This window comes from Polyodon spathula, chromosome 28, assembly GCF_017654505.1.
Source record: "Polyodon spathula isolate WHYD16114869_AA chromosome 28, ASM1765450v1, whole genome shotgun sequence".
Taxonomy (NCBI): domain Eukaryota; kingdom Metazoa; phylum Chordata; class Actinopteri; order Acipenseriformes; family Polyodontidae; genus Polyodon; species Polyodon spathula.
In genome coordinates, this window is record NC_054561.1 from 5,174,830 (window position 1) to 5,407,385 (window position 232,556).

The 232,556-nt window shown below is 38.7% G+C and overlaps 7 protein-coding genes across 14 annotated transcripts in view; 3 read left to right on the forward strand and 4 right to left on the reverse strand.

Moving 5' to 3' along the window:
• gosr2 (golgi SNAP receptor complex member 2) overlaps positions 1-1,664 on the reverse strand; it is a 16,368-nt gene extending 14,704 nt beyond the window's left edge. Inside the window, exon 1 of the mRNA XM_041231628.1 lies at positions 1,467-1,664. Coding sequence (XP_041087562.1) covers positions 1,467-1,495 — 29 coding nt within the window. The 5' untranslated portion in view covers positions 1,496-1,664. The remainder of the gene's footprint in view (positions 1-1,466) is intronic.
• A 30,098-nt stretch (positions 1,665-31,762) lies between these two features.
• On the reverse strand, positions 31,763-42,773 carry wnt9b (wingless-type MMTV integration site family, member 9B). Its single transcript, XM_041231275.1, has 4 exons — positions 42,628-42,773; positions 38,299-38,552; positions 35,419-35,684; positions 31,763-32,489 (listed from the first exon to the last, which is right to left on the reverse strand). Exons 1-4 carry the CDS (start codon positions 42,711-42,713, stop codon positions 32,031-32,033), a joined length of 1,065 nt encoding a protein of 354 aa, XP_041087209.1. The 5' UTR covers positions 42,714-42,773; the 3' UTR covers positions 31,763-32,030.
• An 8,896-nt stretch (positions 42,774-51,669) lies between these two features.
• On the reverse strand, positions 51,670-60,810 carry arf2a (ADP-ribosylation factor 2a). 2 transcript variants are annotated; one of them, XM_041231277.1, is made up of 6 exons: positions 60,545-60,810; positions 56,593-56,696; positions 55,537-55,708; positions 54,375-54,485; positions 53,993-54,117; positions 51,670-53,860 (listed from the first exon to the last, which is right to left on the reverse strand). In XM_041231277.1, the coding sequence occupies exons 3-6, from the start codon at positions 55,682-55,684 to the stop codon at positions 53,699-53,701; spliced, it is 546 nt and encodes a 181-aa protein (XP_041087211.1). In that variant the 5' UTR covers positions 55,685-55,708; positions 56,593-56,696; positions 60,545-60,810; the 3' UTR covers positions 51,670-53,698. The 2 variants fall into 2 exon arrangements, with proteins under 2 accessions (XP_041087211.1, XP_041087210.1); XM_041231276.1 differs by lacking the exon at positions 56,593-56,696 and having other exon boundaries at positions 60,545-60,808.
• Positions 60,811-67,533: 6,723 nt separating this feature from the next.
• On the forward strand, positions 67,534-130,089 carry LOC121301844 (vesicle-fusing ATPase). Of its 6 annotated transcripts, none has more exons than XM_041231485.1 (22): positions 67,534-67,636; positions 83,166-83,251; positions 88,061-88,160; positions 90,246-90,285; positions 95,343-95,509; positions 95,787-95,894; positions 97,404-97,479; positions 99,389-99,544; positions 103,142-103,341; positions 104,468-104,633; positions 105,164-105,238; positions 107,715-107,902; positions 112,761-112,856; positions 113,258-113,414; positions 114,007-114,140; positions 114,615-114,681; positions 117,182-117,261; positions 123,043-123,177; positions 123,488-123,601; positions 127,635-127,690; positions 128,686-128,759; positions 129,843-130,089. In XM_041231485.1, the coding sequence occupies exons 1-21, from the start codon at positions 67,625-67,627 to the stop codon at positions 128,714-128,716; spliced, it is 2,244 nt and encodes a 747-aa protein (XP_041087419.1). In that variant the 5' UTR covers positions 67,534-67,624; the 3' UTR covers positions 128,717-128,759; positions 129,843-130,089. The 6 variants fall into 6 exon arrangements, with proteins under 6 accessions (XP_041087419.1, XP_041087421.1, XP_041087420.1 ...); XM_041231487.1 differs by lacking the exon at positions 129,843-130,089 and adding an exon at positions 129,775-129,809; XM_041231486.1 differs by lacking the exon at positions 129,843-130,089 and adding an exon at positions 129,367-129,385.
• Positions 130,090-134,151: 4,062 nt separating this feature from the next.
• wnt3 (wingless-type MMTV integration site family, member 3) lies at positions 134,152-174,398 on the reverse strand. Its single transcript, XM_041231333.1, has 4 exons — positions 174,197-174,398; positions 141,233-141,474; positions 136,059-136,324; positions 134,152-135,393 (listed from the first exon to the last, which is right to left on the reverse strand). Exons 1-4 carry the CDS (start codon positions 174,274-174,276, stop codon positions 134,914-134,916), a joined length of 1,068 nt encoding a protein of 355 aa, XP_041087267.1. The 5' UTR covers positions 174,277-174,398; the 3' UTR covers positions 134,152-134,913.
• Positions 174,399-186,826: 12,428 nt separating this feature from the next.
• On the forward strand, positions 186,827-209,270 carry LOC121301831 (26S proteasome non-ATPase regulatory subunit 11). Its single transcript, XM_041231451.1, has 13 exons — positions 186,827-186,951; positions 189,648-189,749; positions 190,348-190,544; positions 192,608-192,665; positions 194,806-195,000; positions 197,701-197,845; positions 198,839-198,899; positions 201,214-201,276; positions 201,915-202,040; positions 202,819-202,854; positions 204,578-204,629; positions 205,030-205,172; positions 205,547-209,270. Exons 1-12 carry the CDS (start codon positions 186,861-186,863, stop codon positions 205,170-205,172), a joined length of 1,269 nt encoding a protein of 422 aa, XP_041087385.1. The 5' UTR covers positions 186,827-186,860; the 3' UTR covers positions 205,547-209,270.
• A 6,837-nt stretch (positions 209,271-216,107) lies between these two features.
• LOC121302042 (cyclin-dependent kinase 5 activator 1-like) lies at positions 216,108-222,321 on the forward strand. 2 transcript variants are annotated; one of them, XM_041231837.1, is made up of 2 exons: positions 216,108-216,668; positions 218,749-222,321. In XM_041231837.1, the coding sequence occupies exon 2, from the start codon at positions 219,023-219,025 to the stop codon at positions 219,929-219,931; it is 909 nt and encodes a 302-aa protein (XP_041087771.1). In that variant the 5' UTR covers positions 216,108-216,668; positions 218,749-219,022; the 3' UTR covers positions 219,932-222,321. The 2 variants fall into 2 exon arrangements, with proteins under 2 accessions (XP_041087771.1, XP_041087772.1); XM_041231838.1 differs by lacking the exon at positions 216,108-216,668 and adding an exon at positions 216,684-217,108.
• The last annotated feature ends 10,235 nt before the right edge of the window (positions 222,322-232,556 follow it).

A 232,556-nucleotide genomic window follows, 5' to 3' on the forward strand; every position in this document is an offset into this window, starting at 1 on the left:
TTTAAATATAGCACTACACTACTGATTCTAATGTGTTATGGTTTGGATGGATTTAGCCTTTCTTTGTTTTCATTGATACTTTTGGTGACACAGATCGCCTTCAATCAGTAAAGCAGTGATGGGGAACCCTGGTCCTGGAGGGTCGTAGTCCTGCAGGTTTTGTAGGTCTCTTTACATCCCCACCTGCATACAACCTGGAAACAATACTTAACAGGTTCAATTTAGAAAATAATGGTTCAATTAAATAACTGAGAGTTGAGGTAGAGAAAAAACCAGAAGACATTGCTGCCCTCCAGGACCAGGGTTCCCCACCACTGCAGTAAAGGGTTCATATTAAATATTATAATCCTCTGCTGTCAAATTGGTGTGTATTGTTAATTTTCAGGATTTCAACTTTTTTTTTGGTATCCTAGTGAGAATTGTGGTCATTTCATTCTTCAGTGTGGCATTCTTGCTTGTGATATTTTACTTATGGTCAGCTTTGCTTTAAACTGCTAAATTGTCCACATTATCAGATTTCAAAGTTTTTTTTATGTAAATACCTATATTATCGTATTTTCATTAATTTTAAGCAATTTATCTGATGAACCCTCGTCACTGTGCCTCAGTAATAGTGTAAATCACTGACTTTTCTTTCAGGAGTTTGTTCATGGAGGTATCAATATGACAGTTAATATACCATGTAAAAGCAGAAAACTTTAAATGTATTAATAAATAGCCTAAAAGTAATTTGTCTCCAGAATTATATTATTTGACAAATTTACTAATTCCTTATGAGTGATTAATCAATTTGCTTAACTGAGTTGAATATGTGTTGTTTTGCAAGAAAACGTCCCATGGATATATAGAATTTGGCTGCAAATAAATTCTGATTTCTTATTTGTTTAGTTTTTCCATTTGAATCAATTTATTTAGTCAGAAAAGAACAATAAAAAATGATATCTAGTTTTGCATCTAAACTCTTCATATATTATATATATTATATATATATATATATATATATATATATATATATATATATATATATATATATATTTTCAAACTACTCTCTATATAACCACCAAGATGAATTGTTGGACTGTTTTAACTCGATCCAAAAATAAAGAAATAAAAATAACAGCGTTTATAGCAACATATAAAATGTCGACACGTTAGCAGCTTTTGACAAGGTAGCAAATTTTGACGAAGTAGCAACAACTGACGTTACACCGGAAGTCAGTGAGTACAGTATAACAGTTTTGAAATCCCTTCAGCTAGTAATAATACTACTGCTAGTATTATTAATAACAGTAATACAACAATATGATATATTTTCAAATCTTTGGGATAGTCCTATTTAATTATGCACGTTAACATCAGCTATATTTCTGTCACTCTTACATTAGAGAGCATTACTTACATTAAGGTTTCAATATAAAACAAAATAAATGTAAAATGTGGGTAATATGACGTAAAGAACAACTTACTTATTTGTCTGGTGATAAAGCGTCTCCATTTCTGCCACCAACCACGTATACAACAGTAAAACAGAGATTAACCAAATTAATATATTTATTATCTATATTTGTGTCAATTTATTGTATAGGTGTAAAAGTTGCTGTTTTATTCGCGAGATGAAAGTACAGCCTGGAAGCACACGTCATCACCGAGCAACCGTAGGACCTCAAATTCAGGAGCACGCAGCGCTGCCTGTTCGAAAGGGTGAAGAGTTAGATTAGTTACTCGGCTTCGAGAACAGCTGATGTGCTGAAGACGAGTAAAGGTTAGACAGCTTTCATTTAAACATATCTGCAGAATTTTGTAAGACAAAGCCCACGTGATATATATTTTTTAATAGACCACTTTCACATATTGTGTAAAGTCTGAGGGCTTTAAAGCGCCATTACAGGACTCAAAGTCAAACTAAATGCAGTTCGGGCAGGATACGAACTTGATGTGAGGAAAGTAAACGACTTGGGGGTTTCTTCATGGTAGTTTTAAACGTATTTATTTTTTGTTATTTGTTGATATATGGTTATATTTTAGCAGTGAATTAGATACATTCATTCCAGTGACAATATTGCAATTACCAACTTTGTTATTTGATGCCACAGATGTTTTAGGCTGTATTGTTGCACATGAAAAATTTACGTTTTTTTTTTAGATTACTCAGATAAAAAATCCAGTTATAGAGAGGTCAACGTGTGTTTGTAAGCTTGTAGCTTCTTAAGGAAGATGAAGTGAGACTTGCGCATATAACACTGCGAACAATGTTGCCATGGGGTACCCAGCGTTTATCATCCTTCTCTGGTCAGCCATACTGCTGTGATTTCCCACCAGGGCGCATGAATTGGATATAAGTCGTCCCCAAATTCATCGGAAACGTTTTCAATCATACCCACCCAATACACATCTGCATGACTTTTTTCCCCCCACTAATTATGTGTTATTCATTTACTCGTGTTATCTGATTCAAAGTAAATGTTTGTTACCTAAAGATTGTTCAGGTTTCTTAGAAAAAAAATTACCTTTCTCATATTTTGAACAGACGCAGCCTGTTGGGGGGGGGGGGGTTTGACCCCAAGTTCAAAGGACAAAAACTTTAAAACAAAAACATTATTCAATTCTACTAATCAGATTGGTAGGTGGCTAAGTCGAGGTCCCTCCTCCCCCTGGGCAAGAAAATACTCCAGCATGTATCAATGTTCAGCTCTTTACTGAAGTTGATTTTAGTATTGCACCATGAACCAGATATTACATTAAGTTTCCCTACCTGAGGGTCAATTATTAAGCAGGAATATATGCTGCTATTATGAATCAAAACATTTATTATGAATGCTCTACAGAAACCCTATTGTTATATTAAATATCAATAATGTTTGTGAATTCCTAATGCATTCATTTAACAGTATCTGAATTCTTCATTTGTTGAAAAAAAAGAGACAATCAAAATACATTTTCAGCAAACCGAAGTTGATAAATTATTTTGTCTTCAAAATGCATTCATTCTCCACTTCCGTAGAAACCATTTTGAATGTTCCAATGTCAGCATCCTTTCGGCATCCAATTAAAATCCTCTTTCCATACAAAAATGAAACTAATCTTGCAGGAATGCTTTTTGACTCTAAAGACTTGGATGTTGCAGGAGCAAGGTTTCAATCTGCTCAATGGAAATTAATTTGTCAGGGCAGGCTGAATGAGACTACTCATTTACATTCCCTGGATGGGGATGTTTTGTAGCAGGAACTTGACACCCTGGGACCCTGCAGGGTGTTTCGTTGGTGGTTTAGGTGTGAATGAAGGATCTGTTGTCTGGATCTGTCTCGGCCATGTGACTGTGTCAGTTTGTGTTACACTAAGCAGATCACAGCTACAGCCCCCTGGGCTCATTAGGCGGGTCTGGGATTGACAAGGAAGAAAACATTGCATGTCTGTCATAGATCCAGCTATATAAAAATAAATGGGACTTTCCAATGCTGGAAATAACAGTCCGCTAGGTGCAGACTACACTTCCAGGTTCTTATTAGTGTCAGTAATAATTAGGTAATTACAAACTGCCAGAAATAACAGCTATGCGCTCTGGGTAGACTCACCACCACAATTAACACGTTGGGTAACAAAAGTTTATCTAAGGTGAAAACAGACCTATACATGACAATGTTATCAAAAGAACCCACTCAGTGTACTGTACGTTTTGAAAATATAAGCTTAGCAGAAAGGGCAACACAGATGTTGCCACTCCAGCTACTACTGTCCCCAGTAGTGTCAGTCTAATTACACACAGCACTGTAATTAAACTATGCTTGTATACCTTTTTTTCTTTTTTCTTAAATGTAACCACATATTATTAATAGGGATGTCAAGTGATTAAAAAATAATAATTTTGATTAATCTCACAATTAAAATGTTTAATCTTAGTTAATCTTGGCTTTAATTGCATACTTAATTGCAGTGTCAGGGTTTTTGTTTGGGAAATTTGTTTTTGTTTGAAAGTTTTATTTGACCTGTGTTTTGCCTATTTTGTTTATTTTTGTGTCTATAATAAATACGTGCAGTACCCACAGTACTTGTGTGTGCCAACATCCTGGTCTGGGGACGTCACCACTCAGCCATCCTGTCAAAACGACCAATTATTTTATCCCCAACTTTGTGAAGGTCAATGGAGGTCCTCCAATCCCACAACCAAGCCATTCCATCTTTAAACACAGGAGCAGGTGTCAACGATCTGCAATGGCTAGGATAAAGGCTGACCTATACCAGGCGCCTGGGCAGTAGGATCTGCTGTAACACGATGAGAAGAAATAGTCCCTGTCAGTTTGGCCTCTCGAACCTATAGTCCTGAGAAGACCAAAACCAAACTACATCGGAGCTGTGTTAATGCTGTGGACGCTTTGCTCTGCTGTTGGATCTCCATTCGTCCACTGCCGTGATCAGCACGAATATTGATGAAAATTATCCTTCCCGCTTTGGGTTACTGTTTTTTGGGGTTTTTTTGCATAGGGGTTTTTACCCTTTGCATTTACCCTTTTCATGTTTGCTATTACACATTTCTTCTACTTTCAGTGAGATGTATGTTTTACCTCTCTGTGGTTGGTCCTCTCTTATTGGAAAAATAATAATTGAGAATTTATTTGACTTAGAGCTGTTTGTTATAAGTGTTCTAAAGCACAGATAAACATTGTAAAGCAAAGAGAGGTATGGTAAAAACATATTTAAAAACATGGCAAACCATATGTGACTGAAATACAATGAATCTTGGTTGTAAATCTCCCGACCTGTGGGCGTTAAGCAGCGAGGACAGAGTTCTTTTGACAGGCTGGCCTGACAGTTCTTTCCCTGGGTCAGGAAGTCGGTCAGTCTGGAAGAAGGCGAGACTCTGTTGCAGGAACGTTTTGACCCAGAAGGGAAACGATGTAGCAGCAACAGACTGTAATGGCAGCTGCATTTGTTTACCAAGGGGTCATGCGTGAGAGCTTATAAGGGATATGGAGAATTGTAATCTCTTCCTTTGCATTGGTTTGTAGTGAGTAAGAGCCAGAAGGACAGTGAAAGTGTATTGTTACATAAAATCGTGAGTGTTGTGTTTTTGTTTGTTTGTAATTGTCTCATCTTGTCTTGTATGTTACCAGACAGTTAACACAGTTCCAGAGCTGTCGCCAGGGACAAGCACAAAACCGGACAACGCTGTACCTTTGTCACAAATATAAACTGTATCAGCCACCATGAGCATTACTGCACACACCCAGGACTGGTGACCGTGTTTGTATTATTGTGTGACGGATATTTGTTTATTGTTTGGTTGTCAGACCTAGAAATACAATAAAAAACATTTCTAAAAACTGGATTACATTTATCTGTCTGCTATTTTCACGCACTGCATCACCCCTGCACCTGCTGACAATAAACCACTTTGCCACACCATAGTATAGTATAAAGCTTGTGGAAATAGTTTCCACTCCGTGAATCAATAATTATTGGTGTATGTAAACATCATGTACACCTTCTCATGTGGGTTATAAGCCATCATCGGTATAACTTGATACACTGTCTGCAGCACCTTATTTTCCTTTGACCTCCTATCCAACCTTGAATACCCACAAAAACCTGGCATCTCTTTGAAATTCCCAAACACAAAGAGAACAGATAAAAGAAACTGGAAACATTATGAGTCCCAAAGCAGGGTCTGTGTCCCGCGTGTGAGCGAGGCGGTAGGTACTGTAGCCCTCTTGAGCAGCTAACCCGCTGTGTTTGGCTGCAGGCTGCAGGCGTGGTAATGACAGCAGCGTGGGCTGCCGGGCTCTGGAATGTGATCTGTAGGCTGTCATCGAGAGCACCAAAACATGTCACTTCAGAACAAAACAGAGGGGGATAATGTATTGCAGCCCAGGGGCACAGGCTGTCACTCTGAAACAGTCCCTGCCTGTCACCACAGTGGTCTGAGTCAAGTGCCTTCTATTACTGCAGCAATCTCAGGATGTCACAACTATAGTTCTCTTAATTAAAGAGCAAAAGAGTTCTGAAATATCACAGTAATCTTATGTATTCTTCTTGTTTACACTTTTTAAAAAATTGTATTCTGTTTCACTCTTTACATTCTGGGGACTTTAAAACATGTGTTCTTTGCAAATACAGAGAACTATTAAACTGTCCCCTGTAACACTCTGCTCCTAGTGGATATAAGAATACATCAGAAGGAACTAGCCCATAGTGGGTGAAAATCAGCTTGTATCACACATACCATGTTATTCTAGATTTCTTTTTATAATATAAAGTTAAAACAAATATAGTGAATTGAATGTGACGTAATTTCCACAGGATTCAGACCGATATCAATATCAAGGTCTGCTATATATGATATATTTGTACTTAATGTATAATTTGCATGATGTGTGTAATGGGCAGTGTTGTGTGATGCACTGCCGTTATGGATTCTGTCCTCTGTCAGTGAACTCGATAACCACTATTGCAGACAAACCTGGCTCTTTTGCATAGTGGTTAAGACTCTTACTTGTGGTGTGCTATGTTGCGCCTTTTATATGTGCAAAATACAAAACAAAAGTGTGGCAGTATTATGAAACAGGATGTTTCAATGTTGTTATATTGTGTATAGAGCAGGAAGCCTGTTGAAGATAGTCAATACAATGCTTTCCCTCCCCAGCAGAGATTGAGTAGAGGTAGAAGTTCTGCTACACCAACTCTAAAGGCACCTGTCTATGCAATGAGAAAGCTATGGGAACGAGCCACTGTGACCACCCATGGTGCTTATAGGGGAATATCTGCCCTTCGGACACACTGTTATCCTAATCCTGGATAGCTCATTCCAAACTGGACAGTGTTGAGACAGACAATAGGGATCAATCACTGGAATACTTGAACTAAAGGCATCTCTGCCTCTAACAATTCAGTTTGCCTGTAAACCAACTGGGAAGTAGCCTAAGTGGCTCATAGAAGTCACTCGCCCCTCCAGAGCAGAACTAACAATGTGGTGTTATGGTATCTTCTAACCAGGTCTGACATACTGAGGACAGGTTTTCATTTACACTGGTGAGAGCTAGCCAGTTAAAGGAGAGTTAGCTAGGACAGGTTTTGTAAAACTGCACTGTGACTTTACTATGCCTGTGAGAGAAGCACTACAGCTCCTCTTCCAAAGAAGTCTACTGATTGACAAGTCAGGTGATTGACTGTGCAGTGTAAGCTGTTAGACAGAGGGCAGGAGAGAAGACACTTCTTTACACGAGGAATGGTGAGGGTTGAAATGAGGTATCACTATATTGCTTATTATTAGAAAATTATTATTATTATTATTATTATTATTATTATTATTATTATTATTATTATTATTATTATTATTATTACTATTATTATTATTATTATTTATTTGGCAGACGCCTTTATCCAAGGCGACTTACAGGTGATGCAGGGCAATATAAGGTTGCAATGCAATATTGATATACAATACAGTATAATTTACAGTAAGTGTAAATAACCACCAAAATACATCATGAATAAGAATGGCTTGCTGTTGCAATACCAAGAAATATACCACGGCCAACTATTTACTAAAGACTCAACTGGAGCTTTCTAAACAGCTGTAACTTATCCGGAAACAGGTGGAGACTGTTGGGGTATAGGAGTAGCCTCCATCGTGATGTATTTCCGTTGTGAAATGACTTCCATTGATTTTGTGTTAGTGTTTTCTGTGTTTGTATTTGTGTTCCCTGCTTTTTTTTTGGTGTGTTTTATTGTTTTTTGATCTGCGTTTGTGTTTTTCTATTTGTATTGGTGTTTTTCGGTTTGTATTTGTGTTTTTTTTATTTGTATTTGTGTTTTTCGAGTTGTATTTGTGTTTTGCACTTCAGGGCCACCATGCTTTCTAAGCAAACAACAGTACAATCAACAACGCAGCCTTAATGACACAATAAGCCTAGTCACGCTCAGAATTAAAAGCAGTTACAGAAATCACAACTAGAATTTAAAAAGCAATAAATGACACCATAATCCTAATCATAACTAGAATTAAGATACTTGAATCCTGCTTGCAGCTCGACTGGGAAAAGGTGAACCATGTTATGATTCATTGGGAAAAAAATGTAGCTTATATGAAGCTGTGTGGTCCAGTGGTTAAAGAAACAGGCTTGTAACCATGAGGATCCTGGTTCAAATCTCAGCTCAGCCACTGATTCATTATGTGACCCTACGCAAGTCATGTAACCTCCTTGTGTTCCATCTTTTGGGTGAGATGTTGTTTTAAGTGACTCTGCAGCTGATGCATAGTTCACATGCCCTAGTCTCGTATCTTGTAAAGCGTTTTGTGATGGTGGTCCACTATGAAAGGCACTATATAAAGATTATTATAATAAGACCCAGATCAGTTAGCTAGTTGGTTTAAAAATGGGTAAAAGCTGAGATTATTCATGACTCATAATATGTGTGTAGAGCATCTGCTCATTACAATAACCCAGACACTGAATAAAGCAAGGATTGATCCTTACCAAATAGTGTGGTGGGGCCACTTTATTCTGCATTGCCCTGCAAATGTATCTTAGATCGTCTTGTGTTCCACATTGCAGTTCTGTTGGCAGGGCAGTGGAGACAGGCATGTGCTTCTCCCCTGGGTCTCACAGGGAGTGTCAGGGGGAGCACACCTGTCTGTGCCCCCTGGCGTTCATGTTGTGTGGCTGGCTTCTAGAATGACAAACCAGTTTGAAGGGGTGAGGAAGCTTGTGTCTCTGCGTCAAAACTATCTTTGGGAAATGTAAGCATGCAAGACTGATGAAGTTGCACAGAAAGCTGGGATTCAACCCTGGCACCTCAATGGATTGTTTTTGGCAGCTTCATTCTTGATGTCATCAGTGGTAGCAGCCAGGCCCCACTTTTTTTTATCTGGCCTGCATTCATTGTTGAGTCTGTGTTGCTTGTTTCTGTGTGTAATGGAGGTCACACCATCAGTCCCAGCTGTGCTGCCCAAAGAGAGACAGAGATACAAAGAGAGAGATATGGTATCTCAATGTCTTTTCTCATAAGCAGTAGGTACTGTAGGAGTGCATGAATGGGGGAGCAGGCTCTGCTGGGAAGAGAACTGCTTCTCCATTCCCAGCTCAATCTGATCACAGAGCCTGGCTGAAACATGATGGGTCCCAGTTACTGGTTTGAGTGTTTAGAGGAATGATATTCAAAACACAATAGATTTGAGCTCTTGGAAAAGTCTGTTTGTAAATGTGATATTCCTTTTAGTGTTATTATGGATACTGGGGACTGTCACTAAAGATTATTGAAGGAAAAAAACATTTGATCATTTTGCAAAACCTGAGCAAAACAATCAAGTAAAATAATTCTCCTAAAGTGTTTATAAATACTATATTTATTTAGTTTCTATTAGTGTTTCCAAATGTGCCACTTGTGTTTGTTTAAAAGTTTTGAAATCTGTTGAAGTGTTACAGAACCCCCTGCAATGTTTACAAGAAACACATTTCCATCTGAAATATGACCCATGATGTGTGAGTAAAGATATGAAAACAAGTGGGATAGAACAAGGTAAGGTATCCCATCACTGTGCACTGCAGTAGCAGGTTCTGTGAAGCAGCTGGAGCTAACAAAATAATATCACAGGTCCTACCCATCTGCACTTGCATTCTGCACAGGTCTTGGATGTGCAGTTCTGGAAAAGCACACAAATATTATAGCAAAAGCATGACTTGGAAACAATGATTCTTTAACCTAGTGTAGAACTAGATATCATGTTTTAAAATAAAAATACATATTTGTTAAAACATCTGTTTGTTTTATAAATGCACAATTGAGACCGATATAAAGAATGGATGTGCATGTCATGGAAAATGTATGGAATTATTAGCTACAATTACTTTAAGCTCTAAAAAAAAAAAAAAAAATACAACTGAATTTGAGAGCACTGTTTAGGTGTTACAGAACACACCGGAAATCATGGGTCACAGATCAACCTGCAATATATTTCTCAACATTTACTTAGGAGCATTAGCCAGGAAAAAAAAAATAGTCTTCCAAGGATTGCAGTGTTACCAGATCATGCTCAAACTACAACAATGCTGGGTTTCTGTTCCCACAATACACCACTACTTTCCATCAGAGAAACAGCATTGTTATTTTAAAAAAAAAAAAAAATCTCCTGGAAAACATTCATGAGTAAAAATAGAAAAATAAAACCCCTAGTTTAGTTGCCTATGATGTGGGAATAACAAATATTAAAACAATTGGGAATATGTTAAAAAATGACTGCGATACGGACAACAGTGGATAAAGCAAAGGTAAAGTAACAGGCTTCTTGTAAACACTGCAGGGGGTTCTGTTACAATAAATAATGATCTAAGCAAAACTATCTCTGTAGAATTACAGAGGACACACATAACAGGACATTAAACAGGTCAGAAATGAACCGTGAACAAAATGCAGATGGTAATATCTCCATTTCAGATCCTAAGAGCTTCTCGTCGACTGATACACGAAGTTGGTTCAGTTTGTGAGATGCCGTGCAGGTGTGTGGAATTCGTCTGAGCTCGGGGATTAAGAGACATTCTATCCACAAAGAAGTAGCTCCAGGACACATTGAAATATCTGTTGTTTTTGTTGATCATGTTTTTAAATGATGTTATAAAGCAACAATTTCCCTCTGCCGTAGAGACAGTGGCCTGGGGGCTGAAGGCTTACACTCAGTCCATCTCACTCTCAGACAGACTGCGTGCAGTCTGAGATGAAAGTAAGCATGGAAGTAAGGGTTAGAAAGACTCACAAACCAAGCGAACCAACCATTTACTGTGATCCCAAAATTACTATTCCTACTGTGGCAAGGAGATTTTGCTTCTCTGCATATCTGTGTTAATATACTGTACATTTCATTCCAAATACAGCAGATGAAAGTTGCTTCCTGTTATGCAATCACTTTCTGTATACTAGATAAGTCTCTCGCCACTGATCCTGCTGTGACCTCCTTAAATAAGTCAAACGATCTTCAGTACAATGAAACGCGGGAGCCAGAAAGTCTTGATTCAAATCAAGACTGATTTAAAAGCCTTGTGAGACTCGTTTAACTGGGAAACTCAATACAAATAAAAAAGGCTTTTACCTGTCCTGAACTTTTCCTGTTATTGGAACTTTTACTGGAACACATGACCTTAGCAGTCATATTTTTCATAAAATGGATAAGAATGACATTTCAAGATATTACTGTCCCAGGATAGCATACTAAATCTTGGGACTCCTATAGTACCTCGAAACCAAGAGGATCCAGGGAAGCCATGACAAGCAGCAGCCCTTTCAGTGGGACCCCGCTCCTACAATCCCAAGATCCTGTCCAGCTCCTCCACTCCTGGGACCCTACCCGGCTCCTGCACTCATGGGACCCTACCCAGCTCCTCCACTCCTGGGACCCTACCCAGCTCCTCCACTCCTGGGACCCTACCCAGCTCCTGCACTGCTAAGACCCTGCCCAGCTCCCAGGACCCTGCCCAGCTCCTGCACTGCTAAGACCCTGCCCAGCTCCCGGGACCCTGCCCAGCTCCTGCACTGCTAAGACCCTGCCCAGCTCCCAGGACCCTGCCCAGATCTTGGCACCCCAGGATCCTGCCCAGCTCCTGGGACCCTGTCCAGCTCCAGCACTCCCAGGACCCTGTCCAGGAGCCTGCCCAACTCCTGCACTCCCAGGATCCTGCCCAGGACCATTCCCACCTCCTGCGCTCCATCCTGCCCAGCCCTGTTTCTGGGATTGCCTCAGTGCTTGGACATGCTGCAATTGCTCAGGAAGATTAATGGGTTGTGTTGAAACCAGACTCCCTGAACTATGGGTAGCCATGGAGGGTGGGCCTGACCAGACACTGTGAGCTGTTTGTGTTTGTCGGAATCCGTGCCAAACACCTCCTGGAGAGAGCGCAAGAGCTCCGGGCCATTGACTCCCATCACTCCCAGTACCCAAGCAGAGGTGTGTGTGTGGGGGGGGGGGGGTAGTGAGTGAGCCAGCCCCCAGGGTACGGGGACAAACCACGGCATTGCTTTCAAAACACGTCAGTCCAGGTCACTGACTGCTCTTGATAGGGCTAAGAACACACAAAATAGTGGTGTCTCCAAGCATGACCTCCATGCATTCCAGTATTCAGACCCATCAGCGTTGCCGAGTGCTGTTAGATAAATTGAAACAAACTTGCCATCCACTACAGACACCAGAAATAACATTCATGTGTCAAGTTCACCAAAACTGATTTATTAAAATATTCATAAACTGATTTATTAAAATGTTCATATATTGTATATACCTGAAGGATATGAAATATCACAGTTCTCTTAGCTAAAATGCATCACCTTGTTTAGATTAACTTTGTATATCATTTTCAGTTTCAATTATCACATCCTGGTTAAATTCAGAAGTTTAACAGTAAAGCAAAACAACATTTTACAGATTCTGAAAATGCAGATTTGTGACAAAACTCACCATTCATTACCTTTTACTGTCTAGGGTATATTCCCACACCTATTTAATGCCTATTTTGGCAATGTCAAATAAATTGGACACTGCTGGAGTTAACTGCCTCACGCTAGCAACAAGGTCGAAAGGGAAAATTCATGTACAGACAAGAACAAGACCGAACAGCTAAGAGCCCACTGATTTCATTCGGAGATTAATCCGCTTTTTTTCTGTTGGAATTCTGCATCGTTTTCAAAGGTTCTATTTCAGTGTGTTAGAAAGCTACCTGCTGCCCATCAAACACTGCTCCCATAGTAACCATGCCAACAAGATCTCTCAGACAAGGGAGGACACTATGTAGGGCAAGCAGCTTTCCAGGACTGTAGACCTACACTTTAATAATGAACACCAGTGTAAGCACTCCAGCACTTAATAATGAGCACTCGTTTATTGCACCTTTACATTTATGAAATGTGTGTATATATAATCCGTAATTTGTATTATCAGGAATCTAAGCTAAATGCATACTGTCAGTTTTTATTACAGTAACACTGAAATCAAATGTGAATTACACAACAATTAAAAGTATTATACATTTAAAAGCATTGTGTATTTTGTTGAAAATAAAGTTGGAAATGAACTTTTAAAAAGTATACATTACAAGTGAACTGCACTTGTCATATGCATGTCTCATTCTGATCAAGAGCATTTTTATACCACTAAAGGCATCCTCAACATCAGGGGTACTGAGGAAATCGGAAACACTGAAGACTTGCATCCACAGTTTGCACTTCATAGGCCTGTATTGTTTTTATCCCAGAATGTTTGATTGTAGTGCTATTGAAATCTGCAGCAGCATTTTTCTTTTTCTGTACGGTGGTGCATTATCCTCTGCTTTCAACACCTCCACTTTTGTCAGCAAGCAGATGATGCGTGAGTACTGTGGAAAATCAAAATGCATCATAGGATCTGTAGTCCCAAAACAGCATCAAAATACTACAGAGGCACTAATCTGGATGCAAGTTAACACATTTCCCAATGTCCTTTACACTCAGATGTTGGAACCAGAGCGATTTGTTTTATTCAAATCTTTCTTTCCTGGGAGGACTCCAAAATAATTTGCACTAAAAGGAAATTTGTGTTACAAGAGGTCATTTACAATAAGCAACTGCTAAATGTGTCTGGGACCATGCATATATATATATATATATATATATATATATATATATATATATATATATATATATATATATATATATATATATTTATAAGAAATATACATTAGAAGAAACAAAAATAATATTGAGCACTAGTCTACACACTCCCAGCTCTCCAGCACTGTCACCCTGCACCCAGCACCTGTCACCCTCCATTTGACTGCCTCAGCCAAGTGGAACCCAGTCTTAGCAACTCATCTTGCTTTTCCACTGTGAGGGGTGTGAGAGGGGTAATTATGAGCGCGGCTGTGGCCAACATTCTTCCCAGGTGAGGCAGTGGTCAGTGTGCAGGCAGGCACAGCAGCTCAGAGACACTTCCGCAGTGCAGTACACCAGCCTGCAGAGAGGGAGCGGGGGCAGGGTACTGCCTGGGCTTGAGGTCAGCTGGTTCACCAGCTTCATTCCACGTTTATTAGTGAATGCTGCCTGAATGCAACCTGAATTCTATTTGAAAGGGATCATATTGAAAACACTGTAAGCTTTTTTATTTGTATTATTTGATCTAGGTTGCTTTGTTAGGACCTGTACCTGGTAGCATTCATTCAGCCTTCCAGATTATTCAAGAGACCCAGGGTAAATCAAAAGAACCTGCCTCACACCAGGGCAATTCCAAATCAAATGGGGTAGATAGGTCCTTAAATAGTTACAGGACATGGTATGTGGCAATAGTCTCAACAGAGATTGTTTTTTTAATCCTGCAGTGATTTAAAGAGCAGATCTCAAACCCAGTGCCCTAGGGCTTTAAAACAGACTTTAAAGTTAGAAATATAAAAACTTGTCAAGATGTTAACAATGAAAAGAAAAATTACAGTTGTAGCAACACATGGGGTTGTGTAACACTATATTTTTCTGAACCCCGCTACCTTTTAATCGTTGATACCTTATTTTCAGTTTCCTTCATCACGCTTTGTGTTAGCTTTGTTATTTGGTGCAATTATACATTTTAAAATATAAATACATACCTTTTTTTTACGGAGAGATTCTGATGAAACTGATGAAAGTTCAATGGAAAATCACCTGACCCAGGTCACTGGGAGCAAAGCAGAGAGAGAGAGAGAGAGAGAGAGAGAGAGAGAGAGAGAGAGAGCGGAAAAGAAGGGGAGAATACCGCATCAGTTTGGAATTTGGAATTTCAAATGACTAACACGGTTACACAACCCATCACAAGCACACACACACACAGCCTGCAGCTACAAACTACTTAAGTGCATTTACCCTAAAAGGATCATGAATGTTAAATATTTTCAGGTGACCTGTGACCGCAGCTAATGTCCAACCTGACTGGAGTCGTGCTGGAGAGCTGGCTCTTACCCTGAGGGGTTGACCGACACATCACCCAGAGTCCACCTCACCACTGATTGCGGCTTTTAAATATTTCTTAGAAATCAAATATCAGAAATCAACCAATCACAGTGAAGCATTTGCCCAAATTCTAGTCCATCTTATCCAGTACAAATGTCACCCTCGTGCACAGAACACTATATCTCATTTCAATGTTCCAAACAAAACAGGAAAACACACACACCTCGTACCTTTAAGAAAATATAACCAAAATTGCAGAACTAGAAAAGCAAGAAATGAAATCGCTACAATCTGAACAAGGTAAAAGATTTGTAGCCCTTTAATGCTACTGTGGCTGCAGTTTTGTATTTAATAAAATTCTCAACACCGCATTACACCTGTGGATCTACACACATTATTCAGGGACAAAGGGGAGAGGTGGGGTGGTGGGGATAAAAATTAGGTTTTACAAAAATGAAATGCGATAAACAACAACAATGTATACTTTAGAGATCTCAGCAGCGGCAAACGTTGCACTGTCCATCGTGTAAAGCTGCTCTTTCCAAATCATTTCACTGTATTTTTATAGTCAATTTTGCTATTAAGGGAGAGAAAACATGAACAGGATTAATATAGAGCAAATGGGCAGTGATACTAATTGTATTAAAATTGACTCATGTCTCCTTTCAATGAAGACAAAGCAAGGGCTAAAAAAAAAGACAATACCTTAATTTTTTTTAAATAGTTTTAATTAAGAGCACACACTGTATGTTAAAGCAACACATGCGGTCTTTACCATACCTCTTGGGCTTTACACAGCTTTCCTCTGCTTTACCACATTTTTACTATTCTATATTATACTTTGCTTTTACTGTAGGGACTTGAATATGGCTTCATCTCTGAATCCAGCTGATGGGTGACAGCTAGCATGCTACCCAGACCAGCATTCGTTAAAAGTCCACATTGTAGGCTGGTGGGTCCCACTTCATTATATTGAGCTCTTGTGCTCATTCAGGGTTACTAGTTAGTGTACAGTATCCCATTTACTAACTACAATATAAAACCTGGTCTTATTTGCAAAGCATTACTATGTAACACATTTGAAAAACTTTTAAAGCAAATGTAACCCACTTCCAATAATATGATTGATTTGGAGTTGATCGTTTCAAAGTAGGGATTATTTATTTGCTGAACAGTTTTAGCTGAACTTCAGTTTTTTACTTAGTTAAACAGTACACATCTAACAAGCGTTACAGGGTTTCATTTGGGAAACTGTCTTGCTTTGATTCATATCAAACCACTACATGACCTTTCCAAATTACACTGCATTGCAATACAGATACAGAGCTTGATCTAAAGAAATCCACCAAATGTAACAGTTTAATTTAGCTTTAAACAAACTTTCTTTTACATAATTATTAACAACAATTAATTATAATATATATAGATATATATATATATATATATATATATATATATATATATATATATATATATATATATGTATGTAAGGTAGTTGTTAATAATTAATAAACTAACTAAATAGCCCTTAAATAAACACATTTTGAGGAAATAGTGGTTCAAACGTACTATAAAATACTGGCTTAGTACTGTATATTTGGGACTGACTCTAGTTCAAAGCTCTAATGGCTGGCTTAGTTTTATTGCTGATTTCATAACAATGTGCTTAACCACAAAAATGTGCACACTTTTCTGAACAAAGAATCAAAGTAAAAAGATAGATAATATATAAAAACTACAAAGAGTGTTTACTTTTTATAGATTATTTACTGTGATTTGCATGGCTACGCTTAAAAGATGTGATTAAATGATTAAATACTTTCAGATTTCTCTTAAAACTGTTCGAGTCTGAGATTAATCATTTAGAGAATACTTACTCCTGGTCTGGGGTGAAATTCTCAACAAAAAAAAAAGTGCAGGTACTCATTTTAAAAACTGAGACAACTTGAGTGCTAGTGAATAAATACTTATATATACATATTGATACACAATATATTTATAAATACAAAATAAGCCTTAAAAAATAGCTGATCAATTCAGCATAAACAAAAAAGCTGAACATACTGAAAGCTTTGTACCCTCTGCATGTATCAATCAGTCATGGGCTGTAATATAGCACTTAAGTTAAACCTTAAATGACACCAATGATGACAGGTCAAAAAATGGGAAGGTGCATCAATGAGACGAGGTTGGGGTCTGGTGGAAGAGCTTGGATAGTATGAAACACCACTCAAAGGGAGTCGGTACGCAGTGTGACCGACAGAGCGAGGTTACTGGTCCATCCAGGGCAGATGTTACTCCGGTCCCTCTCTATATACCGGACATGTGGGACTGAAGCGAGGACCTAGTGTGGTGCCAGAGCAATGACCCCACACTGGTGTACGCTTGGGGACAGGTCTGATGTATTGAAGATAAGGATGTTGAAGGCGCTGGGGCCCTAGTATAGCCGCACTTCATTATCAAGGGGAAGTTACTATATAAGGAAAAACCATGTCCCGGGCACAGGACAGCCTGTAACACAACTATTGGTTCCCTTGTCTTGTTGGCCCGAGGTAATGAGGCTGTCGTGTGAGATCCCTTTTGCGGGGCACTTCGGAGCTGATAAAACAAGGAAACGCATATTGGCTCGATTTTATTGGGTATGTCTTCATAATGAAGTGTTGAAATATGTAGCCACATGCCCAGACTGCCAGCACCAGGGTGAGTGCGCCCAGCCCCTTTGGTCCCACTGCCAATCATTTCCACTCCCTTTGAACGCATTGCAATGGACATAGTTGGCTCTTTGCTACCTTCTGATTCTGGGTATACTCATATATTAGTGGTGGTAGATTACACAACACGATACCCAGAGGCAGTTCAATTGAGGTCCACTAGTGCTGCTGCAATATCCATGGAACTAGTGCAGATAATGTCGAGAGTAGGGGTCGGCTAGGGGATGCTGACTGATCATGAAACTAACTTCTTTTCTCAAACGTTATAGCAGGTATATAAAATATAAAAAACGTCCCATCTGGACATCTGTTTATCATCCACAGGCAGACGTCTTGTGAACCAAGAGCAGAAACATTGGGCGATGCTTCTCCCCTACCTCTTTTTTGCACGGAGAGAGGTGTCGCAGAGTTTGACAGGGTTCTCCCCCTTTGGGATCTTGTACAGCCAACAACCTCGCGGCATCCTCTGTCTGTTGAGAGAGGGGTGGGAGGAGCACAAAGGCTCATCCAAAAATATAGTTCAGCATGTGCTCCTACTCCGTGATCGCCTGAATTTGTTTGGTCGTTTGGTCCAGGACAATCTCAAATCAGCTCAGCAACAGCAGCATTACACCCACAATGCACAGATTCAGACCTTTCGACCAGGAGACAAGGTAATGCTGCTTCTTCCCACATCGGAGTCGGTTAGAAACATTTCGTTTTCACTAAGCTAAGCTAAACTATATGAGTGCAGTGCAGTAAAACTTGTTAGATCTCCCATTTTCTTTTCACTTTTAGGCTTGTGTCCTCCCTTAGTCCCGCCTCTTCTCACTCCCTATTGGCTTCCCTACTCTCTAGTTCTCGACATAAAATTATACAAATGTGTTAAAGACATTTATTTATTTAATTAAATTTTTTTTATATAAATGTAGTCATCTCCAATTTTTTATTTTTTTTTCACCCCATTTTTCTCCCTAATTTAGCGTGCCCAATTATTATCTGTATCCTTGGCTCACCGCTCGCAACCCCCCCGCCGACTCGGGGACCGGACCTGGAGCACGCGTCCTCCGAAACGTGCTCCTGCCAATCCATCATTTTTCACACTGCGGATCCACAGCGAGGCCACCAGACCTATAGTGCCGGAGGACAACACAGATCTGGCAGCTCTACTGCAGAACCACAGACGCCCTATCGGCCACAGGGGTCGCTGATGTGCGCTAAGCTGTGGATTCCCCTGCCGACCTAAGCCCTCCCTACCCGGTCAGCGCTCTGCCAATTGTGCGCCACCCCCTAGGGTCACGGTCAGCAGCGACATAGCCTGGATTCGAACCTGTGATCCCCAGGCTATAGGGAACATCCTGCCTTTAATTAATGACATTTATAATTAAAGACATTTATAATTGTCACATTTACTTTTCAAAAATCAAGAGCCTCATTATCATAATGTCTATTATTTAATTATTAAGGATGTGATTTTGTCACTGTAAAAAATAACACTGCATAATTGGCTAAAAATAGAGAGTTTAACGGAATGATCACGGCTACAAAGACTTGAACTTAAAATATATATTTATTTATGTAATATATTGTAATACTTGAGTATTTGTGCAAAGTAAAATAATTTTATATTTAATTTACTTAATGTGTATTCTTTTAACACGCTTTAGTCAAAAGTAAACATAGATTTATTTTTTGAACAGTACCATTTAAAAAACAGCTGTAACAGGAATATGCTTACCTTTTAATTTGAACATGTATACCTTGTCCAATGTAAATAAAATAATCTGAACCTGAAATTTTGTTTTTTTAAATAAATATTCTCGTTGTAAATTGAGAATATTATAATATCCTTTTCGTTAATGTCTATTTAAACACAGCTGTGGTGTTGGTATTACAAAATGTACATTAAAAGATTAAAGGATCGATCTGCATTTACACTGTTGACAGGTTAAGCGCCTCAGGGGAACGACCACAAAGTGGGGGTCCATGCTTCTCCAGAACTAAACCGTCTTCCCTTTAGGCTTTGTATTATCAAATGTATGCAAAGGTATATTTTCTGCACAAAAGGCTTTGGTTAATTTGAAGTTTGTTTCTCATTAAAGCTGCTCCCTCTGCTTTCATGAAATTATTTGGGATATAGCTAGCTGCGTAGAACTTCATTTTGGCACTTTTTTATAGTTCTGTGTAAGTATTCACCTTTATTTGATGTTTGCTAACTGCGTTGACTTTGCACTGAAACCAAATTAAAAGATGTGAACTGCTCCTTTCCTATTTTCACACTGAGTGGAAACAAATGTCAAAATCCATGGATTCTGTTAACTATTGTCATAACGCCTAAATTATACGATTTTAAACCATGATAAATGAAACTGCCGAACCTCTGGAACCTCCAAATAAAAAGAAATACAAATCTGGATGTCACAAAACGGAAGGAAAAAGACGACTGCATAAGCACACAGTCAGATTTAGTTTTAATTGAAAAAAAGAATCATTTACTATTGTAATGGCACGTTCGGGCAAGATGCTAAGAGACTGAGAACTGAGGATAATGTTAACCTTGCATTCTGTGTGTTTTTATGGTTTATCTTCAGTGCCTTATTTGAATACACGTATCCAAATGTTTATTGTTTTTATGTTGACTTGCCTCCAGCCGGGTCCATTGCCTGGGGCCCCACAAAAACCTGGTGCCGGCCCTACTGAATCAAGCACATGACTTTTCTAACAGCAGTGCCTGTTACATTAAACATTTCAACCCCTGTTGTGCATTGTTTGACCATTTAGTATTATTTTTTTAAATAGTTTTTTTACACAATTTTATTTTGTAATTTATTTATTTTTTTATCTTGAAACAAAATGCCCTCTCTGCATCAGGTATTGCATGGTGGAATATTTCTTAATACTTATCGTTTAAGGGTTAACTGAAGTGTTATATTACAGCACATGACTGACTGATACATGCCGAGGGTTCAGTATTTTCAACTTCTTTGTTTATGGCTTATGTATTAGAAAAATGATTGCGTACCAATATGTATTTAGAAGTATTTATTAATTGCCACTCAAATTGGCACTTTTTGTTTTTGTATGTTTACACCTGGCTGCATATATGAATACCTGCACATTTTTGTTCAGAATTTTGACCCCTGTTGCTGAATGTTTAATGTATTTATGTCAATGGCCTTAAATCCTCTTGTCAACTATGTCCCTGAGTGCTCTGAGCCCATAATGGATTGGGCTGCAATTTGTTGGCATGTGGAATCCTTCCAAACAATAAGCTATTTAAATTATGCTAAACCTTCATGAAATTCCAATTCTGTAACCATTTAAAGAGTTCTAATCCACACATGTTTGAGGTGATTTCTGTGAGTGATAGATCCACTGATAATCCAAACTGACACATGCTTATGTCAACTAGATATTCCTAACAGCAATACAGAACATAGTCTGTTAACTCTATAGACAGTTACAGGACCGCTTTCCATTAACATGACATTCCTTTTGGTTATGCAGGCTTCAACGGTTCAGAGCTGGCTTGTAAGGCATGCAAAGCTAGGCGCTTGCAGTAGATTCCAGTCAAATGTTTTTTCTGCTTATTGCACTTCATTTAATTACAGAATGTAAGATATTTCCTCTGTAAATTAACAAGACTGAAAATGTAGCTTTCCACTGTGCCCCCATCATACTATTCTTATGTATGTTACATATAATATAAAAGCTAAATTTAACATGCATTCAGCAAAGCACACTGTGTTATAGTTGTCTTTATAATTGCAATACTGTAGCTTTAAGAGTGAGATGTGCTGCAGTGCTTGCTTGACAGTGGAGGAGTTATGGGGAAGTGCAAGTGCGAAGTCAGTACGTTACTTTGGCAGCTTCAAACTTGCTAGAATATCAGTTCATATTCCTGTTTTGTATAAATCAGAAAAGGCTTAATCAAGTTACTGTATATCCGAGTGAAACAAGAATCAACATTACCTGGATTGGTTTTAAACATTTGTCTGGAAGTGGTTTTCTTTCACTGATAGGCCAGCTACAATAGCATTATTTTTATACTTCGTATTACTTGAAATTCTCTTTCAATACAATTTCATATCACTAATTCATTAATTAATTTAATAGATTAATCGATCAGTAGAAAATGTAAAGTTTAAACTCCTAATAACACATATGCAGTGTAGAAAAATGAAAAGGAATATTAAACATTTGAGTTCTTTCAAAGAAATATCTATTTTAAAAAACACACCCCAATATGGCTCTGCATTTAAAAGTGGAGTTTCTCATTAAAGTCTTAATGGGTTTGAAAAAGTTACAAGGGTGTTTATTAATGTTTGGCAGAAGCAATTACAGTCAAAATCCAAATAAACTGATGTTGTGTTTTCATCATGAAATGCTTATTTAATGAACACAGGCATACTAAAGTTGTCTCTTTCTCAGTCTGGTTATCTCTTCTGTATCTCTCATATTGAATGTCTTTGAAAAACAGGGAGAGGAGAGGAAAGAGAAGTGGAACTGTCTATCCAGAAAGAATTCAGATGAGATGGCTGAGCCGTACTCTCTCTGATGACTCCCCAGAACGAAGCTTTGGGGAAATAAATCATTTACTTTGTATTTCATTTTACTTGTGGTAGAGAGAAGATGTCTGAGAGAGAGAGAGAGAGTGAGAGAGGGGGACAGAGAGAGAGGGAGAGGAACTTCACTCTCTTAGCCCTGGGATGAACACTTGTACTGCGACAGTCTCGATAGACTTTGAGTGACAGCGCTGCTTGTATAAAAGTGAATCGTGGTAACAGCATAGCAGTAAAGCATAGGGGATTTGATTAGAAAAACACTGCCCCCTGGTTATTTACTGTTTCTTATGTGTAAGACAGAGTTCAAAATGTCCAGGTAGCAGTGTGTTAAAAGAAACATTTATTTTGAGAAAAGACTTTGAGAAGACTTTTAGTCATAAAATGTACTACGTTTTTTGTTTTTTTTTAGTATTCATAAATTTAGCACTGTTGAGTGTTTTTATAATTATGGATGATAGTGGAAGCATGAACAAGTAGAAGTACAGAGAGGTATGGTAACATCATAGCAAAGCATGGTAAATTCATAGTAAAAGCATTGATAGACAAACTGAACATAAGTACAGCGCTTCTGGTCACAAACTGGTTCCTCCTGGATTGTTTTCCCTTTAAGCAAAATCATTTCACAAATGTAAATGTTGATCGAGAAACGTCTTCCTTTACAATGTGCTTACCCTAATGTTACTGTTAATATGGCTACCTGTTTCCCTTTCTCTAAATTCAATGCTTTGTCCCTAATCAAACTGATAAAAAATTTTTAAAATTAGAATGTAAATTGAACAGATTATTTTATATATATATATATAGCATATTCCCAACCCAGACGTGAACCCAATTCTACGCAGTGGAAGCCCAGGATCTGACCACTGTGCCATTCAGATTGTTCCAGCTACACAGAAACAGCAACCTAATCCTGAATTATTAGCCCGACCCTTAGGGATGTGAAGTGTGAAGAGCAAGGCCATCCAATCATGATGCTGGAGGGCCATTCCACTCCAGGTTTAACAGGCAAAATGAGATCATGGACAACTTCAGGATCTGGATGGAGGTTTAATTGTATCAATTTAAAAATGGAACCAAACAGGGTTGGAACAAAGAGCCAACTTTAACCCCCCCCCCACACACCTGGAGTCAGGACTGTTGGGTGGACGAAACAACAGCCTTCGATGGAGACCTAGGTACTTAAGATCTGAGAGAGCCCAATCAGTTTTAAAAATATTAGTTTGTTAAATGGAGGTCAGCAGTTTCCTGCTAATGGCTCAGGTGTCCCTAATGACAGACAGCTAAGGGCGGTATGGCAGAGATCAGAGCTGGTGACAGACTGAAACAGCAACGCTCTGATAAACATCAGCCTTTATATATTTTAACCGTGGAGTTCATTTTAACCCCTGGGTAAAACACCTGTAATCAAAAAAAACCAGGAAATCATTCAGCGGGTACATGAAAGGACACCAGAGGTGATCATCAAAACAGAATTATCTTGGAACAGGGACGCTGCGTGCCGAACACAAGGCTCCAGGGAGAAAGGAAGTTGCCAGATCCTGCTGAATCACATTACCTGTGATGAGAGTGAGGATTATATGTGTGCAGAGATCTTAGATTGTAGTGAAGAGACTGCAGAATTGAGGATTTGAGAGACAGCACAAAATCAACATATTTAAGATATACAGAACTAAGTATTGTGGATCTAAGAGGCAGCTCCTAGCCAGCAATATAGTTGATACTCACTAAATTTACATTTAATGTGTAAAAATACGCACAGTGACTTCACTGCACAGTTTGTCTGCTGCCTCTAAAACTTCCACTAACAACTACATCTCCCAGAATGCAATGGTTTCATTTACTGTACACAAGAAAAACCAACCGAACAAATATTATCCAATCTCTCGCTAGCCCTGTTATCTTTTTCAGCCAACCACAATAAGAGTAAAAAAAATTCGAAGCTAAACAGGTTGACAGGTAAACATCCAAGTCCTGCTATACATCCAACTGGAACCATCGTCAGAGGCAACCGCTGAAAAAAGGTGCCTGTAATATTAAACAAACTGTTTTATAACTTATTAATGCATTTCCTTATTTTACTTATCTGTATGGCTTTATATTAAAGTTTTAACATGTTCACTGAGTTTAAGAATTGAATGTTAAAATATAAGTAACAGAATTAATTTGCAGAGTCGCTGAGTCGATAAAGAACCTTGTAGAACACACATGTGGCTGAACAGTCATTCAAAGTAACATTGCAGTTAAATCGCAAGGCTCTTTTTTAATGCCTACTCCATTGCAATTAAAGATTGTACAGTATTTATTGAGATTACTCATGACTCCAAGGTAATGTTGCATTTTACCCTCTGAAAATACATTTCACTCTCTTGCTGTTAAAATGAAAGGGTAAATTACTCCCAGACCTAAAACTTTATCTGGCTCGCTGCCATATAGTGTTGCAAAATTCTGAACTGGGACCTTTGAGCCAGCTAATTCAATACAGTATAGTATAGCGAACTCAATGCTGGGGATCTGAGAGCCAGGTAATTCAATACAGTTTAGTATAGATAACTCAATGCTGGGGATCTGAGAGCCAGCTAATTCAATACAGTTTAGTATAGATAACTCGATGCTGGGGATCTAAACATAAAGAAAGAAAGAAAGAAAGAAAGAAAGAAAGAAAGAAAGAAAGAAAGAAAGAAAGAAGAAATCTGTCTAAATATAAGCCATAAATGAACAGACACCCTGAGGCACTGCCCATATAAAATAATACCTGGTTATAATTTTACAATAAACTAGACAGAACATGTATTTTAGCCTTAGTTTTTATCTGTGGCAAGAAGCAGACTCTGGAAGAAAAAGGTCAAATATTCTACAATTTTCTAATATATCATTTCTATTCTTCAGATGAAAAAAACGTTATATGCTAAGGCATATTTAGATATTAATAATTGACATGAACAGAGGTAATATTTAGTTGTAACAAACTGTTATTTGAAGTAGCCAATTAGAACTTAGGGCACAGGGCATTCATTTAGTCAAAAGGTCAAAATGGGTGTTATAGTCAACCTTTCTGTAATTAGGGACACTTTATATTTTACTTCTCTTCTTAAATTACATTTAAATTCATCTTGTGTATCAATTAAAACTGAGTTATTTAACCTAAATGAAGGAGGCATTGTTCAGAATCATTTAGGCCAAGAAAACCACCTTTGAAGGACAGGCAAGGAAGATACATTTGCTATACATTTGACATACTAGCAAAGGGTGTCCAGTGAATAGGAGGCCAGGGCCCAGACAAGCACAACCAGAGAGACTTCAGAAGACACTAGTGCTTCAAAAGAACAGTGTTCGGAAATGTGCAGGTCCATCAATGAATGGGAGCCGATAGCAGGCTAGAGGCGGAGAATGTCAGTATGGCCACCAATCTGCTTAGACAATCTTTCGGAGATTTAAGTGTTGAAGTGAGTATAGCTGGAGTCAAGCATCGGATCCCGATGGGAGATGCAAGCCCAATAAAGCAAAGACAAAGAAGAGTTCAACTACAAGTCTTCCAAGAATTCAAAAGACATGCTCAGGATCTTTTATCTCAGGGACTCTTGAAGGAAGTTGTAGCTCGTGGGCTTCACCTGGTGTCATTGTCATCAAGAAAGACGGTGGAGTGCGTTTCTGTTACAGAAAATTGAACCAGGTGACATGTAAAGACACGTACCCCTTGCAGCATGTGGAAGAGTCATTAGATGCCTTGGGTAACACGTAATTGTTTTCGACACTTGACATAACATCTGGCTATTTCCAAGTGGCAGTTAGTGAGCAAGACAGAGAGAAGTCAGTGGTTACCAGCCCCTTTGGGCTGTTTGAGTGGATTTGCATGCCTTTCAGGTTATGCAACGCAACGGCCATCTTCCAGCGTCTAATGGAAAGGGTGCTCGGGGACTATATTTTTGACATCTTATTAATCTATCTGGACGATATTATTGTTTTTTCCAAGGATTTTGAGAGCCATTTGAGAAAACTGGACCTCGTTTTCACTCATCTGAAAGAACATGGCTTGAAGTTAAAACCAAGCAAATGCTTCCTCTTAAAGACTGAGGTTTGTGATCTCAGGTGATGGTATTAGAGTCGATGGAGAGAAGACCCAAGTTAAAAAACTGGCCAGTCCCAAAAACTGCAAGAGAAGAAAGACAAGTGCTCGGATTCATGAGCTACTATAGACGTTTCATCCCCAGATTTGCACATATTGCGAAACCTTTGCATATGCTTGTGGGCCAGCCTGCAAAACAAAACAAAGGAAGACAACCGGTGACATTTGTTGGGTTGAGGCATGTCAAGTTGCGTTTGATGAGTTGAAGAAGTGCTTGATGTCGCCTCCAATCTTTGCATACCCAGATTTCAATCTGCCTTTTGTACTGACCACAGATAGAAGTCTTTGTGGGTTGCTACAAACCAGGGAAGCAGAACACAGGATTTGCCTGTATGACCTTATTTAATAATTTAAACACACATTTGTTTAATAATAAACATTTAGGCCTAGGTATATTATATCCTTGAATGACCGTAAAAAATGTAGAAATAAATGCTGGTTGATGAAAAGGGATACTCAATATTTACCAATGTAATCTCTTAGATCTGGGGCAGGCAAATATCAATTTGCATTTATTTATTTATTTATTTATTTATTTAGGTACCTAGGATGCGGGATGCGGGGTGCTGACAGTGCGGCCGGACTCAACTGTTCTATTATTAATGTCTGAGCAGTGTACGGTTGATCTGCACTCCCTGTAATATTGTCACGAATCAGCTGTTTCAACCAATTGCCATGTGAGGGCGGGTGCTTATTGTTTCAACCTATCAGCACCAAGCATTGCAGCGTTATAGCGAGAGTTTACTTTCTTAAAGTTTCATAGCAGCTGGTTTCGCTGTGATAACTGAGATCATCAATGTCTTATGACAAAACGTGAAAAACATTCACTAGCATCCAGCACTTCATTTAAAACAAAGACGAGCAGGGAATATTTTAACTGTTAACATACATACGTCAATATATCAATAAACAAGCTGTATTATAAATTTTGTATATGTTATTGTTTGTGTTAATTTAGCCCTTCCCTTTAATAAGCCACATGTTGGAATGATAGGTGCTGTACAGCATTGTGCAACACCCACCCAACACAAAGAATACAAAATGAAAGATTGTGTACTTTTTATTGATATCATAAACAGGACATCAGTGCAAACACATTTTCACAAATGTATGAATTCATTTTTTTTGACATTAAATAAGAATATTTAACAAAACTATTACATAGCGCAAAAAAGTATATACAACCCAGACGTATACGTTTACGACCAAAATGTTTACAAATACGTAGAAAGAAAAATGCTCTTTGCTTTTCTTTATTATGCTACTCAGGATATATATATATATATAATATATATATAATATATTAGATATATATATAGATATATATAAGACTATAAATAATAAATACATTTTCTTCTGTCTACAAGCTGTACATGTGAGGTAGAAAAATATGAGAATTTTTGGAGATTTAATTCCCTTGGAGAGATAATTATATGAATTAAAAGAAAGCTACTGGAGAGAAGAGCAAAGCTGTTTTTTTTTTATATTATACTCAGAGCAAGCAGCACACAGACTGAAAATAGACACTGCATTACATCACCTGAAACAGAAGGGATATTTATGCTGCTGGTAATAAGGGGAAGAATTCCATGGTAGCACTCGATAAAAGAATAGAACTAGCAATGCAAGTGCTATGCTTGCTACAGGTAATATCAGCTGGGTCATTTTCTCCAGTTTTCAGACAGAAATTAAATTTAAAGAAATATTCTATTATAGTAAGCATTACTACAGTGCTACTAACCCCCTTTATAAATCTGTTGTGGGGAATACACGCGCCAGGGTAATGGCATTATGAGAATACACGCGCCAGGATAATGGCATTATTAGAATACACGCGCCAGGATAATGGCATTATGAGAATACACGCGCCAGGATAATGGCATTATGAGAATACACGCGCCAGGGTAATGGCATTATGAGAATACACACGCCAGAATAATGGCATTATGAGAATACACGTGCCAGGGTAATGGCATTATGAGAATACACGCGCCAGGGTAATGGCATTATGAGAATACATGCGCCAGGGTAATGGGGTGCATGGCAAACTCACTGCTACTTTATTTTTTAAATGTTTGTTTTCCAATAAATCTGCACATGGTGAATAGATAGATATCATCTGTATTGATTTTTAAGGCTATTCAAAGTTCTAGGCATAGGGACATTCACTTTCACAATAGAGGATAAACAGCATAGAGATTTGTACTTTCCCTTATAAAAGTTTATCATAGTAAAAGCATGGTAAAATGTATTAAAGCAGGGTGAAAGCATGGTTAAGCATTGGTAAGCACTGTACAGCCCATAGATGTATGATAAAGCATATTACAAAAAGTGACAAACCATGTTAAACAATATTAAATGCAAAGTGTTATCATGAGAAAAGCATGGGGAAACTACAACAATATAGTCCAGAGTCACTGTGTTCATCTTACAATAGGGGTAGCAGGACCTCAGCATATCAATATTGACATGCGTAGTTATGGTGTATATAGTGCAGAGAAGTTGCACTGTGGTAAAACTGAATACATTTATTGCATAGAGGGGTGGCTTACAGTGGTATTGTAAAACCTATTCCATGCGGAATACGACTTCTTTATTAAAACCCCAATACAGGTTTACGTCATTTTCAGTATCATGGACAGCTGTAAAGTAACTGTTGAACTTTATATGGAGTGTCTTTACAGACCATTCATGTCAATACATTTGAATTGATTTTATCTTCAGCAACATGTTTCATATATAGGTGTGTTCAGGGCAATACATAAGTGCTTCTTGTTTTGTTATTTACAGTACAGGTGCCCTCCATGATCAATAATATCAGACTACTAAAGTGGTTAGCGCTAGTGAAACCATTCTATAATTCTCATTTACATGTGCTTAGTTCTCATTATGAGCATAACATTAACAGCATTAGTTTAATCTGTAACATAGAGATAGATAGATAGATAATTACAAACGTTTAGAGATTATAGTGGTCTAATACCTAAAAACATTTTTAAATAGGTTGGTTAAATCTATAGCGAGTTCTTGAAAATATGTTTTAGGCTCATAGGCTTTGTCTTTAAAATGTGCACAAACACAGTGTAAGTGGCCAAATCAGGGTGCGAATTTGTGTGTTGGTAAGATGCCAGTTGGGTTTAAGATTCGATTTTTCACTTCTTTAGGTTTGATTTCTGCTGCCAGCCATTTCTACACAAAGGTTGCGCTGCTTTTTGTAAACCTAAAATCTGGTCTAAATACTTTAGTACAGAAGTTTAACCCCAGTTTTTGGGGTACATGGCATTATTAATAACTATTGACTACATACAGCTCTGGCAAAAAGCTTTGCATCACCCTAAATAATGTACTTATTCTGCTTCATAAAGTCAGTTGAAACATCTTGAATAATGTCAATATATTAAATTACATAAGCTTTGTAATTTTTCATATACAGTACTTCATGAAAAACTGACAACAACATTGAAAAATGTCACTTTTTCAAATCTTACATGAAATACAGTACTACTATTATGGCTTTCAATAGACTTTTTTGGTATCATCTTGTAGTTTATTTGATTACATGCTGTTAAAGATCTAAATTATGTTTATATAGTTTTTTAAAGAAATTATGTCTCAATCCAAAAATTTTAGGTGATGCAAAACTTTTGGCCAGAGCTCTACATGTATATCAGCCTACTCCCACACTCCCTGTCTCATGAGGGAGTGGCTACGAGGTCATATAGCACCTGGCCTGGTGTATATGTTTCTGTTTGTTAATAATTCCTAGACAGGAAGTATAAATTGTAGCACAGACATATGTATTAATGAGTGTTTGGACGGTGTGTTATTAACTGCATAGCACCACAATGGTATTGTACCTTTATCTTGAATAAAACCCAAAGGTGATGTTTTTTTTTTTTTTTTTTATGAATTTTGCAGTTACATTTTTATGGTATGTCTTGGGGGGGGGGGGCGTCTATCCGAAAAGCAGACAAAACCGAACAGATTTCCTTCTGATAAATTAAGGATTTTCTGGCCAGAAAAACTGACTCATTTTATGAAGCCCCTGTGAATCACACAGTCCGTGTCCCTTATTGCAACGTGAGAACACAACATATCCAGTTTCAACACAAACACAACTCCAGTTTAATATTCTGAATGATCTACTTACTTGTAAGTGGAGTTTAATATTCTACTGTTGATCCACAAGCTTTTGCAATAGGAATGGTAGCCTTGGCCATTTGTAAGAGAATACATCTTTAAAATGATATGTATAATAAGTTCATATTTACAGTTGATTTGACAATATGGCATATTTTCTTCTACATGCAAGATGCTTCTCATGAGAAGACAGTCTTATAAGATAAAAGCAAGCCTGTGCAGAGCTGTGTGTGTAGAGGGGATTCTTGAGAGATCTTTGAAAGCATTGGAGACTATGGCAACCTTTGTGGTCACAGTTTTAGGAGGTGACAAGCCTGTATCTGTGACTCAGTGTGTCCTGCTTTATGGCTTCATATGTTTTCCCAAAGATGTGCACATTTTAGTTCCCGGGTCTGGAATGCCAGCACTGTATATCCCAAAAGAAAGATGATGAACCCATCTCAATCGTTAAATCCAACACTGTGCTAGCCTGTACCAGGCCTGTAGACAGAAATACAGGCAGATGACTCCAGACTGTCATTTCTGATCTGCAGCTTGTAGAGGTCCAAGAGAATATCCGATTCTTTTTTGTGAGCGATCCTTGGTTCAGTGCCTGCTTAGTTGATGTAAGGCACAATCCCAGGTGCTATAACCTACAGAATGTCATTGACAGACAACATACATCCATCAGTCCAGCAGACGAGAGAGTAGGATGCCTATTTATTTGGAGGACAGCTTCCTGTCCCTTTTCAGTCAAGTCTTTTCTCTACTCTATAAATTGTGTTCCATCAGAAAGATTTGATTTGTTGTAGTTGCAATTACCCCCAGTAACCTTGCTCTTCTAGTGTCCACTTGCCCCCTTCATTTCTATGGATCTCCATTCTACTCTGTTTCTAATTTCCTCCTCTCAATATACATTTCTCCAACCCTTCCATGTCTTTATCTTCAATTTTCCATTCTCACAATATGCCCATGTCCTTTTTCCTTTCTTCCTCATTATATTAAATGTATTTCTACCTCATTCCTCCTTGATCTCCTCTACCTCTCTTTCACTTTGTTTCTCTCCCCTACCTTATCCCTTTGCTCCTCTCTTTTTCACTCCTCTCAGCCCTCATATCTTTACCTCTTCTCCAACTCTTCTCTCCTCTCTCCCTTCTTTCCAATTCTCTCTCATTGCTACCCTATCTCCCCTCCTCTGTCCTCTCCTCTCTCCATCCTCTCCAATTCTCTCAACGCTCCCATATCTCAACTCCTCTGTCCTCCCTCTCTCCTCTCTCCCTCCTCTCCAATTCTCTCTCATTGCTCCCCTATCCCCACTCCTCTGTCGTCTCCTCTATCCTCTCTCCATCCTCTCCAATTCTCTCATTGCTCCCCTATCTACTCCTCTCTCTTCTCTCCTCTCTCCCTCCTCTCCAATTCTCACTCATTGCTCCCCTATCTCCACTACTCTGTCCTCTCCTCTCTCCTTCCTGTCCAATTCTCTCTCATCGCTCCCTTATCTCCACTCCTCTGTCTTTCCTCTCTCCTCTCTCCCTCCTCTCCAATTCTCTCTCATTGCTCCCTTATCTCCACTCCTCTGTCCTCTCCTCTCTCGTTTCTCCCTCTTCAGTGTTTGCAGATGTACACCTCCTCTTCCTGAATGCAGGTTTGGCACTCCACATGGCAGCACCACTGGACCTGGCAGTGGCAGGAGAAGGTGACGAGGCGCAGGGCAGTATTGTAGCCTCGGCCACAGCACAAGCTGTCACAAGTGGTCTCCTTGGAGCAGGGTCGGCCAGCGGTGCCCGGGGAGTAGCGGGAGGGGCGGCAAAAGCTGGGAGAGTCCTCCAGGAAGACCAGATCGGTGGCACGGGGGGCATGGCTGGAGCGACGTGGCCCCACAAGTTCGGTTTCCCCCATGGCAGAGTTGGTAACACTCACAACCCTCACCGCTGACTCAAACTTGAACTTGAGGAGCCGGCCCGTCTCGTGGAAGGGGGAGAGCTGCTTCCAGCATGTTCGGACTGCGCAGGAGCCTGAAACACCGTGACACTTACATGTGGTCTTCAAACCACTCTTCACAGCCTGCAGGAGAGGAAAAATACAACATTAGAAACGTTGCACGCAAGTATTTAAGCCCAAGGTTTATTCCCTGCTAGTAGTGACTGGTGGGTACAGTCTACATCGATCTCACAGACTAAATATCCATAATCGATCATATATACTCGTAAACTGTTTCACTGTGGTTGTTACAGGTTATGTGAACTCCAAGTTAAGAGAATCACATGTGCCGCAAGCCAGCATCCATGCTACAGCTTTTAATGCAAAGAACACAGACATTAAATGAGCTGTGTCAACCACAGAGGTCAGGATTCTTCCCCATAGGGTGACGCTGTAATGTTTTGGCATCTGAGCCCATTGAATTGAATAGAGAGGCAAGAGCCAGACGCAAACAGCGTCAAAGGCGAACAACTTATCATTATCAACTTATCAACTGCAGAGCAAGGTCTCTAGATGAGAGGTATGTACATGTTTTATGTTGTCAGTATTTTTAACTCGTAAGGTCGCCACACACTGGATGCGATGTGACAAGCGAATGTCCACACCATGTCAAAAAAAAGAAAGCATGTATTTCACACTACCTAAGATGCAGCCGGCTACACTGAAGCGACACAGAAGCGATGCGAAAAAAATAGGATTGGTGTCTAAGTTTGCAATTTTATCACACAGAAGCTAGGGAACTGACCAATGAGGAACAGCTTCCCTTACCCGCCTTCAGTAAACAATGGCGGAAGAAAAAAATTGAGCAATGAGGGAGAACATATGGGAGTGCATTTCAGGGAACAGGATATAGCTGGTGTGTATAATTAGTTTACCTTTACTAAAATAAGTATTTTGAAAAGCTATGTTTTTATTAGCTGTATAACAGGACTAATATACACGTGATTTGCCATGATATCGCTACTGGTGTGAAAGGTAGCATTGCAGCGAAAACACCATTTTATCACCAGACAAATTGCATCGTGTCCAGTGTGTGGAGACCTTTACACTGCTAGAAGGACATCCATTACAAGCTGAAACTCCACTCATCTGGTTTGGCATTGTTTCTTCACACAAGCTGAAAACTCACGTTAAACCCCACAGAAATTCGCAGCACAAACAAACAGATCAAACTCCAGGGTAATGTAAAATCCAAGTGACGCACACTTTGACTGGTCAGTTGGAAACAGGACCAAAGAAGGCAGAGGTCATGCGAGAGTCTTCAATTGCACTAATGTTTGCCTTATGCAAATGTAGCAGAGTAATGGCATATGAGTGTATGGTTCAGGAGGCCCAGTGTGCAGTTGTCTGCATAACAGATAGCAGAGCCCTTAGGCCTGGGGTGATTGCTAAGGAAATATATCGCTGCTGTGGAATTATGGGAAATTGGCACCTGAGGGTTGATGAACTTTGACCTCAGTGCATTGGGAGAATTTATGAGAACAGAGAGGCTGCCAGGAGGCCTGACATTATAATATATAACTATATATAAAAATAATAATACAACAAAGTTATGAAAACATAGCTCACAGCTCTAAATCAAGGCCTTTTATTTCCTGTGGAGTTTGAAGCAAGCTTTATCATGTCTGTGAACACCTGGTCCTGCAGTTTGAAAATGCTCTCCTGGGCAGAGACGTTGATTCAGTCTCCCCAGCATTTCCAGAGAGAAGCTTACCATAGGTATTGCTCAAGCACCCGGTAACCATGGCAATGTTGAAGCTAAAGGGATTTATAGATTTGTGGATGTCAACTTCCCAGCACTGTGACCTTGGGTAGATATTATCTGAGCTGCAGTGGAAATAATGCTGATTAAATCTACTTCATAATAGCACCCCAAACAGTAATGTTATTACAGGACAGCACCTCACAGACGTCGCTGCCCGAATTCCCTTTTCAAAAACAACATGAAGATGAAGAACAAACTGTTGCAAGTACATTGCGCAATTAGCTGCAGTTAGGTATTAATATACTGTAGCCAAGTTAACTCAGGTCTCTCATTGGAGTAACAACACACCACACCACAACAAAATAAATAAAACATGTTTTTTTTTTATACAAACCGTTAACACTGAACACTGCGATGAGATGTGCGACACTGAAGCAATGCAAAAATAGGACTGGTGTCTATTTTTGTGATTTTTGTCACGCGCATTTAGGGAAGCTGGTGTGTATGATTCGTTTACCTTTACTGAAATAAGCATTCTGAAAAGTTATCATGAATTCTACATTTTTATTAGCTGTTTAACTGGACTATCACAGGTGTGATTTTTTCCGGCATTTTTCCGCCATGTTCCAAATTAAGAAACAAACAGCTCAAGAGTGCATAAATGTGGTGTTCCTTTCCACAGCATCAACCCCTTTCCAAAAGGACAGTCTGTTGATAGGCTGTCAAATTGCCCAGTGTTAAATTCTCCAGGAATATAATCTGTTGTACCAAATAATCACTTATACATCGGTATGATATTTGCTCTGTGAGGCACTTGAGAAGAATGTTTTTAATGCTAACGAAAGTCTTGGTTTTAACCCTTGAGAAAAGTTATGTCCTAACTTGTGTCGTTGTGTCTTTCTATACCAGGACACACCCGTGGACTGGACTACTACCCAATCAGCTTCAGACGTCCGTGTACAGAGGCATATAGGCTGTTTATGTTTAACTCTTTAAACGCTGCAGCCCTAGGAAAGATTGACTCGATTCCTGTTGTCAAGCCCAGTCAGTTACTGACTGACTGAACTTTACCCACCTAATCTTCTTCCCTAATCCTGTGGGAGTGTGAAGGCCAATGCATCGCTCCTTGTGGGCCCCCAGACAATATTAGCAACTTTCAAATCATGCTTAGATACCTGCCCTTGCACTCCAATCGGCAGTACTTTTACTGGATGAGAAACTGAGACCCAAGTCTGGGGTTCCAGTGTTCCAGTCTGGGGTTCAAGATGAGTGTATTACCCCCATAGTGGCCCTGGCATGCAAACTCACCAGGATGCCAACGTTGGAGTTGTGTGCGTCGACTCGCGCCCGCAGGTCCTTGCTGGTCTTCCTCTGCCCCAGGAATTTCTTGAGGAACTTGGTGCTGTATTTGAGGTTGTCCCCGCAGAGCCCCCACTGCCAAGCCTCACGGTTCTCCAGGTCGGGGGAGTCATCGCAGGTGCAGCGCTCCATGCGGCCCGAGCTGCAAGCTTTTGCCAGTGAGTGAGAAAGCGCCGCTGCTGACACGGCGTACAGGAACGCGGTCTCCTTGAACCCTGTGCATGACAAGCACTGCTGTCAGATCACTCTGGGAGTCGTTCTCCCTCGACACGAAAGAGCATAATTGGGTCAGTGTGGGGGAAGTTTAAAAAGTAATCCATTACAGTTACAAGTCCAAAATGAAATTTGATCATAATTACTGCTTTTAAATACTCAAATAAAATGGAAATTTTTAGAAGCCCAAAATCTTTTCTATGATCATTTTGGGGTTGTTTTGCGATGGAGAAAAAGAAGATCCTATTTTGTACTTTTGAAATGCAAATAAATAAATAAATCAGGTAGTTTGATCATTTTGTTTAAAAACATACGCATGCAATGCATTTATTACCACATTTACTTTATTTATTTAGTTAGTTAGTTAGTTATTGAATTTATTAATTATTTCCAAAGTAGCATATTTCACACATTTTGGGGTACCCCGAGATTACAATTTTACATGAAGGGATGAAATCTCAGATCTGTAATTGAAAGTAGTCTCACTTTGATATGAAGGGATGACCGGAACTCCTATTATTGGATGTTCAGATCGGTAAAGTGAATCTCCTGCATCGGGGTCATTCGCAAGACAACCCCAAGAGGAACACGAAGAGTTCTAAAAATGTAAATTAACCCCAAGCCGGTGTGGTCGACCGGATCACAATGGGTTTGTACTTCGGCCGGGGGTCCTAACATATATAAAAATACACACGTACGTTATTTTCTAGTGTAGCGCAACCCAATTCAAGCGCATGACAGCGACATTGGTCAAACAAGCGCTTGTCATTATTTATACATTTGTGTGCATAATGTGCATTATTATTATTATTATTATTATTATTATTATTATTATTATTATTATTATTATTATTATTATTATTATAGCTGATAGTGTAAGGATTATTACCCACATTGCCAAACAGTTAACACAGCAACAACGAACCATGATATCATAAGAACACAAGAAAGTTTACAAACGAGAGGAGGCCATTCAGCCCATCTTGCTCGTTTGGTTGTTAGTAGCTTATTGATCCCAAAATCTCATCAAGCAGCTTCTTGAAGGATCCCAGGGTGTCGGCTTCAACAACATTACTGGGGAGTTGATTCCAGACCCTCACAATTCTTTGTGTAAAAAAAGTGCCTCCTATTTTCTGTTCTGAATGCACCTTTGTCTAATCTCCATTTGTGACCCCTGGTCCTTGTTTCTTTTTTCAGGCTGAAAAAGTTCCTTGGGTCGACACTTTCAATACCTTTTAGAATATCCTTTGAACACAAAAATCACAGCCATTTTTTTTTTTCTAATCACTCTTCTTTTAGTGATCAGAGGACACACCCGTGATCTCATACCCGACTGCAACAGAGCTGACATGTTCAAATGACGTTTGAAACAGATTTAAACATGCACCTGTGTAAAGTTGTCATTGTTAACAATGAAATGAAAAGTGACAGGTACGTTATTTAAACAGTTGACGCAACACGTGGGGAAAGAAAGCGCTATATTTTAGGAACCCTGCTACTCGCTCTTGAACCAGCTCTGCACCCTATTTGATATTTCTTTGTAGTTTTTGAGAGAGCTTGTGCATTCGGCTATTAAGCTATGGGGGTCAGAAATAAACAGATCTGAGATAAATCACTGAACAGCCATACAAGGTATTGAAGAAGGTATAAATACCTTCTTTCATCTTTTACAAGTCTGTAAGGAGTATGTTAATCAGTGTTGCTGTTTTTATTGTCCATTAAAGCCACTACATGGGAATATTTAGATCTAATTAATTACTATTTTGTCTACAAAACATTTGCTCAAGATCAAAGGCAGATATCTCAACACCCCTTTCCTCTGGGAACGGAGCGCCTTTCCCAGCTAAAAATAATTCTCCGGACAGACCCACCTCTGGATGTGATTTCTGACAGTCCGCTACAGTGACGGCTGCAGTAGCTCATCTGCAGTGTATTTCTTTTCTCTGCCGTTTTTAGTTATGTTGCCAGCATGCATCTTTTCACCCACCGATATATATATATATATATAATATATATATATATATATATATATATATATATATATATATATATATATATATATATATAGCTTTGTGTTCTGTGTTTTCAAAGTTAAACACGATATTGTACCGTTTCTTCCATATACTGAATCTAGAACTGAATCTGTTTAGCATAGAACAATGAAGATTTAGGGGGAGATGATTCGATCCTTTCAAATCTTACAAGTTGACATAGTTGACACAGTTAACCCTAAACCAATACTTTAAGCGCAGAACAGAAACCAGGACCAGAGGACACAGCTGGAAATGAAGTTGCGATAGAATTAGGGTAGAAGAAGGGAGACAGTACTTCATACAGAGAGTGCTGAAAGTAAGTATGTAGTAAGTTTACCTAGTCACGATATTGACAAAGAATTACTTAAATCCTTTAAAACCCGACTTGGCAACGTTTTGACATCAATCACCTACGATCTTAAATGGACCGAATGGTCTCCCCTAAATAAAACAGTGTCTCTGAATTCTTCTTTCATTTTTAATATCCCATACTTTCAACAGTTTTCAGATTTGAGTTATAGTGGGGGGGGGGGGGGGGGGGGGGGGGGGGTTATTGGATAGAGTCATGTGATCACACCCTTACCTCGTTTAAGCAGGCTCCCGCGCCCGTCCAGGCTGCAGTTCCAGCGCTCGCTTCTAAACTGGTAGTGACACTCAAGCAGGCTGAGGCGCACCGAGTCCCGCAGTGTGTCCGCCAGCCCCGGCTCTCTCTGACACAGACGCTTCTGCTTGCGGGTCAGCTTGAGCTGCTCACACTGCTTCAGGTGACCGCGGCCCGACTGCACGTCTCCAGCGAGGGACACAGGCAGCAACGCCACGGGCTCCTTTGCTGTCAGCCTGCGGGTGGGAGGACTGTTAATTCCGAGGACCACCGACCAAACAATTCAACACAAGAACTTATTGAACAAGAAAAAGCCCATTTGCATCACCAGCAATCGAATTTGTAATACAGAAGTCTCGATACAATGGATTCAACATAATCCAGTGTATTAACCCTTAGGGATGACAAATATCAATAATCAAGATGTGGAACCCCATTCAGTAACTATATAGCCCAGGGTTATTATATTTTAAATAATACTGGTATACTTAACACGTACATCGATGGCAGCTCACAGCTTTGCACACACTGTATGAAGTTTCATATTGCTCTAATGCTCAGGTAGAAATTGTGTGACTCCACAACACAATATTCTATTGAATGTCCTGTAGGAAATCCTTTAGGACTGTCGTCGCTTCAATGTAAACGCACTGGATCCTACAGGATTTGTGTCTCACATAAATATGTAAAAATTCACCTATCTGTGAACAAAGACAAGCATTTCTTTAAGATGTTTCTATTCGCATAATGGCTGCGGTCCACCTATTTCGTTAAAAGGCGTACAGTTCTTTTTTTTCTTCAGTCTTGGTGGTGGCAGTGTAAAATATAAATGCAATGCACTTCTCAGAAACAAACAGCAGTCTTCCTTTAAAAAAAAAAAAAAAAAACGAAATACAAGAGATGGACCAACAATTTGAACCTCTGCCATGTGTAGTTCATGCTTTTTGTATGAATGGGCCGATGGTAAATGTGCAATATATTTCAGTTACATTTAGAGGCATTTATCATTTTAGGTAGGGTCTAGTAGGGTTACATTGCTGCCTTTTTGTGCATTCTATGACATTTTTACCACGCGACACTCACATAAAAAAGGGTTCGTAAAATGTTCTTTGGATGTCGCCCAGGTTCCTTGAAGAACCTTTCGCGTGTGAAGAACCTTATACCTTATCAGGTGGTTCTTTTAAACCATTTTAAACAATTTTAAAAGGTTCTTTGAAGAACCAAAAATGTTCCCCTATGACATCGGTGCCAAGAACATTTAATTGTTCTGGATAGAAGCTTTTTTTCTAAGAGTGTAATGTGTGGTATAGTACGCCCAGAAATAACCCTTCTGAGATTACAAATGAGGCAGCGTGAGCAGAATATACAGACATTTTAAAAGAGGATTCATTTAAATGATTTTAAATCTGAAATAAGACCATGTCACTAGTTAAATCAAATTAATGAATGGGTTAGAAGGTATACTTCCCTTGTCTTGATTTAAGCCTTTCACCATAAATAAAACTTAACAAGGCCATGAAGAGAAGTGAGACTTTTAAATGTGAAATGGGGTAGTACGTTCAGAATTTATCCTGGCCTATTATTATAAGATTATAATCACTATTATAAAATAATAATAATAATAATTTAAAAATCTATGCTGATTATTTTTAAGATTTTCTAAAGCTCTATTATTTTAAAAACAAGGTTTTTAATTTATTAAATTATGACGTTTATATATACACATACATTTCAAATAAATAAAATACATAATAATAATACATTTAAGAAAATTATTTTATTCTTTTTTGCCAGAATAATTTATGTCTTTAATTGCCATGAAATTATTGTGGAAAAAATATATCATTTTTATGTAAGTGTACGATGCGTGACACGTATAATATGCTTAAATATATATAATATATATATATATATATATATATATATATATATATATATATATTATATATATATATAATATATAATAGTATTATATTGGTTTATAATTTCCTTATTGTATACATAATGAGATTAATGCAGTTCTCCTTTTTGGGCAATAAGAGTTTTCATATTTCAGTTTATTTTTTTCTTTCTTTCAAGATACTGTCGGGAATCTACGCGCTAGTTTGGTTCATTAGTTGTTCAGACTCTTTCTTTATGACGGAATATATAAGCATAATAATTTAAGAATCTGTCTATTTTCCAAAGACTAAAGACCGGTTGTTCCCAAACCCGCTCCTCGGGACCCCCCGTGTCTTCTGGTTTTCGTTCCAACAGAGCACTCAGTTACTTAATTAAACTCTTAGACCTTTTTAATTGTTCTCAGTTTCTAAAAAGTGGCTGATTTCAAGTTGCTTATAAAATTGTATAGTTAATTTGAAATCTCCCTACTGTTTAAAAGCTGAACACAATTAAAAAGGTCTAATTAAGCTAATGATTAGTTCAATGAAGGGTTTAATTAATTATTAACTAATTTGGAATGAAAACCAGAAGACACAGTGGGTCCCGGGGACCCGGTCTGGGAAACCCTGCTTGAAATTTTCACTAATAACTAGCACATACAAGGTATAGAACAATGCTACCCGTGAAATCAGTAAGCGTTTCAGACAAAGATATGTCAAGGCAGAGAGAGAGAGGGAGAGAGAGGGGTTCATTGAAATCATTTAAATATGCATGATTTTTTTTTTTTTTTTTTTTTTTAGCCTATAAAGTTTCGGAAGAGCTTGCGCCTCAAAAGAGCTTTTTTTGGGATGCTCGTAGCGTGACATGTCTAGATGTGTACACAGTCTTCCTATAATTGCTGTGTATTTGTATTTAGTGGATTAGGCACAGCGTTCTTGATGCATCTAAATAACTAACCATTACTTGAACAAAAATATAATGAGAGGAATGAATGACAGCAGCTGCTTTACGATCGCACTTTTAATTTTAAATATTGCACAGTTACCGACCTACATATTTCATACGTTGACAAAAAAAATGGTATTCTTTAATTTGATCAAAATACTGAGACTATTTTAATTGTTAATGTGGATAACGATATTGCTTCTGACAGCCAGTGCAATGAACGGCAATGATCATTCGGTATATAATACACACACACACACACACACACACACACACACACACACATCTATATAATATATATATATATATATATATATATATATATATATATGTATGTGTAATGTGTGTGTGTGTGTGTGTGTGTGTGTGTGTGTGTGTGTGTGTGTGTTTGCATTTGCGTTTTGATTAGTTTTTCCTGCTGTTTTGGGACAGGTTTTGATTGTTCTTATAAAATATTGCTAACATGTTTGAACCGGAACCATTTTTTGGCAGATTGAATCGCTAAATGCTCATTACTTATTCATTTGAATCTAAGAAATGCGCACAAGAAATGCGATCCGCCGGCGTGTAGAACAGAGGATATGAAGATATTTTTTAACTGATTAACAGGTGCAAAAATTCTACTTATTTAGCGTTTTTTTTTTTTTTCTAAAATGAAACCTCTTTCCAAAGTCGGCACCTAATCTTATATTCCAACACGCAGCTTTTAAAAGTGGTGTCCAGTTGTGTCCAGTCACTCAACTGCGTATCACGTCAATGTACAGGGCACTTACTGTCTTGCTAACAAAACAACTTATTTGACCTGAACAAACTCTTATTTGAGTTATTAATTATTAGAATTCTTTGTGGCAACTTAATAATAATAATAATAATAATAATAATAATAATAATAATAATAATAATAATAATAATAATAATACAATCTTAAGCATCTAAAGCAAAACAGCTTTATCATTTGCTTCAGGGTAGTCGGATAATTATGATACAATTTCCACACCACATGCGCATAAAGTTTTCATTGTCAATACAATGCACTTGGGTACGTCCAGACTTATTTGACCTCTGCCAGATATTCAATGTTTTTTTTTTGTAATCTTTAGTTTGTAAAGCATCTTAGTTTGCGAAACGAATCGTGAAGTGTTAGACAACAAACAAGAAAGAAGCAAGGTGCCCGTAGCTTTTAAAGAAACTCTGTTTAATTCATATACTGTTCGAGAAGAATGATTCCTCTGCACTGGGTATAAATGGTTTGAGATGTTTATCTATCGGTTTCATGCTAGTGCCTTTTATTTTATTCATTTATTAGACCTTATAAAAATCTAACTGGTGATGTGCTAACATTGCAACACAATTCTTAAAAAGAGCAATTGTGTTTTTATCTGTAGCCCATTAATCAACCAAGACTTCAACCAAAGACTTTTAGCAAATTTTAAACGTTTTGGACATATACAGAAAATGCAATGAATAAAAAAAATTCCTCCTGACCCGAAATAAGCCGCTGTGTGTAAGAAGACGATGCAGAAGGCAGTAAGCCTGAGCAGGCAGGCAGTCCACGGGAGCCTGGGGCACATGTTTTCGGGTCAGTGCAGCTCTTCATCTCGGTGCCCCTCCGCAGAGAAATACCGGCCACTCCGTTACAGCATCCCTCTTAAAGGAGCCGACACCCAATTCACAAGGGGCAGGGGCGCTCCCTGAGAGGACACGACCCCTAGGGACGGACTCACACTGTGATTGGCCAGACTCATTGAAACTCCCTTTAGGGCGGGGTAAATCTACCTGAGGGCACATTTGAACTAAAGAGAAGAACTGGACCCAGCAAACTCTTACTACTTGCCAGATGTTGTTGGTCCTGGTGGCGTTCAAGGGCGTTAAAGTCTAGCCCACCAGTAAGAATGGTTTTAAGAATTTATTATTTAAATGCAAACCGAAAGGGCAAAGAGAAAAACAGGTCATAAAACACCTTTGGGACACCAGATACATGACAAACTGTATTTTCAAAAGTCCAATTCTTCTACTGCAGTACGAGAGGCAAGGTAGGCGGAAAATGCGACCCTACCCTAACGTAGATGCACTTTCCATAGGTCAAGGGAATGTGTACTATTTCCAGCTGAGGATGTGGAATAAAACAGAGCCACACACAAATGTTATCAGTTGTCTGGCTTCCCAAACGTGCTCGCTGCAATGGTTTGCACACATGTTGCATGTGAACATTAATATTGCATGAGCGATACATTGTGATATTAAAACAAATGAAGGATTTTTCTTTTCTATAGACACGCTGTATTATTATTATTATATTATTATATTATTATTATTATTATTATTATTATTATTATTATTAGTAGTAGTAGTAGTATTTAGTCTTTAGCAGACGTTTTTATCCAAAACAACTTACAGAGACTAAGGGGTGCACCACAACTGCTGTTCTGTACTTTGGATAGGTCCTATATCTTTTTTGAACTTATTTAATATTTGACCGTTTTATGGAAGAAGTTGCGTCCCGTTATTTCCATTTGTATTTTAAAGCTATCAGTGGCTCCGACCGAGGAGCTAACGCATGTGCGATATCTCGTTGTTTTCCAGTTAAATGGAAGTCCAGGCGATTGAAATGTGACCAATTGGCCAGTTTAGTAACCGGAAAATTCAATTGCCGTTTCAATTGAATCTAAGCAGAAGTCGCAAAGGGCTTTGCGAGTAGGAGAAATTAACCTCCCTATGTTGAAAATAAAGACCTATGATTAGGTTGCAAAAAATAACAACCTCTCTATTAAAATGCCCCTACTGAAAATCAGAGTCTAAGTGTATATTCTACACACCCCAATCGTATATTTTTGTTTTGATTCCTGTTATGCATAAACCATCCCAGTAACCGGAGACCTAGCGCGGTGAGAAACGATTACAGTCTGGGATTCAAGCCAAGTGATTTTAAACAGGAACTGGTAATACAGTATTTTCCATCAAAGGCTTTTGAAAATATTAAGTGAAAAAAAAAAAAAAAAAAAAAAAACAGGTTTCGTGACATTGGCAGGTGTCCATCGATCCGTTCGCGTCTGGGACGCGGTGTTATTCTGACTCTTTGAAGTTTAGTTACGCAAAGTTTTCTTATCAGCATTTGCTTCAGTGAGCGTATGAGCGTACGTCTGTTTGCGTACGATATTGCTTGTATTGCTTTTCAATAACACGCTGGATATGGCATGCTAAAGTTGATTATTATCTTCGTGTAGTACAAGTCAAACATTTTGAAAATGGGAAAACACATGAGATAAGATTGGAGTATTTGCTGGCACCATATCGGTTAAAATAATCAAAAATTGTGCGCTTACAAATGATTAGGGTCATAAATCTATTAAAAAAGTAAAACAGTAGGTTTTAGGGTGCATTGTTGGAAAGGTTTGGTGTACAAATGTTCAGCTGTACGTGTTCTTTCCCCATTCATTGAATTAATTGAATCCCTGTACAAATGTAAAGATAATTCCAGCACGATCTCCATGTTATGCGCCTCACAAGCTTTCACTGCGAAACAAATAAGAACATGTGTAAAATAAGAACCAAAATGTCTACTTATGTACTGAAAAATAATAACGTTAAGGATTTAGGTCATTTGTTTGAAGTTTTACGCACATTCGGTTCTAAAGGTTTACCATAGTGAAACCATTGCAGTGAATGCATGGTAAAGCACGGTACTAAATAAATAAATAAATAAAGCAGTAAATACATATAGTATAACCATGGCAACGATATGGAAAAATCACCCTTCAGATGTACTATGCTAAATCTTTATTAGCTGCACTGTCGCTTTTAGAAATTGGATAGAAAGCTTAAACACGAGGGACCCACCACGCAACAATTGTAATTAAGAATCGTAATTGCATTTTATTTAAAAACAAATCACTTCTATAGAGTTTTATCCAGTCACAATGTTAACAATTAGTTTTCGGGTATCATATTCAAATAGTGATAATAATAACATCATTTTTTGTATTTATTTATTTATTTATTTATTTATTTATAGAACTGGACAAAAACTCAATTAGTACACTTTTCTCTTTCAATATTTGTCCGGTAAAGTTTAATCTTACCTTTGAATTTGAAGAGTTTGCTCAACACTATTCTAAGTGCATTGTATCCCAGAAACAAGAAAGGCATGTGCGAAGCAGCTATTTGCATATAGAGCGCGTAATGGTCTACCAGAGAAACTCAGAAGCACTATTGACTTATCCAAAATGATCTAAAAACGTGTTTGTAATATTTAAATGTAAACGATTTTGTTAACTCGGGCTTAATTGACTAAATATTTAAATTATTTTTTGTTAATTAATTAATATAAATATTATAACAAGTATTTATTTAACAACTAAAATAAAATTATAAACATATTTATTAAAACAAATACCTTTGTGATATTGTTATATAGTTCATTCTAATGTAAAAGTGTTTTTTTTAGACACTGTATGCTTAAGGGTAGAATATCGTCTTATTTTAGACACTATGCTGAATATCGTTACAATTGCATATCATACAGGACTGTATGTGAGTAATCCTTGTTTTCGCTAATTGATTAACGCCAAATGTCAATATTTTAAGGACTGTTTTGATTCCTTCAAGAAAACTAGACTAGAGAAGTGTTCCCCTGAGAAAAAAAAATGTTTTGTTAAAATTGAACAGTGTTCTGAGATTATCTTAGCTGTTTGTTAACGTTATCGTTCTGTAATTATTAGCAGTGCTACTTAGCATTGCCAGATGTGAACGCTGAGTGCAGTTCCCACACCCCTCCCAGTGTGATGGAAAGTGTGAGGTTGAGATATGGGATGCCAGGAAAACACACGGCTAACAATCCCTTTCTGGGCAGGCCACAGCACCACCCAGTGGATTTATAGCAAACTACATGTAAAGTTTGAACAATTCCCCAGATAAACAGGGGGCGGTTTTTCAAAATTGTGGTAATCGGATTTCCGCATTTGATCTGAATTATATTGTGCAAACGGGTTTTTCAAAACATCGAAGTGTGATCGGGATCACTGTGATCTGGGCCGTTTTGGTAATCCCATCGCACTTTTAATCACGATGTAATGTTGCAATTGAATATTAAAAAGAGGAGATCACGATGCTGGACTCCCGACTGACGAGGAAGACGATGTTAGTTGTTTAACTTCCGCTAAGTGGTAACACGTAAAATAACAATTGTTTGCATGCGTTATATGTGCACTAAGATTAAAAGTAATTTTTGTTTAAAAAAATAATGTGAAACAACAGAAAGTGGTGGGTACGGTAGCGAGCACACAGAAGTCCAAAGTGCAGCTGCGCTAGTAGTGCAGATGGTGTGGTGCCTTAGAGTCCGGGATAGTCCGGGTTACCGTGGTAACTACCGGACGCCAGTGCCTCACCCTTCCCCATGCGGAGGCATGGGAGGGAAGCATTGCAGCTACCAGCCAGGACGCCTCTTGCTCTCTGTGAGTGCATTGCAAAATCTCCTCTACTGCTGGTCCAAATGTATGGCCAGGGGAGATAGGTGCATCTAGTAATGCAGACCTGCCTGCTTCCAGGATTTTCACTTGGGACAGCCAGAGCTGTCTGCATGCTACAACTAAGCCCGCCAGGCTTCTGCCCAGCAACACTGAAGTCTGCAGCAAGGTGCCTGAAGCTAGCGGCTCAGGAAGGGTAGCTGAGCGTAGGATGCCGTCCAGGTAGGCCGTCAAAAGGCCTCCTTGTGTTAGCCAGGCGCGTGACCTGTGCTTTAGCGGTATATGCCTTTTTCAGGTTAGCTTCCATGATCCTGCATTGGCCATTAGGGCATACAAGATCGTTGGACAGGCCTCCCACAGGGGGGGCTCACACTAGGGCAAGTGCGGTGGAGTCCAGGTTAGACAGTTGTTTTTAGCTTGGACAGTTTTTTTGTTTTTTTTTCAGAAATGTCCATTCTAGTTTAATTTGCATTTTTATTTTGTGTTTTGATTTATTTTCATTAGTAGTAAACAAAGGGTTTTGTTCAATTTTACTCAAGTGTTCCTTTGCCTCATCTCTCAGTTCCTCTCATTCCAATCTTTATCGAGCCTGAAAGCACCTACATAGCAATATTTAATAAAGTTCTATGTAAACAACTTGGCCTGTTTTATAGTTCTTTAGACAGAAAAGTAGGACTCCAACCAGAAGAGTTATCTACTGCTAGATTTTGTCTGGATACCCCAGACATACAATTAAGATTAATATCTTATCAACAAGTTCAATCCAGAAGTTTATCAATCGGAAAACTTCAGGAAGTCTTTAAATGTCATAATGTATTAAAGTATAAACCATAACTAGATTCAGGTATGTCACAAACAGTAGCTCTTTCCTTTATATCCTAGAGCCCATTGTTGTATGACAGTTTTTGCATCAGAAATCAAACAAAAAGCTTGTTCAGCTTGGTACCTCTTATTCCTTCTAAATCCAAACCCTGTCCCCAACTCATTGTTGGGTTCTCTTCAATTCAACGTAGCTGTAGGCAAGAACTTCCACTGTAGTGCATCTACCCCTAACCGAACCAAAACCTGCTCAAACTTTTCAGTCTCCTATTGGACAACAGGAGACAAGATTTTAATGACTTGTAGGGACCCTTTTATTCTTCGGTGACCTTTCCATAAACAAACCGAATAAATTCCTGAACTTTCCAATTGCTTCTAAAACTACATGTAATAAAGACATTGTAAATAAATAAAGACAATTTACAATGTTTTATTGTGTTTTCACATGTAGACTTTAATTGATATAGAACATTTTTAATTGTAAATATATTCAATACATTATTTCCCTTCATAATTAACATTATTTACATACATGTTAAGCAAATGGAGGGGGGCATGTGCAGGAGGAACACACCTTATCTATATGCATTGTCTTAGCAGGTAAGAACACAACTACATTGCAACTGTACTTTCAGTTTATATATTCTGAAGGGAAAATAAATTGAAAAAGCAGTTTTGATCAAAATATGTACAAATTTGTATTCTAACAAAATGAATAGTACTGGTTGCACTATGGTTGAATTGAAGAGAATCCAACCTTACTTCAGATGTGTCCAAAACGTTCTAAGACTATCACCTCATGATAAACATGACAGAAACTGTTAATGGTTAATTGTTCTGAGCAGTCAAACATTCTTAGTCAGTTCCTCCTTCAACAACCTTATTGTTCTGCTTAAAAGGTTGTCTCTCGAAGTTATAGTGAAGCTCAGTGTCATCTCATTTTGTTACAATTACATATATACACTTTAAAATAATTTGTAAACCTTCATACCAATACTCATGTTTTATCCTATGCCGTTCCATTCATTTAGGATGTATACTGAGTAATAAGTGACCCAAGGATAGTTATCCTTTCCCAGATAGTGCTCACAGGACAGTGGAATGCAGTACATGAATTTGTGAAAACAGATCCTGGTATTACACCAGCACAGCCACCATGGATCTGTATTCAGTGTGCTTGTAAATCTACAGCATGTAAATATTATTAAAGTTAAATAAACATGACACTTGTTGATGGGGTGCCCCTCATTTGATAGAGAAATAAGTGGCAGAGCATGATTAAACACTAAACTAATTATTCAACTTTGATAAATTAATTGGCATATTAACTTCAAAGACAGAACAAGCCAAGAAGAAAACTGAGAGAATAGCCTAGAATAAGAAGCCAGCTTCAGCTTCCTTTCTTTATTTAACTTAATTATTCCATTTATTTGACAAGATTAGGCAGATCTAGGTTTTGTGTATCAGTTGGTATTGTTGCAATGGGCACAAACACAGATAATTGAACGGCAAAGTTGCAGATCTATAGAGAAATCTTAGAAGAATACTTTAATTAAAAAAAAAAAAAAAGACTACAGTATTTTCCATTAATTTGGGCAACAAGAACCAAAAAAGATTAGCCATTGACCAGCCAATCCACTCCCTGCCAGCTTCAATGATGCCCCGCCTCCAAAAACAAGTTCTGAGTCTGACTCAATACTACATGAACTATTCATCAATTATACATGTCCAGATAAATTCTAAGTAAAAAAGAGTAAGACCCCAATAAATAAATATGTTAGCTAAATAATAATTGTAATGACGTTTTCTCTACGTGTATGTCATTTTTTTAAATTCTAATTGTTAGGGGCTATTTTCCTCAGCGGAAGGTTACCCGGCAACGTTCAAGGCAAACAGGTTTTAAAGGGTTTTTTTTTTTGCTTTGTTTTTTTAAAGAGAAATACAGGAATAAATAGTTTTCTAATAGCGACAGAGCCCTCTCGATGTGGGCTCTACCATGTGGTAGATGACCTTGACTTTTGTTGTAACTCCAATCGTGGTCATGCGCCACAGGGTAGAGCCCGCATCGAGAGGCTCCATTGTTTAAATCAGTTTTTCTATTTTTCTTTAGATTTCTAATACAACGTAGAAATAATTCCGAAGTTTTAAAACCACAAACACCTTCCAGCTATTAGTAAATTGTAACATCATATATGCCACGACTCGCTAGGTCAATGTATATAACGAACACCAATCACGAAGTCAGTATTTGTTTGACCCTGTTGCCATAACAACTTTTCATTTTTGCTTACGAAATCGGCTCTAGGCTCGCCAACGCCCGCCATTTCAAACTTCCCAAAATATTTTAAAGATGGAAAATCATCTTTAGATGGAAAACTCCCGCCCGACAAACTTTACTAACTCCCTACTGTTTCTGAGATATATTTCAAAATACAAACTACCATAACCACACAAAGCCATACACATTTAGTTTTTCATATTGGCAGAGGATCTTGTCTCAGTCTCGTGCAGAGCAGCTATTGCTGCCACTGGTATCGAAGCAATTCAGGTGCTACCTACTGAAAATTTAAAACTGAAATGTAAAAAGTCTGTGATCTACTGAAACAAAACAAGGGTGTAAAATAAACCGTTAAATTCAACTGCAAGAGTTTAAACAAGATTTTACAGAAACAATTTATTGAATAGAGATCTCTTTATTATAGTGCATTTCTCAGACAAGTTACAACATGGTTAAAAACCCCAGAATCAGATCAGGTTTTGAGAGAAAAAAACAAACAACAACAAAAAAAACAAACAAAAAAAAAAAACACATCTGCACACTTGTTTTGTGTAAGAGTCAATTTATACAGAAAGGGGTTTCAAACTTAAAGCTTCACATTTTAACAAAGGTATTTGAAATGACTAACTAATATAAGTATGTAGAACTTGACTTGTTAAAAATCATTGGATTCCTTTCACTATGGCTATATTTTCAGGTTAGACAAAATTAATATTTACTAACGGGCCAGAAAGGCAGCAAGAGTATCTTTGACAGTAGTTATTTCTATTTTATTTCTACTGAGCTGTGTACCTGCACGCACTGTTTGAAGTTGGTGTTCTTGGAAATGAACTGCCGTACTAGTATTCCACTTGCTTACAAAGGATATCTTTTTAGACTTTACACAAACCTAGAGTGGGAACAGTTTGTATTGTCTTTGTGGAGGTCAACTGGTTTCTGATGGACACAAGTTATAACAAGTCCTTCTTAAATGAAGGGACATTTAAAAGTTGTGACAAGCACGTGGATGCATTTTCAAGATATTTCAGATACTTGTTACAACACTGATATACAATATGGTTTACACTGAAAATCTGGAGGAAGAACTAGAAAGTTGTATTTCTATTGCCCAAAATACATCTCCCCCTGCCTCACCTCTGCTGAGCAAGGTAAGTCTTTCAGCAAAGAATGGCTTGAAATAAGGGTCAATTTTTGCCAACACCTGAATTGATTAAAACTTTGCACATGTGTAGTGTCATGTGTACTATGAAGGGAAGTAGTAACCATTAGCTTACCACCTGACCCATTCCAAGATGACTAATGGGCCTAGCTGTGAAGACATAAACTGACTATCAAAACCAGCAGGTAGATTTCTTAAAGATCTTGGTGGTTCACTGAATCCGATCCAGCATCAAGGACATGGTGAGCATGTGTACATGCCTGGATTTAACATACATCTTTGGTATCCCAAATACCACAGAGGCAATGCGGGCACAGCAGTCCATCATCCTAGCTCCAGATATGCACATACCAGGATGGCTCTAGCTACATGGCAATAGAGGCACCATCAAATGACACAAGTATGCCTTTGACTCTACATGCCTGAATCAGTTTCACACTCAAACCATGGTCATCTTCATGCCATCCATTGACACTTATGATGAGTGTTTTGTGAAGGGATGATCAGTCTGTATTCTACACTGCAGGAGTACTAGTTATTCTCTCTGTACAGCTGATACATGTTCGAATTGTTTTTTGATGGTAGCCATGTTTTACCATGCAGTTTCAGAAACTATATCTAGCCCCTGCCAGTACTAATCATGCAGAAGGACAACTCCAGAGCTGCTTTCACCTCAACCACCTGACAACACACACTGCAGGATGTTTCGCTGAGAGCAGGTCTTCTCAAACTCTGTCCTGGGAACCCTGTCTGCAGGTTTTCATTCCAACTGATCTCTCAATTACAACTACACCCTTATGAACTGATAATTTGCATAATTAGACCTTTTTACTTGTTTTCAGCTCTTAAACAATTGCAGATTTCAAGTTAGCTGTAACATTTTATTCTAATTAACTTGAACTCTGAAACTGTTAACGCAAAACACAATTAAGGTCTAATTAAGCAAACGATTAGTTCAATGAAGGGTTTAGTTAAGTAACTGAGAGCTCAGTTGGAATGAAAACCAGAAGACACAGGGGGTCCCCTGGACCATGTTTGAGAACCTCTGACCTAGACAGGACCGCTTCTTGGCGCTTCACTGGTAAGGGTGGAGGCAGACAATACAGGAGTCCCAGATAATGAACAGGTAACATCCTTTCTCCTTATTTAAACAGGCCATGTCCAAAAATTCTTGCAAGTAAACATGTCTAGTATTAATCCCCTTTGTCCACATATCCATCAGCCCCTGGGCGGCACTTATTTTTTTGGGTGTTTAGTTGTGCTCTCATTGCAGCACCAACTTAATTCTTTGCCCATATTTGTACCTATGCATGTCTGTTCCTGCAGCACACTTTTGCAATAGAACCCCTTTGTGAACATTACAAAACGGCAACATGGAAATGGGATCTTTGTGCCGATACCATTAGTGATTGTGTTGACGTACAGGTTAAGAGGGCTGTTTCCTGATGCAGCATATCCGGATGTCTTCTTTGAAGCACAAGATTCTTTGCTGCATGCAATTTCATTTAATACAATACAATACTTTTTGCAAGCCATCCTTTGTCTCTTCTACTGCTATAGCAGCTCAACACCAGAATTTCAGTGCACTTCCAAGAGACACACACACATTGAATTAAGGTCATAGATTCACAACCCCCACCCCATTCCAGAAACTGCCCAACCTACCCACCCCTCTCAACCCACCCCAAATCAAGACAAATGGGTTAGATTCGCAGCAAGATACAACTGTACACCGTTTTCCCAGCAGCAAGCCCATCTGAGTCAGGTATTCTGTACAAAAACATGAGTGGGAGCAGCTCTCTGTAAAGGCCTTACCACTCCAGGCCTTTGTGCACCAATACTATTTTTTAGGATCTCTGGCCAATAGGCAGGCAGTGCGGAAACAGGAAATAAGCGAGCTTTACCTTAAAAGCCCCTAAACTTAATAACTGCTCTTAACACATTCTATTAGATCACAAAACTCAGATACTGCTTTTCTATATTTTCAAACTACAATCCCCTCTCTGCTGTCCCCATCCCCATATAATTGACAACCCTGTATGTATTCAGCAGTTTACATAAATTAACTCTCAAGGTAGTAGTTTCTGAAAATACTATGAAAATGCAAAATAACCCACTTACCCAAACACCATTTCTAGGTTTTTATGCCTAAATAAATCAGAACATGCATGATCGAGAATCATCAAGCACAGTTCAATGCTGCATTCTAGTGTTTAATACAATAAAACAGACCACAGATGGCGAAGTACCAAAATCTTTATATCTAGTGAAACAACTGCAACCAAGAGTGTCCAATAGGTCAGATGACTATAAGTTCAAAAGGCTTTTAAAAGACGAAAATGACCAGATGTCCAGCAGGCAGCCCTACTGAAATCCTGGAAGTACTGGAATGACAGACAAAGTTTTCTTTTTCTAGTCCTACATTACAATAAAAACTACTAGCAATGTTCTATTAACCGGTAATTGTGAACTGCTAGACACAAATCCCTACAGCCCTGTTCAGTCCTACTCATCCCACAAAGAGGACACCCAGTTTGTTGTAATAAAATCTAGAAGCCCTGCACTATTCTTAACTGACTGCCAGTATACCCTGTAAATTTCAGTGCCTAAGTATAAAATTCCCATGGCTAGAGACAAAAAGGCAGGTAGTGTTCTTTAGAAACCAAAATACTGTTTCCACAGGAGGTGTAAGGCACAGTGCACGAGGGCTGCTCCCACTCCGAGCTCACAGACATGCAGACACACTCACACACACACACACACCAGCCAGAACCCCAGGTGGGTGGAGGGGCCAGGACTAGTGCCGCCACCGCCTCCTCACACGACCAATGGAATGGATCATTTCTGTTTTTTGAGTTGGTTGGAGAGCCAGTCCAGCCCCTCATAGAGACCATCCCCGCTGGTGGCACAGGTGGCCTGGATGTACCAGTTCCGGTGGCGCAGCGAGTGTAGCCCCAGCTTGTCTGTGATCTCAGCAGCGTTCATGGCGTTGGGCAAGTCCTGCAGGTCAAAAGGAACGGGTCAGTGATGAAACAGACTTTGTGGTGAGGGTTCTTGATATGTTATTTTAAAGGTGTATGTCTACACTTTAAAGAAATACAGAAGCGGTAGTAAAAAGCAGTCTTTTTCTACCTGTTTGTTTGCAAAAACAAGCAAGACAGCGTCCCGCAGCTCATCCTCTGCAAGCATTCTCGTCAACTCCTCTCTCGCCTCGTTTACTCGCTCCCTGTCGTTACTGTCAACCACGAAAATTAAGCCTGCACAAAATAGAGGTACAGTCAATGTGAGGAAGTATGATAACACACTAACTGTAAACTTCCCTAGTAAATTACACAAATCACAACTTATCAGGTCTCAGACAATACATAGTTTTGACCCACATGTTTAAAAGCAAAAATCATCTTTAAACACTTTCTCCTCAGAAAACATTTAATTCCATGATATAGGTAGCCAATAAAATTCCAATACGTGATGTACAGATCTGAATCTTTAGGAAAAGCACAGGGACACTGACCTTGTGTGTTCTGGAAGTAATGGCGCCAGAGAGGTCGGATTTTATCTTGACCGCCTACATCCCACACTGTAAAGCTGATGTTCTTGTATTCTACTGTCTCTACATTAAAGCCTTCAAGTGGTTAAAAAAAAAAGTTAATATGGATAAATAGAAACCACACATAAGATATGCTTTATGCGTTACACACACTACATAAAAAGGTGCAAAAAAACCCCACACAATATACTTCAGTGACCTAACATTTTCAGAATAAAAGCTTTAAGCTTTGTCTATTCTAAATGTAAAACAGATAATGCAAGTCAGTAGACATCCCATAAATAACGGCACTGACAAAACAAATCCTAAAAAGATAGACGTTCCAGAAATACAAATAAGGAAGCATTACTTGGTTCTCACTGTATTTCACACATGAAACTGAAAAAAAAAAATACCAAAAAAACAACAAAACACATATTCAGCAGAAATACAGGTGCAGTTATTCAATTTAATCAGAGACGGGCAGTCCATACCACACTGTCATCTTCAGCATTCTATTTATTCAGGCGGACCTTAACTGCTGTATTAATGTCACCCAGGCAAGGCAATATAGTATTGAGCAACTTTACATTTTTTATTTGGAATTGGCAACTTTTTTTCTCATTTTCTCCCCGATTTGGAAAGCTTGCACTGACTTTGGAGAGATGAAAACGAACACACGTCCTCTGAAACACATGCCATCAGCTTCTTTTCACTCTGCAGGCCCGCCAAGCAGCCACCTCAGAGCTACAGGAATACGCAGCTCTGGGCAACTTACAGGCAGGCCTACTGGCGCTCGGCCAGTCTACAGGGGTCGCTGGTGCGGACACCTTGGCCAACCTAGATCTCCCCAACCGGGCGGCGCTTGGCCAATTGTGCGCTGCCCCCCTGGGAACTCCCGTCCACGGTCAGCAGTGGATTCGAACCTGCAATCTCCAGGCTATAGGGCACATCCTGCACTCTATGTGGAGTGCCTTTACCAGATGCGCCACTCGGGAGCCCCTCAACTTTACATTTTTAGGATTAAATTCAAAGTACTCCTCTCCTCATACTCCTAAAAAACACACAGAATATATTGTGCCCTTGGTTCTGAATTGGTCCCGATAAAGGGGGATCATGCTTTACTGTCCAGGTAAAACCCACTTACCTATTGTGGGGATGGTAGTTACAATCTCTCCCAATTTCAGTTTGTAAAGGATTGTTGTTTTTCCGGCTGCATCCAACCCTACCATCAGAATTCTCATCTCCTTCTTCCCAAAAAGGCCTTTAAACAAGCTCCCAAATATATTCCCCATTGTGGTTTGATTATTTTAAACAACCTGGAACAAATAAAACAGGAATGTGGTTAGAAGCTTCATCTGAAATATCATTGCTTTTAGCAAAATCTGTATGATCAGCTACTCTTTAAATATGGTAAATACAATTCTCCAGTGATAGGCCACTTTCACTAATTTTTATTTTGAATGTCTTTAAAAATCACAGAACAGGCTGAAAACAGAAATAACTGTCTCTTGGTTAGAATGAACATTCTCTGCAACAACGCTCACTGTACCATTAGTGATCGAACACCATCTTTCAAGTTGTCTCTATATAACTGTATACATTCAGAACACCACTTGTCTCCATTATTAATCATGAACTGCAGTAGTCATTGTTTAGCACTACACAGCATTATCTTTAAAAGGGTTGCATTCTTACTGCCTCTAACAAGGAGCTTGGAAGGGACAGTCCAGCCCTGGTGCCAATACATTCCTGTTACACTGTCTTGGGACAGTGTCTTGGTGACCTCAGCTAAGAACAGCACAACAGCATATTTTCAAACAAGTCCCAATGTGTTCTGTAGCGATACTGGACTAGCAACAAATTAGAATACTGAAAGCTATGAAAGACACCAAGGAATTAATTTTGTATATAATTACATATTGCAACATATTAACATTCAAATTTCACGTAATGAAGTCCTTCCAAGAATGTCCGTAAATCGTGCCTAAATGCCCACACCACAGCAATTCTATACAAAAGGTTTGGAAACCTTCAGCAACTGCATGAAGCTCGTAAGTGCAAAACTTCATTACACAGTAGATTAAGAGAGTCTATTTCAAAACGTATTTAACTGAATTTATATATTGTAAAATAATATATATTTAGTTATGTAGTTTCAGATTATTTGTTGTTTTACAAATTTCTATTGGACTGCACTGGCCTTAACTCTGCCACAGGTCAAGGAGGAAAATCGCCTGAAGTTGGTTCGCCTCCCAACAGTGGCCCCTATTATCCTTTTTAAGCGACTGGCTGTTTTAGTTTTGGCTGTCAAGAAGAAAACAATGAAGAAAGCAGTTAATTATGTTTTACAGAACAAGCCTGAAAGCACAGCTATCATGCCCTAAAATACAGGTAACCACATGGGAAAACACTAATTAGAATACAAGTTTTTCTTGCTCTACAAGTTCTTAAATAGAAAAATGCATTTTAAGGAAAAGGGGGGGGGGGGGGGGGGGGGGGGTGGGTAACAAAAGTAAATTCTACTGTATAGTCCAGTTTTATATATATATATGGTATGGGTCACGAAATTTAAGCCATCACACAGAGAAAGAAGATACTGCACCTTGGCAATATGCCCTGGGTGGAAATGAGGCAGGTAAAACTATACCTGAAATGGGATACAACTGTTTAAATTAATCAGGAGCATGGAGCCAACAGGAACAGAGGTAGTGATCGTACTGAACTTCCTTTGAGTCAGCACAACCTGAAACGCACTTCTCAGCAATGTTGCTGCAGCATCCCCTTCTCAAGAAACAGTTTTAAACTGAAGGCTGAGCATATTTTTAAAAAACAGTGCCTTTCCCAAAAAATGTTGCTACTCCTGTTTATACCTATTATAATGACTTGTACTAAGCCCCTTTAACATTGGCACTCCTACCTGGGTCCATTATAAGAATGTTTTCCCTGCCTGAAAACCACATGGCAGTGTTTAAATGAGCAGCTGAAATAAATCCTGTCTTCATTGTATCTAAGAAATACATGTTTACAGCAACTAAGACACACAGGCAAGGCTTACGAGACGTGGGTTATCGCTCTTTTAGACAGGAAAAAGTTTGTCGCTTTTAGCATTTGTTTCTTATTCTTAAACAGTCAAAACTTTAAGAAAACAAAGAAAAAAAAACATTAAGAGTTTGTACTAGACATCCTGGGAAAGTGGGATTGTCCCAGTTTTTTTGTCCCGAACAGACACATTAACACTATAAATCGTCAGTTTTGCTATCAAATTCACATTTATTAGAAATACAAAACTGCAGCAGCATGCTCAGCAAGTTAACAGCAGAGTAATTTACTATTCAAAGAAATCTGGTAGCTTTTTAGTTGAGCGTGTAAATGCAAACAAGCATTTTTGTCACATAATGTTTTTATTGTCAACATGCAGCATTCTATATGGCTTTCAGTGTGTACATCATGTTCACAATTGTATGGCTTATTTGGATGGTATCCACCGGTGTCAGAAAACACAATCAGAGTCAGAGGCTACCTTCCATTAACATAAAATGTGAAGAAAATTTTAAAGACGACCAGGAAATGTGTTTAGTTGAAACCAAAAGAGGTCAGCTTTTGGATGTTCTTTTCTAGTGTTTGAGAATTAACTTTGCCTTCAAGAACATTTCCCAAACCACAGCAGAAAGAGCACTCAGGCATGAAGGTGGCTGAATAGCACAACTGGGGGGGGGGGGGGGGGGGGGGGGGGGACTTTGCTGGCAACAGCATAATGATAAAGATGCCAGTCAGAAATCGAAAGTCAAGAGACAGGAATATAGTACGATATGTAAAAAGGGAAGCAACACTTAAGCATGCACTCTGAGCCCTAACTATAATATACAAAACTACACCCGACCCGTCAAGTTGGGTCAGGCAGCAAGGGGCGAGTACCTGGACATTTCAAATGTGCAACTAGATATGTCTTACTATCCTCAACTATAAAGAGATCACTGTTGTTGCCTTTTTATGGAATGAACTGTTCATAGAGATCCTGTTTTGTGATGTTTTACTTTACCTGCACTTTTGGGGTGCAACAATTAATTGATGCATCAATTACTGATCATCTGTCCTTATTTCCTGAGCTCCGATTATATATTGGTGAATCTATGCAACAAATTAGAACCTAGTTTGAAGTCTCCCGTTGCAGGTTTGCATTAAAACCTTGCGTGAGAATGTGATTCTTTTAGTGCTAGTATGGTAGTAGTAACAACGTCAACTGTGATACACGCTTCAGGCCTTCACATTCGCGCTGGACAAGCACAGCTGGACTCAGTCACTGGAAGGCAAGGCACACGGGCCCGCTTCATCCTGCTGCGGAGACTTCAGCCGTCGGTCAGCGTATTGTGCACAATACTCTAAGTGTTTTCTTCTTGTTTCCCATTTTCAAATCAAACTAGTAACTGTCACCGTATACTTATAGCAACAGCTTACCTACACAGTAATGGGCTAATTTCAAAGTAGGCGCTTTGAATGACAGTAGCTATAGTTGGCAAATGAAAGTGCACAGCGAGTGCAGGTCTTGATGATTGAGTCATTTAAACAAATGACAGCATTCTAGTGCTTCTTCAGTCAATGAGATCTGTCAGAACAGGATGAAATGACTAACAGTGAAACTACAGTAGCCTATGGGACCACTGAGATGATTGACAGCAACCCCTAGGCATTCACAGCGGAATGGAAACGGGACAGACAAGTATAAAAACTACACAAACTAGAGACGATTTCTAAGTTATTTTTGGTAAGAAAATAAAAAATAGCGAGTGGTTTTACCAACATTTATCCTACGTAAATTGCAGTCAAACTAATTTTTGGGGCTCACAAAAATAAGGAAGTTATAATCCAACCACTTATAACTGCCAAAGCCGTCATTTTGAATACCTTTTACAATACATGTTTTTATTTTTAATATAACCTACAACATTCTTTTTATTTACAAGCCTGTTGTTATCTCCACTGGACTGGACGTTTTTTTACAAGGAATGCACTGGGGAGAGTAAGAAATGATTTATCAAACAAGCAGCAAGTTTTAGATAAGGCAATATTATGAGTGGATGCAACTGTTAATTGCTCGGTTTTAAACTTTTATTGAAACTAAACGTCACTTTAGATACAAACTAATAAACACTGGAAATAAAAGATGAATAAAAAATACCTGAGACACGTTACATTTTAATGTGATCGCTTTAAATGTTAACGTAAAAACAGCTAGTACCTTATTAACTATTTTTTTGGGCAGTAAAATACAAGCATCCATTCAGTAAATCAGAAAAGCACCAAGGCCAATAAATTACTTTTTAAAGACGTATAGACACGATAAGCTTGGGAATGACAGGACTGAAAACAATGTGAGAATAATATAGCCGCCTGGCATTTTGTTTTACCATTCAGCCCCCTGAAACAATATACAGGTGGCTTAAATTGGTCGCATATTCATTCATATTTAATAACTCGTTTTACTGCTACTCTTGTGCACAAGTGTAAAACTTAATTTTTTCAGGCTTATCAATATACCCAACAAGATCAGATTCTGTGAAATATCTACTAGCCGCGCAAAAACGCGCACACAGAGCCCAGGTTGGACATTGCAGTTCCTCCCTTTCAGCCCACTACATTTTCCGGCCTTGACCCCGCAACATCCAAGATCTCTCTGGCAAATAATATTTGCATAGGCCGAGCTAACACAAACGAATGCATTATAATGGTGGCGACAAGCACAAAATGGTACCTTTTCTATTTTTGCATACATAAGAAAGCTATTATAACTGAGGGTACGTAGAAGGACAGCCTCAGGAACAATCTAACTGCAGTCACGACACTGCAACAACGAAGAGTCTTGCTCACAAAGAACAAATGGGGAACTGTCGTCGAAATAAATATAATATGACATGCTATTCAATTATTACTCATATTTATGACATGTTTTATTTATTTTAAATGGTGGTGGTGGTGGTAGCTTGTACCAGTCGCTAGGAAAAACAAGATTATTCGCTTGCGTCTGCTGCGGTACTACAATCACCATTGCACATTTTACCGAAAGAGAGTACGTTTGAGCTCTAACACTGCCAGCTGTAAATTGATATCACCGCATAATCATAACAATACAGTTTCATTGATGGTATTTGATTTACCTCTGCAAGCGGCTTCTCGGTTTTGATCTCGCGTTCCTCTTCACTGTTACAACAAAATGGCGTCTTTCGTGCCAGAAGAGAGGCCGCGTCACCGATCTTGCCCATTGCACAATCCAGACCAATCAGAGCGGCCGAAACTATCTCAGAGCGCCACCTACATTACATTATACCCAATCACCTGCTTTTACAGTTCAGGCTGGTTCAGTATTATTGCCTAAAACGGGAAGAGGAGTCATAAACCGACAGGATTGCTACATCGCAGAGATAGCCTTGCCCTTTCCAGTTTATCCGGCCCCCGGTAGAAAAAGAAAATATGCCAACATGACACGAAAATCGACAGAATCTGTATCCTCAGTCGTCGCTGAGGCGTAAGCAGGACGGGACGTGAGAATGCCCAACCAATCAGAAACAGAGCCGGGAAAAGGCAGGCGGCTCCACTATAGGCTTCAGTATTGGGAGTGGCCCGTGTTAGCTTTATAACGAAATGCCTCACTTTGTGCTAAAGTTAGAACAACATTGTGAAGGAAAGTGAGTGGTGGCCGACTGTCCAACTTTATGATCGGTATCGGAGGGTGTCTGATTTGCCTGAATTACCTACTTTATTAAAAGCAGTTGTTACTGCCGTGCACTTTTTTCACCTTGTTTACACTTTGTTTGCTCCTTTCGTTGAGCTGCAGATGGTGAGATGAATTCGTCCCATGCGTGTACCTTTTGGTTTGGAAGGGTGAACTGTAGTAACCCGTTGATGGACCCACCTAACTTACTTCAGATAATGCAAGCAAACTAGAAAGCCAACAAGGTCTGTTTCTGACACTACTCTGCAGAAATGTAAACAATGGAGTAATACAAGTTACGCAGGAAGGAATCACATTTTTGCAGGACTCTAAGCATGATTGTGAGAAATTTAGCAAAAATAATACCACAATAAAGGAATGGAACTGAGACTTGCATTGCATAGCAGTTTGACACATTCCTAATTTTAGACACACCTGAGCTTGTTACCTAATTTGCAGAAATCTGGAAATTTGGAAAATTCATCTCTTTAGGGCCAATGCCTACGGGACTAGTCAAATAGAAAAACAAACAAACAGACATGTGAGAGAAAATCAAACTTAACGTTTAGATTTTACTTTTTTTTTTTTTAAAGAAATACATTCTGTCATTCCTTTTTATGTAATTTTATAAATTTTTACATTTTAAATTCGTAGTTTTGGTTTGCATGTTCTCTCCTTAATGTATAGTTCTATTTAATATGTACAACCACATTTTACTTTTTAAAAATATATTTATTTTTTAACTTTTTGCCCTCCTTATGTACATGCACTATCTTTAATAACTATGTTTTTTTTTCGTCGTTATCTGTTTAACCCAAAACATCTTGATAAATTGTGGGTGACCCCTGAATTTGTATTTCAGCAATGTAACAATAATTTTACTCTTTAATTTCTGCACTATATAGATGTTTGGGTGAGGACTTAATCACTGCTTCCAGAATAGATATTTTGCTGGTTATTTGAAAATCCTCTTTTTTCAGCATGAAATGTGGGCTACAATGCAGATATCTACCCACAACTGCATGGCAAGAATATCGAGGTTGCAGAACAATATAATGCAAGGATCAAAAGACTGAAGTATCACCTGCCATATACAGTGAACTCCAAAAGTATTTGGATAGTGACACATTTTTTGTTGTTTTGACTCTGTATTCCAGCACATTGGATTTGAAATTATACAATGACTATGGGGTTAAAGGGCAGACTGTCAGCTTTAATTTCAGGGTATTTTCATCCATATCGGATGACCTGTTTCGAAATTACAGCACGTTTTGTACATGGTAACCTGAATGCATGCCACAAGCTTCCTGTGGGTCCTAAAGTATGACAAATAAACAGGAATTGCACTACAGGAAATATTGATTTTAGAGCCTGAAATGTCAGCAGAGAATTGCTTTTAAAAAAACTAAAATTTAAGATACAGGAGAAAAATCTGTCCTGGGAGCTGTCAGGGAGAAGGGCCCAAAATAAGGGAGCGTTGACAGGCCTGGCTTTGGTGGTCAATTTTGGTTTACTTTAAGCATAGCAGTAAAAAAATGAATTAAAAAAAAAATATATATATATATATATATATATATATATATATATATATATATATACACACACACACACACACACACACACACACACACACACTTTGCACCAGCTTTTGTTTCCAAATTAATTAAGTTTAAAACCTAAACACATCAACAGGAACCCTCATTTTTATTACTATTTTACACTTATATTTTGTCTGCTCTTGAGGTGAAGAATCAGGTGTTGCATCTACTATGATATCAAAGTACTTAGCTGCAAGTCTTTCCTCGAAAATTTTGTTACGCACATGTTGAGCACAGACTGCTATAAATTCATTCAGTGAATCTCCTGAAAGGTAGTTGGCTTGAAGACGATTACCTGCTTGCTGAGATTCTGAGTAATTCAGTGAGGCCAAGAAAATTCCCATTAGCACCAATCGTTTGCGATGATCCACGAAAGCTACCAATGTCCTTATCAAAACTGCACGTTAATGGCGGAGTTTGCTTGAAAACACCTCTCAAGCTCACGCCACTCAGTATAACATTTCTTATGACTGGCACTTCTCTCGTGCTCTGGAAGCCGATCATAGAGTTTTTTCAAATCTGTTGTTACTGGCCAGCATTGTGAGGAGTCGACAAGGAAAACAGTATAAAACTGGTACTCCAAGCCAGCCAGACACGTTCACAGCGCTCACTGTTTTGTTGTATTGATTTAAGCAGAGAAGTTGGGAAACCACACTTCCTGGTGTAATCTGGAAAACATTTAGGATGTTTTGGAGGCCCAGATGTAACAGCTAGCACTATACTTTCAGCTGACACTTTTTCGTCAGTGAACGTGCCAACACTAGCCATTACGCTATTGAAGCTCTTGAACTGTTGAACTGTCGCTCTCAGATCTCCCAGTGCTGAATGGTATGCCTGTGTTGATCCAGACGGACAACACGACGGTACGGTCCCTGGGGTTGCATCGCATGGCCTTCAGGCTATTAACATGGGCTCAGAGGAACTTGCTGTTCGTGTGGGCGAAGCACATTCCCATAGCGGTGAACTGGGCAGTGGACGTCCACTCCAGGAATGGTCCACATCCTTCAGAGTGGCGACTCCAACCTCACATAGTGAAGCCCATTTGGGAACGATTTGGGAAGACACAGGTGGATCTATTTGCCACGGCAGAGACAACGCATTGCCCTCTATGGTACTCCCACCACTGCTTAGGCGGTCCACTCAGCATAGACATGGAGCCTTAATGTTGTACTGGAGGCTCTCACGAAGGCCCTGTTTGAGCCCATACACTCCATAGAGCTGAAGTACCTGTCTATGAAGACAGCCTTCCCCCCTCTTGGCTATCACCTCCACTAAGTGGATCAGTAAGCTCCAGGCACTGTCTGTGCACAGCTCCTGCATGCGTATTTGGGAAGACGGCAGCAGGGTGTCTCTGCGCACCAACCCTGCTTTCCTCCCCAAGCCTTCCACGTTAATCAGTCTGTGGAACTGGAGTCCTTCCATCCACCTCCTTTTGCTTCATCGGAGGATGAGAGATTGAATTTGCTCTGCCTAGTGCGGGCATTGAGATGCTACATGCATAGGACAAGAGCTCTGCATAAATCTGACCAGCTCTTTGTCTGTCACAGGACACGGACCCTAGAACAGCCCCTCTATAAGCAGCGTCTGTCACATTGGATTGTGGATAGTCTCGACTCTATATAATAGTGCTGGCTTGCCCGCACCTGGGAGGGTACCACACAATCCACTAAAGGGTTGGCTACATCTTGGGCCCTCTTCAGAGGTGCCTCGATGTCTGATATTTGCACTGTGGCTAGCTGAGATACACCGCATACCTTCTCCAGGTTCTACCATCTTAATGTGGTACACTCTGCCCTGCCTTCTGTAGGCAGGAGGGTCCTTGAGGGTGTAAGTTCACACTGCTAACTTCTGGGTTAGACAGTGCTTGTGCATCCCTCATACTACTTACTTTATACCTACTTGTTTATATTTGATTGAAAATCCTATTTTTTTTTTTTTACAGGTAATCCATATACATGGAATAAAACATTCACATGTAGTTTAAAAACACATTATATAGAACATTCCAAACAGCTTATCAGTCGCACTTTACTACTACTAAAAATATTAATAATACTATTAATGATAAAAAAAAATTCCCAAACAGCAGATGGGTTTCGAGACATTTCTTTAAATACAGTTTACGCTATACAACGCTTTGCTGTCGAGATGGCAAATGAAGAAATTAAAGGTTTGCCTCTGGATAACGCGAGCTGGAGAGGGGAGGGGCGGCCGGACGTTGCTCAGTTTTTTAAATTAAAATTATTAGTGTTCGCGTGTCTTTTGTATGTTTCAAACCTATTCTACCATAGCACCTCTTACACTGTCTAGTTGTACACGAGGTATTCAGTACATATTTTACTGAAGCTATACAGCCACTAGAGGTATCCGTCCACTGCTTTGGGTACTATACCCTGCTCCAGTGGACGTAATGTATAACAATTTGGTAGCATGTTTTATTAACAACTTAAAAAAAAAAAAAAAAAAAAATGTAATATGCATTATACAAATCACAAGATCGAATGTGAGTGTGAGTAATATTTAATGTGTGATTTACAGTATTCACACATTGCCAAATAGTTTCTGTTAATAGGAAGAATTTATATTTATAAGTGCTATAATCACAGTTGTCTGATTCCTAGGCATATTATGATGCACTTTATGACTTTTTAAGTATCTATGAAGAACTGCAACTTAGTTTTTTTATGCAGTGTGTACCTTTGTCCTTCTTTCAATGTATTTGTATTTTTGAAAGTTAATTTTATATACTTCTGTGGTTTTGTATGTCTGTTGTTATTTATCTGTAATTGTATATATTTGTGTGATTCTTGTTTATACTTTGATGCCCTTCCCGGTGAAGGTGTGAATGCATTTTTTTTTTAAATATGAATTATAAATAAATAAACGAATTAATAAATAAAAATATAACAACCGAACTTAATTTCATAGACATGGAGTTGCAGATGTTTCTGAACATGTGAATTATTTTGGTGGGATATGTGCATTTTACTTGACCACATGTTATGTTCTTTGTTTTGAAACGTTTAAAAAGCTTTTAAAAAAACTTCTAATTTAACTAATGAGCATAGTAATGACTTGTGGGAGCAATAAACTGATACAAATACTGAAAGAAAATGATTTTTTTGTACCACTTTTTGCCAGCATATTTAGCTTAATCACTTGCAATATTATTTTGAAATTGTTTAATTATTACAACAAACAGCTTTGAAAACAATTTCAAAATAACGTTTAACCATATATAGACTGCCATTAATAAAGCCCCTTTAACACTGGCATGCTGTACCCGGGTTAGTACCGTTGGCCCAAATGTTGTTTAGAACAAATGTTTCTTAATCCCTGCTGCAATCTGGCTTGCATTTAAATCAACAAAGATGTGTTATTGTGTCTGCTAGCGAACATCCTGAGGTGGGTCACTGGGATCCGGGATGTTAACCCGGGTACGACCCAGATCCGTGGTTTCACTACGCTGGATTGTGTCCCGGTTAGCCAGGACCCGGGTCCGGAGCGCCAGTATAAAAGTGGTTAACTCCAGCCTTTCTTCTAACTTTGCTGGACACTAGTAGTCAGCAAAATACCTGTAAAATGTATTAATTGCCAGTCAATTCCCATATGCAATCTAAACAAGACTTTCTGGGCTCCAGGCATTGTCTTAGGTCCGCCCATCTATGACACATTTGTCCTAGCCTTCTTTTTACTATGCGTGACTGGCTCCCGGAAGTAGTGCTGATTCTAAGTGGATGCGACTGAAAAGAAGGGGGTTGGGGGGATGACGTGGATCAAACAAGTTGTCCTTCTGCGCTTTTTGGTGCAGCATCAGCACCATGAACACACCTTTTGCAGCTAAGGGCTGGCATTACTGGTATCGCTTTGCAGTAAACAATTACAGCAACGTTTTCCTATTATATAATACAATTAGAACAATTACGAAAGAATACCAGGGTACGGCACTAAATCTGCAGTGTCGCAAAATCATGTTAAAAAAACAACCCTTTTTTTTTCCAATTGACGTTTCTACCTGAATTTTTATTTATCCTATAACTTAAATTATTGAGCATTCATTCCAATGTAGAGAAGACTGCGCCACGATTTCAATAGCACCATTTTTATGATGAAGCCATTTTCTTTGATCTTAATCCATTAATATTATTGACCTTGGATATTTAATGCTATTGCAGAACAAACCAGTGACCACACGATGGCATGTCTGCCTGCCTATAGTATGCCAATTCATGCACTTGCATTCAAATGCAGTTGAACAAAAGACAGCTGCTAAGACAAGAGTACAATTCTATTCTTCAAATAATCAAGCGGATGTCTGAGTGACGTGCAGCTCTGCTTCTCTACTGATAGAACCGTGAGGGCTGAATGAGAACACACTGTGCTTTTTTTCACAGCTGCATGTCTTCTTTTACAATCATAGGAGATAAAATGCAATTAAATGATGGATATATGTGCAATTCCAGTGTAACATGGTTCCTGGATATATTGCCTTTTCTGCATTGCCCCGTTTTATGTTATGTCTGAATTGCTGTTTCTGTTAAATGTTAATAAAAAATGGAAGAAAAACATGATTCAGTTTCCTTATTTGTACCAGAATATTTACAGGAAAAATAAATACAGAACCATTTTTTTTATTTATCGAACGACTCGTCATTATGATGGATAAATAAATAAATAAATAAATAAATAAATACTACCAACAAGCAGTCAAAAAAAAAAGAGGAAGTATAGAAAGCATATCCAAACATATTCTATATAGAATATTTTTGCAATAACGTTTAGCAAGCTCTTCTGTGCGTGCGCGCTCCCGCCACAGCACTGACGACAGGCGTCCCAGTCTTGCTGCGCGCCCCGCTCCCATTGTGCCTCGCGCTGTCAGATTACCAGTCACTTTCATTCTGAGCTGCTGAGGAGCTGTGAACAGGAAGATGGCGGCCCGGGTAAGAGTTACAATAATTTCTTTTTAGTTACAGAAACAGCTACTAGCCGTCGGTAAAGTTCATGTCACAGGGAATAGGTTGGTGTCTGGCAGGGGTTCAGTGCTGGGGAAACGGGACGTCGTTGCCAACAAGACGACCAGGCACAAGAGCCCGGAAGATGGGCATACTGGCAGTGTGTACTGGTACTATACAAATTGTTATGTTCTCTACAGTGTTAGCAAGACTAAGGAATACTTAACAAATGCAGAAATGTAGGCATGTACATATCATATCCCTGCTGCGTACTGACATTAATCGTGCTTTTCTGATGCGTACTGGAAAGACACCGCGTATGTTTGAAAAATACAATCAACTGGCTTTTTACTCCACTGTCTATTTTATTTACTAGAAATAGATTACAGGGAAAATATTATTCTGACACAAGCAACGTCAGGTTTATATAGTAAAATACATCACCAGTCCGTATGCTTGCTTCCACTAAGCCAGCAGTCATTTCGATTGACATTTACAGTTGCACTCACACTCGGCTTTATCGTGTTAAGCTTACAAAATATTAACTAAAAGCCTATATAATATAGGCTGGGGCACGTAGTGAAAGAATGAAGACGATCTGTATACACACACTAGAAATTTGATAGATAGAATTGCAGTCTGTTGGGAATTGATGGTGCATCTTTTAACCTTGGCACAGCGATGGCACTGCAGTGGTTGGTCAGTTAACCAATACAATAACACTGTGCTATCCCCACACAATCCTCTTTCAGAATCTCTTTAAAATGGTAGCTATTCTTATTAAAGATGGCGTTTCCACCTGAACCATAGCATTTCAGCTCTGAATCACATATTTGCAGAAATACTGCATTTTTATCTTTCTTGAAAGACTCCTTAACATTTATATTTGTTTTGCATATATTACATATATGTGTTTGTTTTGCATTTGTATTGCCTGTAACATGCACTTTTATATGTTAATTTCTGTAAGTCGCTTTGGATAAAAGCGTCTGCCAAATAATAAAATAATAATCGCTATGGGGCTGTGTGGTCCATTGGTTAAAGAAACGGGCTTGTAATCAGCAGGTACCCGGTTCAAATACCCTGAGCAAGTCACGTAACCTCCTTGTGCTCCGTCTTTGGGGTGAGACGTTGTTGTAAGTGACTCTGCAGCTGATGCATAGTTCACACACCCTAGTCTCATATCTTGTAAAGCGATTTGTGATGGTGGTCCACTGTGAAAGGCGCTATATAAAAATAAAGATGATGATTATTATTATTATTATTATTATTATTATTATTATAAAATATCACAATACAAAGTGCCACATTATAAAATATCACCTTACAAGTTAGCACATTATAAAATATCACGTTACAGAATATCATAATACAGATAAGTGCAATTATTAAAGTATGATAAGAGGTGATGTGTTCTAAAAATATGACAAAATAAAGAATACAGTAAACAGATGTTATAAACTGCAACAGTTACATATCGTTCAGCCTCGTTAATACTTCTGGCAAATGTATAGATCTCGTGTATCGCCTCATTTGGTAATGACATGGCAAATCTTTCACAAATGAATTATTTTTCTCCTCATCACTTCTTGTTGTCATGGGCTAGTCAGAAGGAGGGAACTTCGACTAGACGCCTGAAGCACGTCACTTAATTCCACCCAGATATCTTACAAAACCACACCTGATAATGGTAATAATTCAAAGAGGTGTGTCTGCTGGACACATTACTCTAACCAATTATATAGTTTTCGAAATACCAGCCCAAAATATTGAAAAAGTTTGTTTTTTTATGTTCTGACTGTCAGAATAAGGCACAAACTGAGATTCAGAAAGAGTGAAATCTACTATGTTTATTTTGAAGCAGTTTGTATGTGCAGTATAATGAACTTGTGAGGTTTTTTTAAAAAATAAGTGAGTGTGCCACAGACATGTCGCCGCGGCTGAGTTTGCAAATGCCATTACCGCTTGTCTTAAAAATAGTGTTATATAATAAAATCCACTCTGAAAAGTATGATTTTTTTTTTTTTTTGGGCCGAATGTAATTTAGGTGAATTGAACACATCAAATAGTGATATTTTGTGAGCTTTATATAATATTTTTTACATTACCACAATTCTGTTTTAAATCTTCCAATTCTTAAGTGTGATACAGCTGTAAATCCCACTAACAAGCCTCCATCCTGATTGTAATCTTGTTTTAAATCTCGCAAGCGGAGTCTCTAGTAGAAATGTGGAATGTGCTGTCACTCAGCAGTTGGGCCTGGTTCAAAGTATTCAGAACGAATCAATGATAGATACAAGTCAGAAAGGCGGGACATTGCCCAGCAGCACTGGGAAATGTATTTATTATTATTTTTGTAGTAGGTTTTATTTTTTAATTGTAAAAGGGTAAAGTCAAAGTGCATTGATTAACCATTTCCAGTTTTTCTGGTGTTTATTGGCTATCAAACAATTTCATTTTTTTGTATGCGGGGGTGTTTTATCGGGTTTTATCAGTTAAAACCGAAAATCAGAAGCCCTAAATATAGCCTAAACAACTTTGTTGCTTCTTTATTTTAAACTACATTAAAGACATGAGTATTGTACTGCAGCCAATGCACCGCACGGGGAACAGTAAGTGTGCGTGTGCGTGTGCGTGTGTGTTCCCATGGCGTTGCTATTGTAAAAAAAGGTAGTTACATACATAAGTTAATTTTTAATGGAAGGATAGGCGGTTTATTTGATTAAACTGTCTGCATACAAGCAGCTATGTGCAAAACTCTGTATGTTCCTTTACAACTATACAGAGATACACACTTTTTTTTTTTAAACCTAGTTTGATTCTCTTAACCACTTCAACTCCAGATGTAAAAGTGAAACCCTTTTCCAGGTACCAGATTTTGAAAATAATAATAAATAATAATAATAGTTTTCAAACCTGTAATTGCTATAAAATGTTAACATATAACAAATAAAACACAAATAAATGACCTAAACTCTGTTTTTTCATTAACCCTTTATGCTCCAGTGTACTACATAGCCATGTTCAAAAAGTTTTTTTTTTATTTTCATTTTTTTTGTTTTAACAATGAAAACAGAAACGCTGCTAATAACAGTAGTAATCAGTATTCAGTAATTATCAAATAAAAATCAATCAGCATCAAAACGTGTGCCATTATCGACTTGCTCTGTGCCATTTATTGAAATGTTCAATACAACAGAACCCGGGGTTGCCTTCGCAACCACTGCACATTTTTCTTGTGTCCTTTCTTTTGTTTTCATTTTCGTAGCAAACCCTGCACCTTTTTTTGCGGTCTCTGCTTCCCTTGTGATGGAGGGATAGTCACAAATGTGTGTACAGCGCTACTTTGCGCAGGCATTGTGTTGGATCTGGACCCAGTACTGTGTTTTAATAGTATTTCGTCACAGCACTGTAAAAGGTAATCCAGGAATTGAATCTTGTCCTCCCCTGCTGAAAGCCGATACAGCACTCTACTGTTCAGCATCATCCAGGACATGAAGTGGATGCCTAGTTTTTTGAACCAGGCAAGACTTTTTCTGCTAGGATTATATGGCTCTAAGTCCTGATCGCAGGCATCCAGAGCTCACATCAGTTCGTTGTACTTTTCAATGTAGAATGGCTTTTTGAAAAATACTGTTGCTCCTCCAGTGACAACACTGGTCTTTTCTACAAAGCCAGCTGTGTACTTTGTAGTCAATACATTCACATCCCTTTTGTCATGCCACCTCACCAACAATAAATCAGAGTTTTATAACAAAACATGTCTGTCCTTTGTGCAGTTTTTCTTCAGTTACTTCCTTTGGTACTCCTCTGTTGGTTTGGATAGTCCCAGTGTTGTGCGTATTTTGTATAAGCAAAAATTATGTTACTTTTGTAGACATGTACCAATTATCAACAACAATATGACGTCCTTGGTTCAGTACATGATCAAATAAACCATAATCCTTTCAGATAAACTGAGTTCACTTGCTTCTGGATAATGCGAGACATCATATTTATCCTTGCCGATGTAAATTTGAAAATTCCAGGTGTAACCCCTCAGCTTTTTATCACTGGGACACAGACTGAAAAGTTTGATTCCGAATCAAGCTCTTTTTGTTTTTATGTATTGCCGAAAGTGAAGACTTCCTTTCCACAAAACAAGTGCATCATCAATGGCTCTATTCTGTCCCGGGCCAACCTATTCCATTGACGTCACTCTGAGAATGGAAAGAAATGGCTCCAATCTTGTAAGAGGGAGGTCTGTGCGTGCATTGTCTATATTAGAGAATCGTAAAAACTTAATGATGCTGAGAAACGGTTTCTGCTTATCACCTCTTTGCAAAAGACAAGGGGGCCCTGCATCAACATGTTGTGACCAGTATGCAGACATCCGTGGCAGCTTGTTTATGTCCATCAGAAACACAAGCACAAAAAAAATGTACATGACCTTGGGTTCCACGTCCTGACATTTCAAACCAAACAGCTTCCCGTTTGCAGCTGGCTTACCTGTAAAGTAGCTGCATGCTCTTTTGTTTGTACAGTCACAAAGGTAAGTGATTAGCTTTTCTGGAACAAAAGCCAAAAAGCACTCCAATGGAGAACACAAACTCTCAAGTTCCACGGCGGGGTGCACATCTGTGTAAACAGGTGCAAAATCAAATGATGGAGGACTGGCATCATGGTAGGGATCAGTAGTAAACACCCAGTCCCCTGCTGTTCTTAGCTCCACATCCTCTTCATCATCATCATCATAATCATCAATGCCTGGTGATAAGTCAGCATCACTGTTGCTGGTATCGAAATCCTCTGAACCAACTTTGAAATCTTAACTGCTGTTGTCGCAGGAAGTAATTGCAGAAACAGCAAAAAACGTCGCTGGAACACAGAATACAAAATGCAACCACAAGGTCACGCGAGAGACAAAAGACCTCATGAAGAGGGAAATGAAACAAATAGCAGCTCTGAAGTCAAAGATTGAATATATTGAGGTCTGCAAGACAGTAAGAAAGTGCATTGCGGAGGATATACGGTCGTTCAACTGTAGGCTGGTAGAGAAAACTATTGAAAACAACCAAAGCATGAAGAAAGCAACCGACTGATTTTAGCAATCAAAAGAGGACAGGACTTTCATCAAGAACCACAAATTGATTTTGACGAGAGCCCTAGAATTTTACAGACAATTATATCAAGATGAAAAGATCAACGTAGCAGATAACAAAGACGAGATGAAGAAACTCAACTGGAGGAAGAAGTTCCAGACGTTCTACCAGAAGAATTGAAACATGATATCAAACATATGAAGACAGGAAAGGCACCCTCGTAAACACTCATACGGATCGGTCAATTGCCTGTTTACAAGTTGTTACTGAGCGACTACTGTACTATGTGCTGAGAAACTGACACTGACTGCACCGGACGGGATGACAGAGGGTAAAATCTCTCAGCTGTGTCACCTTGCCGACCATGAAGCTCCTCCTGAAATTGACAAATAAAATGTTTATTTTATTGTTCATTACACGTTTTGCTATTTACAAAATGCTGTCTGGCTATGAATTACTATCTACAGTAATTAATATACTCACGTACACATGCGGTCTTCACTAAGTCCCAAATTAAAGACTGCACTATTCACTGTGGCCCTCGGGATGAAATTGTTAGCTAGGTGGCTATTTTTTTTTTTTTTTTTTAATTAGCACTAGGAGAAAAAATGCTTTAGCAAGTACAGTAGAATCAGCCTCACCTGTTTGTCATTTGACTGATTAATCTCTCTGCTTAAAAAAATTATGCGGGGGGTGGGTTGGTGGAAAAACAAAATTGTTGTATAGAATTGAGTTAGCAAGTGAAGAAAGGAGGGGAAAAAATGGAATTGAAAAGAGTCAAGCTTTTTTTGAGGAGAAGAGTATGGAGGTGCTATGTCTATATACAGATGGATCCAAGGACCCAGAAACAGGAAGTGGCAATGGCGTATTATATCCCAGAACTGGATATCTGTGAAATAGCAAGGATATCAGACCATGTATCAGTGTAAGATGCAGAAATGGTATCTATACTATTTGCAATAGTTAAAATAGCTGAAAGAAAGCCTAAAAAAGCGGTCATATTTTCAGATTCTTATTGTGTACTTATTGCATTAAAAGGGGATTTGATTAATATAAGAGATATCATGTTTGAAATAATACAGCAATATAAGGAATGTACAATAATGGGGATAGAAGTACTTTTAGTTTGGATTCCTGGTCATTCTGGCACTCTGGGCAATGAGATGGTAGATCTTGCAGTAAAAAATGGGTTAAAAAGAGAGGAGACCCCAATGGTGTAGTCAGCTACAAAGCACTGTGTAATAGTTTGTTATAACTTTCTCTTAAGTGTTACATGCTCAACAGTACTGTAATGGTATAAGAAAAGTGTGTTTTTAAAGTAATTTCAGCTTCCAATCACTTAAAATATGCTGACGATATTGTAGACAACACCAAGCTACAGACAGTGAGTCCCAAGCTTTAATCGTGTTACTGTTTATAGATTAGAACTCAACTTTATTATGAATGTATTGTGTTATATTTTAAGAAACATATTACGATAGTGTTCATTATGGTAATTGTTTGTTTGTTCGTTTTAAAGTGTTTAGTAAAATGTGACCTATTGTTTGACCTCGTTAGTACAACTGGCCCCCTTTACTAATGATATCTTAAGTCAGGGTCATAACCAAGTATAAATCGGCATATTTTTGTAAAATGATTTTACACTTGCTTTTAAAGATCAAGCGTGTTTCAGTAAATTCAAATGATAAACTTCACATCCCGTGCAGAAGGAGAACACAAACGTAAAACGCATTAAGTGGGTTTGGCATTGAAGGGGAGATGAAGGGTGGTTTCAGTTCTGAGTGACTGTTTTCTAAGCATTATGAATTCACCATTGCTACACCCCATTAGAAAATCGACTATGAAAAAGCTTTTGACTGCTTACATGAGATCTATATTAAGCTTTCTGCAAAAACAAAGAATTGAGAAAATGTACAGACTTGATCAGCACCATATACAAAAATGCAACATCCACAGTAAGACTCCATAAAAACAGCAACAAAATCAAGATTGAAAAAGGAGTTTGACAAGGAGATACAATTTCCACAAAGCTCTTCATGGCCACCCTAGAAGATGTTTTCAAAACACTGGATTGGGAAAATAAGGGGCTGAAGATCAATTAAGCCTACTTGAATCACCTACAATTTGCTGACGACATGCTCGTATTTGCAACATGCCCAGAACAATTACAAAGAATAATACAAGAACTACACAAGGCCAGCATCAAAGTGGGTTTGAAAATGAACCTGAAGAAGACTCGAGTCATGTTCAATAAATATACCACTCCACAGGCAATTGAAGTCAATGGGATCAAGCTTGAAGAAGTTAATAACTACGTATACGTAGGACAATTAGTTTCGGCAACAGAGAACCAAATGTGAGAAATCAACAGAAGAGCAAAAATGGGCTGGAGTGCCTTTGGAAGATTAAGCATGGTTCTGGAAGGGAAACTATCCTTATGCCTCATTTAAGTGCATGAAACTCTGAGGCACTGACACAACAAAATGTGAAAAAAGTTCAATGGGGTGTAGACTTTCTATAGGCACTGTGTGTGTGTGTGTGTGTGTATATATATATATATATATATATATATATATTATATATATATATATATATATATATACACACACACACATATATATATAGATAGATAGATAGATAGACAGATAAATATAAACACAATTGGCTATCAGCAATTCTTTGTTATTTTAGTTGATAATGTACAACAATAAAAATACAATAGCAAGTTGTGTGCAGCAGAACAGACTTGATGCTACATTAAATCCAACAAAGAACTTGGAGTTGAATATTCTGATGCTTATTAAAAATAAATAAACGGGTTGAATCCTAAAGAACATTGATGGCTTAAGTTATTATTGTTATTTTATTATTACTCAATGTCCTTCAAAATTACCTTTTGTAATCTTTGTTTAACTTACTTAATCTGCATTTGTTGCAGGCGGTATTTTGAAGCAGAAATTCATTACTGTGTGGTCTTTGTTGAGTAACAAATTCAGGTTTGACTGAATTTTGTGACCTGATATTTTTGACATCTTTTTGTTTTTGATTAAGTGAATCATTTAAGTTGTGCTGCATTTTAAGTAGTGTATGCTTAAAATAAGAATTTAACAAACCCTGTTGTAGTTGACACTGCCTAGGCTACATTGAAGTTATAATATGCAATGTTTAACAGGAAGTGGCTAGAAAAAGTTTAGTGTCACATTATATATATTTTTTGTACATAAGTGTTTTTACTAGTACAAATGGAAAATGTTATTTTTGTGTGACGTTGTAAAACAAATTTACGAATTGCTGTCAAGCACACAATATAATACTGTATTCTTTGCATTCATTTTCTGAAGTAAATTCAACAAGTAAACAATACCTGTTCATTTTTGTCATAAATACATGAAGTAAACAATATCTCTTCATTTTTAACATTCATAATTATAAAACAGTTTAAATATAGGCCCTATGTCTTGTTCTAGTACTTTACAATAGCTTACCTTCACTTTGTTATTATCAGTATCCTATCATAATTGGCCGATATGGGTAGATAACCATCAGCAATCTGCACCAGCCAAGAAAATATTTTGTTGGATGAGGAAAAAAGACAACAAACAGACGTCTACAATTATTTATTTCAGCAATTTTTGTTTTGCAAAACTCCAAAAATGCTAATTCAAAAGTATTCATACCCTTTGATGCTATGATAGTATTATCTACAAGGGGCTAGAAATTGCAATATGATAATGCAGAACCTAATTCTAGAAAAGTCTAGAAAAGGATGGATTGTAGGTGAACATTCTTGGATAGTATTAAAGGGTTAGGCATAGGATGATTGCTGTCATTACCAATAAGTCATTATGGGAAAAAGTAAAGAGCTATCTGAAGACCTTAGGCAGAAAATGATTTATTGTCATAAAGCTGGAGAAGGATACAAAAAGATAATCAAGCATTTGTTTCTATTATCAAGAAGTGCAAGACTCATGGTACTGTCACAATGCCCTGGAAGAAAGATGGTTCTTTTACCAAGAACAAGTAGAAGAATTGTGAGGAAGGTTAATAACAATCCAAGATTGACTACCAAAGATAATCAAAGTGAACTGGCTGCAAGTGGGGCCGGGGTTTCCATTTCAACCATAGGGCGAGTATTGCATGGTGAATGTCTCCATGGTCGCAGGCCAAGGAAAAAGCCACTCTTAGGAAAACGTCAATCACTTAGTTTGCTAAACAACATTTGAATGATGGATGTGAGTTCTGGGCAAAGGTTTTGTGGAGTGATGAAACAAAAATCTAGCTGTTTGGTCACGCTGATAGTTGTTACGTTTTGGGGAGAAAGTCTAGTGAGGTGTACATAGAAAAGAATGCCATACCTACTGTCAAGCATGGAGGTGGTATTATCCTTCTATGGCACTGCTTTTCCTTAAATGGCAGAATAAATTTATTTCCAATACATGATAAAATGGATTCCATAGTATACCAAAGAATATTGGCCAATCATCTGAAACCCTCCGCTACAAAACTTGGTTTAAAGCACAACTGGACGTTCCACCACAACAACGCCACTCGTCTGATGAAAAAGGAATTGATCTCACGAAAAAAAGCAACTGTTTTGGCGAAAATAGAAGTACTCTGGTGATAAAGTAATTTAGAATGTCATTTATTTTGTTGAGGGGGCAGTTTTCTTTCGTAAGGTTCTTTCGTTCTCACGAAAAAAGATTGTGGATAGCTACCGCTGAGTTCTCGGGAGAGGTTTTCCCAAGACAGACAGCACTTCCCGGGGCAGCAGCGTGAGGTACCTCCCTTACATTTGAATTGCTGCTATCTCAGCCTCTGTTCGAGTTAGAAGTACAAGAGACTTCTTGGCTACTAAGGGGAAGGCATGAAGCTGGAGTGTGTAGTGTAGAGGTTAGCACATTTGCCTAGTATGCCAAAGATCAGTGGATCGAAAACTGGTATACTAACATAATTTATAACACTGAGAGCTTAGCAGTGTGGCCAAGTAGGTTTAATCTAACTGAGACTGTATGATCACATCGACAGAGATGAAGTGTACATGTACCATTATTTGTGTTAAAAATACATTATAGTATCCCATACATTAATATTAGTGGTGGTCAAATATTAAAACAACTACTGCTTGAAATTTATTCAGTGGCAGAAACGTTTGTATCCGTTCATATAACAGAATTTTTAAATGACTTTCTCTCCTTTGCTTTTTTTAGCTAGTTTGGTACTGGTATGGTAAGAATTAGACTTGTTTCCAGCTAATTTAAAAATGAAAGAACATCCAAATATGAATCTGTAGATTTGTAACCCTATTATTCTGCTGTCCGATGCTAAACATTGCTGTGAAATGGGAACGGTCAGGCCATCCAACAGCTTGGTGGAGAGCAAACAGCCCTGCACACTGCTGCTCCACTGTGTCATCTGTTAGGCCTCATGAGAGTGAACATGAGAATTAATTTCAGATCGAGTCTTTGACACCTCTCTGCAACACAGTAACCCTCAGCCCAGTCGAATCATTAGTCTCCATAGCAACCAGCTGTCCAGATAGATATCCCGGATTCAGTTCATTTTTGTTTTCTTTGTAAAACAAATTGAAAACCTAAACAAATAATTGAGTGACTTGACCTTGACATGCTAAAGTCTTTCTTTCAACTGTTCTCGTTTCGTCAAGGTATATTAAGGGGATATTGTTTGTTGCAGACGTTCTCTGTCTGACTTTGCTATAGGAGCTGTTCTGCTTGGGGGCGTCACAGTACAAGATGGGGTAGTATTTATACCAACTATAAAACACTTGGTGAACAACAATGAGCTATGTTGTGTTTTTTGTATTGTAGCCCAATACAAACAGTACAGTACATAACTCTACAATATACATAGTTTTCCGCATTTCTGGTTTATTCTGAAAAATTACAGGATTTTTTTTTTTTTTTTTTTAACAGGGCATCGGTTTTTAATGATTTTGTACCGATATTTGTTGATTATTCAATGGAAATACACAGTATTTTGATTAAAATGCTATTTTATTTTAAATCTGACATTACATTTTTGCCAGTTTCAAAAAACTTGATATGATTTCTGAAATGATCGTTTTTTAAAAGGGAAATAAAACAAAAACCGTCAGATGTGAGTGTTGTGATTTTTGTTTGTTTACTAGAGTATTTATACTAATAAATAATGCAGGAAGGTTGTGCTTCACTGATCTTTAGTAATCAATGATACGAGGAGTTAAAAACTGTAAAGTTCATGAGCAGCACCGAGCAGCACTCTCTATAGAGGCAGAATCGCCAGACGTCTGCTTTGCCCACCCTGTACCAGTATATTCGTTGGTGCCCGAGCGAGCTCTGCACTAATGTGACGTGCATTTTTACAGGCAAATCAGAGAATCAGCTGCAAGACAGACACATATGCTTGTGTTAATGCTTTGTAAGAATGGTCTCAAAATAATGGGTTTCTCGAGGTAGGCTGGAGTCTCAATTTGAGGTAGACATTTTAGATAGTAACTTGTGAAACTGAGTAAACTGAGTATGAAGGTTGTTGCCAGTTACTGCAAAAAATGTGCGCATTTTAGCCTTAGAGGGAATGCTGGTCTCAATCAACCGCTTTATGTTTTCAGCCCACATTCTATCGCATTTCCTAACATTTCACTTGCATGTCTGAGCCCCACCTCCTCCATGCTAGATCTAGCTTCATAGCAGCAGAATAGTCACGTGATGAAAAGCATGCTGGACATTGTGAGTTGAATATCCAGTGACAATGATGCCACATGACAAAGGTAGGAAGCTGTTATTTGCAGTCAACTGCTTCTTAATATTTGACCTGCACATTTTTGACAAAGTTTAAACGATTAGCAAAAATAAAAACATTTGACACTTTATTAACGTTAAACTATAAAGGATTTACACCCATAGGAGAAACTGTACAGGTTGATTCTCTGGTAATAATACAATTATGAGGAAAAAATAATCTGCTCCAAAATGCTTGATTGCATGAAAAAAATATTTGAGTAAGGACTGTTGCAAAAACCAACATTTTTATTATCACCTTTTGGATGCGGCTTCCCTTTATTAAAACAAACAGAACAGGCAGGACAGGTTTTTCATAGCAATGGATCTGTCTTGATTGATATGCTTGCCAAGTAAATATCTGCATGAAAACAAAGAACTGCAAGATGTCCTTTGTAGGTTTGGCCAAGCTGTCCGAATCGATACCACCTGATTATGGATGTTATACCAGACGGCTTCAGCTGAAGAAAAGGGGAACGAAGGCACAAAGATAGACAACAAATTAAAAATACATCAATAATGTGCTTACATTTCCTATTGAGATACCCTTTGACTCCTGAGGTTGCCATGCTGTATTTATTTCAGGACTAGTTCATGTGCACTTTCTTTGAAATACATATTTACCGACTGATTGTATCTGACACTACATGCACTACAGGTTCTGCTTTTTACTGGCCTGCGCACACACACTACTTTGGAATCATTTTTCTTAATAAATTCAGGATCAAGGTTGGATTAGTTACCTAGTTTGCAGCCTTCTCATTTCCAGTCGGCAGCCAGCTAAATTGACGTCCTCTTTGCCAGATGAGCCACCTAAAATAGTTATTTCAAAAAGTTTTTACAGTGCTTGTATGGTCCAGTGAAAAGTATTCAAAATGTTTATTTTATTCCAGTAAAATTTTTGCACCCTAAAACTGCCTTGGTGCCCCTGAATTTTCATGCCCAAATAAGGCAACATTGCCTTGCCCATCATGACTTTAACGTCGTGCCCTGCTACTGTACTGTAATTCAATTTTTCAATAATGTAAGAATGTCATGTAGTGCATGCCGCTCATGTGTGCCTGCTGGTACCGCGCTGTGAAAATGCTCAGTGATGCCGTGCTGCTCGTGTGTTTCAGGAGTCCCAAACGATAACTAATTTGATTATTATCATTACAAGCCTAAAATAGATTACACAATTGAAAACATATAATAGATTGTATTCAGATATATCAGCCTACGTATCCACTGATTTTGTGTACCTTAACCTCTAACAAAAATGTAATTAATTTTGTTCCTACTAGAAAAGCAGAAAAGGTCAGTGATATAAAATTGTGATCTTTACTGTTGAAAGATATTATTCTTTTCAAGTTGACTGCATGTCTCAATACAGCAGATACTTTGAACTGGTCCCAATCTCCTGCCAAGACCAGAATTTGCAGCACTGCAGAGAAGCAACGCACTGCAATACAGTTCTTGAGCTACTGCACTGTGCCTTGATTTAGAGTACACAGGGCTTGGACAAATTAACACCATTGACAGTCAAAACCGCACCAGGACTGGAGGTGCTGGCTGGGCAATTATTCCATGCAAAACATCACAAAGAACTATATGAACATACAGTAGATTTCATTTAATTCATATCTATATGTTCAATAACATGCTTCAACTTTTCATGTCTAATAGTTTCTGTCAGGTTAGGTGCGATATAATTCATCTTAAAAGTTTGTGGTTACAGACCTTTAGCAATTACACATTCTAAATATACATTATAGGAGAGACCCATTAAAGGGGTGGGGCAGAAAAACAAAGGACAGGTCTCTATTTTAAACAAAAAAAGAAAAAAGTTGCTTAAACATTTCTTAAATTGTCCTGCTTTACCAGCTTTTAAAAATGGCAAATCACAAGTTGCATAGTGACTACTGGTTCCTGACAGCCCTGTGGCAAGCTGTGTAAATTCAGAGCACTGACAGATTTCCTGATGCTGATGCTGCAGTGGGCAGGTTGCCATTAGCGCAGAGCCCCACACCCACGCTAGAAGACTGATGGATCGCTCTATCACTGTTCTGTACCAGGTGAAAAGGGATGTTTAAAGCATTAATTTGGATTCCCTAAATTGATTTGTCTTCTAGAAAAATGTATGCATTTTTAAAATGGGTTCATATTCCGTTTACTTAAGTACATAACATGATAGGACTCATTTAGGCTGAGGAAGGAGACAACAGTTTAAACAGCAGTAAATCATAGACTGTAGTCTGTGTTGCGGACTTCTGCATAGCATTACCTAATTGCAGTACGTAGGAGAAAGTGACCATCCAAACCTGGATTAAAGAGAAGGACCACTTGTTCACAGACAAAAGCTTTGTTTGCCACATTGAACTGGATAATAAGTACACTTCAAGAAGCAGTTTTTCAGTATTTCAGTTTTAGTCTACATTATGAGGTGGCTTTAAAAAATAAGCAAAATGTGGAAAATAAAATTGTGTTATGTTTGATAATAAACTAAGGCTGAGGTATCGATTGACAACTATCGATAGTCAAGCCTGTGAATTGTTTTTGTGTAAAGGGTTTAAGCAAAGGAAAGTTTATTACATTTGGAATCTGCAATTATTTTTTGCATTAAGCGCAGAGCATCTCTACTCCCCTTAGGTCTGACTCACTGAATCTGCATGCAATTGATCTTGCCACCTCCCCCTTGCCCTGCCTCCTGTGCGTTTACTGATGATATCGGATCTGTGCAGGAGTCTTCAAAGTAACAGAGCAAATTAAGAGCGTTGTGCTAGAATTACAAATACTGTATCGACCGAGCTACAAATACAATACCTTTCGATGTTTGGCAATTATTTTCTAAAGTAAGATGGTAAGAAAGTACAGAAAGTAATATTTGGCATACTCTGGTAAAACAGCTAATCTATGTGACCATTTAATGAGATAGCACCCTACAATACAGCAAACAAAATCTGTATTTGTTCATCTGTACTACCCCAGAGTAAAAATGAAGAAAAACAACAATGATCGTTCCAAAAGTTGTACACCCCTAGTATTGCACAAACATTTGTGATTTAGCTTTTCATCCTCTGTAAAATCTAAATTGATAGTATGGTGTACAGTCTCTCCAAGAGAACAAACATGCTTCTCTCAGCAAGACAGGAGCTATTTAAGGGTATCTTTCAGCAGCTTGCCTCTCCTGATCTGAATGACAGTACCTCTCTAACAGGGAAAGACAATTGGGGGTAGGATCAGTTGTGACATTTCTATTCCCTGCCATCTGGTCCTGTTTCTGAGCACATTAAGCATGTGCAGCGTTTGGAAACCTCTGTATTGGAAGCAGTAGGGCTAGCTGGTTAACCGTGTTGCCTGGTGGTTAGGGCTGAGGGACTGGAAGGAGAGAAATTACAGCACCAAATCTTTCACATCTGGGAGATCTGTCACAGAAACTAAAAGACCTAGGAGACAAAATGTGAATCAAGACATACATTCAGAAAGCAGTACTATATAAAGACCCAACTGAGATTTGGAGAGGGGCATGAACTGTGTTAATTACACCACACTGGTTAATTTGTGGTCTGTGTGAGTACACATTTTATTACAGTTTTCATGATGCAAGGCATTTGTTAATACGAATTCAGCATGGCCCAACCCGTTCCACTTGCTGTAACCTGGCCTCTCTGCTTTCTTCTACAGACTATGCAAGCAGCGCGATGCCCGACAGATGACCTGTCACTGACAAACTGTGCTGTCGTGAACGAGAAGGACTTCGAGTCGGGACAGTAAGTACATTGTGCTAACGCTTGATTTAGCATCTTTTTGTTGCAATTTAAAACTAAGATTATTTGAACATTTTGGGGGGATTTTTATGATTTGAGTGTTAAAAGCTAATCTTTAGAAGAAACTATTTCTAGGTGTACAATTTTTATGCATATTTTGCATTGTTTTTAGGAACCGCATGATGAGATTTCTAGAAGAAAAACAAATATCGGTTCTCTTTCTGTATTTGCAAAAACTCTTTCTCAATAGCCTGGCTCTCTTCCTTGGATCCCTCTGTACTAAACTTATTTCTATTGTGTCCAGCTTCTCGGTATCTTCAAATCAGTTATTTAAACTGAAGCTTACATTACCGATTGATAGCTAGACAATATTCTAGATCTATTACTTATGTACTTCTGAACATCAAATACTATCAATAAAACTAAAAAGGTATTACCTTGTAATTTCTAATGCCATTAAATCAGAACAATGCAATCCATAGTGTTCCATGATCAGTAACGGGATACCTAATCAGGACCCTAAATTGGCAACAAGTTTCAATTAAAAATAGTGTTAATGAGTGTTCAAAAATGAGAAAAATAAGTAACAGTTAAGTAAGCAGTAACCCACAACAGGGTGTGCGGGAAGACACGCCTGGGTGTGTTTTGAGGCACAGGGCCATAGGTCTCATGCTTTCAACCACCCACAAGTTCAATAAGATATATCTTACTTTTACAATTATACTTCCTGTATCTCTTATTTGATTTTACTCTTATAGGTATCCGTATTCATGTTTTTTTTGTAATTGCTCTTTTGAAACCATTCTCATCCATTTATCATGCTTACTACGTGATCATACTGGACTTCACTGGGATAAGCAAATGTTTGGACTATAAGTTAACTGCTGTTAGTCTAACCCGCTCTTACATGTAATTATTTACTGTATTCTTTATTTTGCTCTTATTTGAATTTGATCTTATTTGCAACTGATTTTATTGTACTTTTATAACTGCTGTTATCGGTAATATGATTAAGGCCCTTTGAAAATGACAGAAATTCTTTAAAATTCACAGCAGTGTCACAGGTAAAGTATCATGTTTTGAGGAATGTGCACGGAACTATTTTCCAGCAAGACAATGACCCCAAGCACACATCAAAATCCACAAAGAAAGGGTTAATTGAGCACAAAATCAACATTTTGCCATGGCTATCGCCAGTCTCTGAACTTGAATCCCATTTAAAACCTGTGGTTTGAATTGAAGAGGGCAGTCTATAAGCGCAGACCGAAGGATATCAAGGAACTGGAAAGAATCTGTATGGAGGAATGATCTAAGATCCTTTCCAATGTGTTCTCAAATCGCATAAAAAATTATAGAAAAAGGCTCAGTGCCGTTATCCTTGCAAGGGTTGCACAAAGTACTGAAAACAAGGGTGCCAATAATTGTGTCACTTAATTTTTTTGGAAATTTAATTTATAATTTGAGAAATGTGTAATTAACCCACTTTGGAAATTTGAGTAATTAGTACATTCATGTTGAATTAATCAAGTACAATATTCCACATGTTTATAACGATTAACAATGACACTCGTTAACTGTGTTTTTATTTGTTTTTTTGCTCAGGTTATTATAAAGGGTGCCACCCACACACACAGATATATATATATATATGGATATATATATATATAGATAATATATATATATATATATATATATAAATTTAAGGGAAAGATAGTACTCATTTAGCTAGCCACTGTGACTAAAGTAACTTAGCATTTTTTAGCCATATGGAAAACACTGTTTTGTGTCTATTTATTCATGAACTTTCTACTTGCAATACAATATGAATGTGCTGATCTTTTTCCTGCCCCTTGGCCTATATAAACCTAGAGTGTGCCCTCAGTTCGTCCCAGCAATTCAGAGCTAACGCAGCCTGACGTCTCTTCAGCAACATTTTTCTCTCCATCGCTCATCAATATTTCAGTGGAACTGCTGCTGTCTCTGTGCGTAAAACCTGCTTGTTAACCCCAGAGGGGATGGGCAGGAGTCACTGGACTGAAGCGCAGGATATGGGAAGCAGACTCTTCACTGTCTGTGTCAGGGTTACTGGTATCAAAGAGCCCAGCCTGGTTTACTGGCACACTGTAGGAAGCCCATTGTATTGGAACTCCTTCTACTCTAAATGTCTTAAGGATGTACAGATTACTTATACTTCTTCTGAGACTTATTATTGCGTCAGCTGGGATTCTGGGTTAAACTGTACTGCCGTTGCTACTAATGTGATAATTTTGAATCTAATGTTTCCTCCATGACTGCTGACAAATTACTTAAGAATGCACAATTAACAAGTCTAGTAAAGGAAAGCCTTGATCATACATACTGATGCTTAATTAAGGTATCTTTTTGAAAATATTTCATATGGCCTCTTTTGAATTAACCACAGCATTTAGGCGACTTGTCATAGCATGTACAAGCTTGATTGGAGATGGCCTGCGTTAGACAAATCAGCTTCATGTTTACACCCCACTGTTAAATATTCAATCAGAATCAACATTTATTCTATGCTACCGATGGGAATAATCTTGAAATCAGTAAATAGTGTCTATGTGTCCCATAGTTTCTGTGAAACAGGATGGTACAGTGCTTATAGAAAGAAAATGTTCACTTTTATATATATATATATATATATATATATATATATATATATATATATATATATATATACACACACACACACACATCCTACCCCACAACTTCCAAGTGAAAAAAAAATTCTAGAAATTTGTAGAAAAACTACAATAATAAAAACTGAAATAGCTTGATTGGATAACTGTCGTCCCCACCCCCCTTGTAATAGCAATCCTAAATTAGCTCGGGTGTAACCAATCGCCTTCAAAATCACACACCTAGTTAAGTGGCCTCCACCTGTGTTAAATTGTAGTGATTCACGTAGGATACATTCAGCAGTTTCTGTAGGTTCCCTCTGCTGGGTAGTGCATTCCAGAGCAAAGACTCAACCATGAGCACCAAGGCACTTTCAAAAGAATTCCGGGACAAAGTTGTTGAAAGGCACAGATCAGGGGATGGGTATAAAAAAATGTCAAAGGCCTTGAATATCCCTTGGAGCAAGGTCAAGAGGATTATTAAGAAGTGGAAGGTGTATGGCACCACCAAGACCCAGCCTAGATCAGGCCGACCCTCCAAAGTGGATGACCGACCAAGAAGGCGACTGATCAGAGAGGTTACTGAGAGGCTACCAAGAGGCCAGTGGCAACTTCGGAAAATGAATGGCGCAAAGTACAAGTCCTTGAGGTAAAACTGCCGTCCTCTGGAAGAAAGCTGAAACTGGGACAGAAGTTCACCTTTCAGCATGACAACGACCCAAAGCACAGCCAAAGTTACACTAGAGTGGCTAAGGAACAAAAAGGTAAATGTCCTTGAGTGGCCCAGTCAGAGCCCTGACCTAAATCCAATTGAAAATTTGTGGCATCAACGCTTCCCAAGAAACTTGACAGAGCTTGAACAGTTTTGTAAAGAAGAATGGTCAAATATTGTCAAATCTAGGTGTGCAAAGAGCTATCCCAACAGATTCACAGCAGTAATTGCTGCCAAAGGTGCTTCCACCAAGTATTAACTCAGACTTATCCAATTATGATCTTTCAGTTTTGTATTTTTAATATAATTTTTTTTCTCTCAATAGAAACTTTTTTCCCCTTAACAGTGTGGAGTATGGTGTGTAGATAAATGGGGAAAAAAATCCTAATTTAAATGCATGAAACTCTGAGACACTGATGCAACAAAATGTGAAAAAAGGGGTGTAGACTTTCTACAGGCACTTTGTGCTAAATATATGTCTAAAAAAAACTACTATGTCTATTTTTTATCAGTGTACACAGCATTTAACCTTCCCTGAACACACATAATCTACGATTAGCCTGTAGGGAAATCCTTATAGCAGCTCAGTGTGGCTGGGAGCACAAACACTCTTGATCACTTGCTCTTATTCTAGAAAGCTGGATCTCTCAATGTAAACCACCTGCTAAAAGTGGGAGTCCCTACTGTCTGCACTGCAATAAAAAAAGTAGGAGTAAAAAGGGTAACATTTGGTTTACAGCATGTCAAAATGTGATCATTAAATACTTATTGAGACAAATTAATTTACTAGCGCATAGCAAAACCACTCGCAACCGATGATCCCTTTTGTCGAGAGCAGATGAAGGCTGAATCAAGAGGACCGCATCTCTGTATCTCAGCTCAAGACTTCGTGCAGCAGATCCACTCAGCCTTGTGCCAACAGGGTGTAGCTCATCAGCAGGAGAGAGACTCCGGCCCTTGGATAGAACAGCGATCCCAAAGGAGTCCAGATAGGCCTGGGCATCCTCAGGAGAATGGAAGAGGTGATTCGCAGAGTCGTGGTGATTCTTGAGAACCGCCTGGTAAAGAAGGAACGCATGCAGACCTGGGCAGCAAGCAAAGCCAATGGGGTGGGAAAAGGCTGTGCGATGCTGAAGGTGCTGAAGTAGGGAAAGAACCTGATATTACCGGCAACAGAGTCCTTCCGGGCAGCATGCAGTATGGCGTGACAATCAGAATACTTTAGGAGATAAACATGCGGGTATATGCAGTGTGCACGCATTATCTCAAGAGCCCTGCCAGAGAGAGACGGGAACCACAGAGGGAGAGATTTTGTCAGAAATTAAATGGGATCAGAGCCTTAGTCTCCCTCCTTCGGTCCAACCAGGCGAAGATTGTTCCATCGGATTCGATCCTTGAGGTCCTCCATCTTCGATTCCAAATTTATAGCATTAACTCCTGTTTTTTTTCTCTTTGCAGACACGTGAGTGTGAAAACCACCCCAGCTCACAAGTACATATTCACTGTGAAGACTCACCACTCTGTGCTTCCTGGAAGTATCGCCTTCAGCCTGCCGCAGGTACGCAACCCTCCCATCTCACCTGGAGGCGCTAGTCTAGTCACACTGAGGCAGTTGTGTTGTAGGAATAATTGGTTAATTCCAAGTTCTGGAAAGGTCATGGCTTTACAATGAACATTGACTTGACGCGATGAAGGTTAATTCACAGACGCGGTTTATTAGATACAGAATGGTAAAAATGTACTAAAGTATAATACTGACTTTTTTTGTTAAATGTGATGAACTAAGGAATTTGCTTTGTTACCAAGACAACAGAAAAATGTGTTAGCTGTTGGGTTAATTAAATGTGACCCTTCATGTGCCAGAGAATGGTCCCTATATAAACGATTTACAGTTTTAAAGCAACGTGTCTGAATTCTGTTGGCTTTATAGAGTTCGCATTTAATTTGGCTGCTGTTTTCTGCATGCAGAGGTTGTAAGCCAGACTCTTCCTGAGGTCTTGATATTCTGGTTCTCTCCTGCCAAGACACTCCGCCCAAGCTGTTACAATAGGTGATACACAACCAAAGGGCGCTTACAGTGAGGCAAATGTGGAAGGAATGTACTCTAGGTACTACAGCACATGGAATTGTATTATCGGGCATAGTGTTCCAAACCACCCCCAGTATGCTGGATGTCCTGAAAATTAACAGAAAAAAAAAAAAAAGTAAACAAGGATTAGTCCTTTATCTAATTCCAGCCGTATATTCTTCAGTTATCACAAACACTGCCATCTAGTGTGCAAATGCACAAATGCATCAGTTCACCCGACAACATTAAGTGATTTTTTTTTGCAACAGATTTATGTCAGGAGCAGGTTGTTTGTGTGAGAGCTGGACTGAGACGACCATCATTCAATTTCCTTACTATTCCTCTGATCCAAATCGAGGGTATCAAAACCAGGCAGGTCCAGTTCAGAACAAAACCCGTCTGTCTTGTGTTGATAAATTCCTCCAGTGTGGTTTCAGTGAGTAGGAGAGTAAAGCGCAGGGAGTGAGAGCAGGGCTGCTCAGGATTGTATTCCTCCCTCTCTGTCCCAATCAGCCTCTGAATAGCAAGGGCGCTCTTTGGTTATTAGTGAGCCAGTGTCTGTGAGGGAGGCTAGGAACAGCCTTCTCCTGGACTGCTAACCAAGAGTAAGCTAGCTCCAGGCTTATGTTGGAATACCAGAGATAGGCTAGACCTGTTTGGTCACAGTAAACATGGTAAAGAAATAGATGGGTGGATTATTTGCCCTCATTATAGATAAAGAGGCTAATTCATAAGCTGCAATTCTTTTAGGTGCACACAGACTAAAATATACTGCTGGGACAAGTATTCAAACAAGCACTGCTTGAAACATATGCAAAACAGGATTTATAAAGGATCAAAAAGATTTCACACAAGAAACCAATGCATAAATAAGGTCTAAAAAAGATAACATACATTCTGCTGTACAGAAGTGTGCTTCTCTCCTTTTCCTTTAATAGGTTATTTGAGTGGATGCTGGGTTTATTTTACTGCTGAGAGATTCCATTTACTGTAGGATGTTTCCAATGATACTTTTGTTCGTTTAAATTTTGAAACAGCATTCAAACATGAAACCGCATGTTTCTCCGAGTACTACTAAAATATGAATCCACACAGATAATCTATTGAACTATAGGTCTAGATAATACAGTATAGCATAGCTTTATGTGTTAAGGGTATATTGAAATGATGTATGAGAGAGGTCTGGCTTCTCTCCTTTAAACGGTATATATATGTATGGTTTTTGTTTTTATTGACTTGTAAAGCGCATTGTATGAAAGGCTCTATATAAATAAATAAACTTACTAATCTTGCTTAGCATCTTTGATACGTCATTGGCAAAATGTTTATTTTATTCTGATTTACGTCCATTTTATTATTATTATTATTATTATTATTATTATTATTATTATTATTATTATTATTATTATTTTTATTATTATTTTAAAGGCCTGGAATTTATTAAAACATAGATGTTATTTGCCTATGAACTCCTGCAATCAGATTTTCTGTACAGATCTTGTTTGAGTGACAGCAGCTCAGTCCTGTGTATCGCACAACAGTACTGTTTCTAATGCTCTGCTTTTCTTTTTACAGAGGAAATGGGCTGGACTATCCATTGGACAAGAAGTGGAAGGTAAGACTGAGTTAATCAAAGAGCTGTCTACAATAGGGATGAACCGATATAACATTTTCATGGTAACCTTAATATCACGGTTTAGAATACATCATGCAAGTTATAAAATGAAGGTTCACTAAAAGTGGATAAATACTACTGAAAATTAGTGCAATTCACAAAAATAACACACCCTCAACAAACAAAAATCACACTTCCTTTCACGGAATGCGTTAAACTTTGACTATTTTATATTTTGCTATGACAAAAAGCTGAAAAAAGACAATTAACGCTTATTTATTTATTTATTTATTTATTTAAAGACAATCAAAATTTTTAAACTTTAAAAGAACACCCTAAAGTTGCACAATACTGCCACGGCATGTATTATTCTGTTGTTAAGAGCTAGCCTTTGCTTGGTGCTGCAGTTTTTTAGAACAATTCCAACATACAAATCAATAAATACATTTAAATAAAAGTGCTTTGTTTATTTGATGGTAAACACAATTAGGTGTATTGATTAAAACATAGACATTTACTAATTCAGAATGTTCACGTGTGAAGCTCGGTGAGAAAGCTGAGTAGTACTGAGGTTTGTTGTGTTTATGTGAAAAGTACCTTTTCCTTCTCATTGGTCACAGGAACACGAACCCAGCATTAAGTTATATACCGTAATTACGATATTTGCAGTGCAGCATAACAGGAACGGTATCAATACCATGATGTATCTAAACCACAATACCTGTATACTGACTCACCCCTAGTGTACAGTACACTACCTCGGCAGTTTATTTCTCTCATGGGCTATGAGGAAACACAGTTCTGCATTAATCAGAAGTGGTTTCACCTTAATCTTGAAGGCACAGGTACTGCTGATTATCAACCCCCAAGAAAGCACAAGAAAGTTTTACATTTGAAATGCACACAACAGAAGGTACCATGCCGCTAATGAATAGAAAGTGCTTAGAGATATAGATTATCCTGTCTGCTGAATATCTGCTGAAATCCCAAAGTGGAACTGGACCCATTCCAAAACCCTTTGGTATCGATTCGTAAGTCTCTTAAGAGGGTGCTCAATACATTTTGATAAACGAAAATTATAGAAGCATAACTGTTGTGTGATATCCAACAAGAGTTCAAGTGAATGTGTTAGAAAAGAACAGCAGCTGGCCATTTATAGATATCCCCTACTGTGTTTGAGGCACCCTAATAGATCTAAGGTTCACAGGTGGAGCTTTTGTCTTCTGTCCAGCAGATACAGATTAATTATTTAACATTTCACTGGTGTTGCTGGTACGGCAACATGAAAATCAACACGCAACACTCCAGCGCTATCAACCCTGCAACTTAACCCTGCACCTCAACCCTGCACCTTAACCAAACACTTGGTTCTCCTGCACTTTCTACTTTCTCCATGCTCCTTAATAATGAGCATCGGAGTGAGCGTTTCATTGGCTCTGGCGTTCCCACGGGTTAGAGAGGTAAAACCGTCAGGGATTGTTTCTCCTCATCACCTTACAGCGGACCCTGCTGGCCAGTTGCCTGCTGAACTGAAGTGGACACCTGGAGGGCTGGCCTTTGTCCTCCAGAGGCCACAGCTTGCCTCCATCCTCTCTCGTGTTCCTGGGTGTAAAGAGGCAATTGGTCATGGGATCGGAGGACATCCACTGATCTTCAGATTTCCTGAGCTGTTATATGAGATTGCTGAAGAGAGAGAATGTAATTGGACATTCTAAATTCGGAAGAAAATCTTGGGTAAAATAGTTGGCCACTAAATTAAAAACAAAAAACAAAATAAACACTGCATTCTCAGCTCCTCAACACATTGAATTGCCAGTTCTTATTATTTTATGCTTAAAATACTTAATTCTCTGCTGCCCAGCCCCATTGCTTATGATTTGCCTCATACTGGGTGCTAATCATAAGCAGATAAACTATATTTCTTTGTTCTCTATACTTATAATTAGCCACGCATTTAAATCCTGGAGCACTGCAGTGGTAGTATATCTATTCATTTTCTAACAGGATTACAACCGCATTATTATAACTACAGTTTTTTAAAAAGGGTGACAACATGCAAAGCTGTGGCCCACACTCCCACACTGTACCTTTTAACATAGATTTTGCAGGCAGTAATTATATCTATAAAGCTTTCTCAGACTTCAAACTTGTGTTGAATACAAGAGTGTATGTAGGCTCCCTTTTTTTATTTAAATTGGGTATCGCAGGGTAGGGACACTGCAGTGCTGCTTCGGGAAAGTTTTGTGGTTTAGAAGCAGCCGTTGTCTGTATTCTCTGCAACAATTTCTTAACTCTTTACCTGCACCCAATTTCTCTCTGTGTTGACTTGTCCTTACTGTGTGGGTGTATCTTGGTAAAGCTGAAGACCAACAGTGTGACATCCTTTTATGAATCATTTCAAACATGATACAATGACATAGATGTTGGAATTTGAGCAATATACTGTACATGCAAAAACCTGTGTTAAATTAGCAATGTAGTTTGTTTGTTGAACTATTTATTGCTTTTCTCAACTACACTCCAAAATGCCTGATACTAATAGATGTTGTTCCCCTCGTTTTTGTCTATATAGTGTAGTGTGATGACGTTGATTATATCTCTAATGCAGGCATTTGCAAAAACCTTTCTCTATAGTTTTACTCCTCGCTCTCAGCACTTTCAGGTTATTGGAAATATAGAAATACTAAAAGAAACTAAAATAGACTTTCTAAATGAAACATTTGACATTGAATTGTAGTTTATTTTAGTATTTCTGTATTCAGCACTATTGCTTTAGTTTAATCGTTGATATATCTAAAGTTATTTGAAATCCTTCCTTCATTTTCGCTCGTATTTATAGGACACGATTAGCCCACTGAAACTTTGTACTGACCACCATTTGCTGGATGTAAGGCCGTATAACAAGGTGTTTGATGTTCAACACTTCGGAAAACTAAAGTTGCTATTTAAAGAAAAAAAAAAAAACTATATAGTTATTTCGTTTGCTTGGTCTCATACACAAGAACATTGTTGTTATAATTCCTGTGAGCACAATCTGCACTTTACAAACTGCATTTGGTGGACGTGTGGCATAACGGTTAGTGCTAAAAGACTGGGTTAATGCATCTGAAGGGAGGGAGGTTTGGCCCAGAGATTAGAGCTCAGGGACTGGGAAGCAGTGTGCCCTAGTGGTTAGAGCTGGATTACTGGGAAGCAGTATGGTCTTGTGGTTAGAGCTAGGACTAGGAGGAAGTATAAACTAGTAGTGGGAAGTGGAAGTGGGAAGCACTGTGGCTTAGTGGTAAGAGCTGGGAGGATGTGTGAGTTTGTGCTTTAGAGGTACTGGGAGTCAGACTGGGAATATGAGTGCCCTCCATATACGAGTATTTTTTAAACTTACTTCAGAGGAGCTGTTTACAAAACCTGCATCTTTTCAGAGCTTCACTGCAGAGAACAAGTCAATAATTACTGCTGAAATTGCCAAAAACGCTATTGTCTGATGTATGAGATGTTAACAGCAGCTCTTTCCATGCGGGGGAGTGGAAGCGCTGTTTACCTGCATTTCAGACAACACTTTCACTAAGAACTGACCCCTCAGACTTGCTAATAACCGTGACAGCCTGCTGTTTATCATCTCACGCTAAACACTGACAGTTTGCAGTAGAAGCCATCTTAATAAATAATTAGCACTGTGGAATGGTGAAGTTAAATGTTTTTTTTCCAAGTCATTATAGATCACATGGCAAGCAGTGCTGTATTAAACTAATTCCCATAGTAATATGGGAGGTGACATGACCTCTTTTTTTCCATTTCATTATTGTCTGTAAAGCAGTGGCTGCACTATAGGCCAAGCCTAGTAATTTCAGAAAATTTGAATTAATTAAAGCAGGGGTTTTCAGCTGGGACATGTACTCAAATGGGTACTTCTGAGGGTCATAGGAGGTACTCAGAAATGCAAAAATAAAAATCAAAGTAAAAGAAAATAATGATCTCGATTTTTTTTAATGTAGGTGTGTGTGTGTGTGTGTGTGTGTGTGTGTGCATGTGTGGTTTAGATTGAGTGGATTTCTGCTATCATATAAGGGGGGGGGGGGGGGGGGGGGGTGATTATACCTTTGGAGAGCGCTCTGTGCTGCTCATGAAGCTTAACTAGTCATATAATTGACTGTTAATCAGTGAAGCACAATCTTTCTACAGTTTGTAGAAGAATAAATAAACATAAATAATGATTACGTTTTAGTAACACCAATAGTGGCTGGTTGAATGCGTTTTCGGTGTTTGGTAGAGTACTGTACATCGTTCCTCCAGTCAAAAATATATACATTTGTTACTTGCAAAAGAAAAACTAGGGAACAAAACACAAGAGTCTACAGAAAGCGCCAAGCCACTGAAAGTTATACAGTCCCTGTTGTGACATAAATTATATATTAACTCAGCAGAGAAAAATGAATGTGTTAATTAGATTATTCTAACCTGTATTGGAACTGTGGTACCATTCATTAAAGCGAGAATTGTAAACGTGGACTTGAGATGAAACCTCCAGCCAGAAGAAGGGTGGAAAAGGTTGAAAACCCCTGCGTAAGAGTTGGTTTTCTATTTTAAATTGTATTCCCATCATGATGCAGATAGAGCAGAGGTGTATATACCACATGGCCATTTGTAATGAAACTAAGTTATTGAGCATGTCTGAATCTGTAGGGTTGTAGAGGTGATTGTCCGTACACTAGAGGACAGCTCGATACTGATGGCTGTAATTGTGTATTTACAGCTGTGGCAGGGATGTGAATGTTAAAATACAAAAACTAGCACACTGTCTTGTCAAGGGCTAGTTTTCTGATGGAAAAATGAATGAAGAAAGATTAATGTTTTAATTTACTTGGGTAAACCTTTAACCCTGCTGCCTAACAGTAACATTACATCAGATTGCTTACCAGTTAAATGTATGACAAACCAGTCCAGTTTAAGTGATCATAGAGATACAGTTTTGTGTGTGAATACTTTAATGGAATTCCATTAAATTCCTTTAGCTACTGTGGATCTGCACTGTTCCAGGTCTCAATATCCCATTCTTCCAACAGTGACCGTTTACACCTTTGACAAGACGAAGCAGTGTGTGGGCAGCATGACCATCGAAATTGACTTCCTGCAGAAGAAAAGCATTGACACAAGCCCCTACGACTCAGACAAGATGGCTGGAGAGTACATTCAGCAGTTCAATAACCAGGCCTTCACTGTGGGACAGCAGGTCAGTCACATGTACATGCTGTTTGTATTTTTATTTTATTTTTTAAACTGTGTATGCTTGACCCGGCACTCAGAGAGGGTTGTTTGCAGCTCTGTTTATCATTCGGGCCTGACTTGATTTGCAAAATGACAAGGGGCACGGTATCAAGTTGCGGAAAAATGAAGTCTTACTGTATTTATTGATTGAATGCTTTTTCCATGATTCTGACTTTTTCATCTCTCTCTCTCTCTCTCTCTCTCTCTCTCTCTCTCTCTCTCTGGTACTTGTTGCACTGTAGCTTGTGTTCAGCTTCAATGACAAGCTGTTTGGTCTCCTGGTGAAGGACATCGAGGCAATGGACCCAAGTATCCTCAAGGGGGAGCCAGCTTCTGGCAAGAAGCACAAGGTAAGGGAATACACCAGATGATTCTAAAAGCATAAAGATTGTTTAAATTAAAAATCTCACTGATTTGTTCATATAGCAGAATGTGTAAGTGACTGCATTAAAAAAATAAAATCATGCGATGGAAAGCAGTGCGTCACTGAGGCCTGTAATACGTGATACAAATTCTGCTGTACTGAAGAGTGCTCTTTCTTTTTTAATTTGATAGAAATCTGATTTATTTTACTGTAATGTGGAACCAATTATACTTTTTTCCAGCTAATTCAAAATTAATGAATATTAAAATGTTTACTTTGATTTTGAAAGCATATTTGAACATGAAAAACCCATATTTGTTCCAGCACTAGAATTTTATAGTGTGTGTGTGTCCTTCTGAATTTACACCGCTATACAGCTGAGGTGGAACTTAAGTGACCCTTTTCTCCCCAGTCATGCAGTCATTGAAACCTGAGATCTTATCACTAGAATAAACTGCTACCCATGAACAGCCCATAGTACTCACTTTTCTAGACACGTGCACAGGAAATCTCTGTAAAGCAAAATAACTGATTCCCAGGCTTCTGTATTTATCCACAGTGTAGGGATTGCACAAGTAGTGAAAGTTTACAAACGAGAGGAGGCCATTCGGCCCATCTTGCTTGTTTGGTTGTTAGTGGCTTATTCATCACAGAGTGTCATCAAGCAATTTCTTGAAGGATCCCAGGGTGTCAGCTTCAACAACATTACTGTGGAGTTGGTTCCAGGCTCCCACAATTCTCTGTGCAAAAAAAGTGGCTCATATTTTCTGTGCTGAATGCCCCTTTATGTTTTATTTTTTCAGGTCGAAAAAATCTCCTGGGTCGACATTGCCAATACCTTTTAGAATTTAGAGTGCTTGAATCAGATCTCAGCATAGTCTTCTTTGTTCAAGATTGAATATATTTAGTTACTTTAGCCTGTCTGCATGTGACATGCCTTTTAAACCAGGAATAATTCTGGTAACTCTTTGCAATCTGTCTAGAGCAGCAATATCCTTTTTGTAGCGAGTTTACCAGAACTGAGCAGAATATTTTAGATGAGGTCTTACTAATGCATTGTAAAGTTTTAACATTACTTCCCTTGATTTACATTACATTTTTTATATATATATATATATATATATATATATATATATATATATAATATTTTTATACTATATATATATATATATATATATATATATATATATATATATATATATATATATATATATATATATATATATATATATATATGAGCATTTTGTTGGCCTTTTTTATAGCTTTACCACATTTCCTTGATGAAGACATTTGAGTCAACATAAACTCTTGATCTTTTTCATAGAGTCCTTCTTCAATTTCAGTATCTCCCATATGGTATTTATGATGCACAGTTTTACTCTTACACTTTTCTTTGTTAAATGTCCTCATTGCCTGAATAACTATTAACGACTATATGAAACCGTGTTGTACCTTTCTGTTGTGCTTAAACAGATTTTCTTCTTCATTCCTGTAGATTGAAATTGGTCTGATCCTTGGGAACAGTCAGGTGGTGTTTGAGAAAGCAGAGAGCTCTTCTCTAACCCTTGTTGGTAGGTGCTAAGACCCCATTGTGTGTCTGTGTATCATCTGTGTATCACATTACAAGTCAAGCCCAGCCTGTGGCACAGTATGCTAATGTTATAGCATGCTCATTTATTAGATTAGATATTCCACACTTGTCTCTGTTCCTGAGCATGCTGAGGAATTAAGTGTTTCAGAACACTGCAAAGTTTATATGAAACACATTACATTACCTTTGCTGTGTGCCATGTTGTCCATATTGCAGCGTTATATTTTTAAACATATTCCCGACTCTTGAGTCATAAATCAACTGGCCACTACATTTCCCAACATTTACTTGGGAGCGTTTGCCATTAGACAAAACATCGCTTTACAGGCAAATGTTACCAAGTAGTAATACCCTGTGACTGTGAATTAAAAAATACCAAAACTATTAGGAATAGTGTTTTCTCTAGAATAACACTGGACAATCATGTTCTTGCAGTAATTTGTAAAAAGATCCACGCTGGTCTGCTGCTGTTCTGGATGAGCCCTATCAAGTTTTTTTTATTTATTTTTTTTATCACTAGTATAAGATTTTGGTCCATTGCTGTTTTATATTTGGTCTTTACATTCTTCCTTTCTGCATGCTTTTAAACTGTGCCACAAAGGGGCAGCAGACACCCACCAGTTCCTTTGTGGTGTCTGTTTTTTTCTTTGTTCGTAATAGCCCGGTTACTAAGGAAGTGGTAAAGGACAAGCTTTCTCCCTCCCGTGAAACCTGTTAGTTGCATTCTTTATACTGCTAGTTGCAGGATTATGAGGTTATGAATGACATATTCGACAGTTATACTGTAACCCGGGAAGCAATGCAGACAAGTATTTATCAAGGATAACACTTTTTTTCTCCTAATGATGATTCTAGAATAGATGAGTATAGAAGTAGCTTTTTAAAGGCTATCAATATAAAGCTGATTTTTACTTTCTTGTGCTCTAAACCTTTCTAACTATATAAAAATTATTTAACATTACATTTGGCAGTACATCTGGAATGAAGCACATGGCATGAAACATAGAGAATTGGAGTTGTGTAGCATCATTGGTGCCAAAGCATTGTATTTTAAAAGCTGTAATAGGCACAGCAATTTACAGATATATCGATCGCATTCGAAAACAACGTTGGAAAGAGTGGCATGTGATATAACACATTCTGCCACTGTCTAGATCATTAAGAAAGCAGCTGTTTCTAAATGTGTGTCTTTCATTTTGTTTTTACAGAATGTGAATTATTCTGCAAATGACTGTTTTATAATCCTTAATGCAAATATAAACTGTCACGGTCTTGATGTGGAAATTGTTTCATGATTGCTCATGAATTCTTCAGTTCTTCATGTTAGATAATTAAGTTTCAGTTTAGGAATATAGTAATATAATTCAGTTCCACAGTGCATCCTATGTGCGCTCTGAGGTTAAATTGGGAGATTTATTTTTAAAATGTTTACATGAAAGTCTTTTTTGCTGTTTGGAGTACCAGGTAAACTTAACTGGAACACATTCTCAATATGTGGATTTCATACTTTGCCAATCTCTTGAACAATGTCATAGTTCAGAGGTCAGTCAGAGCTTGCAAACATGAAATTCAATTATTTCAGTAAGATTGCCTTCCCTTTGTATGTTTTTGATGCTAAAAAGTATATTTAAACATTTTTAACTTGTACTGTACATAAATGTTCCCAAGTTTATAGTTTTTTTTATCCTGCAATAGAATTTAGATACTGTAGTGGGGTTGTCTTGGTAATACTGCCTTTTAAAATAAACACCTATGTACCTGACTTTGTTTTGCCTGTACAAAGAGAGCCCAAGTAGAAATCTTGGCGTAGGGTCTTTGTTCTTTTGTATGAGAGGTGCCCTGGTGCACAGGGATGTGTTTTAATAGAGTGCCCCTCATCTGTGTCGTAGGCAAAGCCAAAACCAAGCAAGGCCGGCAGTCCATCATCAACCCAGACTGGAACTTTGAACGCATGGGCATCGGGGGTCTGGACAAGGAGTTCTCCGACATCTTCAGGAGAGCCTTCGCCTCTCGAGTCTTCCCACCCGAGATTGTGGAACAGATGGGTGAGTCCGCTGCTTCCTTCATCTCATCCCTTTTCACCTGTTTCTGAATTTCCTTTACTGGTTCTTTTTTTTTTTTTTTTTTTAGATGACTCTCAAACAGTTCTAGTTAGGGATTTAATAAAATATAGAATATCGTACTGTGCAATGCAAGCACAAGGGGTCAGTCATATGAAAATATTTTAACAGTATAGATAATCCTAATGTGACTTAATTTCCATCTGATATCAAGCCATTTAAAGAGTAAGTAGGGCATTAGAAGGGTCAGAATTATTATTGTTTTTTTAATGACAGCGCACATCTTAACCTAGGCTATACCATGGACAAGGGGAATAATGTGTCAGGTGTCAAAGTGGATACGAGACTGACATTGATGAAGGCAATTTGCTTGAAAACATTAAAAATAGACCGAACCTTTCCATCAGTGGATTTAAAAAACAACCAAAATTGTCTGTGTCAGACTTGTTTGATTGTTATTGTCGACACATTGTAGATATGACTATTACGACAGGCATCGTGCAGATATTGCGAAGTCCATAAACAAAACAAAACATTGAAATAAATTAGTTCTGCACCGTTAAAACTGAGCTGATTTTGCCAGTGCTTGCAAATGAAAGCATTTTCATTTTGGCTTTATTGTTAAAGATTTCACACATGACAATACTGCACTACAATTACTGCTTGCTACTGTGATCATTCCACTGTGTTATGTTGAGAGCCATAGTGAAGTTTTTAAACTGAGACAGCAAATGCGTATGGTAAACGTTTACTGGTACCTTTTAAAATTAAGGGCCATATAAGAACGATAAATACTGTAACTGATTAGAAGGCCTTCTTGTTGTTCTCCAAGTGGCTGCAGTGACATTGTAGATGCTGTAATGAGTTATTTAGCATGTGGGGATGTTTAACGCTATATTTTTCGGAACTCTGCTACTTACTCTTTAAGATGGGTGTATCACGTCAATGTCAGGGTCTCCTATGTAATATAGTCATAATAGTAAATCAATTTTTACAGAAGTCAGCTGTATAGATAGCTGCAAGCAGTTCATCTGGTCCTGCAGCAATATTGCAGGGAGATGCAAGGGAGACGCAGACAACACCACAGTGGTGGCTTATATCAACCACCATGGCGGTCCTCGGCATCCCGATCTCAGTTGTGTTGCCCAGAAGCTTTTGCTATGGGTGCACGAGAACCTGGATTCAGTAAGAGCAGTTCAACTGCCAGGGGTGAGGAACTGGGTGGTGAACCTTCTCTCAAGAGGTGGCCCCCACAGTTCAGAATGGCACTGCACCTGGAGGCTGTGAACCTCATCAGGGAGACGTTCAGGTGTGCAGAGATGCATCTCTTTGCGACCCAAGAGTCCACCCATTCTCTCCACTGGAGATTGATCACCCTCTCTGCATAGATGCACTGGCCCACAGATGGCCCAAGACTCTGCTCTATGTTTTTCCATTGTAACCACTGCTCCCACTGTGCTTGGAGAAGATCAGGTAAGACCGGGATTGGGTGCTGTTAGTTGCCGCAAAGTGGCCCAGGAGGACCTGGTTCTCGGTACTGGCACAGTCATTGGTACATGGGATATAAACGGGTCTGTAGCACGAGTGTTTAAAATGTATTGGGATTGTACATCACTTACATTTAAAGTAGTTAAAATGTGAGCACGAGGTTGTACATAATTAATTCACGTGCTGGGATTCAAGTGAATAATTAATTAGTAATTGAATCCCAGCACAACAGTATATATAGATGCACGTTTTCACATACTCGTGGTTGGCTATTCGGTGAGTGGAGAACGGGAGAGAGAGTAGGAGAGTTAAAATATCAATTGCTATTGCGTGCTGGTGGGACCAGCATGATACTTGTTTATTTATCTGCTCACCGTGTTTGTTAGTGTGTCTGTCCGTGCACCGTGTGTTTTGTTAAGTATAGTCCGTTTTTGTTTGTCTATTTATTTTGGCGTAAAGTGCCGTGTCCTGTTGTTTTTCTGTTTGTTTAAACCTTTTATTTTGTAATAAACCAGCGCCAGCAGGCGTCACCATCAATTCACCTCATCTGTCCTGTCTGTGTATTTCATTCCTTCCTGGTTCTGACGCTAACCACTTCGGCCGTCTTTGTGACAGGGAGCCAGGGTTATGATAAAACCTAGCGTTTGCATTATAATGTATGTACAGTATTTATTGAAAGTATTCATGACTTCAAGGTAATTTTACATTTTGCTCGCCCAAAATACATTTTAATCACCATAGTGACTGAGTTGTCTTTAATTTGTTGAGCACAGCAAAAAAAATGCCTATAGTATAGACATCCCTATTCAGAAAAATAGTTTCCTTCAAAAGATGCTTTAAGAATCAAACTAGAGAGTGAAAAATAACATGATTCCCTTCTATTTTGGAGAGAGAGATTATTGCGGTACAATAAGAGTCTGTATAATGTCCCTGAAAAGATAGCAATGCAAGCGAGTGCCCTGTATGTATAACTTACCACTGATACACTGCTCTTCTGTCATCTTGATGCAGTAATATTAAACAAATCAATGAAAATTAAAAAAGTAATCACAACTGTATATCTGTATATTTATGGTGACCTTTCTGTAATAATATGTTGTTGAGGGTTGTTTGGAAGACAGCTGGCTGTAGTAATGAGTGGGGCTCTGTGATAGTGTAAAGGTGAGAACTTAATTGGAAAATGCACAGGTGCTGAGAGGCAGATTATCCACTGTCTGTATGTGAACATGTGTGCCAGAGATACAGAACTCAGTGCCAATTGAAGTCAAGAGAAAACAGGTGTTTTTACAGCCATGGTGGGTATGCATTTGAAACGATCCTGCTACTCAGCTTGGGGAATTCTAACATGAAAGGCATGATAATAAGCAAATGCAAGAGTTGTCTGCAAACTTCCAGGTGACAAATTAAGTGTCAGTGTTCCTGTCGCTAACCTTGTGGTGTTGTGGTAGCACAGCCTGACATTCAGCAAGGGTACCTATACAGTACAGATCTGAGGTTCACTATAATATACCCTGAGCGTTTGAGTTTGAGTTCTGTCTAGTTCCGTAGGTGCGACCAAATCACAATATTATTTAATCCTTCCAGAGACATACAATAGAAGTCATGTGCATCCTCACAACCAGACGTGCTACCAGTATAGCAGTAGTAGCCACACTATAGAAATTAAGATTTACACTGCTGCCGAGATATTTCAGGTAGTACTGTCTCCTTTTGCTGTCGTCCAAGACTCCACTCCTGCTGCTTTCAATAAGCCACCATGTCTGCAATGTCCTGTTACTCTGTTATACACTCTGTTAGGAGTATGGAATCCAGTAAAGCACCCACATCATGTAGACCAAGGTGTACTGATGCAGTTGCGACTGGAGAAAATTGTGAAAAATAATCCATAGACTATCCCTGTTGGAGATGCTAATTTGTGTAGCCTCTGTACACTCACTAGGTGGCACCAAGTTTTTCAGTCGGACAATTTTGAAAGGTAATCGACTTCACAGTATCTGTAAGCTCCAGGAAATGTTGTACGTCTCTGAGAACTCATTACAAATAGGTGTCTTCTGAAGATTTTTTTTTTTTTTTGGAATTTGAATACCTCTCCAGGCTGCAAGCATGTGAAGGGTATCCTCCTGTACGGCCCCCCTGGTTGTGGTAAGACCCTGATGGCTCGACAGATCGGGAAGATGTTGAATTCACGGGAGCCCAAGATAGTGAATGGACCGGAGATCCTCAACAAATACGTTGGAGAGTCTGAAGCCAACATCCGCAAGCTGTTCGCCGATGCTGAAGACGAGCAGAAAAGGGTAAGCTACAAAGACTGCACAGGAATGAACAAGTGGATAAAGACTAGAATATGTTTAACACAAAACAAAACAGGACTAATATATACAGTAGGATATGTTAGACAAGTCTTATTTTGTTTTACTGACTTTTAAAGCATAAGACAATGTATGAACAAGGTGGACATCATTGTGTGTGTGTGTGATTTGTGGTTGCTGATTGATCCCAAAACTGTCAAGTTTGGTCTTAAAGGATCCTATTAATTCTGCTGAGTTAGTACCGTTTAACGACCAGTGTTGCCATAATGAGATGTGCTAATTAGTCTTCAATTTAACATGACCATTTTTGTCTTCCAAAGCCATGAATAAATATTTGTAATTTACCGTTAATTGATACGATAACCTGAAATGTGGATAATATTGGCCCTTCCCCTGAGTTGGGTTTCCTATCTTGCCTCAGCCTGATACTCTGTGCCTGAGCTGACAGATCAGACGGTGGCGGTGTCCGTCTGCACCTTTAATAAGCCTGGGGGTTATCTCTGGTGTTTTCAAACCTGCCCCTCTGGCTTTCTGCCTGCCTGCTGATAAAACTCCTTTCCCAGACAGATCCACCGCCCTCCAAACCTTTTAAATGTTACAGTGCTGACCAGCAGGTCTCGATGACAAGCCCTGGAAGATAGTGCAAAGGGCATGTTTGCAATAAGCTAGGTGTTGGTACAGGCTGCCATTGTGAGGGCACTTTCTAATGAGATGCATCACCCTGTATGAGAGCTGGAAAAACAGAGGGCTGCTTTGATAGGACCCTAATCCATCACAGACACACACGTCTGTCCCTTTGAGAGGTCTTGCTATCAATGTACTATTTTAACAAAAAAACCTTTGAATTAATCAATTATTGAATCCTTTACAGGACCGTACAACTACAAAAAAGTACAGACTCCAAATTCTCTTTTGGAAAGGGCGAGTTTCAGGAATTAATAAAAAGAAGCTTTTAAAAAAAATCTGAGATGATAATCATTTGCTTAATTAGCATTATTCAACTTGCTTCTACAATTTGGTTCAATGTTTTATTCTCTCAACCACAAGCTTTCTCCACAGTGTAAATGAACAAATAATAATTTCCTTTCTTCATTTCTTCTCTCTGTTCAAGTTGGGAGCGAACAGCGGCCTCCACATCATCATCTTCGACGAGATTGATGCTATCTGTAAGCAGAGAGGCAGCATGGCTGGCAGCACTGGGGTCCATGACACTGTCGTGAACCAGCTGCTGTCCAAGATCGACGGCGTGGAGCAGCTCAACAACATCCTGGTCATTGGTACGCCACCCTGCCCCAGAGCCCCTTGGAGATGATCTAGAATGCGCAGCCACATGGCTAGCAAGCATACTGTCTGCACAGCCGCTACTTATGCAAGTGTAGTGGTTAGTAGCCAGAAAAAAGTGTAGAGGTAAAGTATGTGCAGTAATGACAGCGACATAGTCTGAGGGATGTTGCATAGGCATAGTGAGGATTTTGCAGACAGTTGTATGTCTCCCATAACTACTAAATACTCAATAGTTTTACATTTGGAAGTACTAAAAGACATACTGCCTCGCTGTAAGGCAGCCCTTTATACCACAGAACCCTTTAAAGAACGGCGTAGTCTGTAATGCCATTACACTAACTTGTATTCTCGTTGGAAAGCAGAACACAAATCTCTTAACTATGGCTCCTGACTACAGTGTTATTGGGGAGGTGCTGTGTAAATTCAGTGACGTTTTGGTAAATGTTTGTCATTGAATTTATTAAGCTTCTCTTAGTATTTCTCTACCTGTTGAGTGTGTTCTTCAATGTTCTGTCTTCTGCAGGAATGACCAACAGGCCTGACCTGATTGACGAGGCCCTGCTGAGACCTGGAAGATTGGAGGTGAAGATGGAAATCGGTAAGAAACTGGTTTCTATATACCGCAACTTTATTTATTTATTATTTTAATTATAAAAATAATCTTTTTTCTTTCCTGATCCAAGGCATTTCCTTGATTGTTTTAACGTAAGGAAGGCTTGCGTTAAGACCAGTGATACTCACTTGTGGCAATTTATTACAGTCCATTGCCTTGTTCCAGCCATGTCCCTAATGATTAAATTGTGCAGTGTAGAGACCAAGTATTTAATTCTTTAGAGAACCTAATTGTAATAAAGAAGCAGGTTGAAACCAGGTCTGGAATGAATTGAAAGAGCAACTGCACTAGACTCAAAGCAGCCACTTGAAATCCTCAGTACAGTACACTAGAAAAAAAGTGTAAAAAAGTCTTCCAAACACAGTTCAATTTTAAAAGACTGCTGCAATGATAAAATAGATCACACAAGGTGGTATGACCTCGTCAGGGCTGTCTTAACAGATTGCTTTTACGCCATATACAGTATGACCCTTTTGATCCATCCCATTTCGTCTCTTGGTGAGTTTGGCAAGACTACAAAGGTAATGCAGAAAATAGCAACAGTTATATGTTTAGGCATGACATTGTTTAATGAGCACAAACAACCTGATAATATACACACACACACAAACACACACACACACAAAGTGGTTTGCAGAAGTATTCACCCCCTACCAATAATTTTGTTGAATTACAAATAATTTACGCACAGTTTTTCAAATTAACTTTTTTTATTCAAAACTGTAGTGGTTAAACTGAACACTGTTATATGAGGAGGAGGTTAAATGTCAGCAAAACTTAAGTACTTAAGTTTCCTGCTTGCCCAGCTGCTCAGTTTGGGAGGGCGATGTGATCTGGGTAGTGTACTGAGAGGGATAATCAGCGTCTTTGAAGTGTTCTTGTACCCTTCTCCTGCTCTGTGCCTCTCTACCACTTTATCCCTGACTTGTTTCAAAAGCTCCTTCATCTTCATGGTTGCTTTGTTGGATCACTATGTGAGTTGCAGCTTGAAGTCTTTATATACCTGAGGGAAATGAATACAAGTTAAACCAATTTGATTGATTGAGTACACACAAGCTGAAACCATTTCACTAATTTTGTGACCTTTCAAACAAATCATTTGCACCTGAGCTGATTAAGGGCTTTAGTAGCAAAGGGATTGAATACTTATACAACTGAGATTAACCTGTTTTTCTCTGTGAATCTTACTTATTTATATTCTATATGCATTTTTATACTTTATAAATGTGGTGTAGTTTGTGTAGATTCTACGTGTAAAGTCTAATTTGAAAGAGTCGTGAAGTACCTTTAGGTGCCAACAAAATGTGAAAACTTTGCAGGGGGGTGTATGTTTGCAGGTGTGTGTGTATATATACTCTATTTAGTCGAATTTAAGTTGCACTTTTGTGGGCAAAATAAGTTACATTTTGGGGGGAGAGACTTGGATTCAAGGTTTTTAGTAAGGGACCAATTTATATTTGTGCATGTCAGTTATTCTGGTGCGCTTGAACAAGACCAGCAGTACACAACACTGCCCACTACAGATTTTACTCTTTGTACAGTACCAGTATATTAAAATGACTGCACAGCAAATTTCATTAACATTTTTAATGCAGCTTTTAAAAGAAAAGTAATTTTGTTTGCTGAAGAAAAGAGAAACTGTGGCATGTATGTGTCAGAAGATGGAGACGCAATCAAAAGGCTATGTAATACTATATACTATATACTTTACCAGTATAGCACTTGTTGAAATGACCAATGTGGGTCTGTTTCAAAATGAACAATTATTTATTTATATATCTATAGATAATCTATATAAATATATAGTATCTATATAAAGAAATCTACCTATCTGATCTATCTGGAGGAGCACAAGAAACAGGAACACTGTGTACTTTTTAATGGTAGATTCTCCATCACTCTGTAATTCTCTAATTTACTCACTGTTATTATGGTCTATGCCTGGTTTAACTGCAGGAACCCCACTAGTGTAAACTCCAAAGTCCTAACTCAAACCTAAAATGAACTAAACATTTCTGTCGTGCTCTAATTTTGCTTGCGAACGTGACTGTCACGTTGGCCAGATTAAACAAATGAGGACAGTAAAGCAGACTGAAATAAAGTTCAAGGTAATTTACCCCTTTTCCAGCTACCATAAACTGCAGTGACTGTTGTTCAGTACTGAAAGTACTGTACATATTTTCTTTTTCCGTTTGCATTTGCAATATAGTAGGTGACATACCCTGATGCTTTAATGTACAGTAAAGTAAAATGTTAAGTAATTTAACTGTTAATAATTGTGTTTTTTTCATTTGCGTTAAATGTGATGTTATGGCTCTTTTAACCAGTTTTCAGCATTATTGAATACAGAAAACGCACGCCCAGTAGTAAGAAACAACTGACTTCAGAGTTGCATCCATCTCTTCTGTTGGTTCTCTAGCTACTCTAGTGTGTACTGATCTGCCTCGGTCCTTCCTCTCAGGTTTGCCCGATGAAAAGGGTCGAGTCCAGATCCTCCACATCCACACAGTCAAGATGAGGGAGTTCAACCTGCTGGCCGCTGATGTGGATGTAGCAGAGCTTGCTGTTGAGACCAAGAACTACAGTGGAGCTGAGCTGGAGGGGCTGGTGAGAGCCGCCCAGTCCACCGCCATGAACCGGCACATCAAGGTCAGTACCTGTGCTCAGCTGTGCACTGGGCAATGAGACAAAGCAGTGTTCCTCATCGAGTCATTGGGTTCAACCAACTAGACAAGAAATGACACTTGGAGAAATTAGAATTATACAACTATTTGCACCTGTCAATCACTTATCCAAAAGCCAATTTTTTTTTTTTTTGTTTAAAGCTTTATTTATTAATGAACATAATTGTTCCATTTTTACCAGGATAGTCATTTTTCTTTTTTTGGTCTTGGTAAATAAAATTTGTACAGAACAACACCTTGATATTTGTTTTATCAAGGTGTCTGGTGGACAGTGTGGTGTCCTGCTCAGTTGTAGCAAGGATCTGTGTTTAAGTGTGTTTGATATCGAGATCGCCAGCACAGAAGGAAAGGGCTCCATTGTTCCAACTACGACCAGACAAAGCTGGTCATCCTCCTTAAACACAAGACGCTGGGATCAGAACTGCAGAAGACGAGATGCTAAAATATTTTTTATACCAGCTATTCCAATGATTCTGACAAGGTCACCGTCATCTTTCCTTGCGGGAGTGGTTTAGTATGCGTGACGAGGAGGAGAAGCAGCAGCCTACACTAATTAGCCACTTCCAGTCTGTAAAGGTATGAAGGTTTCCAGCGACACTTGGGTTCCCCTAGTGACAAAAATCTAGCGATCACTGCCGACAACTGGGATTTTCAGAGAAAGAAGTCGCCAGGTTGTATCATCACAACATAAGTCACACGCAGCTCAATACACCACGCTTCTCTCGTCCTGAAGCAGTACAGTGGTGGCATTCTTCACGTAGTGCAGATTTCCACAGTTCTGCACAGATCTGTACCCGCAGAAATCTGTGCAGATCCTGCACAGGCCAGCACAGCTTTGAAAAGATGCTGCAGAGCTGGTTGCTGCTGTGAACCAAAGAGGACGAATGACCTGCTAATCGTAACCCCCTGTTAGCAGAAGCAAACATCAATTATTTAAACAAATATAATGTACAAAATCAGTGACAAATGATGTATCATGTTACAATAAAATCAGTTACATCAGACTAACTGTATAGATGAGTTGCTAGAGTGTGGTAGGGCTACCACATAAGACCACCCAAGGAAGCACATGGACCCTCAGAGGAGCCATAGCCTTTATTCAACAATTTAGCTTACCAGTTTACTGCAGGTAAGAAAAATGTCTACTGTATTTCTAATGACTGTAATCCCAGTAGAGGGATCACAAAACCAGGGCAAAACTGTCTCCAAACAGACAAATTCATTCTGCATCAAAATCTGCTGCTGCTTCGGAAAGAAATGATCTTCAGGATCCATCAAAACCCATGGGGTAAAGTATGGTTAATAGAGGGGCAAAACTAAAATCTGCCCAATACAGGATATCTGCCACCCTGCTACCTGGGCTTCCTCTGAAATCTTTATTAGCATTACAACTTTATTGTGTCTTCCTTTACTAACTCCTACCAACCACCCTCTTGTCATAAAAACATTAATATGGTTCAGTCTGTGTGGAGTTCATCAGAAGAGGTAAGAAGACGAAGATTACCTGTAATATGGATTCTTTGTAGGCTAGTTTGAAAGAAAAATAAGTTTTAGATGTCTATGCAAAACAGAAACGAAACAAATAAATACAATTTATTTATTTAGAAACCAGAAACCTGACATCTTTGGTAGAGGAGGGTGTTGTTGAACATTTTCTCCCATTACTTTGAATTCTGTCATTGTGGATTTCCTTCCGCAAATGTCACTGCTTTCCTATGGTAAAAATGCAGCAAAGATGCATGGCTTGGTAAATTTCCTTTCCATGAAATGAGGCAGCAATCCAGCCCTCATTGTCGGTTTGCTGGTGTCCTCGCGAGTCCTGAGCTCCCAAGGGCAGCTTGCCAAGAGGATATCCCTTCTGAAACTGGATCTGAACCGCTGTCGGCTGCAATCCCATCCACAGAGGAATTCCAGCACAGACTCCACAGTGTCGGCTTGGAATTACAGAGAGTTTTCAAGAGTGTGTCAATGCTAAAGTCAAATGCATCAATTTGATCTCATCTGTATTGGTCAGAATAAATGTCTTTACCAGAAAACCATGTTTCTTCATCGTTGGCCATCCTGAGGTGTTTTTTTTACAGCTGCAAGTATTGCAGGAAAGTGTTTATCCTTTGAGACTAACAAAAACCTTTAGCTTGACCAGGCCTCTACAGATGAAAAGCTTGTGATCACCCTAGCGCTCAGTCACACATGTACTGTAGAAACCTCATTTGATCTGACAGGGATGACAGCACTGAAGATACATAACCTTGGGCATTTGGCTACATGATTCATGTATAATTATCTATGCTTGCATTTACATTTTATACAGTCTGGTGGAGTTCAGTTTTAAGTCAAGTGTCCAAGACAAGCTGAGACTAAACCATGCTGACATACATATTATTATTATTATTATTATTAATTAGTCATTTAGCAGATGCTTTTATCCAAAGCGACTTAGAGACCCAGATTTCATCAACAACTGCTGCTGCAGTCACATACGTCTCATCTGGAGGACAGCACAAGGACTTGCTCAGGGTCACGCAGTAAATTGTGGGATTGAACTGGCAACCGCCTGGCAACAAGCCCCTTTCTCTAACCACTGGACCACCGAGCCTCCTCATATAAACAGTCAACTCTCCATTTAATAAGAATTTCATATGTCTTGTCAGTAGTTCTTATTGTTAGGAGTCTTAAGCCAGATGCATACTGTCAATTTTTATTGAAGTTAAAGTGACACTGAAATTACGTTTTAAATTACAGTGCAACGAAAAGTATTATACATTTAAAAGTACTGTTCATTTTATTGAACGTGCGGTTGTAAGTGAACTTTAAAGTATACATTACAACTTAAAACCTGCATATCCCATTTTGATAACAGGCATTTTCAAACCACAAAAACAAGGAATCCTCAACATCAGGGTACTGAGCAAATTGGAAACACTGACCACTTGCATTCACAGTTTTGCTGTTTATAGGCCTGTAATGTATCCTGGTTTTTCAGAAATGTTTAAAGCAGTGGTAGGCAACCCTGGTCCTGGAATGCCACAGACACTTCTGGTTTTTGTTTTACCCAAGCCCATTAATAAATTCCTTGATTTAATGATCGGCTTAATAGGTTAGAATTACTGTGTGTTCCAGGTGTTTAGCAATTGACGATTAAGAGATACCTACAAAACCTGCAGGATGTACGGTTGTGCATTATCCACCCCTTTCAGCATCTCCACTTTGGTCTGCAAGTTTTTATGCTGGACATTCGTTTCAGTGTGTCATGGAAATGACATTGATGCATGATCACTATGGCAATTCGAAGTGCATCGTAGGATCAGCAGTCCCAAAACAGCACTAAAATACAGTAGAGTCACTGATCTGGATGCAGGTTAATATGTTTCTCAATATCCTTTACATTCAGCTGTTCTAACTGGGGAATTTGTTTTGTTCAACATTTTCTTCCCTTGGGGGCTGGAAATTCATGTTTAGTTAATTTGTATTATAAGAAGTCATGTGTGTAGAAATGTGTTAATCTGAGTTCGTCTTAATGAGAATTTGACAATATGTTTTACATTTTTATTTGTTTATTCAAACATACACATATAAAATTATGGGTCTATGTAGTTTTAGTTTATTTATATATTTCTGGAATACTTTGACCTTTTTTTCAAACAATATAAACCACAAAGGGCGTACACCAAAGTGAGTTCAAATTAATGTCACACAGATGGAGTGAATTGACAAAAATGAATTAAAGAAAAATTGATTTATTTAAAAAATCAAAAGATAAAAAAAAACCTCTTTAATGCAGTAAGAGGCCCAGTCTAAGATCCAGTATAAGCCAATACTACGTGTGTAATGGTCATCTTTAAATATCTCTGGTGTGCAGATGGGGTGACATCGTTGGGGTTTAGGCAGCTTGTAATTCCCACTGAAACGGGAAGCCCTGAAGACTCCTGTGTGGCTCATCGCACACCCACGTGCACCCACACGCACACAGCAGGGAGCAGAGAACGTTCTGGCTAGGAGGCTGTGTGGAGCATGTTGAAATGTCAGGCAGCTGATTAGATTAATAAGACACTTGCTCACACATACACTGTTTGATATTTGATAGTGTTGAAACATTGGGGCATGAGGTCATGCAGGTGTGATGTCTGCAGGATTTTTTAAAATTTATTTTTTGTCTAGTTTTGAAATGTTAATTGAAAGGAACTGTGTTGTCAAAATGAAATTTAAAGGTCCTATCCTGTCCCATTTAAATGTCAGTATAGACAGGTAGTATTAAATGCTAATATTAATGTCATATTTTTGCATGTATAAGCTTCTTATTTGACATTCAGTATCAGAAGGCAGTCAAGATTGGCACTGAATGCTAGAAGTCTTATACATCTATGGGATAACGTGGCTCACCTGGTAAAGGCCTGCATGGTTTGCACGGCGGGTCATACAGTCAGGGAAGCTGAGGTTTGTTTCCTGGCTGTGAGATTCGCCGGGGATTCCACAGCGAGCATTGCGGTTTTTAGGAGCCTAAATTGGAGTCACTTCACCGCACCACAGTGGCCCTTGCTGGCCAGGCACCTGGTGAGCTTAAGAGATACCTGCAGGACTAGTCCTGAAGGGACATCCGCTGTTGGTTGGTTTAACTGTGAGATCGGCGGAGCCCACTGACCATCTGTTCTTCTGAGCCGTTTGGGTTGTAGCTGTGGTAAGGGAATGTAATCGGACATTCTGAATTAGGGAGAAAAACTAAAATAGTTTTTATCTTTTTACATCTGATGTTACAAATGCTGTTTTCATCTGATTGCGAGAATGTGGATAATCTTTAATCTACGTATATTTTTTTCTAAATCCAGGCCAGTACCAAGGTGGAAGTGGATATGGAGAAGGCAGAGAAGCTGCAGGTGAAGCGCAGTGATTTCTTTGCATCGCTGGACAACGACATCAAACCTGTGAGTAACCTGGCCATCAGGATAGCATGACAAACCAAAGAAATGGGGGAGTTACGTCACTGATGAAAAAAAAATCAATCCCAGTAGGATGCCTTGACCCTAAACCCCTGTTAGGACCAGTGAACACCTTTATCAGGACGCAGCTCTGCTGGCTAACCAGTGACCAGTGATACATTACAATGTGTGTACTATTAAAACAAGCAGTGTTACATCTAATTTGATCTAAATAGATTAGATTATTAAAATGCCCCCCCTGAGGTTATGGTTCCAACATCTGTAACAACGCAGGTCATACTAAATTATTTAAAAGATAACCGTTTTTCTATGCACTGCAGGCCTGTGCTGTACTGGGATATCAGATCACACAAACTCACTAACCCAGACCCTGTTGTGCTTTCCAGGCCTTTGGCACACACCAAGAGGACTATGCCAGCTACATCAGGAATGGCATCATTAAGTGGGGCGACCCTGTCTCCCGAGTCCTGGATGATGGGGAGCTGCTGGTCCAGCAAACCAAAAACAGCGACCGCACACCACTGGTTAGCGTGTTGCTGGAAGGTAAGGGCTGCTGCTTGGCCAGTCTGAGAAAGAATCTCAGGACTGCACACTGCTTCTCAGTCTCTCTCCAGCCTTGTGCATAGTGTAGAAATAGATGTTGCTTCACTGCTCATTTTTAAAATGGTTATATGGAATAAGTATGATAAGTCAAAAAATCCATTTTGGGGGTGATGACTGCACTACTTGTATTATTAATCTTATAAAATGTCAATGAAACACTTGAGTAATTTTTTGATTTTTTTTTTTAATATGATGCAAATTATTTTTAAAGCAGGATGGATCTTAATTTCTTGAGCAGGATGGGGTTTACAACAAAGTGTGATTGTTCCCTGTCAGGTTTAAAAACACTGAAACAAAAAACCAAAACACACTGATACAGTCTCATATGTGGTAAAGACAACCAGTGAGTATTGTAAGTCACAACAATGGGTCCTTGGTTTACGAAGCTGATCAGACACAAAATTAAGAAAATAAATTATTGCTTTTTTTATACCCAGGGTTTCAGATAAATCCTCCCTGCCTCCAGTATGTTCTGTAGAATAATCTGGGTTTTAATTTCAATGCAGTTGATCTATTTTTCTGACACCCTCAGGTCCTCCACACAGCGGCAAGACTGCCTTGGCAGCCAAGATAGCAGAGCAGTCCCAGTTCCCCTTCATTAAGATCTGTTCACCTGACATGACAATTGGCTTCTCAGAGACTGCCAAGTGCCAGGCTATGAAGAAGGTAAAGGGGGCCATGAGACAGTGGAGACACTAAGCATTTGTATTCTAAAACACAAGATCTTAATAATAATAATAATAATAATAATAATAATAATACATTTGCAATGTATGGTAATTGATGGAGACGTAGTGGCTCATTAGTAAGTTAATTTCATTTTTATATCATTTCTCATAATGCATGACCCATTACACTGTCTCTGCTTTGTGTGAGTGTACAGAGAATGGGTCTTACTGTTAATCTAACCTTTTGGTGTGGTTTTTAGTATTGTAGGATTAGTAAATGCAACATTTAAAGTAGTAGTTGAAGCTAACTAATGTCCATATTTCCATACTTACTGTAGTTCAGTTATTGTGCTATAGGAATTTAACTAAAATAATCATAAACAAACTAATTTAAGCTTTTATTATATATGTAGGATGTAGTGTGTTGTTTCTGTCTTCTTACAAACATTGTTTTCATTCCCTGTATCTTTAGATCTTTGACGATGCATACAAGTCCCAGCTGAGCTGTATTGTGGTGGATGATATTGAGCGGCTGTTAGGTAAGAGGGCTCTCTTCTGGTGCACCTTGCTTCTCAAGACCAGCTCTGGCCATTAGGCACACATGCGCATATGTGCATGCATACAATTATATGCAGGACATTTTTAGAAAAACTATTAGAATAATCATTTTCAGGAACCAGACAGTTTCGGGAGTATAAAGAAAGGTAGGTTAGAGTGCACTGGTGAGATCACACTTCTAATACAGTACTGCATTCAATTCTGAACCCCACATTACAAAATGGACATTATGGCTTTGAAGAGTCTAGGAAAGAGCAACTGGCCTTATACCAAGCTGAAAGGTATGTTACATAAAGATTGTTTGAGTGTTTTATTAAGCCTGTGTTTAAAAAATGGCCATGAGAGACTCGAATGAATTTTTTAAAATCTTAAAAGTAGCTGACAAAGTTAATCCTTGTCACTATTTGAAACATAGCATGGAGACCAGGACTAGAGGATACATTTGAAAATTGAGTGTAGGCAGGTTTAGAATAGAGCATAAGAGACATTTTTACACAGAGAGTATGGAATGGGTTACCAAGCCATGTTGTTGCTATCGAGTCATTGGAATCCCTTATAATCCGACTGGAAACCGAATAGATGAGCCAAATGGCTTCCTCTTGTTCTTAACGTTTCTAATGTAATATTAGTTTATTATTACATTATTATTTGCACTTACCAGCCATTGGTGGCTTTGACTTGCATGCAGATGCATGGGCTTATAAATGAAACCAGAAAAGTAACTGCATTTCATATAAAACGGCCTATACCCAAATGTAAGCCCATGCTCCTGTTTGCATGATTATAATGCAAACCTCTGATCAAGCCCGCCTGTTTTTTTAATACTATGGGATGCGATTCCGATAACCTTCTTCCCTCCAGGGTTCCAACACCTGACAGGTCGCTCCTCTGTGAGCGAAGGCAACATGCCTCAACCAACAGCTACCAGCAGGCATAAGTGTAACATCAGGTGCTGTCTGAAGCCAGTTGGCAGTAAGCCCTTAAATTACGACAGGCGCCAAATCTTGAGCTCACTAGATATCTGCAAGCATGACACACAGCAAAACTGCAATTCATAAAAAGGGACTGAGGCTTAACCAGAAAAAAAAAAAAAAAACCCTGACCTCATGTGAAAATGAGACATTACAGCAGCAGCATCTTGCCAAGATTAGTCAGCAGTCGCCATTTAAAATGGAACAGAAGATGGAACAGCCACAACTTGCTTGAGAATCATGTAATGAGACATAAACAGATGGCACAGCATAGAGCCATAGCACATAAAACCAGCACATGGTTTAGTTGTCTGCTCTGTAGCAACATATTTGTATTTAACACATGGATAGTACCAATAAATTGTAGACCCACATTGGACTTGGACCAAAAGTCAAGTCATCCACTCATACCAAACACATTGAAACAGACAACTTGCCTTAACTTGTGCTCTATCTGACTGCTGCATGCTTCTTTCTTACTAGTCTATAAATATTACAAATAAATACAAATACATGTAAACTGGGATGATTAGAAGAACTCCTGACAGATAATATATATTACATTTATAGAATATAAAAAAGTACTTCTGAAAGATGCAATTGTTGGTAAGATAGTAAATAATGAATAATTAATATACAGCAATACCGACCTATTTTTTAAAATCTTTGCCAAATGGTGACAGAAAAAACTGCTTTCCAAAAACACTGTCTCACCACGTATAGTACAATGGAAATGGAAATTATTATTACAATAAAACATACATTTTAACTAATGTAACTTTCTCACCCTGTGTATAACATGCACCCGAGATAGACTGAGCTGTTTTAGGATTACATTCCTTGTGTAACGAGCATTAACAACTACATCTCCCAGAATGCAATGTATTCAGTTACTAGAAAAACAGAAAAAAACAACCCCACAAACATTATCCAATCTCAGGCTAGCCCTGCTGTCTTGAGCCATCGTCGGAGGCAACTGCTAAAAAAATGTGCCTATAATATTAAACAAACTGTTTATTTCCTTATTTATATGTATGGCTTTAGTTTTAACATGTTCACTGAGTTTAAGAATGTAGTATTAAAATATAAGTAATGTAATTAATTTGCAGAGTTTATGAGAACTCAAAAAAAAAAATGTGCTGAACCAATAAAGAACCTTGGAATGCACACATGGTTGTACATCAATTCAAAGTAACATTGCAGTTAAAATGGATGGAAGGCTGTTTTATAATGCCTACCCAATTACCATTAAAGCTTGTACAGTATTTGTCAAGATTACACATGAAACTTCAAGATAATGTTGCACTTTACCCTCTGAAAATAAATGTTACTGTCTGTGTTAGAATTAGAGGCTAAGTTACTCCCAGACCCAAAACCTTATCTGGAGTGCTTTCTAGTGCTATACACACACATCAGTAAAAACAAATTCTAGATGTGGTGACAAGAGTAAAAGCTAGCACAGTTATATTGATTTCCAGTCTGGCCTGACGCTTCAACTCTCTCCTTTTAGACTATGTTCCCATCGGACCTCGCTTCTCTAATCTGGTTCTACAAGCCCTGCTGGTGCTGTTGAAGAAGGCGCCCCCTCATGTAAGTAACTGACAGCTTAAAGACTATAGGCAGACCTGTATTAACAAACTGTCTATAGTACTCTCTATTTCACATGCTAGATACTAGGTCTGTGAATATGTAGAACCCCTTTAATATAGTTAAATATAATATAGTTGCCAGCCTGTATTCCCTTGAATGGAACATGTGTTTGGCAGTGAGGGTGTAATATTGGAAATGACAGATAGATGGCAGTAGTTCTTGGCAAGGATATAATTTCTCATTTTGAAAGACTGCACCTATGCTTCTCCACTGTTACACAAGATTCTTCAATACTTACCGATAATAAAGCAAACATGAAATTAGACTATTTCCTACTCCATAAACGATTTAATAATGTACCTACACTATTTCAGTTTCCATTAACTGTTACTATGTCTAAAATGTATTTGCAAAGAAAACTTGATTTTCGACCTTCCTAGTTTTTTGCTTGCTTGTATTTCTGAGGATAAAATTGTCCTGACAGGCAGGTGGTGTTAGTAGATTGTGAGATTGGATGGGGAAGGGATGTAAAAAGGGGTTAAAAGTGTGTATTGTAATAAAAAAAAAAAAAAAAAAATAGAACTAGGTCCATGATATTGTCAAGGAGGAATGTTTTAAGGCAATGTTTATTTAATATATGAGATCCCATACGTTATTAACAAAGCAGAGGGATTTTTATAAGGTTGTCTCTTAAGTTGCCTTTCTGCTGCAGGTGTTGCACTGCTGTGAGTAGCCGACTGGTTTGTTTTATTACTGTTTTCCTAAAGGAAATTTACTGCTCTGGTTGCCAGAGTGGGAAGGGGTTAAATTAAAGAACGCTGTGTCTCTGCCGAGTGAGTGTTTTGTGCACTGAATTGAAGTGAAGGTATTTTCTGAGAGCGTGAGTGATTGAAAAAGGCCCCTCACAGCAGGGAGCCTGTGGACAGAGAGAATGGTCCCAGTGAGAGAGCAGGGCCCTGGCAGCTTCACCGGCTTGTGTGGTGCTTCATCTGCATGCACAGTCACACCGAGCAGGGGGGTGGGGTGTGGGGGGGCTGCTAAAGCAACACTTGGGTCAAGAAGAAGCATAATCTCTTGATGACTGGGCTGGGAGTCTGCGATTCACAACATCAAACATTGTAGAAAAATGCTGGCTTTTGTTATTGAACTCATTGTTTTGTATCACTGCCTTGCTTGATCTGTATTGGTTTCATTTTTCTTAACAAAACAGTATTTAGTAGATATGTAATATGTTATAGCCCTACCATACCAATTACATTTATATAGCATCCATGTCCAAGCCTCCCAGGGTACTTTACAGACTTAAAACAGCCCCTACAGAACTACATTTAAGAAAAAGTCTGGTGAAAAAGTCTTTAGTCTAACCTTAAAATATCAGCTGTGCTACAAAGCACAGCAGTTAAACCCTGCCACTTTTTTATTCAACATTTGGGGAATAGGAAATGCCAGGGACATTAGGAATAATGAGCTCTCTCAACATTTTTTTTTTAATTAAATGAGCATGTCAAGGTCATGAGCTGCTTTTGAAATCAATATGACATTTAACTGTAGCAAATGCAAGGTCCTAAGAACTGGAGTACTCTGCAAGGTTCTTCAATAGTTTCTATCTAACCGTGACAATGAAGCATCTGAAAGGACATCAAAGAACAAGTCCCAGTGATCACACCAAGGTAGTAACAGCATGAATCCATGTCTCCACATCAGCCTGCTGCAGCGTTCGTTCGCTTTGCAATATTTCTCAGATGACCAACAGACTTGAAATCTGAATAAACCCACTGTGGATATTTTTTTTTCCCCACTGTGGATTTTTTGAGACCAATTAGAGGCTGTAGCAAATATTGACAACCTCGACATTTAGTTGATGAAATGTATGGTGTCCAGGTATAGTATACTTGAATGATTACAAAACATCAGCATGATGATATAAAAAAGTGTGCAATTCTTGTGCAGCCACAAGTTCAGTGTAATTGGTACCAGTGGTTTATTTAACATAAAACCACAACATCATAATATCCACCAGAAGACATTTTAAACAAAACCTACAGCAATAACATGCTAGACACTAAGAAGAAATTTTGTTTTCTAAAAAGAAAAAAGCAAAAAAACTCCCATCACTTATTGTAATGAAAACTATTTTACCATGAAAGGTGGTTAGGTGGCTGGTATAGCCGTGTCCCTTGCCATTATTTTCCACAGTAATCAAATGGCTGTTGTAATACATTTTACTATGGAGGAAACAGTTTGCCAGTAGGTGAAAATATAAGCCTTGTGTTTTCAATATACTAACTACCATTGACATCTGCAAAATATTTATTTTCACAAAAATAATCTTTTGGGAAATTTCCATTCTAGAGGCTGGGAACAGGTCAGGGTTAACCCGGAATGGTGCTGTGCCCCCGCCTCCCCCCCAATTGTGCTGTTAGATGCAGCAGGTCTAGACTGAACCTAAAATAAGCACAGCTCCCTGGTGGCTTCTAGACAGACTGTATCCAAGTAATCCCAAGTGGTAATTGATCATGACCCAGTAGAGAGTTTGCAATCAACAGAACCACCAACACCCATGTGCCCCACTGCTTCTCTGTGGTTGATAATAATAGAAAACGCGCGATAATGTTTTCTATTATCTTCACTCATGCATACGTGGTAATTATTTTCCTGGCACGCCTGCCCAAAGGGGAAATGCCACTCCCTGGCTTTTAAAAAATAATACCTCTTTAACCCTATCACCAACTGTAAAGTGATGACAGACCAGCACGGCACAAACAGTTTTTGTAGGGCTGCTTTTTGGAGCCCTCGGCTGTGTTCTAATTGCAGTGTATTACTGCCATTATATTCAGTATGAATGGTGCCTGGAAAGTGTCTGGGGCAAAATGCCCAGTGTTGTTTTGTTTGTTTTTAAATACAGCACAGTTAGACTGACCATAAACATATCATGTACTGTTTTATCAGGATCTTGCTTTGATTTCAATTTATTTTCAAAAAGTTAATTATTTATATAATTATAAACCAGTGTTCTTAAATACAGTATTTGCAAATTAAAAACTTTACAGACATACATACAGAGTGAGCAAGCATGACTATTCAAGTCTACTTTTTATTGCAATTGTGTAAAGAATTTAATTAAAAGGTTTAAAATTTTTAATCTTTTAAAGACTTAATATTGTATACCCAAACCAAAAGTAGTGAAAGACCCAAGCAGTAACCTACTGTACCACCAAAGAGGATGTATTCTGTAAAGGGTTACAGGGAAATGTTATCAAAAACTAACTGTAATAGCATGTTATTGTGTCAAGCCCTTGTTTTTTTCCCCTAAATATTAATTATAGGACAGGCTGCTACAGATAGCACAGGTTTGCACAAGCTAATCCCTAGTTGTTTTTATGACAAACTGGTGATCAAGCAAAAAGTCTATGGGTCACAGTCTTGAGGGAGTTATTCATAATGCAGTCCTTCATCAATGTGCCCATGTGCACAATTACATAATACATCGTCAATAGAAACTCCAACTTTAAATGAAGTAGCATCTTTGCTTGCAAGGCCTGTAGCTGCTTTTTATATTTTTCTGTTAAGTGAGTTGAAGCAGTTTATTAAATACAGGTATATCTTTTTTTAGTAAGTTCACTTTGGACTGTAGATTGTAGAGCTGAAAGCATTACCAAGTACATTAAGTATGAAATGTAACTGTTACTGAATGGGTATTTACCTCCCAAATTCCCGAATTCTAAATACTTTATGCCAAAGCTGCTCTTTGAGCCTGTGACGCAGTCGTGACCCCCCCCCCCCCCCCCCCGCAGAGGGATGAAAAAGATTGCCGTCACAGATCTCAGTTATTTTTCCTTTGACGACTGACCTGCTTATATCTGTATATATTTAGCATTTTATGTGTTTTTATATATTTTGTATGTGATAATTAAACAAATCGCTATAATAGTTTTTCTATTTACGCTTATTTGTGTGCACTGCAGCCTGTTGCTAGTTACGTTCTGCTTTGTGCCCCGTGTGAATCCAGTGGCTCGAGTCGCTCCTTCCCAAGGGATCCACCAACATAAGTTGGCTGACTGTGCTCTCCCCCAGGCTGCACAACTCTGGTTGGAGGTTATTTTCTTTGGAGATGTTTTATATTATTGATGTCATTGTTAAATTACTGTTGTGTTGAGAAAAAAAAAATTCTCATTGTGTTATTGCTGGGCCAGAGCATGCCAAGGAGGCACTGGCTAATCACAGGTTCTGCTAATTTCATGTCCCTTTCTCCAAACGCACACTTAAGTGGTTATCCCTCTAAAGAACATTCTACATCCCTTACTCCAGCTCAGCACTGTCCCCTTTTCAGCTCTACAACATCTTACAGCTCTACTTTGAGAGGTGGCTGCATCCTCACCCCGTGGCTGTGCGCCAAGGGAGAGTGGGAAAGTAGCCCAGGCAGGAAACCATCTTCACGGTCTTCCTCATCCTCCTTGAGCCCTGCCTCTCATTCGCCTCCCCCACAGGAGAGGAAGAAGAGCCGCTGTTCCAGGCGATTGGCAGACTCGGAGCAGATGGAGAAAATCTGGGCAGCATTTTAACACCAGGGAACTGTTCTTGCTGAATTGCTGCGGGAACACTCCCACGGGACTGCAAGCACAGATTGGCCACAGGAGGACATACTGTCCATCTTCGTCTGTGAGGAGATGGGCGAACAGGAGCTGGGGTTCCCGTCTGAGGACGTGGAGTCAGACGACATGTCCTCTGTGGTTAAGCTCTCCCTGTCAGCAGAGCTTCTACTGCTGATCAAGAGGGCCACTGCAGTCTCGCAAGTGCCCTGGCCTACAACAGGGGAAACAGGGCTGTCAATTTATAGCAAGGAGCTTACCCCGTATCCCCCATCACCAGATTTTTCCCAGTCGATGGACGTCCTGCATAGGGTCCATGATGCGGAAAAGCTGGCCCATTTTCTGCCAGTTGAGGCTTCCATTGCTGCCTTGGGCGCGGCTAGGGAATTATTCCAGCATCCTGGTAGCCAACCATTTGCATTTGCTGCAGACCCTCTCGAGGAACCACAGGCCAGCTATCAGACACAGGGGAGAGTGGGGAGAGGAGAGGTTTTCCATCCACCTCCTTTCCAGTCTGATAGAGAGCGACAGCTGCATACACTCTACCCAGTTTGGGCGTACTACGTTGATAGGATGAAAAGTTGGAGACAGTCAGAACAGTTTTTTGTCTGCTATGGGGCAAAGTCCCATGGTCAAGCCCTGTCTAAGCAGTGGCTGTCCAAGCGGATAGCAGATACAGTCACGACTGCCTATGAGCTGGCCAGCCTGCCCCCAAGGGCCTTGCAACTTTGTGGGCTTTATTCTAGGGTGCATCTGTCAAGGACATTATGCAGTGCGGTGCTGTGGGTTACTCCTGATACCTTTACTAGGTTCTACAGGCTAAATGCAGTGGATCCTCTTTATTCGCAGCAGGCTTGGAGGAAAAATGACTGAAATATGTGACGGCAGTCTTTTTGATCCCTCGGGGGTGGGGTCACAACGCACGGGCTGAAAGAGCAGCTTTGGTATAAAATATTCAGGATTCAAAGCTTTCGGAGGCAAGTACCCATTCAGCAATGGTTACATTTCTATTTCAGGGAACTCAGGGAACGTTCTGGTTGGAATTAACGATTTACATTTTTGTGCTGTACTGCAAGAGCTTTACTCTTTCTATTCTGGATCGACCTGTACTCACAGCAGTTGTTAAATGTGCATGGCACAATCCAAAGGAAATCAATGAACACAACCTGTATATGTGTTTGTGGTGCAACAGGGACGCAAGCTGCTGATTATCGGGACCACAAGCCGCAAGGACGTGCTGCAGGAGATGGAGATGCTGGACGCCTTCAGCACCACCATCCACATTCCCAACATCTCCACTGGGGAGCATCTCATGGAGGCACTTGAGGTGAGCCAGCTATCGGACACGGGGGAGAGGAGAGGTGAGCCAGCTATCAGACATGGGGGAGAGGAGAGGTGAGCATCCTCCATTGGCACAAAATCAACACTGACACCAAATGCCAACAAATGTTTACGTGTGATTTGTCAGATAAGAAACAAGGCACAAGGGTCCAAGTAGTTTATAGGGGTATACGTTCTTACCACTTGAATCCATGTTGTGATTACAGTAAAATCAGTGTTAAGTATTACATTTTGTATGACTATTGTTCGGGATGTGTACTCTTCATACTGACAATGAGCCATTCCCTGTCTGGCAGCTGCTGGGGAACTTCAGTGATAAGGAGCGAGCGACCATCGCTCAGCATGTCAAGGGCAAGAGAGTCTGGATCGGGATGAAGAAGCTGCTGATGCTCATAGAGATGTCCCTGCAGGTAGGAGCACCTCAGGGAATCCAGCAGGTCCCTCCAATATTACATACTGTCACTTAAACGATATATAAACAGTTTTTGCTAAAACTTTTTGTGATGTTTGCAGTCTTTCTGAGTAGTCCTTGCTCAAATATTTAGGTTTTTTTTTTTTTTTTGAGCTGAACGTTTGTGGATCCTCTACTTTCTCTTGGGAGTTCCTAATTCCGGTAGCATCCCTTAACCCCTCATTGATTCCAATAGCATTCCTTAACCCCTCAGTGATTTCACTCTAAAAATCCCAAAATTATTCTGTCAAGTTATTGCATTATCTTATCTACTAATTACAATAAGGACAGGACAGTCAACTAGACTTGTAGTAATAGCTTTATGGTGACACTTTATTAAATAGACACATATCAGTAATTGTCCAATAAACATTTACGTTTGAAATTAGTCCTTGGGGGCACACATTCAATACCAGACTGCAAAAAGCGATGCAGGCTGTTGAGATTCATTTAATATACAATTACAGTTTTATTATTTGCTTCCTTGCAAAATATACGGTAGGATATTTGTATTTTTACAACATGCTGATAGAACCACGAGAGACTAGGTGAAGTATAAAAACTGTTATGCATAATTCAATGTGGTCCATTTTTATAGCTGTGTGTATATATTGAGAGTTGCTAGTCTGATTGTGATTGAACAATTCTAAGCAGAAGTTCTTTCAGGTATCTGAATTTAGGTCATAGTTGGATATCTATGCATGAATTACACCCTCTAATTGGTTAGGGCAGGGATTTTCAACCCATGGGTCACATGGGGGTATATAGGACGACTCAGAAATGCAAAATTAAATTAAAATTTTAAGTTCTTTTATTCTATTTAAATTATATATATATATATATATATATAGATATATTAAAATTATTATATGTTTACTTTATCTTATATATCATCTCTAAACCACTATGCATAAATATTTCATTTGTTTAAGAGCTTAAAGTTCACAGTCTTGCTATAGTTTCAATGTACGCATGTGTGATTTCGATTGAGCGTGTTTCCACTCTGATTACTATTAGGCACGGCTGCATTTTAGTCACAGCAATAGTGGTTGTTTTAATTATTTTTGGTGTTTGAGAGAGTAAATCCAGATTATCCTGTATATCGTTTCTGGAGTCCAAAATTGATATCTTTCTTGCTTACAGAAAACACAAGAAGAAAGTGAAAAGGATAGAAAGTTATAGCGAGTCCCTTTGAATCATTTTTATGTTTACTTTAATAAAAAAAGTTTATCATTGTGAGGTTAATGTTTTTGATGTTGGAAACATTTTACATAGCGCACATAATTATGCTGAGATAGGAAGGAAATGGTAACATGATAAACATTTACAGTGCGGATTATTTGTGCATCCAAAAACTTATAATTAAAAGTGAGCCTAAGGTTCTGGTGTTGGTCGGTTCTCAGATGTGTTAAAGACAGCGCTTGGGCCGTGGTTCTGGTAAAGCCAGGTATGCAGTAATGCTGTGCACAGTGCTTCCCTGCTTCCCCTCGCGCTGTGTCTGAGTCTGCTGGGACTTGCACTGCACCCCGGGCAACACATTCATTTACACTCATTTTGTTCTTTTTTTCCCTTTGCTTTTTAATTCGAAATCGCTACAGGCAAACCAGTAAGTTATTGCTCACATGTTGTATTAAATACTTTTATCGGATTTGCAAGTACTGACTTCCTGCCAAGGTTCCAGCCAAGTGTTATTCCTAGTAACATAAGACCTCAGAGCTAAAAACGTATTGTTTTGGCTGGTGTTCGTTTTCAAGGTGTGGGATGACAGCACTGAAGTGCTAAAAATGGAGTTAAGATTTGTGCTTCTGATTAGCAAGGCTCGAAGTTAATGTATATTTGGTAGCATTTTGCTACCCAAAACTCCTAATTTGCTACTGTTTGTTTTATACAGTAAAATTTTTCTGTTACCTTACGCTGCAGTATATGACCAGCCCTGAGTGAACATGTATGTAATTACCAGTATTATTTTTTTAACACGTACATTATTAGTGTCTTTCATAAAGCGGGAAACCATTGCTAACAGAGCTTGCTGATTTGTAGATGACTGAGGTTTGTACCGGCCCATGTAGATACGAGTGAGGATCACAATGCAAATCGTATTGGACAGTAGAGTACAAGTACTGTACCTACAGTAGCAGAACAACGTGGATACAATTTAAAGGTGTGTGATTTTTTTAAGATAACAGACAATGACCTAACAAGATAGTAAGATTATTCAGTGTCTATAAAATGATAATTGAATCCTGTCGTGGAGAATATTGGCTCAACACATAATAGGTAGATAATTATTACTTTATCAAAATTCTGACTATGAAAAAATAAACAAAACAGGAGCAAATAGCTAGCTGTAACGTTAGGGTCCAAGTAACGTCCTCCTTGTTTTATCAGTATGAATAATAGACGAAACACAGTCTTGAGGTGCATTAATTTATCTATCTGTTTTCTTTTTATAATAGATTATCTCTACCTTGCGTACTTCTGTTTAACTAGTGAAACGTGTACTTTAACAAATGTATTGCAGTGTCAAACTATGACTTACACACATAGCTAACTAATGTCACGGTTTAATAAAATGAACCCAGCATATCAAATTTATTTATTTTTTAAATCTTGGTTGATATCCCTTATTCTGTTAATACTTCTTAGTTAATTTCTTCAAAATTGTACAGCATTTAAAAATGCAGTGAAAAGGCAGTGTGTGAGCATACATATTTATGAACAACCCAGTTATTATAACATGTTACATGCTATGTGATAGTTTTGGATATTCAGTCTACTTAAAACAGTAGGTAGGTGTTAATTTTTTTATTATTTTTATATATAATTATTAGTCGAATAAACCTCTACCGAATAAGACCATTTTGCAATTCTTCACTACCGGCTTAAAAAGTTAACTTCTAGTGACAGTGGTTTTCAAATTGACAGTGGCATCTTTTATATTTTGCAAAGCAGATGGAACCTCACTTTTATAGTCTCAATTAGAACAATCAACAACACAGTTTCCCCGCAGTCTGTGCTGGTGCTAATAGATGCAGTAAAGCTTGAAGGATGTCCTTATCCTAATGCCCCATTCTCACAATACTCCAAACCATGCAGGGGTACTGATGGATTTAGATAGACTTAGGCTTCTGTGTTCTAGGGGCTAAGCACCAGCCCTCTCCCGTCGTGGAGGGAGCCAGGTAAGCTGTAGGCTGTCTACAGTGCAGGGCTGTGTGGATTTACGACCCAGTGCTGTCATGTTGTGATCCATCCTCCTATTCACTAGACATCAACACAGACACCCCAAGGCCTCTGCTCGAGTATCTGATTAAAGTGCATAATTGCTGCATTCAGCTTGAAAGCAGTTACTATACAATGCACACATTGTGTAAGAGTGCTGTCTATACCACTCCTTCTACAGCCTAGCCCAGGTCCATTTTACAATAAAGCCTGGACATGACTTTGGATTTGAGTGTGTCTGTGGTCTACACATTGATTCAGAAACAAACCAACTGGCCAATAGAAGGTATCCTAACGGGAGTAGGAGTAGAAATGCTAGCTGTCCAAACAATGACTATTATAGTAAGACGAGCTAGATGAAAGCAGCTACTAGAGAGAGGGGCTGAAGAGGTCTCATGAGTGTCGAATGTACCGCACAACATGACCGTCAGGGCTGCATTTTGGAAACCCTGGATCCATGGAATCCCCTCTAGTTTAAATCTTGTATTTGACCCAAAACTATATATATAAATATTTATATATGTACAGTTGATTTTTACAGCCAATTCTTATTCTTTTTATATACGTGTTTTTTAATACTGTAAGACTTCTCGGTCATCCAAGCAGCAGTCTAGGAAGGCCTAGTATCAAATAAATGTTCAGCTTTCCACCATAACTTCTTAAAGTACATATTTATCAGTGAAGCATGCTGCGCCGCTGAACGGGACTCAGTGAATGGTGCAGAGGCTGTTCTAGCCTTGGTAGTGTCTCATCTCCGTGTCTGACTCTTTCAGATGGATCCAGAGTACAGAGTGTCGAAGTTCCTGGCACTGCTCAAGGAGGAGGGAGCGTAAGTATAACCTTGCTGTGCTTCCAGTTCATCTCCATGTGTTTTATCATTTTAATTTATTTTTGTATTGTTTCATTTATTTATTTATTTATTTATTTATTTTACTGGCAGTTTTAATGACATGTTCTCTAATCCCCGATTATCTCCAGGGGCTGTGAGGAATAGCTTGAGATTTAGAGTATACTATGAATATGGTTCATGGACCTCTGGCAAACTGGTTAACAGTGTGCAGGTGATCAATAATCAGACAAACAACCATAGTCCAGGTGCATTAAATGTTTAATTGTATAATCCAATGCCTAATGGCTAACAGCAGTAAACAATAACAATGTTAATGATGCAGTACAACAGCTTGTATTCTCGTCCGTGTCATTGAGTTCGTATACCGTAGCTTTGCCCTCTTTCTAGATGGCCGGCTTTCACCTAACCCTTGGAATAAACTGTTGTGCCATTTAGTACAGGGTATTCTCTTCCCTTTATGCAACTGCCTCGTGGGTCGGGAGGGAGACCTAACACCAAGGATCATTCGATCTCTGTTACAAACTCTCACCCCTTGTGGTAGCTTTTCATTCATTTATATGGGTGCATGTCACATAGTTAACCCTAACCAATACTTTAAGCTTAGTTCAAAAACCAGGACCATAGGATACAGTGTGGTGAGGTAAGGGAATGGATTGGGATAGCGAGCCATGTTGTTGATGCTGAATCACTTGGATCAAAGTTTTTAAATCAACCAGCTACTAGGAACCAGGTGAGCACAGATGTGCCAAATGGTCTCCTCTTGTTTGTAAATGTTCTTAAGTTCTTAATGTGTTTCTTACACCAGGAGCTGGTTTAAACACAGTCCAGTTGAAATGTTTTCAAACTAACCATAAATTGAAGAATTGTGACCAACAGGGGGGTTGATTTCTTTAGCTGCTTCTATTTTAAGTTATATTTTAAAACTACATATATTGTGTTTGTGTTTTATTTACTTTTTTGGACCAACTTTTTAGGTCTGGCGGTGATAACCATATCCGAATTTAGCCCCTGTTTCCCGGTGTAATCCCAAGGGACACTCCCATGCATGGTAAGGGGTCTGATACTGAGCAGCTAGTCTCCCAGTACACTGTGCTGACTAAAGAGACTGCAGTCCATGCAGGCCAGTGGACCCTTGTCCTAGAGGGACCAAGCCCTTCCATTTGTTTCCCAGCTCTAGTGAATCTGCCAGGAAGATAACAATTCATTCATTAACACAGATTTAGTTTTATATTTTTGGCCTTTTGTTTTTTTTAATTTGAGAAGTTGCAGACAAACCATTGCATTACATAATATCATAACTCATACTGTACTGGTAACCCACAAACCAGTCCACAGTTCAGCATACTGGCTGTTCTAAAAAGCATCCTTCAAAGATGGTTTGTGAATGTTTGTTCTAAGTAATCCATTGAATACGTATTTTATTGTAAATAGCACTGCTTTTAAGGTAAGTATTTATGCTGCCAGGTGTGAAACTCTGGAGTCTGCAATCTGCCAAATTAATTGTGTGTCATTTGACAAATTATCATTAAGTACTGTATCAGTTAAGACTACCGTCCTATTTAGTCAGCTGCTACTCCATGAAAGGGTCTGGATTATATATAGAGAGTAGAGCCCCTCACACCCTGACCCCTCTCTCGTGTTCCTCCTCCTCACAGGGACCGCAGTGTGTATGAGTAGAGCCCCTCACACCCTGACCTCTCTCTCGTGTTCCTCCTCCTCACAGGGACCGCAGTGTGTATGAGTAGAGCCCCTCACACCCTGACCTCTCTCTCGTGTTCCTCCTCCTCACAGGGACCGCAGTGTGTATGAGTAGAGCCCCTCACACCCTGACCCCTCTCTCGTGTTCCTCCTCCTCACAGGGACCGCAGTGTGTATGAGTAGAGCCCCTCACACCCTGACCCCTCTCTCGTGTTCCTCCTCCTCACAGGGACCGCAGTGTGTATGAGCAGAGCCCCTCACACCCTGACCTCTCTCTCGTGTTCCTCCTCCTCACAGGGACCGCAGTGTGTATGAGCAGAGCCCCTCACACCCTGACCTCTCTCTTGTGTTCCTCATCCTCACAGGGACCGCAGTGTGTACGAGTAGAGCCCCTCACACCCTGACCTCTCTCTCGTGTTCCTCCTCCTCACAGGGACCGCAGTGTGTACGAGTAGAGTCCCGGCTAGGGGGTGACTGGAGTGTCCAGCAGGCTGGGAGAGTGACCAAGGGAACACATACATGCTGCCCACTGTTCAACACAATGGGAAAGGATCATGCCCCTCCTCCGCTACCCTCACCAAGCGCATTCTTTCTCCATTCTGCATGTTTTTAATAGCAACTGAAAAAAAAACATCCCTACTGATTCTATGTCTTAAAATTAAATAAATAAAAATACTGTTCCGATTGTCTTGTGGAAAATGCTGTTTAAATAGCAGTGCTGTGCTTTGTGTTCTGTGCAGTTAGAAATGCATTCTTGCTCTGTTTTATATATATATATATATATATATATAATGCCAATGCAACATATAGTGCATGGATGCCCCCCTTGCATATATATAGCTATATATATATATATATATGTGTATATGGACTAAAAATAATTGCAGTGAAAGTGGTATCTCAATGTTAAGCTTTCTTTTGTTATATATTTGAACTAATTTAACTAATACATGTTATTATTTTCATGTATATACGTTCAGGAGTAAGTGTGATCGTTAGAGTGAATACTTATCTGATTATCATGTAAAACAAACAATAAAAACGATTAAGCATCTTCTGATTATGTAGAGAAGTCAGCTCGGTTTGAAAGCTGGTACGGCAGGAGTGCAGGGGTGAGATTGCCAGGCTGGATCAGCAGGGGGCGCCCTACACACCAATTGGTGGGAGAGTGGCAGAGTATTGGGCTACGTTACAGTGGCAGTGTAGCTGTGATATCCTGCATCAGAAAGCAAAAAATACACCTTAAGCAATGAGTGGATGAACCTGTCCAGCACTGAAGTGCAGGGAGAATCTAGCATTGTTCACTCTGCTCGTGCTGCCGTCCTGCATCTTAGTTCCAGTAAATAGGATTGGAAGCAAGAATGCATTGTTGTTTTTTTGTTCTACTTTTCTTTCCTCTCTGTTTTCTAGTGCAGTTTGTTTTTAGACAATGCTGTGTAACCGGGAGAGTTGCACTGAAGGACACAAGTTGTTTCCTGACTCTTCCCACAGATGCACCTCACTGTACAATCGGTAGCGGTGATCAGGCCCACAGTTTAACTGATTCATCTGTCCGCCATATTTGCAAAGATCTAGACTCACAGTTTGACCACATGAAGTGTCTGGATGTAGTAAAGTCAGCAATCTTTAACACTTCTTCAAATCTGTAATGTTTCCTATACTACTCTGAATCTCATTCTTTTAAAAGGTACAATTCTGAAGGACTCCTGATTATTTTACTGCTTTGCATAACAGACAAGGTTGTAAAAATGGCATCTCCTAACTGACCGCTACCAAGTTCTCTGTACAGTGAAGTGTAGCGTAGATAAGGAGGAGTTTGGATGCCATCTATGAAGTTCCTGGCTCTCCTGAGACCCCATGCTTACTGTGCTGTAATCCTGCTGTCTGTGGCGATTCTGTACGCATTGGTGACTGTGGCACATTGCAGCCTCCCCCTGCCCTCATCTTGTGATGTTCTGCCCTGCATTCTTTGTCCCATGTAATTTAAAACATATATATCTATTAGATATATAGATATTATATATATATATATATAATATATATATATATATATATATATCTAGATATATATATATATATATATACAAAGTGACAATAGATATACAAAAATGGAACATGATGTATACATTTTTACTGTGAACATGTGATCGGTGTTCTAAGCTGCTATGATATAAAGTGTATGGCAGTATGCAGCTGTATTATTGCAATAAAAGCACAGATATACAGAAAATAATGCTGGCTTATTTCCTATTTATTTATCTGTGTGAGGGCCCCTGGCTTTACAGGGGTGAACAAAAGGTGGGAAAGAAACTGCAGCATCAGGCAAGGATTTTATTCTTCAAATATATACTCTTAGTTCAGTCATACAGGTATATACATTGTATAATAAATAATATTTATAAAAACAGCATTTTCAGATTATAAAATAAAAAAGGAATCATTAACTTTAGAAACTTTGTACAAAACTTTGGATATAGCAATAAAACAACAAAATAAACTGAGATGTTCCAGGCTAAGTCATAAGATAAATTGCTACACTATTGTATGGTATTGAGGTGTTAAATACAATTAATATTAAGGGTGCAGGTTTGTTTGAACATGTTTGCTAGAAATTCCCCTTTAGATATTGCCTTTACACAGATTAGCATGCGATATGAAGGTTTACAACACCCTCGCTATAGTGTATGAGGGTTTACAACACCTTCGCTATAGTGTATGAGGGTTTACTACACCCTCGCTATAGAGTATGAAGGTTTACTACACCCTCGCTATAGTGTATGAAGGTTTACTACACCCTCGCTATAGTGTATGAAGGTTTACTACACCCTTGCTATAGTGTATGAAGGTTTACTACACCCTTGCTATAGGATGCTGGGCTACAAGGATTAAAAAAGTTGAACCCAGATAAGATCCAATACAATAGTCAATTCCGCTGACCCTGTAATTCATGTTGTAGGCTGTTTATGCAGAATCTGTTTTGTAAAAGATATCACTTTAATCTAAATTGAACAAGGGTGTGCAGAAACTGCAGACTTCTTTACATAAGCGGCAATTACAGCAGACATCCAACAGGTGGTGCTGTGCTATGCAAAAAGTAAATTATAAATCAACGCTCCTTAGAAAATCTAAAAAAAACATTGAAAGAGTTCCCCGTTTTTAAATAACTTATTTAGCTCCATATTCTCTGTTTCGTGAGTTTTTAATTCCCCAGCTTTGTTTAAAAGGGTTATTTACACCCCAAACTGACTGACAGTGTCTGTTTAATTACAGATAGCCAACATCATTAAATAACCCTCCAGTCTTACCTCTTTGAAATCTCAGTTGCTTGTTTATTTTAACACTCCATGTAACTCCAGATTTTAAATTATATATTTCTTTTCATAAAACTATCACGTTTCAGTGGGGAAATTTAAATCAGTTTGTGTGTGTAGTCCTTTTACTGTATGTGCATGTGAGCCTGTCTCAGGAAAAGTTCAAACACATTTTACTGCACTAATGGGATGGGTTGTTCAATAACAATTTAGCATGTCTTTAAAGATTCTGAGATACCAAGATATTTAATAAGCAAAAACATGCAACTCATGCCCCAAAGTTGTTTAAAATGTATTCATCTGCCTGAATACATATACAATTGTGCCTGTAAGTACTGCCCCCTTCATGATAGCTAATACATCAAATAATAACAGCTTACTATACTGTAAATGTAGTTTCACATAAAGAAAAGTTTTAAGATTTAATTGTGACAGGCTTGTCATCTGAGATGACTACAAATAGCAGAAAACTTGATCTCTTACTTTCCATGGGAATTCTGCTAATTTTCCTCAGAGCAGGGGCTGTCACACAAAACTTACAATACATTCAATATATATTTACAATATAACAAGCCATCAGCCAACATAGGAAAGCTATTTGCTATTAAGAAATCTGTAACGTGTCAGAAAATGAGGCAGCGTGTCCCACTTTATCGCATACAAGCAAAGCTAATGCCAGGCCTGTCTGCAAACTCTCTTGGGGGTGGGAGCTGTAACCACTGCAGCCTGACACCAGGATCTGCTTCCCAGCCCCTGCATTTCCCAGGGGCTGACTTGTTGTATTCATTCCCAGGTGGAGCTCAGCCAGCAAGCAGAGCCAGGTAGTCTGGGAGGGTAGTTCCTGGGCTGTTAATTGAGCGAAGAATAGGAAAAGTACAGAAAACACATCAGTAAAACAATTCTACAATTCTATAGTATAGCATAATCAAAAACATACTTGTTTACTGTAGTAGAATCTCTATTCCTCACAACAGTGAGTAAGTAGTCTCCTGCAAGGTTTTAATCAGCAAACTATTTATTGATACAGTACCTCAAAAAGCTAAAGGACTCTGGACCTCAAGGGTTTGATTAATGCATCTCTGCTGTAGCTCATCTCCAGAAAGTGACTGGTCTTTATACTGCCCAGAGTTGGTCACATGAAGGGAGTTTGGTCCATACTATCTTATACAGTACCGTTTTTCATATGGTGTTTTTAAAGACTGCAACAGAAAAGACTGCAACTACAGCCAGCACTTGTAATTAAAGATCATGGCTAAACTAGTTTTTATACCATATCTAGAAATACTACTGAATGCTTCACTGCCCTTACACAAGTTTACACCGGTAAATCTACACATTAATTTTGCTTTTTCCATGGCGATACTATAGTTTACCATAGTTTACTCCTGTTTGCCATGTTTTTTAATATGCTTTACCAGACCTCTCTGGGCTTTACAAAGCTTACCTATGCTTTCACTGGTTTATTACACTTGGCTATGCTTTTATAAGGTAAACTTTTATAAGGGTGGCTAGAACAGGGGTTCCCAGTTCGGTCTGTCGAGATCCATTCCAGGTCAGATATTTATTCTAAGCAAGTCCTAGATCAGTTCATTGAATCGGCTAAGAGTCAAATAACTCATTTAGGATTTGATTGGAACGAACTTCAAGAGCCAGAATTGTGAACCAGTGTTGTGGAGTGTATGGCTCTGGTGTAGAAGGAGCAGTGCTGGGATGAGGAGCTCACAGGTTAGATAAAGGGCTGGAATGCAATTCTGGTTTACTGTGCTGTGGAAGATGGGTTAATTTGACCAGGAGGTACTGTACTTTACTCTTGGCACTATTTAATAAATAAGTTAATATTGAGATTTACATTTTTATACACCATCAATAATTTTATGGAGAGTAGAATAATGGGGATGGCTGATAATAAAATGTCTTACAGCTGGTGACTGAACTGCCAGTAGTGGAAACCCTTGGGCTTGAGTGATAAAATATGTTCTTTGCAAGATTCAGTGTAGCATGTTTAATATATGTGCATGTGTCCCAGATTGTGAAATCTATGATCAAAGATGTTTTTTAAGCAGTGCGAGTGTCTGTGTGTGTCTGCTTATACATGAAAGTGTATAATGTATGGGTTTGTAGATTCTCAGTTCCAGAACATTCCAGAACAGAAGTGCTCTTATTCGCCCCTGCGTCCCACCCTGTTCTCGTTTTTCACTTGCAGGTGTGCACGTCGTAGACCCGCACGCACTCCTGGCAGCTCACATAACAGCACCAGTGGAAGATGCAGTGGCACTTCTCCTTGCGCTTCTCAGTCCTTGTGTTGTGGCCCCGGCCGCAGCAAAGCAGGTCACAGCCCTCGATGCCATGCGATGAGACGTTGCAGACGCGGTCGCGGGTCCCAAAGGAGCCTGTCTCAGGGTTGGGCTCGCAGAAGTTGGGCGAGCTCTCGTAGTAGACCAGGTCTCGCTCAGTGGGGTGCTTGAAGAAGGTGTACTTGGCACGCAGCGTCTCCACCCAGCCTCGGGACTCCCTGTGCTTTTCCACCACCATCTCCGAGGCGCTGTCATACTTGTCCTTCAGGAAATCCCCCAGGATACGGAAGTCTGGCTGGGCCCACCAGCATGTCTTCACCTCACAGCTCCCCGACAACCCGTGGCATTTACACTTCAGGTGCATGTGGGCCAAGATTGTCTGGGGTGCAAGACAGCACAGCTTAGTAAGGCTACAATTATGAAAATTATGAAAAAAAACATTTAACACTATTTACAGAAGGAAAAAATTACCTAACAATTACAAATTGCCCACGTGGGGCTACATAGGATTCGATACACACAGAAATAATAAGAATTTGGCAACAGACCAGTTCATTTTGGAAATATACTTGATGGTATTCCCATTAAATATTATTTTGTTGGCAAAATTGACATCTGCCCTCTAGTGCTGTGACAACTATTTGAATTATCAAACAACAGCTGTGTCTCCTGACATGACACTCAAAATGTTTGGGCCCATTCACAAGGGAACGATTGCAAACGACCCAGGATCAGACCATTCAAGAAAAGCTCCAAGTTCAGGTCGAGGAGCAGTCAGACAGGAAGGACAGTCATCATTATTTCAAAGCCCCACTGTGATACATATTTGGGGGTGTGGGGCAGAGGGGTGTTGTGCATGGCACATTAGTATTTCAAAGCCCCATTGTGATACAGGTTTGGGGGTGTGGGGCAGGGGGGTGTTGTGCATGGCACATCAGTATTTCAAAGGCCCACTGTGATACAGGTTTGGGGGTGTGGGGCAGGGGTGTGTTGTGCATGGCACATCAGTATTTCAAAGCCACCCTGATATGTGTTTGGTCATACCGTGCGCCCTGCCTCGTTATTGTGCCGGTTCATTGCAGAGCGGGCGTCTGGACGGTTCTCTCGTGCGTCTGCAAACTCCCGGGATACCAGCACCCCGAACTCGGCGTCCTCACTGCAGCCTCCCCACTTCCAGCCCTCTCCGGGGGGGCCCTTGTGATGTGAGTCGCAGCCACACATGGTGGAGGTGCCCTCTGCGCAGGAGCGTGTCACTGCAAAGGCCACTCCAGCCGAGGCAATGGCGTGGACAAACGCAGACTCCCGCGTGGCTGTGGGCAAACAACAAGACAGGGTTACCACCAAGGGACAAGCTCAATAATCGTTATGTAAGTTTATCATACATATGTACATATCATACATATAGTACATACATATACTTTTACATTTACTGATCAATAAATACAGACACACCCTTAATATCACGGGCCATTATTATCTGTTAAGCTTGAACTTTTTAGATACTACAATGCTCTTATAAAGTTATAATAATTTTCTTAAGTAATTAATTTTCTTTAGGTATGGTCACCACACAATCTTGAACAACTACAACATGCTTTCTTGGTATATTTCAATGCAACAATCCCCTTATCTAAACTTTAAAAATTAAACCATTAAATAAACCTAAACATACTTTTCATCTTTTACAATTGAACTGAGACCTTTCAGGCTTTGGATTGACAGATCTGAATGGCACGATATGCTATGCTGAAATCCCATAATATACTATAAGTGAAACATTTGCCTATTGGGTGTTACTGTAAGCTATGTTAAAATCGTTTTTAGAGTAAGCAGCCAAAGTGGAGGATCCTGCACTCCGATTAGTTGAGATGGCATTTGCTAAAAGGAAACTATGTGTACAGAGAGGGATGATATGAGTACAGCTGTGGCTCCAGAACCTAGGCAAGTTGTATCCAGCACAGAATTCTAATGTTACTGTGTAGATCAGCAGTGGAGTCATTTTCAGTGTGGAGTTGGAAATGAAGCACAGGACTGTACAGCAGATGCCGTTTGAGGAAAGTGAAAGTGAAAGACTCAAGCTGTGCTCTAATCTATAATGAATGTTTAACCCCATTCCTTGTATTGAGGAATTCATCTAATGGCCAGCACACTACTGACTACTGGCTCCCTTATTGACAAGTAAAGACACACAAAGGTAGGAGAGCTAACCATGGTATCCAGGCGAAATTCCAGTACAGGTAAATTCAGTTCCAGTACAGGTAAATTCAATTCCAGTACAGGTAAATAAAATGAAAAATATTTTAACGGTGCCCAACATTTTACCCCCAATTTTCTCCCCAATTTTGAATGTCCAATCATTTTTTCCCCTTACCGCAGCAATTCCCCTACAGTCTATGTGTATTGAACTGGAGCAGTTCAAACAATGAGAATCCCCTGAGATTGGTAGGATCGTGGGTGCTTCTGTATCCAACGCAATAACCCTATTAACGTTTCTCATAGTAAAAGCACAGCAAAGTGTAATAAATCACAGTGAAAGCATGGTAGGGCCCAGAGAGGTATGGTAAAAAAAATTAAGGTAAAAGAGTAATGTTGTTTTTCCCCATAACTTCCCTGAAAGCCACAGTAGCCCCTTGATATTTCATGAATCAATAATTCACTACTTTGGTTTAATTCACTGTCCGGCCATGTTGACAGTAAAAAGTAACAGAATATTTGACTGTATCTAACTGCTTCACTATTTTCGGTTTTGATGTGTGTTGTAAGTCAGATAGTGAAAACAAGAACCTTTGTACCTGTATATCCCTCCAGAAAGAACACCTTTATTCTGTGCTGTCCTGTTCAGCCGAATTGGTCCCACACTGTTATTGATGCTGTTATGGCAGGTGTTTCTATTTTTTTTTTGTAAAATACAATATGCTTTTTTTTTTCAGTATAAAAACTAAAAAGCCCCACAATAAAGAATGAAAGCCAAGGCATTGGTTTAGAAATCCTTTGTGTTTGCATGCAGCCTGACCCGGGCAAGCTCAGCATGCCTGCTTGTGCAACAAAGGAGTCAGCTTTCATAATAAGCTGTTCCATTTCCAGAAGGTGTAGCTTCAGCACATGCCTCTGGTAATTCAACACACACAATTACGGCCCAGTTTCACAACTTGCCTTGGGCACCAGAGAGAGAGGCTTACAAACTGCTGCCAAGGACAAGGGTCTGGAAGATGGGAATTCTCTACTAAGCGTGACAGACAAAAAATGGAATTTTCACTATGAAAGCTGTTTTAGCTTGAAATGATCTACAATGGGAGTGTATTTGTAGAAATGGACTTGAAATCCTGCCTATTTTAATATTTGATTAATGTGAGCAAGATACTGAAAGGTGTTTAGATGGCACTCATATTTGAAAAGGGGAGTAAAGTACAGTAGAAACCTTTGACAACCAGTAGGTGTATCCTCCGTGCTCTGTTGTCACCAATGGTAGCTCCAACACAATGTTATCTTTTGTCTTCCTCTTGTTTGGTTATATGATTTGTATAGAATCTCATTCTCCATTTGGAAGATGCCACTGATTGTTTCAACAGGTCTTCATATAAACAATGAGCAGCATTGCACCAGGATTTGATACACATAGAAATAAGTCCATGTCTCACTCTACATTAGTTTCATTAAAGATGAAACAACTTCCATAGTAAATATTTTATTTTTGGCCATCATTTGTAAGAATAATTATTCTATAGGAATATATATATATATATATATATATATATATATATATATATATATATATATATATCATATATATATATATATATATATATATCTATATCTCCGTCCTTCTCCATGGTGAATTTTGGGTGCTCATAAAACGGTTCGTGGAGGTTGAAGTCCTCTCTGTTTTCATCAGAGCAGGAGCAATGGAGCTTTCCCTAGAGATGGGGTGACCAGATCAATCCATGTTCATATGTCTAGTCCGGGTTTTTCCACTTGCTTTGCAATGTATTCTGGTACCTTTAGCTAGAGATCTAGACATTTGGACCACTTTATAAATCTAACCATTAAATAACCCTGAACATACTTGTCATTCATGTTTAGAAGGTGATGCTGATAATTTGCCCAATTTGAGATTCACAGATAGCAAATAATTCCTTTGCTATGTTAGGTCCATTTACTATATCTGGTGCTTTAATAGTTTCTTGGTGTGTTATAATTTGCAGGCTTGATCAGCTAGGGTTCTTCCTAAATATAAGAAATGACATGATCACGTGTGTTAAAAATAACAGGGAAAATGCCAACAATCATGTTGTAGCTAATTACCCTTTCTTTAATTTCCTCTTTGTTTTAATTCCCATATATGCTAGGTTTTTAAAATAGAATTACATGGATATGTAAATTGTTGCCATTTTTAGACCACTTGGACACCTAAAAACACTTACCAGTCCCTCTACTTTAGAGATGCAGGAGAACAGGTCCCAGTGACAAGTCCCAAAGTGCCCCAGTGAACCCGGTGACACATGGTCACTATAGTGGGAGCTACCCTCTTAGAGGCTTAGAGAGTTGTTCACTCTCCTTGCTTGTCTATCTCTTGCACTGTGACCACACCTCAATCCTGACCTGAACTACCCCTGCCACTCAGTCTTGCCCTGGTCACCCGAGCCTGATTTCAACCTAGTTCTGCAGATAGGGTTGCCCAATGTTAGCTGTGCCCCCTAGCCCTTACAGAATGAGAATGGCTGTAATTGGGATTTGCTGAGGTCACATATTAAATGAATTTGGTGGTCTCAACCTTGTCCTCCCCACACAATTTAGCCTGGAATCACATAGCATCTGCCAATATCCCTGTGTTCCTCACCATTTAAATAAAAAACAACAACAACAAAACAACATAAATATAGAAAAAAAAGAGGAAGCCTTTTTTCTCCCAGAATAACAATAAAGTGTGGAACAATCTTTGAGGGAGGTTGTGGTGGCCTACTGCACTGGGGGGGGGCATTTAAGAAGCTATATTAGAAACACAGACATTGGGAATTGAAAGGGTTAGAGCCTGCCTCGGTCCACAGGCCTCTCTCCTGGTTCCCAACACTTGCTGAGTTCCCGCACTCCTCCTGCAGTTGTGGAAAGCTGGCTGTCATCCCAGTGTTCCTCAGTCCTGCTACCTGCTGGGCCCATGAATCTGCCTTTGTTCCCCTCGTGTCACACCGTATTACCCACACAAAGAGCCCAGGCCCTGCACGCTGGCGCAGCCTGAGTCTGCCCGGAGCTGGCATCCCCCCCCCCCTCCCCCGTAGCAACAGGACCCTTCTCAGTCGTCGGTCCCATCCCCTCCGTCCCCCCTTGCTTGTAGCCCCCTCCCAGCCAGCCTCGTTCCAGTGTGATGGGTAAGGTCGGGAGATCCCTTTTCAACCCGTTTTCATGTCAGAGTCTAAAGGGCGTGTGAATGGCGCCGCTGTGGGAGAGAGGCTGTTTGAGATAGCTTCCCGTGGCCTTGACGCACAGTAGGGGTGTGAGCTGAGCCCCCGGACCCTTTCTTATTCCCCATAATCTCATTTGGCCCTTTTTTTAGTTTTTAACAACAGCGGCTCACACTGCCCCAGCTTTCTCTGTCACTGCGGCTAATTACTTTCTTATTAGAAGGTAAACTATAGGGGGATTTTAAGTCCTGACGGCACTTATTGTAGGAGGCTAGTCCTGCTTTTTCTTTTTTAAATGACCTACAGTACGTTGCACAAAAACCCTGACAAAAATACTGCTGTACAGATGACATTAATTGCAGTTTTGGACACAGTAACTTTTGAATGCAGTATAATATAATGTGGTTCTTAAAGGGCTGATGCACTTATATTTTATCTGATATTATTAAAACATTTATAGCAAACACATTTTGTCTCCAAAAAATCTTGCAAACCAATAGCTTTGATAATCAATAACCAAACAGTTTTATCCTCCATGCTTGGTTGTCACCAGTGATAGCCGAAACATGTTGTCTTTTGTCTTTCTCTTGTTTGGTTAAATGATTTGTATAGAATCTCATTCTGCATTTCAAATATGCCACTGATTCTTTCAGCAGGTCTTCATACAAAGGGACTTGAAATAAGACATATTAATTTATTATGATGATTTCAGAAAATACTCAATCTCTATTTCTGTGTAACGATTCACTGATAGACCGATCATTAGCTATCTATGAAAGCTTGTTCTGAAGGCTTGTTCAGTGGTGTGCAGCAATGCCCTACCTTTGTCCAGCACGGGTCCGAAGATGGCCAGGTTGCCCTGGATCGTGGTGCAATTCCACCGACGGCCCCGGAATTGGTGCTGGCACTCCTGGATCCCCAACTTGACGCCCTCGGCCACGCTTGGCATGATCTCCATGTAGTTTCGGCAGAAGCGCAGCTGCTTGGGAACCAGGCCTGGGATGGACCCACACAGGATGGGCTGTGAGCCCAGAGAGGAGTACTGCTGCCCCAGAGCCAGAGACCTGAGAGACAGGAGGACAGGGAGGCTAGGCTGGTTCAGACTGCACATGTTCAGTGCTCTGGGTATTGTTTCTCTACCACTTGTCCTCTTTCAGAAGTCTTAACAAAAAAATACTGTCTTCTTATCCATTAAAAAAGATTAAATAAGAGTTACCAAGAACTAAATCCATATATTTTACAATCTTTTGTGCTTCACTGGGAAGAATGTGTATTCATGCAACCCCAGACAGATGGAAAATTAAGAGTTTATTTTTTTCATTTTGAGGTAGGTGTTGATAATCTTTCTTAATTAACAGATAAAATGATGTTTTTAATATATTTGTAAGAAAAATAATTAGGAACTGAAAATGGATGTGACAATGTCACAGAATGTCAAGTAACATGAGTGAAATAGTAACTTCAGGCTCATTGCTCATTTTTATGTAAACACTCCAGGCATTAGGGTGGTATTCATATTATTGATTGATTGACAGTTGATTTAACCCAGTCTGTTATGTAATAACCACCTTCTAGCTGATAATATACGGGTGACAGAGCTTCTCAGATAGCAACTCATGTAGGTATCGACATTTCAGTTGGTGTTTTTTTGTGAGCAAATACACAGCTGGATACACAAAGTAGAGCAGGGTTCTCCTTTGATCAGCTCAAGCTACTTGGACAGGTCCCACTTTTGATTGGCTGTTTTCCATGTTGTCAACTCCCCACCATGGTCAATCAGGTGGCTTTCCAATCAGTGTGGGTGCTAGCTACCTGACAGTGAGACTTTAATTACAACTAGTTCCTTTGGTGTTGACTAATCTTAAGAGACAAGGTCAAGCGTCCATATTGACTTCATGAACAGATGATTGTCAGCCCTATCTCCCAGCACAATGAAGGGTTGGGAATACAATTCAAATCAGCCACAATAAAAAGTCAAGCTGAAGTTGCCAAAAAGAGTTATTGTTTCATGGATAATCCATTCTAATGGGCTTCTTTTTTCAAAAATAAAAATGGCTCTATGTTTTAACTTGCAGATGGAAAGTTGATTGAAATTTATATTGTAATGACAAGCAGAAATGCAACTCTATTTCAACCACACACAAGAGCTCTTCCAGTTGTTATTTCTTTCAGTTAGGAACCTTTTCAACTGACATTGTTTCAGTTGGTATCCTGACTGTCACACTGCATCTTACCAATGCTAGCCTATACGCTCACAAAGACATCTGGTAGGTGTCTGATCTGATAACTTCCTGTAGTTGGATCTTAATGTCTCCTTCCCTCTGTCCATTAACTCACCTGTGTGTAAAAATGTCTCCTTCCATCTGTCCTAAGTCTGTCCCTCGTTATTTTTTATCTGTCCTCTAATTTGTCTCTAGGCTAATAGACTCAGCTCCTTCAACCTCTCTTCATAACTCATTGCTTTAAGCCCTTGGATTAGTCTGGTTGCTCTTCCTTTTTGTAATGTGGTTCCCAAAACTGAATGCAGTATTGTCAGTGTGGGCTCCCCAGTGCATTATACAGATTCATCAGCCATCAGACCTTTAGAGCTGGAGGACAGCACAGATCTAAATGGCTCCACTGCAGAACCCCTGGTCAGGGCCGGCAATGACATAGCTTGGATTTGAACCTGTGATCTTCAGGCTATAGGACGCACCCATGTGGAGCGCCTTTACTGGATGCGTCACTCGGAAGCCCCTATCCTACATTTTCTTGACCACTGTGCTATCCTTTACATTGATTACTATTATAATTTCATTTGCAATGTTCCAGCCCAATTCTGCTTGCACTCTACAAATACAAACAACAAACAACATGCTGTGGTCTGGTGGCTTAGTGAAATGACCGTTGCTCACTGGACAAAAGCAAATTTTTTCACACAAGCATCACATGGGGTCTAATATTCCAAAAATTATAAGCTCCAAAAAATCTGATGAGCAGGGGGCCATCATGACATCATTGTGATGTCAATGCTTCAAAAATACCTCAAAACACAGATAAAAGTTATTAAATGCCATACGGATCTTTAGGGGTTAGAATTGAATGTTGTCAATATTGCAATATTTGGTCTCTGAACACTTTTTAGAAAAAAATTGATAAGGCCGGGTCATAATGTCATCTTAACGAGGGATTTCCTCCAAAAGATCTGAAAAATAGTGATAACACGAAAATCGTTCATCAACAATCTCAAAACCGGGTTTCTAGTATCAAAACTTGCATATGTATTGCACTCAAAGATAACAATGTGATTATGGTATTTGCTCAGTTCAAGCTATAACAACCAACTATTTCTAAGAGTTGCAATTGCAAAGTTCAATGCACGGCAGTCCGACTTTGGAGCACTTGCAGCTTCGACAACCTCGTTCAGACTTGCAACCGCATTTGATCAGCTCATTGCAACCTTTAGCCACTTCAAGAAGAGTCATCCAGACAGGCTGCCAGTGGTTGCCCTCCATTGTCCACCTTGGCCTGAGGATCTGTACTTTTAGTCCAAATGCCTCCCTGGTCAGCCACTTTCTTAATATGTTGCAGCAGGGCATCCTGAAGAGGCAAAGAAGTGTAACACGCCATCATCAACTGAGAGTAGCCTCTGCTTTGGATCTCTTCTTGTGAGATGCTGAGACAAGCTTAAGAATCTTCCACATCTCCTTCCAAGGTTGGCCCGTAGAGAATCACTGATGTTAGCAGTTTGGTACTAGATAACATGTTTTGCTGACAGTTAGGCGGGAAGCTTCTAGAAAATGTGATGTGATAACATCTCTTCTCTGCAAATCTTTGCAACTTTTGCAAACAGGAGAGCTTCCGAATCATAGTTAAGTACAAGGAAGGCGTCTTTAATCATCTCATGCATGCCATCTGGAAAGACAAGAACGGTATCCTTGCAATCTGACTGCTCCTGCAAACCCATGTCAGAAAAGTGTTTGAGAAGTTTTGCTCTGAAGCAGGTTTTATTGACAGAAATGTTTTGAATGAATACTCAACATGGGACACAGACATCTTTACCACTTGTTGATTTTCTCTGATACATCTGACCCTTCGTCATGTTTATGTTTCCTATACCTTTCCCATTCTAACTTCAACTTATTACTCCAAAAATAATTACCCCTTTTATAACTACTGCATTCTGGGCTGAGATGCCATTTCAAGACTTGTGTCTCTTTATATCCAACCACCCAAGTAGCTCTCTTTTTGAGGGTCAGACCAGCAAATTGATATCGAAATCGGCAGACCCGCGATAGTCATTGAACCTGCAAAATAAGTTGATTACTGTTTGGGTCATTAAAAATTTTGCGGACTAATGTCCAGTTTTCTTGAGGGAGGCAGTGTGGTCCAGTGGTTAAAGTCCAGGGCTTATAACCACAAGGTCACTGGTTCAAATCCCACCTCTGCCACTGACTAACTTGTTGTGTGACCCTGAGCAAGTCACTTAACCTCCTTGTGCTCCATCCTGCAGATGAGATGTTAAATCAATGTTCTAATGAAAGTGACTCTGCATATAATGCACAGTTCACAGCCTACCACTGTAAAGTGCTTTGTGATGGTGATTCACTATGAAATGCACTATATAAAAATAAAGAAATTCTTATTGAGGAAGGGGGATACCCAGATTACCTGATGAATAATTACCAGTGTATAGAACCACTATTGCTCTTTGTGCTACAATAAGTCACAAACTGTTTAAAATGTAAACCATACATATTTTAAAGAACAACAAAGACAGAACTATTTAATTCTGTTTTTCCACCTTGTAATTTTTAATTTTTTGCTAGAGCTTATTTTGGAATCTACCTTGAATTTGCTGAAAGTATTAGCAAAACACTCCATAAACTTGCATGAAGTCCTGTGTTTATTTCACTCTTGAGGGATCTTGTCAACCCATGAATTCATCTCTTTATATTAGTTGTATTTTACATCACCTTAATAATAATAATAATAATAATTATAATACTACTACTAATAATAATAATTTATGGTGGTGCCGTAGCCTTTATAAAGTATCACTATGCTTTTGCCAAAAAACTTCATTTTTTGGCAAAAAAACTTAAACAAACATCTCTATCTGTAGATTTCTGTTTGATTTGTATCTAATATATTTTCAACACTCTCCCTGATTGAAATACTGTAATATATAAAGATGCTGGTGGATTACTGTTCTAGTGATCCTAGGCAGCTGAGTTCAGTATTTAAAGACTGCAGTCTGAGTCTTGCGTCGTTGCTGCAGAGTTAGGACCTCCGTAGCATTGCCAGGCTGTCAGTGAATTATTAAATAATGCTGTCAGAGCATTTGGAGCAATTTTATGCTGAGCCTATGTATTTATTATTTTATTTTCTGGTGCATTTTTTTTCTTTCTTTTGTGCTTGGAAAATAATTCAAATCTAAAACCAACTTCTTACTGTTTTTAGAAATACAAAATAGCATATTCCCAACCCAGATGTGAACCCCCTTCTAGACAATGGAAGCCCAGGACGTTAAACCATGGACATTACAGAAACAACGAAACCTACACCTTGAGGTTACGTTTTCGTGTACAATAGATACTCATGGAGTCGTGGAAGTTCTCAGAGGCTTTTTTAAGTGGACCGATAACTTGCATGTCAATTAACACATGCTCTAATTAAACAATTAAAATGCGTACGATTTCAGTTCTGTTGGCATTCTGACATTTTTTAATCTATTGCTTTTTTTGATCTTTAACTGGAGTTCAGCTCGTTTAGGGAGCTCATTGTTTAGTCATGTGGCCAATGCTTGCATTACAATCCGCAGCCTTCCCTTAATGCTCTTCTCTGGCCATCCATCATCTTTAAGGTGGGGCTCAATGCTTGGGGAGCACAACAAGGCCACGCCCCCTCTGGTGTTCCCTAGAAGTATACACTTGCAATGAATCGATCAGAATCCATTGTTACCCTGAACATATTTGGTCAAAAAAACAGAAATCATTGACCAAATAAGGCAGCTTGGTCTGCTCTGTATTCTGCAGGAAAATCAGACAGTAGGTTTATATTTAATATTTTTATTACAATGAAGAAAAATCTTTAGGGGAGCTTATCAGCTATGGCCAAAAGTTTGCATCACCTAGAAGCTTAGGCGTCGTAAGTAAAAAAAAACAAACAAACAAACAAAAAAACTATATGAATATAATTTAGATCTTTTATCATGTTATCAAGAATTTACAAAGTCATATTGCAAAAGTCTACTGGAAGCCACAATAGTAGTACAGTATTTCATATTAGATTTTGAACTGTCACATTTCTCAATTTTTGTCATTTTTTCGTTAAGTATATGGAAAACGACAAAGCAGTATGTGATTCAATATGTTATGTGACATTATTCAGCAGGCTGCATTAGACTTTATGATGCAAAATTTGTTAATTCTGTAGGGGGAGTCCAAAACTTTTGGCCATAGCCGCAGACTGGAGGCTGAGCTGAGAATTACAGCCTTTCTGACACAGGGTTTATCACAGCATGTACCAATTCTGTACAGAGTCTGTATATTGTTGGATATAACAACTTAGAATTCCCATAGAGGTAAGTGGGGCAGACAAGTCCTATGGCATGTAAAAAGACATGTGTGTAGTTTAATTAATTTAAATTAGACCTGAATTACTGCCCCTTATTTCAACGTATGTTACACGCCAATCTAATGATATTTACAAGCAATAAGCACAGAACTAATTGCATGGCTTTCACCCCTTTATAAATGTATCCATGCCAAGTCCTCTGACATGTTTAGGAGTCTGACAGCACTGGTTAACCAACCACACAGTGTGTTTCATGTAGGATGAAGATGTTTTGAATTCAAATGACAGCTATGTTTGTCAAACCAATATTCTTCTGAAGTAGAACTGAAAAGATTGAATGTTCTTCCTCCCAGATCCTTTCTTTGATGCTGCCAACAAAAACTCCTGACTTTGTTAAATTTGTATTTAATCAACACATCTTAATCAGCGCACATTAGTAGGGGGCCTAGCATGACTCTTTAAACTATATATAAACTTTTAGATATAAAACACTTGACATGTTCAGCCAAGTTAGGAAAAGGGATCAGCTATATCAAGATGAGATATTGACAAAAAGACAATTGGGGCTAACTTGTCACCCCATTTCATTCATGAACCCAAACTTAGCTAATCTTGGGAACCATGCTGTAGATCGCATGGTTTGATTGAGCGGGACCACTGTCAGGGGGAGCAGCAACTTCCTCTGGAGCATTGAATTTGAATTACCTGCATATTCCAAATGAAAGTAGAAAATAAAAGCAAGATCTTCAAAAGTAAAAAAGGAGGGCAGTGATAGTGCTAATAAGATGGAAAAATGAGTATTTTATAACCTGGCTTTTATTTAGCCACACATCATATGTGTCTCCTGTGCCTTCCATTGCGTATTCTGTTTATACAACAAGGATTATATGATTATTATGAAAAGGAAAGTGTGTTTAAACCTATATCTAACAGCTGCTATCAGACAAAGACTTTCCTTTGCACCTGTTCGCAACACGGTGTAATCCGGAACAGTGTGGTCATTCTCTCGTTGGATTTGAATAAATGCAAGATAGATTCCGAAATGAGATCCGGAAAGAAAAGAATATTCACTCAGGATGGTTAAATAGGAAAAATATATCCACTGCCAGATATCGGAACACTGTCGTATAAGACTATTCTCCTCCTGCGCCACCATGGAACTAGGGATACTGGCATGGTCCCTGTTCTTAAAGCTGAACAGGTTGGTTAAAATTCCAATAGATCTTATCCTGCGTACAGAGTTGAAAAAACAACATAACTTTTTTTATGTTTAATAGTACAGTTGTTTTTGTGAATTTAAGTTTCATGTGTAGTGTCTCTTTTTATAAGACATAATTTCCCACAGTGTGAGCATCCAGAACCACCCACAAAGGATTTTGAGGTGACGTCCCTTTTCCCAATTGGAGACAACCTGCACACAACATATTACCTGTTATACAACAAAGAGGTTTGACTTCAGCCAAGTGCAGCACAGATAATCGTTTATGTATTAAACTGCAACAGCACAAATCCAACACAAACCATGTAGATATACAGTAGAGTAGATCATGTAGTCATACTGCCAAATGTGCAATTATAGCCATGCCGTTATAATTCAGCCCCAAATGAAACCTGCATCACAGTTGAATTGGATACAATTTATGTGCCATGGTTCAGTTCAAACACAGTGCATCTCAGTGTAGTTACTCTAGCTCCATGCACCACCTGTTACCTGTTACCTGTGCTGGATCAACCATCACTGAGCCTACAACATTGACACTGCACAGATAGAAGGAACTTTAACATCCAGTTTTGCAGAAATTAGATAATCAATCAGATCCTCTGGGAATAATAGCTTTTTGTAATTTACTTACATTTTGCTGCTGCTTCAAAAATGGTTTCAAATATGATATATAGTTCAACTGAATCATATACAGGCAGTATCAATGTATTTCTCAAAAGCTAATCTGTCCACATGCAAGGAATGGTAATTACTGACTAAATTTGAAATAAATTCATTCAGTCATTTGAAACATTTTTCCCCACAGGCAAAACTCCAAGAATAACAAAAGACGCCGTATTGGTCAGGTCAAGGTCACTCAACTAACTTCTCAAGGGAGTCTGTACACCTGAAGTAAAACTGTCACACTGATGAAGGTATTAGCTAAAACCAGACCGGGGTCAATTACAATTACAGTATAATTACAATGACAGCAGAATTGTTTGCTTAAATAACAAATTACAATTACAATGCTATGTTGTTCCTTGACAATTACAGTTCTAATAATGCTGCAGAAATTACAATCATAATTATAATTGCACTAAAAGCTAACGTAAACATCTGCGCACATTAACATGTTCACTAAGCAGCAGGTACAAATACAGACACATACTAGAGAACGTTTTTGTCAAACAAACAAATGGGGTCACTAAAAGTGGTTGAAAATACAATTCCACAACATGGAACTGTGAAAGATTAAGCTTGGAAAGGTGTGGAATTTAATTATAATTGATCATTTATATGGTAATTACAAATTCAATTACAAATACAATTAAGCAGGAGTGTAATGACATCTACATAAACCTCTCAAACTTTGATTTGTATGACTGAGTATCTTTCAGTGAGAAACATGTTTAAAAACACAAGAATACAGCCCAAAACCAACTCGAGGCATATATATATAATTGTGTGATGAAATATTGTGACCCATATATTTACATTTAGAAGTATAAAACAACGCAGCCAAACTACAAATAGGATCTATACTGTCAGCTAGCCAAACAGTCAGGTATCATACAAACACTAAAACAGTTACTCTTATTTGCTACTGTACTGTTCCCAGGATATAATGTCTTATAAAAGTTTACCATAAAAAAGAAGCATAATCAAGCACAGTAAAAGCATGGTAAAGCATAGGTAAGCATTGAAAAATCAGAGGTATTAAAAAAAACCACATGTCAAAAGCTATGGTAATAGTGTGTTTTACCAATGGGCAAACTGCACATTTACTGTAGCATGCACATTTATTGTGTTTAACTTTTATAAGGATATGGCTGCCAGACATGTATAATAATAGCATGTTCTGCTATTTTAGTTATTTAGCTTAAGATATTAAAACAAAATGTTTTTCTGGTTTCAGATCATTATCTGACGCCGATTCCCAAGTCAGGCAATCTGTTTCACTGAAGCGGATGAGTTTTCATAGACAGACAGGCAGCAGCTTTTAACACAGCGCATCACTATTAACCCAGCTGTTGAACTAGTTTATCAATATTTAACAAAGTGCTCTCCCATTCTCCCATGTTTTCTATGGAGGACACAGTAGAAGGTCTTCCCTAAGTGTGGTCCCCGTCAGGTCAGGCCTTAGCTGTGCTTTCAGCCCATGCTACTGTATCTAGCTCTGCTTTACTGCTCTGTGGCAAAAAACAGCAATTTCCACTTTGAACTTAGTTTGGACAGTCAGTTTAATTAAACTTCATGTTCTTCACTTCGCATGGACTCAAGATTTACCTGCTTCCCCTTATATAAATAACCTGCAAGTCAAATACTGCCACCTAGCCAGTGAAGGAGAACAGCATTTGGGTTAGATATTTCCTTTAATAAACAGTCAGCACTCCAGATGAGATTTTGGATCTTACAGTAACTTACCCTCTAATTTTAACACTGAGAGAGTAAAATGTATTTTCAGGGGGTAAAATGCAGCATTACTTTGAAGTCATGAGTGATCTCGATAAATACTGTATAATCTTGAATGGTAAAGGGATTTAACTACAGTGTTACTTTGAACTACAGTACACCTACTCGTGTGTTGTGCAAGGTTCTTTATTTTTTCGAGGTATCACACTGACTAATTAATTACGTTACTTATATTTTAACATTAAATTCTTAAACTCGGTGAACATGTTAAAACTTCAATATAAAGCTATACAGATAAATACAATGCTTTACTACATTATAGGACAGTTTGTTTAATATTGTAGGCACCTTTTTTTTTTTTGCGGTTGTCTGTCTGTGACTCTCGAGTGAGAATAAACAGGGGCATTCACTAACTTTTATAGAGCGCACCTTGCTTCTACCTGACCAGCAAGAATGAACATGCTAATTTCAGGACATAAGCCAAGAATGTTCATACAGCCACCACGTTTCGGGAGAGACTGGAATGACCAGAGGCTGTACATAACCCTAAAAAAGTATTGAAAGTTATTTCAAGTGATCAGGGAAGATAAGAAACAGCACAGCAAGGTCCAATACATCTCATATATAATTTATATAGATGTAATACTGACTCTTTAAGAACTATAACACAGTATAATTTGCCTCAAAAGACATAATACAGCCATATGATAGAAGCAAATTAGTATTAGAAGAGTGTCACTGGTTGTTGACAGACAGAGGTCAATTGCTTCAATTAAACTAGAAGAGGGCTGGAACAAAGACTGGAAGGTTGGACTTTTCCCACGTCTGTCCTTGACTATCTTCATCCTCAGTCATTATTTCCTGACAAAACTTTATTACTAGTTAGTTCTCCTTTCATGTGAAAAAACAGTATTACGTGTTTATGAGCTTGCAGAGGAAATACTGAAAGATGACAGTATTCAAGAATATCTATGAAATCTTCTAAAATATCAGAATGACCCATGAACTGAATTGTGAGCCATGAACTGAGAATAGATGAGAATTCCAGCACACACAGGAAGAGCAGTCCCTTATAGCAGCACTGGAATTCCCTTTTAGGAGGACGATTCCTGCCTGGAACTCAGGTCCTGACTAAAGACATACCTGTTCAGCCTGGCCCTGTGTTTTCTCTGACTCAGAACTGGAATACAGACTTCTCCTTGATATTCTAGAAATTGATATAGCTTTGTGGCATATAGGATTGTGGCAGTATGTTTTAGCATTTAAATATCTGGTGCAAACCTGCAAGTACTTTCCTAAAGTGTGAAAGAAGGAGATGACATAACAGACCTCAGGAGGAATTTCTGTGTTTTGTGTGAAACATTGTGCTAGGCCCCCTTTAGTACGCGTGGTACCATTTGTCTTTCCAACGATGTGATTCCACAACCACAATACTCTCCTAATTGTGCTACAGTAATGTATCAATGTGTCAATGTTTTTATTCTACTGAACCACCGGTAAAGAAAAGGACTGAGAGAGTTTGCGAAGACGTGGTGTTGAATATATGATGAGAAGTATTTGTTGATGGTTTTGTAGCTACTGATGGTAAACCAAAGTAGGCACTCTGTTATTTGTGGTGAGACATTCACAGACAAAACACAAGAACATGCCGGTAAACCAGCTGAGCAACTACTTTATTGCAGGAGTATCATTTAGATTAGAAAATATGTAGTAGGTCTCTGTTTTACAACAGGTAGTTTAGGATTGCTCATACTGGTACACACAGTGGTCTCTGCCGGGAACACTGGTACTTGAGATGAAAAGGTTGAAAATGACTGTGCTAGGCTACCAGATCTTGAAATAACCCAAATGTTATGCAGAATTGATTCTCTTTTTTTAAAAAACATTTTTTTATTAAATACCTCTTATTATATTGCATTGAGTGCTTTAGATAAAGTCTTGATAAATTAAATAAAGTTCAGTGTTGTCCACTTTACCAGCAGTCAAGAAAAGTAGAAAGAATACCAACCTTTTAAATCATGAATTTCTATGACAGCTCTTCATAAATACTGAATATCTGTCCCTGGGCATAAGATACCTCTCCATTTCTAAGTCACTTGCTAGGTATCTGAGTTTTGCTGCATCCCCATTCAGTTTTTATCTACAGTATGGCATTTGCTCGTTCCCTTGTGTTCTAATAATAAAATTTAAGTATAGGTAGTGAAACTAGTGACAACTTCCTGAGCGCTGGATATGCTCTTCCACACTATATGATATCATTAATGTATAATAAAACATTACAACTGGCACTTGTTTAGTTTTTAAATGGGATGGTCCTTGATAGGCAATAACGATCAAAGCTAAGGGAATCTCATGAGGATTATTGATCAGCCAGGAGAGTTGGTGGGCTGAAGACCACGAGGACTAAACCGTCCTCTCACCCCCTAAAAGGAAGGGTAGTCCTTCCATGTCCCCTTGGAGAGGTAGGGGGGAAACTCCCATTCTCTCCTGTCTCTTCCCAGCCTTATGGATTAACAGGACATCCTTATCCAGAGACATCAATTCAGAACGTCTCACATTTGAAAAGGAAAGAAATGGCGATGGCTGAATGCTCACAATACTTTCCCCCCTCATCCAATTTGAGGGGGAATTACAGAGAGATTAGCACCAACCAGAGCCCAAACAGAGCTGTCAGAATCCATTTCTCTTCGCATTCTTCCTGGGGCTTTTTAAAATAAAGAGTGGCTGTGTTTCTACTTGTAATGTGGTTCCCCTCCATGCCTCGATATTAATCACTCACAGAGATGAGGTGGCGCTGCAGCGGCCAGTAGCCTGCAGACACGAAGCAGAGAGAGAGGCCAGCTGTCAGCTCCTCCCCTCCTGCTCATCCATCACTGTGTCTACAACCTGCATCTGAACTACCTAATGGACAAGGTGCTTCTTCTTCTTCTATCTGCATTGTTTTCAATGCACATAACATAAAGAGAAGACTGAGACCTTGAAAGAAATAAAGCTAATGAACGCATTTCTTAAATACTGCCTTCAGCGCTTGATAATTTACTTTCTTTAATGTTATTATCTTCAGTTTACACTAAAAAGAAAAATATCACTGGTTGTAAACGTTGATTTGTATGACTTCAGCACTGGGTGATTTACAATCGGAAGTATGCTGCTGCAATAAAGACAACATGGGACACAGAGAAGGAAAACAATGCATTTCTTTAACTACAGGGGGATCAGTCCAGTAACACTTTAAAGAAAAGCTGTAGGGTTTGGGGTAGCACAAGGTGGCAAAGTGAAGTCGATGACCATTGAGGCCAATAGCCAAAGAAAATGTCTGATGATTCCTTTCCACGTCTTGTCTGATTTAAATATTCCTCTGCAAAGCAGCACCTACAAACATTCTGAAGTTAGCATCAATTACAACAATATTTGAATTGTGTCACATGAAATTACCACGCAAAAACTTGAGTGTAATCCATAACTATATAAATAATAGATCCAGATATGCAAGACTGCTCTAACAATGTCTTAAACAATACAGAGCTGTAATCAACACACCCCCTCCCATTATCAGGCTCTGTGCTCCAACAAGGTTTTACCATAAACTGTAATTCAGTCAAACAAGCCAGGGTCCCGATGGGCTCAGTTCACGTTACCAAGAAACCCTTCTCTCGTGTGTGGGAGGCTGTTGAGCATGTCACCTCCTGCACCCTGCGTCATTTAGGTAGGGCTTAGCATCATTTGATAACTGCATCACAATAAAACCTTTAGTTCACCTTCAACAGTCTGGTAGCTAAACTACATAGATGACTCTTGAAAGGATGACTTCTTTCTCTTGCTGTTTTTTGTTGCTTGTTACTATGCTTGTGCTTTTGCTATATATATTAGGAGTAATACAGTAATACAGAACAGACTTTTTATAGTTGAATGTGACTTGAAAGGCTTTTTTCTGGTCTTGAAATTGGGGAGCAAATGGATTCATGGATAACTTGTTTTTGAATAAGTACTTTATAGAGGAAAATGTATTATTCAATCTTTTTACCTGCATACTGATCTTTAGAAGGCATGCTGCTGAAGGTATTCTGAGAAACTTCTGGCTAGAGCCATACACAAGTTATTAACAATTTGTACTGAGGAATTCCGTGCTTGCACGCTACAGGGTGCTATTTACCAATTTCCACACCAAAAATAATAATTTACAGTAAATCCACCACTATACATTCAGTAGATACATCTATGTTTTAGAGCAGGGGTGCCCAATCCTGGTCCTGGAGGATCGGTGTCCTCCTGACTTTTGTTCTGTCCCCTAAATTACTTAATTGGACCAATCAAGCACTTATTACAAGCTTAATTGGTCCAATTAAGCAATTTAATGTACAGTTGGAACAAAAACCAGGAGGGACACTGGCCCTCCAGGACCAGGATTGGGCACTCCTGTTTTAGAGCATTATGGGCTGTTTAACATGAACATGAATCAATTTTACATTCCCAATAAATAGAAGCAGAGGAGTATTGCCCTGATATTTACATGGAAAACTCGGCAATGAATTATTTACTCTGATTTTCACCCACTTAATTTTTTTAATAAACACCTAGAAAATTGCACATAAAATTGAAAATGAAAATAAAGGGTTGACCATGCCATAAATATCCATCAAATACTGTGATATTTTAAAATGAAAACTACAACGATTAATAAAACCGAACAGAGACATAGCTTAAATAACAAATCTATTACATACCAACACAATACAGAGTTCAGAGTTTTAAAAAATAACCCCGGGTACATTTGAATTTGAACTTGTGCATTGCTATGTATTTATTAATGTGTGAAGAGCAACACTTTTTCATTTTCTTTGGAATGCAGAAACCCCATTTCATTTTTTTGTCTTGAGTTGCAGTCCAATGGCTTAGGGCAGATCAGATAAAATGTGACAGAACTCCTGAAAAATGTTCAAACCTGTTTTTTTTTGTTTTTTTGTTTTTTTCCCAATAAAGACATTGAGAGTGGAGCGAGATCGCTAGGTAATATCCCCTACAGCCAAAATCAGAAGTTGAGGTGTGAGTAAACTTGTGAACCTCACTGCCAAGAAGCTTGTTTGAACACTGAAGAACGCTGTATCAGGGTCCAGAGTGTGTGAGTGTGTGAGTGTCTGAGTGTGTGACTGTGTGAGTGTGTGACTGTGTGAGTGTGTGTGTGTCTGACTGTGAGTGTGAGTGTGTGAGTGTCTGACTGTGTGAGTGTCTGACTGTGTGACTGTGTGAGTGTCTGACTGTGTGAGAGTCTGACTGTGTGAGTGTGAGTGTCTGACTGAGTGTGTGAGCAGGGCCAGCTAGAATATCTTTGCCAATACCAATTTTTGTCCGTTATCGAAAAATAAAATACTGTTCTCCCGCTAGTTCAAAAATAAACTGTGTGCTGTCAGTCAAAACACATATTATCAAATCAGAGCTAAGTAGGCGGGACTCAGCGTGAAACTTTCTAATAGGTCAATGTCACAGCCTGTTCCATTTACAGGGTGGGGTTTGCATTTCTTTCACAGCTGCTGTTTATAAAGAGTGTAAAAAACAACAGGTATATAATCACAAATACTTCTGAAAAACAATAAACACATAGGCCTAGCAGCCAACTTTAATTTTCTGTGTGAAATCCTACATCACACCCCAATTTTCCGAAATAGACTTGGCGGGTCAAAAAAAAAAAAAAAAAAAAAAAAAAAGCTGTATTATTTCAATTTGGCGCCGCCCTCGAATTAAAGACGCCCTCATATTAACGCCACAGTCATATATCAGCTTTATAATAGAGCCCGCCTTTGAATAAACGCCGCTATCAATAAAGAAACATTAAGGGATTTTTTTCTCCTTCTACTAAAAAAAACACACACAGTAAACAAACAAACGCGCAACACTGACTGTACATGTACCGCCCCCGAAGAGAGGGGAGCCTCAATCTAGCACGTACATTACAAACTAATGCACACACATAGTCAGCCCATATTATATTATGGCAGTACAGTTCTGAAAGAAAATAAACTATGTACAGAACAGCAGTCTTTCTGAAAAAATCTTATAGGTGGTTTTGTTATTTTGTTTTTATCAGTTGTAATTCCCCTCCTCAATACTGTACAAATAAATATAAAAATGTGCTTACTATCTATGAGACGATTTAGTTTCGGTTTATCTAGCAGGGAAATTACAAACAAGCAAGTGACAGTGAGAAAAAAATAACTGAGTAGGATATATAGGAAATATTGATATATACAGAAATCAAGTTGACATTCTGAGGTAATTTTTGGTGCAGAAAAACATCTACATCACACTCTTGGACTTAACTGCCACACCAGCATTGTCCCACACCCCTTAACAACAAATACACACTCCTGATTCGCTGGTACAGTGCTCCCCTGACTTAACTCCCACCTAATAGGCTCTTGGTATCTGTCACCAATAAATGTTCTGTAGTCAAAGTAGGTAAGCCACACACGCTACTACATACAGGCAGGCTACCGTATTACAGAAAATAAGCAACCGTGATACTTCTAAAATGTCATAAATCTTTTAAGCGCCACAGTCATTTTGATCAATTGAATACGGTAAATAAAATATAAATATAACATAAAGTATACAGTAAATAATTTAAAAGTGGGCCGACATCAGCAGATGGAAGTATGGTGCAGCAACGGAACTGCCATCCTCCTCCTCGCTGAAAAATAAACAGTTGAGCCAGAGGGGGGAAAGACATGAATCACAGACATTGGATTTTGGAAATGTACAACAACAGCAAATACAAGGTACTGAATCATGTGTTGTAAACCAGGTACACTGTCAGGCACCTTTATGTGATTTTTATGATCCAGCTACCTGGCCTGACATTTCTACCAAAGAGCTAAGAGTTGAAATCATGAAACATAAACCTGTGCAGCTAACTAAACTAACATTGAACTCCTCAAAAATCAATGAGTGTGACTGTGTGAGTGTCTGACTGTGTGAGTCTGGGGCTGTGTAAAGCTACATCTGCCATTATGATTTACTTGAAAGCTATTTGAGATCAGACTTGTTCATTTCCATCAACAACAGATTACAGATCAAATCGATTTCAACTGGGACTGCGGACTAGATCTGTCCGACTAGCGCTGATGATACCTAATAAGCATCCGATGCAAGAGACGTAAAAAGCAGGTTTTACATCTGCAGAAAAAATGTGTCACATTATACGAAAATGTGATGCATGCAGGTGATCTGTGACCTGTGTGTCCACTAGTACGTTGGATTGATGATTGCAGACTGCAGAAGGAACTGGCTAAAGTGTGCTATTAATTAACAGTTGTTGCAGGTTCATTAACATATACATGACATTTTAGAAGATTCATAAATAGTTCCAACCAATTAAAATATAGAGCACAAACAAGCAGAGTGCTCAAAGAAAGCCCCAGACATTCAAATCCATGATTTATTAATATTGCATGCACAACTAACTGAAAAAAACATCAACACCACTGTTCCAGGGTACAAACAGAATTAAGTTAACACATACTTTCAGTGATGCAGAATTTCACCATCACGGAATAAATGATATTGTCTGTATTACAAATAACTCCATGGGAACAACAAAAGGGGACAGGTTAGTGTTTTAGAAAATTGAATGGGCAAAAAACAAATGCTTGTGTATTAATTGTCGATACACAGTAAGTGGGTTCACCTGTAACTGAAAGACGTAGACAGGGCCAGCCTTAAAACAAGGCGAGCAAGGTGAGTGAGGCGGACACCTGCGGGCCCAGAGCTTAACAGGACTGCCGTGAGATTTAATGTGCGGTTAAATTTCATGTGTTTGTTATGTGGATGCAAAACGCTAAGGGGTGCAAATATGGGGTACCTCATATAGAACCAGTAATATTAAATTCTGGTGCCAGTAGATATGGTCTGGACTGCTCACATGACCGACCCACACTCTTCCACATACACAGGAGAGAAGGATAATGCCATGTGGGAAAATGGTAGCAAACATGTCGCAGTGCCCTTTTACACAGTTACAAATTACATCTTTGTTCAACACGTCAAAAAGGTATGTGGGCAAGAGTAGACTTCACAGGTAACGATACATTGTAAAATAACGTTTCGGGTTCTCAAGCCTTTTCATTTACCTCAAAAGTTAAGCTTTGCTAGTTTATAAACACATTTTGTTGATTAAAAAATGGTGATGTTTTGATTTGATGCATAGAATCACAGATGTATGTTAAAACCAAATCAGTTGTAGCAGCTAATGTAAATCTAATCCATTAATACAATTCAATGTTATTGTTTCATTAATACTTAGGTTATATAATATAGCAATTTTGGTGTTAATATATATACATACACACACACACACACACACAGTGGTTTGCAGAAGTATTCACCCCCTACCAATAATGATCACATTTTGTTGAATTACAAATAATGTGTGCACAGTTTTTCAAACAAACTTTTTTTATTCAAAACCGTAGTCGTTAAACTGAACACTGTTATATGAGGAGAAGGTTAAATGTCAGCAAAACTTACAAAGAAAATGTATAAAATGAAATTTACTGGTTGCGTAAGTATTCAGCCCCTTAAGTCAGTACTTGGTAGAAGCACCTTTTTCAGCAATTACTGCTATCAGTCTTTTTGGATAGGTCTCTACTAGCTTTGCACAGTAGGATGGTAACATTTTTGCCCATTCTTCACTGGGAAATGACTCCAGTTCTAATAAGTTTGTTGGGGATTGTCGATGGACTGCAGTCTTCAAGTCTCACCATACATTTGCGACTGGATTCAAGTCTTTTCGATTTGGACTTGGATTCAAGGACTTTGATTGGGCCAGTCAAGAATGTTAATTCTCCTCTTGTTCAACCAGCCCAGTGTGGCTTTGGCTTTGAGTCACTGTCCTGCTGAAATGTGAATTTCCTCCCCAGTTTCAGAGTCTTGGCTCACTCAAACAGGTTTTCCTCAAGGATTCGACTGTACTCACCATCCGGATGACTATGTGAGTTGCAGCTTGAAAGTCTTTATATATCTGAGGGAAATTATCTACAAGTTAAACCACTTTGAGTACACACAGGCTGAAACCATTTCACTAATTTTGTGACCTTTCAAACAAATCATTTGCACCTGAGCTGATTTAGGGCTGCAGTAGCAAAGGAGTTGAATACTTGTGCAACTGACAGTAATCTGTTTTTCCCTGTATATCTTACTTATTTATATTCTATATCCATTTTTTAACGTTATCAATGTGGAGTAGTTTGTGTAGATTCTACATGTAAAGTTCCTTAGAATCTGTGAATAGATCCTGGGTGAAAACATTCTAGTCTTTATGTGCTTTGACTATCAAGTCATTTATTTTCATTCTGTGAAAATAGCTTGTGTTTAAAGTAATGAACTGTAGCGCTTATTCAAATTTAAGCCTGCATGAAAAAAGAACCCAGCTATGACTACTTGCTTTAAATAAGACTTCGGGAGAGCACATAGGATAGCTGAAGTGGATTTTACTGTTTCGATTGCCATGGATATCCTCAGAGAGAAGAAAGGGATTCTGTTCCTGACGCCTTTAGGGGGACCTGCTTTATCACCTGGACCCCGTCTGCTTCTCTGCTCACAGTTTCCACCATTTCAGTTTGGGTTTGTGAGTACTGAGTTAAAGGAAAAACAAACAATGGTTTCTGATTTTTTTTTTTTTTTATCATTTAAATGCACCAACAGAGCACCTGATACATGTCACTTTTCTTTTATTATTACTGACTATTATTTGTGTGATTTTGTTCAATGTGTCTTGAATTGTTTTGCTAGATCCTAACTAAATAAATAGTTTATCTATTTTTTTTTTTTTTTGCATTTAAAATGTTGTGACCTGTATTTTGCGTTTGCATGCTTAACCTTTAAGATAACAATATTGAAGGTAATTTACAATCAAGGTATTTAATTATTTTGGGATTAAGTTGCTGAATTTGAGGTTGATGAGGATTCTCTAGGTAATTGTGTTAATAGACATGGTGTGTTTGCTTTACTTAGAGGGGGGGCTGGTTTGTTCTATCAGGAGTGTTAATTCCACATGTCTTACTTCAGGCTCAGTAAGGCATACATGCTAGCTGTTGTGTAACTGTACTCTGCAGGCAGAGTGGCCAAGGTGGGGTTACATGCGCAGACAGTGATTGCATCAGCGAAGTGTAACAGTTAACCATTAAACTACTGAACAACATTCATAATAGATACATTTATAAATACAAAATAAGTCTTAAAAAATAACTGATCAATTAAAACCAAGTCACCATAAACAGAGAAGCTGAAAAAAACTAAAAGCTTTGTACCCTCTGCTTGTATCACTCAGTGATGTACCGTAATATAACACTACCCTCCACTTGTATCACTCAGTCATGTACCGTAATATAACACTTAAGTTAAACATTAAATGATAAGCATTAAGAAATATTATACCTTGCAGTAACTGCTGTAGAGAGGGAGTTTTGTTTATTATGTAACAGGCACTACTACTACTAATGATGTACTTGGCCATTTTAATCTCCATAGTATTCTCTGAAATCATCCCCATTCTTTCCAGACACTGGGTACTCAACTACAACAGGACCTGGCCTTGCTACAGTAATAGCCTTAGATTAGAACATAGATCCCTGTTTCTTTTATTTATTTTGTACTTATTATTTATCTTACAGTAACATGTTCTATGTGCTTCTCTGTTGTGTTTCTGTGTAGATTAATTACCATGATCTATTCCAGGAAATGATTTTTCATTTTTATTTTTATTTGATCCCTGGTATTGTGGACAGTGATATTTCAAAATATCACTATTTCCAATGGGAAAACGGGCAAATGTGTGTCTTTTCGTTCACATAAAGTCAGAAAAAAACAACATATGAATCCAAATTAACGTGTATTTGTATTTTTGTATTACTTTAGTATAAATACATGTTAATTTGGATTCCTATGTTGTTTTTTTCTGACTTTATGTGAACGAAAAGACACACATTTGCCCGTTTTCCCATTGGAAATAGTGATATTTTGAAATATCACTGTCCTGGTCACAAAAGCAAAGTTTGTGGGGAATAATAGCCATTTTCTATACTTTTGAGGCATAAGCAATTACGAAATAACACTTACTACCCAGGAACAAAAATTGTGTTACATAGTGTTATCCACTGTTTGGATTCAATGAGTAAACCCAGCATGATCTTTCTCACTAGCCGGTTTGTTACATAAGAAAATTTACAACTTTGTAAAGTTGGGTCTTAAAGGATCCCAGTGATTCAGCATCAACCACATGACTAGATAACCCATTCTGTACCCTTATCACTGTGTGAAGAAGTGTCTTCTACCCTTTGTCCACTCCACTTAAACTATGTTCTCTGGTCCTAGTTTCTGTGCTGCGCTTAAAGTATTGGTTTGGGTAATTAGATCGACTCCTTTTAAGATTTTAAATACTTCAATCCTGTTCCCTCTTATTCTTCTTTGTTCTAGGCTAGGTAGATTCCGTTCTTTCAGTTTCTCTTCGTAGCTCATTCCTTTAAGCTCGGAGATTAATCTGGTTGCTCTTCTTTGGACTGTGGTGACCAGAATTGGACAAAGCTCTGAGCCGGGACAGTGTGACAGATTTATATTATTTATTATGCTAAACGATTGCAGCTGTATCTTTTTTTATTATACTAAACTATTACAGATTTATGTTATTGTATTATATGCTAAACTATTGCACAATCCTTACAGCACATAGGGGCCTCATAACTGGCAAATCACAGAGTAAGTGAAAGAATTAAAAAAAAACCTGAATTTAGCCAAATGCAATGTGAAAAATCCAAGCAGGTATCATGTTCACCATGTAGAGTGTGGGTGACAGACAATACAAGCAACACACATTTCCTTAGGCTAAATATTGCTGTCAAAATTGCCTCCCTTTAAAACTGACTATAGTTAATCACTAAGCTGGTCTACTTGCTGCTGTGAAAAATTAATACAGATCAAATATATTTGGCTAGTGGAGGCAATTAACAACATGAATTGCTATTGTATTGCATGCTTGGTTTTGACTACTCTTTGTACAGCCTTGCTGATTCACTATGCAAATAGAATGCAATAACACCAGAACATTTCACTTATTTCAATCCAAATTATGCAGTTTTAAACAGTATTTGGTACAGTACTCAGTAATTCATTGGTATGTTAACAGCAGGTGTTTTTTCTGTAGCTGTCCACATGGCAGGTTTAAAGTAGATATGAGTTGACTATCAAACATGTCAGTCTGTGTTATCCTTTCCTTACCAGTTCTCCGGAACCCTGATTCAAGGGCATTGCGTCTGGTGGTTGACCGAGAGGTCGCAATGGTAACAAAATAAAGACAAAGCAGCTTCCAAGGTTATGCTGAATAATCAGGGTTTTATTACTATAGAAACTGACAAATGGTGATATTTAGCACAAAACAAAGAAGAACTAGACTTGATTGCAGTATTACAAATCGCAGAAGTTGACAAAGTTAACCCTATGCTAACCCTAAAACACAAGAAGCGAAGTCCATAGGACGTATTTGGAAATTAATTGGAGACAGATGTAAGGCATTCTTTTGGAAAAGGTTACCAAGCAATGTTGGTGAATCACTGGGTTCTTGGGATGAACCAGCTAGGATCTAGAAGAGCACTGAAAGGCTAAATTGTCTACTCTTGTTAGAAAACTTATGTGCTTTTTTATTTTAAAGCAAATAGAGTTTACCAATGGATGGAAGTTTCAATGTCTCTTCATTCCTCACTCAAACTCTTGATTAACCCCCCCCCCCCCCCCCTTTACACCCACAGCTAGCAGCACACATGATCCACAAACCCTGCCAGTAATCACAGGTGTGGCCATGCCCCGATTAGGTAATTGTTGCTAATTGGGGAGTGGACACTTGTATAAAAGGAAGGAAAATTTGAAGGAGGTGTAGTAGTGTTGAGCAATGTGATAGGGAAGGCTAATGTCCAGCCTACACATAGTTATTCTTTTGTTTAAACCTTTTATTTTGGCCCTTGTGCCGTGTTTATTTTGTTCCTTTGTGATTGTCTTGTTAATAAACGTGCGCACCAACGCTTCAACTGCAGATTTCTGTCTCTGGGTGTAATTCCTGCCTGTAGCCAGTCTGGGCCGTGATACTACCCTGGCACAAATGGATTTAATGTATTGCTTTTTATTCTTTGAATAAGTCTCACTGTCCCGCAGGCTCAGGGACTGTCTAGTCAGCCTTCACTGGATGGAATCCTAGCACAATCCTAGCCAAGCCAAGGTAGCATATCAGCACAACTCTAGCATGAATGAACTGAAACATATCCCACAAGCAGGTTTTTAAAACTCTCACACAAAACATTCTCACCTTCTTTGCAATCATTTCAAATTCCACAGCATCAGCCTCTCTGAGTGAGTTGTTTGTTGGCAGCCCCATGATTCTGGTTCAAGTCTTCATGTGCCGGGGGCTAGGTGGTGCAGTGGGTTCATTTACCAGCTTTAAACATAAAACACTCCAAGACTGCTGTGGGAGTCAGGTGTCTGAAAACCTGGCTTATTGTCACTCTTGTGGATTATCTTGTCACTGTATACAGAAAATTGAATTATAGCCATATTATGTACATTACTACTTATATTATTTGTGCTATGTACAGCACAAAATACTTATAATAATTCACATTGTAATTGTAATGTGCAGGATCTCAGGTGTATAGGATAAGTACTTAAATATGTTAAATAACAGCTCCTTTGTGTTTCCTATAGCGTGTTTTTAGAATCACAAAAAACACTAAGTACATGTTTCTTTATTTCTCCCTGAGCAGTTATAAGAATTGCTTGCAAGTAGCAGGATGATCATAGTTACATTGCTTACAGAAAGAGACAGTCGCATGCATGTTTTAAGGGACTCCTCACAGCTAAAACTACCTTTTGCAGTAGGATCATTTACTAGCACCTCATATTTCACCTCTGGTGGCTGGGGTTCAAATCCAGGCCACAAGTCATATGTCTAGTGGTTTCAACACAAGTGACTCTCTGCACAGGACTGAATGACAGACAGGGTGTGCACAGGATGCATTGTATCAGGACCATACAGCAGCTGACAATATGGAAAATATACAAAAGAAGAAAGAACCCGACTGTGCCATTGTCTCTCACCTTACCTAACCAGATAGAAAAAAAAAACTTTGGAGAATCCTCACAAACTGGACTGTGAACAGATCTGTGCATATGCAGTAAATAAACATATGCAGTAAATAAATAACCCGAATGGGAAAACACCACATGGATATATATAGAATTAAAAAGAGGCTAATTCAGATTCTCCACTGTTACATCGGTAATAGATTGTGTGTATTGTGTCTCCTTTTGTACAACAGTTTGCCGATCTCTGGCTACTTAAAGTGGACGGAATGATGTCTCTTAAATGAATTCATAAGAACAAAGAAATCTCAGGAACTGCTTTTAAACACAAAAAGTGTGGGGTTTTTTTGTACTTTACAATAGTGCTGCATGTTCAATGAACAGGATGACATCTGTACAGAGGATAAGCAGATCTTTTATTTTTATGATTTTATAGAAAAATAGCAAGTTGAAACGAAGTCAAGTAAAAATACTAAAAGAAACTTAAAATGGCAAAGCTTTTGACTAGGAATTGAAATGTTTAATTGCATTTATTACGTTTCATGTAGTATTTCTAAATGTAGCACTATTGACTGTTCATTAGTAATGGTTGATATAAGTCAAGTTCACAATCACTTTTGGCAAACTGGAGATATAACATGAGTTTCAATATCAAAGATAGTATTAAACTGATCCACACACACAGGCTGCATGTGCTTTCCTGCAAGGAGAATTAAACCCATCCAGCTCGGGGAACAAGCCCACATTCCAGAAGCCGGGAGACCCTCGAAGGAATACAATTGAAATCGCTGAGCTCCACTGATCGCTAAGCTGAGATGAAACCCTCTTGGTTCCTGACATGTGATCTAATTCAGTCTGCAGCTCTTTACAATATGGAACTCGACACGATTCTAAAGCAACAGTCCCCACCCAATATATACACTTCACTCGGGCATTGAAGCCCCCCCCCCCCCCCCCCCCCGACTCTAATTAAATTCTCCCCGCTGGAACAAAGGCCACTTCGTTTCTAACGTGTCTGTCAGGGCGTGTTGTGGGGGTTGACAGCAACGATGTGCCCTTCCTGTGCCGCTATGTAGTAGCCTAATATAAGGGTTAGTACAATGTGAACCCTTTGTCTGAACCTTCTAACGCTCTTTAAACTATGTGTACAGCATATACCTCCAGTTCTCAAAAGTGACTTTCTGGAGAATTGGGGAATGGTCCCATATTCATGCAAAACAATGTTAGCACCTTGCAGACTAGAACAAGTCTGGGATGGTTATGGTGACCCATATTGACAGTGGCATGGCAGGTGGTTCAGCTTATTACCACTGGCAGCATAATATGCACACATCTATCTATCTATCTATCTATCTATCTATCTATCTATCTATCTATCTATCTATCTATATATATATATATATATATATATATATATATATATATATATATATATATATATATATATATATATATAATATATATAGCATCTCAGAAAGTGGTAGTCAAGTAATCACGGGTCATGTGATTGTGAGGTAATTGTGAAGCGCATGGTTTCAGACGGACAGAGGTACAGTTGCGTTTGCAATCCATTGACATCTGCATTACATTTTAAAACATTAATAACAGTTTAAAACAATTCCAATCAGTTTCAAAGTATAGTGCAGAAACAACACAGTGCTACAAAACAGTATATTCACAAATAGAGCACCGGACATTATCAAACACAGGATTTACTATGATCTTTTCTGAAGTGGTGGCTAGTTAACCTGTTCGTCTTTGACAAATTAGTAGTTTTACACTTAGTTGTATACACTGCAGTTAAATCATTAAGTCAGCCAGTTATTCAGACAAACAAGTTTTCAATATTCATTTTCTGATACTGTTTGAATTAAAAGAAAAATGAACTTACTTGCGACTAAGATGACACAATAAACTAGTAGTACTGTCGTGAAAAGAAAGCAAGTTGTTGTCTTTTTTGCTTCATCCTGAGATATTGTGTAATTTTGGTTGTACCTTCCAGTAAGTATTCTCCCTATTTTGCAAGATTCATTTTCAGTGTGCCGGTTTTTGATACCTCACTCAGGTAGACAAGATTAATCGATCAATTATTTTTTAACTGATCAAAGCCCGCAGGCGTGACTGAACAGCACTATATGCCAGTAGAACCTAATTTAGATCAAGCACTAGAAATGCAATCTGAAGACAAGTCACTATTTCAATAATTAACTACAATGCTTCTGCCTTCTTATGATAGATACATCTATAAAACAATGTTTAGAAGGTTTGCCTTTTCAATTGCCTTGACTATGGCTCAACTGGCAGGGGTATTTTGCCCACAGTCCCACCAAACCTGTAACATACCCGCATGAAAATAAACTTTAAAAGGTAATAAAAAGAGATTGGAGTTTAATGATAATAGACTACTGTCATTTTATTAGTATGTTCAGTGTGTAATGAATTGTCATCTCAGCCTGTTGAATTGAATAGAACCTCAAGGCGAATGTCTACCATCAACTAAAGAGCAAGCTCTGTGGTCGAGAGATATGTTCGTGTCTTATGCTGTATATTAACTCACCAGCTGCTAGGAGGAGATCAATTACACTGTGCATAATTTAACATTACACTGAAGATTATTTTGTGTTATATTAAAACTCCCTATAAAAGTGGAGTGAGAGAGGATTAAACCAGCTTCAAGTGATAGTTATTTCTAATATTTTCCATCACTCAGAGTGGTTTAAACCCTATTGCTCCAACATTGTGATTCACTGCTGGCACTGAACTGCTAAATGTTTAGTCAGTCTTTCATTTCTTCGTTGCAAACAGCTCTACTGCCTTCATTTACAGTACAGTCTAGAGTTGGCGAAGCTCCCAAGCTTATAGTACAGTCTAGAGTGGGCGGAGCGCCCAAGCTGAGTTTATAGTACAGTCTAAAGTGGGCGGAGCTCCCAAGCTGAGTTTATAGCACAGTCTAAAGCATGGGGAGCTCCCAAGTTCAGTTTCCATGGAGTTTGACAAGCCCTGTTCTTTTCTCTATTCTAAAGGACGATGTCACCAGCCCTAGATATCAGCCACAAGGGCCATATTTTCAAAGGCCTTTCTCCAGTCTTTAAATTCTATTACAAAATCATATTAATGTTACAAAATGAGAAACAAACACGTTCAGAGTGCTTTAGAGAATTTTGGTTATGTTACTTAGTTGTTTGGTTCTAGTAAAATAAATAAATAAATAAAAATAAATAGGAATTACTTGGAATAACTGTTTTGAAAATATGGCCCTGAGTTTCTATTGTGCTTTATTCTCAAAACGGGTACTGTTGACCAGGTCACCTGCTTGAAAAGATCATACCTGAGGCACCTCTTCAATTTTCATTGCAATGCAATTCAAAGCAGTGGCATCCTAACCATGGACTACATAAATATACACAAAAGATACATAGATGGATTATCTAACTTGTATGTGAAGTAAAGCACTCTATACAGAATAGAGGGGCTTGCAGTCAATTACAAGGTTATAAATATAAGTGACATCATAACCCAGAACCCTGAGATGCAATTAGTGTATAACCTAAAGTAATTCAGTTCAGCCCCGTTTACATGCAATATATGGATTCCACAGCATCTGTTAAAATGAGCAGGTTTTTAATTTGAAAACACAGTAAAACATGAATTGCTGTCAGTGCCAGTAGCTATTTGAATTCTTTCTGTGGTGGGTGAGGGTGTATATGGTGGAGGTGCCTTATTCCTCACCATATATAAAATATATATTGATTGACTGATTGATATAGATTTGTACTGTGACTCGCTTGTCAAGGACGTCTGAGCAGGATTTGCATGGGTTTTCCTGGAGGCAACCGTTGATTTTTCTTTTCAGTAGGTAGAGTAGTGCTGCTGTAATAAAATAGTGTTCTACACTCCCAAGGATACCTCTCACAGGTCCTGACTCATATGCAGTCCAGTCTAGTTTTTCTCATACAGAATATAAAGTTGTCCAAATGAACACCGAGCTCCCCAAAGCCAATGTCATGCAAGCCGCTCGTCTCTCCTGCCCGTTGCTGGTATGGTTCAAAAGGCTTATATCAAAGGCAGTTTTCTTTGTTGTGTTCTTGTGTTCTTGGTCTTCAATAAAAGGTTCTCTAGATTCTAGCCTGGGAATTTCAAAACGGGCTGACATTTTCAGTGCTCTGAATTTTTATAATAAAAACGACAGTCAGCAGTTTGAATTATCGAACAAAATAAAAATATAAATCAAAGTAAAAAAAAAAACAAACCAAACCCAATCCCCAATGTAAATGTAAAAATGTAGCGATGTAAATTCCTTATGTTATTATATGCCTATTGTAAGAGGACAGGGGGAAGTTAAACTGCTTTAAAAAATTGATGGACGCCTTTTATTAATTCATTTTCATAGTATTTTTTGGAAATACTTTTCTACATATTGATTAGCATTAAAACCACTGCCCAATTGTATGCTTATATATAATGTACTGGATTTTGGTTTTATAGAGCAGTTTCCCTCAATGTTCTACACCGCCCCCCACTGGCCAGGCACTCATAGATGACACCTGTACTTGAAGGATACCCACTGACCTTCAGTGCTTTTGAGCTGCGGGAGAATTGCTTTAATGAAAATGAGAGTAAAATAAAATTAAACAAAATAGCGGTTTTAAAGATTAATCTCAAGACTATTCATTTGTAGACTACTATAAAAACAGCTACAGTAAGTAAATAATATACCCCCCCCCCCCCCCCCCCCCCCCCCCCCCCCCCCCCCCGACCTGTTTGTTAAAGTATTTCCCCCCCCCCCCCCCCCCCCCCCCCCCCCCCCCCCCCCCCCCCCCCCCCCCCTCTAAGGCTGCTTCACAGGCGTGTACAGTGCTCATGTAGTAATCGCGCAGTACCAGAGCTTATCGGGTTATGGGCAAATACAATCCGGAATGATAAACCTTTGGTGAGGATTGGTGTGAAGTCAGGGAAGTGTGGCAGCCAGACGAATAGAAGGACGCAATCAAAACACAGGGGTACTCATCTTAAAAATGTGGCCCCTTAACAGTGTTCTCTAGCCTGGATATGCAATAAAGTACTATGAATAAACCATAGTAAAAGCATAGAAAAGTCAATGTAATAGTGAATGTATAAAGAAAGCATGGTAAAGCAGAAGCCAGGTAAAAGACTGTGGTAAACTGTATTCCATAGTGCAAGCATGCCCAACTGAACAATCCAGCAACTGCAACTGGTGGTCAGCAAGAGTTGGAATTTGAAAGATATGTTTACTGGTTTTCATTGGATACCCAGCAGGTATATACAAACCCAAAACAGGTTAGACAGCACTGGATTGACTTTAGCACTGAATTACTGAAGCCTCTACAGCACCTTTGCAAAGTTTGAATTGCTGTCCTGAGGAGTTTTGCTTTTCTTTTCAAATGACAGATAACAATATTATTTAGAGTTATCTTCGTCTCTCTCACTCACTATATATTATATATTATCACCAGTGTTGGGAAGCATAACACATTTCTGCAATCTGATTACATTTTCCAGTAACTTGTGACTGTTACGGTTTCTTTTTTCAGACAGGTAACAAAATTCTGTAACTGATTACATTTTATGTGAAAAAATAATGTAGTTATTTTTAATTACATTTCTAACAAGGACTATGGCTAATGCATTACGTGGAAATCAGAAAGTGCTTCAACGGTGCAAGTCAGACCTCACTGTTAATGCCAACGTATTACTTTTTAAAAGTAACTTCCCAAACACTATCCCTTTATAAAGTTTACAAATAAAGTCATCATATTATGCTCTCATCTATGTAATTTACAACATATCTTATCTCTCTCTTTACTACACTCATTCTTGCAAACTGGGCTCTGTTTGTGTGCAGCTGAAATTCAAAGTTGATTTTTTGTTGTTTTTGTTTAATAAAATCAGTTGTATACTAGGGACTCCTATCTGGCACAGTAGCAACCTTCTTAACCAAAAAGAAATACATGGAAAAAGTAATGTACAGTAAGGTACAGTAAACCATATAAATAAGAAATAAGAAGTGGTGTTTAATGCTGTATCCATCGTAGGGAATCTTGAGCTTTGCATTTGTTTTTTTTTTATTTCTACATTATCCGCATGAGGAAATTACAGCATTATAATACACTGCTTGCAATCTAATATTCTCTCTCTCTCTACATATATTAATTAAAACAGGAGGCTCATTAATGATAAACCCAGAAAAGCAACACTACCGATGGCTTGCGCTGAAACGTTTGTGTGCTTCTATTTCATTGGAAGAAAAACACCTCCCCTAACTCCAACGACAGAGCTCTTTCCTTTTCAAGCTCGCTGTCTGTTTGCTTGACACTTTTATCGTGATCCGAGCTAGATCTAAAGAAAATGCTCTGTTTATATTGAGTTATGACTGTAGTTTTTTATCATGGATGTTATTTTCTACCAGTTCTATGCCAGTTGTTCCCAGTGGGGTCCCACTGGGATTTCAGGAGTGCTGCAGCACATACAGAAATATTCTCTCCCAAATCCTTGACTCCTGACAAAGCAATGTTCAATCTTATTTCCATGAATGCGGCTGCTAGTGATTGGGGTTAACGTTGAAACACTTACTGCCGTGATGTCAGCTCTTGTGTGCATTGCCCATATAATCTTCATTTATAACAGCATGTCCCACTGTAGAACAAAATGGGGTGACTGAAATAATTTGAATGGATTCATTGGGTAGGGGTTCTCCATTGCAATACTTAATGTCATGGGGCCAAGACAGACTGGGAACCCCTTTTTGATACTATGATATTAACAGCTTAATTGTCTTTTTGAAACGAACTGTATTTGATTGTGTCTTTGCAACTGTATTTGTATATCATAGTTCATCTAATAAACAGAATTAACTCTTCACTTCTGTTTTGACCTTGATTAACAGAATATCTCGACATTGCATTTAACATAAACTGGTCAATTTTTAAAACATATTTAAAAGAGAGAGAGGGGAGGAAATCATGCCCACTGTTTACTGAATGCAAATTAAATACATAAACCATTTAATATCAACTTTTATTCAAATCAACTGTTTATACAGAATGTGTTATGAAAAGCAGAGACGTTATCTCAACAAGCAGCACTTTATTTTACCCAGGAAATAATTACAAATCATTTGAATTGTTCTAAGATATAAGGATTTTTTATTACTGACCACTGGTTGTTCAAATTATAATCCGAACCTCACAATTTAAAAAAATGCAGAGTGACAAGTGACTATTGCTTCAAACTGTAACCTGCACTATTATTTGAAAGTTTGGTAATTTTACAAACAAATAGCTAAGAGCACATGACAGTTACAATAACAGGCTCTTATTATTATTATTATTATTATTATTATTATTATTATTATTATTATTATTATTATTAAATTAATTAATTAATTAATTAATTAACTCAAATATAAATTAGGATAGTATTAAAAACAAAGACCAATCCACAGATTATCATGGAACATTGGAACATTTTACAATCAAAAAACGAATCTGAACATATATCATGTTAACCTAATCAATATACGAATATCCTTGTTAACCTAATCAATAGTAACAGATATTAGTGGGAACACTTACCTTATTAATTACTCTAATTCCTTCACATCATTGTGGTAAAAATAAAACTTGACCTTTATATCTTTTAAACTCTATAGTCTGTTTTGAAGGTATATCTCCACCGAGGATTCAAATCATTTTAACAATATAAAATCTAGCTGGAAGCCACTCACAACCAGCTAAGCTACTCAAAAGTATTTTACTGCTCATGTTTTTTTAAGGCATTGAGAAAGACATCTTCAAAACATTTGTCATTGATTTTATTACATTTATTTTAGTGTTTATAAATGAACTTCAATTTACCGTCAGTTAATTTCCATTTCTATTGCACAAAAACCACAATGCAGGAAATGTCATTTCTTGAACACTGATTTCTTGAAAATTAATTAAACTAGACAAGAATACAATAATAATATGTATGAGTTTAAGTGATTCCTCATAAGAAATTATAATGAATTGCAGCTGCACAGGAATACTACATAATAAATATTAATAAGAATGGGCAGTCAGTAATAAAAAGAGTTACATTGTATCTTCACCTCCTCTCAGATCACACTGTGATGTCACTCATCTTTTTCACATTTTTATTTACGATTTTGCTGTACATCACAGCCAATATTGGCTGGAACGCATGGCTCACATTGCCAGTCAAAAACATTTTCACCAAATATATTCCATTTAAAAACTTTTGTAACCCGCTCAGATGTCACAGTTTGCGAGCCGCAGAAAACCTGCTTACAAAACGGAAGATCCACTATTTAATTCGCACATTTCAGACAGCTACAGCGTCGCCTGCTATAAACATATCTATTGCCTTGAATTAGATACAAAAACGCCATGGTGTTCACACACACAACTTGTCATTTCTTGTAATATAAAGTGTCAGTACCCTTAAGTCTGGATCAAAAAAGTTGCCTGCACTGGGCATTGGTGAATACTGTTTTTTACAAATTATGCAACGACCCAAGTGTTGGGATAGACTTATTCAAGCCTTGTAGAATAATATATTAACTGAAATGCATCTAGAGTTATGGCCTGTTTTTATCAGTTACATTATATACAAGCCGTATATGCAGCAGTATGTCAAATCACATACAGTGTATACTTCTGCATGAACAGACATGAAAATAGATATTGCAACACATAATTCTGTGTCATTGTTCCTTTTTTCGGAGTGGTAACAATCTTTGCCATTACAAATGCCACATTCATGAAAGGTTGTTAAGATAAAATTATTTCAATGACGTGATACAGTCTAAGAAAATAAGGACAACTTGGTAAAGGAATTTTGAAATGCAATTGTATTTAAAGAAATCTCATTTAGTTCACAGAAACAGCAGTTTTGATAACAAAACAACAAGTCAACCCTTGGTAATGCTGCTAGGGTTGGGGGGCAGTGGTTTTCTTTGAAATGAAGAGTTGCGTAACATAAGAAAAGAACACGTATGAATGTAATCTAGTGTTTTTTTTAATAAAATAAAGATGTAACCAGAGCTGTCAATTTACCACAAGCTGCAGTGCAGTTGTTTTTATCAAATTAGGCAAACATGTCTAGACATCAGAAAATATAATACAGATTAAAACAGAATTACCAAATAATAGAGAACTAACGAAGTTCAAAAATTAACCTCTTATTAAAGTTATTAATTTCTGCTGAAAAACATTTAACAGTTCAAACCTAGTCCCTATATGAAAATCCTAAGAAGTGGTTATTTTAGAGTTTACTCTAAAGAGAAACACAGATATACATGTAATAAGTCAAATACAAAAGTATTAACCTATTATACAAGCAGAAAAGTATTATAGCATTTCCAAACATATTGTAATATTAAAAAGCACTGCAGTATTTTTATAATACTGTAGTATGTGCAGCCACAAGCAGTGTTTTAAAGTAACCAAGCAATAGATGAAACAAAACTGACTTACCACCAGATCGGATAGCCTCCAAACACTCTTGAACCAGAAATCCACACACATAGCATATATCCAAGCAGGTACAAATCCATTAGTTAGCGATGATTACTTTGTAGAATTAATATAGAAAACAAAATCCGAAATGGGGGAAAAAAAAGTTTTGGAAAAAGTATTTTATTTTTTATAACCGGGACAGAAAACCAGATGTCTGTCTCTCTCCTTGCTGTCAGGAGTGTGATACACACACACACACACACACACACACACACACACACTCCCTCTCTCTCTCTCCCTCCCTCTCGGTGTCTTTCTACCCCTAGGTAGCTCCCTTTTTACTGTTTGTAGCAGCACAACCAGAGGCTGATATTAAAAAAGAAAGGGAACAGAGGTTTGAAAATGTCAGTTGCAAGCCAATCACTGAGCATGGCCTTAGGTTACAAAAAAAAGGAGAAGAAAAATGGATGATTCTCCTGTTCACGGCTGTCAATCACATCCCACCCTCTGGTAAAGGTACCTTTATCTTTTAATCCTTAAAAGCACGGGCTTCCCCGAGAACTGAGTGCCAATCCTGCCTCATAGGATCGGGTGGCTGGTCAGACTGTTAGTTTTAGGGGTTCGGGACCCCTGCTCTCTTGTTCCTCGGGGTCTGTACCCCCCACTCCCCTCCTCCTGCTCCCTACACACACACAGTGAAGCAATGAGGGAGCTGCCCAGCTGACTGCCACAACAAGACACAATGGAGACTATAAAGCAATAAAACACAGAGGATGGGACATGCAGGGACTGGCACACCCAATCTGCCCATGGGCACACATTTTCCAACCCTCTACTGGAACTGTAAATACAGAAATCATTCAGGCTCACAGCTTAGAGAGAAAGAGGCAGGAAGCACTGTAGTATGTTGCAGGTGACAATAATGGTTCATATGCATATTGGATGTATGCATATTTATTTTTTTATTTTTATTTTTTTATGTACAGTAGGAAGATACTTCAACAGTATCGTTTTTGTAAGCATTTGTCGACATTTTAAAAATGCCTGCATGTGAATTCCAAGATTATCACCAAGTTGTCAACACTGTAATAAAAATGTCACCATCTGTCACCATCTGTCTGCATCTGTATACGGCTTAGCGAATAACAAACAGGGCTGTTAAAGAACTCTGCTCATTTAGTGAAATAGAACTAACCAAGCCGCAGTAATATTAGTTATTAGTTATATGGTTCTTTAATGTCCTGGGTAGCAATTGCTGTGGTCACATGGTCCTAAGATTAACAGCACTTCCTGTTCCATTACTTTATATATATATATATATACACACACCGTGGTGGTGTAATTGTTAAATAATCGATAAGAACACCATGCTGTTGACGAAGAATCTCTCTCTCATTTAGTGAAATAGAACTAACCAGTACGCATTATATTTAGTTTAGTTTATATGGTTCTTTAATGTCCTGGGTAGCAATTGCTGTGGTCACATGGTTAACCGTAAGATTGTACAGGCACTGTCCATTCAGGCAGACAAGTTAATCCATTACTTTATATATATATATATATATATACACACACACACACACAGGGATGTTAATCCATTCAGTCAGTGATATTCCATGCAGTTGGTGTAGAGAGGTACTGAGCAGAGGGTCGTGTTGATGAATGTGGAGTTTGTCCAAACATGCAAAATTGGATTGCGATCTGGGGTTGTGGTGATCAGGGCAGGTGTTCAAAGCCCCTGTCTTGCTCCTCAAACCATTTATACAGAATTCATGCAGATTCATGGAAAAGTAGCCGCATGCTTATTGTGAAAGTAGCTGTTGACATCATGGTACATGTGCAGCATTGTTGCTTCAACTTGATCTACATTCGATCGGCATTCGTACCAGGAGAACATGCCTCACATATTATCGGGTATATATGCTCATGAAAGGTGAGGAGCAATGCCACTGTCATAGGGTTTTCCCTTCACATCTCTGAATGCATTTTACCCTGACCAGAACACCCCCTGCCTGCAATCCACTCCTGGGCCTCCCTCCATCAGGGGAGCACAGCTCTACTAAACAGTGAGGCAAATTGAGACCCAGGACCCCAGAGGTTAAATACAAAGCTTCTCCACCTAGCTCCATTATAATCAAACTAGTTCTTCTTGGTGCCCTGTTGTACCCAATAGACCCACATGCAGCAGGTGCAGACAGTAAACCATGCTATCAGAGACGTGCAATATATGCTTCAAAGTTTACCTTTTTTCAAATCAATAATGACTAACACTGCGTTTAAACTTACAACTCGGACCTGAACTGAATCAGAGTCGATCACATTAGAAGATGCTTATCATACCTCAGCTGGCTTTGGCCCTGTATGCGTGCACATAACCCCTGAACTGTAGTGTGTGTCTGATGACATCATATCGACCTCCCCCTGGGTGAAGACATTTTCCCTCCACAAAACACAGATGTGTTTAAATTAACGAAAAGCCTGTCGTTTGTGTCACACTTGTGTTTCTACTTCAAGGTGGTCGTTCCATGCTAATTAAGATTTAATTTTGCCATCAGATATGGAGCGATGCATTGAAATTGTATTAGATGTCTAAAGAAACATGTGTTATTGGGTAGATGTACATATCAGTCTCACAACTCTTTTTGTATGGAAATCTAAACAATAACTCCTGTTTATTTTCTTACCCATGAAAAATACTTAACTTAAATTAAAAAACTTTTAATTGTGTCTGTTCTCCCCCTAGAACTCAGGTTTATTTACCATAGCAACGCATCACAGTGCTCTCAATGATACCATCTAAAAAATAAAGCCTTTCATAAATAAAAACATTTCTTTCTAGGTAGCAAATCCAGTCCTTGTTTAAAAGTAAAGTGCTTTTGGACCTGAAGCTAGTGCTTATACATAGGGCTGCTAGATTTACAGAGTGAAAAACACTGACACTATTAAAATAACATTATATAATAACACAATCATAATTCAAAAATTACACATTGGGCGTATGTATTACAGCTTGTTGTTTTTTTTCTATTGTCATCTAATCAAAACGTATGAAATGTACAACAAACAGATTAGAAAACATAGATCAGCTGTTACCATTTAAACATGTGATATGCACATAATCAGAATTATTTATTTGATTTTGAATGGTGCTAACACAACCTAATACATGACTCTGCTGTTAGCTTGCTGAGCACACTGATAGTGTTTTGTAATTTGTAAAAATAAACTTGAATACGATAGAAAAACCAGGACAATTTAACAGTTTTACCATTTGCGACCAGGATAAAAAAATGAAGGCTGAAAACTGGGACGATCCCAGTTTTACCTGGATGTCTGGCAAACCTATTCACATCATTGCACTTACAACAATACATTTAAATAAATTAAATCTCTACAAGCTTGCAGCTTTATTTTTCTAATTGTATAATTGTTAGTGCTATGTGTAGTTACTTTTAAACAAAGGACTGTATTCTCCCCATGAAGGAAATCTTTCATTTTCTTCACTACTTTACTATAATGATTTGTTTAATTGCAGATAAAGGTACCCACAAAACTGAACATTTCCTCATAATGATACGCATCAAAATACGACCACAGGTTAAGTTTGCAGATTTGTGTGAAAAATAATATTTCTGACAATAAAGTTTCATGACAACTAGGCTTGTTTCACATTTATCCCAAATGAATTCTATAAGTCTGTTTGTATTTTTGAATTTTCTGCCTCTCTTTCAGCATTCTGTCAAAGATATTTTTTTGATTGTTGTCAGAGTAACAATCCCAACTTCCTGTTGCTGTTGTCTTTGCCTGTTTGACGCTAATAATTTCGGCGTTGCCCACAAATGTACATGACAAACCTGAGACGGCTGCGTTTATACTACAAAAAAAAAAAGACAGACGCTGTCTCAGAGTTGGCTTAAAAGTGACTGGTGTAAATGGGGTATGAAGGTTTTTCTTCCAAATTTGCTGCCAGGAAATCAGAATTAATCATGTGCTAAGCTGAAAACGTTCCCTGAAATAGAAATGTAACCATTACCGAATGGGTATTTACCTCCTAAGACCCGAATTCTGAATATTGTATACCAAAGCTGCTCATTGAGCCTGTGACACAGATGTGACCCTTCCCCCGAGGGATCGAAAAAAGGACTTTGCTCACTGATCTGTGTTATTTTTCCTTCAAGCCTGCTGCAATCATGGACATAGTGACCTTGAAGGTTAATGGTTACATTTCTATTTCAGGGAATTCGGGTTATGATAATAACCTAGTGTTCCCTTTCAAGTACGAAATGTAACCATTACTGAATGGGTGAGTTTACCAAAGCCATCACAAGGGCAATATTGGAGATGACTGGAATGCTACAAGGCTCAGCTGAAGGCTGCCCTGTGCATTACCATTCAGAACCACAGTAATTAGCTAGGTGAAGAAATTGAGGGAGAAACTCACCTCTATGCCTGTGTTGTAAGGGTTGACTGGGAAGCCGCCCTTAAAACTCTAGTTCCAAAACCAGGGAATTGAGGATCCATGTCATTCAGTCTGTAGAACCTAGTAAAGGTATGGGGAGTAGCCCACACCACTTCATTGTATATGTTCTTGACAGATGCTCCCTGAAATAAAGCCCACAAAGTTGTCATGCCGCTGAAGGAATGGGCAGTGAGCTTTTCTGGAAGGGGCAAGTTGGCCAGCTGATATGCAGTCCTGACCCTGTCTGCTGTCTGACTTGGACCATGGGACCTAGCCCCATAGCAGACAAAAAAAGTGTTCGGACTGCCTCCAACTTTTCGTCCTGTCAGCGTAGTATGCCAGGGCCCACACTGGGCAGAGCGTATGGAGCTCTCGCTCTCTGTCAGGCTGGAAAGGAGGTAGATGGAAAGCCTCCAATTCCACAGATTGGTTGACATGGAATGCCGAGAATGTCTTCGGCAAAAAGGCAGGATTGGTATGGAGCGTGACCTTTGTCCTAGCCTCTATAAGAATGCCTGCATCTCACTCACCCGCTTTGTGGAGATGATAGCAAGCAAGAAAAACACTTTGAATGATAACAATTTCAGCTCAGCTGAATGCTGGGGCTCAAATGGAGGCTTCATGAGTTCATTAAGCACCACGTTTAGCCTCCAGCGAGGAAAAATGTCCTTTATAGGCGACTGAAGCCGCCTAGATCCTTTCAAATATTGCCCCAAGCTCCTGGGAAGACTGGGTTAATTTTGACATGGCAAACTGAAATAGCTGCCAGATAGACCAACATAGAAGGGATTTTCTCTCGCCAAAAAGGTCTTGCAAATATTGCAGTTAAGACACAGTTAAAGACACAGACACAAACCCAGTTCTCCAGACACAGTGGGAGAAGGGTGAGCAGTGGGAAGGCGTATAACAGTTGTCTCGGCCACTGGTGTCCTAAGGCATCTATTGTCAGAAGGACCCCACCTCCTATTATGGAGAACCAGAGAGGACAGTGGGTTGATTCCTGGGAGGTAAAGAGTTTTATCTCTGCAAGAGGTCTATCTCTGCTCTCCCGAACCTCTCCCAGATAAGGCTCACCAGCTCGGGGTGAAGCCATTCTGAGCTGCTGAGGACCCCTTGAGAGGAGATCTGCCACCCAGTTTGTCACCCCGGGCAGATGAATTGCCCGCAGTGAGAGGAGATTCTCGTGATCCTACAACAAAAGTTACAGGCCACGAGATGGAGGCCTGAGGCTGCCCTGGTGTTTCATGTAAGCCACCACTGTATTGTTGTCTGTATGGGCCCTGCAAGTTAATCATTAACAGGGGAAGGAGGTGAGAAGCAAACCTCCACCACAGCTTCACCACACCCCCAAGCCCCACAAACCAGCCTGGTGCTGTTGGATGCGGTCCCTTTCCCCGTGCTAGTCGGTTCCCTGCCGGAATGCCTGGCCCAACCCTCCACTTGACCTTGCTCCCAGGTTGCAGGACTGTCAGGCACAATTGCTTGTCTGGTCCCTTCCTCCGCTCCCCCTGGAGCTACAGATATCACGTCACTGGCTTCCCGCGGGGCACAAGGCTGCAGCGGGACGTAACTAGCAACAGGCTGCAGTGCAAACAGATACGTGTAAATAGAAAAACTATTACAGCGATTACTTTAATATCACATATAATTTGTGTAAAAACACAATGAATGCCCATATATACAGACAGAAGCAACGAGTACTTATCTGAATGTGGCTCTCCGATCAGGTCAGTCTTGAAAGGAAAAATGGCCCTGAGATCTGTGAGCACAGTTTTTTTGATCCCTCAAGGGCAGGGACACAGGATCAAAGAGCAGCTTTGGTATATAATTTTCAGGTTTCTGGTCTTAGGAGACAATACCATTCGATAATGGTTACATTTCGTACTTGAAAGGGAACTAGCCTCTTGAAACTAATGTTTAAAAATGTACCTTAAAACAATCAAATACACACCACTGTGCTATTCCAAGGTAAAAGCATATCAAATCATCATATAATGCATAGCTATTAATAATATGAGTGGCATGACCACAGACCTATGCATACAAAAAAAAAAAAAAGAATTTGTCAAAGAAAGTTTATTTTAGTATTACTACATATAAAGAAACAGGAAGGAATAGGATTATCTAATACGGTTTTAGTTTTTGCCACAATATACTGCATTGCAGTGGATAACTGTCTTGGAGCACTGCAGTGCTTTTTTGTCTGATTTGTATGTTGTCATCGACGTGAGCACCCTATTGGTGTGCTGGAAACAAATCTTCCATTGAGTTGAGCAGGCCTTTATCAATCTTAGACAATGCAGCTGGTCTGGCAGCCTTTGAAGGAGGGCTAATACTGCAGTGCTCAGTTGGCAGGTGCTTCTATATCAAAGACTGCTCACATTTCCATTAACAGACTCAAATGTTCCTTCACTGAAGATTTCCACCATCAATTTCCCAAAAGGAATAGAACAGTATCTCTCTAAAAGAATTGAAACATCTCGCCTCCAATCTGTGCCTTCTTTGCTGTTTATGGCTTTGTTTTATAGTGTTACTGAACTGAACCCCCGGCAGTGTTAAAGAAACATATTGCTCTCCTTTGCTGTATCCCGTATTGTCCTTATTGCAGCAATTGTTTTTTCAAAATATTCCCGATTGCTTTTATATTTTTATATTTTTTATTCACAAATCATAGGTTACTCAGGAAAGTTCATCAGGAAAATGCTTATTCTTCTGAGCACCGCAGTGTATCCAGCTCATGCTCCCTCCTGCAGCAATGTTGGTGCTCTGATTGAAATGAGCAGCGTATTGTGAGAACAGAAAACCAGCACTGTAGCAGGAGGGAGCATGATCTAGATGCACTGTGATCCTTAGAAGATTATATATTTTAAACTCTGGGTGATCTTAATACTGACACTATTCAACTATTTTCAATTCCAGTTGGGATTATCCACCAGCATGATTAATTGACTCATTTCATTACATTCAAAGGTGCAAGCAAATTAAGATCTGACGCTGTTTATATCATTTCAAACACTTTATGCTATTTAAATACAGCTGTAAGTAAAACCTGCCGTATTCCTTCAAATTTAAGACATTTCCCTCGCTCAATTTGAGGAAAAAATAAAGCGGCAAATAAAGATGAATTTACAAAGTTATAACCTCAATTACCCATATAAGAAAACAATGAATGGGAGCAGTTTGTGTCCGTCTGTTGTCACACAGAGCATTACAGTTCTGTGCTGCTTCTCATTTCCAGTTGTGATGATTCACACCTGTTTTCTCCCTTTTTGTGAATTGTGGTATTGCTTGGCATGTCGAAAAATACAAAAGCTTTTCCGATCTGTCCAAGCTGTTACTGTTTGTTAGAACGGAGCCTAATAACAAAATGCTGAAAAATTGCAAAAGCTTATCTTCGAATTCCTCAGGAAGCTAGTGACACTGTGAAAATGGCTGTCTGTATGTCATGGATGATTTGAGACTGGGCAGTAACTTTTTTGTTTGTCTTTTCTCGGCAGTCAGTCACGTTGCTGTTTGTGTACTTGTGCACTTACGTTAATGTTTGGCCATTTTAATACTATCCTCAAATTTAAGATGCAGGCCATTCTTGTGAAGAAAAAAGGTTTAGAAAGTGCGTATTAAATTCGAAGGAATACCGTATTTTGGTCTGTAGGACACTACACTAAAACAAGATCATATTTTTGGTAGTAAACCCCATAGACACAGTGCAGACTTACTGGACACTAGGCCTCCAGCTGCCAGGAGTCAAGAAACACTGTTGAATTCCAATCCTTACTCAGCCTAAGCGGAGTGACAACACTATCCACTGCCCCACCATGCAGGCTCAATAAAACTCCAATATCCAATAATAAAAAAAAATAATAATAAAATAAAACAATTAAAATTCCCATTGCAGCTGCCAGAGAGCCAGTCAGACTGGGGAAGAGGGGAGAGGGGGAGGGAGAGAGAGAGAGAGAGAGAGAGAGAGAGAGAGAGAGAGAGAGAGAGAGAGAGAGAGAGAGAGAGATTTCCATTTAGAAGAAGGCAGAGTCTAAGAAGGGCAGTGTGTGCAGCGAGACAGAGGACCCCTGCAGTGATGGTTTCTAAGGCGACTGGAAGACAGTCGGAACCAGGCTGGGCCTTTTCACTGCCCTCTCTAAGATGAGGGGGAATGTACGAATGACAAAAGGGGACATGTGTTCAATCCCTCTCCACCTCCCGCCCCCTCCCACTCAATACGGGCCTGGTCTGAGACAGCCAGCTAATAAAATGAGGATTAGGAGGGCGTCTACACTGCCCGATGTAGCAGAAAAGTTTCAAAACTTTTTTTTTTCTTTCTTTAAATACTCCACACAAAGGGATCTTAAGGAATTACACATTTCCTTGAGATTCAGCAGCGCTTTCCGCTCCCTCACTATAATGAAGTGCCTTCAGTGGAAGCGAGGGGGCGGGTGGTTAAATATGGCTTGATCCTTCGTCCATATAGACGGTCCTTTGCGATTTTATTGATCTGGGGTTCAGTGGAGCAGGAGGTGGCCGTATTACCAAACCGTCTAAAGAACTATGTGAGAAAAAAGGGCTGAATTGTCATTCTGCTAGGATTCCCAGATTGAACTATTTCAGTTGCCACTAAAGTTGTTGGCTGAGATTCTATTCTGCAGACTTCAATTGTTTAATAATACATGTTTTTTTTTTTGGTTTTAGTTTTTTTATTTAGACATTTTATTTTATCCTTTCATTTTAGAAAGACAAAATTCATCGTTGTATTTATTTATTTATTCATTTTCAATTTATCTTGTTCTGTTCAACATTTTAATATAGAATTCTATATATATTAAAATAATAATAATAATAATAATAATAATAATAATAATAATAATAATAATAATAATAATAATAATAATAATTAACATTTGTGCCCATGCAGAATGCTCAATTTCACTTTAGCAAGCTATTTTAAAACCTTTCCAATAGCAAATGATTCCAGTCCAATGCAACCAGGTTTTTCACATATGAGAAATCAACCAATCACTGTTGAGATGTTTAACAGTAGTGAAATATGTACTGGGGTATAGTCACCATATTGTATGCATTTCATATAAACACAGTTGGATTGCAAAATGACAGGAGATGTTCAAAAGAACCTTGCTTCTGTTATTTGAAGTTTTCAGCTATACTGAAGATATTTTTTTTTGTGAATTTCAGACGTAAGGGTTTATATTCACCCCTAAAGCCCATTACAAGTTGAATAAATGCCATTTACATTTATTACCATCCACATGATTAAACAGCTGAAGTAATAATAGACTAGTTGATACACATACGTTAACTTAACTTTTGTGTACATACGATACACATTAACTTCGGAAACTATATTAGAGGATATTCATGTCTATAAATAAGGAGGACTGCCCTGTGAACCACTGGAAGAGATGATCAGGATGTAATGGAAATCAAAGTGTTTAATTAGGAGACTGTGAGTACGGGACATTTATCTTTGTGAAACCCGGAAGGTTTGTGGTCTAGTTAACAGGCTCTGATTGTGTAACCCGGAAGGTTTGTGGTCTAGTTAACAGGCTCTGATTGTGTAACCCGGAAGGTTTGTGGTCTAGTTGGTCTGATTGTGTAACCCGGAAGGTTTGTGGTCTAGTTAACAGGCTCTGATTGTGTAACCCGGAAGGTTTGTGGTCTAGTTAACAGGCTCTGATTGTGTAACCCGGAAGGTTTGTGGTCTAGTTAACAGGCTCTGATTGTGTAACCCGGAAGGTTTGTGGTCTAGTTAACAGGCTCTGATTGTGTAACCCGGAAGGTTTGTGGTCTAGTTAACAGGCTCCAGTTGCACATTTCCTTGTCCTGTAAAATTCTAACATGTGATAAGATTTCGGCCTGCAGTGAAGGGCCTTGAAAGCAAAGTATGACAAAAGAAACGTGGGAAAATCATAACCAAAAATGGTAACGGTATACCCCACACATGAGAGAAGCTTGGTAAAGCATAGGAAGATATCATAGTGCACCGTGTTTTTGTTAATAGTTAATATTATTATATAATAATATTTTCCAACTGTTATAATTGAAGACTTTAATAACCATTATTTAATCTTCAAGACCTTTCAGTAAACTATCAATTTTAGTCTTCAGACAAGAACAGAAAATGATTTTACGTCATCTTCAAAGACATGTGAAGACAGTAACTAAACTGATATTGGTCTACTACTCAAGTGAGGCTCTAATGAATTCACTGACTGGCTTCTGTAATAAATAACCCAGGACACTATGTGTGGGGATTTGAAGATATTTGTATCTCCCTCTTACTCCCTCAATACCTTCTGAAGAAGTGTCAACAGACGCTCAAAGCAGCCCCCCTCTGGAGTGTTGTAAACACAGTGTCACAAAGACGAGAGGAAAGCAGTGAGCTTATGAAGCCCTGTCCCCTCCCCACCACTCCTTTCAAACACACAGGACACAACACGAAAGCCCCCTGGACACACATTAGGAAGATCCTCTTTTCTTGAAGCTCTTTGTTGTTTAATCCTGGGCTTCCTCCACTAATATAATCAACTCACTGAGACAGCCTCTTCCAGCCAGGGCAACCGACAGTTTGCAAACAGGGTCACAAGTTGATCCCTTTTAGTGTAGCAGCCCCTTCTGAATTTGTTTTCCCACATTTACTCCTAAAGTCCTTCCAATATTTTTTCCATTTTCAAAGATGCAGATAATTATACAGTTCTAGCTTTCTGGAGTTCTCCAACATATAAGAACATAACAACATAAGAAACTTTATGAACGAGATCAATGCTTATCTGGCTCCCAGCAGTTGGGTCTTAAAAGATCCCAATGATGCAGCAACAACATAGCTTTGCATCCTGTTCCATTCTCTCACCACTGTCAGTGTAAATAGGGTCTCCTGCCCTCTATCTATGTCCAACAGTGTCCTCCGGTCCTGGTTACAGTGTGGCACTTTAAATATTGGGGATTAACTTAATAAACTCCTTTTAAGATTAAAAAAAACTTCAGTCAACTACCCCCCCCCCCCCCCCCCCCCCCCCCCCCACCCCCCCCCCCCCCCCCTCCCCCCCCCCCCCCCCCCCCCCCCCCCCCTCCCATTCTTCTGTGTTCTAGGCTTTACAAATTCAATTTCCTCAAACTTTTTCCATAACTCATTCTTTTAAGCTCTGGGACTAGTCTAGTTTACATGGTTTAGTTAATGTGGTGACCACAACTGAATACAGCCGGTTAGACAGTTAGTCGTCCAAGTATTAAGTTAGGTTCTTCTTCTTCTTCTTCTTCTTCTAGTACTACTACTAGTAGTAAACATTTACATCTGTGTAAAACTACTGGATCCTTTTGACAGTTGTTGCATGACTCTTTTAAGATAATAAGACTGCACACGCTTCCTATAGTTAATAAACACCAGATCAAAATGATGTCCTGATTCCAGAAAAAGGTTCATGTGATCTGAGAAAAAAAAAAAACAAATGAGTGGTGCACTGCCATTACTAAAATTACTGCCATTTATTATTATTATTTATTATTATTATTATTATTATTATTATTATTATTATTATTATTATTATTATGTAGTATTGTTAATATTGTTGTTGTTATTTGTACCCCATTTGCTCAAACATAAGACCCTGAATACTTGTTGTGAAGTTACTGTGTCCCATTTCTATGTATAAATCAAAAAATGAGGCAATAACTGACCTCAATACGGCACATTCAGGTTCAATGATGTATCTGCTTGTGGGATCAGCCTCATCTATTGGTAAGACAAGGTAATGCAGTACATGGGTAATATTTGAGTGGAAACTGTGAAACTGCAGTACTGGTGACACCTGGTGGTCAGTTAGGTTAAAGACAGATATTATCAATGGCAGGAGCTAAATCAGCTGAACTTATTTCCTTTGATTGGTGTAAGTCATACAATCAAGGCCCTTTTATTTTTATATCAATTTTTTTTTAAATGTCCTGGATTTTACAAGAGCTATACAGTAATTTGTTTTCAGCCAAAATTAGGCTCTATATAACGTACTAGATATATATATATATATATATAATGGATTCAACTGTGATCCACCACCGTGTGATCACTGACCACAGACTACAACTCTCAGCAGCCATTTTACTAAAGCATACAAAACTACGTCTCCCACAATGACTCAATTTCCCGGCGCACACCGGGACGTATTTCCGGCCGCTGCCCGGTTTGTTGTGTAGTCGGGTAGCAGCCAGTGAGTTAGTAAGATGGCGGCTGCGGCGGTGGTGGAGTTTCAGAGGGCTCAGTCTCTACTCAGCACGGATCGCAACGCGTCCATCGATATTTTACACTCGATAGGTAAGGAGTCTGGGCAGAAGCTGAGCCCGGGGGTCTGGATCAGGTCCCGGTAGGCTGACCGGTCGAGGAGGAGTAGATTCCGGGGAAAAGGGAGACCGAAGCCGGCTTGCTTGCTGCTGACTCACTGTGAGTGTGAGAGCGGTAGTAGGCCAGACACCGGGGCTAGGTGAATAAGGCACCTTGCTCTCGGTACAGTACGTTTTTCACAATAAACCCCGGTGCTGAGATGTTTAGCATGCATTTTTTTTCTGTACATTTGTTTTAGAACTCTGGTGCTTTATTCAACAGACTCCCTGAGCTGAAATGTCAACAACATAACGGTTATGTCCAAAAAAAAAGCCTACTGATAAGGTATCAAATGAAAGTTTTAATCAAACAAAAAGAAAACCGAAAATAAATGGACAAGTATTCTACGGTTATGATGTACGTTTATACTTCGTTTCATGAGTTGAAAACGCGCCGTTTGTAGGACAGCCCAGACTGAGTCGTCATACCTGGTTAGATTTGTACTCTGTGTTAAATGAAGCTGATCTGGTTCTGAGGCTATGGGTATTTTGATTAGATGATCAGTCAGTATAAACGGGCATTCAGGGTCCTGCTTTGTCAGCTGTCAAAAGTACTTTGTGTAGTTAGCGAGAAACTATTGTTTTTCATAGTTCGTGGTATACATGTGCTGTGTCACAACAAGGCAAGCTAATACATAACCTTGACGCCCTTTTTTGATTTGTCTTAGTTTTGTTTATTTCGGTAAATATTCTTTGAACTCCTTGTGCATATGACTCGACGACTGGTGTCAATCTCAAGACATGGCGTTGTGTACTACAGTATGTGTTGCTATTGCTCATTCGTGGCAAAAAAAAGTCTTGTTTTGTTGCAGCGTTCATCATTTTACTTGAGCTGTTAAATTGTTGTTTAAAACGAATTTCCTAATGTAATTGGTTAACAATTGTGTTGTGTAATTTCATGTTATTGTCAGAACTCTATATTTTATTACAGCAGTGAAGTTAGAAGTGAAGGTATGGTGGTTGTCACTGTGTAGCGTTTACTAGTGGGTTTCATGTATCCCTAATCTAGAACCTTTTAAAACATTTGACAGTTGATCTTGTTTTACTCACAGTTGTATTACATTGTATTAATTGTGTTTACAAGGGCCTGTCAGTTTAACTTAGTCATGATGACACTAAGTGCCCAAGGACACATGCCAAGCCAGTGTGCAGTACATATTCACTCACAGAGCAGAGCTTTGCATTGTCAAACAGTGGGCTTTATTTGTTTTTTCAATCACCAGAATAAATGAACTTCTTGGGGATTCCAGTGCACAACTTGCAAATCTTTTATTTAAAAAAAAATACAAAAAATGATATTTAAAAATGTGTATGAAATGTTGACAGCCCACTCAGTACCTAATCCTAATCTCACCAAGAGCTGAGACTGAAAATAGTGCCAAATTATATGATGACTTTGTAATGTGGGCATATGTGCAATTGGTGCTCAAATTTAATTGCTAGTCAGGTTACCCATTGCTGACTCGCTCTTAATTAGCCACTTGGATAACAAGTTATCACACTACCCTGCTACCTTATCACAGGAACCGTAGTTAACCCTATTTAAACAGGAAAGACAAAGCCACTCTTCATTGAAATATGTGTGTATTGTAATACATTTCTGCTGTTTCAGGAGCATCCCTCTCCTGTGTTCCCTGGAATACGTTTAACTGGATTATATATATAATGTGTGTGTGCACAGCAAGCCTCAAGTGGTGTACTAACTGGACTGAAAACACTAGCTAAGTGGTGCTGATCAACAAGCAAGGGTGGTGTAGAAAGTGAAACAAGTGGGGAAAAATAAGTATGTCATTGACCAACATCCCCAAAATAAGAGAGATCAGTAACAAGAAATAGCTGTACCTCATCCACCGTATGCATATGTAAAAATGTAATGTGACTTAAAGATGTTAATCATACAACCCCAGAATCTGATAGTCTAATGTGTGCTAACATTGCCTTAACCAAGTCTCTGTTCAGCTGGGACCTCATATTTTAGAAGCAGGCACTGCAGGGGTTAGTTTGGATGTACACAGCACATGCCTGGCATTCCTGTTATAGGCAGTGGTGTAATGGATACAGTTGCAAGCAGAGAACTCATTTGAATGTGTTGGTACTTGTTGTGTCTCGTCATTGCCATTAAAAAACATTTACCAAAAGATCCTCAAGTCCAGGTCACTGTTACAGCCATGTCTTAATTATTAAAATACTGTTTTTATATACACTACTGTACATTAAGACCGATTTATAAATCCAATTGTAATATGCACTTTTGAGAGAGAGAAATCGGTAACTGTAAATAGTAATTCCCTTAGGTACACTTGGAGCCTAATTTTACAAGAAAGTTGGCTGTTTTCAAACTATACTTGTTGCACTTTTTCGGGGACTACTGGTGTTTAAAGAGCAAGGAGCACAATTCTCTCAAGTGGAACACCAGCATAAACAAGAACAAGAAGCTATAAATGCATTTTACCTGTTCCTCTCTGTCTAAAACAAATTCAATCTGATTCAAAATTACCATGGTAACTAAGTTTCTATATTTGACCACATGTGAAATGAGGCGGTGAAAATGCTTTGAAAATACGCCTGTTCATTTCTGCAGTGCAATGTAATTGCGAGTGCAGTACTAACAGTGACCTCTTCCCTCTTCAGTGAAGCGAGAAATCCAGGAGAATGATGAGGAGGCTGTGCGGGTCAAAGAGCAGAGCATCTTGGAGCTGGGGTCACTCCTGGCCAAGACAGGGCAGGCTGCAGGTGAGTGATGCCTACCACTGCCATTGCTAGGAACTAAATGTAAAACCCTGGTTTGGAAGATGCTTAAAGTGTGGTTGACCTAAAGTAGCGGTGCACAGCAATATGCAGTTCACTGAATCCATAGAAGTGCATCTTCAACTTTAATTATGTACTGAAATGTGGCAATGGGTAGGAAAACCATTGTGATTTTCTGATATGAGAGGTAGTTTATGTAATGATTTAGACTTGTTTTTATACATGAACATTATTCTCCATGTCATTGTTATATTCTGCACCTGTTAAGGCCATTAACAAGCTGTTACCTTTTCAACTTTTGAGTGCAGATGTCTAATAAACAGCAAAAGTCATGTCTGTGGTTTGCTCTGACCAACAGTAACTTTACTAGATCACCTTTGATCTGAGAGCCCATGTCTTGAATTTGATAGTGTGGAATCAGTAAGTCCAACCATTTAATACAGTATTGAAAATGTAGACAACCCTTGTTCTGTATTGGGACCTACATCAAGACCTAAGTGCATTTGTATGCAGGGATCTGAGATGAGCACTGACACTTTGTACATCCAGCGTTGAAACAATGTGTTTCCCTTTTCTCCTGTAGAGCTTGGGGGCCTGTTGAAGTATGTGCGACCGTTCCTGAACTCGATCAGCAAGGCCAAGGCAGCCAGGCTGGTTCGCTTGTTACTCGACCTATTTCTGGACATGGAGGCAGCCACTGGCCAAGAGGTCCAGCTGTGCCTAGAGTGCATTGAATGGGCAAAAGCAGAGAAGAGAACCTTTTTACGTCAAGCTCTAGAGGTAGGGTTAAAAATCCTCAATTTAGAGCTTGTGAATCGTAATGATCTATGAATATAATGTTCAATGGCACTTGATAAAGCTACACTGTGCTGTAACATAGCACCTGGTCTGATCTACTTCTTTTGTGGAGGGATTATGATGTCTAACATCCCCAAAATACTAAGTTGATCCAATGATATTAATTTCACTTGAATCAGATTCACAGCCTAGCTTCCAGTAGTAAAAGCAACTTTTCTTCACATTTGTGTGGTGGTCCAAAAATGTGTGTGTTTACACCTTGACCTGAACAATGGGAATCCTTGTGTTGTGACACTGTTAAAAGCAATTTTCACTACCCATAGTAAAACCTTTGGGTGATGTCATGCAAAAGTAACAAACCTCCTCTGAACCTATTTCTGTCATGTACAGTACTGACACAAATGATGGCAACAACAAATGATTTAGAGCAAGACTAGGAGTGGGGGTTTTATTGCCCATTTTTCCTTACTGACACTTTGTTACTAAATATCTTGGTATCCCTAAATAGATAATCGTCCCCTCTTTAAAAGTATGCTAATGTGTTAATGAACAAGACAGCTCACAAGTAGAATGGTCCCCTGAAATGGTCTCCTTTTTCTAGGAAAGCAGCACAACTAAGAATGGGGAGTTTGTTGCTGGGTAACTTTGCTTGGACTACTTGCTCACTAAATATCAGGGGTGGTAACTTGTTTTTATTTTCAAGAATTTTCTCAATTATGAAAAAAAAAACTAGTTTCCAGCAAGTGTACTCAAACTTTTGACTGGTACTGTTATATATATATATATATATATATATATATATATATATATATATATATATATATATATATATATATATATATATATATATATATACACACACACACACACACACACACACACACACACACACACACACACACACACACACTGCTGTGCAAAAGTCTTCAACATATTGCATTTTTCTGCTTTGATGCATTACGAGCATCAACAGTTTACTCAAAACCTCCACTAGTGTTTTCTACTATTATAATAACCTTAACTTGCATAAAGAAGGAAAAACTGGAGGCCCCAAAAAGCTGGACCCAGGACTGGAAGAGTCTAAAAGCTGTCTAACAAGGATGAGCAATACTTGAAGATAATATCCTTAAGGAACAGAAAGAAGACAAGTCTTGAATTGACAACAGAACCTGGCACACAGGTGTCTTGTCCATCAAATCAACAGTACGAAGGTCATTTTTGAAGTCAGAACTTGAAGGATGTTTTGCAGTAAGAATACCTCTGTTAATAAAGGGGAACAAGACTAAAAGGCTAAAATATGCACAAGAACACAGAAATTGGACTATGGAACAATGGTCATAGGTGCTTTGGGCTGTTGATGGATCAATTCAGAGTTTTCAGAAACTTGCATGGAAACAGAACAAACATTTAATCTGTTCTGTCTTATTTTAGCAGAATCAAAACACTAGTTTAATAACTCACTTTTTCCTCACTCAAAGCAGTACTTTATTTAAAAAAGTTAATTCTTTGATTGATGTGCAGCCTTTTCCAATTGATCTTGAAGTGTGTTTCAGAGAAATCTGTGAGAATTTTATGTTTTGAGATTCTCAGTACATCATTTGATTTTTAAATATTACAGGATCTTTGTGAAACACTTTGTAAAAGGTTGGGTATCTGTTGGTGTTGTAAACATCAAGTGGAAGTTTCTATGAAGACAAAACAGAAGAACATTTGCGAACAAGACAAAGTCATTCGGTCCATCTAAGCTCCTCTTGTTCCTAGTAGCTGGGTTTTAAAGGCAAGAGTGAAAACCATTGCTATTTAGGAAACAGGCCAGTTTTGGTGGTTTCGTACAAATACATTGTAAAGATTGTCTGACCATTCAAATCTTAGAGGCTGACTTATACACCGGAAAGTGCTGGAGGGTTAAAAAGAATATTCAGTTCCTGTTTGAGTGCTCCCGGAGGACTGATGTTGGAAACATGCTTGAGTCGGATTGTTTTGTTTTCTTTAAGGATGAGCAAAGAAGTGTGAAACCTGTTCATATCAAATTTATTTTCCTTTAGGCTCGCCTGGTTTCACTGTATTTCGACACTAAGAGGTACCAGGAGGCGCTGCATCTTGGTAAGTACAGGGATGAATGTTTTTGTTGGTTCTTAATTAAGAATAACATTTTTATTAAATCTCGAATATCTCCTGTACTGTACAACTGTAAAATTAGATTTGTCCATAGATATGTAGGGAACCTGTGTACAAAAATCCTCAGCCCTCAGTTGAGTGCATTAATACATTTATGCTGAGTTCTGTCAACAGATGACTAGAATGAACTCTCTTAAAATCTTATTTTACTTATATTGCTCAGCAGCATTACATTTTTTTTTTAAACTCACTTTTTAATTCACTCCCTCCCCTTCCAATGAAATGTTCTAATTAAAGAGCCAGATGTGAGCCATCCCAAGCTATAAAACACATCAAACCACTGTTAAAGATTTATATTTATATTTCAAATTGCTCACTGTGGCTGATTTTCAAATATATGTAAGCTACGTTCCCTTTAAGACTCATTTAGTTAGCCACTATCGCTAAAGTAACTGAAATTTTTTAGCCACACTGGAAAACTTCAGCCACACTAAACTATGTTAAAATATTGTTCTATGTACACAATAGAATAAACATATTGACTATAACTGTGCCCAGCAACCCTCCTCTGAACGCCACTCTCCACAGGTTTCCCTAAACACAAATATAGGTGAGCTTTTCAGCTTTCAGCGCACACTGTCACTGGTAGAATTCTTTTACAACTTCACAAGGCTGAAATAACATTTTACTACAGGATTTGTGTGGACTTGTTTATACAAAATGTTTATACTTAACAATAATATAAACATAGTGTTTCAGCAAGACAAAAGTAAGTGTATTTTATTTGAAAACATGAAGATATTTAAATGCCAGACCCTGCCCTTTACTTACAATTTAACAGTGTATTTAAAGTACACTATAACTCTGACTCCCATTTAATCAATGCCAAACTTAGTCCAACATGAAAAAACATGATTTGCAGAGATCCGAAATTCTGAATTGGTTTGCAGAGATGTTCGTGTGTTCCACTGTGAACTGTACAGCGAAACTGCCAGTTGACACAGTGCTGTAGTGTATGTTAATAGAAGTGCCTCCCAGACCACTCGCAGCTCTAGTTACACAAGCTTGTAATATTAAGTAGGCTTGTGTAGACACAACTTTTTTTTTTTTTTTTTTTTTTTTACTGTGTTTTTTCACCTGGGACTACTAACAGTAATATTGCACTGATTCAGCTATTAAAACTCAATCAATCCATAGTGAGACCAGTCCTCCTTATTAAAATAATAAATGTGTTTATTCTTTTATTAATTGTTCCTCTTCTGAATCTTTTGGAACCATTCTGTTATTATATCCAAAATGTATTTCAGCATATTTTAATGAGGTAGCAAACAGCAACTGTGACCTGTTGTGTTATGTAATCAAGCTAAATGGCTTTCACTGGGTGAATTTAAATCAAATTAAACAGTCTCTATTGATTCATCTACCAACACACGTTCAAAGTAATCATGCTGGCGTAGTCTCACACAAGCACATTTTTCGCTTGTGGCGACGGTTAGCAGGAAAGTAGGTTAAGTAAATGTATATATGCGAAACATTAGCTGGAATTATATGAAACATTTGCAGTAAATAGTTTAAGCTGCTTGTAATTGGGGCTTACGTTGTTCTGTTTTTATTAATTTCATTTTTCGGTGCTTATTTTTTTAGGTATTTTCGAGTTTTATGTTAATCAATTTAAATAGATTTTAATCAATAGAAAATGTCAAGATTAAAATCCCTAGTTAATCTCACAAGTCTTTTCCTTAAACTCACAGTGGAGAGCTTCACAGGGCTTGGTTTTGTGGCCTCTTTTCTCAAAGGGATAGTTTTGCCAGAGTTGCATTCAAGGAGGTGTGACCTGACATCGGTGCCAGTGCTGACTGGCTGCACAACCATCTGCTCTAACCAATGCAGCATGTTTAAAAGATTAACATGCATACCTGTTCTTTCGTTTTGACTAGAGGTCTTTCTCATTGTCTTCTAATTTGAAATGTTTGTCATTCATTTTTATCAGTTTATTTTAGTATCACTATTAAAACAACCACAGAGTGTTCTAAAGGTATGGATGAAGTACTTGTAACATCCCTCTCCTTGTTCTATAAAACTGTCCAAACCTGAAAATACACCCCCCTCTGCTTGTCTCTCTCAGGGTCCCAGTTGTTGCGGGAGCTGAAAAAGATGGATGACAAGGCACTGCTGGTGGAGGTGCAGCTGCTGGAGAGTAAGACATATCACGGCCTCAGTAATTTGCCCAAAGCACGGGCTGCCCTCACTTCAGCCAGGACGACTGCCAACGCCATCTATTGCCCACCCAAGCTGCAGGCTGCCCTGGACATGCAGTCAGGTAAGAAGAGTATGCTGCAATGGGAAGGGTACACAGACATACATGCACACGAGCACGTGCCCATCGTTACACTGACACCCTTGTGCCATGTTTCCATTTGCAGTTCACAGTAATGCCTAAGTCCGTTGTTATGCCTGAATGCGGCAATAAACAATGTGAAAGTTACATATTCGCACTGAGAAAATACTTGCAAGATCAATCTCACATTTAACCTTTGTTTGTCTGCTTATGTGTTTACTGTTTCAACGTTGTTTGCACCTGATAAATGAAACATGACCGAACCATTTTTTAAAATCATGGCCTCATAGTGAAATTGTGCATGGAACTCCATGCAAAGGGATGACGTAGTTGGGTTTCCAGAATTTAGAACTGTAGAATTAATACACACAATCCAAGGTACAGCTGAGTATTTTGCCATAATTCTAATAAGAATGACTCGTAGAATTTCCCAAGTCCTAAATAAATGACGGTGGCGGTGTATCATTCCCTGAATGTTAACCGTATAGTAAATGATTAACTATGATTAACTCGGTTCTTGTGCTGTGAATCATTGTTGATATAGACTTTGGTAAGGTTATTTCGGTAGTCCTTACCACTTGGTTAAGCATAATTGATACAGTTGTCCTGCATTATACCGCACCCCTTTATAACACCACCCTTGCATACTGCCAGCTATTCTCTTTGAACAAATGGCACCAATATAAAAACAGTGCTATTTGTACCCGTTATATAGCCACCCCGCTGCCCGCCACCCATCAACTTCCCAAGCCAAGCAAATGTAAATATTAGCATTGTAGTTTCCCTCATTGTAGCGACAGTGGAATAATCATGGCCAATTAAAACAACAAAGTTGTGCAGTTAACCTTCACTTTCTAATTCATTGTTAACTGAACCTTCATACCAATGTCATCAACACTCCCGCTCCCAAACACATTACATTAAAAGAAAAAATCGTATGTTTTTTTTTGTTTTTATGGAATTGTTGTTTGGGTGATTTGAAACTAAATGTTGATCTTCACTATAAAGCCACCCTGGCTTATTGCCAGGTTTTGCCCATGGCCCTTACCTGGCGGTATAAAGAGGGTTGACTGTACTTGACCAATTTGTGGCAATGTGTCCCACCAGGACAATGTGGGGAAGTTCACAATGTCATTCACAGTGATATCCCTGTTTCTAGAAAGTACTATTAATGTCAGTTTTCTGGGTTTGTAATGCTATAATTAGCTGTGACCACAAGAGGGAGGTGAGACCTTGATAAAGAAGAAAGAAAATGAAATGACTTGCTCTGCAGCTCTGGCCAAAAGTTTTGCAGCACTTTGAATTTTAGGATTAACATACAATTAAAAAAAAAAAAAAACTGTGTGCACAGGTACCCTTAAACCTGGGTTTTAAATTATCCAACTCAACCTAGTTCTCCCTTTACTGCCCGGGTTTCCATTTAATAATTTGAGAATTTAAAGACAATGATAACTGTGGTGACTATTCTCAGGAACTAAATTGGAAATAAAACAGAATTACAGGGCTCTGCAGTCTGACTAATTTGGTTGTATATGCGACTAAACGTTTGCTACTTTCCAGTAGCCCATCACTTCAACAGTGATGATCACACTGCTGAAGACATCACAGTCTGTGTGATCAATCAGTGCTATGGAACAAATGTTGCTCGGAAACAAAAGGAAGGAGAGTTTATCTTCAAACTGGGATCTTTGGAACACTATACACAGAATTGCAGGGTCAAACATTAAAGTCCAACATGATTTGCCAGACATGCTTGTCCTTTTGCTCAGGTTAGATTTCACGCAGTCTGTGGTGCCAGGGATGATGACGAACAACTTGAGCTCCATCCTAGCATCTCTTCTCTCGTATCAAAGAAAGGCATGCTCTTGTGCTTCTCTGGTGATCTGAAACAAAGCAAGCACAATAGAGGCACTGTCACACTTTCGTGTTTTTTTTTTTTTTTTTTTTTTTGCATTGTGGGCCTCGCATATCTACATGAGGCGGTACAAATCTCAGTCATCTGATTATAAATGGTTTGCTGCTTTATGAAAGATAATGTACATGTTTAAAGTCTATTACCGGTAATTATGTACATGTTCACTCGGGGTCGGTCTCATAAACTGCAGCATCAGAAAAAAGCTAGTAGCAGTTTTGGATAGCAAAAGACTACCAAATCTACGTTAACTTTGAGCTGACATTGCTGTTTGTATACTCAGACAGTCGCATCTTTTGTTGGCCATTTTTAATGTGTGCATCACTATACTGTACTTGAATTTAAGACGCAGGCTATTTGAGAAGAAAATCTTTTTAAACGTTTTAAAAACGAATCTTAAATTCATAGGAATCTGAGTGTTTTTTGACAAAGCTATGACTGTTCCAAGAAATGATTACAATTATTGTTTGGTATAGAAGACAGGAGTTTGAGCAATCGAGCCCCTTGTTCCTTCTAATAGGTGAATTAAATAACTGATGTAGTAAATCTAAAGGCACTTATTCATGCAGTCACTTCAAATAAGCTTTATCAGTGGACTGACGTTGCTCAAACTTCTGGCACCTGATCTCTTGAGTAATATACCTAAACAAAGAAAGCTCTGAAACCCTGACAGGGTGCTTGGTGGTAAGTTCAGCTATGTAGAAATACATGTGTATTTGCCTATTGAAGTAAGAACCGAGTTTGGCTCAGACTGCTCCCATCTTCTTTAGGGATCATCCATGCAGCGGAGGAGAAGGACTGGAAAACGGCCTACTCCTATTTCTACGAGGCGTTTGAGGGTTACGATTCTACTGACAGCCCCCGGGCCATCACAGCACTCAAGTACATGCTCCTCTGCAAGATCATGCTTAACTCGTAAGTAGTTTTAGCCAAGGAAAAAAAGTCCTTTATTGATGTCAATTCATAAATCTAGCCTTCCCTTATACAACCTTGCTAGAATTGTATTGTCTCTCTGTGTTATAAGGGTTCCAGCCTAAAGACCGTAATTTGTGTCAACAAGGATTGCTCATTATGAATTGCTTTTAATAGAGAGTAGTTTAATATTATACAATGGCAAGGATTGTCCTCCTGTTCATTTCAGTCGGCTATGTGATGTCATCGCCATTGCATTCTGAGGACATCGCCATTTAAACCTATTGTTAATAGTTTCTAATGTTAAATTACTGCACTTTGTAGCCATTAATTAATTAATAATTCACAATATACCACTACAGGGTGTGTGTCATGGGATGTTGCAAATTGAGATGCTCTTTGCATCTTTGGCCTGCTGTATTCCACAACACATCAGAGAAATTCATGACATCAGCCATAGCTTTTTTAGTTTCAATACATGCTGTATTCTCCATAGCAGCACGTTTGTTGACATCTGCATAAAAAAATCATACCTCCATTCAAAATGGTGACATCACAATGGGCTGCATACCTCAGCCACTAACGGTATTCTCTTCATCAGCCTTTTATGTGTTTTCAATGAAAACACAATCGATAAATAAAGGTTGGTATCAAATATAGCTGGAGTTTTAACTTGTGTATTATTAATAAAGCAGTATATATTAGGTTTATTGGACTGTGAGCGACTGTGTGTGGGTTATATTGGCACCTCGAGTCTAGTGCTGGTATTGCCCTCATATACAGACGGTCACCATCCTATAACCCTATATTCTCACTGAGGAGTGCCAGTATCCCACAATGACACATACCCTGTCCTGCTGTAGTACTTAGTTGAACCTGCCATTTTAAGAGAGTATCCATTGTTTGACTGATTTACCTCCATAATGGTAAAAGGAAGGCTTCAATCAGACCTTTGCAAGCACTTCATTCACTCTTGTGTTTCTTTTCTCCTTGCAGCCCAGAGGATGTGCAGGCCTTGATAAGTGGAAAACTAGCTCTGCGGTATGCAGGACGACAGGTAGGGACAAGAGGGGGTGGCTCTCGGGATGTGCTTATGGTACATTCTCATGAACATTTAAATGGTATGCAGGTTTCAATGTTTAAACCATTTCTACATGTACACACACATACTCTTTATATTACATTCTGATACTGACAGCCCAGGTTAGTATTTAAGCTAAGAAAGCTGGTTAGCAAAGAAACCCTAAATAAGCAAATAACGTTTTAACGTCGCAAAGACTTAACTACAAAGTAATATAAAAAACACACCAAAGTATGTGTTGAAGTTGGAGCTGTCACTCGATTCTAATTTTTGATTGGTTATTTTGTGGGCATTAGTTGATTAATCAGTAGATTCAAATGTTTTTAATAAAGGTAACAATCTTATAGTGGCTTTCCTGCATGCAATACAAAAAATAAAAAAATTGGGGTATTTGGTTATTTTTAAAAGCATTTGCGTTATTTGTATTACTGGATTGACAGTAATAAGGGAAAAAAAAATTGCTTGATTTAAATTTAGTTAATGAAGTAGTGTCTGCTTATATCCACTCGTTTCTTGTTATTCATACATGTTGTAAAAAAACTTATATAAAAAAACACATGAGATCAGAGTAAATGTTCTAATATAACTAAGTCAAATTCATCTGATTTAGTGTTCCCATTTTTCTTAGATGTAAACAAATTGTTGTCATGTTTTCTGTGTACTTGCTGAAAATGTCTCCACCCTTTCAAAATTAAATGCCTGTCTCAATGAAGAAAAAAAGCAGGCAGTAAAATTCAATCCCTCCCCTATCCAATGATGTGGGTTTAAAAAGCTGTACTGTAAAATATGGTGGCCCAGTAAGTCAAAGAAACAAAGTGTCACTTTAAAAAAGTTACCAAATGTGATGGTAACCATATTGGCACTTGGATGATCAAATTCCTCTTAGGGCAGACTGGCATTACTGCAGGCCAAGGTAGAGAGCAGTAATATAGCATGCTATTGTGATCTGTTTTTTAATAATTATTCTAGCTGAGAGCAGTGGCAAAGCAGACACTTGAGCAGCTTACAGAAGAGATTTTGTTCATGGTCCATGTTATAAAGCTAAAATAAAGGTTCATCACTAGGGGTTTACCTAAATTGCGATTGCGTGGAAATTGGGAAATTGAGGGGTCACCGCGAAATTCAGCTCTTTTAGGGGCAGATGCATACCGGACGAGTTTGGAGAGAAAAAAAAAACAACCTTTTTTAAGGTTTTCAAACAAAGCAAACTCCGTATCTTCTGGCTGTAGATAAGCGCTTTTTTATTATTATTGCTTTGCCATCCTGTGTGCATTGCACTTAGGCAAAAAAAAAACCCAAAAAAACCTCCTTAAGCAAATAACATTTCCAATGGTGACCGTGTTTTATCAGTGCTATCAGTGCATTTGTACTGGCTTTTTTGTGACCTGTACTATACAGTAAGGGGTGGGACAAAGTCAGTGTTGCATTGTTATTTTGATTTAGGTTGCTAAAATCTAGTTTTCAGCATTGGCGGTAAAATACCAGAAATGGACGACAAAGCAAAAAAAGCAAAGTATATTTCGGCTGATGATCATGTCAAGATATTTCCCAAAGAAACTGTACATGCAGATGGAGGTAATTGTTTTGCACTTCTTTTAATGTGTCTTTGGAGAAAATATGATCGATCACTAGCTTCAGAATCGTACATTAAACGAAAGGTTACTATAAAGGTTGCTAAATAGAACGTAAAATAAACAGCTTTCAGAAAACAAACTGGAAAGTCAGCTCAGACATAAAGTAGTCCTGTCGGTTGTAGCGAAGTTAAATCAGTACTACAGGTACGATCTAGCACAGCCACCTTCAAACAACCTGCTGCTTTTTAAACACAGTTTGAATTTTAGACCCGAATAGGCTTGTTTTCTTTGTTTTGAGTCTGTACTAATAAAATAAATTATTGGATGGGACTATAGCCTAACACGACAACGAACGTGCTGCGTATATTGCCTTTATTAAAGTATGCCAGATGCCCTTGGGTGACCGAGTTTTGGGACTGTTTCTGATTGATTTCCACATCTGTATAACTTGGCAAAGCTTTGCCTTACACTTCCAGCCAGTTCAGTGGATGCAGAACGTGCAGTCTCAATGTATGGGCAAGTCTGCACCAGACAGTGTCAGCAGCAACTGCTTGGGGATGTTGTATGCTTGCCTTTAACAAATGACAGCACACTGTGTTAGTAAGGAGCAAGTACCACTATTTTAGGCTTTTATAGTGCAAAGCAAAATGTGTGTTTGTATATGTCTGGTTGGAAATCTATTAAAGTTCCCTAAGCTATTAAAAATCTTTTTACAGACAGACGCACTGAAATGCGTGGCTCAGGCCAGCAAGAATCGGTCCTTAGCAGACTTTGAGAAGGTAGGTCCAGATCAATTAATATTAACTCCCTAATTATTTTGTTTAGTTTAGCAGCTCAACGATGAGCTGTTCTCATATAGCCATCATTTTTGTAAAAGCTCACAGATCTCTAGGTTACAAGCCCGTAAGTTTTGTTTATAATTTTAGAATTACATACTCTACATTTACATTCAAGTTGTAGTATGTGCATGCATTTCAGTAGTCCTGGATGTAGTTATTTTAGAATACAATCATATCATAAATAGAAGAAAATATTCATGGTCAAAAGTTAGACTACTTAAATTAGCAATTCTGAATGTTTTGTTAGTTTCATGTGTTATGCTTAAAATACTTCATGAAGAGCTCTCTTTTTCTCAAAACCAGTATATTTTAAGCCCTTCATAACTTCTGTTTCAGATATGATCTAAAATTGTTTTGTTTTCATGGGTCACTTTGTGTTCCAAGGGTAGTCTTAACCAGGTAAAGTTAACTGGGACAAGTATGTAATTGCATAGCTATCGTAACTTACAATAAATTATAACTCTAATGTGAAGTTCTGTAAACCAATTACATTTTTTTTTTTAATATAGATTGTTGAGTTTTAGAAACGTCATCTCTCTGTGTGGTGTGTTAACTCTGCTGCTTTGTCCCCCTCGCAGGCCCTGACAGAGTACCGAGGGGAGCTGAGGGATGACCCCATCATCAGCACCCACCTGGCCAAGCTCTACGACAACCTGCTGGAGCAGAACCTCATCCGGGTCATCGAGCCCTTCTCCAGAGTGCAGGTAGGGGAGATATTTAAATAAAGAATGCACTGCCTGGTCACTTTATTAAGACATGCCTATCCGATTCGGCCTGAATAAGATGCAACATGTCATCCCTTCAGCATCATATAGCTGAGGGAGCAACGGACTTGCAAACAGACTCCAAGTCAGAGTGTATCAGCAGAGTCAAAATGAAGGAGAAGTGGTCACCAATAAAGAGAGCTGTAGCCACAAAGTTGTGGACAGAGCGAGAAGACAGTTTTCTGAATATTACCCTTGAGAAACCCTCTAAAACCTTGTAGTCTATGCCATGTTGTCTCAAGGCAAAGAGTGACCCAACCCTATATTGGAAAAACTATTGTAATAGTTTATATCTTGAGAAACTGCAATGAGTGGTATATTATTATTATTATTATTATTATTTATTATTATTATTATTATTATTATTATTATTTTTTTTTTTTAAGTGTATCTCCACTATGAGGATGCATATATGAAATGTCCTCCCATGTATCTGTAACAAGTTCTTGAGGGTGTTGCCTGGTTTCAGGTGTCTAACTGGGTTGGCTAACTATGGCAATATATTCTGAACAGCCTCCATAATAAAGTTATTTACATGTGTTGAGGGTTTGTTTAAATGTTGCAATGAATACATCCACTTGAGACAATAGGGGTTGCACTGCTTGCCATTAGTTTTGGACTTCTATCGTAAAACTTAAACCTCAGCTGCTTAAGAGCAGTCAATTCACACAATCTGTTGTATATCCTTGGTTTTTTAACACACCTTCTTATTTTGCAGATCGAACACATATCCACTCTTATTAAACTTCCAAAGGTAAGTAGAAAACTCTATAATCTCATTCGCTGACGTCACCTTAACTTCCAGTTATAAACTGGTGTCAAATTGGATTCTGATCTCATTCTGATTTAAAGCTGAGCAAGGAAGGACCTGGTCATAACTTAGATAGGAGATGTCAAGTGCTACTGATTGCTTAGAAAGGGGAACACTTAATAGCTGGGCTATTGATGGCTTAATAGGTTTGTCCTGTAGACCAATAGCCTGTGAACTGTGATTTATACATGTTTGTCTTTTGTATTAGCTAAATGTAAATGGCCATAAGTCACTTTTTGTTTTTAGGAACTGTTTTATAATTGGCCCTTGGTTAATGTGTTTATATCTACATTATCGTTAAATCAGTTTAAAGTCCTTTTGGTGTTAAATTGGCATATGGAGGTACAGGAATGAAATGCAGTTAGTCAGTCTGTGTAAAATCTGCTATGACTTTCCGAAGGTCCTTAATCGTAGGAAGTGATAGGGGTAGCAGGAAGCAGCATGTACTTTCTAGGCTACAGCATGGTACTTGTGTGTTTTTTTTTTTTTTTTTTTTTTTTTTTTAATTAGACTGAGTGAAATCTTAGAGAAATTTGGTACACGGCTTTGCAGTGATTTATTACCATGATCATGTTTCATAACACTTGTTGATCAATTAAAATTAATCATTTTGCTGCCATATTTGTTGCAACTGGACATATAGTTGAAACTTTGAGATTCAGACTTCATATATACTACTTCAACTTTACAGCTGCTACTCATTTTATTTCATGTCTACATAGGTAAAACTCCACCATTTTGATTCATACTAACAATTTTCGCTCAAGATTTCCACCACTATGTGCTTGTAATAATTGTTCTATGCCAGTGAATGTCTGGCATCAAGAAAGTGTCTAGCTATTGGTGAATGTATGTCTTTTCTCTGGATTGAGCTTTTGTGTTCATTAATGCCTGGTGGTTTTTCCAATGTGCTGTAAATGGCAGGGACAGGAAATCAAGTAAATGACATTAGTCGAAGTACAGGTAATAACCTGTAAAATATTGTACTTATTGTATGCTGATTGTGAAATTATTGATTTTAACCGCATTCACAGGCAGCACAATTACGACAAGGAAAGAAACCTGTCAATTTGTTCAGTACACCTCCAGATCTTGAACATCCCTCTGTAATGAATAAATAACAGTAATTAAAGTCTCGCTGATATAAAAACTAATTTTTAGTGAGAACAATCTGTCATATCCAATAGGAAATCTGTAGATGGGGTCTGTGAATTAACTCTGACCTAGATAAAAGCTTAATGCCTGTAGACCATCTACATATGGAGTGTTAGTGTATAGACAAACAACATCAAGTGTGGCTAAAATTATATTCTGACTGTCCAATTTTACATTTGAAAGTTGGTCAATAAAATCACCCGTGTCCCTAATATACGAGGGTGACTCTACAAGAAGTGGCCAAAGAAAATGGTCAACATAGTTAGGTAAGGGTTCAGTAAGTGAGCCTATACCAGAGACTATTGGATGTCCAGGTGGATTAACCAGTGTGTTGTGCACTTTAGTTAGCAGATATAATCCAATTGCTCTTCAAATAATTAAGTCGTCAGATATAAAACCTGATTGAAATGCAGATTTGTATTGGAATGCATTGTATGGGAAGTGCCATTCTGCTTAACTGTACCTAGGGATGCGTTGTTTTTTTTATTACCTTTTGACGATCTACTTTCAGGGCGACGTAGAGAGAAAGTTGTCCCAGATGATTCTGGACAAGAAGTTTCATGGTAAATCTTTCATCTTGCATATTTTTCTGGTCAATGTCTTCCTCTGCAGTAACCACTGTTGCACTGCGTCTTGGACCCTACATGACAATATTCAGTACAACAGGTATTCAAGACTAAACTAATGATGAATCAATTATTGTTACCCTGCCACACGGCCACACGGCTTGTCCTTTGACTAACAGCTAGCCTACGCTGCTTCCTTTTACATCATTATGTTCTACCCAATAGGTCCCACAGCCTCCTTCACAATCCTTCTGCTTTAGAAGTAGTGCTAGACTTGCATTATGGATCAGTGTGCCCAGGCCCACTGTTATCGCTATGCAGTTTGATGTTCAGTTGTGTATGGGCTCCTGAAGTGCATCGGCCTGTATTCTGATCCTTGTCATGCCTTGTGTTTCAGGGATCCTGGACCAGGGAGAGGGTGTGCTGATTATATTTGATGAGCCACCAGTAGATAAAACATACGAAGCAGCTCTTGAAACCATTCAGAACATGAGCAAAGTAGTGGATTCACTCTACAACAAAGCCAAGAAGTTAACATAGGTGAGGTTCTTTAGAAGCACGGACTGTACAAGAACTGTGCAATAGTGGGGAGGGATGGGGGGTTTACTGAAACTAACCCTACACTTGGCAGATGAGTGGACATAAAAGGGTAGAATAATTCAAAATGTACATTAGAATGTATGTTTTCCATTGGTTATTACTGTTTCCTAAAATGTGGGCATATTTGAGTCTCAGTTATCAGTATTTCAAAGTGGAATGATATCCATTAGACATTATTCAGCTGGCAAGAGGATGTCATTTGATTTAATTGATTTTTGAAAGGGTTGGGTGCACACAGATTTCTATACAGGAATTGCTATTGTTCCTCAGTGAACGTGTCCATATCTTAATGAATCTGTCTGTCCTGTCCACAGGAGGCGAGGCTGTGTACTTGGAGAGTGTGTGTGACGGAGAGTGGAACCTTGGGGGGGAAAAACAAACTGCAATGAGATTCCTTTGTTTCCTTTTGCTTTCACTGGGAAAGTTTTTAACGTCTCCCTCATTGGATGAAATTCTCTATTCCTTGCATCATCACGTTTTCTTTTAGGATTCTGTATAGCACCCAGCGGCCTCAGTTGGCTATCAGGGAATATTGTAAAATAAAAACATATACAATATATAAAACCTTTAAGAGAATAAAAATAGCAGGCTTACACTGCCTAAAGAGTGTCCTCCCTTTCTCAACGAGGTTTAAAACTGTATGTCTATAACCTCCACCCCTGGACAAAAGCTAAGGGCACTGTAGAAAGTATTTAAGTAAAAGCTCTCGATGTGTGGTTTTGATCCTGATATTCTTTTTGCTTGCCACACCAACCCCTGTAATACTGAAATGATTGGCTGTTCCCCCTTTTTGATGGTAAATTATCCCAGTTGTACCTCTAAGCAGAAACCGATTTGCCAAGTATTACCATTTCCCTTACTAGCCATTATGGTCTTAAAATAAAAAAGTAAAATAAAGAAACCTTGGCAAGAGTCCTTTTAATGAAAGTTAGTTTTTTAAGGTACGGTGAAGAGTTGCATGTAACAGGAATTCTATGGTAAATGTACAGTGCAGTGCCCCTGCCTGTGCCTCCCAAAATTACTTTTTTTTTTTTTTTTAATTAAGGGGAGTGAATTAGTGACGAGTCTTCAGCAGGAAGAACTTTATTCCCCTAGCTCTATTTTTGATGTTTTAAAGTTTCTACGGATATCTCTTGGCCTATACAAGCTGCTGTTTGACCTTTTTAACCTGTTTTTTTTTTTTTTTTTCTCTCTTGGCTATAAAGCTTGGTTGTGTACTCCAAGTATATGGTTTACTCAAAGCCATGTATATTCCTAGTTTTATCATTTCTGATCTTGGGAGAGCAGGTTGTCCACTGAGTTTTGTCGTTCTCCTTTCCAATTGGTTCCCTCCAAGGCTATGCCTCTCGGTAGTGGCTGGCAAGTCCACGAAACCATTGGGTTTATGGCCATTGTTTTTCCAGGGATCCTGGTGTATAGTACTATCTGGGAGTACAAATGAAAATCCTCCACTTTTTGAGGCATTTTCTGCACCTAGATATTCCACTTCATATCTGCAAGGCCATGACAGTTCCTGGATAAAATGGTGACAAAAGTTGTGGCAGGAAGAAACCTGAGAAGGATACAGGTTCATTCAGCCACATGAACTAAAGGGAGGTCAGCTGGTGTGGAACTGCAGTCTAACCACTTAAGCTATTTTATTCAGCTATTGTCTACCAATAAGAGAGAAAGGGGGTCATTTTATTGAGACAGCCTGGTCATTAACAGCAGCTTCCTGATTTCTTGATTTCAGCAGGGTGTACAGAAAACTGTACAGAAAATCTAGTACAGTATTGTGGATCAGATTAAGTACCTTTGTAATGCATTTTCCTTGTTATGACCAATGAGTTTTGTTCTTTGCGCATTGCATTACAGAATCATTGGTTCTTTTTTTATGGGGATAACCAAACCTGAATTTTCTGCACAACCTGAGTACTGTTGAGTGTTTGTGACCCGGTGTTTAGAGAGGGACAGATGTTTGAACCTGTTTCCTCAGCCCAGCCACAGGTTTGCTGCAAGGCCTGTGTGTGTGAGATGTCTTGGTGACAATTATGTTAAAATTGGTTAACTTGTAAATTAAGCTTGCCACTGTTTTTATTAAAGAGGGAAAACAGCTAAAGTGGTGTATAGCCTCCCAAGGGATTAAAGACCATCTACGTTTGGCTTACTGAATCTTCCCTTGCGTGTTGCATAGTTACTCTCTTATTAAAACCAAGAACACCTTGCGGCCCAACTGGCATGGGTACTCGAGTGAACAAGAGATCCTTGTTCAATCCCGAGTAAGCTCTCCTGTTTTTTCAGCGATTCACTTATGAATTTCTCAATGCTACCTTAATATCCTCGAAGAACGGTCATGCTGCATGTAGAAATAAAGGAACAGTGTTGATTGGTTTAAATATTCATCGGTAAACTCAAATTTGTTCAATCTCTTTCCACTGTACATAACTTGAACCTCTTTCCAAGGTCTTCTTACAAATAGTTTTTTACTGTGTGTAATATCTATATGTCTTTCTCTTATTTTATGTCAGTAACCTCCAATACAGGCTGTAGATAAGAGGCTTTGGGTGTTAGACCTTTTACCTGGTTTTGTGTAAGAAAAGAAAAAAAAAAGCACAGCTGACAAATGCATGAGCTGACCTTGCTGTTTGACTTTTGGGATTTTTACATTTTTTTTTTTTTTTAATGTATTTTAATAAGTGCATATCAGTGAGGTTTTATGCACCTGTAATTCAATGTTTGGATAATTTATACATGCTCTTTTTGATGATAATTCAACAGTTGTGTTTGCCAGGTGAGGGGATTATTTTAATATTCTCTAAGAAATGTATGGAAGTTTGGCATATTAAGAAGTGGGGCACAGCCTGTCGTATTGTTGGGCTTGGTTATGTTGTGTGATCTGTTATTTTAAAAACACTGGAACCATTTAATTCTCAAACCTGTAAAAACAAGGCCCTAAACCAGGGTCTTACTGCTATTTATATAATGCCTGTTTTATAATGTAATGTAAAATGCCTGACTGACCTATTCACCAGTCAGAAACTGGAATCATTGTAACAGCATATTAAAATTGGTTCACCATTCAGTTGGAAGAGGGTTGTGTTGATGAGGTCTGCTGTTTGTGCGGTTGTACTATTTCTGGATTGAGAATTACATGCTTCCTCCATCAACCGTTTTCCTGTAAGCAGCAGGGAAGAGTGTGACTATTGTAGCCTTTGTGCTTCTCTTCACAAACAACAATTGACAATTTACTGAGGTAAATTAGGTTAGAGGCATGCTGAAATTCAGATTTTCCAGTATATGGCTTTAGCCCCTCCCCTTTTTAAATTGTTTTAATTCTGAGGAATTTTAACTTGATATTGTCACCTGATGGCCATTTGTTGTGATTGTCTCAATTTTCTGTACACCTAATAAAAAATTAGGAGCAGCAGAAATAAATGGGTGTCAGTATTTGGGAGACGGTCGTAAACCAGATGAAGCCCTTCTGTCCTGAAGAGTTTAGATCGGAGGGCACTTCAGTGTTTCTTTTTTTTAAAAATTTGCCTTTTCTGTCTTCTGCAACTTACCAGGGTTGTTTAATCCGTAACGTGTGCACGAGCCTTTTGAAAGAATGTTGTATAGCCTGTACAGAGCAGCCAGTGAACACCCTCCCCAGTCTATTGGAACGTTTAGGCAGTGTAAGCTCAAAACCATCAAAATGTTGTTACCTTCAGTTTTTTCATTTCTAACAGGTGTCGGTTCTGTATGATATGGAATGGCCACCTCATACTTTTTCAATCTCCATCTGACTTTTTTTTTTAACTTTTTTATTCCACATTTATTTTCTCTCCTTTTTGTTTGAGATTCTCTCTCCTCTCTCTCTCTCTCTCCCTCCCCCACCACTCCATTTCATGTTCCCCTTGGATAATTTGTACTCCCACCCCCACCCCCTCCCAAAAAAAATAGGATTGCTTGTTTGTAATTCCATCAATATCAAATGTACAAACGGTTCTTGCTAACTAACAATTACCGCGTATATCTGATGTTCAGATGAATTCAATAAAACAATTTTTTTTTCAAAAACGCCATATTGTGTTGTCTTTTAAAAAGTTGATATATAGTTAAAGCGCTGAAGACTGCTTATCCAGCCTGCCATGTACAGCCCAGTAATGTATGAATTGATGGATCTAGAGGCTAAAGCCCTCTGTTTAATTCACAGATACAACACAGGGATTGTTTGTTTAACCCATTGAGACCGAGTAGTTATTTAGTTCCTTTGAATTGCAAGGTGCAACGGTACTGAAGCCCCCTGTCTGTCTATAGATAGCTGTGTTAGTGCTGCATGGGCAGCTGCAGTAAGAAATTGGAGCTTGCCTTCTTAAGGGCAGGTGCAGCACAGACAGGCTAAAAAATAAGATTGCTGCTAATGGAAGTGACTGGACAATGAAGCAATTGTCCACCCACAAGTTAACCTAAATGAGTTTCTTCAACTGATCCTAGCAGCAGCAGGTACTTCAGTGCAGAAACACAACATCTATGTCTAGAATCAGTGTTTTCTTAGTTCAGTTTGCATTTCAGTTAGACACAGTGATATGTCAGTTCCATTTTCCTGTTTTCTGGGGAGAAATATTTCTCTTGTGTTGTCTTTTTTGTTTTTGTCTTTTTACAGAAATATGGACACAGCTGCTGGGCTCCGCAGTACTGCGCTGGACTAAAATTGCTCGCAATCTCGCCCACAGTATCTCGCTGCTATTTTGGTGACTGCTTTGCATTAACAGTGCCTCCTAACAAGCAGGCGTCTCTCAGTCTTGTGTGTGGTACAGAGTGGTTTTGCCAGTAGTTTGTACAGGTGAGCATCCCTGTACATTACTACCCGCGGTACCATACCGATACAAAGATCCCCGACCCTGTATCGAACCGTGACCGAGGTTACTGCACCAGTACAGTGCCGTCCTTGTAACTGTACCATGCCGAACTGGTATGGTTATTTTATTACTTGTGTTTCCTTTAACACCATACGAGACATTTTTTCTATTGCCGGTATTTATGTTTACAATTTTTTGTTGAAAGGGTTTTCTCTTGTCTATGTGCAGGCCTGTCTGCAATGTGGTGCTTGGCACACATGCAGCAAGAGCAGCTGCTGGGTCAGCAGCACTGCCAGGACCGAGATACTCTCTTTGGTGGTTGTTTTAAGGAATTTAAACCTCAGTATCTGATGCTGTTTTGGTGACAGCTATTTTAGCATCACCATTGCGAAGGCTGTTAGTCCATTCCAACACCCTGGCTTCCTTCAGTCTTGTGTTGGTACCCAGTGAGGTGTTTTGCCAGTGGCTTTTATAGGGGGGCATCCCTGTACGTTGCCACCCGCTGTGGCTGTGCCATACCGGTGCTAAAGTCACCGAACTGCTTCTGAACCGACGTGGTACCATCCTGGTTCCGTCCTGTGCTTATGCCCCATGTTCGGGTCTTGACCTGCCCGGTTGCTATCTGTAATCGGATTGAGGCAGCACCTGTACATTTGTATAAACTGTACACTACATTGCTTGCTTCTTGCATCATACCTGGGGTTTATCCCTATGAGACATGCAAGGCCAGTCTGTCTATTGAGGACAAGCATGGCATATGCTCTTCCTGCCTGGGACCAAGAGCACGCTAAGGAGGCACTGGTGAACCGCAGTTTCTGTGAGTTTTATGCAAATTTCTCTAAGCGCACGCTTGAGAAATGTCTCCTGCAGCTCTACAGAGCATAGAAATTAACAAAATATTTAAAAAAAAAAAAAAAAAAAAAAAAAAAGTTTCTTAATGTTCATTTTTTCCTCGGTTCATCCATGAGTATAAAATTATTGTGATTACAAACTCTTGTAGATTTCAACAAAGATACGTAGCATGACACACAATGTCAGTGTGTTTTTGGATTATACTGCAGCAATGGTGGCCGCTAGCGAGCCAAGAAAATGTTTGTTCACCCTGGGATGGGGAGAGGATTAAATCATTTTTGAATATTTGATCAAAGTTCCATTCAGGAGCAGCTGCAGTCAATGGTAATTGAAAGAACAGCAATTCAGTGTTGTGACAAAATAAAAACACTCAGAATACAAAAAAGTGAAGGACGCCAACAACAAAAGAGGTAACCGGTGGAGGAGTAGGGCTTAATTTCCTGTAAGGTCATTGTCTGTTATCCTATACAATCGCAATGTTTTTAACAGTTATTTCATTTTACTTTTGGTCTATAAAATAAACTTCATACCTTTTAAATTGTCTCTGTTATTCTGTACTGTAGGTACTGTGCTATTTCCAGTGTGGGCCTGATGCGCAGCTACGTGAGCCGTTACAAACCTCAGTCATCTACAGTTGAGAAGCTTTATTAGCAATGGTTTCCCGCATTATGAAAGATAATGTACGTGTTTAAAAAAAAGAACTAATACTGGTAATTATATACGTGTTCACTCAGGGTCGGTCATATACTGCAGTGTAAGGTATCAGAAAAATGCTACTGCATAAAAAAACTAGTAGAAAATTTAGTTTCGGGTAGCAAACTGCTACCAAATATACGTTAACTTTTAGCCTTTTATCTAATCATGCTAAACAACATACTGAAAGCATTTAAAGGTTCACTCACATTGATTGCAATGTGGTCTTGTGTCATTTTGTGATTTACACGATTCTCCTCAGAGGGGTAGGTTGTTTAAATTCCTTTGACCTGGGCAGTATTTGATTCAAGGACATTGGCAGTAACAGACTAGGGCCTTTAACATTCTGTGCCACCTTGCCCACTTCTCTAGCCTGATGACATGAACACAAAGCGCTTTACAAGATACGAGAGTTTATAGCGGTCTCCAAAACAGCTATTGTTGGTCTCTTCGTTAAAACAGTATTACACACTGTAGCAATCTTCCTCTACCTTTTTGTCCTAGACACATGTATAAACATTCCCCTCTGGAATCAGTACAAGTACCATGTGAGAGAAGTATGCCTAGTGACCAGAGGCACTGCCTCCAGGCCTCCGCAGTAAGGAGCCAGCAGCAAGAACGGGGGGGGGCCCCAGGGAGACAGTTTCAGCAGAACCGCTTCAGGCAGCCTCCGCCCCAGTAGGGGCCCTAAAGGCTTGCAACCTCAGACTAACCCTTTCGCACGACACCATCTGCGCTACTGGTGCAGTTGCACCTCAGACTCTTGGGTACTCGCAACTGTACACATCGGCTACACACTGAAATTCCACTCGGGACCTCCTCCCTTTTAAAGGATCACTGTTACACCCGTGAACGACCCTCTCCAGGTCTTGGCCCTCAAACGAGGTAGAAACACTACTTCAAAAACAAGACATCCATCTCGTAGAACACACCTCTCAAAGAGAGGGGTTCTATTCATGGTATTTGTGCCAAAAAAGGACGGTGGCCTTTGCCACATCCTAGACCTGAGACACCTCAACAGGTTCTTGAGGAAGAGGAGGTTCCAGATGGTCACACATCGCCACATCCTCCAGTCTGTCCGACCAGGTGACTGGTTTACAACAGTGGACCTGAAGGATGCGTATTTTCACGTTCCTATCCATCACAGGAAATATCTCCTTTTTGCCTTTCAGGGGAGCGTCCTCGAGTTTTCCGTGCTGCCATTCGGCCACTCCTTAGCCCACTGCACATTTTCAAAGTGCATGGATCCTATCCTAGTTCCCTTGTGGCTGCAAGGGATCAGGGTGATGAATTATCTGGACGACTGGCTGATTGGACGACGACTGACAACGATTGTGATGGAGCATCTGTCAAGGCTAGGGCTCACCCTCAATGATGCAAAAAGCAAATTAACACTGGTGTAGAGCATGGTTTATTTGTGTGTCTGGATGGATTCCCTTGCAATGCATGCCTACCTGTCAGAGGACAGGGTAGCTGCTATTCGCAACTGCCTGGCTCTGTTTCAACTGGGGTTCACAGTGCAATTAGTGTTGTGCAAGAAACTACTGGGTCTAAAGGCGTAAGAATGGGAGTCATTTACAACCATCAAGTGGTGACGACTGATGCATCCAACTGGGCGGTCTGGGCAAGCAGAGGAGTCCGCGGATCCTGGTCGGGCCGCTGGACATCCCATCACATAAATACACTAAAGCTGAGAGCATACCACCTCGCTGCAACATTTCCTCCCTGTGCTCCGCAACAAACAGGAACAGCTTAGTGTGAACAGGTAAATCGATACAGTTAAGTCAATATTCTGAAGCACGCGCACATCTTGCTTTACAGTCTAAATACTTTAAGCAGCTTTACATTTTATGGTGGGTAGTAGCTTTATCATGGCTACACCAAAAAATGCCAAAATAAGTGACAAAATCTCCACAAAACTAGTGACGATGACTATGAGGTAAAGAGTACTGCAGAGCGGTGCCGCTCTAAAATAAAATCCCTTGTGAGGGAATATCAAAAAGCAAAAAAAAAAAAAAAAAAACAACTTGCACTATTGCACTGCTAGTATGTCATTGTAGATATAACTGGTTGTAATTCTAACTTGTTGCTTCCTGGTTCAGGTTGTATTTTAGTTGTATTTGCACTTCCTGTAAACTAAACTGTATTTAAATACTAATCTGACATTGCAATCCTGTACTGCCCTGTAACACCTGTAAATCACCTTGGATAAATAACAAAAACAACAAAGGTTTTTTTTTTTTTTACCTGCAATTTTCTCACATCAATTACAATGTGTCAGCATTTATGGATTGCATAGAAGATGTCCTGCAGTTTACGCACATGCAAGTGATCCGCAAATGTGATGTCCATTTTGTGTAGATTGCGAATATCAACTATTTGTCTTAAAAGATGTAAGTCTACAATATGATACACTTCGCATTATTCAATAATAATAAGATTCAACTGCAACAGATTACGTCAAGATAATGCACTAACGCTATTTTGATTCAAACCACTGTGCTTTGAAACGTTAATAAACTATGGTAAAAAAAAAAAAAAAAAAAAAAAAAAGTCGTTTGAAACGTTATCTATGTTTTATTATTTTAATAAATCTCCCTGCGGTTCGTCTCACGGATGCGCGTGCACGCGAATTTGAAAGAAAGGAGCTCCGAGGAAACCCGAAGGGCGGGCGGCGCAAAGATTCGACGGGATGCAGTCCCGGTGTAAACTCAAACACCGCATTCCCTGTGTAGTACTCAAACACCGCAGTCCCTGTGTAGTACTCAAACACCGCAGTCCCGGTGTAAACTCAAACACCGCAGTCCCTGTGTAGTACTCAAACACCGCAGTCCCTGTGTAGTACTCAAACACCGCAGTCCCTGTGTAGAACTCAAACACCGCATTCCCTGTGTAGTACTCAAACACCGCATTCCCTGTGTAGTACTCAAACACCGCATTCCCTGTGTAGAACTCAAACACCGCATTCCCTGTGTAGTACTCAAACACCGCATTCCCTGTGTAGTACTCAAACACCGCATTCCCTGTGTAGTACTCAAACACCGCATTCCCTGTGTAGAACTCAAACACCGCAGTCCCTGTGTAGTACTCAAACACCGCATTCCCTGTGTAGTACTCAAACACCGCATTCCCTGTGTAGTACTCAAACACCGCATTCCCTGTGTAGTACTCGAACACCGCATTCCCTGTGTAGTACTCGAACACCGCATTCCCTGTGTAGAACTCAAACACCGCAGTCCCTGTGTAGTACTCAAACACCGCAGTCCCTGTGTAGTACTCAAACACCGCAGTCCCTGTGTAGTACTCAAACACCGCATTCCCTGTGTAGTACTCAAACACCGCATTCCCTGTGTAGAACTCAAACACCGCATTCCCTGTGTAGTACTCAAACACCGCATTCCCTGTGTAGACCGCATTCCCTGTGTAGACTCGACTCAAACACCGCATTCCCTGTGTAGAACTCAAACACCGCAGTCCCTGTGTAGTACTCAAACACCGCAGTCCCTGTGTAGTACTCAAACACCGCAGTCCCTGTGTAGAACTCGAACACCGCAGTACATTTGTCCTAGGCAGGGTTGCAGTAACATGTCTTTTTATGATTGTATTGTTTAAGTCGATAACAAAAACAGAACCAATAACAATGAATATAATAAAAACAATGAACACCGCTACAGGCCACCCTCGCCCCTATCTGCCTCTCTTCTGCTGTACACTCCCTCGGGTTTAGACTGCACATGGGTTTAGAGACTGAGCCCATGATGGCAACTGTTCTCCTTATAAGGAGCGGCGCAGGTAACAGCTGCAGTCACCCTCGCCTGGCTTTTTAAAGGTATAGTCTTATTTTGCTTGTTCGGGTACGTTTGTTTCCCATAACAGGGTCTGGAGTCAATGTACATTTTTGGATTACTTCGTTGGTCTGTTTTGTTGCCACTCGGAGATACAGGAACATAAACGTTCGTGGGTGAACTGATCTTATTAATTATGTAATTTAAAACACTATCCTATCTTGGGAGGCAGCTACTATAATGTATCAATGTCAAACCAATACCTACCCTGGGGTTGTTTACATTCAGTGTCAACGCTTAGAGCCTTATTGCGATGATATATTGCGATATAATTACAGCATACTATTATGTTGGCATGTACATTGTGTCACCTGTACCATCCGTTAGAATTAATAATAGTTACAATCACTACAAATAAATAATTGTTCGAATAATATTCTAATATCATAAATAATATTATAATAATATAATATATATTTATATATAAATATAAATCCAAAAACGTCTGATCCATCTGTAACATTTTGTTTGGTTGCTCTTCAATTAAATAAAAGAAAGAATATATTTCTTCTGTATAGAGGGTACAGTATCATATAATATGCCACACAAGACACAACAAATAAACATTTGCCACACAAGACACAACAAATAAAAACAAAAATAATTAAATAAATAAAAAATAAAAACAACTCGGAACGTTAATTTAATTCTTCCTAGCTGTACGTTTTTGATTTTTTTTTTTTTTTTTTCTTGATAGCTATAAACATAACTGACAATAACAGAATGTGGCATAAAAAACTGTTTTATGTGTGTATTATTGCAGTACAAAGCCTCAGTGGTTAATAGTGGGCAGGGCAGGCTTTGCTAACTGATTCCTTATTTGGAATAATGCTTGGAGATGTTTGGTTCTGGAGTGGAGCGGGGAGGACAGCGTGCGTTCAGTTCACACCTGCAACATCACAGCGCCGCCAACCGTAGCTGAGCACTGACACAGCTCACAAACCACCGCCAGCTATCTTAAACACATAACCAGCCCCTTCTCACAGACCACAGGCATCGTTTAGCAACATCGACGTGAACACAGCTGTTTGTTATTACTGCAACGTTCCATGAAATCTCCGAATTTTCCCAGAACGGGGAATTTTTAAAACAAGGATTTTTATATTCTTTATTATAAAGGGAAATTTGTTTTTCCCCCGTGATCTGAAAAAAAAAAAAAAAAAAAAAAAAAAACCTGTGAGGAACTGGCACTGCGGCTGTCCTGACCTGGAAAGAAGCAACGCAAAGTAAGCATTTTGCAGTCATCACTTGCAACTCTATAACCCTTAATGCATGCTACCATTATTCAGCACTCTGTACGTGTTGCTCAAAAATAAGAAGAAAAAAACACGGAATACAATAAATCGTTGAAAATCCAATATCTTTGACAATAACTAGATATTTATTACATGTTTTTTTGTCAATACAAAGAAAAGCAGAAACTGGAAAAGCAAATTCCATTGTTGCCTCTTGGTTAACAGCATTTCCACGCATTGAGACGCTAGCTCAGAACCTTGGACAGTTACCATTGCGTTGACAGTATGCAGCGCCGCCGCTGCTGCTAAACAGGACCGAGGCAGAATGCGAAAATAAATACATTAAGACAATGCATTTAAAAAACAAACAAAAAAGCAGAAAATTTAAATGGGACAGGATAGTTCCAAAAAACTAAATACGCCACGATTAGGTAAGACTTCTCTCTTTTTGATGTTTCAGAGCGGATTCATCTGCATTAACGTTTGAGAATTTGGCCCCGAGCAGACGGGCTCAGTATATATGTGCTAGGCTATTTATTGTTGAAGAAGACATGTTTTAATAGGCTTGGTGGTGTTGTTTATATTATTATTATTATTATTATAAAATACCTTTCTATATGACCGACCACCCTTTTAAAGGTAGCGCAAAAAATGTCGTAAAGTAATAATGTAGATATGTATATATGTATTATTTAAATACATGTACAGTACCGGTCGCCATATTTTACTGATATTTCCGTTTACTTGCTTATTGTTTTAAAACGAGATGAATATGTAGGAGCGGGTCACCTGGACCTTGTTACATTAAAAGTTCGAGATTTACATATTTGATTGCTTCACAGAATATCAATTAAGTCAGGTTTTGGTGGCAATTAAAGCAATACCAAAGTGTAATAAATAATTGAAATATGCCAGCAGAGCTAAGACCAGGATTAAAATGATCAAATGCGTGGTACAATTAATAATATAGGTGGTTGAACAAAACATCTAATATTATAAAACACTGCATAATTATAGTGTAGTTTGGAAGCATTTTTTTTTTTTTTTTTTTTTTTTTGTAAATAAATATATGTCCAACACGATATTAGTTAAAATACAATAAAGACAGTCAATTTCAATATATTTTATATACCCACCTCCTATCACCTAGAAAACAAAACAGGTCCAGCCTTTCCAATTCTTAGAAATTGGCAAAACGGAAATGCAAATTAGTGACAGAAATCACATGGTTTTTACTGTAGATTTCTTGAATGTCAGAGCTGCTCGGTAAATTGCTTGAATTGTACGATTATGCAGAAGCGCGCTTCACCATCTGCTTGAGAATTTTGCGATCGAGCCAAAAAAAAAACGGAATTGCTGAGTTCCTGGCAGGCTGAGTAAACGACAGAGAAACCTCGATAATACGAAGACGTATGGGATGTCTGATGTAGGTAGAATAGATACAGAAGACATAAAACGAGGTCGTTTTGACACAGCGCTATGTGTGTTTTAGACATATTGTGAGTGGAATTGATGGGCAATGAGATTTCATAGTTGAAATGGGAGCTATTTTATTGCTGTGCTGAAATATTCTGAATTTCTTTAAATTGAACTGTATGTTTTCGGTCCTCGCGTGCTCTCTCGATAAAATTTATGAACACGGATACACGGATAGATTGATATATTTATAGATTCCATGGTTTATTGCAAAATATTTGTATCTATACACACTAAAAAAAAAGGTAAAATCTGTATCGACAGCACTCAAAGTATGTCAAACGTGATAAAAGACAGAACCATTTTCATTTAAGTACAGCTTATATTCAATGTATTCAGGCATTTAAAATAAACTGATTGTATTTCAGATTAATATATTTTTTATCATTGTACAATGATGGCGAGATAGATCATACAAATACATAGACATTGTCACAAAATTATCCATATGTTACCAACCAGATTAATTACAAATAAATAAAAAAAAAAAGCATACTGGCTGTGCCTAATGAATCAGGAATCACAACTCAGAATATTATAGGCATTGTGATTTCTACCTGTCTGGTGATTTCTACCTGTCTTCTCCTCTCCACAGGCTTTACTACCCCTAGTGGAGAATACTGCCAGCCTTCTGCTCACAGCAAACACAGGAGAGCTATCTTTCATCATTCATCTTACATCTTTCACTGCACAGACAGGCACCACCATTTTCATTTTCACCACTCAACCCTGTTTGAATGCATAATAGAGTCAGCCCTCACAGCCAGGGTCCCAGGGCTTTGAAGCAGTGAGACAGCTGCCCCAGGGCTTTGAAGCAGTGAGACAGCTACCCCTCTCTTGAGAGATTTGCTCTTCTGCCACTTGGTATCATGGGCACTGTACTATCGCTCTCCCCCAGCTACAGGAAAGCCGGGCTGTTTGAAGATGGACCAGCCACTGTGGGCCACTACACAGCTGTGCAGAACAGCAAGAACGCGAAAGACAAGAACCTAAAGAGGAGCTCAATCATCTCTGTTCTTCCCTGGAAGCGAATTGTTGCCGTCTCAGCAAAGAAAAAGAGTTCCAAGAAGGTGCAGCCCAACAGCGCCTACCAGAATAACGTCACCCATCTCAACAATGAAAACTTGAAGAAGTCTCTCTCCTGTGCCAATTTATCCACTTTTGCCCAGGATCCTGCCCAGATCCCAGGATCCAAGACATCAACCAATGTTGTATCTTCAGTCAAAAAGGCACCCGTTTCCAACTCTAACACTGCCGCAGGGACCCCTAAAAGGGTCATCGTTCAAGCTTCCACCAGCGAGCTCTTGAGATGCCTTGGTGAGTTCCTCTGCAGGCGGTGCTACCGGCTGAAGCACCTGTCCCCTACAGATCCAGTGCTGTGGCTACGTAGTGTGGATCGATCCCTGCTTCTCCAGGGCTGGCAGGACCAGGGCTTCATCACGCCTGCCAATGTGGTCTTTGTCTACATGCTCTGTCGAGATGTTGTCTCCTCCGAAGTGGCCACCGAGCATGAACTGCAGGCCGTGCTGCTCACCTGTCTCTATCTCTCCTACTCCTACATGGGCAATGAGATCTCCTACCCGCTCAAACCCTTCCTGGTAGAGAGCTCTAAAGAGACCTTCTGGGACCGTTGCCTGTCCATCATAAACCTGATGAGCACCAAGATGCTGCAGATCAACTCCGATGCCCACTACTTTACCCAGGTCTTTGCCGACCTCAAGAATGAAAGCCAGAAAGAGGAAGAACGAAGCCGACTGCTCATTGGCCTGGACCGGTGAACCAGCGAGAAACTGAGTTTGAGGGGCTCTAATCAACCGAGATGAACTCAATTCTGGTATTTCGATTTCCAAGTTCAGGGCCATATCCATGTCAAAATTTAGATCCAACTGGTCTACATTTATGTGGTATGCAAATGTATGGAGGGATGACATGTCTGTGTTGTAACCCAGTTGCTAAACTGCATGTCATAGACATGTTTTATAATAATAATAATAACAATGATGAAGTTTAGGTTTCTATAGTTGTCCAAGTCCACGCCTCTGAGTGTTACAGTACATATACCATCTGGGACCTGGACTTGAACATTCAAACACCAAGATTTGGATTTGGACTTGAATCAGGATTGTTCCATTCAATTTAGTCCATCCCCAAGTACTGTATCTTAGACCTGGTTTTGGACTATCTAAATCAATAAAAAGCTTCGATTTGGACTTAAATCATGAAAATTTTATGAGTTGTCCAAGTTCCATCATAACCTGACGATTGAATAAGCAGGACTTGGACTTGATGAAATACCAAACTTCAGTCCTTCTCTGTTCACTACAAACAGAAAAAAAAACTAAAAACAAATTACTTTATTGCTGCCGACTTGGCAACTTAATGGAAGTGTCTGAGGTGAGGAGGACAGAAGCCCCCAAACCCAGTCTGCACCGCGTTTATTTATTTCAAAGTGTGTCGGCTATGATGTATGTGACAGCCTCTTGATGTAAGCTATGAGAGGACAGCAATGTAGAGTTTAGTGACACAACAACAACGCTTGTGTATTTTCACCTTCAATAGAGCGTTTTGACCAATCTTGAGAGAGACAGTAGTCCTTTCTTTTTGTGAGAGCCATCTTGTACACATGCAGTTGCTCATTATAGGTGTACTTCTGCTTAAAAGGGAAAGGAATTCACTTTGTGAGTTGGGGTGTGGGGAGAGGGAGGTTATTGAAAAGCAGTAATGGCTATTGAGCAATGGTCTTTGACACATAAGCATGTTTTAAAGCTGACCTACTTTATTATTGAAAAAAAGAATGGATGTAGTTTCCCTAATGCCTACTTCATGCCCTTAGGCAATTTTTTGTTTAGTATTTAATGTATTTAACAACTCTGAAGGATGGAAGACTGACAGATAGGTTTTCCAAAGAACAGTAGCAAGCTTATAAGGTAGTCCAATCCTTAAACCAACCAATGGTTGTTGTCTGCTAACAAAGGTACCAATTTAGTTCCTGATGGGATGTTTATTGTGTGGTGCAGATACCTGTCCAAAAAGAATGGGGCTGGTAGAAGATATTTTGGCCTCAGGACCATCCAGTTTAAATGAACCAATTAAAGTGCAACCCAGATACCTTTAACCCCCAAGGATAGGAACAATATCTTGTAAAAACCAAGTACGTCAGACAAAAATAATGAATAATTCTTTAGCCAATAGTGTAATGGTTGTGTGTCAAAGGCTTTAGTATGATGTAACAGCAATATGGTTTCCAACATTTTAGACTGTATTGTGTTAAATTAAACCCTTTTCCTTTTTCAGCCCCTACAGTAAACGACAGATGACAGACAAAGTCCCATTTAAGACAATAACAGGCCAATGATTTCAAACGCTCATTGTCCTTCCACAGCTGTAATCGTCTGCTGTTGTTGAAGTAGAGGAAACCTTTTTTTTGTCTTTTTGATGAAATTCTGAAAGGTACGCAAAGTTTGTTATGATTGTTTCCAGAGCCAAACTGGTCTGATGTTATCTTGTACTGCTGCCAAATTTCTAAGTTGTTACTCAAAGGGCTGATTGAATTGCACCAGGACGGGTCTAACGCTGGCTCCTCGTTTCTTTCCTGATGGCAAAAAAGGTGTGATGAACAGGGGATCACGCTGCTGATGCTGCTAAATAAAAAAAAAAAGAACAAAAATTAATTAATAAAAAAAAAAAAAAAAAGCCACAAGGACATTTCACAATTTAGGAAGCGATTTTTGTAAAAGGGAACTGAATTTTTAAATAATTTTTTGCCCGCTTTATCACTTAACAGTTGTGCATGCATTCTTTAAACTATTTGTCAGACACTATTGCTTTTTAAACCCCCAGAAATAAAACAGTTATAATTGAAAAAATATATAAATATGCACATGCAAATAGATGTTCTGTAATATAATTTTATTTAAGGGTATCATCTTTGGACTTTTGATTAATTTTGTATTTGTTAATTTATTGAAAAACACCTTGGTATTGTACACTGGTATGCACTGTGTGCTATATAGGTGACCCAAGCCTTGTCATTTTTATGAGAGGAGCTGTTTTCTTTCTTAGAAGCTCTCTCCCATGCACTAGAACAAACATTGCATCTGTATTTTTATTAACAGAAGGCAATTAGCAGCAAAACAAAGTCAAAGCAATGACAGATTTCTGCTATACATTATATATAAAGCAGGGAAAGGACCCCTTGGCAACGGTTATATATATATATATATATATATATATATATATATATATATATATATATATATATATATAATATATATATATATATATATATATATATGAGTAGGGGCCAATGTTTACCCGGTTACATGGAATCCTTCCCCAAATGTATGGATAAGGGGTTTACACTAAAATGTGCCATTTTTTTTTTCACTTGCAAAAACTAAGTACGTTGTGTTTCATCAACAAACAAACCCTTCTACTAATTAAAAAAAAAATAACAAGAAACAAGTTATTTTGTTTCTTCATTCAGTGTAAACTTTGTTGAACAAATCTTTAGAAACATCTTGAACATTATCTTAATAGAACTTAAGACGGTCCTTCAACACAGTTGTGTATGTGTGTGACTGTACACGCTGGATGTGCGAAAATAACCACCATTTTCCTGGTGCCCCCCTACGGGGGGATGCCCCTGACGGGGGGGGCAATGTTACAAGGAAACCTTTGGAAGGCAAACTGTAATTTAATTTTAATTTTCTGCTTATTTTTATTTATTTTTGTACTGTGATGGAAAATAAAATGCACTGATTGTTCATGATGCACAAACCGCGATGGTCTCAGAGTCGTCATTGTGTTCCTTATAATAATACAAAATAACATTACATTTGAAATGTTATTTTTTAATAATAATGTTTAAACCGAATCCATAACAAACAGCACTTTACATTAAACATAGCGTATTTCATAAATCTTTTTAATGTGAAATGGTCACAGTATATGCATTCCTAAATCCAGAAATGTTTTTGAATCCAACATTGATAATTATCTAGGTTCTTTTCACAGGGCTAAGTAGTCATTTTTGTGAAACAACCTCTTTTCATCCATAATAAGATATGAATAGTATTTAATGCAAGGTCTAATAAGACCAATTGTATTAAAGCATCCTGAAGTGCTTTACAAAGCAATATAATGACAGAACAAAGAGTGACAATCCTGTGGCAGATTGTATTGTGAGTGTATTCACAACACACACACAGTTGTGTATTGTCTCATAATATCCAGAAAAAAAATCATTTGATGAATATGTCAATCATCCTAAGCAGTTTTCGGATGTTTGTAAAAATGTAAGTCTGACATATAGATGCTGTACAACCCCGGATTCTGATGTGATCCACTAAAAGCAAATTATTTACAGTAATTAGCTTGCCAAACTGGCTCTGGTCTCCTAGGTTAATCATGTCCTTAATGCAACCTGGACATTTTATCAGCCATGATTCCAGGTTGCTGGTCTGACTCTAGATTCCTGTTGGTGCAGAGTTTTGACAATGGACTATTTTATAAGATTAATTTTTCCCTTCCCCTGATTTTCATCCTCAGCAAAATGAGTAGTCAACTTTCAGCTGCATTTTTATGTACTGTCAGCGAAATCCTAAAGAGCAGGCCCTTGACAATATAAATCTGTCATATTCATTATTCATAATAAAGGATGGGCTTCGTTAACTTTCTCACAAGCCCCTTATTATCCGCTGTGACGAATATAGTGAAGGTCTATCATTAGGGCTGTCAAGCGATTAAAAAAAATAATCGCGATTAATTACACATTTTAATCTTGGTTTTAATCGTATATTTAATTTATACAACTACTGCATTCATCTCATTTATGTGTGTTATTACTGATGCTATTATTATTATTATTATTATTATTATTATTTATCATCAAAAAAAAACAACCCAGCATAAGCAAAAAAAAAAAAAAAAAAAAAAAAAAACCTTGTCCTATTTCTGGATTAATATTCTTGCCCCTTCTTCATAGTTTTACAGGAAAACTCCAACATATACTATTTGAACCATCTGCTAAATCACAGGCATTTAAAATTAGACTGCATATTTTCTTACCAGTTTCCTTAAAAGGAATCCTTTACTGATGTTTTTCATTGCCGTTTAAATTCTCCTTAATTGTAAATACTATTCTACCTTTAGTACATTGCTCCCTAATGCAGTTCTGTGACTAACTTTCTATGCACTTGACTATATTAAAATGGTGTCGCAGGGAATTAATTACAGTATGCTAAGAGGGTTAAAACAGAAGAGTGTGATTAACGTGTGTTAAAAAATGTGTCGCCAAAGAAATTAACCCGTTAATTGCAGAACTTAACTGATTAATTCACAGCCCTAATAATTATGTAACACTTTTATAGTTAATGAAAGGGATATAGGTGTCTATATGTCTGTTGCATATATCTGAAAAACCGTTTATTAGTTGGAGTGAAACTTTGAATGGTCATTATTCAGAATACATTATTGAGAGTATCAGATTGTGGCGGATTGAGACGGGGTATTGTTTAGTATCTAAATACGCAATGTTTTGTTATTGTTGTTTTACAGCATGGATGCTAAACTTGACTAGAATGTGACCATGTCCAGATTGATTAATTTCTTGCTAATCTGGAGATGGTCACATGTATAAACACCTGCAGCTTTAGCTGAACGTGGTTGGTGGGTTCAGAGTGGAGAGCGGGAGAAAGGCGTGCGTGAAACAGAAACTAAAGATAAAGCAATTGCTACTCGTTATGGATTTGGACCTGCACGATGCCTTTGCTTTATTGTCTGTTTGTTTTTTGTCCGTCGTGCTGTTTTCTTTTGTATCACTGTTCTGTTTGTTCACCGCATTCATCCACAATATTGTGTCCAGTATTTCCTGGTCTGACGTCACCCACAAACCATTCTTTCCTATTTTGTACATACTGTGAATATGGTCATTTTCTTCATACTGCTAAATCTGAATTTACAGCGCTGTGGAGGCTGTACATTACATCCCCCCACCTTAGCTAGCGGTCCATTTATTTTCCCCATTATATTTTCACTCTGACTCCACCTCACTACTACAAACACAGTTTTTAAGAATGGACAAAGCAAATAACAATCAAAAAACTAGCAAGAAGCAACAGCGATTGCAGCATTGTGACTTTCTTTGTTAGATTCATACCATTCAAATGTGCCTATGTTCTGTACGTGCCTCGTGTTAGCAAGGTCTCCCTGAGAGCGTCCTGAACTTCAAAGCTAGCCTGCTCCTCACCAAGATCATGCAATGACTTCATAATCCCCTGACCATTACCATATATAAAATACTTCATTGAGGTTGAAAAAAGAAAACACGTACAGATAAGCATTTAGCGAACAGTAGACACTAATTAACATGACAAAGACCAAAATCTGGTAGTAAACAAAAGCACATGAGGAATTTCAAATATTTTTTCGTGACAACCATACATTAAGTCTGTAAAAATGAAATAGAACAAATTAAAAAAAAAAAAAATGTGAATGGATTGAAAACGTTATCATAACACATGAAATAGAAGTAGAAGAACCATTACCATATGGGTATTTACCTCTTAGAGGCCCAAAACCTGAATATTCTATACCAAATCTGCTCAGTGAGCCTGTGTCGCAGTCATGCCCACCCCCGAGGGCACAAAAATTATTGTCATTTTTCCTTCAAACCTGCTGCATTCATGCAAGCAGCAGCCTTGAAAGTTAATGATTACATTTCAAGAAACCAGGGTTATAATAATAACCTAACATTCCCTTTCAAGTACCAGATTTAACTGTTACCTAATGGGTGAGTGTACCAAAGCTGTCGCAAGGGCATGATTGCAGAAAGACTGGAATACTACGAAGTTAAGCTGAGAGGCTGCCCTGTGCGTTACCATTCAGAACCCCAGTAACAAATAGCTAGCAGGGTTTAGAGGATCAACGTCATTCATCCTGTAGAACTTAGTGAAGGTATGGGGAGTAGCTCACACCACCGCATTGCAAATGTCCTTGACAGAAGCACCCTAGAATAAATCCCATGAAGTTGCCATGCTCCTGGTGGAATGGGCAGTGAGCTTTTCTAGAGGGGGCAAGTCATGACAACTGCTGCTTAGACAGGGCTTGACCATGGGACTTCATCCCATAGCAGACAAAAAATTGCTCGGACTGCCTCCAACTTTTCGTCCTGTCAACCTAGTATGTCAGGGCCTACTGGGCATAGCATTTACAGCTGCCACTCTGTCAGACTGGACAGGTGGTGGATGGAAGCCTCCAATTCCACCGATTGGTTGACATGGAATTCTGAGATAATCATCGGCAAAAAGGCAGGATTGGTACAGAGCGTGACCTTTGTAAAAATTAAGCAGGCTTTCACTATTGCCTGCATCTCACTCACCCGTTTGCGGAGGTGATAGCAAGCAAGCCACTTTGGGTGATAATTTCAGCTCAGCCGAATGCATGGGCTCAGATGTAGGCTTCATCAGTACCTGAAGCGCCACGTTTAGCCTCCAGCAAGGAACAATATCCTTCACAGGTGACCGAGCCACTTTAAAAAAATTGTGAGCTCCCAGGGAGACGGAGACAATTTTGACATGGCAAGCCGAAATTACTGCCAGATAGACCTTTAATGTGGAGGGAGATTTCTCTTCGTTATAAAGATCCTGCAAAAATTGCAGTACAACTGCCATGGGACAGGTAGTGGGGTCGACCCGAGAGGCAGAAACCACGTCTGGAACACCCCACTTGTACCCGTACTGGGAACGCGTGGATGGTGCTCTGGCATTCTGCACACTGTCAATGACCCTATTAGAAAGCCCCAGACGGCTCAAATGTAACTGTTCAGGGGCCAGATCCAGTCTGGTTTCTGTCAGTGATGAGTCTAATACAACGCTAAGGTCTTTCAATGCTCTCGGTGGTTGTAAGAGAAGTTTCAGAGGTTGTTTGATAGTTGTGATACCCTTCCACTGGCGATGAGTCTATGTGCTATAAACCAATTGACAGCAGAAATGAACTGGTTATATCATATTGGTATCAGTGTCTGCAGCACATGATGAAGATTTTTACATGGATATCTTACATTTTGTTTGAAAAGTGTAAATCACAGGGGCTTGGGAGGTCTAAACAAGGGTTTTGTTGTCAGAAAGGATGGGGATTAGGGATTCTGTACATGTAAGAGAGAATGAAACCTTTTAATTCTGCCCGCCTCTTATCTAATCATTATCCTGGCCAGTGTGCTAGCTAGTTGTAGAGTCTGCAGTGTTAAAGACTACAATAACTTTGCAGTGGAAGTAAAGAGTACTCTCTCTTAAATAGCATTCAAATTAGCAAACAGTATATATGTTAACAGTTTAAATATTCCCTGCTCGGCTTTGTTTTAAATGAAGTGTTGGATGCTAGGGAACGTTTTTCACGTTTTGTCATCAGACATTGATGCTCTCAGTTACCACAGCGAAACCGGCTGCTACGAAACTTTAAGAAAGTAAACACTCCCTATAGCAGGGCAATGCTTGGTGCTGATAGCACCCGCCCTCACACTGCAATTGGTTGAAACAGCTGATTCGTGACAATATTACAGGGAGTGCAGATCAACCATACACTGCTCATATGTTAATAATAGAACAGTTGAGTCCGGCCGCACTGTCAGCACCCCGCATCCTAGGTATCTAAATAAATAAATAAATAAATAAATAAATAAAAACAAATTGATGTGCCAAGTTTGTTAAATCTACCTGCCCCAGACCAATGGAGTCAATGACACACTGAAATCTAAGAGATTACGCTATATCATCATGAGCTATATTGGTAAATATTGAGTCGCCATTTTTATCAATCAGCATTTATTTCTACATTTTTAAGTCATTCAAGGATATTATATACCTAAATGTTTATGATTAAACTAATGTGAGTTTCAATTATTAGTAAGTACACACATTTTGATATGAAAGCTGAACATTAATATCAGCAAAGAACACTAAGTCACAAGCTTTTAATGAAAAAAATTACTGTAGCCAACTTTTTCACTAAAATAAAAACAGGCTTATCTGATTTAGAAAATCCACTTTTTTGATATACTGACTAATTCTTAATCCAAGCTAAATAAAACAATATTGTTGGTGGGCATTGAACCTGAACTTGTTCATGGTCCTGCATTAAACTAATTTTTTAATCTAAAACCCAACATTATTTATTTTTTTATTAACGGTCTTTTATACTCTCTTCCTTACCTTTTTTCTTTTAATAACACTCTCCAGATATTTTTGTGAGTCATGAATAAAAAAATATATGCCTATATATTTAAGTATTAATATTTCATGCAGTCGCCTCTCCTGACCGCCTGCCGGGTTCACAATCACTTAACAATGTTTTTTCTTACAGTTAGCCACGATGCAGACCTTGGGTCTAACCAATATGTTCATGAAGGGAGACTTCATTGCGATTGTTTATAAATTTGGCCCATCCTCTGAATACTTTTCCATTTTACAATAGTATTTAAAATCTTTTAAAAGACAAACCAATGCCAAGCACAACAAGGTATAATACATATATAATGAACAAAAAAAAGTGGAGGGGCAAAATATAGGTTTGACCCCCCCCATATTCAAAGTGGGTGGGCATGTGCCTCTTCTGCCCCATGGGTTAGGTGCCTTATATACATACGGTTAAGTCACATATATACATATGCAACTTAACCAAGATTCTTCCACTAAAAGCTCCGAAATGCCTAGCTGCTAGTAAATCTTCCTGGGGGAAACAAAATAATAATGGGTAGGAATCTGGATCCACTATAGACAGCTGCTAAAGAAGCTGTGTGCCTGCTGTCTACAGCTCCCCCTTCAAGCAAACAAACACAAAACACACACACAATCTCTGGAGTTCCTCAGTACCTTTGTTTCTCATCTTTATTGCTCAATTGAGTGATAAGCAACATTTACAAAATTTAAACAAAATACTGTTGAAGAATGGGATACATGAATCATCTTAAAGGTACAGTGTCCTGTCAGAAACTGTATCACCACACGTGATCTACACTACTATTTTTTTTAATGTATTTTACGATTGAATATTTTATAGTTATGGATAATATAATCACACATTTAATACATGTGGTCCAGGGTTCGTAATGGAAACATGACAAACATTTTCTGTTCAACAGAAAAATGGTTTCAGTCCATTAATAAGGACACTACACCTTTTAAACAGAATGTAATCAAATTAATAATAATAATAATAATCTATTGCAAAACCCCAGGTTTTAAATTGTTAATTAAAAAGGGTAATCATTATCCCACATTTGGTTAAATGAAGTCTTCCATAACATACGTTATATTATACATAAAATATATTCAGGCACTTTACACTTACTAGCGTACATACAGTATACATATGTCCCTTGTGTATAGCCAGTGAGTAAATCATTACATACAACAACCATTAATGCAATAGACATGCTGCAGGCTCCTACTGTGGCCCCCGGGCAGGGCACCCTGTCTGCTTTGCTTATTATAGTGCTATGAGTCAATCTCACAGTCACTTTGGGACATTGAGGCACTATGACAAGACAAAAGGCAGGAAGTGCAAACATTACAATGTGGGGGGCCCCTCTCTGTTCCTGGTCATGACAAAAACAATATTTAAATATTTACTGAGAGGGTTTCTTCATAACAGCTCGGTTTACCGCTTACGGTTTTAGTTTGAAATGATTAAGATGGAAGCTGTGAAAAGCAGATTTTCTCAAGGAGACACCTGAATGAACATTGCAGAGGTCACGGCTCAGCCACCAGTTACTGGAGGACCCCTATGACATTCTACAGAGTTCTTGTGCTTTTGAGCAACACATGATACCAAGAACTTTACAACCTTAGTGCAGCCAGCAGGAAAGAATGCTGCAGTTATGGACACCTTAATTACACCACCTACTCGAAATATCGTGGGTGTCGGGGTCCAGTATAAATCTGCTATATATCGAGGGCAGCGATATAGCGAGAGACCCAGAGAAAAACAAACAGGCTGACAAATACTGTACAACCACGCCCTCGTTTTATCTGGGGTGTCAGGGTCTAGTATAAATCCTCTATGCAACCTGCTTTTTCTCATTTTTCGTGTAAAAAGCAGCACACTGTTTTAATTCGTAGAGCAGAGGGCAATTGCTTCTCATCAACTTAAGTCTCCAATTAATTTCATGAGTCTTCTTTCTCAAATGCACAAAACCCTCTGCATTGAAAGAATCCATTGCCAACATAGGAGACTTGTTGCCAAGGATATGACAACGCTGCCCTGTGACATTGCTGCCATAAGTGAACACCTTGTTGACTAAAATAAAAAACACTTAAGCAAGTAGATATTTAATTTGCTTTGTGTTATTCTGCTATACGTGTGAATAATACAGTATGATATTAATGCTTTGTTTTTAATTGTTTTGTGTACTTTTGTTTGTGATGTGCAGTACAAAATAAAATTAAGAGTAATTCAAAGTGAAATTGTCTATGTATATTGCAGCAAAGGCATACGCAGTTAGACTGTAAAAATGGGGAGCCAACTCCATGACCGCGATATATCCGAATCCGCAGTATAGCGAGGGGCGATATAACCAGGGGTGGGTGTACTAAGTGATATCAGGAAAGTGGACACAGAACACCAGAACATTTCTGACACAGTGTTTGAACACTGTCTCCAAGGGATACTTGACCATTCCTAAATGGTTTCTTTGGGGAATTTGGGGATTGAAACCTGCTGCAAATTTTGTTATTCTCCAGAATAGAACACAGTCATCACTTCTGAGACTATCCCATGTGAATCATCACTAGGTTTTCAGTCGTGGATACAAATAGCAAACACAGGCTAAAACTAAGACTTGCAAAAGGGAGAATACATGTCAGGGATACAACAAATTAATATGCTATGTAAATGCCAGCCCAGTTACACAAAGGTGTGTGCTACACATGGCATTTCCTCAGAAGGGCTTGTGGCTTGGCATGCAAGTTCGGAGCCTGGTTTGCTTATTTTATAACTGAGCTTGAAAAGTAACTCAAAGCATTTGGTTACTTTTATGTAACTTCTCTACATACAAGACCACTTTTTAAAAGCATTCTTCATGAAAATCTGGGTGCAAAAAGCAAACAATCACAGAACAGCAGTGCTTTATTCAGTTTGGCACACAGTCAATCAGAAAAGGCAGCATGTCATTTTCATGTCACACTGTAGTTCCTGCAATCAGTGTGTGTATTAAAACCCAAAGCAAGTCCCTTTGTTTAATACTGTAATGATTTGGTTTGCTGCAGTGGAATGATGGAATCCCAGACTGCTCTGGTGAAGAACACAATGATTTTTCCTACTTCTGTTATAAAACTGACCATTCCACCTAGTGGTCTGTATCCCCAAAGGAAAGTCATGCAGTTGTCTTTAGCTTATTATGAAGACTACAACTCACACTCTTTACTTTACTGACATGCCCTGCTATGTGACTGCCAGATTTGTATGTCAGACCATTTTTGTTTGCATTTTTTGTGATTATGTAATGAAATAATGACAATGTTGAATATGGCACCTTTTATTTACCATAACTGTTGTTTAAAATTAATTTTGACTATTTTAAATTGGCAAACTGGCACGCTGGATCAGGGCTTTTCAACCGTGGGGTTCGCATACCCCTGGAGTACTTCTAAGCATTACAGGTGCTACACAGAATGATTAAGAAATGCAAAAATAAAAATAAAAATAAAATAATGATCTTGAATTAATTTTTTTAATGGTATTATATATTATCTCTAAACCACTGTGCATACATGTTCAATTTTTGTTTAGCAGCTCAAAGGTGCATGCATGCGTGATTTCGATTGACCGGATTTCCACTTTGATATTATGGTGGGTGAAGCAGGCGACTGGAGATTCTGCTATGGAGAGCTCTGCTCAGAGCATTCTGAGCTGCTCATGAATTTTGCAGAAGCACACATTTGATGTTTTTTGTTTTATTTATTAGTCGCTGCATTTTTTATTACAGCAACAGCGACTTGTTGGATTTGTTTTCAATGAGTACATCCGGATTATCCTGTGTATCATTTCTTGCAAAAGAAAAACAAAGTAAGAAAATGTTAGGTCGTTATCATAACCCTGATTCCCTGAAACAGAAATGTAATCATTACTGTATGGGTATTTACCTCCTAAAGCCTGAACATTGATATAACAAAGCTGTTCGACGACCCTGTGGCACAGACATGCCCCACCCTCAAGGGTACATAAGGACTGCGCTCACAGATCTAAGCCTCATTTTTCCTTCAAGCCTGCTGCAATCGTGGGTGCAGTGATCTTGAGAGTACAGGGAACTGTTCCCTTTCAAGTACAAGATGTAACCATTACCGTGTGAGTGAGTGTTCCAAAGCAGTCGCAAGGGCAAGACTGCAGAACGACTGGAATGCTACAAGG

Bases quoted from the DNA above. Each gene is read 5' to 3' on its own strand.
- LOC121302042 (XM_041231837.1), top strand. From the start codon at position 219,023: ATGGGCACTGTACTATCGCTCTCCCCCAGCTACAGGAAAGCCGGGCTG.
- LOC121301844 (XM_041231485.1), top strand. The intron at 88,161-90,245 runs GTACGCAACCCT...TTCTTTTTACAG, and splicing joins TCGCCTTCAGCCTGCCGCAG to AGGAAATGGGCTGGACTATC. The intron at 105,239-107,714 runs GTAAGAAACTGG...CCTTCCTCTCAG, and splicing joins GGAGGTGAAGATGGAAATCG to GTTTGCCCGATGAAAAGGGT.
- LOC121301831 (XM_041231451.1), top strand. From the start codon at position 186,861: ATGGCGGCTGCGGCGGTGGTGGAGTTTCAGAGGGCTCAGTCTCTACTC. The intron at 190,545-192,607 runs GTAGGGTTAAAA...ATTTTCCTTTAG, and splicing joins TTTTACGTCAAGCTCTAGAG to GCTCGCCTGGTTTCACTGTA. The intron at 202,855-204,577 runs GTAAGTAGAAAA...ATCTACTTTCAG, and splicing joins CTCTTATTAAACTTCCAAAG to GGCGACGTAGAGAGAAAGTT.
- wnt9b (XM_041231275.1), bottom strand. From the start codon at position 42,713: ATGTGCCCCAGGCTCCCGTGGACTGCCTGCCTGCTCAGGCTTACTGCC. The intron at 38,553-42,627 runs GTCAGGAGGAAT...TCCCACCCGCAG, and splicing joins CACACAGCGGCTTATTTCGG to GCTGACAGCAAAGGAGCCCG. The intron at 35,685-38,298 runs GTAAGGGTGTGA...TGTCATGCACAG, and splicing joins CGGGAGCCTGCTTAAACGAG to GGTTCAAGGAGACCGCGTTC.
- arf2a (XM_041231277.1), bottom strand. From the start codon at position 55,684: ATGGGGAATATATTTGGGAGCTTGTTTAAAGGCCTTTTTGGGAAGAAG. The intron at 54,486-55,536 runs GTAAGTGGGTTT...AACCACTTGAAG, and splicing joins AACTACCATCCCCACAATAG to GCTTTAATGTAGAGACAGTA. The intron at 54,118-54,374 runs GTCAGTGTCCCT...TATTTTGTGCAG, and splicing joins TTACTTCCAGAACACACAAG to GCTTAATTTTCGTGGTTGAC.
- wnt3 (XM_041231333.1), bottom strand. From the start codon at position 174,276: ATGGATTTGTACCTGCTTGGATATATGCTATGTGTGTGGATTTCTGGT. The intron at 141,475-174,196 runs GTAAGTCAGTTT...CCTGTCTCTCAG, and splicing joins GGAGGCTATCCGATCTGGTG to GTCTCTGGCTCTGGGGCAGC. The intron at 136,325-141,232 runs GTAGGGCATTGC...GTTTGCCCACAG, and splicing joins CGGACCCGTGCTGGACAAAG to CCACGCGGGAGTCTGCGTTT.